Here is a 236,887-nt window from a genome sequence, read left to right as displayed (position 1 = left end):
AGAGTGATATTGAATGTTATCTTTTGTACTGAGCTAGGTTACTAGGTGTGGTGTTTGAAATGAGAGATAAAACAACGAAATCAGCCGGCAGGCATTGAGCAATGATTTTCTCATCTATCACCATGAGAGATCATTTCATTCCAATTTGTGGCTGGGAGGAGGAAATAAAAGCATGTAATCACCTTTAAGGCCTTCCCACTGCTTTAAAAAACATGTTTTGTTGCTTTGAAAATACACAGTAAATACGTGTGGCTGTTTGCTATGTTTGCACAATAGTCTTCCGCACCCCAAGGCACTAAGTACATGTGCGGTTCTATTAACAGGAGCGGAAATGGTTGAACCATTAAAATAAATCACATTGCACATGATCAGCCTTTCAAATTATGACTGTTGTTGTGATGTTTGGCTAAAACAAGAAGGATATATTCGTAAAATAGACTCATTATATGTTACTTATCCTGCAGTAAACTACAATCCCAAAATAATCGCACTAGTGGAGGCTTATTCCATTTAATGTTTTTTTTATTCTGTTCAAAAAACACTTTCCATTAGATCTGTCAGTGACACAACCTGAAGGCTCTTCCCGCTTTCCACACTGATAAAGTTATTAATTAAAAATACATTGTGCAGTGAGACTGTGGCTGATTTACTCTGCACAGACACAAACCCCTGGGAGTGCTACATTATTAACATTCACACATAGTAGCACTTTGGATAAAAGACATAATTCTGCAAATAAGCTACCTTCATGTAGTTATGTCTACCTGAAGAACATCTTGATCTTTTCAAGGGAATGTACAACTGATCCCTGTCAGTTAATATTCGGCACGTCACCAAAACTCTTCTTTATAAGGGAGTTATAGTTTGAAGAGAAAAGAGACCAAAGGTAAATAACAATAATTTTTATAGACGACTTAATAGGTTGTAATTGTGTTGCTTGTTAATTTATGAATCAAGTTGTCCATAAAATGTCATTAAAACAAATTAAATTCTAAGATTTTCTAAGAATTAATTTACTTTAAAATAAAATTGTGAAAAATGGAGATGCTCCAGATTTCTTGCTTTTGCTTAATCAACACTTAGACGACCGCAAAAACGTATTCTATCAAATATGGCAGCAAAAAGCTTCAAATGATCAGATTCGAAAAGCTGATGAATATGATTTTCAACACGTTGGCAGCTACATTTTTCCATAATATCTTTTAAAAGTTATTTGAGCACATCTTTCCCTCTGAATCATTATTATAAATTCCTGTAATAATTGTCCACATTATTTTTTCAAGTCGATGTATTGTCTTTTGGACCAAAGTGGTGAACTGGTAAATACCTTATTTTACTACAATGACATAGGGAAGGTCAAAGCAGCACATCCTCACATTTGAGAAGTTGGAGCCAGAGAATGCTGGGCATAAACTGTACTTATAGAAGCTTAACGAGCAATATGTTTAGGGATACAACTAACCATTTTTTGGAATATTGTTTAATCCATTCATTATTTTCTTAATCAATTGTTGGGACTATGACTATCATATAATGGTGAAAACAGATCCCAGTTTCAGAAAGTCCCTGGTGATGAAGCCTTTCCCTGAAAAGATTCAGTTTATTATCATGTAAAACTGAAAGGAGCAGAAAATCGAGACAGATTGTTCAACAGTTGAAGATTATTTTTCTGCTTATTGTTGCAGCAGTACTTCTTTTAATATTTGTATACCTGTATGTATTTTTAGAAGGAGGAAAAAACATTTGAAGTGGCATTCTGTGTCAGTTTATTCCAGCCTGATGAAAATATTCTGTATATACTTTCTGCAGCTTTTGAAGTCAGTCTTTCGTCTGCACATTAACATTGCTATGGTTACATGTTCACTGGGAACTGCCTGAGGGATGTTCTCCAGTTACTTCTTTATGTAGAAAGATCTAATGTCTCTCAGTACGGCTGTAACATGTACACCATTAATCTCGACTCTCTCTCGCAGTAATTATTGTTTTCAATCCCAAACACTTCAAGTAGGATCACAGTCTGTGACTCAGCTCGTGTAATAGTACGATGATTGCTTTGCTGCTGTTCTGTAGACGTCTGATAATCAAACACAAAAGATAAAGAGAATCAAGAATATGAACATAAAGAAGATGAATTCTTAGGCCTGCTACATAGACACTGCATCCAAACTTGATTAAACAGAAGAGTGATGACATTCATTAATTATTAACCGTGGCCATACATCTATTTCCGTCAAGAATGTGCTACTTTTTTGGCAGATTTGAAGGCCGGTTTCCATAGCAAAGTGTTATTTGGGGAGTTATTACATGTCAGTGAACTTGAGAACCCATTTCACGAGGCATTAGTATCACAAGTCAATTTCACAAGGTTTTTCTGTTTCGTTTTTGACATCACACCCTTATGATAAGTCAGCTCTTAAGGTGTAAATGTTAACATAACGTCTTCAGAATAAGTCCATGTGTTGTATGACTCGCTGTAACACATCTTGTCACTCTTATTTAATCAACTCTTGTTCTGCTTATACAGTATGCTCTTCCTCTTTGACTCTGTTTGCTTCAAATGTCTAACATTATTCTAAAGATAAGGATCATTTCCTACTCTGAACTACTTGAAATTTGATTGGAGTCAAATACAGCCACTTTAGTCTTTACTTTAACGTCACGCTGAGCTAGTCGTCAGTCACCTAGCCGGCACGTCAATCTATTCAAAAGCAGAAAAACTTCAGCTAAAGTCTCGTCTTGAAGCAGACTCTTAATACGTTTTGACAACCCGGGAAGTAATTTTCATCTGAGTGTCTAGACCTGCTTCTTGTGTTGAATGTTTTAGCATTGAGGGCAATAAGTGTTCATTATGATGAAGAATTGTACCATTTGTATGCCTTCCAATCCTAAAACAATGATAGAAGAGTAGGTACTAGTTCAAAATACAAGTGATTTATAAAATGTTCTAAGAGAAGCCAGTGAATTGAAAGAAATATTGTTAACAAAGGTAGAATTAAGACATCTTGAGTAGTGGTGTTTTTTCTAACTGGTGCTTTAAAGGGGCCCTATTATGCTCATTGCCAGGTACATTTTTGTGATTTGCCACTTCTAATCTTCTGCTTTAATGTTCAAAAAGGTTTTTATTTTTGTAACTGCCTGTAATGCGGCTTCTCTTTTCACTTTCTGTCTATTTAACACACTATAGGAAAGGGAAAACCAAAAAAAGCATACAATGATAGGCCCCCTTTAAATACAGAAGAAAGTATCTTAGTAGTTCTTTCTTTGAAACAGAAGAAATAACCAAAAATCATATTTACTTTAGCTATCGTTTGTTATCAGTTGATGCAACACAAGTGCTTCGGTTTTAACTGGTCAATAATGAAATGAAATAAGCAAATGGCACTTCAAAAATATCCCCAAAAACGATGCCTTACATTGCAATGTCATTGTAGGAAACATTTTCCTTATTATTGTCAGTAAGAAACTTGCAAAATAGCAGTTTGCCACCCATCAAGAACCATGTAAATTAGCTGTGTTATTTGATGACACAAACACAGGCAGCAAACACACTATACTGCCATGGCTGAGAGAAAGCAAGCAATACGCAACCGTGCCATCTAAATGAGAAGGTGCTGCATGCAATGTCATTTATCAATCTAGAAAAATTGATCCGTCTGCCTCAGAGTTGGCGGCTGTTATGCATACTCCAACCCCAACTCCACACACACAATATTTAATGTGATCAAATCTCAGCAGCCACGGTTTGTATGCAAACCTGAAAATAGGACCTACGCCTTCTGTCTGGGGTTTATACAGCTCCCTGTAAAAGATTGTTTCTAACCTAAGAGGTTGCCCGTCCCTGCTGTTCAATATGCCTTATGACTTATTGACTCAATCGCTGTAAGCCTGACTGTACTGTTCGCTCTCAGGTTGCAGGAAATCTATATATCAGAAAGAAAACAGGGGTGGAGGGGAAGCAGAGTCTTTTCCTGTAGGGGCCTTCCTCCAACCTCTGGATACAAGCTTCTTGTCCTTGTCAATGATTCAGACTGGACAGTTTTCAAATCCACATTCAGGAACTGAAATTCAGCTCTTTACATCGGGCAGCCTGCACTACCCTCTCTCCTCCTGCAGACTGTGCTGGTATTGTTTGTTTGTTTGTTTGTTTGTGTGTGTGTGTGTGTGTGTGTGTGTGTGTGTGTGTGTGTGTGTGTGTGTGTGTGTGTGTGTGTGTGTGTGTGTGTGTGTGTGTGTGTGTGTGTGTGTGTGTGTGTGTGTGTGTGTGTGTGTGTGTGTGTGTGTGTGTGTGTGTGTGTGTGTGTGTGTGTGTGTGTGTGTGTGTGTGTGTGTGTGTGTGTGTGTGTGTGTGTGTGTGTGTGTGTGTGTGTGTGTGTGTGTGTGTGTGTGTGTTGGTACACTAAGGCAGTACACACTCTCCCCTCTGTCTCCCTCATGCAAATTAGCTTTGGATATATCTAGTTTTGTATATATACTTTTCAAACCTTAATGGGGCTCTCGAAATATATTTAACATCATTCTTATAACTTTAATCTCCTAACCCTGAACAATGAATGCATTATTACAGGTAGTTGGTCATACAAATCAGCCCCAGCTGCCGTGCTAACTAGCAAGTGATAGCATGCTAACACACTCCAGAAAGATGGTCAACATTGTACCTGCTAAACAAGCATGATAGCATTGTCATGGTGAGCATGCTGACATCAAAGCACAGCTGTTCCTACTTACAGCCTCTGAGGGATGCTAATATATCTGTAAAACCTCAGTGTCATTAAATATTCAGCGTTTATGTTTTTAAAATAGTTCTACAATATCTGCCAATGGCAATGACAGTGTAATTAAGGTTACACATGGATTCTGTAACATCATTTATTAGAGATGATTATGGTACGCACAGTAAAGCAACTGAAACACTTGGCAAGGGTTAAGGAGATATTGTAGTTTGTAATACAAATCAATCACAGTTCTGTTACGAGATACGAACAGTGGTCCTTCACCTCAAAGACAGATAGGACTATTCACTTTCCCAGCCTCTACATCCTTTCCCCCCAGCCTTGTTCCATGGGCACAATATTTCCAGCATCGACACGGGACGTAAATTGCAACCAGTGTAATGGTCCAACGTAATTCACAGGGACACTATGGCAGTATTTTCCAGGCGTTTGGCAACATGCTTAGTGTTTCTTATCAACTACTATCAAAACATAGACAGAGCAGGGTCCTGTGAATCTTCGCTCGATTGCTCTTCTTAAATACCTGATAACTAAATCTGAATATTGAGGTTTTAATTTAAAGCATGCTAATTGAATGTGAAATGTAGCCCTAGAATTAGAATCGGAGGATGAAACCCTCTTTATTTGTCACATGCATGCACACAGCAGAGCACACACAGTGAAATTAGTCCTCTGCATTTAACCCATCCTAGTACTAGGAGCAGTGGGCAGCTATCGTGCAGCGCCCGGGGAGCAATGGGGAGGGGGGATTGGAGGTGTCCGGTGCCTTGCTCAAGGGCACCACAGCTGGGACCTCTCCAAGTAGCAGTCCACTTTCCATATTTCAAGTCTGTTCGGGACTTGAACCGGCGACCCTACGATTCCCAGTCCAAGCCCCTACTGACTGAGCCACTGCTGGATTAAGTGAGTTTGTTTTTTTAGTAATTTATAGTTATAATGCAACATTTATTTTCAGGTTTATTATAATTCACTTTCAAACTGTTACATTTCATTAATACAAGTTTAATTAAGTTTCGATGCAATTCTTCAAGTAAACAATACAACAAGGAAACTATGGGATTTGATCATTTTTTTAATGCAAATATTAAAGTTTAGCAGAACAAAATCGAATTATAAGATTACATTTGTATAACACATGTTTTTAGCCAAAGGAATTTTCCCTAATTTTTTGAATGAAACAGAAATATTCACACAAGTATTTAATTGAAAATAAAGTTGTGCTATGTTTCCTTAAATAGTCATGAGATAGATTTCCATTTTGTACCCTCCAGCCGGTGTCTTTCCCTTTCAGTCACTGACTGCTCTTCCTGGCTGCTTCAGACAAACGTCTGTGTTCTGCTGTAATCCCAAACCACAAATCTCTGCAGACTCACTGCTGCTGGTCCACCATGATGAGCCGGCAATCTGTGAGGTCAATGTTTTTTTGGGGGGAATACACAGCTCTCTCAACTAAAGCTCAAAAGCAGCTGCAGAGTATGCATGATGGCAAAGCTGCTTCTGAGATTTTAGTCTGAATGTGGTCTGCTTGGTGTGTGGGTGTCCCTTGACTGAAAAGACCCTGTTACCTGTTTAAAGGAATAACTTATTCATGCTGTAACTTACAAAATGGATATATAGAGGGAATAAATCAAATACGTTATTGATTTTAAGTGCTGGTAATCTTTACTCGACAAGGGTTGTGTTTTAATCTCACAATTGTTTTCATTATGCATGATACATTAAACTCAACATCAGAGATGGGGTTCGTAGCCCAGTCACCTAAAATGTGCTTGAGGTAGAACCGCTAAAAATCCATGAGTCAGTAAAGGCCTCTGATCAGGATGCAGAATCAGAATCAGAATCCCTTTATTCGTCCCACAGAGGGGAAATCTTCATTTGTTACAGCAAAAAAGAGCTAAAGACAGCTTAATCTTACACCAAGATACAAAAATATATACAGCAATTACACACGTTTACAGAAGACACAAAAAATAGACCTCAGAAACCGTTCTGAGGCATAGCAACCTTCTTTTGGAGGTTTTCCAGGCTCGTACAACTGGTAGGGGACCCCGGGGAAAACCCAGAACGCGCTGGAGGAATTATATAACTCTTCAGTTGTGGTATCACCTTAAGAAATGCAGGGAAATGTAACAGGGGAAAGGTTGGTCTGCAGTACCTCGCTAAGTCGCTGTTACTGCGACCCAGCTCAGTTTAGTTGGACTTACACAGATTGGGGGCACTTGGTCGAATACTGGAGCCCTTAGAGAGCATTGCTGCAGTATTTGAAAGATTAAATAGGACCTATTTAAAGATATTTCAACATTATGCCTCTGATCCTTTTGGTAGTTCAGCTCATGGGCTGTCTGGTTAAACCTTTAAAAAAGGAATGAATTCTTTGGGCGTTTAAAGCCTTAATTCGGTCGATACTTGATGTCTGAGGTCAACAAAGCCTAAAGCTTCAGGTTTAGATCGAATTTTTCTGTCTTTGAGAGTCTTCCTGTTTATTATTGTCGATATAATGGTGACCTTATTGAACAAGGACCATGCATGAAAATACATTAATCTCAACAAGAGAAGAGATGCTAGTGTTTATGCCAGGTTACAGCTAAAAGCTCATTTCAATTTGCATCTCAAATGCGAATAAAATGCATGTCGGCAAAACTGGTTGCCCGTTGACCATTGTTGTATGACACGTGACCTTTATACATGTATTTCTCCATGGATACCTTTTTCTGGATTATTTCTGATTTCTTTCAAACGTATACTAGCGAAACTGTCCAAGGCAAGAAAAAGGCAAGTTAATTAAAACACTTCACACAGGAAGGTAAGAGCTTTACATAGTTAATACATTATAATTAATAAAAATATGGAACAAGACAAACACATGTTTTATAGAAATGTATAGTTTATATTGTTTATGGGGTTTATCAACCCTTTGCATTCTGGGAAATCTCTGCAACTGCAACCCCCATATGATGTTGAATGAATGAATGGATACATTTCATTAGTATTTCAGATGAAAAAATACATATCAAATTCAGGTGCCAGTTTTCAACTGAAACTCACTATATCTCCATTATACTTCCATATATCCAGTATGAGTTTGAATATATAATATACAGTGGATAAATAAATAGCTACAGCCTAATGCGATTCAGTTTCTGTTCTCCACTATAGGTCAACTAACCACAATTCTCAGGTGTTCAGGGAGATGTCAAAAGCAGCACTGTGCTATAGGCCAAAAGCCAAGAAAGGTATGCCCAAGTCATCTTTATGTATCATCATCTATCAGCTAGCCCAGGAGGGAAACGCTGCAGAGGTGCAGGCATCTGTCTGACTGGACCCAGGGCGGCTGATGAGTCAATCTACATCGAGAAAGTGGCCAGATGGACATTTTTGATGACTCAAATTTGATGCTGGAACATGAACATTGACTTTAACAACATGATGAGGAAGGCTATGAGAATTGATTTCAGGACAGTTAATGACATCTAATATTGATAGATTATCAACAGGGAATATTCCATCTGCATTCGGAAGATCGCAGGTATCGACAGCCATGTGTTACCAATTCATGAATTATTTTAGAACTTTATTTAATGTCGTTGCTGAACATTCATAAACTGGGTGTTGGCTAAACCGCAATATCCTACAGCATTTATCATTGATAAACGACCGTGAAAAGTCACATATTCCGAAGCGATGCCCAATACTTGATAACTATTACATTTTAAAAAAAAAACACAAATAAAAGAGTGAAGGTGTAAAGATTGGGATAAACTATATGTCATTCCGCTGTACTGTAAGCTTCAACAGTCATTAGCAGGGCTATAGAAACTAGCTTATTAGTAAACAAGCACTACTTTCGAAGACAGGGGACATGTTTTTATGTTACTACAGATTATGCTAGGAAAACTATCTCCAGGACAAGCAATGTGTTGTAATAAGGGTCTAAAACAAAAGGGTCTGACACTACTTGCTATGTATTTGCAGAACTTTAGCAACTCTAGCTAAACATGTGATGATTATTTTTCTCTTGCTAACTTGTAAAAAAGATAGATATGAGTTCAAAGTATGAATGTTAATGCATAAATTGAGCTTCTGTATTATAAAAGTAGGGGCTTGCTTTTTCCCTTCTGTGAAATATTTGGTTTGGTAACATTTCTAAGTGATATATCTCCTACTGTTATCAATGTAAACATAATTAGTTATCTAATGAGTGATCATTTGGTCTGTAAACAAAGACATTTTCAGTTCAGCATGGTATCTCTTTAGCACTTCATGTTAAACTCTTGTATGCTTAGTCGAAACTAATGAGCCACATTAGCATCTGATAATCAAACTCCTCGTCATTGGTCAATGAATTTGACTGTAAAACCAATGCTAAAAAGCTTTCAAGAAAATATTAGCTTGACAACAGAGAAGGAAAGAGCTTATCAGTGAGAAAAGCCAGCAGATTCTGTAGATAACTGCCTCTTTTTCTGTCAAGTCTGAGCACTAATTTAAGTGGAAATGAAGGTTTGCGTTTAGACTCTCACCTTGATGATTGCACTTTAGATTCCTCTGCATGAGGAAACTAACAAAATGACACATTTGAGCATCAATCTGAGTAGGTGGCTTCGCTCTTTACAGATAAACCAGGTGCAGTCAGTGTATGTATGTGGAGGGGTTATGATTAGTACATTTCTTAGTGATGCATGATTACAGAAATCTCTCACCTGATTTTATCCTGGGAATATTTTTGGCAACCTAAAGTGAGTAGCCCAAGGTTTTGCAGGATACATTTTACTGCATTTCACAAAAGTATTAAACTAAGACTTCATATCGAGTAGCTGTAACTCAAAAATGTAGGTCAACAGAAGACAACAGTTTCATTTGAACGATGCAAGGCTTCCTATCAGCACAAAAAATAATAAATACTTTTGCCATCAAGGAATTCCTCATCCAATCAGAGTAAACATCTTCCTTAATGAAGGCACATTTCTGTTTCTTTTGTTAAATTTAGCAATCATGGTAGCTGTAGCAGCAGCAGCATACTTCGTCAACTGAGGATAAATGGCCAAAACAAAAAGCTATAAATCTTTTGAAAAACAACTTGTGCTCAAATAAAATATATTATTTTGAAACTAAGTCATGCCAGACAGCTTCATGGTTAACCAAAACATACCCTTATATTTTAAATTATTTGAAGTTGTTATCTTTTTTATTTTGCTTCCATTTTAACAAACAGTTCACTTTCAATTTGCACTCTCTTTCTGTACAATAGTTGGCTCAGAGTATGATTTTAAAGATATTTTCTGTAGAAAAACATAGATATGCTTAAGTAGCATTTTCCGTATTCATTCTAAATGATTTGATGCTTTGAAAAGTAGTCCTTTCTCAGAGGATTGCTTCTGCCTTAATTTTACTCAGGGTGCTATCTATCTTCATGCTGAGGTGGTTATCAATTAAGTGAGCCAACCATGTAATTGATTTCCACCCTGTTACCTTTAGTTCGGGTATTTGTGATGTTCAGACAGCGCTACCGTTGCCTGTCTTTTTCTGCTGCTTTGTGTCAACACCTCCACACGTACATGCACTTTATTACAATCGTGGGAATAACTATGATCTATATAATCCATTTAGGCTACACGGGCCGAAGCTCATTGGGATTTTCATTAAGGTACACTGGACATGGCACGAGATCAACACCAGGTCATTACCAAGGCACCATTACAGTAAAATCAGATCTTAAAACAAATTAAATGTTTTGTCCAATCTGATTATTGGATAACTGCTGCCTGAGCTATTCTTCTCACGTAACAGGAAAAGGTTGCATGCACCTCTTGCTCCCGGCGATTTGAATAATTCACTCAGATGTGTGGATGCGATTGGTCCCGCGACGTGTGTGTGTGTGTGTGTGGTCTCCCTCCACTGTATGCGGCGTGGAGATAACAACGTGAATCACAGACCAGAGATTCCTCAGGGAGGCTTGAGGAGCGGAGCAGAGAGGGGCAACCCGGGGTCAACAACCTGACCAAGAATGACAACTCCTGCCAACGAGATGTGGGAGATTTACAAGATAAGTCCGGTTCTCTGATAGGTCAGGTTTTCAGAAAATATGATCAGCTGGGGTTTCAGGGTTCTACGCCCGTTTCTCACTCTACATGTTGAAAGGAAAATGAAAGCAATCCTAAACTGTGTCATAGAAAATCTGAGACAAAAATTAAGTTAGAGCAAATCATGTTAGAGCTCTGAATACTTTTGCCCGGAAGATATTTGCGACTCCATACACCAAATGGCCTAACTGTTTCATTTTGTGTATTCTTATTTAATTTTGCCAACTACATTAATGGTTTGGTCTTTATAAATATCAGCAGACGCTTAATTTCGATCACATGACGTGAAATAAGCAACATATTACTCTTTCTTAGCTGTTTTTCGGTGGCAGCTGTCCCCACTTATTGTAAAACATATTGTTTGATGGGTGTTTTTTTATTTTGGGAAATCACAGCTAAAGCTTTTTTGGAGCTAAAGCCTGGTTGTTATTCTTGGTGGATGCTGAAAAGATTTTTTTATCTAAAGTAATAAACTGCGAGTATCAATTTGTATTCTCCGTAACACAGAAATCAAGAAAATAGATTGCTTGAAGTGTACAGGCAACTGCACAAACACAAAGGAAAACACCGGTTTGTTTTTCCACTGATTATCCAGAGGAAAACATTTTGCGTGAAAGATTTTGGTTTTGATGGCTCATACTGTGTATACTCTGCTGAGATTAAGTTCCTGCAGAAAGATAAGTGTGAGTCTGTTCAGTAGGATGTCATTCATAAAGGCAGGGGCCCATAGAGACAGGAAAATACACTCTGACTAGGTGGAGTGATGAATGTACCCCTTTTCTATCACCTCTTTCCGCCCTCTTTAATATTCCGTCATGGAAATGAAGAGGCTGAAAGAGAGGTAATTTTACTTGCAGCCTGCAGGGCCAATCATTTGTTTTGTGGTCCTTCTCGTTTCTCACGTACACTAAAGGCAGCACGGCTCGATGCTTCAAGGTTGACGCTCAAGTGCTGTTTTCATCCACATATTCCTGGAAAAGAAGAGTGCCTCCGTCACTTAAGGCATCTGTCTCTGTCTGCTGTGCTGTATGTGTGTGTGCCTGCAGATTAGTGTGCGTGCAATATTTTTTCTCCATGCCTACACTCATACAGAATCTCAAAAGACCCCTCTGCTTGCTGAAGTGGAAAAAGAAATGTTATTCCCTAAAAACTGTTGCGTACAACATTCAGGCAAACTCTTTGCAGCCCTGGCATTCAGCTAGGTTAAGCTCAATGCTATCATAAAGGGTTACCTTGAACAACCACCACGGTAAAAGAAGTGTGTGTGTGTGGGTCCTCCAACACAAGCGTATATTTCTTCTCAAATTGAATCATCCGCAGTATGTCATCATGGCAGAATGACGCAACAGTTTCCCCTGTCATAGACTTATCTGTACTGATGTTGTTAACAGCAGAGGCAAATCTGAAAAGATTACAGTTGGGAGGAAAGCCTCTTACACTGAACAGCAGTAATTATCAAGACAAACCTGACGTGTGGAATTACTATCACACCTTACCTTCGAACAGCAGGTCTACCTGACATGACAACTTTCAATCCCTGTGAGAAGTCACCGCTGGAAGGTGCGTTATCCTTTCTGGAAAAAAAACAAACAACTAATTGAAAATGTGTGGGCAAAAAACAGTTAAAGGTGGGAGTTACTTTGATGCGATCATCCACAGGGAGTCTGGAACGTCTAGCATCAAAAGGATGACTAATGCAGCGTTACTTTTTTTTTTTGGTTCAACTTTTGTTTCCCCCCCCCTGCACTCATCACGACGGCTGACTGATCTAAGGGGTTTCTTCTCTTTGAATGGAGGTACTATTGTGAAAGATCTAGCTCATGACAATCGGCTTTTTTGAAATGTTGTTCAGTTGGCCATTTCTCTGCGATTACAGACTTCTGAGCTATAGAGCGTCAAGCAAATTAGCTTGGCGCCTGTCATCTTACTTATCACAGAGAGATAGGAGGAAGGAAGGCCCTGTGTCAGTGATGTTCTTTGTGACAGTTTGACGGATGAAAATGCTATAACCAGATTTTTCCTTCCATCTTTGCTGATATCCTCTAGCTTCTTTCAATTGTTTTTTCCTACCACAGTCATAATGCACTTTGCATTGATTATGTGAATGCTTGAGTGCAATAAAGCAAAAGGAAGACAGGCTGTTTTTTACTGTGGGAAATGACATTGCTTCTAGATGTCTACTGGACCTATTGATTAATACGCTTATTATTGAAGGTAAATAAGTCTTTGGCACTTGTTTTGATAACATATTTAAAATGTGAACTCTTAAGTCTAGGTTTTTTTTCTCAAGCTTCAAACTGTAAGGGACGAAAGTTACACACTTATGCCATGTGATAACAATCGAGCTATGTTCATGAAAACAAAGTATGTTGTTTTCCTTTTTTTTTAACTTTCTTTTACTACTGTTTTGGGATTTTTTGGGGGAACCAATGCCTCTATATTAGAAACAGAATTGAAATGGTGAGACAGAAGGGATGACATGCAGAAAAAGTTCCTGGGCCAGATTTGAAGAAAGGCCCTCCGCTTGGGGAACAAGCCCGGGAACATAGGCTGCCAAATCTACCAATTGAGCTTTATTTTGTTCCTTTTCTTATTCCGAGACCTGGCATAAAACTGAACTATGTCCATTGTCTTTTGTGGAGTTCAAATCTGCCTGTTAGACACCTTGCTGGTAATTGCAGGAAATGAATGACACATATCTCACTTCTATTCTTTGCATGACTGCTTTGAATTGTCAAAATAAAGCTTGTGGCCGAATTACATGCATTATTGTATGTAATTACACTGATTGCCGGATCGTTGTTTCTGTCCCTGTAAAAGTTGTACTGGGTACCGAGCACCTTGATATCTCAAGTATTAAATTCAGTAGATTAAACAACATGACCATCATAATTTTAACTTCATCAGGATTTATACTGCATCGATATTGCAGTAAAATATTGAACCATACCATCCACAGCTGAAACAGTACATTGATTTTGGCAACATTTTCTTCCTAATATTGTGACACTGATTTTAAAGTGCAGATCGTCATTTTCAGTGTTGTTGAAGGTGATACAACTAGTGATAAAACGTAATGCTCTGAAAGGTGATGAAACTATTTCAAAACTTTGGCAAAGTGTGCTACATTGTGAAAAGGGAGGGACACAAGTTTATAAAGGAAACGCAGGAATGCATTAGAGGAGCTGAAAGAGATGATCGACAGAAAGGCGTCTATCTTATCCTCCGTAACATTCTTCCACTAAACTTTTTCATTATTGTCATATTCAGTGGCACTTTATCATCAGCTATGTGACATTTACTCGTCTGTCTGCTTTCTATGTGGAGATTGTCTCACTGTTATACTAAACTTTTGTTAAAGAAGTTCTACCTAAAGAGGACATTGCTCCCACATAGCAACGTATCTCTCTTGGTTATTTCCCCACTGATCATCATTGTTGCTTCCTCCGAATGATGCATTCTAGACCTACCTAGAGCTAGGTATGTGTGAAATGTCAAATTGAATTGCCAAATTGTTAGACCTTCAGTGGCTTCAATGTGCATCTTCACTAAGAGCTAGATGCAGAAGGCTATTACACACACAAACACATTGTGCATGTGTCACCGAGTTAGACATCTTTTCAGTCTAAGGTAAAAATTATATTTAAAAAAATAAAGGAATTCTTGTCTGATTTCAATGCAACTCTTAAAGTGAATTTTGAAACTACTCTTTTCCGTTTCACATTTCCTATTTGCATCATGGCAGTGTGATGCTTGAAAATATGCCAGAATATAACTGTTTTCTTGATGAAACTTCAATATTTCACCCTTTTTACGTAGTGTTTTTTTTTCCACTTTCACCTTCAATTGTGCAAAAATTATACCAAATTTCTCTCTGGCATGTCCCTTGTCTTTTTTATAATTTATAAAAATTCATATGTGCTCAGTAATTCACAGTTTAACCATTATCACATATGATCTGGTACTGCTTTAACCTGCTTTTATAGTTTTAACACTTGAAGGTTGTTGAGGCGTGGTCCACATTGAATCCTAGAGACTTTTTCTAGCACCACCATGAGGTTCATATTAGAAGTTTAAATTCAAAAATGTGTTGACAACTTGAATGTATTTCAATAAAATGTTGTACTGACATTCATGTTCCCTCAAAAATAAATTGTACTTAAGTTTTATATAGCTGTGTCATCAGGTCAAATCTTTTTTGGGGCAGCTCCATTATAGCCAAAATAAAAAAAGTCACATTCACACAGCAAAGTAAAGAGACAGGGCATGGGAAGGCAATGAGGTCTGGGGGTGGGGTGCTGTAAAGCTCACAGCCAGAGTGACGAGGCAGTAAACAAAGATGGTAAACATTGTGTTTTTTACCTGCTTAACATTAGCATGTATGTATTGTCGTTGTGAGCAAAAACGGTTTAGCCTCATAGACCTTCTTACATGTACGCTCTCAGGCTTTTTACATTTTAGTCTTGTTTAGAATGAGATAACATGTGTTAGTCAGAGTTGTGGTGGGAATGACATGGACTACAGCCTGCAGTGTTACCAGCACTGCATTCTTATTGGCAAGGCACATAGTCCACATGATGTATACACACTGTTTCCCTGACCTGCCTTTGTTAAGGACAGGTAGCAGCAAAATATCTCAGTTTCTCCTTTCTTTCTTTCCTTTTCACTAAGATTGTACCTTATGTACGATGTGTTCCCCCTTTACTCTTGTATTTATATGTATTTTTATTACGTGGGTTCTCCTTTTGTTGTTGTTTTTATTGCCACTGCCACAGAACCAACTGCTCCTCAGGGAAAAGCAAGGATCTTGAACTTGAACTTTGTGTTCATTTTCAGTTTTTAAGTCTTTGGAGGCATGTTGTCCAACGTTTCTATAGTTGAACCAAAATGGAATATCGTAAAATCTTTTTAAAGACTAGTTAAAAGCAGCATCACTCTGTTTTACACTGCATCCCCTTGTGTTTTTCTCATAGTGTCCCGAAGTTGTAGCACTGGTCGGGGACTCTCCTCTGGCCAATTAAAACAAAATCCATAAAAGACACACACACAAACACACAGCAAACAGACTATAATCACACAATATATCATGCATTATTAAGCATGGGTTTGAATAAAACATTAAGGTTAGTGTTTCTTAAAATATTCTCTCAGGAAAAGGGAGGGAACTGTGAACATATTTGTACGGAGCTGTCCTGCAGCTTGAATAAATGGGAGATATGACTTAGAGTTGTGCTTAAAATAGTGAATCAGATGTTTTAAATGGTCTTCTGCTACATAAACACAATATATTTAAAAAAGAAAAACATTGTTTGGTATTCCGGAAATGTGAAAGAGTTCTCACGAGCCTCTAAATAAATCACTTTCAACTTTGGCATTGATGTGTTACTATGACTAAAAGAGCAAGAGTAAAATATTGTGTTGGAAATTGCTCTTTCCATTAACCATGGGGTAAGATAAAAGCATTGGGAAAACAGCAGAGGACAGAGGCTAATACTACCTCCAGGAAATATAGTTGTTTTACCGTTAAACAGAGATTTACCATCCAATGATTAGGCTCCCTGGAGACAGGACCACCATTTGAGGAAGACACAAGTGGTATTATATAGAGCTCTCATCAATAAGTCATTGGAGGTCAGCTTAGTGTTTGTTGGTGGGAAACTAGTGGCTAATTAAGTAAAGAGAGTCAAAGTATTGGCTGTAGAGGTGTTAGAGAAAACAAATGATGTGTGAAGGACACCGAGAGGAACATCACAGATGCTGGGAGAAGTACACCTGTACCTGTACTTGAACTGGCTTTACAATTTCATAGGAAAATGTTCACTCCACTATAATTGAATTATTTTTTGTTTGACATTGACTATTTATTCAGCCAAGCCTAAGCATGAATAGGAGAAAAAAGCAAAGGAAAAAAATTGAAAGAAGAAGAAAAACATTCTGTCCTCAAGATGGATGACACATGAGTGGTCTGCCTTTACTGTGAAATATTATTAAAATGTTATGTTTGTGGGTGTTTGTTAAACACAACAATAACAATTGACATCAAATTAAATCAAGGCAGAACGCAGCTGTTGTTTAACCTTGGTGAAAGTATACGTTAACATTGATGTCTTGTCAGAAAAAATACCAACCACCAAGGGGAGTCAGTGTTAAAACCCATAGTCAGTCTGTCCAGTCCTTGCTTTGTTGGAAATACAGATATGACCAGCTTGAATAAAGATCCATTCTCTGGCAGACTCTAAAAGCTGCTTTGTAGACATAGTTGAATTTCAATATGTGCAAAACATATCACAGTTGACACAGGCAAATTGAAAGCATAGTTTGTAGTGCATGTGAGGCACTGTACCCAGCTGGGCTGACCAAATAATGCCCCCCCTCCTCCCTGTCAGGCTCAGGAATGGAGAAGAGACCTAATAGATGAATGATGTAATGTGCCCTCTTGCGGCCATATTGGAGGTCCATTGCTTTGGGCAACAACAGTTAAGAACAGCTGATCCTATGTGTGACCTTATGATTTGGCGGCCTCGACAACATGGAGCAAACATGGCTAATTTATGTCAGTTTTACTTTGGGGGGGGGGGGGCTGATGATTTTATTACTGCAACATCTGTAATATTACCCATCTGCTGCACTCATATAATAAAGTGATTCATTTTGTCAGTCATCAATTTTGTTAACCTCTTGATTTTTCTTTTTCTTAAGAGTCTTGAATCTTGAAGCACCTATGCAGGACAACTAAAGCACTTGCTTCCCACACAACCTGCCTCTCTGTTGGGCAAGAGTGCGCTAGTTTATTATTCAATTACTTGGAGTGTCATTATGTCTGTCTGAGAGGTTATGCTTTTATCCTATTCGTTTTATCTGTATGGATTGCAACTCAGGAGTTATAAACCAAAACATAATGCTTTAGATATTGCTACCAGTCAACAATCGGTCACATGCACGTTGAGTGGCCAGCTTTGGCAGATTTATTTGCTCCAGAATCAGCACAGTGCTCTGAATCCTGCTCTGTTATCTTTCAGGTGCCGCTGCATTTTCCTGCTTCTCAATGGAGATGGCAATATTTCAATTTCCATCCAAATATAGGGCAAATTTTTAGTGAATTATGATAATAAATAAAACAAGATGTTATTAATGAGCTCTTTCAACCAATACTGTTAAGTGATCATGAGGAATTGCCTGTATTGAAATTAACAGTTGGTGGTGTTAATTCAGTTAGATGCTTTTGTTCAACACAATTATGTTATTAAAAGAACAGTCAAATCTCAAGTGTTGGAAAACTTTATTGAAGTATATAATGTATGTTTGTTTCATGTATTAATTAGAGGAAATGTATTGTCTTTATGGCTCCACACACAGTATCCTATATTATTGTAGAACACATACAGCAGATCTACAGTATTCCTTGAGGGGGAAAAAAATGAATCAATCAGTCACCACTGGCACTGCCAAAAGCCAACTACAATGTGTCCACACAGTGCTCTGTACTACTTAAGGTGTTATTTGGTGCCATTAATATTGCTGGCACTGATTCCATCCTTTGGTCTACTCAGGAGCATCTCCTGTCCCCCCCTGGCTCTTATATTTTTACATTACAGGATCCAGTAATAAAGCCTCATTGTCCAGGAAGAGCATTCAGAAATGACTCTAACAATGTTTCTTTTCTCTGCAAATAACAAAGTACATCATAATAAAGTTGTGGTCTGCCTCACTTTTAGTCTGTCAAGAACAACCTGCAGACCTGGCATTCCTACAGGAAGTACCCCCACATCTAGGTTCTGCTCTGTCAGGTGACCCATCAGACATTTGAATCGACGCTTCCCTTTAAACAAGACCTGATGGATATTTACCAGTACGCTGATCCCACAAGGGCTGGGATTTCCAAATGGAGAGATTGGATGCAGCCAGGCAGTGCAACGTGGATACCCCCCTGTTCAGCTGCTTATTAACTGAGAGTAGAAGGCCAAGCAGAAAAAATCCAGCTGCACTTAACAGAGAAAAGAAACAACAAAAGGTCTGACTTTGGAGAAACTAACCACAATGACCACCGTGGCTGACAGGAAAAGACCAGAAATCGAAGTTCAACAATGTGGGACCAGCTAATCATTTCCCCCCTGCCTGAGGAAAGCTTCACCTGTGCTCTTTGAAGGAACATATATTTCTCAAGTTCACAGTGGCAAGTAGTGATCTTAATAAGTGCGTTACCGGGAGCAGCAATAAGCTCCTGAATGAATCACTGGTAGAAACTGGTGAACCCCATTAAGCACTAATCCTATTTTACAGAGTTGGATTGGGACCAATACAATTTCACATTCACCTTTTTGGCTCCACACACATCCAGTAAGCCTTGAAGATAGACTATCACAGGAACACCACATTGTTTAAAACATACTGGCCCAAGAAGTATTAGTTTTTCAAAAGTCTATTCAGCACTGGACTGATGCTTAAAAGGCTTATGCTTATGTTCTGCAAATGTGCCTGGATGATGTCCATGAACAAAAATGCAAACTTTGGCATTTGCCATTGCGTGGAAAACATCAAGTATTAACAGTGACAACAAGAGTTATGTGTCTGTCCCTCAATATGCTCAAGGTTACACATCCAGGGGAGTTGTGTTGATGGGTCTTAGTAAATAGTGGCTCCCTGGATGATCAAATGCAGACACCAGCAGAGGGAGAAGATATTGATTTTTAATATTATGCACGGGGTAATAATCAATACAATGATGGATGTTGCCTTCGTTTATGCCAACAAGATGAGGTAGGTAAGAAAAGAACCACAGACCAGGGTGGAGAAAGGATGTTAGTGGAGTCACAAGGCGAATGCAGAGGGCGAGAAGTCGCCCATTACTTACTGAAGACCTCCTGCACTTCTTCATGCTTTGAAGACATGGTGTTCTTTGGAGTGGAAAGGGGACCATGGGAGGGCCTCCTGGACATAGAAAGGATAACTGAACAATGCACACCTACAGCTGCCCAACAGTCTATGAAGCCGTAAACAACCCTCGACCAGGAGACACCCAGGGGAATGGGCCAGATGAAATGCTATGTCCTTCTGGTGACAACCCTTAGGCTCTGGATAAGTGAGATAGCAAGGAGATGAACTTTAAGTGACATCTATGGACATTCATCAAGGACACTGATCTTAATGGCTCCCCCCAGAAAGCAGAGGTGAATTCCCCACTCCTCACTCAGAAATATGGTGTGTTAAGGACACCCGGCCTAGTCTTAGACCATAGCCTTTATGGGACTTGAACCACACTCTCTTACCAAGTGAATATACCATTATAGAGTATATCATTATGGCCATTTCTGGTGGGTAATGGTAAAGGTTATGTATTTACTCTGCAGCATGCCGCTATGTGATACATAGTTATGTACGCTGTTCTACATGAATTCATTTCTTATAGAATGTAATGAGAAACATATCACAAAAACGGTAAACAATATGCTAAAATGTTTCCCCATGCTGAATATAGAAATTGCCTTTTAAGCTCTTTATTTGTGAAGCATTCATACTCCAGAGAAAAGCTCCGGAAACATTCTATCCTAACCCCTTATTCAAAAACAAAGCAATACACATTTGAAACCATTGATGATTTGAATACATTTCCACTGTTGTTAGTCCTCGGATTTGTTTTTATTAATCGGGAATCTTCAAATGCGTGTGAGGGGTAAAAAGAGCAAAGTGAAATCCTTCGAGGTAAAGGCTGTCGACAGCCTGTCAAGTTCAAACGCATCTTCAGACACAAGACAATGCCTTTACTCCTAACGCAGTAAACAATGCAGTCAAACACATCAGACACATTAGCAAGCAGCTAATGAAAAATGTGATCTATACAGAACTATGAATAAGCATGGAGATGTCACAGTGCTGCAATTGTCAGTAATTTTCTATTATTTATGAAAATCAATTGGGAAACCAACCTCGGGGTTGTGCAAATTGTTATGTGAAAACAATGCATTCTGAATGGCATAATTTTAGAGTCATTTAGGAAATGTGAAGAGTTTGATATGCATCTCTTTTTTTGTTTTGCCATGAGCCATAAGCAGTTTAAATGGTTATGTATGACTTGTTTTTAAAATGTTGTTGAATGATTGCAAGGGTCTTGAACTGTGTGTTGCAGGTGCTTATACATATCATGCTAAAAAGCAGCAGACATTTTACTCTCTATATACCTTACTCGCATACCACCTTCCCCCACTTTATTTCCCCTTCACAGAAGGATCACATATACAGACAAGTTTTCAAGGATTATTATTATTACAGTATGTATCCACCCAATTTTTCAATGCTAAATTATTTTTTGGAACTAGTCTATAACTCAGTTTCATTGTTAAATAGAATCAATCATGTTCCAAAGAAGCAGAAATAAGTAAAACACTGGAGACACAAGAGACATCCAAATGTCTGATTAGACAACCGCAACTTCTCAATTCTTTAACAAATTGCGTCTTTTCTGATTAGAAATTAATCAAGGAAACTGGGGAATCACACTTTGAAATTGAACTGCATTGATGTGTCTTCTATGATGACAATGTGTGTGTGTAATAGACACCGGCAGTAGGAAATTAATTAGAGTAGTTACAACTTGCTGTTTGTCAAAAAGAATGTAAGAATATTTGTAGATTTTCACATTTTGTTTTACCTGAACTTCCCATGTAGTGCCCCTGTTTTCATATGTGCATACAGAATTGCGTTGTTAAATCCATGGCACAGTATCTGCTCCTTCCTACCCTGCACTTAAAAAATACGTACCAAATTCCAAATCTGGCTATTCAATTGAGCCTTGATTCTACCGTGTGTTTTCCTCTGACATTCTGATATAATATAGAATTACTGCCCATCAGATGTTGTTGGCTGTGCACCTACCTCCTGTCCCTTGTAAACTGTTAAATAAAGGATTCATCTACTGCCCACGGAAGTATCAAGTTGAAGTAGGGCTCTAACTCCCCCATAAATTATGAGCCAGGTGTTTGGTTTGTTTGCTCTTGTGTGCCACTGGTGGAAGACATCGGGGTGGCGCCTCCCTCCCTCCTACCTCCCTCTCACCGCTCCCTGGGGTGTGTCTATAGCAGCGCCTCTCTTCTCCACACCGTGTGTGTGTATGAGTGTATGTGTGTGTGGCGCACGTTGCTGTTGCTGCCGCCTCCTCCCCCTGCCTCCTATCTGCATCTGCTGCAGAGCTTAGCCAACACGCATCTCTCTTTCTCTCCTGTTTTCCCACAACCTCCCTTTTTCTACCCACCAGAATGTTTTTCTGTCTTTCTTTTAGCTGATAAGGTAAGTCAGCGCACACATACATCCGTGGAGTCTGGGGGGAGACATGGGGCAGTCACAAGTCGTCACTTTGGAGTATTGAGGAAGGCGGTGAACCGGAGGACAGTGCCGGATGGGATAGGAGCCGTGCAGCCCACATCACTCACCGCGGATTGAACACCCCCCCAACAATCCCTCCATCCTCTCTCTCCCTGACTGTCTCTCTCTAGTCTGCAGCCTCCAAGAACAGCCGCCGCATCATTTTTTCAAAGCCCTCCCTCCCTCCATCTCCTTTTCTGCTGCTTGCACCACTGTGGGAATGCAGTGAAGGTAAACCAGGCTTCTTTTCTCACCCCCCTCACACACAAACACACCGATACTGGATCTATCATTGCAGACAGACAGCTTTCCGGAAGACTGTCACTCTGGAAGAATCAGAGATCGGCGTAAGGGATTGGACCCGGATCAGTTGGATTTAGCCCGCTCTCCCGGGCACCACCAACACCACCCCACACTGGCGGATCCCATCAGATCCCTGCCTCGTTTCAGTTTCGGTGGCTTTCCCCGTTTCTCTCCCTACTGGATTACCGACAGCTGGAGCGCCTAAAAAGGGTGGCGGGGCATGGAGAACTGAGGGCTATCAGAGGCAAACTTGAAGCAGCCGACAAAGACACCAGCAAGAGGTAAAGGGAAGCTCCCTAATGTACGTAGGAAAAGGTCCAATAACTTAAATAACACTATGAAAATCACGGGTTAAAGTGGTTTGCCTTTTAAGGACCTTATGCGGCCGATAATCAACCAATTGAGAGTCAAAGGGTGCTGCCGTAGCCTGGATTGTTGATCTACGCACGCACACTCGCACATGGATTTACAGCCCCAGTCAGACGCGGATCGATATCCTTCTCCGTGCTTTTCACGTCGTCTTTTTTTAACAAGGGAGTGAAGCATCCTGGGATTTATCATCGCTTCGTTAGCGCTGAACTAGAGTGAGGCGCCACCTCGCTTCGCTCTCTCACCTGTCCAACCTGCGTGCTCGTGTGGAAGTGTGTATATACTCGTCCATATTTGTGTGTGTGTGTGTGCGTGTGTGTGTGTGTGTGTGTGTGTGTGTGTGTGTGTGTGTTTGGGTTGTTGTCCGCCAGAGGGAGTGTAGGTGATATTGCTTGTGTATGAGTGCTGTGCCAGCTTTTAATAAGTAGTAGGGTGACTGTGAGTGGTTGTGTCTGCTCGTGATGCGGATGCTTGTGTATTAGTTTGTGTTTGGTGTCTGTGCATGTTTCTATATAGGCTAACTATTGTGCGGGTACATACTTAAGATGCCCAACATTTCTTCTGAACCACATCCCCTTCCTTGTATATGTCCTTGTATCATTTGGCCACCTGTTTGACCTCCTGAACACACCAAGAGACTCGAAGAAAAAGCAACGGCAGGATGAGTGAGCGTTCTGGTGCAAGCAGTCTAGCAGCCATGACGCTGGAGGAGCCAGGGGCTGAACAGGCATCTCCCAGAGCCCCGGGCCCTCTCCGCTGTGGCCCCTGTGCTGTGTGGCCTCGCCAGCAGACCTGGCTGTGTGCTGTGCCCCTGGTCATGGGCTTTGTGGGTCTTGGACTGAGTCTGATGCTGCTGAAATGGATTGTTGTGGGATCTGTCCAAGACTATGTCCCTACTGATCTGGTGGATCCCAAAGGTAGCATTGGACAGGACCCTATATTTCTCTCCAAACCCAGTGCCATGCCCAAGGGGCCCGACATTTCCACAGCCACCACTACTTCAACTGCCTCTACCACAGCAATGGTGTCGACTACTACGCCGCTAGCTGCAGATGGTACTGCCCCAGCGCCAAGAACTCGACCAGGGCCACCGGCAAACCACTCAGCCAATGGCAGCACTGCCAATGGAGATGGCAACCGCGCCCCTCACCTTCACAACCGCGTTGGCACCCGCGGTAGTGGGACTGTGGTTACCACCTCCACCACTCGGGCCACCCGACTAACCCCACCACCCAGCGGTAAGGAGGTCACCCCTCGCAGCACTGTTAGGAAAGGAACCGGCTCTGGTAATGGACGTAATGGCGCTGTCAACTCAAAGCCAGGGCAGTCTGCCACTGTCACAACTACAGCATCCACCACAACTACAGCTACTGTGAAGACCACCGCCAAGCCGCAGCCGACCACCTCCCAGCAGGCAGCACCTGTCAAGCCCACGTCACGATGGAATCACGGGCGTCCAGTCAAGGGCCCGGCCACACGCCCACACCATCGCTTCAGAACACGTAAGTTCGCTTTTTGGGTGTGTGCTTGAGTGTTGTTATGAGGTTATTGATGGAACTTGAGATGAGTGTTTCACAAGAGCTCTTTTCTGGGCCTTTACTGTAGTAAAAATGGTATGTCAATATAGCTGCCAGTTATCACATATAACTGTATTGCTGGCTAAAAAAAGTCTCTATTGTCTGATATGCTCTGATATGGTCTGAGAATATAAAGGATTTCCTTTAGTATCCACATGGAAAGTGGATGCTCCAGCAGCTTAACATTAATCGTATTCATTAGCACAGACAGATATCAGGGGATATTCGCAGTATTTTCACCCCTCTCGTCTTTATCTTTCAGTTGTGCATTAATCCGATATGAATCTTACCTCCGGAGGAGTTTTTCTTTTTATCACACGCTGGTTTGAGTACCATTAAAGGCAGGGCTCCATCTAGCAGAATTTATTTTGTTTTGTCTGCTTGAGTTGAGATGTTAAAGCTTAGGGATGTGTGCAGTGACCAAGGACAGCATATTTGTGTTATGAAAACAAATAACGGGAGCTGCTGAGATGTCGAAGCGGGAGAAAGGTTAGCCCTCACCTCCTGTCTAGAGGAATCAGATACAGCAAGGCCACACATCTCATTTAGATTTAGATGATACTGGGAGCAGAGTGTCGCAGGTACTGCTTTCACACTGCAGGGATATACTGAGAGGGACAGGGACAGCTCAGAGGGTAAGGTAGATGGATGTAGGGATGAGAATAGGGTTGCAAAGGACAAGTGGATAGAAATGTGGAAGGAAATTGAGAAACACGACGAAAAGCTTTGATAAATAACACAAAGTATGAGTGGACGGCATAGGAAGGAGGAGAATGCAGGAAGCATAACAAAGCAGAGGAATGAAGAGTGGGAGCTGTGAGTAGAGAGAGACGGCAGATGGAGTGGGCTAAGTGAGGGAAAGGCTTCAGGGAGATGGAGGGTATAAAGCAAGAGAGCTCTGAATTTTTGCGTATTTAGCATTGTGTAAAAAAAGAAAGCTTCCTGATTATTCATTCCACCAGGGACAGGTTTTTAACATCACAAGGCATTTTTTTCAGACGTGGGTGGGGCAGGATGTGAGTGATATCATGAGTCCTGACTCTATGACTTTGTTGATTTTTTTCTTTCTCAAACTCCAGGCCCTCTATTTACTTTTCAGCTTTGATTTATAACTCACTTTTGGCTCATGATCACCATGTATGTATGTATGTATGTATGTATGTATGTATGTATGTATGTATAGTTGCATTCATATTAGCTTCATATGGTTGCAGTAATGTTAAGGACCCAGGAATAAGTAAAGTGATCAAAATGCTGCGGAATTCAGTGGGTATACTATGGGACAGATGTTGTCTATTTCGAAGTCTTTTTGTTTCTCAGCAAAGAGCTGTGGAGGGAAATGAATTCATGTGGAAACTGAAATCTTCATTTCTCCATATTTCTGGTGTGGACAACAGTTCCGGTTGACTACATAATATCATCTCATTCATCAGTTGGAACATGTCAATGGCATTGATTCCACAGGCAAACACTGATCAAGTGGCATAATTGTCTTGCTCTTTACCTCAGGGCATACATACAGTACATATCTCCAGCATAGCAGGGTGGATATTGCATTTGAAACCATATGTATTTGAATTGTAATTGTGACAAAAGTGTAGAAATGCCAACAGAAAGTCCTCCGACTTCTCCTGCAGCCTAATCCACTGATCCACAGTCAATTACGTCACCCGACAAAGAGCTGCCAAACAGCTGAAAGCTGCCAAACCAGGCAGCTCCCTTCTGTGAACATCAGGACACATCTGTCTGTATTGTATACTATTAAAAAGCCACTGCCTTCAAAAGCTAAAGCATTCTTAGTAAAGCTATCCTCATTGAATGAAAGCTTTTACATATATAAGTTATTTTCGGCGGATGTTGTTGATAGATTTTAAGCCTACATGTTGACATCGTACTTTGGGCTGACTTTTTGGCTGACGTGGGAAATCTTTTTTCCCTGCATTTAGTAAAATGTCTATCAAGCTACAGGTGGCCCACGACAGACGGCAAAACACAACTCTTTAATCTTAATTTTACCACAGAAAGTGATATTTGAAGAAATAGATCCTGTCCGCTAGAACAAAAAAAGAGTCTTATCTTCAATGCAATGAATAATGCCATTAAAATAGCTGTTACATATAACGTTATGGCACTCCTTGGCTATTATAAAGATATTTCAAACATTCATGAAACAGTGACCTGGTAAGATGTGGCTTTAACACTTAATCTACATCATGTTTGAAGTCTCTCCTTGTTTTAAGACTGTGGAAGGTTATGCTAAAAAAATAATGAAAGTCAGCAGGTCTCATGATAAATTGTAGATTTTAACTTGTACTATTTGAATATAATACATTACATGCAGAATAGGCATAGCTGTCTTTATGTGTACATACAGTATGTGTCTAAATGACTACTGATTGAATTTGACAGTTATGAAAGCTCTTATTGTTACATTTTTGCATGACACATCTCCTTGTGCATACCATATCTGTAAATCCATACATTTTTATACTTCATATAGTCATAAACTAGTGTGGTAGCACTTCCAGTATTCAAAAACAATTTGAATTCACACTGTATCAAACAACAATAAACATAAGGGAACGTGGCTTCAATTGAATAGTTAGTGATCAGAGTGGAGCTCACTGTTGATGCTTATTCTCCCAAGGCTAGGCTTTGTTTTAAACAGCGTCCTGTTGTAATGTGTTTCTTTCCCGTGCCTCATATTGCCATAATTTTTTATGGGTTAAAATATTGAAGCATTCTCTTTACTGCATATTACTTTCATTTCACTTGTGTGCTGTGTATATTTATTCACATAACCCTAGTGTACAGGATAATGTGCTGTAATAGATGCAAAACACTAACAAAGTATCCTGTAGGGCAAAACACAGCCTTTTATGAAGCAAGCTTTGGGAGTTTCTGAAATGCAGCTCCTTCTAAAGCTTGAATGTATCCAGCATACTAGTATGTAGAGTTGTGCAATGCAGCGTACTTAAAGTGTAATGATACACAGAAAATGTCTCAGCTGATGATGAAATGCGCTGTAAAACATGACTTCAGGTGCATTTGTCTTTACCCAAAGCCAAGTGATTTCATATTTTATGTTAAATTTTGTGCTAATGCAGTTATATACTATACGGTCTCTGGATCACATAATCTGGGCCGCGTATAGTAGGCAGTAACATGAATATTTTCCTACTCTACTGATTGCCATTGCTCCTGCTTTTTGGTGAAGACCTAAATGAATCTGTTTTATAATGGAAAGACAAGCTCTGTCCGTTGGGGATGACATATTTGACCTCTCCTTTGGTCTTATTTCCCCATCATTCTCCACCTTACCCCATAATTATTGTGTTCACTCTGTGTCATCTCCATCCTTTTTTGCTTTACTTTTGTGTTTTTCTATCCTTTGTAGGTTTGCTCTTCAGCTTGCCTTGATGAAAATATGGGTAGACGCAGATAAACTGGCACACACTGGAACACAAAGACAAGCATTATGCGTGTGTGCAGCCACACTCATTAATTCACGCATTTTCGTTTTCTGTATCTATGGCTGTTATGTATCCAAATCCGCTCTCTACATACAAGCCCCATTGGCTCAGAAGTGGGGAAATCACAGGCGAATGGAGCAGTGCACAATGAATGCCTGTTGGTGAAACCATGGACGCTGTGTTGGCTCAGGGCCCAATTCCACTCTCTTCTCGCTTCTGAGAAATCTTCCTTAGTGAAGTGTGGTTGTAATTCCATGCACATCTCACTCGCCTCATTCCAGAGCAGCTAATCGCCAGCCACATTCAAATTTTTGTCAAGTAATTCAAAGGTCTGGTGTTGCTTTTGAGTGGAATCAATGGCTGCTTCCCCCAGTTGGAGAAAACAACCGAGTCAGTCAGCGCCTTTATAGGTGGGACTCATTTTGTCATCTGTGTGAGAACCAGACGCAGCTATCAAGGCTTCTGTTAATCAACTGACTGAAGCAACAGCCATTAACCACCAGAACAGCTGTGCACTGGAGGCATTTTCATTTTTTTAAAGATGAAAAAGTGTTTTGTTGTTATCTCCATAGGTTTAATTAATCAGCTGGTTGTGTCGGCAACTTGGAAAATGGATGGGGAAGATTCAGTTCTTATATTTGGCCCCACATCTTGGAACTACTTTTGCATAGTTTTCTAAAGTGAGCATACTTCTTGAGTTTTTAATCACTTTGTTGTCCTATAAAATCAATTAGCAAAAATGATTTCAGCATGTTAAAGCGCTCTCTGTTAGCCACTGAACTGTCAACGTTGATTTTATGTCGCCTGAAAAAGATGTTGACCTCATGGATCTTGTAGTCACAGTGATTGGCCGAAACGAAAATAAACCCAAGCAGATAACGGCTTAATCAAAGGCAAATGTCAAACTGAAAACCGGGGGCAGTAAGGAATAGGCATTTCAGTCTGAATAACTAGCATCATACAGCTAGGGAGTCAAAAAGGCAGTCAGATGTTATGGCACATTTTTATTTCAGATAGCGAAACACAGGAGAGCGACACGGATGAATGTTTTCTCTGATGTCCCGGAGAAAAAGAACAAAAAGGATGTTTTTCCTGACACGAAAGCTTCTGTTTTTTTTTTTTGTTATTTGTTTTTTTCTCTGACTATACATGATGCCTGCCCAAAGTACTACTGTAAGACCAGTGGAGCGTGTAAGGGGGATTAAAAACAAAGATATAAATCCAGTTTGCCTCTCTCTGTCTCCAGGGAGGTCAGGCTCAGATTTGCCGGGCTGCCTCTGAGACCCCTCTGTTTCTCCTGAGACACGCTCTGCTTGTTCGTTGATGCCGGCCCAAGCAGGGCTGCTTCTGCGCACTGTGTGTGTGTGCAGCTGCACCAATTCACAAATATCGTCCTAGTTGGAAGGCAGGCTTTTGTGCCTTAGCGTCTATCATTTGAAGCTCAAAGTTGTTCAGAAACATTGGTCTCAGCATGTGATTTTCAGATCTTCTTTCACAAAAGCTTGCCTCAGAGAAGTAGGTCAATGCTGCAATTTGACATTAACACACTGAGTAATAGTGGTCGAGCTAGTGCTATGGATTGTCAGTCACAATGAAAAAGAACTTGCTTTTAGGAGATACCTACTTTACTGACATACAGGTGGGATTTTGTCTGACAATGGTGGCCACTGTACACGGGAATAACATTTAAATGGTTTTAAAGAAACTTCAATATTTAAAATGAATAGGGATTTCAGTAAAGTGCTTGCATGAAAGTCTTGATCCCAGAATAGAAATTATTTATATTAGCATAGCTGGATGAGGCATTAGCAAAAACCATGCCCTCGGACATGCTACAGTAAATGTAATCCTTTTGACACTGTCAACCGGCAGGCCTGCATTAGCGTTTCTATAGTGCAGAACATGTATATATACAATCTTAAAATATTCTCATATGTTGGCCCTGAACATGTAGCAGGCAGAGAGATTTGACACTGATGGGCTCCAATTACAAAGCAGAATGCATCAGTGTATTCAGTGGGAAAAGCCTGCAGACAAATTATCCTCGAGAATGCTTGAAATTTTGTGGGAATTGATCCCATGCCCTTTCCATTGCTGGTGCCGCGCTCTACCCACTGAACCTCACTGAATCAATAAGGAAGAAGGCGGCAGGGAGAGCCCCCGAGTAAGGAGGGCCGAGGGACGGGAAAAAAAGAGAGAGCAGAAGGAAAGAAATAGGGCGTGCTGGAAACAAAAGAAAAAACTGAATTTGTCGGGGCGAAGACTGTCAAAAACCATGAGAGCATGCTCCAGAATTAAGGATCCAGTTGCAAGGTAAAGGCATACACTCATCACAGTTGAGTGAATGAGGTCTGGCCCAACATTTTACATATCTCCGACCACCTTCTACCCGCTCTATTATTATCTCTCTCATTTTCATGCAGATTGCCCTCAAGGTATTATCCATATTTGAATGTATTTTACTCTCCGAGATGTACCCTTTACAGAAATCAATCAGCAGGATATGTAAATCAGAGCTGGTTAGCAGTGTATTATGTTATATGGTACCTTTTTTTATACGTACATTTTATAGAACCATAGGTTTGTGCATATGGGAAACTGTTCTATGATTTGGACAGAAAGTTTTATACAATTTCTAGTAAGAGTCACCCTTATAGAGCTGGATGTGACGCCAAAAGAGAAGGAATTGTTGTCTTGCATATATTATCGCTTTGATACTTTTTCATGCTAATTGGGAAAACATGCTTTGGCACCACCCTCTGCAATTATGTGTGACATAAAGGTACATTCATTACATACAGGTTTGTCTGGAAAACAAGCAATTTCAGTATGTGAGATGGCCGGGCATTATTCATTATGAAAATTACAATCCTACAATTGAGTTATGAGTTGCTAACTTATATCATTGTGCAATAAGAGAAACAGTGCTGTAGTATTAACTTGATGCATAATGATGCTAAGGGCATGCTAGCTAACACTAACAGTTTAACATGAGGAATATGATAATGGTTTGGACACACAAGGTTGAAACCGTTACCAAAACGTGTCATGTTGGATAAGTTGTTCAGTTCGGATTCTACTGTGTGACATCCTAAAACGTAGCCTTGGATTGCTGTTGCATGCCGTCCTCCCTCAAACACAGGACATTTGATCCTTGAAATGAGCCTCCGAGGCAACACTTCCTCCCAGGCTGTTTACATATTCCCCCTCCTTCCGTTGAATTGGCAGACACTTACCACAACCTTGGCCCTGACCTTTTCTAACCTAAAGCATAGAGGATTGTTGGGGGGTGCTAAAAGGCTCGGGACCAATGCATCCCAAGGGACATGGGCTCGGTAAACATAACCACTTCTTTTTTTGTAAACTCTCCTGTTGTCTTAAGTTATTCATTATGCAGACACTTTTGTTCGATATTACAAACAACTAATGACATCCCTTTCAGTAAATACAAAGCAAATCGTTGTGTTGCTGCTGCTCTAGCAAACAAGTTTATCTGATGCGTCTGAGTGACATTTGACTGTCAGGCAGCAGGGAGGAGACGTGTAGGTTGTTAGAGGAGAAGCTTGCTGTATTTAAGCAATGACTGAGGCCATCTTATGACTTCTTAATGTCACTGTGATTTATGTAGACAAACTTTCCTCCGGGATGTGACAGAGTGAAGAAGAAAAGGTGGGGTTGGGGCTGAAATATTAATGTATGGGAAGAGAACCATGTAGAATGTGGTGTTGCCGGAAGTGTGAATAATTAATGGAGCTTCCCTGTTATAAAGTGCTTGAGATGTCCCATGCTCAGTGGTCTAATGGCTGAAACCCAGTACAGGATTTCACTTTGTGACAGTTTCTAATATAACCTAAAGCATTTCAGAGGCAACAATAGTCATAAGGCCTTTCAAAATATAAAGGTCCTTGTAAAAAATGTTTTGGATTTCCCTTCGGCCTCTAATTGCTCATCTCTCTTTTCATACCGCCCCCCCCCCTTACAGAATTAATGGTTACTAATGCTCCCACAGAGAAATAAAGGTGTTCTCAGCCTAAGGAAAGAAATAATCCTAATTGAAAATAAACAGTGGGATAATTATTGTCTCTGAACATGACTCCCCTGCTTTGCCTCTTTTTAAATTGGAAGAAATGGAGAACAATTCTAAGGACTGGGTTTAGTGGTGGTGATGTGTTCTGGGGGAGTACTCACTAACTCACTCATTTTAATCACATGCTGTCATGCCTACTTACCCACAAGTCTGCCACCATGCTTTTTTTCACATCTTAGAAATGGGTACTTAGTATCGGCCTGCTTCTAATTGACAAAACCACCAGTTCACCATTCTTTCATTCATTAGAACATTAGTTATTTTTTTCCATTCATCCATTCATTCATGTGCAGATAAGGCGGTGAGTTGCTGATAGCTCAAGGGGCACTGAGATATCGTGGTGCGTGTGGCTGTGGCAGCGCAGAGAGGATTACAGTCCATCATATCTGATCTGAGACTGTTAGATCCAAATATTGAATTACGGACCCTGCGGGGTCTCTGGTTCCGTTATCAATTTGCAAAGGAATAACGCAGAAAGGAAAAGAGATGAGAGCTGGGGGGGAACGTCTTGCTTTGAGGCAGGTTTAGTCAGGATGCAATGAATCTAATAACAAGCTATTCTTTTTTGTTCAAGGGACTGCAATGGTAACACAACTGCTGTGCCATGTATGATCCTTCTTCCTTTTCTCTGTTGGATATATGGTCTCAATTGGAAGGTAGTACATAAAGCCTTCGCTGTGAAAACATATGAATGGCCCACATATCCTTTTAAAGCATGAATTTTAAATGCTGTTATACAAGTAGTGTAAGAATTTAAGACGTACATGGTATATGATGTTTTTGAGTTTTATCAATACAAAATCACATTTCCTTTTTGTTTTATTGGACACTCAAGTCAATTCATGCAGGAATCTCTCTCATGGTATAATTTCAAACATGCACTCATCCTGTTGGTGATCATTAAGATATTTTTGCATCAATCCGGATACTTAAATCACGACTTCAGGCCGAGGTATGTGTGGCATGTGGATCATGATTTTTTCACTTGCACTGTTCACACATAGCATCTGGGTGCATGACGAACCTGCAGGAAAGTGTGGATTGCGGAGGTTGCAACAGTCGGATTGATTCACAGCAATGTGTGGCCTGCTGCCACCCCCAGTGACGGGAACTGTGCCATGATGCTCCGGTTGAGATGGAGAGGCTTGTTGTGGCGTGTGGAGGTGGAGGTGGAGATGGAGGTCACCTCTTTCTCTCACCTCCCTCCCACTATTTTTAATGCCTCTATACTTAGTTCCTCCTTTTTTTATGACCATCCTTCTGTCCTCTATTTCAAGAACCAGTCTTAATTCTCTCTTTGCTTTTCCGTCTTATTTTCATGCATCCTTCATCGCTTATCATAGGAATATCAACCAATGAGAGCTCTTATCTTGGAGTGCACCGGAAGAGATTAGAGTATCATTTATCATCCCTTATTACCTACTGTCATCACTTCCTGCAAAGAATTCCCAAGGGAATTATGATAAGGAACAGAGACTAGCTATTTCATTGTTATTACCAACATGGGGTTTCATTCCCTTAAGGGCCTTTGAAATCCTTCAGTTCTCCATTTTGTACTGAGGCATAAAGCTGCATAGGTGTTAAATATTCTTGCTTACTCATTGCTTTCCTTGACAACTCAGTGCCTTTCATATACTGTACATATCAGTTCACATCTTTTTGCACCAATCTGTAAATGTCAAATGGGATTGCTTATTATTAAATTCATTTCTTATTTTGTAAAGCATTAAATAAATCTACTATATTGTACTTCTATGCATAAATGAAGGAATTAACGAGTTGTTTAAACACTAACAACTAGGGCTGAACGATTTAGGAAAATAATCTAATTGTGATTTTTTTCCCCAATATTGCAATTGCGATTTAATATGCGATTATTTTTTCAAGGTCCTCTTCTCATGTATTTTTCAACAAACACAAGCAATAGATCAATCGTGATTACAATCGTGAACCTCGTGAGGTAGCAACAGTAGCGAGGCACGTTCTGCACAATACCTGACGTTGTGCAGCATCTTCCTTTTTAAAGCCCAAATAATTCCACACAAATGACGTGGCGCCCCTCTTTGGTACCAAACTTCCAGCCGTACACTCTTCTGACGAGCCTGAGGCCATTGTGCAACAGGTTCAAGTGCAGCGTTGACTGCTTTCCCTGCCTGCTCGGCTTCGCTCGGCTCCGCTCGGCTCGCTCGCAAGTCACGTGACCAGATCACGTGACCAGCCAAATCGCAGCCTTTGCGGTTGGAAAATCTCCTTTTGTCATATCGCGATATTATCGCAAATGCAATTAATCGTTCAGCCCTACTAACAACCTGACAATCCTTTGACAATTTCTCCAAAACGTTAGAATTATATTATCTTTTTTTCTTCGTTGTAATTGAATGTAAATCCTCCATGTAGTTCTTTTCCAACGGATTTTTATTTGACTTAATATTCTGACCATAAATAAACGTTCCCTTTTTAGAATGGGGAAACTGTGGGCCCAAGAGTCACTTTTTTTCCAGTTTCAGGCGTTCTTCTTTTAATAAAAAAAGGCTAAGAAACATTGTCTATAAAAGGAATAAGAGCTTAATGTATACTTTCTGTAATTCTATCTCTAAAGTTATAGTTCTGTTTCTTACATACAACCCATAAAGGAGTTTTATATCATATATTATATTATATTTATCAACGTAGCCTTAGGAACATGCTCTTCTTTCCTTTCCTTAAACTCAATCAGAAGTCTACAAAATATTCAACACCCTGCTGCTAGCCTTCTGAATTAAACTATAAAGAAAGTAACGCATGAAGTGATGAGTTTTTTTGAACCCAGTGAAATCTTAAGAACCGTATGCACTTTTGCTCATACATAAAGCTTTGAGTGTCTCAGCCCCGGCCTACACTATAGATCCTTAGTTGTTTTGTGTTTATTCCTCAATCAGTCTGATCCTCCACTGTGCATGCATTAGATGTTGAGAAGCAGAAGAAGAAAATTACAGCTTTGCATCTCTGCTCCCAGATATATGGAAGGCCCTTTCCATGGATAATAGGGAGGCAACTTCAGTGACACAGCTTAAAGGTCCCCTATTATGCAAAATGCACTTTTTGCTGTTTTTTTATACATAAATATGTTTCCCCGGTGTGTAAGGAGACTCCCAAAGTGTCGGAAAATACAACCCTCTCTCTGTTCCTCCTTACCCACATCTCTAAAAATGGAGGTACAAACGAGCTGATCCAGATTTGCTGCCGATATGACGTCATAACCAAAATGTGGGCTGGCTTTACATTGAACTCCTGGCAACGTGCCCCCCACGTGACACGTCCCAACCTATCGTCCGCAACCGTCGAGCTGAATCCCCTCGAGTAGGCAGCTCTGTCTCTGTGTGTTCATCAGGATGTCTGCAGGAGGGAGCTGTTGTATATAATACATATAATGTCACTGTTCTAGTGGTGAACACTGAGAAGTGTTTCAGAGAAAAATGCTTGATGTGGTTTGGAACATAATGTGGCGCTTAATCACGGCAGCTTTTAGCTGAGTATCTCCGTTAGAAACTCCTCTCTCACAGAGAGCTGCATGTGCTCCAAAGGGGCGTGGCCAGTTTCAGGTCAGCTCTAATTGAAAGCGAAACTCACAGAATCAGAACTTCAGGAACAGGGCTGAAATAGAAGGGTATAAGGCATGCTACAATGGGGGATCTGTTTGGTATTTTGAGCAAAACACTTCACAGACATGTTTTGTATAGATATTGCCCTACAATACGTACAACAAAATAGGAGACCTTTAAAGGATGTCTATATAAGTTGGCTTTCAACTAAACTACACTCTCTGCACATCTCTTTCTTTCTATTGCAATACTTTTTTCATTTACAGTGTTGCTATGTGTCAATAGAATGGAGAAAGGGTATTTAAATAGTTTGAGCTTTGAAAGATTGTGTGTTCCCAATTTTTCAAAAGAAGAGGAAAGAAGGATGGACCTTGTGAAGTTACAGTAGATGTCCTTATTTTCAAACACTGTGTCAGAAGCCCTAGGTGTGCCGATCATGGCATTGATGAAAAGTGAGAGTGGGAGCCCGAGTGGAGAAGAAGATGGAGAAAGGGATCGACTGAGGTCCTCTCATGTTATTTTCCTGGGGGCGCGCACAGCTTGTCTCATGCTGTAATCCATGCATGGTAAAACCTTATCCATGGGGATAATGTCAACTCACTCCAGAAGATAACAAGACAAAAGCCCTTGCCTAGTGCTCACTCCAGAGTGTGTTTCATATTCCCCTAATCTGCTATCTTACATGGCTCTGTTCTATGGATTTGTTGCCCAAGCTTGCGATTACCACAAACATACACACACAAACGCCAATGCTTTGAACTGTGTAGCTTTATCAAAAAACATGGTGGACTATGTAAAGCTCCCTTTCCCGTTTAAGGAAACACAGTTGCTAATATATGGTAGCAGCAGAGAGGCTGCCTGGGAAGAGTGTGTAGTTAGTTTAAAAGCTTGCCATTACTGATTATCATTTTAGCCTTGGATTTAAGTGTACCAGATGTTTTTATTGCACTAGCACTCATAGATGTTTGATTACTCATGGCGAGTTGATTGAGCTGGCGCAAGTGGAGAGTAACTGTTCAGCCTGCTGTGCTTCCAAGTTAAATGGAGGAGCCAATTGTCAAATATTGGTGGGTAAAATTTAGTAAGTGCACACCTATTTGATGTGCTTGGTGTTTGTGGATCACTGCGGGTCTAGCAGCATAGTGTAAGTATCAGAAGATCATAAAAGGACATTTTGCAGTGTGGTTCATGCTCAAAGTGGCCTAAGAGATCCAAGCTTTAAGAGCACTGAATCTTCACAGGACTGAAAGAGCTTCCATCACATTCACACCCAACACTTCAGACAACTCAGTGAATTATATATTGAAAGTTCCCCCCCGAACATCCAGCCAGAGACATCTTTCTCCCTGTCTCTCTCCTTCCATCTGATGTGCTGCATTGAATCATTGATAGGACATCCACAACAACAGCGCTCCTCCCTATAAAACACCTGTCACAGACAGCCTGAAAGGAATACAACCCGTGCGAGATGTGGAATCTGTTTTGATATTACGGAAAAGTGAGCATGCAGCAAGAAAATGTTGCATATTGTGCCTTGTATACCGTTAGTGCTAATGCCATGTGGTTTACTAAAGAACCCGATTCAACACTTGACATTTGTAACGGCTGCCAGCTGTTAACAGACTGGAGTTTCTGTCAAACTTAAATTCTTTTCATTGTAATTTCATGAAAGAGCAGTTTTTATTATCCAATGTGTCTTCCTCTGGTATGTACCTATGCTGCACTTACTGAGGAAATGGGAACACCAAACTTTATTATCTATTTTCCATGATTGCTATTAATGAAATGGAATAAAGGGGTTTGGTGGAAGCGGGACCCAGCCGTTGTAGGCGCTATTATGCACTCAGTCATCAAGTATACTCTTTGATCCCAGCTGGAGACAGAGATGCTTCAGGGATATGATGGAATATTTTATTGCAGTACTGGGAAAGCATTTGGAGGGGTTTCCACAGTCCGTCATTCTCTCCCACTCACAGTAACTTCAACTTTAAAGCCTCAGCTCGGTACCCAAGTGACTATTTTACATGTTTTTACTCTGAATTTGTCTGTTTTACAAAGGACTCTGATCCTCTGAGTTTTTGCAGTGTGTGTGTGTTTAGTTTAGAGAGGGTGGTATGGGACATGTGGGGGTTGGATGCTGGATGGTAGTAAAGAAGAGGCTGACACCCCAGCAACAAAAGAGTCCATGGCATTACAGGGAATAATGAAGATTAAGCTGAGGCGGGGTAGCGGGAAGATTGGAGGGTCATTGTGTAAGATCAATGTATGGCGGAAAGTGTATATATAAGAAGGTTTAGGGCAGACGGATTTCCTGTTTCTCAAAAGCTTGATTAAAAGAACCCTTCGTTTCTCTGAGTGGCCACGTCAAGGCTTGATCAGATAAGAAAAAATAAAGTACAGGGCATTATTCATGGCTTCCTTTTTGGCAGAGGGATTGGGAGAGTTTTAAGCTGTCGGATTTGGGACCCACAAACCACAGATTCCCTAAACATAATAATGATATGCTTTTTGAAGTATGCTGTCAAAGTGGGTTTAATTTGAAGCTCACCTGTCGTTCATCACAGTTTAAAGATGGTTCTATCCATTTGTACTTACTGGCCTGAATCTAAAGCGAAGCATAGCGTATAATAGTATGTTATAACAACCAAGCCGGCGCTTTTGTGTTGGTTCACATCTAGGGCCACGCCATCAAACACTGGGCATAATTCAGAAAATAGACCAGCCCTTGTACTTTGATAATCCACAACAGCTGGTATGTGTGTGTGTGTGTATGTGTGTGTGTGTGTGTGTGTGTGTGTGTGTGTGTGTGTGTGTGTGTGTGTGTGTGTGTGTGTTTGTGTATGTGTACTTGATGGATATCGTCTGTCCACACGTGCATTGTGTGTATGTAGGGAGACAGAGAGAGGAGATGGCAATGCCAGATGGGTCCAGCTGTGGATCTGGTGGCCTAGATAAAGGCTAGATGGGTGCCACCACCTTCATGAGTTGCCAGCAGAACATTTAGAGTAGGTGTTATAAGCTTGAAAGCTCTAAAAGACCCAGACATGCAGACAAGGGAGTGGCACCTATAAGTAGTGGATTTTTAATGAAGTTGATAATGAAGATCTTTAGAAATTGACCAACGGCCTTTAATTGATTTTCAGTCAAGAATCACCTTATAAGTGTTTCCAACTGGGTCAAAAACATGTATTGATTATATGTTTTATTAAACACTTTCTGAACGTACAATCCATTGTAAAAAAAAAAAAAAAAAAAGATATGACATTTTTCATCGAAGCATCCCAAAACATGAACCTGCGACAACAAAAGAGTATAGCCTAATTGTTTAAGCTCTAAATAACATGAATCAGCAAAATCTTTAAAGGCTTGAATCATCCATTTCTATACTGTTTTCAAGCCTGACAAAGGACTTTAAAATACCATATCATCAATCATCAAAATAGTACCCTTTTTATTTTCTACCAGTTAGAAAAAACATTAATCAACTTGTCATTTTCTTAACACCAAGTTCTTAAATATATAAAAGGAAGGAAAACAAAAAAATGTAAACCATTCCCTTGTTTTCAAGTTTGACCAGACAGTGTTTGCAGCCTGTAGCGGCCATTTCAGTAAACCTCCAGCACACAGCCCACTCCCACACAAACACTTAAATGGCCATTATGAGAGGAGAGGTGGAGAGAGGCCTGCGGGAAGGGAAGAGGTGAGGTAGCCAGCCTCTGTCCTTTTCCAGGGAACTCTAGGACACCGAGAGCTTTCGCCAGCACCCCAGGGAGGGGGAAGACAGATTAATGCAGAGGCTTTAATATTTCAGTTGAAAACGTATTACTGCTCTCCTGCTCTTTCTACTCCACTCTCTCTCTCTCTCTCTCTCTCTCTCTCTCTCTCTCTCTCTCTCTCTCTCTCTCTCTCTCTCTCTCTTCTCTCTTCTCTCTCTCTTTTCTCTCTCTCTGGCACAGAGAAGTGGGCTTGCTTTTTCATGTTATGTCTTACTCTCTGGCTAGAAGCTAGAATGTGTTTTGCTGAGGGGAAGATTTCCCCCCATCCAGGGCTTCTCTGTCTACCCATTGTGACAGGAAGTAGTAGATCAGCATGAAACATATCTAAATGAATAGTGGAGTGTGTATTTGTGAGTGTGTTTTTGTGTAGGGGGGAGCAAGGGGTGGGCTTATCCGTCTGTCCATCTGTACACTGACAGCTCTTGACCTTGCTGTCTATTTCTGCAAACATGTCTATCTCATTTCTACATATAGCCTTGTTCTGTCTATTGGTGTCTCTGCATTCATAACCTCTTTGGGGATCTCCACACCCCTCAAAGGTCAGACAGCCACATGTCTTCAGAAGAAAATCCATTTGTTATCAAATTGTTTCATCTGACCCCAATGGCATATATCCTGGCTTAAGATTCCTCATATCATATATTACTGCATGCATAGGTTTCAAGCATGGCAAGAAAATCCAGCCTAAGAAGATTAGAAAAGACAATTCTAATCTTGTGGACTGTGGACAAGGATTTTAGATTTATAGGGAACATCTATAGCGTCCTATTGCCATCTTCAATGAGCGCAATGTTTATGGAAAGTCCACTCTTTTTACACAATCCAGTTTTGTGTAGCTATCTCTGTTTTATTGTGTTTTGTTGGGGATATGAAACACATGGTTGCAGTAATGAGTGTGGCCACCAAGGCTTGGTTTGATATTGCACCTGATTCATCCATGTTGCCAGTGTTTGAACAATTGCTCAGATCCTTATTTAATGCTTATTTCAATATAGCTATGCCACTGAACTCTGAACATTCTAATGAGTACAAATGATATACGTAAACACATCATGGTGTTCATGTCAAAATTAAATTATGAAGGTGTGATGGTAGAATTGTTTTTTACAAAAGCACAACTATCTCACAATTATAATATAAATACTTAGTAATTGTATTTTGCTCCGCTACTAAAGAGCATATCATCTCTGCGGATGTTTGCTCACTTCCAGCTCCTTCTGTTCATACCCAATTCCACTGGCAGCCATCCATTACCCGACTACATCTGCAGGTCAGGGTCACCGTGACAACATGGCAAGCACTGCTGCTATTCCCAAGCGTGTTTACCTGGTGGGGCAGTGTGGCCCCTGCTCCTGCTGGGAAATGTATTCCCCTAAGTGTAACTTGGGTCAGACTCCAGGTACCCTCTCCTCCTGGCCCGGTAAACCTCTGAAGAGAGATCTTACAGGTGCCCAAGACACACCCTATTACTCCGTTGGTTTTTTTTTTTAACCAGAAGCTAGTGTTGGCAGGTTCATTCTGTGCTTTTTTTATTCTCCCTTGTGATATTCAGTTGATGCATACCATTTAAGATGTCATTCTTAATCTATCTTTGCTCCCAGGGCCTGAGGCTCTTCGTTGAATGAAGTTCTATTCCTCCCCTCTTCTCCGCCCTCGCAACCAGAGCTGCACGTCACATGTCACATGTCAAATGCACGCGCACAGAAACACAAACGTGCTTTCCATTCCCTCCTCATTATACGCACTCTCACACTTTCATGAGGTTTTCTCTCTCTCCTCTCTTATCTCTGTCACTTACTCATACACACACACACACACACACACACACACACACACACACACACACACACACACACACACACACACACACACACACACACACACACACACACACACACACACACACACACATTCCTGCAATTCATCTCCCAGCAGACCTCCTGCCTCTCTCCAAGCCAAACAGTGTGCTAATGCGCTGATGTGTTTGACACACGCCCCCCCCCCCTTTGTTTCCCCGATTTCTTCTTCCTCTCCTTTCCCCATATCCCTTTTTCCCAGCTCAATCCCTTAAGAGCTAGACACATACAAACACACACACACACACCTTAATCTGTGAAGTCATGGCAGGAATCTTACGATGACATTTTTCTTGTAATTAAGTGTTTGCTACAACAACTAAAATAAAAAACAATCAAGATACTCTTAGAGCAGCTGCCTGAATCTGAGGTGCACTTTTAATCACCGGTGGATATAAGATCGAGTGTCTGTAAATTGTGTAAAGATACTAGATGCAATATAAATGCTCTGCTATTTGGTGCTTTGTCTTCATAGTGGTTAAATGTGAGGGTGGTTAAACTTTAATGTTAACGGACCGTGTTTTCTACACTGTGACCATATACTGTACTTAAAAGCTTTATGGTGCATATCCATCAAACTGATCCTGTGTAATCTCAAAAAGGGTGCTTTGTTAAACTGTTAGCTTTGAAAGAGCTATCAAAGGGACCGCCACCTTAATTGTTTTCTCACAGAAGAAACATTCCCACTCTTCGGTTAAACCACCTGTTATTTAATACCAGTTATTCGTAACTATTTTCTTTTCTTTTTTCTATTTGTTCTAGATCTCAAATTTGAAGCGTTGTTTTATACATTTGAATTAAAAATATTTGGGTCTTGGACCGTCGGTTCAACAAAATTAACTACTTTAATAAATACTATCATTTTGTCAGATATGTCATAACAATAAGTTAGTATTTCACAATTGGAATTCATCAGGATCCAACATCTCCAAAAATAAATAACGACCAGTCCTCCCAATGGAACAACAATATCTGTCGTTGGTAACAATCTTTTTTTATATGACGCCACTATTTGCAGGACGATATAATTTGTCTTTGCCTCCTAAAATTGTAACAAATCACTGTTGGGGAATAAATCAGTTTTATGAAACATATGCTATGTTTTGGGGCACTTGCTTTGGCAGCTGATGGCCAAAAAGGTTGGAAGGAGAAGTAAAGTATTTTTCAAAGTCACCTTATGCCAGATGTTATCGTTGTCATAACAACTTTTACAGCCATTCCTCCTTAACTTGAACTTCTTCCTGCTTTTCATATTGTTGTTGTTGTGTTTAGTATAGTCTTTTGACATTTTCACCTTTATTGCCAGTCCCATAGCTGGTTAAAAAAAAAATGCTTCTTCAACTGTTGAAAACACTATGAGCTCAGGAAGAAATATTAGTGGAGTCATTATAACTTAGAAAAACACAACCACAGTGCTAAGATAATTCCACACAATGCCATGTTACTTTCCGAAGGTGGATGTTATGGAAATGCGGCGCTTTAAAGGAATTTGTGGGACAGCATTATCACATTTCCTTCAGTAAAAAAAGGTTTTCACATTTGCTAATTGAAGCATTTTAGCTCTTTTTGTTAACATTTAGAGAATTCTACCGGATCATATCTGCCACCTTGATCCTTCCAGGCTATTTCCTCAGTTAGAAACTCTTCTAAGCAACAAAGACCGCTCGACCACAGCCATGTGTCCAGTCAAGGAGCTGTCCAGTGCTGAAAGTGGTAACACTGCCGGATCACAGCAGTGAGCTTTTAGAGGTCAACGAGAATGAGCAGGAGACAGGGTGCAACAGCAACACGATGTTGAGGGGTAGAGACACACTGCGAGCAGCTGGTATGGAAGGAGAGGGGGATTAAGAGGTGAAGCCAGAAACGAGAGAGATACGAGGGAAGAGGGATGGAGGACAAAATGGGGGAATAGAGCAACGAGAGTATCATTCTCAGTTACACTGTTTCACATGGTGGAGCCCCTCTTTAAAAGGCCAATTACTCTGTAATAGTCCTAGACTGACTAGGTGATTTCTCACTGTGCTGAGTGGAATGGCAGAGCAGGAGTGGAGTCAGTCCAGTGGAGAGACCCAATCATCATCGCACTGGTCTGAAGGGAGTCCAGGGACACACGCATATGGGGGTGTGCGCTCGCGTATGTGTGTAGGTGTGCATGAGCGGTCTGCGCGTATACTTGTCACTATTCAACTGAATTCATTATTGAATGTGACCTTCACTGCAAGCTAACTTCAATAGAGCTGAAATGTTGCGTGGGCCTATAGGTGAGCTTTATGGTATAAACTCACCTATAGCAGGACAAAATCGCGTGTACGACACACAAGTTTGGGTGTCTTATATTGCGCTGAATGAAGTCAGGCTGATATTTATTTGCTGGGGTTAACCTGTGCTACTTAAAATGAGTGTTGCCAGGAACCTTAAGGCTTTAATTTCAAAGATGATTTACTTAAGTGAGTTAAGTTAACTTGGGGTTAATGTGATTCAAATACATTTTTAAAGTTTTCCCGCTGGACAAATGAATGAGTTCTTATTTCTGAAAAGAACAGAGGATAGCTTTGATGAAGTACAGTATGGTTATTGTAAACCATTTATAAATTGAATTTACAGAACAACATCTGTACCATGTTATATTCCCTTATAAGATTCTGGCCATATTGTCCACCCTTAGTCTCAGTACAGAACACTCTGAAACATTACCTGAAGCAGGGCTAAATTCACATGTTTTATGAACATGATGTGTTGTACTTGCTTTATAATATTATTCATTTGAAAGTGAAATCAATTTTTAAAGCTCATATATTTTTAATTGACAGCCATGATACATGCTGGTTTACCTTCTCTCTTCTGAATCATATTAGCCCTCACTCAAATGTCTTTTATATCTCTCTATGGCTCTTATTCTCTCCTTAGCGTGCTTTTATTCTTGTCCACCATGGTGTAGCAGTGGGCTGACTTTATTCCGTTATAATTAGTGGATGATTTAAGGATTTAAGCTTGTTTCGGTAACACTCACGTCACTTTAGATAAAAAACGTCAGGTATGCCTAAACGTATAAATAGACAGCACTGAGAGGATTTTGGCTGTTGTACCACTTAGCAGTAACCCATCGTTACAATGAAAATATTATATTCACATAACATGGAAGCTAATGTTCTATTCTGTAGTTTCAGAGTCATTAGAAAATGAATCAGGGAAGGGCAACAGTCTCTAGTCTAATGCATTATTATTTCATTAAACTTTGATTTTGACGATTAAAAACAGCAGCTACACACACAGAAAATGAAATGGCTCTATAAAATCCTGAAATATTGTGGTATCTTTACTCTGATTTCTTCAGTAGCAAATAATGTTTTTTGAGTGATCCATACATTTATTTGGAAAATAGTTCAAATACGTTTTTCTTACTTAAAATGTTGTTTATGTATTTTGTAGTTACGATAATAAATGCACGTTCAAATCTTACATAATTTTTGGGGTATCATTTTATGAATGACGTAATAATAAAATGTGTCATTTATTCGGTTATTTTTTATAAAGTGCAATATTCTGACTTCTTGTCAGTATGTTTTCAGTTTCTTATTAAAGACCATTCTTGTCAGTGTGACGGTGATGTCAGAAGATAAAAACTAAAGATTTTTAATGAAAGAAATGATGGACAACGTCATGATGCTGATCAATGAACTTTACCAAAACACAAGTAAGCTATCTGACAGTGTGTCACTCACACATCAAATGTGAAGACACATCCTGTCAGGAGAGGAGGAGGGACTTACTTTAGATATAAATATTTAAAAGGCCAGTCTCTTCATGTTATGCACTAATGTTGGACCAGCCTCTTATGAAAAAGAAAGAGAATAGTGCAGAATACATAAATAAATAAACATGCGCTTCTTACTTTTTGAAGTAAGAAGGCTCGATTTTCAAATATCAAAACTGTCAGAATCTAGTCTAATTTGATGGTAAAATAAACTAGGGCATGCTCAAAGCGCATGGCAGAATATTCCCTGCCCCCCCAGACTGTTTTCCCCTCTGTGGTTCCCTTTAAAAGCCAACTTACCACAAGCTAATGGTTGAGCATTAATGTTTAAACACATATGGATGCGATCAAAGATTTTTAGATGTGCGTGACAGCACCCATTCCTTCCCTTGTGGCCTTTGCTGGCCTCCACCAACGATCCTTGAGTGAAGTCATGCTGAAAGGGCCAGATGACACTGCTGCTGCTGCATTAGTACTCTGTGTGCGTGTGTGCGTGCATGCGTGCTCACGAGGGGAGTTTAGTGAGAGGTACGATGGAGGTGGAGGAGAAGCTGTTTTTACACCCAACAACCTGCCAAGATTGTGATTTAAAATGATACAAATGTGGAGAGAGATACAGTGGGGCGGATTCCTGTCCAAGGTTGAGAGAGTTTAGGGCTGCCAAAATGGAGTCCTACCAAAAAATACAGCCTTCTGCAAATAGTGGAAAAAGCTAGACTCTTTTTTCTGAAATAGTGTGCGTACCTGCTTGAAATTCCCCTTTGGATTGTTCTATGTACAAATACAAAATGCACTTTTTAACCAATCCATTTCCTAAGCAGTCAAAGTTTTCTATTGGTCAGGCACATGTAAGAGTGGACAGCTCTGTTTGCACATGTGCTTCAGTCTGACGTCTTGTATGCTGAGTGAACACACGTGCATATGCTATAAGGATGTTCGTGGAACTGGAGTGGTTTGTATTGTACTGATGTTGCCTGCTTCCACTCATTTGACAAGTTAACAGGACTTTTTAGTGCGCAGGCATAACTAAAGACACTGGAGAGAACATACTGGCAGACAACACAATAGCAGAAACACAAGAAGAGATGTTCCAGTGACAGACATATGTCCTACCATTCAATGACCGTTGGAAACTGGGAAGGATTTTATTTTAATAAACTGTAAATTAATATTTTCAAATGCAGAAAACCCTGTCCAGTTTCCCAATCAAAACCTGCCTATTTTATTTTGTATTGGCCAATATTTTTCAGTAGCAACCATCAAGGGTTGAAAATGTAATTTTCTCCTGTTAAAATGAGTGATTTTCCAGCTACACTGTATTTGTGAACAGACGCCTGCCTTTATTTGGGTTTGCTCTTTCATCATGAAGCAGACAGTCAGTTCCCAGAGTTAATGTGTCCAGATGTGAGGAAAGCATTTCCTACCTAAAAGCCTCTTTTGTGGCTGTCTTAACATGTGACATTTGGTGTAGCAAATGCAAAATTGCCCAAAACAGATCAGAGCAGTAGACCGACTGCATTTCACAAGTCAAATAAAGCCGCTTTAATGCATCACTTACATGTTCTTATTGCCAAGCCTGGAGGCAGTGAAGTAGAAAAAATGCATTTCACCTATTTCTCTGTCTCTCCCGCTTTCCAGCAAGTCAATAATTTTCCAATTTCTGCGGGTAAATGCAAAACAAATTATGTAGATTGGAGCGGTGAGTCAGGGCAGAGCTGTCTAGGGCCTTTAAATTGAATCTCTCCAGATCAGGCATCACTTTTTGCCTGAGGCTTGTAAACAAAGACTAGTTGCATATTGTCTAATCCAACCTCTGATTCAACTGTAAATGGACCTGCGTGGAGTGAGTTAACTGTGAAATTGCTCTTCCGTAAGGCGATGCCACCCAATGTGCCTGGGCCAATCATCTGGGGACCACAGTGATGAGTCTCTAACGAGATGGGATGACAAAGAGCGATTGGCTACCCAAATTAACCAAAGGCGTGCACAGTGCTATACACTGCTGTGCAACATACACAGTTGATTTAGTAATTCAGCACACGTGATGGGCACGACCACCATTATCTATGTCCACTACACTGCTCATTGGCTCGCCACAAGGGCAGTGGACTGCATACTTTATATGAGGAAGTTGTGCCCACAGTAGCTGCATTCACTGGTGCATTTGGAGGCAATTTGGTAATGAGGTAGAGTGGTATCCATTAGGTTTGTGGTGTTTTAATGCTAATAGTCCAGCTATTGCAGCAGGTGCTTACAGGGGTTATGAGCCCATTCAGGCCTCGTCATTACAGAGCAGTTAACAATGGAAAGGGGCTTCACTTAAATATCAATGTGCAATTTAACACTTCTATGCTTTATGATTTGTTTGATACAGTCAGTAAATCCAGTGTTGTTGTTTGTCTTCGCTGTTGCTAATACACTGCTTCCAATTGTTTTCCCTTTCTCTGTTACCAATGGAATTGAAACGTTAAGTCTTATGTGGAAAAGATATGCTATTTTAGCATGGCTAATGTTGTGAATAGATATTTTAGTTCAGCCTGTTTTGTTCTTTTGAAAGCTTGTGCCTGCTCATTCCTGAGGGTTTTCCGTCACCGAAAGCCAATTGTATTCCTTCTCTCTTATTCGGATGGGATTAATATTCCACAGGGACGTGGGTGATACAATATTAGCCATACTGCTCTGCTACCAGACTCATCATTCTGGACAGTGTATTCCGTGGCAGTGACTTACTAAATGATTGGGTTTGGAATAGACAACACAAGACACAACACAACCGACACTGACAACAAAGGACATCAGCAATAACGCAGCCTATAGTCAGGACATTACATCAGCCCATTTGCAGGGCTGGCTGAGTTTCCTAATGGTTTGGCTGTTGTTCTTTTTTTTTTAGCTGTATGGGCTTACAAGAATGACTGTACAGTGGTGTAAGTGTGATTGTATCCATCAGATTAGCCAAAACCTTTTCAAATTACTCCATTACCACCCATTAAACTCGACATGAGAGCAGAGGAGATGAAATGGAATAACAAAAGACAAAGCTCCTCATGCGCAGAAATACTGGGGGACGCAATTTAAAACACACAGGGGCGATTTCATAAAGAGTGGATTGGGGCTACTGATAGGACCATGAATTGGGCATCGTTTGCCCCCTCTATCTGCACTGTATCAAGGTCCGAAAGACACTTTGCTAATGATAATACGGCACAAACAGCTCTTAAAGTTCCCGTCCGATTGCAGTTATCCATATGGCAAAGTATACATGCATTTGAGGCCAATCCATCGAATGTGATGGGGGATATTCAGGAGCGGCTTGCCAGAGTCTATCCGAACTCCTGAAGGCCATTAAGAGAGAAGAAAGAGGAACGTGTAAGCCCAAGCTTTGGAAGAGGGAAGGAATAATTCGTTTTTCCTTTCATATAATAACCATTTCTTTAATTCGTTTCCCCCCCCCCCTTTTTTTGTTTTAATACATTTTTCATAAAATACCTGTAGGGCATGACTGAACTTGCACAATAAATGAGTTTCAGTGGACACAAATTTAAAATGCATCAGTTACCACCAACTCTTTAAATATGCAGACACTGTTTGACTGTAACTGTGTGTTGCTGAAAGCACTGATCACTGTGATTTGGACTACTTTTGAAATGAAGCAATAAATGAGCCAATTCTGTGCCAAATGCTTATTACCTTATCACAATTTTACTAAAAGCACAGGAATACAAAGACTCCATTTGCTTGACGGCTAAGTAAGGAGTGCATTTTACCCCATTTCATTTGTTTAGAGAATTGCACACATTTTTTACCCTTATTTTTGCTCCAGATCACTCAGGTCTGCTCAATACCTTCACACCTAACAGCATCCTCACAAGGTTTATGAAGGGGAAAGAAATTATAATGGAGATCTAACAGAAAAAATAATCCTCCCTGCTCCTTTTTTAAATTGGTCTGTCAGTATGATGTGCTCTCTGCTTGGCCTGCAGATGGGGAGTGGTCCTACAAATCATATCAATTATACCTCATTTCCATTCTGAAGTAGTCCCTACGCATTTGAGAGCACACACGGCCGTTTATGGACCCACCTCCCCCGGGGACGGTGCACACATCGTCTCTGAGCTTTGGCATCCTGGATTTTTCCGCTGTCGTGCAAATCCAAAGACAAATTGCTGCTGTCGTCATGGACAGATCTAGAAGATGAGGATCACTGAGGCTCCTGAGCACTATGCCAATATCTTTGATCTTATTAACACAGGAATGTTGGAAACGATCAATGCACTTCTGTCATGCAGTTATACTTTTCCTGATGTCTTGATTATACCCAGTTATCATTATAATATGGCCATTTGGCATAGCAATGGTAATTGTCCCTCTGTCACTGTTCATTTCTCTCCATTTTTCAACATTAGAATAAAGGCAGAGCACTAAATGAAGACCATGTTCTAAGTGACATACTCCATAGCACAATTCTCCTTAATGGAAACAAAAGGAAGAGTACAAGTCAAGTTTAATGATTATAAGAGATATTACAGTTCTAGAAAGTGAATACAATGCAGTGCAGTATTTTAGAGTCAAGGTATTGTATTGCTATAATAAAAGGAATCATGCTCAACACTGTCATCCTGCAAGACATTTGTTGAGATATTGTGCGCTCTGTGAAAATAGAGCCAGCACATCCAATCTTTAAAGGGGGGGGGGTCTTTTTATATCACAGCTATTGAAAAAAATGTGTATATCTGTTCTTGCTTTCATTTTTTAATGGATAATATTCGGTGACTTGCGGAGCTGGATTCTCTTCATGACTTCAAAGCACAGAATAGAAAACTGAAGGATTAATCTATCACCTCCTTGAAAGGTTGGTTTTGTTCTTAATGCATGACTGTCTGGAATGATGGTGTTGATGGAACTGCTCCACACTATCGTTTTATACTTCACCTGCAGCTCAAGATGTTGTAATTGAGCTATTTCATCTGCTAGAAATATACTTTAACTGCATAGGGATTGTGTTATTATGAGGCCGAATGAGCTTCGTGGGGATGCACCAATATAAAATGCCTTTTATTAGCCTGAGTTTAACATTATACTGACAGTTCGAAACCAAATGTCTGTAATAGTTTTTTCTGAACTGTAATGCGTTACGCTACTTTTGCATTACTTTGAGTTACTTTCACCAAAATAACTGCAAAAGTATGACTTAAAATGCTAAAATGTAGTTTATTGCAGCTCATTAATTAAAGCTATCTAATCTATCTTGCAGTACATGCTGAAAATTAGGAAAAGAAAATAGAAATTAAACTCATGCTCCGTTTAAGTGGGCTAAATAATAGTTGATACCGGTAACATTACGTCGCTGTGTGTTATTAACAACATGTTAGTGGAGCCTCTGCACGGCCCTGTAACCTGCTGTATATGAACGAGTCTCTATGGCAGCATTAGCTCACCTTGTCATTGGTGTGTTAACAGGGATTTGGCTGACAAGCTTTCTAAAAGCCGGAGATTCACAGAGGTCAGAGGCTGCATATCTTCAACTCTCTGCCACGAGTCTCTCAACTTCTCGGGGTTCAAGAGGCATGCAGCCCGACAGAAAGTTACCTTCTGTTGCTTCGGCCTGCGTGCGATCCTGTCTTTTTCTTTTCTTTTCTTTTCTTTTCTCCGAGCCCGCAGCTCTGCTTTGTGAGCCTGCAGCTCTCCATTGTGAATCTGTTTCTGCAGCCGCCTTAACCAACAGGCGTACTGAGTAACTATTCTACCCGCACAATTGTTTCTCTGGTGTTGGAATGTCTTGCGATGTTTGTGAATTCTTAAAAACAGAACACCACATCATTTCGGGTTAAAATGTGTTGTAACTGCGTTACTGAGAATTGTAACAGGTAATATATTACCCACATTTCAGAAGTAATGCGTTATATTACTAGGTTACAGCAAAAACTAATACATTACAGTAACTCCGTTTGTAACGCGTTACACCCAACACTGAAATAAGGCTTTGAGGTCTTTGAATATCTGTTTTGAATTTCCTAGTGAAACCTGTCTCATTTGTTAAAGTATTTTGCTCCAAAGTGGTGGTGCTATGACGAGTAAATTCAGTCTTCAGATTACTTCACTTGAAGGCGAAAATCTCTTTGCCAACATTGCTATCAATGGAGCCACTGGCGGAAAAGATTGAAATAATACTGTAACCATTAATGATGCTGTAATTACTATTATAATTCTAATATTTCTATTCCACCTGCAAGTAAATTACTTTCACCTGGAATGCAAACTGGCAAGTCTCTACAGGACTCGCATGGAGAATCATTTCAAACACATCTGTGAGGGCAGCTGCATGGCTTCAAGATATATAGCCATTGTCACAATCCTTGCTAATGTGGAATAAAGAACCGTGCAGCTCTCTCTCTCTGCCCCTGCCAGTTCAGCCATTATAGTGCTTGAAGCCATAGAGGTCTTATGTCACCTTCATTAATTATCCATATTAGCTACCGCCATGAGTATTCTGTTGAGAAAAGGGCCCTCACAATTCACTGTTGCCCCTTGTTTGCTGTTGGACAATTTTCTCTCATTTTTCAGGCCTCTGCAACAGGGAAATAACAATACATGAAATGTGTCAAGGAGCCTGGGATCTGAGAGCGCAATAACTTGGCATACATTTTTGATTTGGTGCTGAATGTTTGTCCTCATAGTGGTAATGACTTGACCTTTAGAAGGCCATCCATAGTGGTCTGCTCGGGGAAGGAATAAATGTGATCAGATTTGGGCTCGCTTTTTCTGCAGGAGAGGTCTTAATCTTTCATGGCCTTTCCTCTGGAGAAGCTGTCAACACATTAAATCTTTCCTCTTGAGCATTTGACCCAACAAAAAAAATCCATATATTTGCATTTGGACTTTTGTAATTCATATTTAAAACAGTGCTAGAAAGTCTTCTAAGGAAGCAGTGAAATATTGTATCATAAATTTAATATGAGCCAAAAAACATTCTCTCCTTGTTCTTATTCTTTTCTTTGATACAAATTCACCCTTTGAGGATTTGGATTCCAATGCAAGAATGTTCCACCTCCCACAGTTCCTTAAAACTCATGAACTCAGGGAAAGATTTAAAGAAGACAGATCTGTGGAGGATTCTTATTGACCAATTGGGATATCCTCGCTCTCTCCAGCACAATTTTAAAACACGTCCATTACTCACGGCGTACAGCTGTATTACCTGTCACCTGTGCTGCGTGCTATGCTAAACAAATGTGACAAAGGGCTGCCGTTGCATTGACTGATGTAATGCTATGTTGCGTTATTGCTTCACCCTTATTCTTTTAGTCATTCCCACAAACAAACGTGGCAGATATATAACTAGGATGTGAAATATTATTCCTATTATACACCAAAATTGCACCATACATCCATACATGCGTAAAAAACTGCAATTGGAGGTAGTGACGGAAATCAGTCATTTCAAGCTAGTGTTTTCCACCCTGTGTAATCAGGCAATACAAATGCTTGTCTTCCATCAATACATTTTCCAAAACAGTGTAATTGAACTTTGACCACAATCAAGAATGACACTGATTTTCCTCGGGCTGACGGTTTTAAATCACATCAGCTGTCCTGAGTTACAGAGATACTGCATGCTTGTTGATAAGCGTGTCAAAATTCATCGTTCTTGATCAATATATGAAATCAATGATCAATAATCCAATATCATCAATGCAAACATCAATACATACTGTATCATCTCGAAGATACACTGCTAGTTGAATAACATTATAGCGTAGTGGTTAAGTGTGTTTATGATTCAATTGTTGGGTGAAAAAATGCTACAACTCCCAATGACCAAAGCCAAGCTCACATGTCTTGCTAACCATACGCTGAATGAAGTGGAGGGAAGACAGGGTTTGGCCCACAAGTTAGCAGCAGCCCAAGCGCACTTAAGGAGGGCTGTCCTTCAAGGTGGAATAACTATTCTTATTTTACTGACAAGCACTAACAATCTTTGACAAGCAAACAGACCTCCAGCAACAGGGGGGCAATTTTCTTATTTCTTTTATTAAAGAAAACAAGTGTTTTCTTTCTGTTTTGCAAGACCCTAGTAATACAGCTGTCAAATCATATTGAAGTCGTTTATTTTTTAACTGACATAAATGTTACCGTGTGTCAAAGGAACACATGACAGTGTTTCATACGATTGCAGGCCCCTAAAAGAAATTGCATCAAAATTGTAACATGGCAGACTTTTAGACATTGGAAAATACCATATCAAGAACCAATAACATATTGAGATGAAACTTGATGAACACGATTTAAATCCCTACTAGATTAATAGGATGAGGAGGTCATTTACATATAAAAGGTTTACATCTTAAAGCAGTTTATTGTGTCTACAGTTATCTGTATCCTATAAATGTGAATTAGTATTAATCCTGAGTATATGCTGAAATTATTCCATTCATATCGGAATGATTTACAGTTTACAGAAAAACAAATATTGGATAGGGAAATTATGAGAAAACTTAAAGTGCTTCAGCCTGACAGTGATTGATTAGCTTTTCTGCTCCAATACTTATGATGGATCGATTGCAGGCGTCACATAGTGTGACAAACTGAAAATAACACAGAATGGAAATCTTTTCATTCCTGGAAGAATGAAAAAAAAAAAGAAGCAACATCATCAGCATTCAGAGCAGCTATAATGAAGTCTATAGCCTGCTTCCTTCGTAAATGGATCCTTGTGCCGTGGTTATTACTTTTAATCTTACATATTATAGGTCTAATGAGGGCTGGTCAATTGAGAACAAAGGAACTGACTCAAATGAACACACGCGTAATGCTTGACTTCATAACGGAGAAGTAGGAATAATATAACACCCACGGTTGATTCTGTTGTTTGTCCTGACCTGGTTAGCTTGTTACAGTCACAGTCTTTCGCCTACTTTTCACACTCCTTCTACAGTCCAATCAGTTGAGCTGTAGTGACCAATCAATAAACAGATTCGCAGTGAAATGGTGTTACTCCTAACAAGAAAAACTTTAGCTGTGTATCTCCACTCCAAGATTGTCTGAGAGACTTGTCGCTTCTTTTTCTCCTCATCTCTTCTGGGATGCATTTAACTGATTGGAACATCCTCCGTAATGGTGGACCTTGATCGATTCACGGGTCACAGAGCAGAGAACGAAGGAGGAGTGAGCAGATGAGGAAGCACAAATGGAGCTCATTGCGTAGGTTAAGGCATGAACACAGTCATTGATGTGATCTGTATCAGCTGAGCATTGGCCAATCTCCCTAAAAGCCATCTTTAAGCCCACTAACATTTACCTAGGTAATCTATTTAAAGGCCCAACACATCCATGGTACACCCACACAGGTGACTCTACCTATTGTGGCTCATTAGACTGCTGGATAGGAAGGTGTATTCCTGCAGACTGATAGTAAACCTCCCTCACACTCCTTCTTTTTTAGTTACTTTGACTCGTTTTCTGTAATGTCAAACAACTTACTAGTCATGCCTTTGCATAAAATCAAAGGATGGTTATTTGAGTGTTGTGCCTTTTTACCTGGGAAAAATGTTAACAAGAAAAAGCCTTAAAGATCTCATTTGAAAATACTGTTGTTGTTGTTGTTGTTGTTGTTACTTATCAATCAAGCTAAGTATTTAATGTACAATAAACCCATGTCACTCATGTGTGTACACACATTGAAGTGACCTTGTGTAATGGACCTTTTTTCACACACAACAGCCGTTATTTATACCAATGAATGATGGATGCATTCCATTTAGTTTAGCTGTGCTGGCTCACTGGACATACAGCAACACTAACATTGAATCATAGATGTTATTAGTTACAGTTGTGTTTCTTCTGCTCACTCAAAAACGTCTGCCATGAGAAAGATCTATTCCCAACATAGCGTTGCTCAATTTCAGCCTGAGCAAAGACCTAATCAGCCAGAATAACTGGCAACACCTCTTTTGGTGTGTAGGGCCTTAAATGTCCTTCCACATCTGATTGCTGCTGCAGCTGCTTTCAACAAGCTGTTACTAACTGCATTTGCTTCTGCTGCCATTCACTGTCATAAACTGAATGCCATTTCTATGCTATATTTAATCATCTAGTACAGTATGTTGTCATCTGGGAGCAGATAATCAGGGCTCTTGTTTTTGCCCTGCCCAATAATATGAAATTACTTCCTGATTTAGCAGGGACATTAACTTTAAATTAAGCCACTATGCCTAGATCAATTGTATTTGCCATAATATTAACTAAAGTATGATGAGAGGATGTTTCTGGCTGAACTAGCTAATAGGAAAAAATAGGCCTCCTTTCTAATTCAAAATCACCTTCCCTCTCGCCACCTCTTGTTGAGGGATGACCTCACTAACCTCAAGGTCATCCTGCATCTCATTAATATGAGCAGAAGAAGCCAAACCACACCACAAGAATGGTATGGGTTTCAAACAAAGGACGTTCAGCTATTTGAATATACATTTTATTGATTGTAATATAGAATTCAGGGTTATAAGGCAATCTTTTACGGAAAATGACATGACTCTCTGATATTTGGACAAATATGTCACGTGGAAGCTCTATACAATAACACCAATGGTATACTTGATGTGGAATAGCGAGGACATGTCAAAGAAAATGAAAAGGCTTGTATCCTGTCAGCATTTTTTGATTGTTTAAACAGCAGATTTAAGCCCTGTATTACAACCAAACCAACCACAAAAAATCATATGTAAATGCAGCAATATCATTTAACCATGGGAACAAGTGAGCAAGCTATGAGGTATTATTAAGCACGAGAGATGAGAGATTAAATGATACAACTCTGCTCCTGTTTGAATCAACATATAAGTAATAGCTATAATAATATGATAATAACAACCACTTCACCAATAATTACCAAGAACACTACAATCTGAAGATATATGTTGAGTGCACTTTACAGGAGCTGTCCATTCAGCACCACGGATCTAAAGGACCAGCAGCACAATGACGTTCATTTTCCTCACACATTTCTCAAGTTTGCAGCAGTTCCTTTTTTTTCTTGATCAAATAACTATATATATTTTTTAATTACCTAATATTTCAAATCTCCCAGGTGGTGGTTTATTGTGATTTAATCTGCCAATCACACTAATTAGGTACTCGATAGTTTTTAGTTTTTGGCTCTGGAGTCTCTTAGGAATCTGATTATATGTTTTAAAAACAATATACAGTAGTTAGTGACTGATTGCTTACATGGGTTTCAAAGTAACAGAAATAAAATAGAAGGAAAATAACAAGTTCAATTCATAATCCTTTAAATAAATGGCAGGGTTTTGTTTCTCTGCGCCCTCTTACTTTCGGCGTGCGCCCTCATACCAAAATGCCGATATTCCCTGTCAAATCTTAAAGTGATGCCAGAAAACAACATTTCTGTTCGTGAAAAACTGTATAATTTCTCCAAAAATATGATAATCGTGTCAAATGTCTGGTCAGATGGCAGAGACAGCTTTGTTTTTATGGAGCTCTGAATAAATAGGGGATGGATGGACAGTCGCTGGACGAGTGGTAGGCAGCAGGCTTACACTGAAACTGTGACATTTACTGTCATTTTTTTCTGTAGAGGAAATAAAGAAACCAATGTCATTGTTGTTTGAGGTGCAATATATGAGTCAGCAGCTTTAAGACATAAAGAAACTATTATTTCAGCTTCACTCTAATGGATTATTTTCACCAGAAAGTGGGCGGGGCCATCATAGTGTCCACATTGTGCTGCATGTTATTCTGCTCAAATAAAAACCAGGGACATATAGATACCAGCAGCACAGGGCCTAGAGATTTGCAGATCGTCTCATGTTTCTCATAGCCACAATATTCTATTAATATAGGAACAGACTGTACACATACAGCCTACTTACTATACATTGAAGTAAATTACATGCACATGGGGACTTTGACACTAGCTTGGTCATTTGCAGATACAATCTATAAGTGGTTTTATATTCATGGTTTTAATTTCAGTGAAAGTGCAGATAGGTCATCCGGCTCACCTTACACTACCCACTACTGTTTACATATTTGGCGCTACTTCAACCTATAGCAGTTATTTTTGTGTCCAATTGAAGGTTATGGCTGAATATTTATTAAGCGTATGCAAAAGTTGTTTTTAAATTAGAATTTATATTGTTATAGTAAATGAAAAAACGTGTGTGTCTTTACTGGACTACAAAAATAAAACATCGTGTGTGAAAGAACTTTTCTTTTTCCACAAGGCCACTTTATTGCAGCCTGACTGCAAATGACTGGACTTCCCCTTTTAAATGCAGCAGGTCAATTATGTAAGACTAAAGCCAGTGCCCTGTTGCACAGTGTTTAGAGATGGTAGGATGCCATAGTGAAAGGGACACCCTGCCTCAACAGGAGGATCTGTATTTAAGCCTCTGTGTAGGGAAGCATTCACCCTGCTTAACCATCCTCAAGCAAGACTGTGATCCCTGCCAGCGTCATGCTTCTATAGCTGACCTTTCTGCGGTGGTGGGGGGGGAGCAACAGCGACAATCTGTTTGTGCAGTTTCAACACAATTAGGTTAATTAACTGTTTTAGTTATTTTGAAGTTAACAGATTAGTAAACTTTTTTGCATGAATATATTTTGTAAAACTAGCAGCCTGTGCTTGATTAACAGTTATGACAGAATTTTTGCTGAAGGCCAAAAAGTGTTGGCCTGCAGCACTGTGCTTTTGTCTCTTTCAGAGCAAGCCAACCCCTAAAATGTGTTTCTACATCAAATGAAAACCATGTACAACAAATGCCAGGTTCCCAAAAAGTGTTGTTTGTTCTTTTCGGAGTGTTCTTTTGATAAAAGGACTATTATTACCACATTTTTAAGCATGTGACCTTTTAGTTTTGTGTGCTATACATCTCCTCAAATGAAATACATTGATGATTATTTAGTAGATCTAAACCTCCTGTATTCGCATTTCCTGTTTAGACAGGGATTTAGGAAAGCCTTTTAAGTGGTCTACCCCGGCTAAAACAAATGAGCTTTAGGGAGAAGAGACGCACAGGAGGAGAGCACTAGAATCAAGACTTCACATGTAATTGAGTCAAAAGTTCAGTTGAGGGAGGTCATTTCATTCTGTCCTGACATCTAGATTGAAAGCGTTTGTGATCTTCTCATCTTCCTTAATCTCTGTGCAACAGATGCCCGACCTTTTCTCAAAATGGCTGCCACACGCCCACAGCAGTTACAGTGAGGATTGACAATGACACGAGATTACAGAGCTCAGCAAAGCACAGTTAAAGCAGGGAAAATAAATAAAATGCTCAGATAATCAGGACAAATGTTGCTTACGTGACTTGAATTGGGGACAAGTATGAAAATAATACTAAGTGATACTGGTGATATATCCTCTAAATCATAGAAGTAAAAAAGAAATAACTAAAGGACACACACTTTTTTTTTGTTCCTTTTAATTGAATTTGCACCAGGATATGCTGGTAGCATCAGGTGTTTTCCTCCAATGACATCTAAAGTTATGCTCGGCTTTTTTTTATTTCCTGCTTTCCCAATTTTCTATCTATTTGCAAGGTCACCGGATTTCTGCTTTATAGTTTCTTTTTGCTTTTTATCAGGCTACATACAAATATTTCTTTATTGAAAGCATTCTGGTGCGGTATATAAGAGGGGTCAGGCTCAATACTTTGAAGACATCTAAAGAATTTTAGATGCCGGGTGTGTTGAGCTCACAGTGACCTTGAATGAGAACGGGAGCTTAGACTGCTGAATTCACGGTGGGTGACTCAGAGAATAATCTGTTCACTTTGCTAGCAGTCATCAAGCAGTCAGCCCCTCATCTGCATGATCCAGAATTAATTATTCATAAGGTCTTTTTCTACACTAAAATGGTAGCACATCTTTTTTCGCTTTTTGAATTGAGTTAAACGATAAAGGATAACATATGCTGCGATCTTTCTTACACATACAATGGGGAAATGATTGTCATGCAGTTTATAAGAATATCAAATGGATTATACAAACAAGAGGATCCAATCAGTGAATTTCTTTCATTTGTAGCAAATACTATTGAAAATACGCCTGAACGTGTACATTTCAATTAAATGGAGTTTAGCATATTCTCTGCCGTGGATTTAATTCAGTGTGTTTTATTTAATCAACACATACCATCTACAGGCGTTTCACAGCAATATGTGTGTGCGTATTTATGTCTGCTTACATTTTTGTGAACTGTAAAACCTCTTATCTGTCTCTAAATGAGAAAGCTAATTCAACTAACAACATAAGCATCCTCCTATGGGAACTCCTTTATCACAAATTCCGTTTGTTTCTCCATTTTATTTGTCATATTTAGTCCAAATGCATAATTACTATTCGTATAACAACATCTAATACAATGTACGTTTGTCGGGAGAGTAGGAGGAGAACTGTCATGATGCAGAACGAGCGTATTATAGCATGATGCGAATGTCCTGTAATGTAAGCTGCACGTTGAGCAACACTGGAACAAAGCAGAGAGCTGTAAGCGTTGCCAAACATGGATGTTGCATAATGCATGTACAGCACTTTAGAGGGCGTTGGAGAAATTCCCAAGAAAAGTTTGATCCACTTTCTCAGAGTGGGGGAAAAAGGTGTGAGAAGTAGTATTTATTTTTCACAATGTTTTTATCTGCTTATTTTATTCTTAATTAAGTGATTTAACTCTTACAAGCCCATCATATTGCTCAAATATTCAGATACTCATAACAAAGGAAAAGTATTACATTTTTCACAATTCAGGATCTGGATAAGCCAATGATTATGTTTGCTTTGCTAATTGTTTTTGCTGAAATGCATTCATTGCATTCTAGTAAATATCTCCTATATTTGTAAAGCTGCTTGTTGACAAAGAACAAAAGATAAAGAGGAATATTAACAGCTTTGAACAACAATGTCTTTGTGTTAGATCAAGAGTTGTTAACGGCATGTATATGCTTTTCTTTATGTTTTCTATGATAGCTTTTATCTCCTGCCAGATTCTCCCAACTGTTTTATTGCTACACTTCAGTGAAACAGAGCTCTTGGGTGCACTCACTGTGAACATTTCTTCTGCTTCTTATAGAAACTGTTATTTCTTTATATTTCTGTTTGACTGCCCACACATTGGCTCCATGGCTCAGAGAGACATTGTAATATAAAACATGCCTCAAATGAGATAATAAATCTCCCAGCAGTGTAGGTTTGTACATTTCTCTGGATCCTCTCTAAGGTTGTTGAACCTTTGACTTATGTTTATTGTGTAGTTTCAATATTACCTCAAACAGTTGCCCGAGTATTATGTGTGGTTAAGATAAAACAAACAGGATATTTTTTTCCTAAAGACATCTTTATTTAGCAAATACTGTAATGTAGAGGGATCATTATGTACACATCTTCTCTGATTTATACAAGTGTTGCTTCCAAATCCTACTATCCTCCTCTCCCTATTGGGCTAAAAGCCTAACACAAATGCTTTTAACATGTGTCAATGGGTTTCCCGGGTCAAAATTAATTAGAATGCCCTAAAAATACACAAGAAAAAAAGCCCTTTTAAGTGAAGTTTAAAATGTTAGCAATGCTGCAATCACTCAAGGATTACGGCTAACATTTGTGCTGTACAGTGTGCGGCAAAAGGCTGCCTGCGGTAAGATTAACTTGCAGGGTTATGTAATCCAGAAGTTAGAAGATGTTCTGTGTTGTCCCTTTTCTGGTAACTGCACTGAAAAATCTTTATAAGTTTGTCATATTTTTTGTTTATTTCTCGTTTCCATTTGGTCTTTGCCTTCGTCCTTCACTTTAACAGCGATTGACAAGTCACAGAACGTAGGAGTGCAGGTTTGTGTAAGCAGGCTTATTTCTGCCCAAAGTTTTTCTACATCCCATTTGTGGATACAGAGAACGTATGTATCTCTTATAGATGTATTTTTCATGCCCTCTTGATTATTCATTTGTGTTTATTTCAGTATGCAGCCATGAAAACCTTATTAAATCTAGTGAATTCTGTTTGAAATCTTGGTGGGACTAAGCCAGCCATTTGCAGAGTTTATGGAGCAGATGAGAGGCACGTCCCACAGCTGGCACACCCGCCTATAATGTGTCCTTCACAGTTTACGAGCTGGCGGCGCTACAAACAAATGTATGCAGAGACAAACAAAACAGCACTGCTGCTTTTTAAGTGTGCTATATATATAAGATCCTAACAGTAAGTGCAAACATATGCTTATGACCATATTTAATAGAAACGTCTCTGTCAGCATGTGCATAAACTCCAGTAGATTCAGAGGTAGTTTGTAATTACTATGCAGAGCAGGGGAAAAAAATCTTTGAGCATGTCCCTTCACAGCTTTTTCACTCGTGAAATAACTTGTAACCCCCCCCCCCCCACATACACACACACACACACACACACACACACACAACACACAACATAATCTATCATTTAAGTGTCAGGGAGTGTGATGGAGGGAATGTGAGTAGGCAGCAGGAGCGGGTGCGCACATCCAGCTTCTTAGAGCCTGCACTGATCAAACCGTCAGGAGGTCAGAAGGTTAGATATGCACAAATCAAAGTAGGTGTGAGGAGGCCCCTGTTGGCCGTTATGTATTTAGAGCTCAAAGTCACAAAGCTGTGCATGCCTAACACAGTGTCTGAGCTCTCGTATTGTGGATATAAATGTGTATGTTTTCATATTGGCACACATGTGTAGCTTATCAATTAGGAGAGCTAGCTTGCTGTGAAACCTTAGAATAGAATAGTTCACACTTAAAGTGAATAAGTACCAAGAACAAACTGAAGCTCTCTAATTTAAATCCCCTGCACTCCTTAGGTGTGAAACCTTCTCAAAATCTATACAAACTGAAGAGCTACAAGTGTATGTCTGAAATAAACCCCTGTAACTTTCTTTGTACTTAGTATCTGTAAACAGGCAGGCGCTAAGCTAGACGCAGTTCTTTTTAGAAATGCTTTAGGTGTTAATTATCGTTGACTTGTGCTGACATTTTGGAAGTATTTCCAACTAAAAAACATCATGATATGAGGTGTTTTAGCCTATTTGCATTTCAGGATGCAGTGTGAGTTTGCTTACCTGTCAATACATTTTAAGGGAGACACCCGGGGTGAGTAAGGTTCATATTTTAATGTTAAATGACATAAATATGGAGTTAAGATGAGTTAAAACACATTTTATTTATTGTTGCTTATGGCATGACGTTATCTCAAACATTGCAACTCATATTGCACCCTTAACATAATTTAAATACTTAACTATTTCCACACTGAACAATTACCTCATGCTAGTAAGCATATTCCAATCCAATAGTGCCACTAGTTATCCATTACATTACCAATCCTATGTAGACAGAGATGCTTGAAAACACTAAGGAAGAGTTACCTCATCTGCTGTAAATGTTGTATCTAGCGGTAAGCCCTGCAATGTGCTTCAGACTACATCTCTCCAGGTTAACGGAGAAGAGTCGATACAAAGTAATCAGAAAGTGTCATGTCCTCCATTTGCCTGCGGACCAGCCTAAATAAATGTTGACTGTGGTTAGCCTTGGTTGGTGGCTGCATCGTTTGTCAGTGAAGCACTGAGGGGGCAGAGAGTCTGAGGCCTTTCTCAAGGGTCATTGACTGGTTTGTAATCAAGGAGCTTATTTCTGTTAATGCACAAGGCCCATGCCAATGTGAATTACCGTGCCACTTGGCGTTATGTAAAAACATCTTTGCATCATCATACTTACTCATAAACGCCCCGGCATTGGAAGTTGTTACCCTATACCCCAACGGCAGAAATGTATTTCAAGACAGTCACTCTGATCTCATCTCACTGGCGAAAGCTGTCATCAGGGAGTAAATAGTGTTGCTACCATGTCATCTGTTAAGTGCATTGTAATGAGTCCTCTGTCAGCACTCCCAGTAGGGGCCAGGGTTAGGACCTCTGTTTAAGGGAGGTTTTCACACAACCCTATTGATCTTTTGTGGTTGTCAATCCACAAATCAACAGTCCTGTTCCTTGAGAAAATATACTTCCGTATCATGCTCGTCAATTACTCCTCCTATTGTGTTGTAATACCAATACAATCTTCATGTAAGCTTTAGATTTTTTTTGAAGCCTGAGAAAAATAAACGTTTAGTTTTTGCGCTATTTTCAGGCGGTTAGGCTGTAAAGCAAAGGTCACTGTCAGTTACATAACAAAGCTAGCATATTTCCCTGGTAAGCTGTGTCGCTCTGTAATGAGCTATCCAAATTTGACATGTCAATAATTATTTATATTATAGTATTTGTTTAAAAATGCTGTTTTGTTATTCTGAAAAAGGAAATCTAACAAATGCACAGGGAATGACATATTTAATGTTCTACTTGAATATTTTTTTCCAACTTTTTCTACTGGGAATATGTCACAAAATGAAAATATTCACATTTTAAAACCACAATCTTTGCCAAGTGTTTTGGAGGGGAAAGGAGGGATGCGGCTTTTGATCAAAAAAAATGTCTCTGAAGAAGGACTGATACATCAACCCTAGATTAACCAAAATTCATCATGTTGAGGTTTCACTGTGGGGAGGTTATTTGTAATAGAAATATATTGGTTACATTTATATAATATTTTACATTTTGAGTATCCAATCTTAGAAATGTTATTGTTCAGTGCAGGACATAGATATTGTAATGCAGTGTAACCCATGTTGAGCATTATTTTGAGTTTTAGAGCCTCAACTGCAATGTCCTTGGTGAGGATAAAGAAAATGGTAATATGGGCTCGTGTAGAATTTCGTATGTTTGCATTTGGTGCTGGAAAGGGAAATTTAAGGACAGTGAGACTGCAAAGAAAATGTGGATCCAACTCCCTCCAAGTCTCAATCGAGTGATGCTTCATAACATAACTTAAAAGGCAGGAAATCTGCCTGGCCCAGGGTTAAGTTTGTGTGCACACAAGTTCAGCAATAGTCAAACTCAGTCAAATGTCAAATGAGGTTCCTCGAAGTAACATCAACTTAAATAAATGTTCAAAAATACCTTCCTCTGTGCCCTTCAGCTAATCAGAATGAATTCCACTGTACTGTTCTTACAGAGGATACAAGCTCACTTCCACATCTTCATCACCTCTAGCTGTCGAAGAACTACACGGAAATAAATGAAGGATATGGGTTTTTTTTTAGGCAGCCAGCAGGTGTGTTGACAGGTGTGCAGTGTGTTGTTGGGAACACATCAGAGCAGTTGAGAAAGTGGAAATCCAAACATCCTATCTTTAAAGTTGAAATATGAGAGGAAGGGCAACAAAAAACTACACTGTGTGTTTTATATCTTATTCACAGCTGCTGTTGTTTTTAATTAAATATGAAGTGAAGCTACTTGGTGTTGGGACATGTTCCCCCTCTATGTCTTAAAAGGGACTGAAACAATCAGGTCAAAAAGCACAAACTGCAAGGGACCCGAAACAGCTTTTTAAGACAATGATTTAAATACACAAGAGAAGCAACTTTGTATTTTCATGGAGGCTGATTCTTTCTTTGTGCTGCTGTGCCGAAAGCCATACTTTCTTTCAGCCAAGACTGGATAGCCAGAAGTCTGCAGTGGGAGGATCTAAGGGGCCACATGGTGCTGTAGGGGATTCAAGTTTGCTGTGGGGGAAGTTTTTAAGAGACCATGCAGAGGATTGAAAACAAACAAGAGACTTTTAAGAGTTTGGAACAAGTGTAAAGAGGCTAAAATGTGTGTAATGTGGTGCTTGTGATACCAGGTTCATATGCAAATACATAAAACATGTAGTAACTAGGAGGATAGTCATGCAAAAAAGACCAACAGGGGCTGATTTTTGAGATAATCTCAATTTGTTTGTCAAAGTTCAGAGCACAAATATGACCCCAGGTTTTTTGTCATGTTTCCTGACATCGATGGATAACACATTCGAGCTCGGGGCAGTGGCAGAAGCTGCGGGTCCAAACAACATTCTGTAGAAAGTTGTGCTTAAGCCAACTTTTAATGTTATGTTAGCAACGGGCCTTACAAGCTGGCACCCTTTAGTCTGTGTGGGTCATAATTAAACTTTATTAGATAGATGAAATCGATTTTCGTGTCACAGGTCACACTTTCATTTCGGAACAAATGGTGCCATTACCGGGATAACAGTTATGGTTATGCTCTGAATTAAATGACACATTGGAAATTACTTCCAGGTTCTTTTTGACCCTAATTAAAATGGGAACAAACTTAACTTTCGGTGAGAACTTTCAGCCCTTTGAGACAATCTAATGCATTCAAAGTGAAATTCTTCTCTCTCTATAGCACATGTCACTACAACTGTCATATGATTGCATATGATGATCATCATACAGCAGGAAGACAAATGTTTACTCAGTTGTGACTCAAGCTTAGCAGAAATAAGCAGTGCTTTCAGACCTAATGGCATGAAATGAAAAGCTGCCAAGCGGCAGGTCCTTAAAATCAGTGTGCCGTGATTGAGAGGGAGGGAGGAATCTTCTGAACGCAGCTGGAGTCCCTGGGTGTACTGAGCCCACGGCTGTAGCTGTGTGTGTAGGTTGATGACTTTGTGGTTGTATTTGCACATTTGTGTTATGTCTGGGTATATTACGGAATATTATTTTATGTGGGCGCAACTGCAGGTCTGTTTTTGTATGTGTGTGTTAGTGTGAGCGCACTTGATATGCACACTGAGGGTACTGTACATACATGTGGACAAGACTGAAAGGACATGTGAGTCCTTCGGGAGAATTAAACTCCCTGTGGCGTGATAATGAACATATACAGAAATGTCATTGAGGGGGCAGGTGAAAGCCCCATCCAGCAGGTCTTAATTACATCACAGCCACTGCTGATATGCTTCGGTGGACACTGCTGGTGGAGCAGGTAAAGGCAACACTTGGCAGGGTAATAGGCTAGGGGACGTATTGCCCCTTTCACTTGAGGGAGCACGCGCACTTTCGAATGCTTGAGCTTTGGCGTCTTTAGGGAGTACTTCTTATCTGTTTTGCCCTGAAGCACTTTTAAAAACCATTTTAGTTTCAGTTTCATAATTAAAGGTTAATTTCATGCAACACGTGGTTTCCAATGCGCTTTGTTATTCAATATGCTTATAGAGTGTGTTTTGGAGAGGTTGTTGCTATGGTCACATGGTGTAATTGCACAGGTGCTTTTGCATCAGGGCTAATTAGGTGATTGCAAGTGTTATACAGGTGTGTTCACTTTCTACCTTTGCTTGAAGACAGTAAATGCCATCTGTTGAATTGCTATTGAACAGATCTGAGCAGGGGAATTGGTTTTAAACTGTGACTCTTAACTCCAGCGCAATGTAGCCGGGCAATTACTGAGAGCCTCAGAAATAACTAACCTGCGCCGCAGGCCGCCCATCATCAATGGGCTGCTCTGTACGAGGCTGATAGAGAGTCCCACTCTGCCGCTGGGTGTACAGCTACAGCTTTTTTTCAAAATGTCCAACAGTCACTTTGGTTTCGCTACACAGGTACAACACAAGACTCCCTGTAACCATAGAAACAGAGACGATCTGCACAGAATACAAGGAATTAATGAGTCACAGCCAAGAACAAAAACATTGTTTATTTATAATAAAGAATAGGGCGATATGACATTTGCCTGTTCGCCCTACTGCCTGTGCATATTTAAATGTTGGTACAGATATCTTTTTTGTGTATCACAGTGTTTTTACTCGTTAAGGCAAATGTCACCACATCTTCTTGTATGCCTGAGGACGTTCCGTATCTCCTCTTCCCTGCATGTAACCCAATCCAGTAGGCAGTTTAAAAAAAATAAGGAACACGTGGGTTGAACACACTTACCTCACTTTGTACACTTGCACGCTCGCTCACAATGACTAAAACCAAACCCCTCTTTGCCGGCAAAGGGGAAAAAATAAACCGCAGACACAAACTCTCGTGTAACTACAAGGTGAATTCTGCCTGCACTCGGTAGGAAAACGACAAGGCCACCTCATAAATTGCTAGATTTGCCAGAGGTGGGTAAATTTGGGAGTCATTACCTGCTTTGTAGAGAAGCCTAGACAGTGCCTCAAGCAAGAGCTGTAAACACACCATTACCTCAACACTTCAGTGTACTGCTGAACTCGGTCCCAACTCTCTCTCTTATAAGATATTTTGCTGCCTACAGTACAAGCTGTGTGTCATGCTGATCCCCCGTCATTCTCATTCATAAAATCTTTCCAGGAAATTATGCTCTCCAGTGCAATTTTTTTTTTTTGCAGCCCTGACTATTAGCAAGAGATTTCATAGAATGTCAATCTGGTCATTACATAAATGTGCAAGATAAAATGTATCCTCTGGGTATTTTTAAGATGCATTTAGAGGAAACATCTCAGGAGGAGCTGTAATTTATAGAACCTGATTTACCTATAGTGCCTACTAAATTTATACCATTTTTTTTTCATGTGAAGCCTTTAGTTACCATTACAGTCTCAAGTAGTTTTCCTTCGCCCACACTGTGAATAAATGTCAACTAATGAAGATTATTAATCCAAACATTACACTGTGGAACAACCGATCAACCGACACAGACACTTCAATTGTGAATGAGTTTTTACCATAGAGGATTTACAAGTATTTTTTGGGGACCTTTTTTGTTCTAGTCCATGCCACCTGTGCATAATCGAGGATGTGTTTCTGGGCCTTTATGCAATTTTGAAAGCTGTCAGAAGTCAGTTGATGTAAATGCAATATTATTATGCACCATGCAAGATAAAATAGGGCTGGAGAGGGCCTTGCCAGTGCTTGTTTAAATGCAGAGCAAGCACAGTATAACCAGTACAAGATCCCTTTACTTGTCTCATAGGCTCTACCACACTATTAAAACACAAATCCGGTTGAATCCAGCTCGAGTACCGTGTGTTTTGGGTGAAGAGAGGCTGGATTTATTTGCTTTATTTGCAATATGTAAAGAGGTAGATATATTTGGAAAGATGGATAGATGGATAAATGGATGGATGGATGGATGATGGATAGATAGATAGATAGATAGATAGATAGATAGATAGATAGTAAGCTTGAATATCATTTCAAAGCTACTGTAAAGTCTGACACCTTGGATACAGAAGAGTTAATGTAAAATGTGTTTAGCTGTACAGTTTAACTAGCTGAATAATGACTGTGCATGCCTGGCTGCATACACGCTCCCTCCTTCATCTGATTAAATCTGTCCACTTTAATTACAGCAGCCATCGATTTATATTCTGTTATTGCCTTATTCATCAGGTGATGAATAAAGTAATAACCTGTCTTGACCTGACCTGGTCAGTAACCTTAGCTCAGAATTAGTTATGCTCTGTTACAGAGAGTATTGGCGAACATCTCTGGCATAAAACACATCACAGTGATTCTTCAGTGCATAGCAGAATGCCAATGGCTGTCTTTCTGTTCCATTTTGATTGTCAAGGATAAAATCACCATCCTTTTGAGATGCAGGCAGAAGAAGCATCGATGATATAGGGTATACTTAGGAGGATTCAAGAAATTATATTCGGCTGATCACAGAAGGATTGGCCTGACAGCTTTTTCAGAATGAAGCTTAGCAGCTTTGATCATTACCCTGTGGCAAGTTTTTTTTTCCCCGACCAAGGTCATCCTTAGTTGCAGGATGAGTGATGAGGTGTTTTGGAAACTCATGCACGAAACAATTGCAGAAACTATGTAGTCTAGAGAATTCTCGTATAGTTTGTGAATTGGATCGTAAAACAATACTCTTTTCATCTTGTATCCTGATATATTCCAACAGTGTTTTCTCTTTGTTTCTTTGCATTTCCACAATGCCTTGAAAAGAGCACAACAAGATATTACAGGAAGGCATTTCAAAAGTGGAAATAAGGCTGGATTTGAAAGTGATTGCATTTCATTTCATTCAATTCCAGCATTTGTACATTCTCCCTTTTGTGTTGAGCATAATCTCAATTGTAGATTGTGTGAAACAAGAGTTTGCTTGAGTAGAGGAAATATCTCAGTGATTGATGTTAGGGAAGGTAGTCTCTGAATTGCAAATATTTGCATAGTTGTGCAGATAAGATCTAAAATGAGTTGTGAAATCAGCGACACCATGATTTAAAACCAAATTAAAATCAGTGTTTTGCTTGTAGGGGGCAAAGCAGAAGTTAAAGCTGATGTAATGTTGTGTGATTTCTTGGAAAGAGTTCTGTTGAGGGTGAGCATGAAATTAGAATTTGAAGCATTGGGATGGAAATTCACGTATAGGATCATATCTTTGTATAAAAGCAGTTCTTCTATGTGAATGACTATGCACATATGCACTGATGGAATTCAAGGAAGAGATGAGATTTGTGTGCAAAGATAAAGCAAATAACAAAATGTGCACACCCACACAATGACCTTCCACTGAATCAAAGCTGGCACACGTACCGATTCCTTCATTTATCAGGTTATGAGCCTCTGGAGCAGAATACTGCCTCATTAACGGGCTACTTCTTCAGCTTTAATCAGTTCACGCCTAGTCAGAGATCCTTGTTGCTGTATCCTTGCCTTGATATCAGTAGTTCTGTTGCAAGGCAGTAATCCTCTATGTGTAAGCAATACATGAATAACTTAAAAGACTGCAATGCTTTGGGTTGTGGGGAAAAGACACAAGTGGTTTCTTATTCAAGCTCTAGTCCAACTCAACCGGAAAAAGAATAGATGGTATTTTCTTGAAAATATATATAGTTTATTGCTATTAATATTTCAGTAATCCTCAAATTAGTTCATTACCAGCACTGCCCGCCTTAGCACAAGCCTTTCATATCGAGACAGAAATGTGCTCTTTCAGAAAACATCAATTAAGGACCTTTGATTAAAACGGGATTGGTATATATATATTTTAATTATTCTATAATGCCTACTGGTGAGATTTCAAAAGGTGGTTAAAATCTCAAATAAGCCCTGCCAAAAAAAAAAAAAAATTCACTGCACAGAAAGGAGGGATCACATTCTCTTCGCACTTGTCTGGGTGAAACACAATGAAGGTACAGTCACGAAAAGATTATATGTTCTTCAAATTGAGGTTTCATCATCCATGTTCGCACCAACTGTAAGGCAGGCGGTTTCTATAACAGTTTAAATGTCATTCGAATTGTGCGTCGCAGGAAATACAACATACATTTCACCCGTCATTTCAAGAATTAAAAAAGCCCATGGTGGGGAATAAATGCTTGCCAGTGAGGCTGCCGCTTATTACTTGTGGGTCGCTGTAACTGAATGATGATGTCGGAGGTTGTATTTCTTTCGTCATCTCTTCATAATGCGCTGAACGATTCTCTTGACAGCAGGTGTAATCGTTGCCAATTGAGCCCGCATGGTTTCTGGTTATTTTAAGCACTTCACACTCCCTTGCAAAGCAAACACTCACGGGTCTCTCCCTTTCTACATGTCATATATCCACTATTTATGTTTTTCTCTGCCGCGCACAACTATTACCAGTGAAGATAGAACCAACGCAGACAGCTGATGTCGTGTTGGGTATCAGCTATGCTGGGACGATGAAAAGCCAAAGCAGTACATCATCTCTTTGGCTCAGACATTTGGATACAAGGCGATGTGTAATGATGCTCCAAAATAACAGAGCGAAAGTATGCTTTTGACTCACAGTGCCGTGGCCACATTACCTTCTGTGACTCATTTCTGTCTCAAGCTTCTTATTTACGTCACATTAAGCCAGAGCCACACTGGTTATCCTAATCGTCTTTTAAGTGATCAGATGCAGCCTGATAAAGGACTTGGTCTTTCTTTTGTTGCACAACATCCAAAGCTGTGGGAAAAATATCAACCCTCTGCTGGGGTCTTTTTTTCGTTGTCATGCCCCGTGATTCCTTCAACATTTGAAAGTATTTTGAAATGTGTGCTTAGAAAAACTAAGTGAACCTGCTTATTTAATTTTAAACAAAATCATCTTTGACTTGAAGTCTCCTTCATCTCACAGAGCACCAAGGTTTTATTCATACAGATGAAAACACAGGATTCCTAGTGTGCGGTCTCGATGAAACCCAGATTCTCTACAGTCAGCCGCTGAGCAGCTCCAATGGAGCCGCTGGAGGTTAAATTGCTCAATCGAGGGATTCTTAATGTTGAGTGATGCGAGGTTATAACTTATTCACTGTTCTCATTCTGCATTGCGACAATCTGAGCTTTGCTTTTTGAAAGATATAACTCATGTCTTGTGAATCTGTTCCTGGGTCGTATTACGTCATTATTGCTTTGTTATCTGATGGACAGATAAGAGTGGAATACTTTGTTACAAAAACATGTTTTCCATGATGTTTCAGTCATAGGTCTGCACTTAACAATAAACAGAATTTGGGAATATAAAACCACTTTTATCTGTTCTTAGTGGCGAGCGTTGATAACATAATAGAGTTGAACTGGAACTGTTAAAGGGCAGCTGTCGTCGCAGATTTAGTAGCAGATAATGAAAATTGTAAACACAGATCAGCGTGAAATGACATTGTTTAGCAGTACAGTTTCATAGGTAGGAGGACAGAGAGGGCTAAAAGCGCCGACCTGGCTCCGTGGAGGATTTCTGGCTCGTCTTGCAGCATTGCAGCTGCCAGGTTGTGTTCCACTATGCTGGATGGAGTAGCCATCCTCTCACAATTGGATGGTAATGAGAGTGACTGATGGGGACGCTCGGAAAGTCTGCCAAAAATAATGTTTTGTGTTCCTCTCGCTTGCTGTCGTGCTGTCCTTTGTGTACTGCTCCTTTTATAAGTCAGACAAATTTGAAAATGTTACAAACTTTAAATTAAATGACTATCAGTTTTTCTACTCAAATGAGCTGCTACGGAGTACAACTGTGGAGATCTGCATTCAATTTATAGACATATTTGGAGATCAGCGGTGCAAATGCATAAGTGAAACCCTGCTGTAATGAGATTTACAGGTCATATTAATACACATAAATGTGTCTGTGGAAGTCGTGAGAATGGAGGAGTGGGTGGCATGATTGAAACCGTGATGGCGTCTGGCTACAATACTTGTAATCCTGCGATTATCGATTGCACAGCATTACACGGAGGATCATTATGAGCTGCCTTCAGAATGCTGACAATGAGAGCAATGGCTTGTGAAAGTGGTGTTGTTTTAAACCCCTGGCCATCGGTTCAGCATCCCAACCAAAGATACAGTGTGTGCCTTCACTGTTCTACAGCTGGGATTATAACATCTGTTGTGGTTTAAAAAAAATGAAAAAAGAAGGCAGGGCCACATTCCCTCGCCAGACTCATTCTTTCTGTCAGCATGCAACATTTCTGGAGGGCTTCCAGAGTCAGATGTATTCGTGCGTAGCCATGTCTTAGCAAGGCACATTAAGCCTCACTATTTTCCCTGGTCTCACTCATTATTTCCTCTGAGCCCTGACCAAGAAGGAAGGAAAACTCACCCTTCTAATTTAACAGTCTCCTACGATGATCCTTTAAAGAAAAAAGTTGAAATCCCCCTCCTGCACTACTCCCCTTCACACCCTGTGTTTTCCTGTAGCTTTAATGATCTGAGTAAAAGAGATGCAACAATATGTGTTCACAAATAACCAATTATCATATTTTTTTAAATGAATGTCCTGATTTACACCTGATCTGTGTTGAGCCTTCATTGTCATATCTGCTGGTTTTTAATTAGCTGCTCTTTCCCAAATACTTTATAAAAGAAAGAACTCATCACAATAGAAGAATATATAATAGTTAGTAAGCGGGACCGCACAACCACCTTTCTTTGTTCCCTTATTGTAGTGTAATTTTGAAACCAGTTGTGAAAAGCAACACTCCCCCATGTAAAAACCCCTGACAGGTGTCTGTAACACTGAACATATAATGAGAGGGGACCTGAACCAACACCAAAGTCCCTCGCCATGTAACATGCTACAGGCCGATCTCTCACTTCTCTTCATTTCAGATATGACTAATGGCAGGAAAGATGTGGAAAAAAAGGTCTTGCATTTTTTAATACCTTTTTGCAAGCCACATAACCTGAATTATTTTTTACAGGAAAGTGGTGCATACATAATTTCTTTTTACTTTGACTTGCTGGGACTGCCTTAAGGGAGGTTTCCTATTACTGGAGAGAAGTGGGGGCTGCTCTGTAAATGTGGCTCTAATGATCATTAATTATCTCCGTTTAAAGAAGCCATCTCACAATAAAAACAAATTAAGTCTCTGTTGTAACTCTTAACTGATCAAATCAAATACCCTCCTATCCCTTGACTAATCAAACATGTCAGAGCTTCTTTAAGGCATGAAGTAAATTAAACTGTGGTCTAAAGGGTGGTTTGATTTACTGAGACTAAATAAAGGATGATAAACTGATTTAGTAGCAATACCTATGTGATTTCTTTGGAGCAAAATCAAAACATTCTCACTGTAATAAAGGAGAAATATCCATGCAATTTTTCCAAGTGGGAACAACTGCAAACCCTTTTGTATTTGATTGCTTCTGCTTCAGTAGTTTGAAAAACCAATACGGTTCATCTACAGTCAGTATCTTTACCCTTTTGTCACTTTCACGCTTCCATATCTTCATTATTCCCTTTATCCTTTTGTCACTGTTACCTCTCTTGTGTTAGCTGAACCACAGGGATGATTTTATGCAATTCACTTCAGTATACAGACAAACCAATTTGAAAAAAACACAGGGATGTTTGATATCTATGCTGCAAGTGTGAGTATAGGGGTTGCTTTACCTGCATGGATTTTTGTTTAAAACAAAATGAGGGTAAGAAATAAATAAAGGAGTTCAAATTGAAGGAGGCAAGGTCAATAGTTGAGGTGTGGGGGGATGGGAGGTGAAGAGTGCATGTCAGCTACCAGGGATCAGAGATTAAGCCACTGTCATTATAGTGAAGTCCACCAGCTGTCAGGCCTCACTGGACTTACTCAGTGACTTGCTCTCCAAAAAGTCCAGCCAAATATCAAGAAGTTTGAAGAAAACCTGAAAGAATGCATCAGTATACCAGATGCGTAGGCCACAAATACTTACCGTGTACTGTATTTCAGGTGTGTGTAGCTATTTACAGACTTTATTAGATCATGTTACACAAATGTCACACAATTCAGAAATGCACACTGTTTGCAGGGAGAGATAGTGATATGATGTGGTAGCTGAAACACAGAGGATCATTGTTCAGTAGTACGCTTATTCTGCCTCTTTACAGCTGATATGCAGCATTGACAAATGGCAGATTTTATCCATATCTACCAATACCTGCTATCTCTTCTTTTGGTCTTTGTCAGTGCTCCGCCGTGCTGGTGGTGGGTGCTTCAGCTAGATGTCATCAAAAAGTGAACATAATGTACTGTCATAGCCTTGCTATCCCACATTGTGTTATACACAGCAACACTGAGTGGATTGGCAACGCCTACATTTCCTGTAGTGAATAAAAAAAACAGTGGATTTGGTTGGTTTGTAGAAAGAAACAAAACATGGGAGAAAGGAATTACAGGAGACCGGTCATAGTTTTACAACTCCCTGCACTGGAGATGCTTGGAGTGCTTTCAAGAACCAGAGCTAAGAAAACTCTACTCATCCAAGTGCCAGACAGAAGACTCTCAACAGTCAAAATGTGCCCACATTTGGCAGGATAAATGGTGTTAGTTTCAAGCCCTGATTGGTGGTATTTCATGCTGTTAAAAGATGAAACAAAAAAATGCAGTTGGCAGTAGTAATAATGACTAGCCAGCCGTGATGGGCACTGCAGCGGCTGCAGCCCACTTGCCAAGAGGAACATTAGAATTGGACAAAATCCTGGATTATTTCCAACCACAATGTTTTAACCCATTATTCGTACAATATGGCTGTTTAAGTGCAGTATGTCAAAACTTGGACCAGTACTTTGTTAATATGAGGGAAATATTATTGTTTGATCATGGTGTTTAACTATTGAAACAATATTATTTAAATGAAATATAATTCGATATATTCTTTAATTCAAACATCATTAACTATTCCTCCATCGACCTCGATATCTACATTTACCTACATACAGGTATGCTTCCTATAGTGGCACCCCACTACAGCAATTTAAGGTCTTCATTTTGAATGTTATTCCAATGGAGATATGCACAGATGTTATAATGTATAATTCATAAAACTATATTATAATATGCCTTTGCCGACATATTTCAGAATATGCACTTCCATACCCTTTTGAACTGCTTTACAGTGAGCATGATATATATATATATATATATATATATATAATATATTTATATATATATATAATATATTATATATATATATATAAATATATATATATAATATATTTATATATATATATAATATATTATATATATATTATATATATATAATAATATATATAATATATATATATATATATATATATATATATTATATACAGTATATAATATATATAATATGATGACACGAACACAACTTAATTATATTGTATAATATTTGTGTAGTGCTGGCCTAATAATTATGATTATATAACCAACCTTTTTTGTAATTATAAAGGTATGACGACATACTGGCACAGCTTCATGCAATAAAGGCAAAAGGTTTTAAAGTTTTACACTTCCAAATACACAGTTTCAGAAAAACAACAACATGTTTGTTGTAAGTTTTACATTTATTTAAAACACAACCTGACCAACAATATCTTTCAAGTTCTTTGTAGCTTTTGCTTTTAACACAAAGTGTAGGTGTTTTCTCTACTGACAACAAACCACTAAGTTGTTTGTGATGAAGGGATGTCCACAAATTCTTCCTAGAAGTGTTTTTAAATCCTTAACACCATTGACTGTTTGCCCAGGTACATCCCCCAGAGAAGCCAGCAGAGGGCTCAGCTGCTGGTGGGAGAGGAAGGATTTAGATCCTCCTGTTTGAGGACAGCCAAACCACTGTGATTACTGCTTAATCCTCTCCATCATATCATGTGATCATGGCAGCGAGCCTTTGTGAATTCATGGGGAGGCTGATGTGGGGTTGCTTACTACTTGCTTACTCCATATTTTTGTCCACATCTGTTCCTGTAATGATATCTCTCTTACTCTCTTACTCCAACACACTTCCTTACCATGTCTCTTTCTGTCTCTCCCACTCTCACTATACATGTTCTGATGGTGCTGAGGACAGGAATGGGATCAGTGGGGATTATGACTGTCTGGAGAACAGGGCTGGATTTGTACGTCATCCCTGTGGTTGGGTGTTGCAACAGCCTGCCCTCGACTAATGGGACAGCAGTGCACTGTAGTGGCACAAGTTCATATCAGTCAAATGCTCTTAAGCAACAAAACTGTCCCTTTGGCGAGTCATCTAGGGCAGTTTTCTTCAGAATGGCTCCATGTGAGCAATCCATTTGTGAACAAATATGAAGGGGAGCAAAAAGATGCTGCGTCTGTGCATGCTGCAATCAAAAAAACATTGTGTCGGGAAATTCGGATAGGCAGATGACACTGGCTGTGAAATCCCAAAATAATTTAACCTAAATCTGCTTATGAAGAAAGAGTAAGCCCTGGCTCCCTTTTTTCTATTCAAATCTGCCTTTTTTATGTCTGTTTGGTGTCGTGCTTTTTGTAATTTATCACTCTATCAATCACGTCTGCTTTCTGCTCTGGTCAACACCGAGTGCACCAAAAGTGTGATGAAAATGTTAAGAAATGCAGCTGTAATCAGAATTGTGTGCGGAACAGGCACTTTAAGTCGCCGGCTAAGGTTTCTGTGGCGTACCTTTTAAACAAGCCTTTGTTTTTTCTCTGCTTTTGAGAATCAAGCCTTTTTATATTTCATGTCAGTAACCCAGCGTAAGAATGCATGTTCCCGAGACTTTGAAGTGATACTCTGGAAATGTTGCATCCAGCAGTATGTCTGCTTTCATCACAGGCTCATGACACATAATCATTGGTATATTCATTTTTACTTTCTTATGTCGGCGTTGAAACAAAACAAACATCAATTGGACAAACATGGCTTTTGAAAACGACATCTGAAAATTGCCCCAAAGGGTAAAAGTAAAACTGTCTGCGCTGTGCCTTCCCACTGAAGCACTTTTAGAAAGAAAAGCAGGAAGTGATCTTAAAATGCTTGTCATGTCTATTTCAAGACAAACATTTCTAAAATGATATTATATGTATATATGAAAGGGTCTCTAAGAGGGTGGATTCTCACAATATTCTTGACAAGCATTGGTGTTACTCCACAGCTCTCTTGTGCTTATTCCAATAACAAATGACATGGATTTTATATTTGTTTGTCCGGATAAACAAATTATGAAGCAATAACGCAACTCGATGATGACGCATCTGCAGGTCCAGCTACTGCCAGGCTACTCTGCATGTCGGCTGTGTCTGTCTGAGAATTAAATGCATTCATTTGTGCAGGTGTAAACTACAGGGAGGCCGGCTTTTAAAGCATTTGTAATGTTATACACTTTATTCATATGATTGTATGATAATTGGCAAACGTAGATGTAAACATTACTAAAGTGATGTTGAAGACAGCTCCGCCAGACACTTGTGATGACGAACAGCAGGTAGCTTTGGACTCAATCCACAATCAAAATGTAAACACAATTAGTGTTTAGATTGGATGGATGGATGGATGGACATTTTGGTAAATACAGATAATTCCTAATGAAAATCAGATGTCAAGAACAACAACTCTTAAAATGTTTCATGCTAAATATAAACGGCTAGAGAGAACAGGTGTTTAGCTTAGCTAGCTTCAAATACTGGAGGCAGTAGAAACAGCTAATCTTGTTCTGAAAATGACAAATTGCCGTTTTTACTCTTTTATTTATGAATCAAATAAACAAAAATGTGAGCTTTCATGGCATTATGCTAATAACTGAATGCTGGCTCCAGCTTCATATCTAGCTTACAGGCATGCGGTATCAATGTATTGAACTCTCCCTGAAAGAATCCCATTAAGCATATTTTATCCCTTTGTAAAAACATCACAGATTTAAAAGCTTTTCAAAAGACTATAGACCTGAGCTCAAATGGCTATACCTCCACATGAATTCCTCAGAGACACTATGCCTTTGCAAGGTGTTTCTATCAGAAGTGTTAATCTGTTGCAGAAAAGTTTCATTTGAGCCCTTGTGAGGAGGAATGAGTGACAATATGATGTCTAAAATAGTCAAGCAAAACCACCCTGTCAAGTGCATTTATGTCCACTGAAAGGCGAGAAAAAGATGCCTTCCAGCCTGTAGGTGAATGCTGAATTTAATGACAGTCTCTGACTTTTGAGTTGTCAATCAACTTGTCAATTACTCACAGCTGTCAGTGAGGTTTTAGACATATCCCTACATGCTCTCTCAGAAATGTCCATGCTATTGACAGAGTGATTTGTACTCAGCGTTATGCACACAACTTGGATTGGAATATTTGAGTCTAGATGGAGACACAGCAGCATTTCATACATTTGGATGAACACAATCGAGAATCTTCAAAAGCAACTTCTTATCGAGCAGGAATCAGTAAGACACCTCAATGCAATCCGGCATTTAAATTATGAGCCACCTGCAAAAATAGATTTTATTGTGAAAGATTCTGGTTGTAAAAACAAAAGTGGGGTTAAAGTCTCCCGGGAACATTCAATATGTATTTCTAGCATTTAACCACACAGTAAAACAAGACATAACCTCAGTTAATGTGCCCCAGGTTTATTCTAGTTGTGAGTTTAGGATCGTAACACAGACTGCAGAGTAGGTTTAAATGTTTTTGTTGCCCTGTATTTCATATAAAGCCTCCCCATACAGATATAGTAGGCCATTCCAATGCATATTTTATAAGATTTCTGTCTTCTTCGATCAAGAAACCCACTGGTTACTCTTTAATGGCTGTCCTCCTGGCTATTCCTAATGGGTGCAGTGCAACCTCAAAAAAACATTCACATATGTGCACATTCTTGCATGTAACCCAAAACAATAACACACTCAATTCAGACTGTCACCATGTTTATAAATGTGCATCTAGTGAATAATGGGAGTGAGCACATGAGATGAAGCCACGTAAGATAAATGTCAGGTTTTGTGGAGTAAATAATAACCATCCATCATCGGGGTTTAGTTTACCGAGCAGTGAAAGACCGGAGAGAGTATTAGAAAATAAGTACCTTGGTTAACTTTCCAGTGATTTATCTGTTCTTTTGTGCTCCACCATTCTGCTCCTCCAATGATCTTTTCATCGAATATGATATGTAGGAGTTGGTGCTCTAAGAGGTTGGATGAGCTGATGCACAAACTGAGGTGTCACAAGCAGTGGGCAGGCGATGGTAAGGCAGAGAAAAGGATTTTCTCGAGTGTGGATCCTGGACAGGGATCAACGTGTCAAGTAGAACACGAAATAATATGATGGGACGTTGTGCGGCTTTTGCTGCCACTGAATCTGTACAAATGAGACAAAAAGACACTAAATCTATGCAGTTGAGAATGACGCACAATTCATTGTCCAATAATTTCCCTATTACTCTATATTTACTTGATGTGTTTTCCTGTAAAATCACATAAAGGATTGCTGTGTATGAAACTCAAAAACACTTTTCTTTTTTATTTACCCTTACTGCCATTTATTAATCATGTTTTGGTGTGAGTTACAGAGTGCTAGAGATATCGGCTATAGAGATGTCTGCTTCCTCTCAAATATAATGGCATGCAGCTTGAGATTCTAAATGTAAAAAATATATATATCTTAGAACTCAACAACGTCACTTTTAAGAAAACATGACATGATTCAGGATAGTCGGCAGACCTCGTTATAGTCAAATTGTTCTCACTTAAAGGGTTAGAGCTCATTTGCATCTACTCCCAATCTTTTTATTTGCATCCTGAACCTGCAGATTTTCCTAATCATATAGTAGAACCATAAGCACACATGCTATTACCAGTTATGTAAGGTCTTTGAGCCTTTATTCAATCTCTATAAACCCATGTTGACACATTATTATGCAGAAAACACAGTTGGAAATAGAATTCTACTCTGCTGTCAATCTGTTGTGAGACCGTGGAAATTATTTATTGCAACTTGTGGATATTTGTAATACCTTTGCACTATTGGCAAATGGATAAACTCAGACACTGCTAGCAGAAGGTTTCTAATTACGTAAATAGCTGTCAAAGTAATGTAAAAATATGCCGCACATGTGAACACATCTCTTGTTTGTATCAAAAAGTTTCCTGTATTTAATAAATGCTCAGTGAGTTTCTGTTTTGGTGCTGAGCAGCAGAATTGCATCCTACTGTATAAAAGGCAGATAATGAGAACACAGGGGAACACACAGGAAACGTCTGCACCAAATTAGCTTACTTATTATTTTAAATTATCTGCACCAAATGATCTTTCTTAGTTACTGTGAAGGAGATGGTAACGGTCAAAGCAGACTGCAGAGAGAGTCCTCTAATTTGGCTTGCATGTGTACCGACCTTTCTGTTGATTCTATTAGGAGTTGCAGCAAAAGCAAATAAAAAAGAGAACAATATCGACTATAGACGCTCTAACAGTCAAGTGTCTCTTCACCCTCGAACAATAAGTCCTGAAGTGGCTATTGATAAGAGCACATTGGCTAGTTGGCAGGTGTGCTGTCAAATTCCTCCATAATGATCATTGACACAATGATTAGAGGGACCAGAAAAAACAAAGGATGCTGACCATCATGCTGAAGTGAGAACGGTTGCATTTTTGAGTATGTATTCCCTTGGTGTTGCATGGCAGTGGTTGTAGTATCATATTTCCAAAAGTAATCTGTGCTTTGGTGATGTGTTTGGAAGGCGTGGGCCCACTGCAGAGTGTGAATGATAGACGGGCTGCCAGCACGGATGGATGAAGGGTGTTGGCAGTACTGACGCTTGTCTGTGCCAGAGCCTGGCGCACATTGTTCATTCTTGGCCTCTAATCCATGGGATCTGAAACAGAGGTGCTGACTCCAGTCAAAAAAGCTGAGCACCGTCATTAAAGAAAGCTACCCCCTGCTCAACATTAGACGTCATGGTCTAAATATAGCCCTCTGTGAAAGAACACACTCTCTTGTCAGGCCATTTCATATTCAGTCTGTGCTCTTCAAATTTGTCCCCCTTTTATTAGCCCTCAGGATTATGATTACTCTCCAATTTTAAAAATTGTGCCAACCCAGCCTCAGCGGTTCATCATCTGATCCTCAAGGCAAAAACAAGTCTCTCCGCAGTAAGTTTCTCAAACCCAGAGAAATCTTATTTCCATGTGCAGTCACTCAGTAATGCTCTCCTTGGTGCAGAATTTTCTTTGAACAGTGGGTTTCTGCCACGGTAACAAAACAAATGTAATGCATCTTTAAAAGGTGAAGCCCTGTGAATATTCTCTACCTACTGCAGATTCTAAGACAATCATTATTTGTTAGACACCAGGGAATAGCAGAATCCCTGGTCTGGTTTTCTTACTGCAGTTATTCTTTAAACGGATATGTAAACGCATATATGGCCATTTATAAGCTCAACAAAATCACTGTTTAACCACTGGAAGAAGGGTTTCATGAAATATTGCATATTGTATTCAAACACTGGAGCTTGATATCATTTTATCTTAAGGATATTTTCTAATGTTCCTGTAGCCATTAAGACTTTGTTCCTTCTTATCCCTATTAGATTGATCAGATGTGAAATCCGTTAGTTCTACCCATGTAGAAAATTATTTGAAGTTAGATGAGAAAAAGGTGCTGTTTCTTTTTTAGAGTAATTTATTAACGCATGTTCATTTTAATACCCTCCAGGCGAAATCTGAAATTGAAATCTATCTGAGCTATGAGTCAATTAAATTTAATAAATTCAATGTTGGAAGTAAAAGCAAGACAAGTGTGACTGTGGAATTCATGACAAACACTGCAGAGCTCCTTGTGGTTAAGGGATATGAATCCAGGTCATGGCTCTGCATGTTTTGTCCACATTGCCAGGGGAGCCATCAAATCGCATCATAAGTCCGAATGTGGACATGTTTGTTCTGACTAGTCCAGAGGATCATCATCCTCTCGCCCTCTAGCCCCCTAACCCTAACCTCCAGCCACAGATAACTTCAGCTCTGTTTAAACAAATCCTGGTGACTGGCTGCTCCTGTCAATGTCATTATCAACCAGGGTGAGATCCTGTCTCATTCACGTACCCACAAACAGGGATCTCACTTGAGAGCAGTGTGGGCGTGCTGAAGAGAGACATTTTCAGATTTGAAAGGGCAGAAACCGCCGCCTCCATGCAGGGCAACCGGCCTGGCTGATGTGACGTGCCACAGTTGATTCTGTCACTCACCAAATCAAACAAAACAGTGATGCTGATGTAAAAGCAGAAGGGACTCTGTGTTGTCTTGATCCTTACATCATGGTCGTGAACGCCCAAACTGAACACAGAGTCTTCGTAACCTTCTCTCCCAGCCCCTCAGTGGTATCTTATTTCTCTGCTCAATTACAGTTTATGTCAAATGCAAGATGCCACAATTAATGTTTATGACTGATTAAGTATTGAAGTGTGTTTTATTGTTTCATGGGGCATTGAGCCCAATGTTTGTTTAAGGGCTGTAAAGACAAAGCATTGTCTTGCCATTTGCATGCATTTTAATTACCGCATGATTGTTTGATTACATCGTGAAGGACGTTTTTTGCATAGATTAAGGGAGTAGATGTCACGTGACTCAATTAACAAGAGTCTGCAATCAAACTGTTTGCCTAAAGAAATGTCAATGTCTTGAAATTATATAATGCCAGACATGAAATCAGACTTTCATATTCATTCTTTAGATACGGTATTTATATATTGGTATATAATTGAGAATATAGAGTATTGGTGCCATCACACTAAATTAATAAGCTCAAGTCATCACATCCCGGGACCCTGACACATTCTGTGCCTGTGATAACGCTATTCGTCTTTTCAAAGACTAATCATGAGTGAAATATAGAGAAATTAGTGTCTTGCAGACAATTGTATTGTATGAAGTCGGGACCGTGTCGTTCATGCTATTAAACCAATGAAACAGCACTATCCTTCCCACATGTCCCAGGCATGACTTCCAGATGAGTTTAACCCCTGTGTGCACTCTGTCAAAGTAGATTATCTGCTCTGCTCTCTTGCATAAGGCATGCCATTGGGTAAGCTTGTTTTACTGGCATATAAAACACAGCCATTATTCAGTTCTAGACTAGAAATATTATCACCTCACCAATGGTTTCACCATCATTAGACAATGAAAAAGCTTCATATCCACAGTTGAGAAACTATCTGTAATTAACAGCAGCACTATCACAGAACCAAGGACACAGGAGATTTGCTTCTGGTTCTGTCTGTCTTTTATCCAACACCAATAACATAAAACACACCACTAAAAGGGAGCAATTCAATAACTTTTCCTTCAGTCTTTTCTGCTGCTGCACTTAATCAGATCACTTTTTTTTTATCTCCGTAGCTCATTTACCCGCACTGACTGAAGCAGGGCCAGATTCAAAGAAGGGTTAATTGAGTGCAGGTACTTTGTGTGGCTCACCAGTCCCGACTCTTGACCAACTCTTGTAAGAAAGTCACACTGGGCACTTCAGTGAATGTTTTGCTGTTTGAGCTTCTTAGATAATATCTAAGCAAACACAAGATTTTGGAACAAACATTAAAGCAGAATGAAATGGATAAAGATCTCCATGTTTTTCTGGCCTTAGATTTAAATGTGTTGTTTGTCTCTTAGCAGATGTAAACAAATAGAAAGCTCCAGAGATAAATAGTATCAACACTGTAGGTAGGTCTATTGAATCGACTAGGAAAAAAAGCAGCAGTGTGTCCTCAATGACTAAGCAACCACATGCACATAATTCCTCTCCAACCACAACAGTGATTTCTCTATTGTTGACATGTTTGCTATCTCTTAGCCTCGTTGGTTCCATTCGTCATTGTTTTATTGCTTCAGTTTAACATTTTGCTGTTCTGCATTTTTTTTAAGTGTTTATGTTGACCCTCAACTGGGATATATGGTTTCATATTTTGTAGCTGAGAGAACAGGTAAGCAGAAGCTGAAAACTCATGACGGAAATATCAAGGGAAATATAAAGGAGATGGATGGCAGGCTTTGAATGCTGTGTCTGTCACAGCCACGATCTCTGGCAGCTCAATTTGAAATGGAACTCATTTCCAAGTCATCACGGTCCAGATTTACTGTTTATTCATTTCTGTCCTTTTAACATTTTCCATTTTGCATACAGCGAGTATTATTGTAGCGTACTTCAGTTGAGGATAGGGTTGATATTCATTTGCCTTCCTACACAATCAGGTCCCTTGCTTGTGACCTGTTATCTTTCATTTTCACCCACGGCATGGGAAATAATGGGCTCAAGGGGTATGCAGTCTGGCGAATGCTTCTGGAAATAGATTAAGACATGCCCTGCACACCCACCCCCTCTACCTACACTCCCCACTTCAGTGGGATTCATTTCCCCTTTCAATTCCCAGGCCAATTTTTCACCACCGCAAATATCTGTATGTTTTCTGTCATCCATTTGACAATTTGCGGATTGTTTCTCTGAAAAGCTGAAAGGTGTTAAAGCCTCTAATCTCGAAGAGCAATTACAAAACCACAAACATTCATTACCCTGTAAGCAGAACACCTGTTACTACCCTTTTGTGACTGCTTCAAAAAGCCACAAAAGTGTCACTTGTCTTATTAATATTTGTAGCATCACTGATATGTTCTGCTTAAGCTGTAAACAATTTCTAATTTGAGTCCTTGGCGACAGCCGTGGTTACTGTGGTAACAGCAGATTTAATGCTGCATGTCCCAGAGTGCGCTTCCCTTCTTCAACAAAAATACAACATAACTGATGAACAGTTTAAAGTGAAGTAAGGAAGTCTGCCGTCATTTCACGTGATCGGCATCATGCTAATTGACCGGTTGCTGTTAGCGCTTACAGTGTATTGTGTGTCCTGTTTTGCCAGTGATACTTCTTATGTGAAACAGCGATAGTTAGTTAGACGTAAACATACAGTCAACTGAAGATTTTATATCAGTATAATAAAATGAAGCTTAATAAGATGCGTTTATCATTTCCTCCATACCTGTCAAGGGAATATGAATGGCAGGCTAAAACTACCACATAGAAAAGCTAATAAAGAAGGTAAAAACTGTACATTTATTTAAATAAAATGGAAACCGTACATTTGAATTAGGTTGGATTTCATAAGTATGTTAAGTTCATTTTTTAATGCACACATTTATAAAACTCTGGTTGGGTTAAATATCCTTTGAACATCTAACAGTGGTAATTCATCTCAGATATATTTGAAAAAAACTTCAAAACAACATTTGGACATTTGTTGCAATGTCAGTGACCTGCAGATTTGAATTGAAACACTTTTTTCCTCCTCTCATTATGAAAATGTGAATTTTAAATATAGCAAGTGCAGAGTAGCACACAAGAGATGAAAGGGGAACAATAGTATCCCTCTCAGACTTGCCCACAGTTTCCTCAAGCAAAATGCTGGGTTGATGACACACACTCAGCACTCATGAATTATTCATTAGCCTAGTTTCATTTTTGCGAAAAACTTGAGGTGATTATTATATCTACTGTCTTCAGGGTGAATAAACACCCCCACCCCCCATTGTATATTCTCAGGCTGAATATATCCGCTGCAATAGGAAGTTGCTGCAAGCTCTGTATCCATGTATGATGTTTTGTTAAATGTGTAAAAGTGTAAAAATGTCCAAACAATTTAGGAATTTTTGGGGTCCTGCAACGTCAACAAATAGAATAGAGCTGGTTGACTACGTTGAATAATCTTCTTTATCGTATCTGATTTGTTATTATCAAGAGTATTATACTGTTATACCCTATAGGCAATCATACAGGCTTACATTAATTAAAGGCTTAAAATTCCAACAAATCTGACCTAAAGCAAGCATTATGCAGAGATGCTTGCACGCGTTTCTTTATACATATTCCATATATATTTTTTAAAATAGTTTGGAGACACATAATAAGCGTTTTTTCTGCATTCAATTTAGATTTGTTTTATCCGTGCTGTTCATGTTTTACCTGCACTCTCTTCACCTGAAGGAAACGTGTGATAATTAACATATGATCTGGTTTACAGTTTATACACATTTAAATTACAGTTTTAAAATAGAAAGGTGGTAGTTTGAGGATAAAGCATATGCTGATAAGGAGATGAGGGGTGGCATAAAAAAAACGTTTTAGGTGAAAAAAACAGCAGCACACAGTAAACAGAGTTGGAAAGTGAGTAATTGGGATCCTGTGGATAATGAGGTAGAGGGCTGGTTTGGAAATGAGGATTGCCAAAATATGGATTTTTTTCAAAGAGTACACTTAATTTGAAATCCAAAACAAATGTGAATAATGCATGTTTATGTATTGTTTACTAAGTTGACAACTGTAGAGCTATACCAGGATATACTATGCGTGATTTCCCACACTTTTTCATGCAGCGAGTAACATCATTTAGCCAAATGACAAAGGATTTAGATGATATGCTTTAAGTTTGCTTTTTGGTGCAGGGTGATAGTAAACCATTTATGGTTATATGCTTCGTCGGTTCATGAGTGGCCAGCTATGATAAAGCACTGTGTCTAATTAACACGCTGACAGCAGCACTGTCTGGGCAATCACACTCTTCCAGTTTATTAAAGTGGTTAAGGAAGTCACTCTGGCCCTTGGGGGACTGGTACAGTAATTTTCCCCCTGCAAGCCAGATGATACGCCCAGAGATGAGGCAAACCAAGTGTGACTGTCTCGCCCTCTCTCTCTCTCTCTCTCTCTCTCTCTCTCTCTCTCTCTCTCTCTCTCTCTCTCTCTCTCTCTCTCTCTCATTCTCATCTCCTCTTTTTCTCGCTCCATTTTCTCTTCCTCGCTCCTCTCTTGCGCATCAATATCTCTCCTCCCCCTCTTTTTCTCATCCCTGCCACTCCTCACTCCCTGTACCAGTCGGAAATGTAATATCACATGCTCTCTTTTTTTCCCCAAGTCTAAAAATAACTCTCACAGCTGGAATTGCTGACTTTTGCTTCCTTCACCACTTTAGTGTAAAAAACGAGACATTTTGATTGGTCAAGACAGGATTCTTATAGAAGAGCTGGGCTTGATGGTGTCTAGTCAGCAGCAGTACACAGGAAAAGCCCGACACGGAAACACTTTGAAGCCACAAACAATAATTAGCATGAGATGAGGGAGGTCTGGTTATTGTATTGAATACTTGGCACGCTATACTGAAGTACTTAATACAAGCCAGGCTCTTTCAGATTTAATTGAAATGATGCTTTATTCCCTGATAATTGTTGTTGACCTTTTTTTTCCCCTGACATAAATCAGTTCATGAGAATCTGCGGCCTCTGCCAGATATTCTGATGCTCATTAGAGCCAGAAATGCATGATTTTTGCAGTGACATAATAAAGGTTCATCTTTAAAAAAAACAAACATAAGGCTTCAGATAGTCCATCTTCAGTAGAAAAATCACTGTAAAAAATACTTTTAAGCTGGACATGAGGGAGCAATGTTGTACCTCCCTGCTTGTTGCTGGAGACGGGATATCAGCTGGCCTTATTATACGCAATGGGAATGCAAACAGCATCTGAGGTGAAATAGATACATCTCAGTTTCCTGCCAGCAGTCCCTTTGTAGAGACCAAACAGTCTATGCAAGAGTCAAGTGTTATTTTTTAACAAAGTGGTTGAAGCACAACAGCGCAGCAGCACAGGGAAGGAAACGTATCTGTTTTAGAGGAAATACAATTTCCGAAAAGGTTTTATCTCCACTGAAGCCACCTTAATCTTGCATCTGGCATCATTTTTCATTTTGTAAATTTCACAGTAGCCCAAAGACATCCATGCAACTGTTTTTGAAATACATATAGTTTCTGATAGGACTGTGGACAGAATTGTAGCTCTCCGTATTTCAGTTTTTTTTACACTCAAGGTCATGCTCACTGTTAAAGTATTTCACCATGTATGCTACTTTCAAACGTTCTGCAGATTTGTGTTTTTCTTTAGTTGCACTGCTGTATGTTGACAAAGAGTATGTATGTACTGCAGGGAAAGTCATGATGGGATTGTTAAAAGGCCCTGGTTGTGGTCCCTTCCTTCTCCTGCTGTGAGATACACCCAGAGAAACCTTTGGGCATTTTCTGGCACTCCACTAACTGATCAAAGGTCAACACTTGGCAGGGCCATGACACTGACCTTAGGCTTGTGTGTCGTGTGAGGTGGCGGAGTCTAAGGCCTTCCGACATGAGCCATAGTGACTCAGTCAGGCTTCAACCCTCAGTGCATGCTGACTAAACAGTATCATGTACTTTTTGCTTACATAGCATTCGAAATGTTCACATCAGTGAGCAGCTTCTGGGTTTTCTTTTTCAAGTTGGCTTTACTCAGTGAGTCAGAAAGGTTATGTTGGACATGGTTCAGAAAGAATGTCATCATTATTCATGTTCAAACAACCTAAAAATGGATAGCGCCTCAAGCATCGGGTGAAGGTAGAAGGTCCCTGTAAGCATGTGTTCCGCGCTCTTCTAAACCGTAAAGTTAAGAAATTACATAAAATAATTTAGCGTTCAATCAAACAGCATTCAGAACACATTTTTATCAAGATCCATAACGGATATCGAGTAATTATCATAAATTGGCACTTAAATGATTGCTAACACCGGCAATTTATTCTCAATGAATTTGCCGAATACATAGGCTTTGCTAGTGTAATGCACAACTTGTTTGCGTTTATTAAAGCTACCTTTTTGTCCGCCATTAACCAATATCCTTGGCTATATCATCTGCTGTAAATACTAAAACTGCACGATAATTAGTTAATTTTGCTTTCCCCTGCCTCCTAGCTTCAGGAATATATTCATTGTATTTTAATAAACAATTTTCACACACGATACAGAGTGGGTTAAAACAAACCAATCATGTTAATGGACCTAACTTTATGTAGGTGATATTGATCCACTGACTTCTGCCCACATGTGCATTGCTCAGCCCTTCTAAAGACATGCTATTCCTAAAGCACGTTTAGTATCTTCCAGTATTATAAAAATAAGACCTTAAATAAATTACCTGCACATTTTGAAAGCCAAATTTAAATGTTACCCTTGTGTGCCAGGAGATGTAATTAGGCTTGTCTTTTCCCCTGCCTCTAAAGGTTAGGCTTATCAAAACAGTAATGATGATTGGAAGGAAAAATGAATCACCATCATGGTTTTGTATACGTGGGTAAGCAACACATTACTCCTAAACATCGCCAACAACCATCCAATCAACTTCCTGTTATCTGCACTAACATGATATAATGATAATTGGGTGATACCTCTTATGGATAATGATTTCTTGATTAAGCACAGTTATTCTGCAGAAATGCACGTGCAAGAGAGTATTGATTTTCTAATCTCTTTAAATGCAGCCTCTATAAAACATTTACCTTTTTCTATCTGAAACATTTTATGTCCTTTAGACGCAGCTACATTGTACCAATGATTCAATGTGTTTCTATTAATCTGCAGCCAATCCGAATGTTTACTTTTGATTTCGCATTATTTTGCTTTCGACCTAAAGATATAGTATTCCCACCAGATGGATGCGTCATTGTGCCTTTTGTCCGTCAAGGATCCTATAGCTATTATCATACATTTCTTCGAGTAAACATGCTGATGCAGGCAATTCGCCTCTTCCCCAGTGGTAATCAGTCAATGCACAAAACAAGTCATTGTGATTGTAATAGCTTTGAACCTAGGTATTGTGGTGTTGTGAACAACATGGCCTCTTGACACCTCATCCCAGAGGTCTTTTTCAATTTAACAGGATCCAATTTCACTTGTGGGAATGCAAATGCATACGACAAGTTGATGTCTACTCCAACACACGGGCAGAGGATTGGAGTGTGTTGTCAAGTGTTGCCTTGGTCAACAAATACAACCAGACTCAGACACGTAGATTCCTGTTACAGCCGTTATGTTGTTCGAACCAGCCCCCCGCCTTGAGGCTTTCGTTTCCTGCACGTCCCCCCAGATTGGTGGTAAATACCTCCACCAAACACAGGAGAAGGAAGCTTCTTTCATGCCTCATTGACTTTGTTTTCTCAGGCTTATTTTTCTTTCTCCTCGCCGTCCGCCCCCCCAAAAAAACACACACATGCACATACACAGACACACATCCAATTTATTACTCGCCCTCCCCTTTTCCACGCCTCACCGTTTTGAGGGTGATTTTGACACGCAGGCTGTCATGCAGCAGTTCTCTGGGAGGTAGCGATTAACAGAGCTGTCGCCATATGGAGTGAGATCAGCCGTCAGAACCTCACATAATTGGCTTATGGAGGAAAAACAGTTGCGTAACAGGGCTGAGAAAGGGGAGGGAGAAAATGAGTGAGGGCGGACACCTTGGTCTCTGCATCCACCGGTATTAGATGCCCATTAAAACACATGCTAGTTATTTATTAGTAATGAGCAAGGAAATGCATCATAACACCCAAAGCAAGGACATATCTAGCCTGCTATGCAATAGTATAAGAAAAGAAAAACTCTAAGTCCTGAAAGAGGAACTAGTGTAACAGAACGGAAACATTAGCCAGTTGTGTGTAGTGATAAGCCACATCGAGGGCTCAAAAATAACTATTTATCAAGTTAATGTGAGTAATGCTCACATTTGATGAAGCCATTGTCATGTGTGCACCTAATATTGAAATAGACTTGAAGTCTGAGCCAGGGGTTTACATTGCTGACGGCCTAATTATATGGATTGGCTGCAGTAGAGCGTAGCCTATCAGCTCTGGGGAGAAATTAATTCTGGTACAGGGGAAGAGAGAGAGGGGCAGGCTGCAGTCGGCTTCACTGCTGTGAATTGATGGCTGCAGAGGGCCTGGCTGCTGTGTGTGTGTGTGTGTACGCACAGGGTTCTGGTTCACTTAAAGCTACACACAGCCTCACTGAAGGGTGTATTCTTTGTGATTTAGAAACAGCATGCAGCTCTGACAGATATGTGTTGAATTACAACAACTGCCATAAGCAACATGTAAACAACATTATGTTGATTCACTGCTGTTGCCGCACCATCCCGTTTGCATAGACAGAATTGTCCAGCTCAACAGTGTACATACATTAGCCAACGGTATTTCAAAACCAGTTGGTGGTCAATGTAATGTGCATCCTCTGAGAGCATGTGTTGCTTTGGAGTGACGCTGCAGAGTGCAGACTGTAAGCTTGTCAAAGAGGCATTTAGCTTCAGTAGCAGCTAGCTGGAAAATACACTTTAAGTGTAGACAAGTAAAGATAATGGCGAAAATATCAGGGCCCAAAAAATAATCCAGTAACTATTCATGCAAAAGACGTCTAGCCACATAATGTGTCATAAAAACATAAATAAAACCACTGATGAGCGGCTAGTTATGTGTTAAGCAATACCTAGAAATACAGAAATGTGAAACATAAAAATGTTCAGACCACTTTTGTTAATGTGCGGCAAAAACTGATCTTCCAGAGACAGATGCTAGCCTGCTTGAAATTACCGCCAGCGGACCGATGACTCACAACTATTTTCACCTTTGTGCACTAGTCATACTGACATTTCTTCCACACCATTGCAGAATTCCTGCCAGGCATATGCTTAATCTCCAGGTCTTACATTAATTATCTAGTAATCTACTGTAATAAGGATGATGCATCCACGTTCACGCCTGAAGACATTTAGAATTAACTGATTGGTCAGCCACCTTCTCAGTAAATGTAATCGTATGTCATTTACAGTATCTGCTGTAGGGCTCGTCATGTTGCACCCTCACAGTCTTTTATTATCTCTTTGATATGGACCAATATTGTAAAGGCTAAATATGTTGTGTCATTTCTTTGGCTGCTGATAATATTTTCATATGTCAATGGCTAAGCTACATTCATAAAAGTATGACTTTGTACATTTTATAAAATGATGCTATCATTTATAGCACAGAAGATAATATTAATTATAGTGACAGTAAAACAGTGAGATGATGATTTGACACAAAGTTTGTTTCAACCCAGTCAATAATAGTAAAATGGCTCAGTGGCTAGGCTACACTTAATGTCTTTCCTCCGTTGTAAACCATAATGGATTAAATGTGTATAGAGTCAACAACAAAATGATGATTATGACTAGTATGTGAACTGTAATAAAGCACAGAGCACATATGTCCATGCCATAACAGTGTGAACTCACAATGTAGAGTAACACATACAGTTTCATCCCTGTAGGCCCAATATGTTTTTTCTGAGGTTCAGAAAATAAGAAAATGATGTACATGAATTAAAATATATGCCAAAATCTATTTTTTGAAATGTGTTCCTGCAAGCCAGATGATACTTCTCTGCAAGCAGATACAAACACATTGGTCAGAAAAAATAAATCCTGAATTGTTCAATTTGAATTGGCTGAATCTGAGGTTGTTTGGGTTGGAACCATCTTATTGCTGTCAACACAAATGAGCACTTAATAGACTCTGTGATGTATATTGAATAGAGCTTTTACTCATCAACAACCTTTCTTTACAATTCAGTAATCCTATGGACAGTATGTCAAAGGTTTTCCCACACTTTGGCAACTGTTTATAGCCAATTTGTGCATCATGCTGAGTTCACAACTGCAAAGAACGAGGCATAGCGGCCGATAATTGACAGAATCCAGCATTGTATCTGAAAAGCCAAAGCCTGTTCAATGCACTCAATGGTGTTAAAATGCTTCCGTGTTATCAGTCCAGTCAGTTGGACCAGTGTGTTATTTATGTTTACCATCACCCTTTTCTGATGCTTTGTGGTGACAGGTGTCAGTGGCTTTGTTAGAAATCCTCCACTATAGCTGCTCTTTCTTACTTTTGCTGTGCAGTGGATGGCTGTCATACTTGGCAGCATTGGTTGGCACTAAGGGAACGTCTTTCAGAGCAACATGGACAGCATCAAATGAGAGCACTATGATTTTTGTATATATTCACAGTACTTTTCTACAGAATAGCTTGTTTATGTAAGGGTGTGTGCTATTCGTTGCATTGTGTTCAAAACGAGGTTACCAATAGACTTAAGTAGAAAACCCAACACAGCTTACACTCATACTTGTCTCCCTTATGACTTTCTATTATGGACCAAATGTATTATTGTGACAACACATGTGACAAGATCTTTCAAATAAACTCAGGATCACGATAAACCCAAGCAACTAACCTTCCTTGACATGTAACACATCTAGAACCAATCGTTTTATCACATGCGGGGGGCCAATGTGTCATAGGATTTGCCATCCAAGCATCCATTGTGTCCATCAGCAGACATGTGACATCAAAACGAGACACTAATCCCCTTCATGTTCACTAAATATAAACCCTGTTCATTCTCCTTTATACTCTTCAAATGTCAAAATGCCACTAAAAACTACCTCCATCAAGATATGGACCAGTGAAGTACGAGGATTGACATCCAACACTTGATAGCTCATCTGCGCCTGGAGAAAGAGATTTCTTTACATGGATCTGTCTAGAACTGAATATCTATACTTTCACAAAATGGAGGTATAGTACTATTTTCCCTCATACAAGACGTAGAAAAACTATTTGTTTTGGGTGTCGTCAACTACAGTCAACTTGTTTTTGACATCCAATTTCATGCTCCTCATCGTTCACCGGCAGTGATGTAGTAAATAAAACATCAGTGGCATCTTTTGAAAGTGTGTCAGATTGTTGGTCACTGCCAGTATACCCATACCCTCAATGTGAAAATGGCAGGGCCGTACTTGACCTTTCCATCTATTGGAATGAAGAAAATAAACATGACAAGCTGATGGTCTGACAGAATTTCCCAATTCTTTATAAAAACACCCCACCGTAAAGACTGCAGGCTTGTTGGTGAGGTCACAGAAGTGCAGTTATTCTGTCAAGTCAAGAAGGCCACATTGTCATGAAGAGTGGAGCAGGTGGAGCAAAACAAAGTAGACTGCAGGCAACAGGAGCTGCAAAAGTAAACAACTGTAATTTAAGTTCCGTTACAGGGAGGGGGAAAAACTAACGTCACGTGAAAAATGATGAAGTGCTGAGAGAAGGGTGGAGAAACTCAGGTGAGAGGAAGGAGGTGATTAACAGGAGAAGAGGCAGGGAGCTTTTTTTGCAGCGGGAATACACTGGAAACAGGAAATGTGCTGAATTACAGGGAAAACTAATTAGAGGAGGTATGTAGACGTGTAAAGAAGTCAGCGAAGGGAAACAAACAGAAAAACAGTAAAGCGGAAAAGACAACCAAGTCTAAGGGCAGCTTGCCACAGAGCCAGTCTGTGGAAAACATTAACCATTAAGTAAAGTCAACATCAGTTTTGACAGCTTTAAGGGAGCTTTGTTACTGTTTGGTCTTTTTCTGTGACAATACTTTTGTTTTTGGTCTGGAGGCACTCGGGAAAGATCAGTGAACTGCCACTTTATGTTGCACATGCAGCTGCTGTTGTGGTATAACTGGATTAATGTATACAGCACAATTTGTCATTTCGTAAGCTCGGCTGCTTTCCTATTTGTCAATGTGAGATTGCAACTTTCAGACTGAGTATTAACCTGAATGATGTGGATTTCACATTATCAATTTAAAAATATGACAGACAAATAATGGCAGCACATCGTACAGCTAGTTTAAAAAAAAAACGTTTCTCTGATGAAAATGTTTTTCTTTTACGTAATCATGGTTTAGGTGACTGTGAATGTAGGAAACAATTCACCATCATTCCCTTCAAGGATTCATCCCCAGCCACTTTCCACTAAAGCAAACACTGTTTGTTTGCTACTCAAAGCACTTTATCTCGTGTTTCAGCTTGGGAATTTTCTGCTCTAAGCTTTGAACAACCTGCAGTGTCTCCCGCCCCTAATGTGCCAAATTCAACAGCGACGCAAAAACCTAAAAACAGCATTTCACACCATCCATGAAAAACAGAATTCTTTACCTTTGTTTCCTCAAGAGTAAGTACTTTTGGAGTAATTTTGAGACAACCTTCCAGTCGGTAGAAATATATTTGCCTGTGGCATTCATTGAATGTGACACATCAAGCAAAGGCAATGTTGTTGTGTGGAGAAATGGGGGGACTCCATTGTATTCATCCCCAAATGGCTCTGAGCGAAACTTCTTTGATTAATATGTCTGTTAGAAAATGCTATGCACCGCAGAGAACCGCTTTCTGAAAACACAACCATCATTCACGCACAACATCTTTGGCCGTCAGGTTTAATGTTTTCATACGTCCTTTGATGGAGGCCATTGAGGAGAACAGAAAAGAACGTTCTGGAGTGGGTGTGTGTGTGTGTGGGGGGGGGGGGGTTATGTTTTACTGGGATTTTAATAGCTTCTACAGTATGTGACAGGTCATCATCACCATTAATCACCTCATGCTGCATTAAAACCATCCCCTATTCTGTAACCATCCAATTAACGTTACTTTTACTAAACATATGGTGACAATAAAGAAAAAGTAATAAGCGTAGTCTATATTCAGCTTGTGTGCACGTTCTAAAGTATATTTGTATTGACCACACTTTTTTCAGCTGAGACCTCAACACACACATCTCTTATCTTTCTCACCAACACAGATGAACATAGCAGGTGGTGCGGTTTTAAACAGGGCATGATTTGGCTCGAATCGGATGGCAGACACTCCTTAAAGGCCAGGAGAGGGCTAAACAGGATTTTACTGTTCCAGCGTCAGGGCCAACCGTGCCAGTCCCAGTGCATTGTCAGCGCCAGTTCGGCATTTCTATTCACTTGAAGAAACTCCGCAAGATATGTTGGCAGCTTGCTTCAGGGTAAAGCCTGTAGGTCCATATGTACAAATACAGCTTGCGACTTAACCTCAATACCCCTCGCAAACTCATTGTCCCCTCCTACTTGTCGTTATTTGGTAAATCCCTTTCAGATTGTCACATGTCTCTCCTTTTTGTCAAGCACTCCTGATGAAAAGCTTGTCACAAAGGGGGTTAAAGCCACAACCTTTCTCCAGTTTCTGCATATGTCACCATGATTGGATCAGAGCTGTGTCTTTTTGCTGTGAGTGAGCAATCTGAAAGGCATGTAATCCTGTTCAAACTACTCCATCTAGAGCAGCAGGCGTTTGAGGGAGTGTGTAGCTTCCTGTTTCCACCTTTGTTATCTTTTTGTTTGGCTCTGGGGTGATAAAACCAGGGCGAATTTGCTGTGAGAAAGAGAGATAGAGATGGATGCACTTCCAAGATGTGAATAGGTGTATTGAACAGTAAAGGGGTGACAAGGAAATCGGACTTGTTTAAAGGAAAGCAAAACTCATCAGGGTTTAACGCTGTCCACGACATGCACATTTAGGGGGATTTATAATTGGGATTAACTGTGGTCCCCTGGTGTGTTTTTCCAAGCTAGTTATCATTAATGTAATCCAATTAGCACATTCATTGTGTTTCTAAATGACTCAATGAAGGTGTGCTTAATGCGGATTCAATTATTAACCTCGATATACAGTACAGTATATTCACTGGATACAGTATATACCATATGAGTAGCCCACAGCAGTTGTAGAGGTTTGAAGTGTCTTGAGATCTTGCAATGGCTTACTCAGTTGTCTATTGTTAGCAAGAAGTTACGTTCCACAGGCAGTGTCCATAGCTAGCCCAGCTGTACAGTTCAACAAAAGTCCACTTCAGAAACTTTGTTGTAATAAAGAAAAATATAGGAATCTCCGTTTTATTACTCAGTTTCAAAGTTATAATTTGCTTACAAAAAATATGGCTGGCTAATACACTTGTTGTAACTATTTACTATTCACTAAAAAGAAGGTAAGAAAACCGTTTGCCTCCACAGCTCTCAAGCACTGTCCGCACGCTCCCCTTGTCCACAGAATATCTAGCGCATGTATGCGGTCTTAAAGGGGAAGTACACCTTTTTATCAACATGTACCAAATCATATAAAACATTAATTCTAGTATGCTTTTAACGTTTTTAACCATTATATGACCTTCAAAATGAAATTATGTATCTTTTTAACACATTTTAGTCATGTTAACTGTAGTTATCACCAGTGGCGGCTGGCCAATAGAGAGCGCTAGGGCGCCGCCCCACCACTCACCTCTCACCACATTTCCTTGAATAAGACATAAAAAAAAAATAAAAAAAAATTAAATAATAAAATAAAAATATTTAGAAATATATGTATATATTTTTTTGATGTGCAAGATAAATATTTCATAGTTAATGATGAGTAAAGTTGTTTCGTTCGTTGACATTGTCTGATTGGTCACGTATTTCCGCCCTGGGGCGCAGGAATCTTTGCCCATAGACTCTCGTTAAAAGTTGTACATGCGCAGTAGCTCCTCTTCGATACAAGAGATAGGACGATGTTGGGGCGCACCTCTCCTGCGCCCCGAGCTGAATGCAGCTGGATTTGGCGGCGGGGCTGACATCACAGCCTTCTGTCATAAAGTATGTGTATTGCCCATGTTATATATGATATATATTATTTAAATATAGAGATATAGAGATATATCTAGAGATAGATAGAGAGATAGATATAGAGATAGATAGATAGATAGATATTTATTATGTATATTGGCCATCTGTATAGTAATATAGCACATCTGTATATTTGTTCATACTACATATGTTTATACTATGCCAATTATTCCCACCTCTTTATACTGCCCTTATCTTTACATAATCACTCTTAACTGCATATACTGTACATACTCTATATATCGCACTTGTTTCTCTTTGCACTTCTATCTATCTATCTATAATGTTGTTTTGGTTGTTTTCATTTATGTAAATACACTCGTTTGATACCTTAGTACATGTATGCATGCTTTTTTTTTTAATACATTTTGGAGTTATAGCCCCCCCTGGAAAAAACTCCACCAGCCGCCACTGGTTATCACTATGAACTGTTCCTTCGCCTCTACAGCAGTGTTCCCCTTAAAACATACAATGTGCCTTCACTGCAACTACCTGTGCCCAGCTGTCTACATAATCCATTTAATAAATCATCTTGGTTTGTTGTAGCTGGATAGCATTTGAGTAGACAGTTAGCAGCCAGTCAACAATAATCTGAATCCCTGAAAGTAATATTTACTAACACATGAACATATCGCATTCATATGAACATTTTAGCTAACTCTCAATTTAAATCCTGTTTGTCTTATTGAGGGATTTTAAAAGGTCAAACAGAGTGCGCCTCCAACAAATTCCATAATATAAAAGATAACAGCACATGGATGGGGCTTGTTGAGTCCCCTTCTGACCTGCATTTGGACAGCAGATGGCACAGATAGTGGACCAATTTAACCTCAATATTACAATGCACTGCTGGATTGCCATTTTTTCCGTCGCAGAATAAATCACCAAAATAACAAACAGGAAAAATAAAAAAATAAAAAACTACTGAAAAATTCCACTTTGCATTGCGCCCACACAAACCCTGTGAGTCTGACTCTAAGCAGCTGCCTGAAAACACAGCCAAAAAACTTTCCAAGTTACAGTTTATGTGTCAAATACAGTGCAAGGCACAACTAGCTAAGACCACATTTTTGTTGTTTTTCATATCACTAGAATCATGTGCTCAGATGGTGCAGGGGCTAATCACATCTTCCCTCCAGTAAGCCTAAAGTCCTAAACCCCATCTCATTCAATTTTTACACCGGCTCTGCTAATCCTTATCTCTTTTGATGTTGCCTGCTGTTTGAATAAAATCAATAAAATATACAGCAGTAAAATGCTCTTTTCTACCTTCATCTCGGCTCTTTTGGGCGGACCTAAGCCCCCGAAAGGAGCTGGCTACCATCTTATTGATCTCAGGAGTCACAAAAGAGTAAATTGTATCAGTGAATGCTAAGACCAGCTCCCCTGCTATGCTCATGTATGCCCTCAGTAACTCCATATGCCAAGAGAGCTGCCAAGGGAGCAGACAGGAAAGCTCTGTGACTGCCAATCTGCAGATGCAGGAGCTGTCCGCTCATGCATATTAAACCCACACCACCTGCTCGTCGTACATCACACCCTGCATTCTTGGTCCCAGGAATTTTAATCAACTGTGCTGACAAGAAGCCGCAGGTCCACGTTGGTGAATTGCTCCACTCCTGGGGATGCGTGTTGATGTTGCATTTCTGCAGGAGTTCCCTAGAGAAAGATAGAGAGTGGCAGGTAAAGATCAGAATATGGCGATCAGGCCGGGGAGGAAAAAGAGAGGCTGCTGCGCCTTTTAAATACAAGATCTCAAATGATGTTTGGTTGTCTTTCTTGTCAAAGCGCCCACACTTTGCATGCTGTCTTCCCTCTCCTGTTGTCCTCTCAGGTGTGAATAATTGCCTGCCTCTTGTTGGATTAAACAAAAAGACAGTGACAGAGGCAGCAAGACAAAACAAAATCTTGCATCAATAACTTGCAAAATTGCCTCAATGTTTATTGCTGCATATGGTAGAGGCACAACAGGCTTCCCAACTTCTCTGATTTTCTTTCCCTCTTTCATTACTATTTCATCTATTTGCATGTGCAAAACCACATCTAGAGACGAGTTTTGCATAAAACAGTATTTTGAGTCAACTTCAATTCAAATATGTTTGTCGGGCATAGGAGAGGGGCATGGAGAATAGCTGTGGAGGGGAAAATAAAAAAATGAAACATCTATTTTACAGTGAAGTATTTTAACACAGCTGTGTGATCATGGCACGGATAACATTGCATCTCAGCTCACCAGCATGTACAAATAAGCATTTTCTAGCATCAACTGTCATCTCTGTGAAGATGTTAGAGTAAGTTATCAGGTACTCGTCCGACTGCACCTCTCAGTCACTGTGCCATATTCTGCTGGCACAGCATAATCCTCTAGAATCCCCAGGATTACATTTTAATGCCATCTTTTTAAATATAGCCTTAAATAAAAATAAAATGGGCAGATGGAGACAAGCACTGCCAAGACACGTGTGTTGTAACAGTTAGATGCACATTAACAGACAAAGCCAAATATGCCACGTTTGATAAATGGTTTGTTAGTATTGTTAATACATTGTTAGGAACAAAAGACTTTTCATGGAATTAAATAGAACATTTTTGTGGACACCCACTGTGGTCATACTCACAGCCATGCACACACCGATTACAGATCATAATCATATCTGTAAATTAGAGTTATGTGTGAAAAGTCATTATGTTTAAGTTTGGTATTGGGTAATATAGTTGGTTATGTATTTATATCAAACCGTCTAGAATAAGTTGTACTCGAGGCTGTATTTTCCTGCTTTCTCTTAAACCCAGTAAACACCCCGCCCTATTTGTGTATATGTGTTAGTGTCTAAATACAGCAGACCTCACGCACACTGCATGCATTTCTTTTAGGCCTATCTCTCCATGTGGGGCTTTTGCTACTTGCATGCCTTCCTGAACATTGATGTGCATGCAATGTGTGTTTTTCATTAGTTTCACAGCCTCTTTCATGGGGGCCTGCTTGTAAACACTGATACATTATTAATTTCTAAGGTTTTCCTCAAGCAACACCATAGGTAGCTACAGTAACTTCTGGATAAAATAAACTCTAGCAAGGCATGCATTTTTTTGTCTGATTTCTTACGTGTCCTGTCTTGGAATGGAATTTTCAATTTGATGTCATTGCTGGGGCTTGAGCACTAAAGCAACCTCCATCATTAAATATACATTTGACAGGATCAAGTGTCTTTCTCCAGCTGCTGGTTATTCTGTTATTTGTTCTGTAAGTAATGGGGATAATGGCAGCAAAGTACATCTCCCGCTTTTAAATGAGGTAGAGGCTCTCATTCCATTCTTAACAGCTTTTATGAGGTTCCCCCCGAGTGACTGCATGTATGTTCGTAGCTTCTCTGACATCATATTGGTTAATCTGATGTAATGTGTAACACACACCGCTCTGACATAGATCATCACAATAACTGTCATCCAAAAAAACATAAATATCTTTTGCGAATTCAAGAAATGCAAAAAATAAACATTGCAATTATAGGCACAACCCAGTCTTTCTTTCATGCCTGAGATCACAAGCAGTAACATAATGTTGTCCCTCCTGGTGGCATATTATAATAATTACACCATAAAATGCAATCAGTGATTCAGGATAAATTATCTGTCTAGTCCTATATTACTGCATATGGGTTGCAAAGATGAATTAGCAGAGAGAAATTACTTCTGAAATTATTGTTCTGTGTTTGGCATCCTTTTAAACCTCATTATGGATTCCAGTCTTAAACTGGAAGTCAATAACATTTGACGGATGACTTTTTTACCTTGATGGCCATGAAACTGCTACAGGAGGATGTGCAGGACAAAAGAAAGTGGAGTAACTGCTGCTTTTTGTCACCGTGCCACTGTTATGATCAACATCTGAAGTTAGTTGGCATTGTGGCTCTGTGACCATGACTGAGTCAGAGAAATGTGCTATTGAGGAGGCAAATTATCTCCAGTTAGCACACAGTCATAGCTTTTTGCACTGATAATGACATGACATTATCATCATATATATATCATTATCATTTCAGAGAAAATCAATCTCATGCACCTCTCTGTGCTCCTTGTGAGTACTTTTGCAATTCTTTATTTCTAGCTTTAATAGCTATAGGTCGAATGTCTATCAAGCAGAAAAGGAACACAATACATACAAAAGAGGGGTAATCAAGCAGTGAAGTAAATCATGTTAAATGCATCACGTTTAATTTGATTTCAATGTTCTTTAGAAAGAAGGTATGTTTTGCCCTCCTGCAGAAGACTGATGCACATGATTTATGTGCTTTTCTTAAGGAATGGTTCCATCCGAAACAACATACTCTCTCCTATGTGAATCCCAGCTGTCGTGATGTTTGCACAGCCCCATCTATCGGATACAGGTCATTGATTAAAGGGCAAACCTCCAACAGAGGTGTATTCCTCTTCAGACAACAAGAAATCTAAGTCTTCTTGTAGAGTGCTGTACTGGTGATTCAGACTTCCAATGTGAGAACGAAATGCACTATGTTGCGTGGGTTGTGAAGAGAAATTTCATGGTCATTTTATGATCTGTTTGAAAGAAGGAGGGGTTTGCAACAGCAGAGGGTTGCTGTACTTGTGTGTGGTACGGTCACCCAAACTTTACTCTGGATGTAGCTGACTCGGGGTCCTAAGTTAATTCCCTTAAATACAACAGTTCATGAGGGGGGTATTGTTCCTTTAAATGTATGTTTGATGTCTTCTTAGGTCTATTTATTAACCCACTGCTTTGGGCCTGTCACTGTGAACACATTCAAAGACATTTTTAGCCCATCCAATAATGGTGCTGTTAGATAATGACTAGACTCAAAGGTTTCTTAGCTACCAAGAAAAACAGTTCTTTGAACGCCTCAGTGCAATGACAAATAGAATAAAATTATGTTTTTTTCAATTCCCTTGGCAAACATGTAATAAGGTTGCAATAGGGTTGAGCAATTGGATGAATATATGAAAATGTAATTACTAAAACAGTTGGCATTGTTCCCGGCCAATCAGTCTTTTTTGTTTGTTTTTTGTCCTTTTACATTCCTAATTTAATTGAGCCATGAAGAGCAGGTGAAATCCGCCGCTCAGTGAAGCATACAGACATATACACACACTTGTGGCAAATAAATTGGCAATGGCTGGTTGGATACGTTTAAAAATATTGCCCACACTACTCTGCAACTGCTTACCCACAGGGCAAACCTTTTACACCAGGGGTGCCCAACCAGTCGACCGCGGTCTACCAGTCGATCGCGGGCTGAGTTCCAGTCGATCGCGAGAAAATGTGTGTAGGCTATCCTCCTACTGTTGTGTAAAATAGGCCTACATTAAAACTTCCAACTTAAAACATCTTAAATAGGCACAATGAACTGCTGATCACGTGAAGCAGTGTGTAGATTTGTACAGCTATAGTAAGGTAGATCAGGCATAATCAAAGAAAAAATCTCACGCGCTTCTTTCTATCTGCGCGCGCAGGGTATGGTTGCTAGGTTCTAACTAAGGACTCGGAAGGGTGCGAGAAGCTTGACTAGAGCGAGTGGATACTACCATGGCGGCTGAAGCTAAAACATCTAAAACTTATCATTTTCATTCAGAGAGGGAGGAGGATTATTTTTTCGTGTATTCCAATGCCAAGTCCATCTGTCTTATCTGCAATGCAAATGTGGCTTTACCAAAGAAAGACAATTTGGAGCGGCATTTGAAGACGGTCTACAAGAGCTACGATACAAACTTCCCAGCTAAATCACCACTGCACGCCCGAAAAGTCAAGGAATTAAAAAGTCAGCTAGCAGCACAACAGTCCATTTTTACCAGGCCCAATACCACGAGTAAGGCTGCAACCATAGCTTCTTATCGTGTCTGTCGTGTTCTTGCAAAAGGAGAGAAATCTTTCAAGGATGGTGAGATTGTGAAAGAAGCGTTCATGGAAGCCGCAGATGCGCTTTTTGCCGATTTTAAAAATCGAAAGGAGATTGTGTCTGCTATTCAGGATGTGCAGCTATCAAGACATTCTGTTACACGGCGATGCGAGGGAATGGCGGAGGATGTTGAACAGCAATTGAGGAGTGATATTGACACATGTGAGTGTTTTTCTCTGCAATCCGATGAATCCACTGATGCTGTGGATGTGGCTCAGCTATGTGTGTTCATTAGAATGATTTTCGACAATATGAGTGCAAAAGAAGAGCTGCTGATCATTTTGCCTTTGAAAGGGCACACAAGAGGCACAGATATTTTTCAGGTTTTTATGGAATTCGTTAGTAAGAGTAAGTTGCCCCTCTTCAATTAAAGAATTTCTGAAACGTTCAAACCATGCTGAATATGCACAGCTAGAAGACAGTCAGTGGCTCTTGGATTTCGCCTTTCTTACTGATCTGACTGACAAGCTCAATAACTTGAATCTAGAGCTGCAGGGTAAGAACAAACACATCATCAACATGATCAGCTCCGTGAACACCTTTAAAAGCAAGTTGCAGCTGCTATCAAGCAGGTTGCAACAGTGTGATCTGCGGAACTTTCCACACATGGACACAGAACTTAAGCTTCAGGGCAAAGACTGTGCGGAGCTTGAGAGTGCACGATGATGATATGATGATCAAGTGCAAAGCATCTTGTCAGAATTTGACAGGCGCTTTAATGACTTTGCATCCATTGAGCCTGTTGTCAGTTTTCTCAGTTTTTCATTTGGGGAAAATATAGATGTGGATTGTATAACGTCCAAAGTGGCATCACTCTTCAACCTGGATAGCGGTGCTATTGAGAATGAGATCCTCACACTAAATAGTGACATTGAGCTCAAATCAAGAGACCTGACACAAATGTCCAATTCTGGAATCTAATGCAGAAAGAGAACTACCCCAACCTCAGACAAACTGCAAAGAATTTGACTGCACTTTTTGGATCAACATATTTGTGTGAGTCTGCCTTTTCACATATGAAAATCATTAAGTCAAAATACAGATCCACCATGACTGATGACCACCTTGCGGCCTGCTTACAGCTGGTACTCAGCTCCTACTGTTCGGACTATGAGAGACTAGCTTCCTCCTCTCAGTGCCAGAAGTCCCACTAAGGTAGAGAACCACTTTTCCAACTTAAATTAGTCATTGTATTAATTGGGTTGTATGTTGTTGTGTTGTTATGGGACAGTCCTAGGCCTACTTGTGCTTATTCTTTGCACAACGTACATTTACTTCAATAAATGTATTATTATTTTAAAAACTTGATCTTTGTGTCAGAAAATGGTGTTATTATATAGTCGCACAATTAATTGTGGCTACGCTATGGCTTTCGTTATGGCTTGGTAGATCTCGACACACTATCAACTTTAAAAGTAGATCTTGGTTCAAAAAAGGTTGGGCACCCCTGTTTTACACTATACAATATATACAGTATTTTTCACAACGCAGGGTTTTAAGGTTCGACTCGAGTGAAGAATAAGTAGAGTAGCCGTGACAAATGTCCCAACGGATACCTATCACTGGGCTCTCAGGGCGACCAAGGCCGTGTGCTCTTTAACCCTGCTTACAGCCAGCGCCTGTCTTTTAACCAACAGTCCCATGGGTCAACTACTATTTTTTTGTGTCATGTCAGGGACAGAAAGTCCCCCAAGGCTTGTCATATTGATGATTATGCAAGACATACAATGCTGAACAGTAAATATGGGCATGTGTGTCTGTTGTGTGAGACGTAACAGGGCTATGCCACTATAGGCTTATTATTGCTATATTATTATTATTGCTGTTTGTCTTTCTGAAGCTTTGGCAAACAGTATATAAAATATAAGGTATGTTTTGCCATGTGTCAGGACGTAGGTGGAATAAATGACTTTCATGAGTTTAAAAAATAAAATATGCGAGCTTAGGGTCTCATTGTGCTTCAAATCAAAAACAAAATTTGCTTTTGAAAGCAGTGTATTTGCATAGGGAGGATATTTGTATTCAGTATACATGTTTTGCATGTTGGTGTATTCTCTTTATTAAATTCAATCACCGACCTGAAAAGGTCACGATGAACTTTGCCATGAAACACAATTAGGCATGACTTGCATCGGCAGCGCAGTTGTTTGCAGTTGTTGACCTCACATTTAGGAGGCAAACATTGTGTTTCGCTTGAAAATAATGCTTGAATTTAGTTGTCAAGAAAAAGCCACATGATATGGGCAGTACGCAGGATTGAGCAGGATGAAAGTTTGCTCTAAAACTGATTTAAGTGTATATACATGGGTTGAAACGTGTTGAAACATGATGCGTACACAGCATTGATCCTCCTTCCAATAAGGTCCAGGAAAGTCCTATGTCTGATCAGTTGCATTGCTGCTCCCTGGCCAATATGCTGTCCATACATACTGCACTGTATGTGTCTCTGAATATGGTCCTGCCTAAAAGGCAGCAGTGCATGATGGGTAAGCAATCAGCAGGCTCTCTCAGGACTTTCCCCTTTACCTAGTAAGGCCCTCTTTGATGTGTGCAGCAGTAAACACATGCAGTTCTCTCCCGACCACAGTCTCTGGAGGGATAAGACTCAGCAAAGAACACTAATGAGCACATTAGAAGGAAGTCATAGCAGGAAAATGCTACAGTTGTAAATGGAATTGTCTCTGGAGTTGGGTTGTCTGTGTTTATGATGCACTGTCTGCAGTAAGTTTAGAGTATATGCTGTACAGGATTTTGTATGGAAGCCTCCACAGGACTATTGCATTAGAGCTTTCTTGGGAAAGATATATTCCAATTTAAACAGTTTTCAGTCTTGATATAATCCTCAGTTCCAAGTGATCAATATTGGGGGCTATAAGGAAAAGTGTGAATGGTAAACCATTTGAAATCACAGTAACACATCGTTCACCATTTTTTCCATTTAAGATAATCACAGGTAATAAATAGGTGATGATCCTACCTGCCTGAAAACACTCTAACAGCCTATGCCACTGATACATTAATCCGTGTGTGTTGGTTACAATTGATGCTCTGTTTTATGGATTTGCTTGCATTGTGTGTATTTGATAATGTATAGTTAACACAGGAGTGTTTTACGTAAACACAAAAAAGGTCTCAGTCTAAAATAAACCTTCATATACATGCTGCACTGTGTAGATGCTGGCCCACTTATAGAGTACTTTGAATGGCTGTTTTTTAGGGTTAGGGTTGGTTTTCATAGAGGAGAACATGGATTTTGAACTTTTTTTGTAAAAAGAAATGATTTATATTGAGAATACATTTTAGACTAGAATTGATGGTTTGGTCCACATTGAAATAAAATCAATCCTATGTTTAGTTGTAGCTGTTTGAGTTCTTGAAGATATTGATTGCAAGCTATTTAACAGTAGTGACTAGGAAGGAGTTCTTGCCTCAATATTCCTCTCAGATAACTCTGATCTCTCAAGCATCATCTGAATCTGTGATCCCCAGCCAGTAGATTCCTTGAAAGTTACCAAGGGATTTGGCAATCTGGATTGCCTTTGTGCAGCTGGGAGGGTGAGAGACGTGAAAATGATTTCAAAGAGTCCAGGATGAATCATGCTCCCACTGCAGCTGCCGTTTATTAGCACATTTTCACCATGTTTTTATTTTCACAGCTATCTAAGAGTTAGAGTGTCATAAAGTTTGCTAGAGGCATGCATTGCAAGGGTTTATTCTGTGAAAGGGTTCATTAAAAGGGTTGATAAATGAATGTTATGGGAGCTTGTGTGTTCGTCATAATTCCTCATGACACTGTCATGTACCTATATCAAGGGACACACCATTTATCAGCCATTACCTAATTAATGAGGATGAAGATTAATTTTGCTCGAATAAAATTGGCAATGCTTTCAGCACTGTTTTTTTTTTTTTTGCCTGAGTAGCTTGAATTGGTTCAACTGCTTGGATGTACTGCAGGATTCACATTGATCTCTCTAGGGTTAGTCACTTGTGAATAAACAAATGACAACCCAGAAAATATCCCATCAAAACATACAAACACACATTATCAGCATTCTGCTTTGACACTATCAGGAGGCAGACTAATTGCTTTATTAACTTGCTCTACTTCTGACAGCCGTATGTTCAAAGAGCCCAGTTTTTCGAGAGCTTTTCCTTTTTTGACAGGTTCTCGTTCAAAAGTGCCCGAGTTGTGTTTGCCGTGCTGTTGATTTTTTACAGTTTTTTGCCTTTCACAGTGATGAAGAGGGAACCCATATGAAATTGACAGCCTGTATTGCTCAAGGCCAAACATACCTGAAGATGGCTTGTTCTTTGATGTGGCCAACAGGGCTAAAAGAGTGGAGGTAATCCTTTAGGACTGAAGAGAGTTTTTTTTTCTGTATGTTTCTGAAACGTAATCAGTTCAGAATGTGTTTATTTGAAGACCTTGCACCTGGAAAAGGAAAGATACAGCCCTTTATTTGCAGAATACCAGCGTATAGATTATATATGTTTTACTATGATAGGGAGTGCCAGAATGTATGCATTTACTTCCACATGTTTAAAGGTTAAATGGATTATATATGCAATATTCAAAACCACACTAGGATTTCAAATACCAGATATTCTAGAAATCCTTTGCACATTTAAAGCATGCCATAATATATTGAATCCAATACCACTCATGTTAGCCTCCCACTCTCTGGTGTGAGACTGGCAAAATTCATTGTCTGAAAACAAATAGACAGAGCTGATATACAATAGGTGCTGCTGTAATGTGCCTTGGAGCTTTGTCCCAGGTGAAATATATGAACACGTCATACATCATCACCGATTCCCAAAGTGCTGTGTCATAGGTACCACTGTGACCTTGTGTAGTTCACATTCTACCCCTCTGCTCTGTCAATGACATGAGACAAATGAAAGGATTGCTGAACTTTTTTTAACAGGAAGGGATATACATTTATAATGGATCAACAAAAGCCTTCCCACAGTTTATTTAGAATAAGATAAGGTGACAGGTGGAAAATACAGTTTTTGAAGTGTTTAAGTAGATAAAACCACATGTGACGCAGGAACTAAAAGGGTGTTTGGTATCTGACTGACCTCTGCTTTTCTAATGTAAATGAATCAATGGTTAGGCTTACAGCACAAAATCAATTTCCTTTTTTGTCACAAAATCTCTGCCTCATGTACCTAAACCACTGACCTAACATAAAAGGGGTTGTCCCTTTTATATCAAACAGCCTTTTGTTCTTACATGCGCTCACTGTTGCTGTCTGCATAATAGATACAAGTGGCTGTAACACTTGGGTAATTATTACCCGTGACATGATTACCACAGGGGGACTTTGTGTTCTATTTTCTATTATTAAAGTGGCATCTTGGAATAGATAACCTTTTTAGCATTACACTCTGGGAATCTGTGGAATTAATAATACAAAGATGTGTGTCTTTCAAGCTGGGAAAGTGAGTCAGCCTGGGTTCACAACCTACTTTTATATGCAGCACACTCTAGGGACTGATGTATCAGAAATGTTAAAACAAATATTCCAACTATCAATCAAAGAGCAAGAATGCATTGCCTTTCTTACCTCTTAAACATCTCCTACATAGGTATAAAAACAGAAAGAGACTCCTCAATGCTTCTGAAGATAAAATATGAACTACTGCAGTAAGTGGATTACATGATGGCTTCCAAAGTTTTTGCTCTGAAAGAGAAGAGTCCCAGGAACACCACATATCTCTTTTTGTGTTCCCCTAATCTCTCATCATCTCTCGGGCCTAACATGAAGAGCCCCCTGGATTTATCGGTCAATGGCCGTAAACAAAACATAGATTGAACTGGACACTGGGGGACAACAAACGGATTACGGTCTTTTTTATTTCTCCAACACGCGTGGTTGGTCGCAGGAGGGTCAAGTAAAAGAGGCTACTGGCTGGCAGATTGAGCCGACTCAAATAAAAAAAGAGGATAGAATAAGGAAGTAATGACAGTCAGAAGAATACGACTTGTGACTGTGCATGTTTGTGCATTTTGTTGGAGATAAATGGATGAAAGCAGAATTGGATTTGTAATCCAATGGTATTTGCAAGGTATTGAGTGTAATACTAGTCAATCCAATTTTCAATGCTTGACTACATGAAGTGAAAGACATTCTGAGTGATATTTTCCATGTAAGTGTGTGTGTGTGTGTGTGGTGTGTGTGTGTGTGTGTGTGTGTGTGTGTGTGTGTGTGTGTGTGTGTGTGTGTGTGTGTGTGTGTGTGTGTGTGTGTGTGTGTGTGTGTGTGTGTGTGTGTGTGTGTGTGTGTGTGTGTGTGTGTGTGTGCCAACATGTGTCTACTTCTGCATGAATGAATATCTGCATACAGATGGTGGTTGCACATGCTAGCTCACAGTATTTATACGTCACAGTGACAACATGCCTGACAGCTGTGCATATTTCACAGGGCGGAGAACCCTGCATTGCAGTGCTTGTACATGGCAGCCATGCTCTTTGTGTGAGAGTGGCTCAGGGTCAGTCTAGAGGAGGAGAATTAAAGCTACGTCACCGAGCCCATCTCTCTGTGTGTGGTATAGCATATTATCCCTCTCTTCCTTGCAGCTCTAATGTATTTCTCTGTTTTGCAACTGTGTTTACAGGAAACATTAGGTCAGGGGATTCACTAAGGAATTGTGGTTGGACTGCTTTATTTGAAACAAACAGCAACATAGAAACTAGGAATGCAGTACATATGTCTGATACAATAACAGTTCTAGAGCATGTTTTTGCATTCGATAATTTGTGTAGCACTTTTACTTTTTCTATTGCATCAGGGCAGAGTCTGAAACCTTAAAACCGAAACTGCTTATTTTATGAAGTCAGAAAAGGATGTTGTTTCCTGGGCTACTTTGCCTTTTGCCCAAAGAATGTTAAAGAAGTTATAACGTTTTCTCTTCCAATCTGAGCAGAGGTGGTCATTTTAGGTCATATTGGCACTCCAAAGAAATAGGATCTGATCCTGTGAGAAATACACATGATGATATAAGCTGAAAACTTGAAAGAAATTACCCTTTTTTTTTTAGATCTTCATTTATTTTAGTAACTAAATATGCATCTGTCTTTTTCTGTCTACAGCAGTAGCCCCCACACTTCCCAGTCTACGTTCAGAGGTCTTCAAGCCATGTGTGGAAGACAAGGACCTGGCCTTTTGTCTAAACGAGGGAGAGTGCTCCATCATTGAAACTGTGGCTGGAGTTCACAGACACTGCAGGTAAGTGTATGTGTGTGTGTGTGAGCGCGGCTGGCATTTGGTTTCTCGCTCAGCATTGACGTTTCCTGTCTTTGCCCTTCCCCTTCAGTCACCAACCTTTGGGTCATTTTCATTCAAGCTACTTTTTTCCCCAACCTCACAGTTAGTTTTTAGGTTGATGAAACATGAGAGAAATGTTGTGCAAATGCACCTAAACTGCACCTAAGATACAAATGCTTTGCCCACAGTAGAAGCAGATGCTACACAGTTGAAAAACTGTTGCAGACATAAGAAGAATCCCATGGTGAGCAAATGTGATCCAACTCTGTCTTTAATTTGATCTGACAAAACTTTTAATAATGATAGCTCTCTTTTTTTTCTCCGGCATGAGATGCATTTCAATGTTAGGTGAAATGACTCTTCCAAGATCCCCCTTTGATCTTACTTAAAAGCAACTGATTTATTTCTCCTCCTAAAAATGATTCTTTACTTCACTCAGGTCGTCGTTCACTCCCTGAACAGAATGAAAAAGCTAACCCCAACTCCTCTAAATATAAGAGAGAAGGACTTTGACACAACACCTAATGGTGCAGGCAAAACATAAATGTTGTCCATTTATTGAAAACAAAAACCTAATCTTTTGTAATGGCTTTGTCAAAGTATTTGTCTACATTAGAAAGCAGACTCTTTTATCTGCCAGCTGATTATTTTCTTGATATTTGTTTCAGTAGAGCAAGTACACTCTGTTAAATAGCACTCAAAATAACAAATACAAAGTGATTTACAGGAAAAGGAAAAGAGAAGGAGGGATTCATTAAGAGAGCATAAAGTAAGTGGTATAAAATAGTTCTTACATGTATTGTTGGAGCAGAATGTCAGTCATATTTTCAGCAAGCTATCAATTAGCCATCAAACTACTCTGGATTGTGTTTTTACTAGTAGTGCAAAAACGACCTCATCAAACGGTACGCAAAGAGAGCGTGCTTATTACTAATGCATATGTGATTGTGTGTACATGTAGAAAATGTACATATACTGGATGCACTGTTTAATAGTCGTGGAAGTTCCTGCTTGGACTGTCAGTTTCCTTTGTATATTCCTTTATATCTGCCGCCCCTCGCGGCCTGATCCACTTTAACTATGCAATCACTCAGATACATCCCTTTAAAAATACATAACTTTAAAAATACATAACTTTAAAAATACATGATCAGATTTTTCTCTGAGGCAAGACTTGTGCTGAATTGAAAAACAGCTCATTAGTACACCTACCTGGAATTAAAGGGCCCTAAATCTTCATCTGAAAAGAAGAAGCTGGTACGTTTAGATGAGAGACGCACGAGTAAACCTTGTAAGGAAAGTACATATTGAGCGAAACGTTGTTGAAGATTCAGTGAATGGAACACTTGATTAAAATTAAGTGGTCATTAAAATACCCACAATTAAACGAGATATCGCAAATCCTTCTGAAATTAATTTCTTATGCAAAATGTTTGTTTTACAAATGAGAAACCCACACAGTTTAGTCATTCCTACATTCAAACTAAAAAGTTATATGAGCAGTTATGCTGATTTAAGTGTTCATACTCTTAACACTTATTTATATGATAGTATAGTGATATATCATTTCCAATAACGGAGACAGCTAAGACTTTACGACAGGAAGGAGAGTGGGTATTTGTTTCATGTCACGTTACGATGGCTGACAATTGAAAACATCCAACCTGTGCGAGGGCATCATCAAGAAACCCTAAAGGATGTAAGCTACAAACTACCGCCCGGGCTATAATGAGCAACATTTGAATGAGTGCATATACTGTAAGACTCTGAGGGGCCGTCTCTGAAGAACAGTCTGTCGGTTAACCTTGAGCCGAGTGCCTGTTGCGTTAAGAATGATTACAGGTTTGTAGGTACTTTGTTTGAAAGGTAAGGTGTTTTTTTGTTTGTTTTTTGTATGAGAGAAGTCTATGCAGTAAATCTGAAATATATTATCATTTAAAGACTGCAATGCTAATTTTGTACGGACATGTTGTCGCTGCCAAGTGGAACTCAAAAAGTCCCCGAAACAAACCTGCACTACTCTAAAGTTAAAGCAGTTTTATTTATTTCTGTGAGATAAAGTTGAGCTTCCTCCATTGGTAAGCTCTTTACTTATCATGTTCTAAATACAGTAAGCTTAAAACACTTTCATCAAATGAACATCCTATTCTTTCTCTCCATCTTTGGAATTGAAGTCCATGGTTCGCAAGTCTTTTTCCTCACATTTCTACAATCTACTCACTAGCCTTTTGTTCACATATTTTCAACATTTCATGATGAGCAAGAATAGCAAGCAATGGTTTTATCCACCAATGAGCTGAAGGCTAGAAAGTAGCAGTAGGGTTTCTGCTGGGCCATTTCTATATTCATACTATGCTGTTTTCTACTGTTGTTCTTAGAGATACTGGGCTTGATATTGTCCAGACACATTTCTAGATACAACTCACAGGGAATATGTTGTTGCTTGAAAAAATATATGGCAGATGATTGAGATCTTGGTAGAAATACTTTCGTTGGTCAATCATCCCTCCAAGCAATGTCAGATGAGCGTTCTCTTGACAGTAGCTGAAGATCTTTAGAGTCTGTTCTACAGCATAGAGACGGAAAGGTTTAACGATCGCTGCCTCCTTTGACGTCATTTTCTCCTCCAGGCCACTGTGTAAAGAGCATCAAAGATAGTTGGATGTTTTCCAACATTTTACAAGTAAAGATGTCAGAACAATCATTAAACACTTGAATCATTGAGTGAGAACACAGTTTTGAACTTGGGAATCAATTTATTTTGTTATGAAACATTTCCTTCGCTCTCCTCCTCCTTTACCACCCTCCTGCCGGATATTCATGTTTGCCAATGCTAATAAGGGCTCCCAAAATAAACATGCAAATGCGAGTTTAAGACCTACTTCCACATCAGTGCTGTGGGTTGTTGTACACTTGATACAAAAAATGAACAAGGATTAAAAAGGTCTTGTGGTAATTCGAGGCTCTCTTTTTGTAATTATATCGATAACCACAGTAGAAAGCCATTCCTCCCTGCCCTGCCAAGTTCCCAAATATATATTAAGTAGAAAACAGTAACATCTCTTGATCCATATAACTAAATTCAGTAGCACAGGGAATGCCCTATATACTAGAATATTCGAAAATTATTTATCTATGTGTAACATTTATAACCTTTGATTTAAACAGCCTTTAAATTAATACATGGATGGATAGTAGGTTACTCGGTATTCCCTGTAAGATGATTTGTGAATACACTCTCATGCAGTATGTCAGTAGATGAGTGAAATTGCACATGTTTGTAATATTTAACTATATGAAAGTTATGGCCTCCATGCTCCCCAAAGTCTCCATTACTTGTACATTATGATTCAAGCTGAATTGATTAGAAATGCTTTATCAATGCCATGCATGTTTATTTCATAGAAATACAAAATACAGTTATATATTCTGTTGTCAAGCGCAGCACAAATCATGACAAATTCTAAATCTCAATATTGTATTAGTCCTAAATGCAGATCAATATCAAATCTGCTTTCGGGAGTAGGAGAAATATGTTCGCGCTGTGCACTTGTGATAGCAAAAGAGAGACTAAAATGATGTCACACTTTCCTTTGGCTGCGAGATGTCAGACTGACTGAGTGCACACAAGCAGAATGCACTTTTCTTGATGAAAATGCCAAAGGTGGAGGAATACATTATCAGGAGGTGTAGTAGAGCTGGCCGTCATACCTAATCATGTCACCAGATTTTCTATTTCTGTGTTCAAAACCTCAGCACTCCGAGTTTTATGATGGTGAGTATTTAATAAAACCTGCCAGTAAAGCTTCTTCCCAAAGGCACCTTAAATTAATGTATTATTGGAAAAGATAACACGGGTTCCTGTGTGATCCTATGAGGTCTCTTACCCGTTGAAAGTATTCAGTACATGAAGAAACAAATATAACCATCCGCAGACTGTTGGGACATTTTGTGCTGGTGCTGCCTGGACCTGCCAATGCCTGACAGTGCCATGGAGGATACTGTAGCTCCACAACTGTCACTCCTCATGCGTAATGGTGCATGCTGATAGTTCTTGGTTGAATAACAATCACAACACATAGCCACAAGTGTATTTAGTTACGAAAAGGATTTAACACAGCTTTTCCCCAGATGAAGAATTCAAGTTAAAAGTGTCCAACATATCATCTGCAAAGAGTTATAGTTATTTATATATATGTATTTTTTAAAGAATGACACTGGCTTTCCCTCGGGCTAGACATTTAAGCCAATTTGGATGCATTTAAATAAGCATTCTTCATTATCCAGCAGGGGGCCACTTGTTGGAAAAAGATGTCTGGTTGCATAAATGTCTATGAGAAAATAACCCTACTTGTAACCTCAGTAAACATTGTAAAAAATAATAGTTTATGGTCTTACCAGGAAGTTTCATGCCTTCTTCAGTAAAGCACGATTGTGTGAATGGTCTCAGTTGTGTCGATGAGATATAGCAGTGTATTATTTAAGGTGGGGCTACCTTGTGATCGACATATTGCCACCACTGCCTGTTAGATGCTTAACCCTTTCAAAGATTGTTTTCCAATTATATACTTCCACCATTCCCTTTTGAACTTTCTGCCTAGATGGACCAACAAACTTGAATAATTGTATGTATTAACATCACTAATATTGATGCTGCATAAAAGGTTAGTTACTGAAAGTGTTCCTTTCCTTTCACTTAAGCACAGCTAAGTGTGTTGCAAATAAGCACGGTATGTATGTTTTGTTTGTTTACTTTTGTTTATGAACAGTCCAACAGTTCCATGGGGAGTTATCAGGAGGTTAATTGGTGGTGCAAACAGTAATGCATTGGTTTGCTCTATGTGTGAGATCTGTGAATTACTGGAGGGCACATGTGTAATTAAGTGGAGTAGAGCTTGCCAGAGCCCCTTAGAATCCTCATAGACCCTGAGGAAAACTAGGACCTTGAGGCCTCTGATAATATTTTAGGAGAATAACGGTGTTTCAATTGATCACAACATGAATGCCTTTATTCAGCTCAATCTTTGATGATAATATGCCCTTCCTCGTGTCAAGCTTTTGCTGCATTTCAATACAATTATTTCTTGCAGGTAGTAGTTTAAAAATATTGGACCTGTTTGGTGATGGATTTGACTTTAGAGTGAGGGCTCAGCAGTATCGTTTTAACATGTACTCAGCAAACCAGAAGCATGCGGTTAGCTTGGAGGATGTTGGAGAATATCTTGGAATGATTGTGCACTGCAGCTTTGGCCGCCACCTGCAGCATTGTGTTGCGTTTTGGTGACACACAGCAACGGTTTAACATTCCATCATTAAGAAGCCGTGGGTGCTTAAGACAGGGCATGCATTACCGCCAAGATTCTTCATTGTTGTACATGGATTGCATAATATGGATCCTCTTAAACATTCTTTTTTCAAACAAATAATACGAACGAATGTCAGTTTCATCGAACAGATATTGTTTCTGCTATTACATCATCCTATGCTGCAATATATGTCTTTTTTCCTGCTAAAATGGAAAATATATCTCATGCAGAAATAAGTAGGAAAGTGTCCCTTCTTCACTGAAAATGCATCCCTCTTTTTAACCAAATGTTTCCTAACTCGTATGGGCATTGTATCAACAACACACTACAAAGAGGCTTGCCTGTGTTGCACAGATGATGTAAAGCTGCTGCAAGTTAGCTTTTTAACAGCTTGATGCCACTCTGCCCAAGAGAAACATTTAGGGGAAGAACATGGATTGGACCATGCTTTGTGTGTATCGGTACTATTTTTTTCATACACAGTAATCCATTTGTATGGGTTTGAATATGTTTCATTCTGATTTATGGGTGAATCCATAATAATAACAAAAAAAGACAAAATTACTATTCCGGGTGAAGCTGAGAAGAGAGCTGTATGAGAATTAAACAGCAGGCATTTCATGATGTGATTTTACAAAGCTGTGTACCATCATAATGCCAACTGGTACAGCAAGACATTTGTCCACCTTTGTTCTATCTGGTGATATTGCAAGTATCCAGAATTCAGTCGCCTTCACATGCACATTGTGTTAAACGTTTTAAAGCTACAGAAAGGTTTACATGTGAATTGAATGATCATGTTATGAAGGGTGTTTACTTTTGAGGAAATGGAGACTTGTGTTATCCATACCAATTTGGCATTAATTATAGGTTGAGTTAAAGTCAAAGAAAGTCAGATGGGTCTGACCTCCCTTTTCTGTAGTGCAGATCCTCACCTCTCAGCGACAATAGAGATAGCGATTAAATCGTCAAAAGAGATGTGTCATGCCTTTTTAATTATGATGATTATACAGTAGAAGAAAAAGTCAGACTCCTGCAATGGCTTCTTTATGTTTGAACAAGCCTTTAGATATCTGTGCGTCGTTAATGGTTTGGATTTATTCTCAACAGCATAGAGGATGGATAACTGTGCTCTATGTGTGTGCGTTTCTGAGTGCATGTGTCTGCATTAAAAGCCTGGCAAAACTCAAGGTAGCTCGTTTTTACTATTACCATGGTAACTTCATCCCTCATTAAAGAGAGGCCAGAAGCAGAAAAAAAATAGTTGTTGACTAACTTATAGTGCTCCTGCTACACGGGTTCCATTCAAATGCTCTATCAGCAATTATCCTTTGCATTATATATTTTCTGTATTGATTTATCACACATTAATATAATTGCCACCTAATGGTATGAATGACATGCCGTTGTGAATAATTCAAAACACAATTTGCACATTTGATTGCTTCATCCACAGCTATGCTGACATAAGATATTAGATCATTACTTAAATGAACATCGATTTGGTTTTACGTCTGTTCCTCCAAAAGCAATCGGTGCAGAGAGATAACTTGTGAAACCATTATTTCATAAATAACACATTTACACTGTGTGTGTGCACCCAACACCTTAGGGGACCCTGATGAGACAGCCCATGAAATATCACAAAAGAAATTTAAATAAAGACGCAGCAATTCCCGGCTCCCCACGAAGGAAAGGGCTATTTCTATTGGTGGTTGCTGCAGGGTTGAGCTTAAGGATAGGCGGAGAGTGCTTTTGTCTCTGTCTCTATAAGCCTGTTTATGTTTTCCCCCCCATGACCCAGGAGACATTGACTGCAGTATTAACAGAATCTGATTTGACAATATGAATCATATTAATGAAGACCACAGCCTCTTAACTTTCCCCTCCTGTTTTTCTTCCTCTCGTCTTCCGTTTTCTTTGGGGAGCCTTTTCAGCGATTAAATTGTCACTGCACCGTCAGACCTTGACAGGCTGCACTAATCCACGATGCTGTCGTTCCTCTGCTGATCCATCCAGCTAGGGAGGACGTTCTCCAGGCTTAAAGCCAATGGGCCATGTCCCCCGCTACCCCACCCAGCTCTTGTATAACAGCAACACAATTATAAACATGGGGAAAGACTTACCTGTTGGCAACATCCCATGACAAGCCAATCATTTTGCCTTTGAACTGAGTATGTTTGGTTTCTGAATCCGTTTCTGACCAGCAACTAGAAGATGGTATATATTTTTCACAACGGAACAGATGTGCAAGGTTGAACATTAAATGTTAATTAAATACCTACTACGTAAAACTTGCATACTATTATAACCACATCACTAATTTCGTCGACCACATTTCTGTCCCTGATCTTTAAATATCATATTCCACATTCAGCTTGCTTTCATAAACAATGCAGATTACGTTGAAGCTAATTAAGACAGCCTGGTTTCTCAAGCTACACCACATAATGAGCATGGAACCAATGTTGTCAAGAAATCCCGTAGACAATTAGAGCTTTCGCAAGGCGTCGGTTTATGATGTACTGTTTTGCATATGAGCTTACAATACATCCTTGTTACGGTATTACAAGGTATAGTAGTGCCCATAAATGATGAAACCATTGTCAAAGTCAAAATGAATTAATTGTTGCTACAGAATCCTTATACACGGTATATCCTTGGTGTTATGGACTTGTTTGTTTGTGTTTTAAAAATGCTCCCATGAGTAGATACTGTATATGTCAATACTAAATTGATTGGTGCAGTATCTATGTTGACAGGGTTAGGGTTAACCAGATGGGGGGGATACACTGTTTGCTGTTTTACCTTCTTTGATTTAGGCACTCTCAACGTCCTCAAACATTTGGTTCATATGTTGACGTATGAGTTTTGATTGTCTGACTGCAGAGAATTATTGAAGTTGTAGTACTCTTGCATGGCATCTGGTAAAAACTGGAAGCCAGGCTCAGTGGTGGTGCCATATTCAGCCTACTTGATGAAGCCTAGTGGAGCTGGCTGTCAATAGTCATTAAATTACTGCAAAGGAATTTACAATGTCTGCTCATCCAGACACATGATGGTAGAGGCAGTTTCCGCAATAATAACAGAAAGGAGCTCAATAGCTGCAATATTCATTATAAAAATAAGTCCTTGCAGAGAGAGTGGGAACTCTAATTTCATTAGTAATGTATTCCTCCTCCGACGCTGCTTTTGACAAAAATGTATTTCAATTTAAATGACCCATCTGATAAATGCATGATTAACACAGTTGATAGATTTTATTCCGTAAACAACTGAGAGTGTAAATCATCTTACTTTTCCATGTGGATATTCTGAAGACACAATTATGGAGAGAACTGTGCACAATCAAATTTGCAAAGCGTAAGAAGAACACGCGAAATGACAGACACACTCTCCCTAAATGCAAATGCAGGCTGAGACTTCAATATTAATGACAGAGCCTTTGGATAGATGTACTCACCAAGAAAACAGCAGCATTGGATTTGAAGGAGGCATTACAGCCCCAGTTAGTCCCCGGCAGCACTTTACTTGTCATTTCCTTCTAAGCCCAGCTGGTGAAGGATAACAGCTGTTTTTCATTACTGGCGCTCAGTCTAAATAATTTTAAACAGTGGACACAGAAGAGAGTCCATATAGCTACATATTCATGTTTGTGCACAGAAAATGCTGCTATATTGCTGTAGCCAACACATGCAGATTGGGCCTCTGGAGGGTTTCTAAAGGACTACCTGTGCCTGTTACTGTCAGGATGAGAGGACCAGATAGAGTTGGGAAGGCAGAGGGAGATGTGCAAGGTGATAATTAAATTGTGTTTAAAGGAAAACAAAGGATATAGCTTCTTCCTATCACAGGGGTATCAGATGGTTTGTGTTCAGTGTAGACTTTGAAACATGTGCTATAACTGTGCTAAGGATTGTCGGCTGTACTCCACCAGAGGGAGCTGCACTTATTTAATCATTACAGGTAGAAACTTCATGAGAAAGGACAAAGCCTTCAGAAGTTTTTGGTTACTAATATATTGGGCAATAATACAAGCTGTTAATACTTCTGTGTGTGCTTAGAATAGGCAAATTCTATTAACATGGTTTGTTGTTTCATGCATAATTATATAATGAAAGGTATCCAACTGCCCATAGTGGGGGAATGAAAAATAATGAGCCTCGGTTCTCCTTCCACAATATATCAAAACTCCTCCTCTATGTTTTCCCTTGTCCTCCTTATTTTGTGTCTTTGTCAGTAGCGAGGTACAGTAAGACTTCTATATAGCATCTTTACCAGCTTTGTCTGAGCTGCGGCTTGCACATTTTATCTTCAGAAAGGTGTCAAATAAGATAAACAGATCAGTTAGTTGGGAAATACAAGCCAGGAGATTTAGCGAAATAAGGAAAGAAGACACCACTGGAGAAAGAGATTGAAAACAATAGAAGGAATGGATACAGTTGGTGGTGCTTAACCTGTGTCATATTTCATCATCCAATGATCTGATGTGACTCTTTATTTTTCCTGATATCTCTTTCCTGCTTGGCGTGTTTTCACAAGGGGGTTTTGTTTTGCGACTGGAGAACTGTCCATGCTATTGATAAAACGCTCCTGAGTTTTATTTGAATTTAATTAAGTAAAGTAGCAAATTAAATGAGACAGAGAGCAGCAGATACAAATCCCATTGGTCCACCTCAACCTGTCTCAGACTGAGATCAATTACTAAGCGACGTTCTAGTTGAATCCATGTTCTCGGGGAAACAACAAGCAAACTGGGGATAAATATTCATTTGTCAATACAGACACATGCTGATTAACAAAGCTACGATATAAAGGACAGTTTCAAACATTAAAACTAATGTTGATACTAATTTAAACTAGGAATAATGGTGTGTCCATGCGGTGGCTCTTATCTTTACCCTAGAAAGACTGTTGAATTAATGTGAAACAACCTTTTACAGCTAAACCTCACTAATTACAGTTCTTAGAGATGGACTCTTTGAAGCCTTATTCAAATAATTAAATGATTTAACAAACAGTTGATAGGTGGACATAGTTTCTTAAGACTTATTACATATATGTATGCTTTTTATTTGAACCTTTTCGTCATTTAACACATTTATAAAAATCACAAGTTATGAAAAGAAACATAGCAGTGCTGCAACATCCCTTACATATTGGGCTGGATGTACCAATTGTGTGAATGGCCTGAATAAAAAATGGGCGCCTTCCTCTATAAATGGATCATCTTTATTGTTAGAACTCAAAATATGTGTCTATATGTGTTACAATAGTTTTCTTCTTCGGAATCATATGATAACTAAACAAAGATTAAGACAGGACAGATTCACACATACAGTAGCTGACAGCTGACCAGAGTGAAGCTAAACCATCTTATCTATGCATAAGCCTCAGTTGCAATAGACACAAAGCCCTTTTATAAAAGCTGTACAATGTATGTGTCAGGAAAGAGCACTTGACAGGCGCAGCGGTGAGTTCAAGGCAAGGCACGTTGTCTAAAGAGTGATCTTTTATTCTGCATCGGTACAAAAGGTTGTCAAAAGTAGAACAGTTCATAAGGTGGGAAAAACAAAGGGCAGCAGCAATTTATTGACTGTTTTATCTAAATCAACTCCCCCTTAGTTATTTCTGCCTGTCACGCTTTCCACTGTCACATGCCACATACTTTAAGCCGTTTGCAAAGATAACAGTGGCAGATTTAACACTCAGAATTCATAGTATTTTTTGTCAGTGTTATTGACTTCAGACAGAGCTGCAGTATTATGCATGCAAGACTGAAGCAAAAATTCAGCATCCTTTCAATGTGTAAGAAAAAACATGATAAATAAAACTACAACATTGTTCTTGTATTGCATTGCAAGTTACTCCTGATATAATGATATGGAAACACTTTAAATAATTCTGTCTGCTTGGCTTATTTGCAACTCCCCTTTCATCGCAATTAATGTGAAAGGTATATACAGTAGTTTATCTTTACGACTTATGAACATTCATTTTACAGCTTGAACCAACCATTAAAATAAAAGCATGAAAGAAGGATCCTTAGAAATAAGAGACATGTACATTACAAATATTACTTTTATAGCATGAATTATGAGTATCTTTAACATTGCATTAGAGATCCCCAACCTCCTGATGTGCCTTATAGCATTCAGCAATCCTTTATGAGTCCCACAGCAGGGAGATTTACATTATTCTATTTTAATATGACTTGTTTAGAGCAGGAAATGTTCAGCCTGGCCTCATAAATATAAATAAATAACCGATCCCAATTAATCCTTGTCTTACCTTTTACAATCTATCTCTTCGGAGATGGACATTGTAGCTAATGCTCCACGCTCTGCTTGACCTCTGAACAACCTAAATAATAAGCTGAAGAATTGCCTTGGCCTCTGTTGGACTGCCCACGCACTGGTTATCTGTCAGTATGTTTTTGGTTTTAACTATGATTGTGTTACTTCTGCTTAATTTAGTCTGTGCAGTGAGCCACGACCCTAATTCCATTGCTATGGAAATACTGCAGTATCTGTCACTGTCTAACTGGATGTCTCCCAAAATGTTCTTTGAGATAAATGTGGACAGACAACAGTGTCCCTGTCACTGGCTCTCATGTCATGTTATCTCAAAACAAATAAAGATGTCACTCTTATTCTCTACATGTACATAAATTCTTCATCTAAAACCCTTTTTAGATAGAAGGAGACTATCATATTATTTTTGACATAATTTAACCATCATACGTAATACTGACTGTGATTGCCGTATTACGCATGAAAAATAAAACAGAGGGACAATGTTGATAAGATTTTTATAAAGTCCTTCAAAGTACATACTGTTGACAAAAAAGCGAGTTAAATCTGTAATTAATAAACCAAAATGCGGGGAATCATGCTTTTATGTTTTAGGCTGCTGCATCAGAAAGTCCTTAATGTGTGTCACTACTTCGCAGTATATTCTCTTTTTGTCAGCACCAAGAAGTACTTTTCAGTTGAAGAAGTTGTCTAAACTTGGGACAAGAAATGGAGCAGTGTTGTCAAAGTCTGCCTCTTCCTAACTAGTTCAGTGGATACGAACATTTTACAGGAAAGCATGACAGTGATTACATGTTTTGAAAAGCCTTTGGGGGTACGGTGTTGTTGATGGCATTGAAGCTTTGTTGGTATTCCTGCAAGTTTGCAAGTCTACTGCTTGTCACTGCTGTTCCTATTAATCTCAGCAGAACTCAGTTTATGAAAGTTCCTGCCATCTCTAATTAGATGTTGTCATTGTGTCAAAAAACAAAGTCGGTATAATATTATGATATTTCAGGAAACAAAAAGGGCAATGCAGAGCAGCAACGCTTGTATATGTTCCAACTTACTTATACTTGTTTTCACAGCCAGTATCAAACTTACTTATAAGTTGCATAATTAATCAAAACAGCAGTAGGTCTGCCTCAATGTTTGATGGGGTCCAGAGTCGAGGCTGTTTGTTTGTTGTTAAATAATTGAATGGTTAAATTAAATTGTGTGGTATTAACATTGCTAAAGGAGTTCAGCAGAGTGGCTTGGGCTTGCTGGATATACATAACTACAACGTATGATGTGGCATACAGTGTTTTATCTGACACACACACACACACACACACACACACACACACACATAGGTTTTTGAAAATCAATTTCAACTCAATCAATTGAGTGAATTTGCGTGGCAGATGGCAAACATAAAGAAAGAAACACACAGTCACATGAGTGGACTGTGGAACTTTTAGATTACTTACTTTAATATTATTCCAATTACTTTAAATTAGATATTTAAAATATGTATAATACGTATAAAATATAAAGTCAAGTCACACGTAAATCAATAAATGTAATTACCTTTGTATCTACGTATGGTTCAAATTACTAGAAAGCTTTAAACCTGTCCTTGTTGAGATTTCAAATAAGTAGAAATCCATACTACAGAATAATTAGTTTTAAGGTCTTGCTCTTTCTGTGCATATTTTTGAGGCATGTTGTCAAGACTGCGGCACAAGCAGTGACCCCACACACATCATAGATAGATAAGCTTTCATAAGTCTGAACAGAAGGTTAAACTTTCTAATTGATGTCCTGAGCTTACTTAATCACTGCTTGTGTGAGAGTGCAGAGACCTGGGAAAGAGCACGGCACACAGAAAGAGAGGGAGGTAGAGAGGGAGAGATTAGAGTGTTTCTTGACAAGGAAAGCCTTTCAACTTTGCAGGTTTGAAGTGCTAATGACATGCAAATGTGTGTAAATGAGCGTGCACCCACCCCCTACAACTCTCGCTGAATACTTGAAGCCGAGTGAGTGTCTGAGCTCATGTTGTGTTTGTGAAAGTTTGGGGAAGTTTGGGTGTTTCTAACTATGTTAGCGACAGTCAAAAGCAATAGGAAATGGACAATCTTTGCTCATTTGTCAACAAATGTGTCTCACTTTCTTGATTAATATTAGATTAGCTTAATGTTTTTGTGATCAAAATGCCATCAATGTACAAAATGTTAATGAAACGTGAGACATTTCTAAAGGTAATAGTAACTTGTCATGAAGAGTAAGGTAGATCTTTAGATGTTGTCATACTGTTGCTGATAACTATAAATTATATGAGGTTTGAAGCGTGGGCTTGAGCTTGTTGTCCAGATAAAGGGGATGAATGACCAGATCAATGATCCAATAATCTTCGCTGACAAACAAATCCATAAACAGTGTGGAGAAAAATGGCATACTAATCCATTTTGCTGCAGTTAACAACTTTGATAAAAGTTTTGTTGTAAAACAAAACAATTAGCAACTGTGTGGCAACACAGATAAAAGGAGTTACGGTTCCAGAGCAGTGGTACAGAGAGAGAGCGCTGAACATCATGGTAGATTGAGAACAGCAGTTGCTCTCAAATATTTCAGGCCCCATGAGAACACTTTCCAAATCTGTAGACATTTTGAAAATGTCTAAAATCACAAAAGTCAGATTTCTTGTTTCCCTGCCTTATAGACGATTAGGAGAATCAGCATCTCACACACACAGCCATGTAGCTGTGATGATCCTCCTCCACCCCTCATGTGTCACTTACGTCAAGGCATCTAATCTCACAACACGCCGTGTGATCGCATATGCATATTGATGCATAATATGCAGTGATAAAAGGAAAACCTACAAAACAGAATTTGCCATGGCAGGTGAGAAACATTCATCCCCCTTAAAGGACTCAGTGGTCTAACAGATCTAACAATATCAGGAGGGCTCAGAGCAGTCCACAAGTGAATTAGAGTGATTAAGATGGATGGATAAATCTGTAAAGCCTTCACACTATACAGATAATCTGTCCTAACTGTCACTCCCACCAAGCCTCCAATAGGGATTTCCTATGTGATTGTTTAGCTGGATAAATATTGTAGAAGTGGCCCAATAAAGACTGGGATACTCAATCATAACTAGTTTATGCTTTCTGTTTTTTTCATTCCAAACGACCACACTCAAAGGCAGGGTGGGAAGTCGGCTGTCCTAGAGAAAGAGAACACTGTGCATCTTTTATCTGGGGATAACTCAGCACCTCCTGGAAGGCATTCATAGTGTTGCACTTTTGTCTAATTAAAGACAGAACCAATGTGTAACTCCTCAAACAGAGTTAGAGAAAAGTTTTCTTCTCTGCACTCCTTGTGAAGTCTCGAATTTGGGATCATCAGTTTCGGGATGTTACAGGAAATAGTCAATCACAGCTATCTCTAATCTGATATTGGAGGAAGGGGTTTCCGAAGTCATTCCACCTCTCCTGATGGAGTACGCAGGCCAGCTTAGACTTTGGTGAGTGTCCTGTTGTATTCATCAATGTAATGTCAGTGTAAAATTACTTCTACAACTAGAAAGTCATTGTAAGACTGGGGACATAAAAGCAGCCCTTTTAGGTTGAGTGACTTGGCAGCATCAAGGAGAAACACAAAGTAGACTGAGCTGCCTTGAAGCTCTGCTGGTTGCAATCACCCAGGCTATTTTGTGAAATAGAATCAAAAATGGGTTTTCTTTAATTTAACAGCTTCTCAATGCATATTGACAAAATGGTGATTCACTCCAGAAAACATTTCTGCTTCCGCTTAATTCAGTCATTAATCTCTGTTATTAATTCAGTGAAAGCAAAAGTGTATTCCTTTATTTCCCTACGAAATAAATAAAGATTTATCATATCTTAATGTTTATGATTCTCGCTGTTGTCCAAGCAGTTGTGTCATTATTGGATAGTTTGGGAGGAAACAGCGCCAGATTTTTTATACTCTTGCCTGTAGTTTTGGCTATCATATCCATAAACAAGTGACCTTAGCTTTGAGATCGTACAACCCGATGAGTATAGGTCCTCATCAGCATTTAGATCTTTTTAAAAGTTGTCTGTCTCTCTAACTTGCTCAGCCCCCGTCTTTCTTCTCTTTGGCCGTATGCCATTTCGAGCTTCTCAAGTAGCACACCATTAGGTGGTACAAGGAGCATTTGTTATTATATATGGTATGCTATACACAGAATATATGGGGGTGTTGATGAGAACCATTGGGAATTACTGAAAACAATATCTAAAACTTTAACTCTGCTAAAAAAGCTGCAGAAGTTTGAATTGTTCTTGCAACCTTGTTTTGTTGGTTTTCTTTTTGGCTTTTTTGAAAGCTGTAATGAGAGAAAGGGAGCGAATGCATATGTTGTGATCAAACACTTTTCAGAGCCTCAATAGATTAATACATGTCAAGGTTTTTGCCCAAGACAATAGAAATAGTTTTGATATTCAGAGTCTATTTAACAATTACACTTTTTATGAATTAAAATATCAAATCCGGGATGAATACTTTTTAAAGACAATCCACATCACTTACATGCAACAACATAAACACATTCTTTATTGTTTATACTTTACCTTGGCTTATTTGGCTTCTCCTAAAATGATAAATCAATAACAAAGATGAACCACAGGAATTTCTTTCAAATTATAATTTAATAGTGAACTATTTCAGATCCCTTTTAAACATCTCTTGGAAAGGAAGGTTTCTTAACATTCTTTCTGCCAAAGGAATGTCTCATAAAACTTAATAGTAGTTTAATAATGGTGTTTGTCCAATACAAAGGTCAGTGTCTGAATTAGAGTTGGCCCCTTGAATGTCCTATTGAGGAGAATTTTGGTGCTTATTAAAACCTATTTACACTTTATAATAACATGCTTTCATTTGACAAGGTTACAAGTATGAACAGACTTTTCCAAATCTAATATGAAACATGATTATTCAATTCCAATCAGGGATTTTGAAAAATCGTTTTAGAAGAAGAACAACCACCAATCTTGGGCCAAAACCTCCTAATTAACATTATTAATAGGTCTCTTTTCTCTTGATAAGTTTATGTTTGAAAGTGACAAAGTCGCAGTTTTCAAACCACTCTTAAAAGGTCCCATCAGCAACACTGAAGCTTGAGAAATGACAGACCAATTTTATATCTTGAACCCACTTACTTGCTCCGTATCTATCGCCTCCAGGAATCTGCTTCCGCCTGCAGTGTACAGTAGCACTGAGACAGCTCTAATGAAAGTAACAAATTACCTGCTATTTCGACCAGCGCCCTGCATTAGTCCTTGTTTTCTCTGATTCAAGCGTGTCCTTTGATGCTGTTGGTCTTTGTATTCCTCCGTTTTTGGGTATCTCTCCTTCTGTTCTTCTGCTAGTTTTGCTAATAGATGACCTCATAAATCCTTTTTATACATGGACTTCAGATTCACTTACTTAGAACAGATCGATTCTGTTCCATTACGCACATACAATACTCCTTTTCATCGATATGGTACAAAACATCAAAGGAACTACAGAAGGCAATTTCAGAAGAAATTGTGTGAAAATTAAATGTTTTAAAACTGAACTTCAATTGAGTTACTGGCTTTAAAAGTTGAATAATGCCCATAAGTGATGACTTATGTGTGAGGTTTGTTGAAACTGAGTTGCTGATTTAAAAGCTATTATTCAAAAGATGTGGAAGAGTGTACGTTATGAATGGAGTGTGAGTACTGCTAGAAGAGAAGGCTGCTAAGAAAAGTACTGCGTCTTTGAGTGTGTGTCAAACAGCATTCATTAGCTTTTTTAATCAGCTGTGTGTGTCCAGCTGCGATAAAGGTTTCCATGGTGACGGTATCTGCTGACTGTCTATGGGTCAGAAAGTTCATTTTATATTAAGGTTTAAAAACAACCCATGGTCCATTGCTGCGAAATATCAGGACAGAGAAAAAAAAAATGACGCATTGATGTAGATTTTAGCAGGAGCAGGGTGAAAAGACTGTCTGCTTTCCTCCTAACATTTCTGGTCTCACTTTCCATCAAAGTCAATGCTGCCACTCTTTGGCACTGCTGTCACTTTCAAGCTCACAGTGCCAAATGTGTAAGTCTGCTCGCTTGCCTAGCTGCAGTGACTGAAAGGGCACACAGGTTTGAAGAGTGAGAACTTAGGGAATGAGAAAGATGATTTGATTTTACCTCACCGCTAGTGTTAATGTCACATACACTGGCTCTAGCCCGTTTGCAAACCTACTTCGCAATAAAACCGCTTTTAATTCTGATTTTCTAATAAAATAAGTTGCATTATTTCCTAATTGACATTAACACTGACTTTTGAATAGCTTTTTTTGTGTAGAGAAATGCTGAAGAATTACAATAACAAAAAATGATAAAGATTTAGATTTTAGTTTACCCCACATCTGCACCCACTTCTTATCATCCAAAACGTCTATTTATATCTTAAATTAGGTTGTGGTTAAACAGTCATCCAATACAAACCCGAAAAAAAAACATAATCCAGTCTCTCATAGTCTCTTATCTGACTTTCGGCAAATGCCCATATCGATTATGGACTTGCAGGATTACTAAGCCTGCATTCAAAAGAAGCTTGGGAAACAAAAACCCTTTTAACAATGGGAACCCAACTATGTGGTCAAGCTTCCCACCATTGTAAAGGAATCAGACACTGTCTGAGTGTTTAAGTCCAGACTCCAGTTATTCAGCACAGCATACAACCCACCTTAACTCCCACCTCGTCAGCCAGTCTCTTTTATGTAGTGCCATGCGGAGTATCTTCCACTTCCCTCTACAGATGGTCCCAGTATTGCACGTTGAAGTGCACACATACAGTTTCCATGGTTATATGCACACTGCCACTTACTCTGGCATCATTTGCTAGAGCTTGTTTCACATTTGCTACATCTCCTTTTTCATGCACATGTGACTGTCATGTCTTTCACTTGCTGCTATTGAAATTCACACACCGAAGACTTTTGGAAATGAGGAATAAATAACGCTCTGTTTTAAAACACATGTATTTAAGCATCAAATAAATGTAGCAGTGAACTAAATGATGAAAATATATCCAAAAACAAGAAACTAATTAACAATAACCACAGGTGAATGCTGAAAGCATTTAATTTAGAAGAAAGGACAGTTTAAAAGGATAACAGCATGTGATTGGTAAAACAAACGCTATTAGAATTAACATAAAATGATGGAAATAAGTATATTATTAGGTGAAAAGAGATAATGAGCTTGAATCTGCATGCAAGTGTAAATGTGTGTAGGCTATGTGCAGTTTCATATATGTAAATAGCTGCAGCCCTTTTTACCATAAATATATTCAATATGTTCAAGAGTTAAGGATATTTCTCATCATTTTTCCGTAAAGGGTTGCACAAAGAAATGCAGTTTTACCTTGGTCTTTTTTTCAACACACAACAAACATGAGAAAACAGTACTACATTTTTAAAAACAGGAGGAATGTAAACAAAACAAAAACATCAGTTTATTATCTTGCCAGAAAAAAAGGCCAGCATCTTTAGGTAAGGGCTATGTTTCACCCATGCAGCTAAATTCATGTTGGTTGAAAAATAATCGTGTTGTTAAGGTCGACTGTGAGGGCTAAAAGACTTAAGCACGCATTAAGAAAAACATAATAAATCACTCAGAGGAGAAGTGACTGTTATGTGATACAGGAAATGAATTTTATCGACAAATAAGGCTTTTTAAGATATCAAACCTTCCGCAGTTGGCCTAGTCTGTCTCTGACAGGAGATGAGTCAGGAAGGAAGGAAAGGAACAAGGGGAACTACAATAAAGTGTAAAATGTATCACAGGTCAACTGATTTTACCATCCATTTTAGCCTTTGCAGTGCAACGTGTAGGCCTCCGAAATCCGTATAAGGAATCTTAAATTGATAACGTCATGAAAAACGAATATGTGAAAACGTTCATTTTTCCTCACTACAGAAAGGAGTATTGCTTGTTATTATATGATTACAGGTTGGGCATCTACTACTGTTTGGTCGCACATAAAGAGATAGTGTTGTAAAACGGATTGTATGTTGTATGCAATCTGCCTCGGTTACGCATATTTATGTGTGTATCTTTAGCACGTTTGTCACTATGAGGTTTTCTAAATGATAAGTATGATTAAGTTGAACCAAGCTCTGTGGCCTGTGTTTAATTCCAACCAAATGAAGATCATTTTCAATACTCTGTGTTCAAGCATTCATTCTTTTCCCCAAGACAAAGAATGAGATGTTTTTGTGTTTGGGCATGCAGTTCCTCCCCGCAGCCTGACAAAGTTGCACCAGTAGCTCCTGGTGTTTACCGTTGGAGTTGTTTGGTTATGGTTCAGTCATGGTTACCGTAGGCCACTGACATTCCCTGTAGACTTCTGCTTGGACGGGTGTATGATTTGCTTATCATGTATTACAAAAGAAGTCTTTATCTCTCTCACTCGTTTCACTAATGGGAACATTTCACCTCAACTTGCCAATGGTCCAAGTGTTTGTCTAAACACTAAAATGTTAAATGCAGTTATACTGTACTTAATATAAGTAGATGTGTCATTGAAGTTATGAGTATTGCTCAGCAGGGGGGCTGTTAACACTTAGGGGTTGGACAGAAGCACATGAACACCTGAAACATGGAGTATAATGCAATCTAATGCAACCCACATGCAATATGTAGAACCTTTACAACGCCTACAGTGAGCCAAGCTCGTGGCTCTTTCTTAGAATGGATTCCACTCGATTGATGAGGCTTTGATGTTGTTGTAGGGCATTATCCAAAGTAAGAAACCCATTACAATGTAATGCGATAAATCAAAACACAAAGTATATTTAACTGTATGCTTCATTAAAGTGCTGTTTATCACAGTGGAGCAACTTATCAACTTTAGTGCTATTACGTTCAGCTCCTTCTGTAACAATTCACCCATGCTACTTAACTGAAAAAATATTAAAGTGGCATCAACTGTTGTGGGTTTTTTGTTGGCCGCTAGGGAACAGTGCAACAAGCATATGATGACTTTATAGAGTGATTTTTTTTTAACATAATATCAAACAGTTCTTTTTTTTACACACCCTAGGCAATATAATTACTCATTTGGAATTGTGTCCCCTTGTTATATAAGTTGAATATTCCTTCTAGCTGGAACCATGTTTTGGTCCGCACCCATTTATGAGCGTTTCTGCTGAAAACAGCTGCCAACAATTAGCCAAATTATGCTAAAATGCTCCTTACAGCTGTGGAGTCATGTTTCATATCTGGGTTCATTACAATCCCTATTCATTAACCCTTTCACGTAACATAAGTTAATCTGATCCATTGTTCATATCAACATGTCAGAGGCTCGTCTGATCTGCTTTAAATATCAAACAGCAAATTGGATTCACCAATACTCTAGAAACTAGAACAAAATCTGTGGTTGATTACTAATGGAATATGTGAACCACAGTAACCACATGCAGCAGTAGGATTAGAGGATGACATGCAGTTTGAAGGATGTACCATCAATACTTTTCCTCTGTTACGACTTTTAAACACTGTCAATTCTAATGATGTACTCCTACAAATGCTAAAGTATTATACTCATTCTGTTTGTATTGATCAACTTTCTCTATGCTGATAAAGTTCCATTATTGTGAAGTGCTCCCACAGTAGCACTTCACCTGACTTAAAGGCAGATTGTAATCGCTCTACTGTCAGAGAGGTGCTGATGATAGCAATCAGGAAAAGTGGCCGGACTGTGTATCAGTTTCCGGACCTCATCTGTGGAGAAAGGAGATAGATAATTTAAACCAAAGTCAGTGAAGTCAGCAGAGGAAGTAGTGGGGAGAATTGAGGACAAGGCCGGTGGGTATACTTAAAAGAAAGAGCCTCGAATATTGTCTAACTTTACGTCAAGGTAGGTGACGGAACCCTGAGGCAGAGGGAGGGATACAGAGAGAATTATTTTCAAATTTTAGAAGCACAGGATTGGAATTAATCGAGGAGGGTTGAGTTAGCAGCTGAAAGAAAAGCCGATAAGAAGGTGTGGAGTGACTGAAAGGGGAGAGAGGTCATCAGACAAGCGAGACTTGAGCCACTTTCTTCCAGCAACCTGAAATTGTGTTTGCTCGAATTTGCAAGGCTTCAGACAGTAAAGAGGCAGGCGGATTGACAGGGAAGTCTAGAAGAAGTGAGCAGAGAAGGTCAAAAGAGGTGGAGGAGCAGATAGACATTAGCACTTAGTGTAGCCCGATCACAGAGAATGGTGTCAAGTTGAGGAAATGACAGTAGGATGGATAAGGATGTATATAAGCCACTGGCTATTTTGCCAGTTCTGACAGGGTAAAGCATGATATATTGAACCTGAGCATCTTGGGAGTTAAATGGAGCAAAAAATAGATACTATATTGAATGCACCAGTGCTGTAAAAGAGTCTGACAGGACAGTTTAGAGGAAAAATAAAATTCACCACACCATCTTAATAGAAATCTATATAAGCCATCAATTTAACACTGCAGAAAGTAGGAGAAATGAGCACTATCGATAGTGCTGCAGAAAAGGGAGTGTTAAAGGAGACAATTTAAGAATACATATATTACTCCTTTGCTCAAGAACAGCTCAGTTTGTGATAAGATGGAAAAAAGCTTTTTCAGCCGGCAGTTTTTCCTTTTACAGCTGACTCCTATAATACATTGAAAAGTGTCTAATTAGAGTCAGATCAAATAAAACTCGAATTAACTGTTAAATTTTTCTATAGTTTGCATATTAATTGCTTTCAAAATGTTCAGGAGCTACTGTATATCTGTCTTTCTTACTGCAATGCGTTGTCAACAAGCTTATTGTACCGGCCTATACAGTATTTATTTATAATGTTTATTATGCATACTGAACAATCAGATGTTGTCCCCTCACGGGAGCTACTGCAAATGTATGAGGCTTGTATCAAAGCTCTCTCTGCCATCTGCTGTAACACTATCCAACCAATGACGGCAGAATTTCTTTGTCTAACTTCGTTCAACGTGATGAATCGTTGTTACACAGGAACTATGCTTCAAGGGCATCAATGGTTTTTGTTCCATGTATGAAGGCTTAAACCTTTGAATAACTTGAGGCAACCTCAAACAAATTAGAGCTCTTGTAAAATACGAATTTCTGCTCCCCACAAGGTTACAGAAAAGCTTAAATATATCTTTAGCAGACCTAAATAATTATTGTTGTCTGCTTCTGTTGGCTAAAACATGCAATTTGATCAAACTTACTACTTCCTGTTTGCAATAATTACCTTATTATTACATTTCTCTGTCCCCAAAATGATTCTTAGCTTACTCTCCTTTATTGATTTTTAGCGGTTATGGTATTTACCTAATGAGTCTCCCGATGCACGTGTTTACGTGCTGAGGTGGCATAATTATCCCTGAGCTCCAGTTGTTGTGTCACTTTTATGGATATGTTTCTATATACAGTATGTTGTCGGGTTTAAAACGGGCATGCAGCTAATTTTACACATTAGAGTCAGTTTATTTGTCATGATTAGCACTATTCAGGCAGTCAAAACAGTTTCAAAGTATCTGTGTTACACGAAAAGCAGGTGTTACAACCTGAAGGCGTGGGCTTTTAAATAAGGGTCTTATGAAAAGTACTTGCTCAGGTGAATTATAGGAAATGTAGGATTTTTCGGAGCTTCCGACCCATTCAAGTAAATAAAGTCAGTATATTTTTGGTCTATGCTGTTTCAGTATTAACTATTTCTCTTTTAATCTGCCTCTTGTGACTTTCCCACCTTGTTTTTCCTCTTTTATCGCTCTCTCCCACTGCCATAATCATATAAGCAGTAAATATGTGTTGACATTTATGTAAGATAGCCAGAGGGTCACAGGTGATCGTTCAACTGGATAAACCAGAGCTGAGGTGTCCTCGAGCAAGCCTCCATCTTGCAGCAAGAGAGTAAATTAGACGTTTGACTTCCTCTGTGGCAATCAATAATAATCACACTACTATTTCACATGTTTGATGGTTGGCAGTGAATGAGCCCCCGCAGCAATAAGATCAGGTATAGACAAAAGAACATTTCATATTAGAGTATTGTTTAATACTGCTGGGCCTGCGTGCCGCACTTAACAGTAGGTTTACTGCGAAGGGAACAGATAACTGAAATCTAATGGGGAAAATCACATATCCTTTGGCAAACGATTGTATTGCAGCGGGTTACGTGCATCCAAATGTGAAAGGTTAGAAGTAACAAAAAAGGCAATTAGCTTTATTCAGCATGTTATGAAAAATTCCCCTGAGAAATGGTAAACAAACAAAAAGGCCAACATTTTTTTACCTCACCAGGCTCTCAGCACATGGATATTTAAGGCTCAAGTGAAAAACAACCATATTGAGCTTGCAGTCTCAGTAGACCATAAAAGATCTGCAGATTGGACGATTTACATTTGTTGCTCTCTGTGGTGAAATGCTTTTTGATTGTCATCCTCACAAAAATCCATAAAAGGTCTCTTTGTGTTTACAGAGAAAGTATAAAAAATCTGAGAAATCCTATTTGTTAAGTCTTCTTGTCTCTGCGGCTCTTGTTTGCTGTTACCAGTCTTTAAAGTGATGCACTGGCCAGTTGCAGAGGTTTTATAGTTACTTTATCACCCTCCATTAGCAGCAGTGTCCTGCATTACAGCCATGTCAGTGACAGATCAATAAGATGCCGGGGAGTTTGAATTGGCTGCAGAGAGCTCCTTGATTCACCCTATAAAATGTGTGTGACGTGGAGAGCTTGACACCGCTCACTGTGGCCACTAAAACCAATGAATAATATTTCAGAGCACCAAATGAGCAACCAAACGGAAAGCTCAATGGGCCCACCTGCTGACACTGTGCTCAGACTAAATGTTGCAAACACTGAAAACCGTTTGGATCAAATGGGGCATTTTTACGTATTGAATGCCATCAGGCATACGGTTCATATGCGATTTAAAGATAAAATATTTATGATATGATCAGTTGTACATGTCAACATTTGGCCTGCTAATGGCTGTTATGGTTGTAGATATGGTTGTGCGCCTTTAGATCTGTGCCTTTATCACTTTTCCCCACTCTCCTCGACACACATCATATCTGCATTGTTCCTGGATTGAAGCAGACAATGCGGAATACTAATCACTGAGACAGCACAGCAACATTCATCTCTGGTATTGACACCAGATTGTTACTGCAAGCAAAATCTGATATTCATGTGTCTAGATGTGTCAATGGGTGTATCAGTGCGTGACTGAGAGAGAAAAGTCGTATTGAAAAGAGCTGCAGGGTAACCACAGTCTAGTGAAAACACTTCCAGTCATCCTAATTATCCTCATCCATTGTGGGGTTATTCAGCAGGGTGTTCTTCTCTGTGCATAGAAGTCTGAAAATGAGGCTCAGCTAAGTCTGACCTGGGTCAAACTTATTGAAAATTCACTGCTAGTTTCTTAAAGCCAGGCATATCACAGCCAGTCTTTTCTGTCTTGTCAGAAGCGGGGGAACAGTAGGGGTTGTCATTCCATTGTATTTAAGACAGGAAGTGAGATTGTGATCCTAATCTGCTCTGAGGACGTATTTAAGTAGAGAAGAGTTTCCGACTCTATCGAAAAATGACCCAGAAATCTATAGTTTCAAGTCACATTTGTGGTAGGAACCCTCTGTAATACAACTGAGCGGAATTACTCGCTGACACATCGCGGCGACAGTGATGCTGCGCCCATTTCCATTTAACTTGTAATGATGTGATATGGATCACAGGTACTAAAGGTGTGCTTGAGGGTGATCTTTAAAACCTAAACATTTTCCAAACATGCAGGACAAAATATTCCTATCTGCTCACCTAACATCCTTGTCAGAGTTCATCCTCTCTGTTATGCAATCTGGCAGGAGGCTACCTCCTGAAACCCACTTATCCTTGTCCTATAGTCTGCCTCGCTGAGCCTCGACCTGCGTATGGGAATGACAGGACACTCTGCTGTTAATGTACCATGGCGTATACACTGCACCTGGAAGTGCTATTTTGAGGCATAAGAGTATTCTATATGTGTCACCTGAAAGATTTGTTAAGTTTCATGAAGGTACCCCACTACATTTTTGTCCCTTTTGAGCAAGGTCGGAATAGGCTGATAATAGCATTGCAGTTATTGTTAATCTATTATTCATACGAAATAATTAGGATTAATTAGTGTTAAACATCTATCGCCAAAATAGGCAAAATATAAACCTTCGTTAAGCAGTATTACTGTTTAATTTGCCTTATGTTGCAACTAGGAGCCAAATGCCACCCCCATGTGACGTCTGAAACATCCCAACTTGAACATATCTCCCTGTGACGTTTCTTTGAACCACTTCTGTAGAAACCACTGTTATATTTTTAAAATGACACAAGAAAATAGCACTTCTAATCTTATCCACCCCCTCCAGCTGAAAGCTTGTTGGCCTTCTCTGTGACCATCAAAACATGTTTTTGGACTGTCTAGGGGGTGGCAGATGGTCATCTCTGCACTTTACAACCTGGTACTGATGCATGAGGCAGGCTGCACACTGTTGACTGGAGGCTCATTTACACTTAATTTTGTTCTAAAATTATTAACAAATGCAGCCTCACAAATAAATGTTAAATACTCTAACTTTTTTTTAAAGACTTTCAAAAGTGATTTCTTGTAAACTTATATTTGATAATTTAAAAAAATAACATCCATTTTAAAAGCAAGATACGTAAGAAGGAGGTTTCTAACCAAAGTACATTAACACAGGCTTCATTTGCATTTTAGTATAAATATTTATAGCATGAACATGTAAGGTTTAACATGTATATATAATAAAATCTGCGTAGAGATCGACATGGATGTTATGTTTGGGTATTACCCAGTCAATCCAATCACGTCAATTTATATGTGATTTTTGCCGTCTTAGCAGTGTGCAAAAATGACTGTAAGATTATACCTTTGTTTTCGCTCACAAATAACACTGGTGTACACTCATCTTAAGAAAATGCCATGAGTGTTGAGGAACTCCGCTGTGTACCTTGTCATGAAACCTGAAATATTATTTTCTATTAATCTATTACCATTCATAGATCCTTGTTGATCTGAGGTGGGACTTGAAGTTGAAAGCAACATAGCAGTTGGCCTGTTGTTGCACAATATATTTGATATAACAATGCACACACAGTGAACCACCATAAAATGTGTTTCTTAATGTCTCCTATTATTAGAAATTCACTCAATAATCAAACATTTAACTGATGATTGAAGGTCTTCAACATTTCGACTGGAATAATGCTTTATGTTGTCGAATAAATTATATTGCTAGATGAGTGATGTCTCTCAGTAAGCGATGATGACATTGTCTTTCAACATCTGCAGTGCTATAAATGCAATGAACACCAGCATAAATAAACTCAATATCAGGAACAACAGAAACATGAATAACTCATGACCACACCATTACTACGGTGATACGGATGAGTAAACTATCGCCCTGACACGATTATGACAGTTTAAGTGTCACTTTAAGATATAAGATCTCGTCAATTTATTTCTGGAATGTTTCCTGAATTCTAAACCACTGGCTTTGTCTAAGTGTCTGATTGATATTTGTAGAAGGTCTTTTTATGCTGGATGTACTCCATCATTAATACACAAAAGCAGTTAATGAGTAAAATAATGATTTGATTGAGAATTCATAATTGTCCAAGTGGTTTTTAAATAATGAGATCCTGCATTGTGACCCCTATTGTTTACTCGTGTCCTATTTTGAGTTTTCATTTCATTCCACGTGTACTGTGTCTTTGTTATAAATGAAGGCTAAACATAACAGAGGTTTATAGAATTATATTCTGTATTATTGGATTATTCTCAATTCAGTATTAGAAATAGTAAGCGCTGTAATTACGGATCAGTTTGCAGTACTGAGTGGTTTGTTCAAAAGTCTTTCACCCCTTTCAATCAGATGTCTAAACGTTTTATATCCAAATCTCAAGTGTTCTTAAATGAAATATCATCCTTGACCTGGCTTTCTACAACAAAATATTGTTTGCTGGTTTGTTTATTATCTTGCAATACACTAATGGAACGTGATCCATGCGCCCTATCTTTGTGCCTATAATAAATCTTGTTTGTAATGATCATGCTGTGCTTTGGAAAGCAGAAACCGTGCCTCAAAATATGCAGGAAAAAGCTGAAATACAGCAGTTTTAGAGATAATTACAATATATTATTGACTCATTACATATTTTAAACATGAGTTTGAAGCTGTGGAACGTATTCAAAAACAACTGGGTTTCATTTATATGCACAGCCCACCCAGTGATTGTATTTTTCATGGAAGTTGCCATTTCAATTATTTACTATAGTTGACTTTTGTTGCAAAACCAAAGCCAGAAAACCGTCATCCGATTGTTTGATAATAATGAATATTTTAACTGAAACCAAATGGAATATGGAGAATAAATTAATTGTTGGGAGGCGTCCGTGGTCAGATGGAATTACTTTCCATTATTGACTGAAATAGAAAACAACACAGAACACAGAATTATACCAGATAATTTAATATTATTTTACGCAAAGGGGGGCAGTGCTTTACTACAATACTGCAACCTTTTAAGAATTACACAACAACTATATCAGTGCCTTCATATTTACTATTTAATTATAACAAACAATTCAAACTGTAAAAAATCACTGGTGCATTGTCAAAAGCAAAAAGAAAAGATTTTTGATACCATCGTGAATTTAATAAATGGAATCTTCTAACTTTCTTGTATAAAAGCACTCATTTTCCTTTTCATCAACAACAAAAATAAATGTGATGATTTGCCACACCAGGACATTATTTACATGGAGAGAAAAAGAGTAAAAACAATAAGCCGACCAATAATTATTAATATGGAAACTATTTTCATAGAGATTGTGTTCAATCAAAGGAAAAACAGTAGGAGTGAATGAGAAACACTCACTCCAGAGTAGTGTTGCCCTTTGGCACTTTACATTAGACAAATACAGGTTGGTCTTTGAGGATAAGAGTATTTCCATGTCAAGAATGTTTTTTTAAGAGCTTTTATATGAATGCTCTTGAGCAGGGTTAAGGTTACAGTACGTGAAGAAAAAAAAACACTTATAGAGACGAGTAAAACTGAAAACATATGGCAAACAAAACATAGGGAAAAGCAGTATTTCAGCCAGGGGACTAATACTCCCAGGTACAGACAGAAAGCCTAAAAGCATTAGTAAGAGCAAAACTAAAATATTTAAAAGAATACACAATGAATAGAAGGTTTCTAAAAAAAAAATATCCATTGTCTTCCTGCAGGAGGTAAAGCTTTTATTCAAGATATCCTTAACCTTCTGTGAGTGGGTAGTAAGCACTCCTGAGAACACCCTCACAAACAAAGATGTGCAGGGATTTAGCATTTTAGCTTTACGATGCTTCCAGGAAATGGGGCCCTGGTGTAGTCTGAGATGATTGTGGTTACGAAAATTTAATTAAAAAAATTGTGACTGCGACTTTCTCCAGAATTCAAAAGGAAAGCCCTAAAAGCTCAAATATTTGGAAAGAATCAAAGAAGGATAATGCTGCAGCTTTTCCAGTGGTTGGTAAATGTTACTTTTAACTTCTGGCTCAACCGTGGTAAAAAAGGAAAGCTTGCTCCAGCAGTTTTATTAGGTAAGGTGATGCTGTCCATGGATTGTATAGTGTATGTAGCAATATAACAATGATTTAGCGGTGGTGTTTGATGGAGCTGTACATGACATAGCAAAGCACTTAAAGGAGATCTTGTCTTGAGACATGTACAGCTCACTGCTTCTTTTAAATAAACATTAAACATAACAAAGTTTCCCATTTCAAGCTAATTATCTCATTACTTTGAGCCTTCATTTTATAACAAAAGACAACCAATATCCCAACAAACAAAGTAAAAAGTTCTGATTCAACATCAATAAATCAGAAGCATTCCAGCGCACAAGAGTTGAAAACAATCGTTTGTTTTCTCATTTTATTTCGGATATCATTTATTTCTGAGGTAAATACCTTGTACAGGACTAAGGCCGAGATAAGAGCTTGTGTTTCAGCGTGGACATGCACCGTGAATCCTTGTATGCAGAGCTTATAGAGGCAATATTGCCAAAACATGCAGATGCACTGCCAACAATGCTAAGAGTCGGCTTAAAATTGTACCGCCTACCCACCCCTCCCCCCGAAGGATGACAGCAGACTGGCATTTTGCTCTGAAATGTAAAGCCTCTCACTCATTTGTACCGGTCTGGAAAGGTATCAGCACACAAACAAATGGTTCCTCGCCCCAAGTGAAAGCGTTGTTTTATTTCCTGCTGAATTTGCATGGATCCTCATGCTGTCGCTTCAATCCTCTGATAGCAGTTTGGGCACAAATGAATGACACCAGTGAGGCCCCTCCAGACGCCACAGAGGTTCAGTGACTCGTCTTTAAACATTCATGTGTTCCCGAAACAATTTTCACTGTCTAATCTGAGGACGTTAGCAGCAGCGTAAATTATTCATTAGCAAGTTGTCTGCCAGTGAAAACGAGGTTGTGAAAAAGGAAGAGATCAGTCATGATGGGCCCGGGCACATTATCACACAGTAATATACATCGCATAGTGTCAGTACGTGACCAGGAAAAAGATGATTTCTGATGTGCCTATTTCATGTGGTTTGGATAAAAAGTAGAGATTAATGAATTATAAATCAATTGGTCAATCATGTGTTTAATAATTATTCCTTTTTTGCCGCTTGCTCCATTAATAATTCCATGATTTATGCATTGGGGTTTCATAATATCAGGGCTTAAAGGATTAGCCAGGCGTCATTCTGTATTTTTGCTTTTGTCAACAAATCCCATGAGGAGAAGAATAATCACTATCTGTTCACATTTCAATACTTTCCATGCCCGTCTCTGCCACTTAACCCCATGTCATGTGTTTTTACTGAAGACATATCTTAGAAACTTGTCAAAAATGATATAGATTCATTTTAAATGATTGGAATTTGTCCTAAAACAGCTGGGCCTTGTACTTTTGTTATCAAAGTAGCAGTTGCTTGTCTATAGCTGTTAGTTTGACTTTGGTGAATCCAAATTAAGCTTTGGAAAGAGTATAAACAATGGCTTCATTTCATGTTGGAGAAGCAAAGCAGTGAAAATATTCTAGATTGTTGTTGTTTATTTTGCTCTCTCACTTGGCTCAAGAAGATTTTCTGATGCCCTTCCACAGTTGATTTCAATGACTTAAATCAAGGTGAAAATGTTAAATTAAAGTGTTGATGATGATAACAGTCATATTCCGTCTGTCATGGGTCTTCTTGCTGTAGCCCCTGCAGATAAGAGAAGTCAGAGTGGCGCCAGGTTTTGGTCCATGGTAGAAAGGGTCAGCCACAATCTTTCCTGGCCGTTTCAGGGCCCTGGGGGCAGACAGTTCCTGGAGGGACGGCAAATTGCAGCCAATCACCTTCTCCACAGATCAAATTATACTCTGCAGTCTGCAGTTATTATCGGCGGGGCAGAGGCTTACCAGATGGTGATGGAAGAGTTGAGGATAGACTCGATGATGGCAAAGGAGCTTCATTGCCTTTGGCAGGTTGAACTTCTTCAGCCGCTGCAGGAAGTAGATCCCCTGCAGTGATGTTTTCATGAGGGAGCTGATTTCCTGCTCCAACTTAAGGTCCTGGGTAATGATAGAGCCCAGGAAGCGGACGGAGTCCACAGTGGCAACTGGGGAGTCACACAGGGTGAATCCTTAAATCCACAAACATCTCCACTGTCTTCAAAACATTTAGCTCTAAGTTGTTTTGACAGCGCTCGGTCACCGTATGGTCAATCTCCCACCTGTAGGTGAAATCAGTGTATACGGTCCATGAACTTCAGGAGCTTGACAGACTGGAAACCGAAGGTGCAGCTGTGGGTGTCCAGGGAGAACAGCAGAGGAGAAAGGACGCAGCCTCGAGCGGAACCTGTACTGCGAGTCAGAAACACGTTTTCCCCGCTTAAGGTGCTGCTTCCTGTCAGGAAGTTGGGCTAGTCATGTCAACACATTATTCCTCTTTTTTTTCAAACTAAACATCACTCTTTTTGCTACAGTAGTTCCCGTGTTAGTGTTGAGTTTATACAGTATTTGGAAAGGGTTAAATATGTTGTTCTTATATCATTGATTACATTAACCGTGAAACATTAATCCGATCCCTTTTTTTATTCACTAATAGGTCAGTTGGACAAACGATCGTTTCTTGGCATCTGCTTGTTTACTCGCTGGGTTGAATGCCCACTGACACTGTTGGCAATGTGCCATGTGTGGTGTGAGGTGCTAAGGGCTTTGCGTCCATAGTGGAGGCTTACAAGAGGATGTGTTAGAGTGCTGATAAGAGCTACCTCGGACACCGTCTGAACATTGAGTTGATAGAGCAGGGCATTTGTGTCGACTGCAGGTTTGGAGGAATTATCTTGATGCGTATATTTTGTTCCCTGAGCGAGACAAAATCAGCTAAATAAACCAACGCTCCAAAATATGGACATCACATCCGTGCTATCGCTCTGTCTGGATAAAACACAATTTTTACCTGAAAAGTGGAACAAATATTTTGCAGAGATACCACGCAATCCCTTGACCCTGTCCACTGTTGTTGTATTTAATAAGGTTTCCTCTTATCTCATTAATTTCCCCTCAAATCCTCCAGCCTATATCCAGGAGTCCTGATTGTTGTTGAAAGCCTTACATTTCTCCGTTCTTTTCACATTGCCTGCCAAAACAGATTATGTCCAACTATTTATTGTTGTGTTTCAAGATGTTTTCGCATTTAAGCAATATATGCGGTTATGCTAACTTGAAATTACGCCTGGCACCTGTTCTCACAAATTACATTTTATTTGTTACCTCTCCACTGGTCTGACATTGCCTGAATGCAGCCTGCTCAACTCAGTCAGGTGTTAAGGCAAGTTCACTCTGTGTTGGATGCAATGTCAAATTTGCATAATAATATTTTGGCATTGCATTACCCCTGAATGGAGATGTCAGATGTTGATCATCAAGTTGCAATGCAAGATAATCACCTTTACTTAATGGATCACATATTTTGCCATTTGGCTGATTTTCTGGATTTTAAAGGATCCCTCCATTGTCATTACCAAACTGTGATATTCATGTCTTAATTTCCAGTATTAATATCAAAAAATGGGAAACTTGCCTCATCGGGTTTGATCTTTTAAAATGTGTGATGTATATGACAAGCCACGACAAACACAGGGTAATACATTCAAGCTCATCAAAGCTGTAGTTAGTTATCAGTTTTCCTCCTGGCACTCCCTCGCTCTTTGGTACTTAACCATAATTATTCATTAATTTTAGCTGAATGTCAAAACACCACTGAGTTGATTGCAGGGTTATTCAGATCACCTGTTGTGCATGGTGTAGGGACTGGCTCCCAATAAAAAATTGAGAGCAGCTTGGTGCATTCCCCCTCTTGGCCAATCAGGGTGTGACAATGCTCTTTGTTTAGTGCTTTAGAGAGGAAGGGTAATGTCATACCCAGGGCGTAGTGATGCATCCTTGACTTAATAATGCTCACCTCATTTCGGCTGATATCAATGCCAGAAACTCATCGCTGTAGGCCCTTTTCAGACTTCTTTGCTGTCTTTTCTTTTTTGATTTAGGATGATTTTGAGCATTTGGAATCTAACTAGGAGCAGAACACCACAACAAGCTGAACAACACAGAGACATTTCTTATATAATGGTTAAAAATAAACGTATAACATGAAAGCGAACTACTGTGTTTATACAACTGGCAGACTTAGAAAAACATTGGCATTCATCCCAGTAGGGGTCGTTTGTGCTTAAAGCTCTATTTTGGTCACCACCTCTTCTCTATCTGGCTCTTTAGCCTGCTAGCTACAGTATAATGTTCAATATCTACTTGTCAACTTCGTCAAGCTATTGTAAAAGTTACTTGAGTACATATGCAGCACGCACTTGAACAGAATCTTCAGCTGATCTTTTTCAATTACAACTAAGGGTAAAGCTGTCCGTTTAGTGCTGGGCAGCAAAACAACCTCACTAAAACAGCTGCCTGCGGTGTAGTTGTAGTTGTCTTTAAACCAAAATATAAGCTAAAAGATGCTGAAACTTTCTGTATGGCTATATATTACAGAATTGGGTGATCATTTCCGATTTTATCATAATTTGCTACTCATTAGGCAGTACACACGGGAGCATATTTGGACCGATTGGTCAAAATTATTGATCGATGCAGCTAGGCCAACATGGCTGAAATTACCCAAAAAGCAAATGTAGTTTAAGCATGATTGACTGATTTCTCAAGCAATGTTGCATGGAGATTTATTCTCTAATGAGCAAGGTGTGTTCTGAAGTCCAACACACACACACACATCAAGACAGCTGCCCTTATTATTTTCAATCAAAACACACAAGGCTATCTTGGCTTCTGAGTAATGATTCATTGGCTATGTCTCTGTGTGCCTTATGGGCTCATTAAACACAGGTAAAATGTCATCAATCACGCTACTTTTCACTCTATGTGGTCTCATCTAATACACAGGATAAGGTCTACAGGCTTGTTAAAGCATCACACTTAAAACATGAAGAGTACAGCTGTCACATTTCAAACTGTTTATATGTATTTGTGTTATTCTATAATTAAAATCAGTGAAAATGTCAAAGATTTTCATAGTGTTAAAAGAATCCTTGTCAGATTTTGAGAGGAGACACTCACTTAACCCTAACCCTAATAAATCAGCACACCTAAAAAAGTGCATTAGCTAGTATGAAGTGCCAAGTTAAAATTCTGTAGCATTTTCTTTTTTGGTGGGCATTTGTGTAGTTCCAATTCAAACAGCAAACGGTTGTTGTAGGAACATCTGGCTTCTTAGTTTTCTTTTTGGCAGTGTGCTGTTAGCCTAGTTTTTTTTAACTATGTTATTCTCCTGCGTATAGGAGAATATTTTTGGGTTGTCTGAATTAGCTGAAAGTATGAGCATTATTCGCTTGTATTACATTGAGTAAGTTAACCTATGAATAATCGCCTTGCTGTTTTACTGAGGTTTAATCTACCTTAATGCCACCAATCCCTCGGTTTCAAACCATGCCAGAGTGATCGCCGGTTGGCATGCATTAGTATGATCATAAGCAGCTCTGAAAACTTAACATCACTAATTTGCTCAAAGCTAATTATCATTTCCTGTAGGGTTGATCAAGTATTTAACCTACCTGTTTATTGTCTGTGATGTCGCTCTGATTTTGCTCTTACATAATAACTGTACATTTCCACTTGGCTTTACATGCATTGTTGACAATCATCAACATAGTCCCTGTCAAATAATAGCAAAAACATAACGAACATGTTGTGTCATTGTGTCTTTTTATTACATTGTTCATAGCATAGCATAGCATAGCATAGCATAGCATAGCATAGCATAGCATAGCATGTTGGTTAGAAAATGCAAATGTGTAATATACAGTAAGTGTCTTTGGTCTCCTAAAACAAAACCTTGATAAGATACTCAATGGAGAAATTGAATTATGTAATACAATTAGTTTTGTTGAATGAATAGTATAATTAAGTCATGGAAAACAGAATGGAATTGAATAATTGTTTAACTCTGCAATCATCAGCTAATTACCACTGACCCATTAAATTACCATGTGTTCATAGTTAAGCTGTTGCACCTTAAGATTGTCTTTGCAGTTAATCATGTCATTCATTTAATCCTGTCTATATTAAGTGGAGGATAGAAATATATAAAGGACTATCTAGCCTATATGTTTTACAGCAGCAAAGTTAAAGAACGGTACCTGCTTTCATCACTCAACCCAGATCTATTTTCTTTCACTCACCAATTAGGCTTTGTTCCTCTCGGACAGTGAAGCCAGGTTTAGGTTCCTCTGGGATTATGTGTAAGCTGAGTAAACATTGGTGCAGGCTATTTATTAGCAGCCCAGCAGTTAATGATGTGAATGATTGTACTGTTGGTGACTTTGTTGTTTGCTTCTTCCAACATCAAATGAATAGTTTCAGTTCAGCAAAGTAGGTTTTTTTCACAACAATATACGGTAGATATGTTTAATAAGTAAGATTTTGCTTATTTGGTCAGTACACTTTGGCCAGCATGAGCAGAGAGTGCATGAAGAGCATTCTGCTGTGTTTGTTTCGAAATAACACCATGGTTACATGATCCTGGAACTCTTGGTTGGAAACCTAATAATAAGTGAAACGTGTTCACACTTTGAGATTGACTCGAGTAGTACAGGTTGGAAGATATAGTATTAGGGGAAGATGTGAATAAACTGTACAAGGTTCCTTTTTGTGCCTCCAAATCCATCGTGAGCAAAGCATTTATCCCCCTCAGCAGTTTCAGTAGGTTGAGTAGCACCAGTGGTTATGGTTTGGCTATGTGTGTGTTTAGAATTTGAATTAATCACAACATACCAAACCACTTTCCATTCCAGGTTTTCTTTTATAAAATCATAAAATAGTCAATTAATTCAAAAAACTATTTGTAGTTTGCACTCTACATTTTACCTCAAGGTGCAAAGCACTTAATGAGAAAGGATGTCTACACAACACAAGGATGTTTAAGTGACTGGATTTGTAACAGACAGTTCCTGCAACGGCAAAACTCAGACACAGAAAATGGTTGACTCATTTAGAGGTCCTGACAGAAAACGAATGATTCACTGAAAAGGCTCAGACTTCCAGGCACTAACACAAATGTGATGGCTTTAATTTTCCTGACAGAAGTACTCGAAGTCATTCAGTACACTCTAGCATTGCCACAGCCTATGTGTTTCAATGCAACCAATCATAGTACTGTAAATCTAATAGCTTTGTGAACACCAGTATTTCAACACCAATATTATTTGCTACAAATTAAAAAAAGAGAGAAACATAGTGATTTAAAGGCAAGTAGCCAAATGTGACCATGAGCGCCAAATTAGTTTCCAACATCCAACCCTTTTAGATTTCAAAGCCTTCGTCCTTCAATCATTCCATTAGGCCTGGCAGAGGACAAACAACTTCATTAGACCTGCTGTTTTGAGAGTAGACACTATGTAAAATCAATTTGAAAGGTGTTGCATGACAGATTACTTATTTTCCTTGTTTTATCCTTTAAAAAGCATTTAGATTTGAAAGGTTTCAAGGTTTTATTGGTCATATGCACAGCATATACAACGTACAGTGGGGCAAAAAAGTATTTAGTCAGCCACCAATTGTGCAAGTTCTCCCATTTAAAAAGATGAGAGAGGCCTGTAATTTTCATCATAGGTATACCTCAACTATGAGAGACAGAATGAGAAAAAAAAAATTCAGAAAATCACATTGTAGGATTTTTAATGAATTTATTTTCAAATGATTGTGGAAAATAAGTATTTGGTCAATAACAAAAGTTCATCTCAATACTTTGTTATATACCCTTTGTTGGCAATGACAGAGGTCAAACGTTTCCTGTAAGTCTTCACAAGGTTTCCACACACTGTTGCTGGTATTTTGGCCCATTCCTCCATGCAGATCTCCTCTAAAGCAGTGATGTTTTGGGGCTGTCGCTGGGCAACACGGACTTTCAACTCCCTCCAAAGATTTTCTATGGGGTTGAGATCTGGAGACTGGCTAGGCCACTCCAGGACCTTGAAATGCTTCTTACGAAGCCACTCCTTCGTTGCCCTGGCGGTGTGTTTGAGATCATTGTCATGCTGAAAGACCCAGCCACGCTTCATCTTCAGTGCCCTTGCTGATGGAAGGAGGTTTTCACTCAAAATCTCACGATACATGGCCCCATTCATTCTTTCCTTTACACGGATCAGTCGTCCTGGTCCCTTTGCAGAAAAACAGCCCCAAAGCATGATGTTTCCACCCCCATGCTTCACAGTAGGTATGGTGTTCTTTGGATGCAACTCTGCATTCTTTCTCCTCCAAACACGACGAGTTGAGTTTTTACCAAAAAGTTCTATTTTGGTTTCATCTGACCATATGACATTCTCCCAATCCTCTTCTGGATCATCCAAATGCCCTCTAGCAAACTTCAGACGGGCCTGGACATGTACTGGCTTAAGCAGGGGGACACGTCTGGAACTGCAGGATTTAAGTCCCTGGCGGCGTAGTGTGTTACTGATGGTAGCCTCTGTTACTTTGGTCCCAGCTCTCTGCAGGTCATTCACTAGGTCCCCCCGTGTGGTTCTGGGATTTTTGCTCACCGTTCTTGTGATCATTTTGACCCCACGGGGTGAGATCTTGCGTGGAGCCCCAGATGGAGGGAGATTAGCAGTGGTCTTGTATGTCTTCCATTTTCTAATAATTGCTCCCACAGTTGATTTCTTCACACCAAGCTGCTTACCTATTGCAGATTCAGTTTTCCCAGCCTGGTGCAGGTCTACAATGTTGTCTCTGGTCTCCTTTGACAGCTCTTTGGTCTTGGCCATAGTGGAGTTTGGAGTATGACTGTTTGAGGTTGTGGACAGGTGTCTTTTATACTGATAACGAGTTCAAAAAGGTGCCATTAATACAGGTAACGAGTGGAGGACAGAGGAGCCTCTTAAAGAAGAAGTTACAGGTCTGTGAGAGCCAGAAATCTTGCTTGTTTGTAGGTGACCAAATACTTATTTTACCGAGGAATTTACCAATTAATTCATTAAAAATCCTACAATGTGATTTCCTGGATTTTTTTTTCTCATTCTGTCTCTCATAGTTGAGGTGTACCTATGATGAAAATTACAGGCCTCTCTCATCTTTTTAAATGGGAGAACTTGCACAATTGGTGGCTGACTAAATACTTTTTTGCCCCACTGTATATGTTGGCAATGAAAATCACATATCCCAGGCTCCTCCAACAACTCAACATACATGGTGCAAATAAGATAAATAAAATAGGGCAAAAAGAGAGAAGAATATTTACAATAACAACAATAAAGATTTAAGGATGTGAAATATATACATATGTGGAATACATTGAAAGTATTTAAATACTTTACACTGTTGAATGAGGAGGTATGGACATATGCATATATTATGTATAACAGATGTATATGGCAGATATGTATAATATATAGATATGTGCACTATAAACAGATGTGTATGGCAGATGTGTATAATATATATATATATATGTGTTAAGTCACTTAAGCGTTTATGGCCGGATGATTATGCTGACTTTTTACAGTTCAAACTTTTATATCTCAACAAATATAAAAAAGGTATTTCCTGGCGCAGAAGAATAAGCCATTCCTTTGAGGAAAATAGTAGAACTCTTCTTAGCAATTCACTTCCAGCAAGCCCACTGTGAATTCCATATTTCATCTGCTGCATGTTGGAAGGTGATTTCAGAGATAAAGGAGAGGCAGAGATCAGAGACAAAGACAACTCTGAAAAATGGAAACAATGCTGGGCTCATTGTACCTACTACTCAGGCTTGATGGACCACCAAGGATCTGTAAAAATCACGTTTTCAACTTTGCTGTTGTTGTCAGGATTTTCATCGATGCTGCTAGCAAGGCTCTGGGTGAACTTTGTCGTTTACAGTGAGATATCTTGATGGATTGCCAAGAAATGTGTAACTGAAGTGTACGTCGAATACATCTAATGATTATGGTTTTCCAATTAGCCAAATATTATTGTCAATGTGAGTATGTTAGCATGCTGACAATAGCATTTAGCACAAAGTACCAACAACATCTTATGACCTTTTTTTTAAAAATATGGAATAATTCTGCTTTGATTTTGATCGATTTTAAACACATTTCGTATGTGCCTTTAAAGTCTACCATGACCCTCTCTCTGGCATATCATGTGACAACGCATCAGTCACTAAATCATGCCGACTATGAACACATTCTCTTAACAATTACATAATAATACTTTTAACGGCTTATGAAAAAAAAATGAAATACTCAGCTTTAGGACACTGTCACTTTGTATTTAGGCCACCTATTCCCCACAGCAGACACTGCACAATAGAAAAGACATTTTGTTGAGGTCTGAACATCAGTGATATCAGCTACTTTTGGGTAATCTCCACTCAGATACATATCTGCTTGAGTGGTGCTTAACAACAGCTTTGGTGCATTGACTCAGCTGAAGTTAAGTACTTTCAATTCTGAATAAAAAACCAATGGAATATAAAGACATCAGTTTGACTGGAGGGAAGTAGGCACAAAAAAAAAAGACCTAATGACTACATTTTTACCACTACTGGACACAAAAATCACAAATTGCTGATACAATGTATAACTGTGCAAGTAGCTCTTTATTCATTAGCGTTAACTTTCCAACTAATTAGTTTGAAATTCCAGTATCCTAGAGTAGCCTAGCTTTTTTAAATTCTCGGAGCCTGACACTTCTGTAATACTAATGTGACAGCTCTGAGTCACTTAGAAAACTATCTCAATCTTCTTCACAAAAAAACTGGAAAACTGTGGCACATAACCTCATTATATCAAATATTTCCCACTTGAAAGCACATAGCTGGTTGAAGCAAATCAACTGTGAGAGGATGCATGTTTATATAATCTCCGCACACCAACGCATAACTGAAGTGTGTTTGACTCCCCAGTGTTTGTAGCGTGCACATACTTGGATATACTAGAACTTTTTTTTAACCTTGTTTTGATGTTATTATCACACATATTAAGGCAACAGAACTTAAATATTGCCAACACAGTGTCGTAGAAATGCTTTTCGGTTGACAGGTAGCAATCTTTTTAGTATCTAACTAATCTATTAGGACCTCAGTTGGTCATTTGTATCAGCAGTCTTTTTATTTGTGTAGTTAATCATGGTCATCTGGAGTCAGCCATGATCTTAAAGTTCAATATATTCATAGAATAGACCGTAATACATAAAATAAATATCAAGCCCTACAACCAGGAGAAGATCTCGTAAGGCCTGCGGTTCAATTTACCACATCTTACTCAATATGCACATTTGCTCTCTTCCCTCCATTTGACGGGTACAGCAGTCATGATAGCCGAAGTGAATGTCAACGAGCGGGAAAAACCATGTTCTTTGGTTCCTGAGCAGAGGGCGCCGTCAGGGTACAGATCAGCCACGTGACAAGGTGCTGTGACTCATTTCCAGCTCACTGGCATTAACGAGCAGTGCCCTTTCTGCTGGCAAGCGCGGTGTGGGAGCAGGCAAGCTGGCTTGACAGTGCGATAAGGAAGGAGTGAGAAGGCTCCTGCTGCTTTCATCGGAGAGAAGTCAAGAGTGGAATACATTCAATGGTGCAGTTCGACTCAGATTATTGCCTTGATAAACATAATCCTTTGTAATTTTGCTTACCTGTTTAACTGTGGATGTCATCCAAGGAAGGGCATGGTTGAACAGTCTCGGAGATAATCTTGCGTTCAATGACATGTTTTGTTCCATCATGGCTTTGTTTGGAATACTTCCTCATGCAGCTAATTCCTCAGGTGTAATGTATTGTTTGGTGCCCTGTGGATTCCTGACCCTATTTAACAGCTTGGATACATATTTTTTAAAAATGTTTTTAATGTTTAATACTGCATGCTTTTTCCACGTCCACTGCTCATGGATATTCTTTTAAAATGACAAAATTTTATATTAGTCCTCTTCATGACAAACACAAATGTATTGCCTATATAAAATACAAAACGTGAAATATTTCAATATTTTCTGTAAATTGTACATTTGTTCACCATCAAATGTGCATGCATAAGTGTGGGCAAAGGGCAGTGCTACTATTTAATATACTTTTACATATTAGATTAAATGAAGTCAAAATAAAGAAAAGTAAAATGAAAAATAACAAAAATAAACTACTTAAAAAGCACAAATGAAAAAGAAACTCTAGAGCCTTCATGTTGCGCCCATTTACTGTAGCAACTGCAGCAGCTGCTGCCCAATCCACCACAGATCTGAAATGCAGTTATCTTTTCAAGGCTTTGATTAAGATTTTATTTTTCTACAAATATTTCAGTGAGTTTACTATAAGTACGTTATTATATGGCCTTCCTCCAAGAAAGCAAGTTATCTTACAAGGACGTGGTAATCTGCTTGACTCTACTCTTAGATTTGTACATCACTGTATTAAATGCACTGCCGGTAATAAAGCAGATATACTTAGACATGTATGAGAGGAATACTTGTGAGACAAACCACAGAAATGTCTCCTCTCGAGATGGTGTGGGGGTTAATAAGCTCAGACATCTGGCAGCGCTCTGTTCGAGGTGAATATGTTGTTGCCAGAAAGGTGGACAAACGGGTGGATCTGTAGGGATAAAACACTGAAGGTTATCCTTGATCACTCCAAGATGTAATCCTATCATCATCTCCACTTCAAAGAGGAACGATGGAGTGTGGGATCTTGAGCCACCACTTGCTAATTCAGCAGATGTATGATCAGTCATCCTGAAATGACACATGGTCCAGCATAGAGGATTGCTGCATTCATGGCTAGAAAACAAACCTTGATTTTTCTTCATTAAAAATGGGTATTTACTGGGAGCAATCAAATTGATTTTGCAGACATGCTGTTATTTTAGTGGCAACAGAAGTGATTAGGTTCCTTGCAAATACGTGCACACGCTAACACACACGTGCACAAGCTCACACACACACACACAGTAGGAGTTTTTGGATCGAGGCAAAGCTAATCAGCAGCGTGTAAGAAAGTAATTAGCAGCAACAGCAGCACTCACATGCAAGATGAGCCAGTTGAAGGAGAAAATATGTGCTTAATATTGACAGGAACAGGTGAAAAATGAATGATCATTTTTTTCTTCAAGGTGCACTGTAAAAGAAAATACCATTTCCTGTGAAACAAATATCTGACGTTGAACACATGAAGACGATATCCTCCCTGCACAATTTCCTGTTCATTTGGCTTGTTTGAATTTCTCCGTTTTAGTGTTTTTGTTATTTTTATTTGTCTTCATTATTGTAACCATAAAGAGCGGGCCAAGTATCTGCTGTGAATTGCTGCTTTTTGGATCCCAAAAGAGAATCCAGTGTATGCCAAGACGAATACAACTGAAGATTTTTACCACTCCAGAATGCAGAGTTTGTGATTGGTTGAAAGAGTGTAAGCAACAGTATGTGGTGCATCCAAAATATCATGGTTATAAAAGGCGTTACAGCTCGTGTTAACAAAACATCCTGTACAACGTTTAAAGCATGGTTTACAGAATCAGGTATAAACAAGGCTGATTAAGATTGGGGCGGACCGCATTGAAGAGACAGCTTGATAGGTAGATTAATTCTAATAAACTGCATGTCCTTGTTTATTCTCTAAAAAATGTCTTTATTTGCTGCAACAGAGGAATCTAAAAAAAAGTGTTATGTGGGTGTCATGTCTGACATTCAAGCAAGCTCAACAATCAAACTAGCAGTTCACTGACTACACTGAAAGGCAGATAATAATGAGACGCATTGTTGTTTTTGCACTTTGATTCCTCTGGATTTGAAGTTTTTTTAAGGAAAAACTTTAGTTCGTCAGCCAAGTAAAGCAATACAGTAACACAATATTAAATGTTGGTGTCCCAGACCAACGCCTAAAACATGAATAAGAAACTACTTTTATACCAGCAGGGCAACTCAAGTTATTAAGTTATTCTTTAAATTTGAGTCCTGCATTCCAAATATACTGTACGGACGCAAACGGAGTTTAATTACATACACTGTTTAGGATTTTAACTTATAAGAAGGAGAAGGAGAAATACTTTATTAATCCCTTACAGGGAATTATATACATTTATTTCGAGGTCGTCTTTTTTTGTCTCCATTTCTAATTATGGCAACATTTTCCTTCCCCAGTACCTATCACTGCATGTCAAACATAACATGCATGTGTAATATCACCATAATTCTCCACTCCAATCGTGTTAGCAGACAGCACAGCTGACTCTGATGACAATGCTATCAGTACATGTCAGCTGGCTATTGAGTTGCAAAATGTTTCTCCCCATCAGCATGATTTGTTGAGCATGGGGAAATCTAATTAGCCGCCATCATTGGGGATGGAGCCTGACTGACATTGATGCTCTCCGCGTTGACGGTTTCCGTCCCATAATTCCCAGACTCACCCACCCTTCATTTTCATTTCTTTTGCCCATCACTTTCATGTTCATCCTTTTAGCTTTGGTTCTGAAAAGTGACGTGAACAGACGTACTGTATTTAACCTAAAGCTAAACGCGGGAGTGTATACGCTGAGGACAGCAACGTTCTGCTTACCTCAGACAGACGCAGATTTTGGTTTAGCTTGTTTGTGCTTCTGGGCATTAAGACAAATGAGGAGAGAATCATCACCATATCTTAGCAGTACGTTGCACTCCTTTTAAGGTGAGGTCAGCTGTGAAACATGAGCTAAGTGCAGTAATTTGTAGCACTTCTATTTGTAGTGTACTAATTTGAAGTATTTCTATTAAGGTGATTTCATTGCAGTTTAATATATCATTCCTCCACTAACAATGTAATAAATACATTCCAGCATGTCAAAAAAAGCCCAGTGACCAAGCTGCATGGGATCAAGGTCAATTAAAGCAACAGAGGTCATCTATTCCTGTGCTCGAGCTACATTTACCCAGACAGGCGGTACATCTCGGCCTCTGCTGGCAATAACAGCGAAACGAGGGGAACTGAATTAGAATTTAATCAATACCAATTCATACCTGCCCAGGAGCTAAAAAATGGCCTTAACTCAGATGAAAAACTCCCCGATAGGTAAATCATAAAATATTGGTGTATTTACAGAGTGTATAGTAAATATAGATCACTGTCTACACAGGAAAATCTATATGGACATCTGCAGTGAGACTGTGAGGTTATTTCTCCAGCTCAATTCTCTTCCAATTAACATTGCAGCTATAAGTTTGTCCTGCTGCCTCATTTTTCATTTTTAAATGTGAAATCCATTCCTTAAATCTTTTAGGGGGATTTTGTTTTCTCACTGCCTTAGGATTACATTTGTTTTGTGTTCCAGATGGATTTTAGGGTTCAGATGTGTTTGTGTGTGTGTCAAAATAGTGACGTGCGTTAAGTATGGGTACTATTGACTGTTTGACTGCATATTAGTTAATATCAAAGCTAATAACCAGTTTAAGAGGATCTGGCGTTACAAATAGGATTTGAAATTTCGAAGTCAGAGCTGGTTGATGTGGCCAGGGAACGAGAAGTTTGGGGCTCTCTGCTTGAGCTGTTACCTCCGCGACCCTGACGGAAAAGCGGGAGAAGATGGATGCATGGATGGAAAGGACTTTTTCTGAGAATCAAATTGAGATGTTTACATACCATCAGTCTGACAGCTGATATTTCTGTGTCATGAGCCACGCATTTTGAATACATCCTGTGGTTGTTAATTAACTCACTTGATTTACAGTCAGTAATTTTAACAACAAGTTACAATTGAATAAAGTAAGATCAAGATTATACCTAAAAAATGGTTGAATATTCAAGTTGTTAAATAAGGAATTTGGGGTATGCATTATACCTGTTGTGTGTGTTGTGTGGAAATTGAGCACATTGTTACTGCAGTATGACCTCAGGGATTTTTCTTGAGTGCAGGTTCAGACTTGCATGGATAAAACCATTGAGGAAATGTGTGTGTATGAGCAGTATGAGTCAAAAAAATCATCTCAAAATAACATATGTTATTCAGTGCTGTGTGCAAAATTTGACGTTAAATTCAAAAAGTAAATAAGGATTTGTATCAATTGTTTTTAACTGGCTACCAAAATTCAATAGATGCATTACAGCCCACACCTTCATTTTTAGAATCAGATCAGAAATCCCTTATTATTACATTGTTATTGCAAAAGTGGCATAGCAGTTTTAAAGTAAAATGCATGCAATAATACAGAATACTATAATATATTAATGTATAGAAGAAAAGCACACACTACTTAGACTAGAAATGCTCAAATCTGTGTCTGAATTTGCTGTTTATACTGACCACATCGGGACATTTGTAAACATTACCACAGGACCAATGCAAATTCTCTCTAGCTTTCTTACAAAGTCAAATATGCAGTGGCTGTTTAATAGGTTAAAACGTATAAATCCATTTTCCTTCTCTCTCTTGTAGGATTTTTAAAACTGTGATGTTCTTGTTGCTGAGGCTCCTATACCTTCTGTGACGCCCCCGAAAGGTCTCACTTTGTGATAACCACAGCTTTCGCTATATGGTCACAGCTATCAATCATTTTGAGTTTGACATATCCATTTGTACCCCTCAGTATGAGCGTTAGCAGTTTTAGGTGCAATATACAAACCAAATAAATCTAGTTTCTTTCAAAGTGTGTTATTTACATACACCCACTTATGATTGGAAGCATTTAGGAAGCATTATGCCAGCATTACACTGGCAGGTATTGTATACACATAATTATAAAGACAATATGCACAATTTGATTTCAAGCTGGGCTACGATGTCATTCATTGTGTTTGATAGGGCATTGCATCGTGGCGCCTGCCTGCAGGGTAAAGAAATGTGACCATCTATTCAAGGCTGGTTGGCTAAGGCGGTCAGATTGCTTACAATGGGAGCAATCTTTTTTTTTTTTTCCCCAGACTCTTGTTTGGGTTCTGTTAGAGAGCAGTTTAAGCTGTTCCAGTCGTCTCTATCAGAGCACACTGCGCTAAACCTCTCACTTGTGGGCAGCTGGCAGGAGTAAACATACCATGTTTGACACACAGGAGGCACAGTAGCAGCCTGCAACCGGTCACTTAAAGATGTGTCCTCTCTCTTCCAGCACACACTTACCTTATTACATTGTGCCTGAGTGTGAGAGTAGTTGTAGAGGACCCTAATCCATCTTTTACAGCTGATACTGTAGCTGTAACACAGTGTTTGGCTTCAAGACATGTGCAGACAAAGCTTGGCTGTGTCCTGCATGTGTTTGTGTGTTCACATGTGGGTCCTTTGGAGTCCATTAGCAATGATTGTAACTCAATCATGCTGAATGTAGCAGGCAGGATTAAGGTTGTAGTGGCAGATGTTTGCAGCATCCAAAACATTGGACAGGAAATGCAGCAGTGTCCTGAAAAATAGTTTGGGGAAAGAATAACTGCTGTGTCCCTATTTGGCGGGGGGATGGGCCTGGGAAAAAGACAAATCTCAGCTATTGGCAGACAGAAAGTTAACCCGACTCCACCTCCTTGATGAGCTCCTGATATGAGTGCAGATCAGTGTTAACACCTGGAGCCACGTGGCGCTGTGACTTTTGCACTCTGTTATGCATCACGGAGCAGAATGATCCCCCCGATGCATAAGAACCAGAGCCAAATTTGTACTATGTAGGGCAAGATGAGAAGCGGCGAATTGGGCATAACTAATATCATTGATGTTTGCGGAGAAAACCTAATCCTGTGCGCATGATAGTAGTATTTACTTGCAGCTCTTGAGGGCATTAGCAGTGTCAGTGTTTTCCACCCATTGCTAATGTAAAAATCACTGAATGCGGCGATGTGTTGGTCCAATAACCGTGTATGCTATTGAATGAAAACATGTGGGTATTTTTTTACTTCTTTTTCTTGATGGACTGTTGTGTTGTGTTGTAAAACGACGACCACTTCTTCTAATTTCTGTTTTGTATTTGTCAGACCAACAGCATGAAACCCAGAAACATTTCCTATAATTTACACGGACGAGAAAAAGAGGCAGCACTTATAGTTGTGGGAAGACAGATCGGATAGAGGAAGCAGCCATGGGTTGCTGAGAGTCTCACATAAAGCTAACGTAAACTCTAAAATAAGATAACATGCCGGAGGGTGATGCTTTTTGCTCCTGAGGTGACAGATAATGACAGTGTTTCCAGAAATGTTGATACTTTGTGTCAAGTGTTAGTCAACTATAATGCATGAACAGAATTTAGTTCTCCCCACAGTCGCTCATCCTATAATCACGTATAATCATGTTTAAATGGCAATGGCATCTCCTTTAAGACTAAATTGCTAGTCTACAGCAAACATTATAATATTCATGAGTAGTCTGCATTTAATGCTGTGCTTATTTACAAACTGAGGCATTTGTTTAGATAAAGGTCACTTCCTTGCAGTTATCTCTATCATTACTGTTTATTTAAAGGAAACAGCTGGGAAATAGACATTAATAAAGGCTGTTATGGTGGTAAAGATTTCATAAGCAAGTAATGAACACCATTACATGCTTACACAAAGGACAACTGTTTCAGTCTACTTTGTACAAAATCACTAAATTAAATTCATCATTATGTTCAGCTGATGTGACTCTTATGAATATTTAAAGCATGTAGAGCAAATGCATGTACAAAAGGTCTCCTTTAGCTCTGTGAGATAATACACACTTTAATTCCATCCAACATTTAAATGCACTAAAGTCGTGTTTCCTTTATATAACATGCAAGCGATCTGCATTACTCAAGGACACAAGCCTCCATTTATACAATGTGTGCAGACAAGACGATGATGTTACATCCCCACTTACCAATTACCAGTAGGTGGTGAATTATTCATTTCACTATTGCGCCTGTCGTGGTGATGTCATCAGCCACACCTTTTTGGCACACTTTTCACAAAACAAACCCACCTTAAACTAAATTACTCACTGGCAAGGGCTCATGTGAGGACGGCATTTTCTATGTTTTGTCACGGTTCCAAGTAACACAGTTAAACATGATTACTGTTTCATTGGCACCGGTCCTAAAGGGGCCTGTATATGATTTCAAAGAAGATAGGCTTTTAAAAAATGTGTTGACAAGCAGAGACTCTTTTTTTTTTTATACCCCCAGTCACTTACCATCTTCTTTATTACTGTTTAATAATCACTTTATGTTCTCTCAAGGTACAGTTCAAACACCCCTTTCTAAATTCTTAATGTACTGCATCATTAGAGAGGAAGCCAACAGTCTGTGTTGTCTCTGTCTTGTGCTGGCAGTCACTCAAAAAAGGAGGAGAGCCCTAATGAATGATAAAAGTTATAGAGATGTCTCAGGTGATTCAGGAAGATATTGTTTAGATGACTCTCAAATGCTTCAAGACTGCCAGGATGATCTCAGTCACAAATATTTGGGCGGTTATCTCTCATCAGCTTAGTAGTTTTAAAATATGTAACATTAAATATCATCAATCTTGGAAATGACTTTCACAAATTCTGCCGCCAAAATAATCATTTGTATATAAATTGCTCCGTCTCTGTAACGTTGAATTACCAATACAACATAATGAGGCTAAAAATAGACTGCAGGAGTTGTTTTGAGCATTTGTAGATGGATATTTTCTTCAATTTATCAGGAATTGTTGGACAATGAAAGACATGTGAGAAGAACCTTATTTCTTTTTAAAATTACAGGTGAAATAGGTTGAGTGAGTGGCATACAAATGCTCATTTTTGTGGATGAGTTATTCTTTTGAAACACAGAAGCATAACAATAGACATGTACAACAACTGCGTTTTGATGAGAGTGATTACAGACAAAATTGGGGAATCCAAAACTAAATGTGCTCTTAAAAGATTCTTATTTTTATGGTAGCCCCTGGAGATATCGCTCATGACTATGGGACATGACTCATATAATATTGTTGACAGAAACCTGGTGCAAATGACAACACAGCTGCAGTATTAGCTGGTTATCTAAATGTCTTTCACTGCAGAACAAGAACTGTTGATTCTTTTTGCTGTATGGCTCTCTTACGAGATCCAAACTAATTGATGATGTTTAGCGAGTCCTCTGCAAACATGCCAGATGATCACCACAAACAGAGCTGATTGATGATAATGTTATCCCCCCCTATGAGGGGCTTTGTGCTTATGTTTACAGATAAGACATTAAGGACATTTCTATGTTTGTTTTCTTTTAGTCCAGTATGAAAGTACTTGAGCAGCCCATTTCTAAATAATTAAACAATAGATGGAGGGAAGCCATAAGGTTGTTTGCAGAGGTTAATAATACACAATGCACATGTCTAGTGTTATTCAGCACTGGAATTGCAAATCGTATGAATATTTAACCTATACTGACTGCTGGTAAAATTCATCTTTATTTTTCGAGAGCTTAAACATAATAGAAACGCCAGTATATTTTTGCAATTGTGCGACCACGCACCCATGCACGCACCTACACACACCCGGGAAAAAAGGTAAAGAAATATCTGAAGATGAAGTGGAATACATTGCCTTCAGCAGGATCCCTCCCAGCCCCTCTCTCACCGTGTCCCTCCTCTCACCCCTTTTCCTTCCCCTCTGTTATCTCTAGGCCTTTGAAACAGCACCTGTTACAGACTCGCAGCTTGGGAGCACCGTCATGATGTAGTGTGCACTCCTGCGTGATACTGTGCCAGCTCCGAGATTTCCCATCCAACCCAGCTGATGTGCATGGCATACGAGCCGGGACGTCTTCATCCTTCAAGAGCTTAATGAGTACTTGGAGCATTTTAGATAGGGAACACCAGACCAGAACATTGTGTGCTGTGTTGCTCTCTTGTGCCATGCGGCCAAAATATTGTATTGGTTTTGCTGGTTACTTCAATGACATTTGATCGTGAGGCTGCGTAAGTGTGTGTTTATCTTGATGAATGTACAGGCTGCAGCAGCCTTGTTTACTGTCTTAGCTGATGAAAATGTAATGATCCCTGCAGCAAAATGGGGACATTGCAGCAGTTATTATGCCAGGGTACAGCTCAAGAAAATGCAATGTGCTGTAAATACTATTCACCGGCAAAACGTTTTCAGGATAATATCCAAAAAGCTGTGAAACTTTAAGACAGTATGACCTTACTTCACTTTATTCAGAAAGTATTTACTATAACAGTAAAGTGGCTCATTAGTCACAACCCTAATGAAGCTGTAATTAACTGTAGTTGAGTTAGCAAGTGCAATATCTGAGACAAACAGTTGCTTGACTGACAATCTAGATTTTAATCACAGTGTTGTAGCCTTATATTTATCATACATCACGCATTTCATGTCCCCAGCAAATGAAATGGCTTTATTAATGCTCTGTTTTGACGTCAAAGTAATTAAGTCTACCTAAATTTATGATGCCAATTATTTAACTGCTAGGCACGCATTATGTTTGTATCTACACAGTCTCTGTAATTCATAGAAAGCAAAGCCGCTCTTTAACAGATAACTTTACCTCTTTTTCGGCCTCTTCTCTATATAGCATTAAACTTTTGAACACATTCACATCCTGGCAGCCGCATATCATTCTTGTAAGTAAACAGCTCTTACGAAGTGGTCGACATCCATCACATTCGCTCATGGTGTAATTCATGTCCGCGTACCTTCCCGGTTGCACTGCTGCAAAAGACAGATAGAGATATGTATGGTTTGTGCGATAACGGGAGAAGACTGTCTTTATTGTAGGCTGTTTGGCCTTGTATCATGTTTGTTTTTTTAAACTATGGAACAATCTAAGCAGATTGCAGCCAACTCATAGCCTAGTCTCCCCTCGTACACCATCAATCACAATGAGAGAAATGTCAGCCTCTGATTAGTGTTTGATATTGAGAGTGAGCAGAGATGCATGTGTGGGAGTGAAAGCATGTGTATGTGCGATGGGTGTGCGTGCATGTGTGTATGTGTGATGGGTGTGATATGTTTGTGTGCATGCTTCTTATTATAAAAGAAATTAGATCACTGGGGGTCTACATTTTTTTCTGCTCTTAAAAAATGGATTTCAGTTAGACATCCCAACCTTCCCAGTGGTGAAAATTAGGCTGCGGTAGAAAGAGAATGCAGCTTAAATCAACTGCATGCCCTCAGCCTTTTCTTATGCCGTATTTATAAAACTGGAGGAAAATAGATGGATATCATGGACTGCAGCAGGTGCTTTGTCAAAAATGAGCAAATTAAAAAACCACAGTATACACATTCCACACACAGGGAACCATTTCAATAATGTATTTCAATATTTAGCAATTAACATTATACCGAAGTGCATCTGTGCGTCCCATGCATATGCAAATCTTGATTTTATTATGCACGACTTGTAGGTCAAATTATGGAAATTAGGGGTAACGCCCAATTCAGTAATACTTAACATCATCAACTGCACCAGTTGGTTTGCAATATGAGATGTGGCAGGTGATTCAATAGGCTTGGTGCAGTGTGAAGAATGTGTCTATTGAGTGTGGCAGGAACCCCTCTGCCAAATTATGATTGCCTTTGATACTGAGACTGAAGAAAGTCATTTCCAAGAAGTCAGGTAATTAAGGGAAAGTGGATCCAGTCCAACATTATCTGCGTTTCAAATCATTTGTGGATACTTTCTGTTAACTTCCCAATCATCATGTTTACATTACAGCGATTGCCAAGCTTAAGTAGCATGCAGTTTCTTTAGTCAGTATTACTAAGTCAGTTGTTTTTTTCCAGGATTACATTTTGGCAAGCTGAGCTAACAAGCTGTTTATAGCAATTTCCTGCAGTTCAGGGTTAGCCAGCCTTGGTTATGAAGCCTAGTCATATAGCCCAGATAAATCAAGACGTGCTGTCGGAAAGCTTTTTATACTGAGAGTGGGGCTATGACTGCACTCACCCGTTTCTTTTTTAGGTTTCATTATAATAATGTTGAACTCGACGGGGTGCCAAAAGTTCTTATCAAAGCTACTCAACTCTTTAGAAAACGATCTGACTCCATTATAATAGAATACATGTTTTCAGCTTACTGTAGTTCGGAATATAGACACTTTAAAACCAATATCTGTTGAATTTGACTGATTACATAAAACTCACAGTTGTGTGATATAAATAGTGCAATTTATATTCCTTTTGTTAAACTACAGAAAGAAAGAAAAAAAGAGTTTAAAGATATTGACCAGAACACATGCAAACAGTGTTTTTCTCGACTCTTAAAAGCACAAATTACCCAAAACACATCTAGATTAACACAGGACTAATGTCAGTGTGCAATTCAACATTACATTAAATTATAAGCAATGTACTCGATTACAAAGTGTGAGGGTTTAATCACATTTTGAATCCATCTTACAATATTTCTGGATACAATTATCAATGGCCACTAGGATGCATCCAAAACCTAGCCTAAGTTCATCTAGTGCTCAAAAATCTTGAAGTGATTCTCACTAAAGACACTATCATACTTTACCTCTTCTACAGTATTAATGGCTCATATGGAGTTCTTTACAGGACATGTGGAAGCTAATTGCATGGGCGTTAGATATTAAATGAAAAGTTAGGTTGACATGAACACTTTCCCTTCCTTCTTTCCTCCTTGAAAAACCCGCCCCTCCCCTTGCACTCACACTTTTCTCCATTTTTAGTCACGCTAATTAACAGGCAGGGTGGTGATTAGTTATGAGGCACTGCTGCCCTCCCCTCCATCATCCTCCAGACATCAGAGGTGTGTTTTCTCGGTGACTCGAACATGTGTCAAAGGCAGCTGGGTAGTCAGGGACGGCGCTAAAGCAGTAGGTCATTAGCCCCAAGTCTATAGGTTCTGCTCATTCAAACAGCATCTGCTGAATGTAAACTTCTTAAAGGAAGCTGTCGCATGTGTCCTGATTACCACACACATCTGGGTTATCTTTGAATAATTCCATCAATGAGGGAACTCTCCAACGCACACATGAATTAATACAAGCTCTTGTTCCACCATTTCTCTCATTGGAAAATAGACACTCAACACACATACTCAAAGTGCGTCATTATCTAACATTGTTTATCATCCTTCCGACGCCATGTTCACTCAAACACATTTACAAAGCATTGTTTGCATCTCATTGAGGGATGCTGAGCTTGTTTCACAGTGCTACAAAGGCAGCAGGAGGGGAGAGATGGAGATATAGACAAACAGAAAGCAAGCCCAGACGTAAACAGATAGCCAGACAGGCATTTTGCCTCTGGGTTCGTGTTTCGGAATACTAAAAAGGAGTCTCAGCTCACACCCAGGGATAAAAGGTGCGATGTAGGGCGACAGAGCCCAGCAATGGGAGGGGAGGCACGATTTACCCTTGAAATCTGAAAGGGTGCCTTGTGCTCCTCCCTGATTTTTCACATAACATGTTTGGCTGTTTAAATCTGACTGGCGACATCTACAAAAAGGGACAGTGCTTTTATTTTATACCAAAAGAAAGAAATTAGATGTGTAGGTTCCCTGTGATCTGCATTTGAGAACTAACAAGAGGTTGACATTGTACATAACAATAAGAATAAATGTGTGAAAAGTCCAGATTCTCCTGGGATACTATCTTATTGATAAACCAGCTATTACTTTATCATACAGAGACCGTTTTTACTAGGTGTTTAATCTGATATTGCATTAGTCATTTCCATGTAAAATGTTCAGTTTGATTTTCCTCCTTGGTTAATAACGATGATTTTAAAATGGATATTTGGATCCTAGTGTTCTCAAAGCATTTATATCAGATCACTTTAACCATATTGGCCTATGACTTGGAAGCTTGCATCACAAACAATGACCAAAATAATCCATTAGATTCTATTCTTCTCACATTTTTATTGTACTTCACTGTATTATGGAAATTATTCAGCAAATCAGTTCTGGCTCACAATTGCACAGTTATTAAGAGCCAGGCAATATACTGTATGAATACATGAACTATCATCCGCATTACAATAACGTACGTTTTGCCAACAATGAATTCTTCAATTTGACGCCCAACATATCTGTACTACTAAGGAGCACTGTTCAAAATATCTCCAGGAAGCAGAATTAGTCCAACTGATTGCTCTGTTAGTAGCACTGTTAACTTCTCTATAGGTCAACACAACAAAATAAGGTGTTTTTATGTCTGTGTGAAATAAAGTTACAGGTGACTGAATTTGTCATCTTTTTCAGGCAATGTAAGTCTGGCTTTGTGAGAGACAATGACAGGAAACAATCTAGTTCTTAATGCCCTTCTTTTCTCGCCTGAGCGGAGAAATACAGAGGCTTTTGTTGGTTTTGCTTATTACTTTGGAAATTAAATAACATAAATTGTTTGAAGTTTAAGATTTAAAGGGTTTGTTTCAAGGAGATTTTTCACACATCAGTTGAACGGTAATGATTCCCACCATTTAAAGGTGCAGTTAGAGAGATTTTTACTGCCACATAACACAAAATGATCGTTCCAACGATCACGCCCTGCAGCTTTACAGCAGTGCTGATCACCATGAAAGGCATTTTGACATTTTCATTGTATGCCTTTTAAAGCAACTGTTATCAGTATTTTTTTTCTCCATGTGTGCAGGGAGAGAAAGGGATTACTTATTTGTTATAACATTGTTCATTCAGCTTTTTTGGCCACTTGAAAAAGAGACTTTAATCTCAATGAGACTTTTACCTGGTTAAATAAAGGATATATATATATATTCAGTACACTCTTGGTTTCTTTAGAGCTACTGAGAGAAAAAGTCACACTTATAAATCCCACTGCTTCTTCAGCACCTCAGACAGCGCTATGGATTTATCAATAAACAGCTAGGAGGAATATCAGAACCATGGTTGGGGCTATAGATTCTAACATGCATAAGCCCCAGTCAAATAAAGGATCGATGGGTCAGGCGGACTAACATGCAACTAAAGAACTCCGCGGCACGTTCTCTTCTACTACTAAGGGATGGAGTTGGAACTTTTGGTTTAAAAAGGGGCATGAATTTTTGTTCATTTTTCTGACAAGGGTGATTACATCATCTTTCATCCATTTGCCTACTGATGAAGAGCAAATATGATTACAGTAAATATCAGAATTCCAGAAATCCAATGTGTTGAGTTCGATGGTTTCTGGGGTTTCAAGTGGCCACAAGTTCAATCAAAGCAAGTTAGACCAAAGTAAATTATTTTTGAATCTTGTGCAAAGAAGGGATCTCTGTTGGTGGACATTTAAGTGCAATTTTACGCGAAACAAGTAACAATATTGCAGAGTGCAACCTAACATTTTCCTTTTGAGCCATGAAATCGTCAAACAAGCCGCAAACGGCAAAAAAATTGTCACCCACTGAAAAAGCAGACGCTGGGCAATACCACTACCCTCAGCTTTGAGCCAGCGTGAAATAAGAGGACCACATACCGTTTGTATATCGATTTATTTTCATCAATTGCGCAGCTCCATACTGCATTATAGCGGAAAGAGGATGGATAAGAAGGGCACATATTGGGCTGAGACACGCTGAACAAATGGAAGCTGCAGCTTGAGATATAAAACAACGAATGGTGACAGTCTATCACAGTTGTCACTCTTATCACAGGCCTTACCTACAACTTCTGATCTCCACAGCTGCTCAGTTTGTTTTACATGGCTCTGTTGTTGCTGGCAGTGATGTATTTTTTTATTTTTCTTCGGGCTATCAGGTCGAGCTGAGCTGAGTGTGACCGAATGGTCCGCTTCTGCCTGTCACTCATCCAAAACATTGTAGTGTATGTGTGATCGGTGACACCAGTGGAAATGCGGCGGACAGATATTGACGGATAATGTTGCGAGCGTAAATCCTTGCAGTTTACCTATAATATGTCATCGACTGATGAAATGGAGAAAATATAGACAAGTCTGACATATCGCTCACTCATGAACAAGTTAATGTTGAAACAGTCACATCAAAGCAAATCCCCCAATTGTCTCCCCTAAGCCGTGAAACAGCAGAGGGATGGATCAGCCCACTGAATGTTCTCACAGTATGGCCACTATTGAAGATCGGAATAAAAAATGCCTGAGTCCTCTTTGAAATAGAAACTGTTGAGGATTGTGCCAAACTAGGGCTGAGTGCAGAGGGGCAACTCCAAAACTTTATATTTCTGACCTGATTTTTGCAGCAACGTTTTGTAAAAAAAAAAAGTTTTATTCTGACAGGAGCGGTTCACACAGGATTGTTAAATTCATTAATACGAATGATAAATGTATAATAATGTATAACGATAAGGGTTTTGCTGCGATATTGCATACTTTCGGTGGATATATTCATGACAGTTGCTGAGGGATCTGCAGGCATTAACAGTCTTGGGATGTTTAGTTGGTGATGAAAGCAAATATCTGGACCGTGCCAAGACGTTGTTTATGTGAGTGTCACAGCTATGGCAGCTTCCCTTCCACTGTAGATCTTCAGAGGTCTTCATCACGCCAAGTACTCCCCATCCCAGAACCCCGTTTCTTCCACGGGGACCTGGCATTCCTGTCAGTCAAGTGCTATCAGTGAGGCTGCAGGCGCTGCTTATAGGCCTGCCCAACTATGTTCTCCTTCCTTTCTTTTTCTTCTCAACCCACCCCTCTCGACAGTTTCTGTGTATCTCCCTCTACCACCTCTGTCCTCAGCTAGCACTCCACTTTGAGCCCTCCGTTCATTCCCATACTAGGTTCTCCCCCTCTCAACTTTCCTTATCTGAAAGTCTCTTCATGATGTACTTTTTGCTTGGTTTGTCCAACTTCTAATCTTGTTCTTTTTCCTCACCCTCTCGCAGGTGTAAGGAGGGCTACCATGGACTGCGCTGTGACCAATTTGTACCCAAGACGGATGCCATCTTGTCAGACCCAAGTACGCTTTCCTTTCTATGTTATTATTCTACAGTATATTGATCTGTGACATGAGAACAGATATAACAAGAACATGTTACATGCCTGCGAACAAATATCTGAATGTGTTGTGTTACTCAACAAGATAAATATAAATCAAGTGTACAACACACCGGCACCCTGGGGGAATAGGGGTTAAGGCACCAACCATAAAGACAAAATACCCGGTTCAAACACAACCGGGGACCTTTTTGCATGTTGCTCCTGATCGCTCTCCCCCTTTTTCCTCTCAGTTCCCTAATGTCAACTCATTTTTTAATCATAAAACAGCTCAAAAATAAAAATCATACAGCTCCGGAAAAAATTAAGAGACCACTCCACAATTTTTCTTAAATATGTATCTCTACCTGTATGGCAGCCAGTCCAGTGTTTGTTGAAATGCAACACAGAGATAAATTGTGAGTAGTTTATAGAATACAATAAAAGAAACGAGAAAACATTTAACTCAAAGACATACCTAAGAGAAAATGGTAATGCTGAAGTGGTCTGAAGTTTAGAGGATTGTTTCATTTGATGATATTGTTATAATTGAAAAGCTTAAGTTTCAGGGATTTTCCAAAGGTAAATGCAAAAAATGCAACAAAAAAAACAGCCATAGATTTAACATTCTTTGCCCAATTTTTAGAGCCACTTAACCCTATCCCTTAAAAAAACTAGCTCACATCAATTTAGACTACAGAAAGCTACAAAGCTGTATGAGTTTATAATGCTATCACCAAAACCACCAAAACAAAAATATTCTCAGCTTTAGTTTGAATTATTTTAGGCTTTATATTTCCATTTTATGTCCTTTTTTCACAGCAGTTGGTTACACATCGATTATTTTTATTTTTTATTAGAGAAATAAAGAATATTATTTAGAGACATGGTTATTATGTGCTTCAAAACACTTGCTTTCTTTATTGGCTGATTAAGAACAGTTCTACCATGCAGATAGTTATATTAAACCCTGTGCATAAAGACTGCCATCTTTAATCTTGATTAAGTCTAGCTACAAGGAAGGGAAGTTTTCAGTTTCCAATTGCTCATGAGAAACACTTACCCTGGAGTCTTTAAATTCCCATGACAGCTGTGTAGTGTAGTTTTAAAAAAAAAAGTCAGAGGTACAAGGAAGAGAAATTAGAGGCCCAGAGCCTTTCCCATGAGACGGTGGCTTTACAAATGTGCCGTGTTTTATGGAGTGACTCGACTTCTCCGCACAGAGAGTCGGAGAGAAAACTTAACTCCTACTTCCTTCTGTGTGATGCCACCAGACCCACTGAGAGTCCAGTAATGGGGTCACAGGCCATTGACATGGAGCATGTTTCCTCTCCCTCATGGCAGCTAGTTTTCTGGATTTATTTTATCTTCTATAGGCAGGCATCCATTTTCATGCGTGTCCAGAAGGGAAGATTTTTATATTGCCTTTTGAGATAGGCTGAATCAAATTATGTTTTGCCCAAACATAGACACCCAAAGAAACATATACAATACGTTACAAGACAATTAAAGAACAATTTCATTTTCTTTTTTAAAGGGTATAATACACTGAGCCTAAAAGGGCAAAATATAGAAGAGGGTTGAAGGGTAAAAATATCCCCATTGCAACATCCAGGATGGATTTTGTCAGTGGATTAAACATACAATAGACCTTTCAGATGACAAAAAAAACTGCGTTTCAGGGATGGCGAAGCATAAAACAGTTTGATCAGCGTGAGGGGAAAACACTTTAAGGGTAGGAAACTCAAAGTGGAAGCTTTAACTCCTAAGCTGCAAAGCCAGAGTTGCAGTGTTGCTGCTCTTGTGTTGTATGCAGAGTAGTTTAACGGAACAAATTCCAAAATGTGTCTTATGACCCCTTTTAAAACAAAGCTTTAATCCTTAAGCAGCCCCGGGTCACAGGTTCAATGCCTAAAAGCTGTAAATGAATGAACCAAAGAGTCATTCTTACATTCCAGATGGATTTTTTGATCCTTTTCAAAATGCCTATTGTTAAACTATTCAGTAACCTGAACAAAAATATTGCTGTTTATGTTCTGTTACAAATGAAGACATCTTGAATAAGATTGCCTTTACTTGGGTGCTACAGGAAGCTCTCCCAAAATACTTCCCAGAATCAACATTAGCCCCCCCCCCCCTCCTTATAGCTATATATAAATCCTGAGAATAAACAATATCATATGACGTCAAGTGCAGCCTTGCCAGACAGTTCCTGAATATTAAAATCCCACGGAAATCACAAATAGACCTTCTAAAATCTTCAGTTATGGTTATTAGCTTTTGTTTTCATATAACTGAAGGACTTGGTAGCTTGGAGGCCAAATACAAATCTAACATGTACTTTTTCTCTGTAAAAGTTCAGTTTCCTTCTTTCACTTGTTTGCATTACAAAAGCCCAGTAGTTTTGCTCAAGGACCGGCTTGTAAGCTGGGTGTTCTCTTTCTGTTAGTTCAAGGTATACTGTATGCATGTAATAGTAATTCATAATACAACGCATTCATCTTAATAGTATATAGTTATTAATACGAATCAATTGCTGGATAAATTAAGATAACAGATTAGTGAACAGCATATTAACATACAATATTTATGAAATGTGTATAAAAAATATACATTTTCAGAAGATGTTTTGACATTGTCAGTAGCAACTGTGTGTCAGGAGCACACCTCCAAAATGAATAATACAAGGCAGGAAACAAAGTGCCTTGTGACAGACCTGCATGGACGCACCTGTTTGCCTGTGTTTTGGCCACAATCGTTTAATCACCAACAGAGATAAATGTGCCCTGGAAGATTTGAGAGAGGAATGTAGCCTATTTTGATCTCTGTTGATACAGAGTAATCTAAAATTTACCCAGATTACCAAGGGTTTTGAGGATTATCCTGCTTCCTCAAACCAAATCATATAATAACATACACACATACATGCACACAACTACAAGTGGATAAGTTCCAGTGAAACTCAGTTCAATGGAAATGTGTTCTAGATTTGAAGCTTTAGACATGCATCTCACATGAGAAAATGATGAATATTTGTATGTGCCACGCAAACTATTCTCTTTTAACCTTTCATTCTTCTTTTCTGAAATCAATCCTTGTGCACGTCACAGTCAAAAATCATACATCCGCTCCCATGCTTGGTCTTGGTATTGACTACCCGCAAAGCAGCGCCTAAAGAGAGCCGTCCACACAGTGCCACTCCATCATACACACATCCTTACAGAGGTAGAAAGAGAAGCGGGGTCTGTTGCGCACATCTCAAAAGCCCCGGGGACAAAAGGACAAAGAGACTCCCTGTCAGGTACTCCAGCTGCACTGCTGTGAACTCGGAAATGAGGTGGATAGAAAGAGCTGGGGTTTGAGTCATTGGCGCACAGTGGTGAAGGTCGCAAGGTTTTTTATTAGAGACATGTAAGTGTAGGAAGGCTGCATTTTAGTCTATATCTGGTATAAAAGAAAAAACTGAATGAGTTCCTCCTCATACTTTGAAAGAGTTTGGGGCATGCCATTAATGGTGTTCAGTGGAGCAAGTTGCACATCTGAGACTACAAAGGTGATGGAGTGGGAGGGAGGTGAGCCGGCTTTTGGTTTTACCTAGCTGACTTACAAAGAGGAAGAAGTCAAGCTTCTAATTTGAACTATATATCTCCGGTAGATATTAGGTCTGGTGTAAGTAGCTACACAGGATATTGAGCTCACACACACACACACACACACACACACACACACACACACACACACACACACACACACTTTGGCTCCCCAGTGTTGCTCACCCAAATGAAGGAGGGGATTAAGGATTTGATTCACGGCTGCCATTGTCTCTCCCACCCGCCAGATTTCTGCCTCTTAATCGGGCCAAGAGCATCTGACATGATGCGCAGGTATTCTCCAAGCTTTCTCTAGGCTTCCACTAGAACTTAAGTGATTCTCGGGGGTGCTTTGAGTTGCCAGTGCGACGGATTGGGAGCCTGCATGTATTATGATTGGCAAATGTCTCCAGACAAGGCGATGCCAGAGCGAGGGATCTGTATCAGTGTTGCAATGACATCATCTGCACAGGATGTGACAGTCAGGGCGATGTAGAGAGGGAAAGTGTTGGCTGTTGCCATGGGCAATCACAGAGAAAGGCTTGAATGGATAATACAGATCAGGCAACATCAATGAGATACTGCATTCACTTCTTGGGCCCTGCCAAGTGTTTGTTCTACAGTGCTTTGTGTGGACCATATCCTAATCATGCCGTTATATCTTTAAATTCCTCATGGCAAGAGGAATAAGGTCCCCGGGCCAGAGTTCACTGCCTCTTCACTTTTTTAATCTTTCGTATATGAATTGTTTTCAGACTGGTTATGACTCGCGTCTAATAAATGCTGACACGTGTTAAATAACCCTTGAGACTGCAGGGGATGAATATGGAGATTATAAAGCGACACTATAATGAGTAAAAACATGATGACACCTAGTTTCTATTTAAATACAAATGTTAATTAATTTGTTAATGGAATAATTATTTGGGGTTTTCAGACATTTTATGCAGGCTTTTTTCTTGGTGATGTCGTTCTTGTCAGGAATGCAGCCATAGAGTAAAGTAAAATCTTGGCTTTTAAATGAATGTAATATTGGAACCTTTACAGAAACTGTATATAAACTGTTATCATTTACATTCAAATGTTCTTTGTCCTTAAATTATACCACTTATTAGATAGGGAGATAACTTTGTGAAGTGATTATGCTCCATTCATCCAAATGTTTGTGTGCTTTTTTTAACCCCACTCCAATCTCAAGGGGGGTTTTATTTTCCCCAAACTCACAAAGCCACAGCACTGACAGATTTTCCTTTGGTACAATCAAAATGCATCCGAGAACAGATGTTAATTTTTTATTTTTTATTCTGTGTTAGCCTCTTTTCTTTTTTTTTTTTTAGAGAGTGCCCACTACATAATCTGTCAGGAGCTTGGCAAGCCACATTCTATTTCAAACTCAGACCACCTCTGTCAGAAAAAGCAATTACTAGTGAGGGTTTCATTTTAATTTAAATGAGATTACATTACAGTGACATGAAAAAGGGGCACTGTCAGAATGGAAGGAACACGAGGGCTCCTTTTTATCTGTTTCCCCAGAACTGGGATTGGGAGGAAAGACTTAACTGCATGAAAAAAGGCTATGTGTGTGTCTGTGAGTGTGAGAGAGGGTGTATGTGTGAGACAAAAACATACAGACAGAGCGCAATGCACTGTATGCCTATTGGTGCGACGCATGTGAACGTCTGTGTTGGTGCGGCGCATCTTAAAGCAACCAGCTTGTGAATATTGAGAAGCTATGCTTGGAGACAGAGGAGCACAATTACTGCCGTGCCTCGGGCGTGAATCAATACAACCGCCCTGTGCAAGGCAACGTCAGTGACAAAAAGCTATATATGTCATTTTTTTTAATTTGACTTTCATGATCCTTCTTCTAATCCTCTCAGCCCCTTTATCTGTGTTGTTTTCAAAGCCATTGTAGACTAAGAGTGTATCGCAGGAAGCATACCAAGCTTTTGGGGCTGGCTGGCTTATTACCTGGTGCACAAGGGAGAGACATGTGAGAGAAAAGCGTCAAACCAACTTTATGTTCTAGTTGCAGCATGGGTCGATCCCTAAGGTGAATTCTGAGGCGCATCATGTTGTAACTGTTTTATTCTCCCATCTCTCTCTCTCTCTCTCCCTTCTCTCTGCCTTTTTGTACCCGTTCCCTCCCTTTCCTCATGCTGCCTGGCCTTGAATGGAACAGCGGATGAACTTGGGATTGAGTTCATGGGTAAGACAACTTTACACCGTCTATGTGGAGTACTCAATTGTTAATGTGCCGTACGTCTGTAAAACACCACATACAAAACACACAATCCCGCACAACAAGGCCACTCACCTTGGGAAATTAATGCAGGCTAGTCGCCATGGAAACACCGTGGTGGTGAATTAGGTGTATTCTGTCTGAATGAAGAACAGTGCGGTTAGAGACGAGTGATGTAATGAAGGGGGAGCAAATAAGACACACCGCGGCTGTTCATGTATGAATGTGTGGCCACTTGCCTGCCACACGTATGTAAAGTCAGTTTAGCAGCAAATGTTAGATCTGTTTAGCAAGATATTTGAAAAGCCAATGCAAATTCTGAGTAATTGTCTTAATGGATTAAAAGGCAATGGAAACAATGTTTAAACCCGTTTGTAATTCAATATTCCTTCAGGTACCTTTTTAACCCTCCGGGGAGTTAACAAATCATTATTCCCTCTATCTCTAATAATGGCACTGTTCTTTCTCAAGAAAGAACAGTGCCCCCCCCCCACACACACACACGCGCGCACGCACGCACACACACACACACACACACACACACACACACACACACACACAGCATCCACCGCACTCGTACCGTTTTCCACTTTATCTTTTCGGTCTTTTCCATGCTCTCTAGCTTCCTTTTATGTATACATGATAACAAACATTTGCAAGCTGTGAAGTTTTCCATTAACACAGCTTCATACACCGCCATCACGTCACACACTTGCTCCAGGAATTAGAAGGCGCTTTGAAAGGAAGAAGCCTGCCCTGCGCACAGCATTACTCAGTTCAGTGATTTTAATCTCGGGGACTAAATTAGTCCAGAATGCTGCAGCAGGTGGGTGGATGCATTTGATAAAATGAGAACCGGACTGATCGATTGATACCTGCACAGATGACAGACAGAAGTGCAGGCAGTGTATTCTTTGGGGGTTCTTAAAAGCTTTGTGTGTTTTCACGTATTCATTGTGTTCCATTATTTTTTTCTGCCTTAGCAATGACACTCTTCAAATCTGTTGTAGTCAGCCTTTTTTTCAAGTCTAACATAGGATCGTCTCAGACAATCAGTGAAAATATAGCAAAGCTCTGTTTGGAGTGGGATTGAGTGCACAAAATATGATCTTGTCTTTTGATTTCCTTGCATTTTTTCACCCCTGATTCTGGAGTAGAGTGCCCTAATGTATTTCAGGCCAAATACCACATTTTGTCATGGATACTTAAGCATGTTCCTCATTACAGTATAGCAGTTATTTCTGGTGGTGTGTAGAGTGCTTGCTATAAAATAGGTGGCCATATGGGATTGTGTTGTCCTCGTGTCAATATGACATGGCTTAGCCAATATAACTGAGGCTGTTCAGTTTGTTCCGTCTCCCAACACGCTCTTGCATCTAATTTCAAGAATGCCTTGTGGGCACCAGGCATGAAAGGCCTTTAATGGTTTTATGCACAGACTGCATGTTGGTTGGTCCTTACAGCCATTCAGCACAGCTTTGTAGACAGCTGTTTTTATGCTCAGATTAAAAAAAGGCCTATTTCATCTTTCTAATAAAAGACAGAGGCTCGTCTCAGGTGGTGTCTCGGATGAGCACAGATGATGCTGCAGCAGGGGAAGATATTTCCTATATATTTCAAAGATGGAAACGTCAAGAGGCTATTTCACTGATGGTTAGAGGCTGGAGGGTTTACGGGGGCACAGCTATACAAGTGACACATTGCTTGTAAACAAAGAACACAGGCAACTTCTGCTGTTCATTTGTAAAGTGCAGCTTGAACACATTCACTGCTTTCTCTATAGTAAAAAAAATGCAGATTGGGACAAGAATCTGCAAGTCAGGAACTTGTTGACAGCTCGCCCACTTAGAAGTATTGTAATATAAGTGACAGATATGTAAAGTGGTATGTCTTATTATCTACAATAGAGCCTGACAAATGTATTCAAGTGCTGATATCATGGGCCAGTCTTATTATGTTCAATCATTCAATATCTTCAGATATATGTAAGGATGTTTGAGTGCTTTCATATTAATATACTATTTATCTTTAATTCTGTCATTTTTTTAGTATTAGTTTGTGGTTTAATTAACTTAAATGGTAATTGTAATAAATTAACAAATAAAATGTTAATAAATAAATAACTAAATTAGTTTATAACAACACAAATTGCCAACAAAAACAACCCAAAAAATAAATAAATAAATATTACTCCCAACCCAATGTTAGTTACATTACCAGTTTAAATAAGCAATAGAGGGTCACAGCTGGCCACGCTTGCACCCTTTCTTTAAAGTCACTCCAACTGTAATTCCAAGCCATCCTGGCTCCTTTCCACAAGAGCTGAGTGGGCAGTTTGAACTTCTGATGTATATATCTATTTCTCATCATATTGTATCTCCAGGATGTTTTCAGATGCTATCTTGCCAGAAGTGTTCTAATATTAAAAAGCTTCCACCATACTACCCCATGAATGTGTCGATGCAGCACTGATGTTCTGTAATGCAGAGGAAAAAAAGGAAAGACACTTGGTTGCACTCCAGTGTCTGTTTTGGACACAGGAAGCTCTCCAAATGTCCCTTAAAAAAAAAAGAATTTGACGAAGTGGATAAACAAAGGGTAGACAAGCAAGGATGAAGAAGACCTCCCTGGACAGTTCTGTGTTGACAGCTTCAAAAGCCACAGACAGGCCCTTAAAAGGTCATGAACAGGTTGTGGGGATGTTTTCTGCACTTCACCCTGCAGTTGTGAAGGTGTACAGATCAGACACAGGGGGGGTTATTGTTTATGATTGAATGAGTAATGTCACAGAAGGTTGCGTTGAAGGTCATGAACAATCTCTCCACCCTTCCGCGACGGTTGAGCCCCTGCAGGCATCAGTCGAGTTTGAATCGTAACCCTTGATTTGTGAAACTCCCATTGATCGCTAGGAACTGAATACAGCAATATTCTTTGCAGTTTCGCAAATCAAATGTTACCATCTAGGCTTGATTGGGGGACTTCCCCGGTTTTTCTGAGGTTTACATGTAGCCAACGGACATCCAGGCTCAAACTTCCTCTTTCATGCATCCAAACTATTGATTTTTAAGCAACTTGAGCAGTAGAATAGAGTTTGAGTTTAAAGACGAAGTGTATACCGAGTTTTTTCACCATTAGCCAGTTTTACACACAGTTAGAATATTATTTCTGCTAAAACCAAAACCAATATCCAACAGGTCTTGAGATTGCATTTCGGCAAAAGCGTTCCTCCTTCACAAAGAATATGTACCTGCATTCATGCACAGCTTGCTCAACCGTGATTGCCTACTGGCCTACAAACGGAAACCAATCTTCCGCACCATACTTTTGCACAGTCACCTACAGATTTCAGTTTTATTGTGATGAGGTCATGAATGTCAGTGGGACAGAGAGGTTCCTCCAACTCTCCACATTGGATGGGTTTAAAACCTACATTTTTGTGATTAATTTGACTACTTTACCATGTATTTTCACAAGTAATTGAATGCACTGCCTCCACCCTCTGTTTGAGGAACCGCTGTGAGTTGTGTAGAACAACAATTCAATTGCTCTGTCAGACAGATATCTGCTGGGATCAACTGCTACTTGTCCCAGCTGCCTGTGACCTTAAGCCTCTGCCGCTGATGTACAAGGGTCTGACAAGAAGCTCCGGGAGCACTCATTTGCTGCTAATTCCCTGTCGCCATCAGTCTTCGAAATGCTGACACACATACAGTTCATGCATGCGCGCAAACATGCACGGGGTGGCCCCTGCTGTGCAGACAGTCCATCGGGGTTGCCTGCTGGGTTTTGTCAGAACGAAATGATTATCACACTTCAGTTAGCACATGTCACTGAGCCCTGCCTGTGTCTGCCTTGTCCCTATCCCATGCTCAAACACTGACATTTACTGACAGCAGCATCGGTCGCTTTATGCTAATACAGATTGTTGGTGTGTGTATGTGGCAATGTGTGTACGTCCATCTGCCATTTGTTGTGAGCTCAGCATGTTCATTCTTGATTTGTTTCTTTCTCCCTGATCAATCACAGCCCATATTCTTTGTGTCAAAGAACAAATTCAGTGGCCTGAACTGTGTTTTTCCTCCACAGAGAGTGGTGACACTTACCAGAGGCAGGTGCTGTCCATCTTCAGCATTGCCTCAGGGATCTGTCTTCTTGGAGTGGCATGTATGGCTCTTTACCGCCGCAACAAGTGAGTGATGTCAGCCAGCACCACATTAGTAGAGTATGCCCCTGGCTGTGCAGAAAGAGCACTTTACTATCATGGCATGGAGCCCGATGAAATTCTAAGTGTGAGTAAGCTAGAGGATGTTTTAGCAGGGCATCAAATCCAAATTGTGTAGGATGCATTTGGGACGGATACTCATGTAAGATGTATTTAGAAAACGGTTTCATCAAGCAGGTGTGTCACAAAATGCTTTTCAAAAAACAAGATACACAGATAGGGCAGGAGCTACACCATCTTCCCAAAGCATTAGACCCTAAGCCCGTGTGTACGTTCCGAACTGGCTGAGAGGAGTACCAGGCAGCACAAAAGCAGCCCGCCAAAGTCAATTACTCACTGCAAGAGAAAAGAAATGAAACCAATGTAGACAAAGTAAAAGTAATGGCAGTGTAAAAAGGGAGTTAATGTAGTGTTGATTAAATTGGTCCTGATAAACAAAAATGGGTTTCATTTCAGTACTGGAGTGCTCTAAGAAGTCTCTGTCAGATAGCATGACCAGAGAGTCCTGGCTCAGCAGTGGAATAAATGTACCGGAAATTATCCAAACACAAGTCGTTGTTAAATTGAATTTCTTTTCCCTGAATGTTTTGTGACAGTGTAGCTTCACCTGCAATAAACTTAAGTGTATTCTGCTCCTTAATAAAGAGTAAAAAGGTTCTTTGCATCAGTAGTACACTGACAGGATTAACCAGTAGTGCTTTCTTGTTAGTGTTTATCAACAATACAGAAGAGGTAGCAATAAGAGGCATTTTTAAACAATAAAATATATGAAAATCAAAGCCAAGTTTAATATGAGTGGTTATATGTTTTAGTTATTATGCAGGATACAGAATGGGGAATACATACAACTACATAGCTGGTGTTTGCCAAGTTTCAACCATGAGTTGCTAATTATCATGGATAACTATGACATTTGCTTAATAAAGTAAAAACTACTATACTGAATACAGCATAATGTATTAAGCTCAAATATTATATGATGGTGGATTAAATTTACTTGAAATGTCCAAGAAAAGCGAGGAAATATTTACTTTACTGCTTTCTCTGTAAGATAATGTTTTTAAGTAGTTAGTAACCAACAGCAACATTATTGTCTTTCTTAATATGAGCTTCTTTCAACGTAATTTCATCTGGAAAAAGTAAGCCTTACTGTAGCAATCCAGTATTTAAGAATAAATATTTAATGGGAATTTAACATTTAATTCAAGAGTCTTAAGCATCAATAATTTGTTTATCCAATCAAAGTTTAATCGTAAATTTAAAAATCACTGAATTTATTTAAAGATGCCAATTTACTTCCACCGTCTCCCATTTTGTTTGTTCATTTGAATGCTAATTATGGAATGGATTGCAAGCCATTACACAGTGCTTGTGACAAAAAATGTCAGTTATCTACTGTATGAAGCAAGACAGTCTGCTAAGACTTCAGTATTAAATGGATTAATCAACACCTTACAGGCACCATCTATTTGACATGTTCACTTCACAGCTTTCAATTATGAAGGCATTATATATCCATTAAAACATCCAGACACAAATGTTTCACGTAATCTCCCCCTTCAAAGTAAAGTTCAAAACGCCGGTGTCTCTGAAGGTATTTCTGAAAAATCTCTGTCTTGCTTTTATTCTCTCCTCAGAATATTACCACAAAGGCATGTAATGGACGTTTCACGGTACATTGACTTAATTAAATGTTCACTTGTGCAAGACATCTTCTCTCCTAATGCTATTTTCGTAACCAGCACTTTTCAACACTATCAGACCTTTACCGTTACAGCTCCAGGAGAAAAAAAGGTCCACTTGTGCGTTGCAAGTTCAATGCCACTCAGTCTCTTTAACCTTTCAAGGCAGTTTTACATTAACAATGTTTGACACATGTTGTATGATCATTGTAGCATCGCCCTAAGATTGTTGTGTGTGTGTGTGTGTGTGTGAGTTATGTTGCTGCTTTTACACACATAGAGCAAATGATGTGTCAGGAATGAAGCTAGCAGTTCAATAAATATAATCACCAACATTGTTGTCACGTAATGTGTATAAAGCACAGGTCAAGTCGGTCATAAAAATCAATGATTGAAGCAAAAGCTGTTATCAGAGTGTGTAATCTTTCTCGAAAAGACCGGAAACACATTGACCTCAGCAGACTGCTAATATGAAGTTCAACCCCATGGTCAGTTTAATTGTAGCCTAGTCTGTATTTGTCACGATTCCCTCTTTCTCACTGCTCTTGTTTTTGTCTGCAGAAGACACAGGGAAAAACTCCAGGCTCATTTCTCTGATAGCCGCAGCCTGAGGGACTGCAGCGTCAACGCCTCTGGCCTCATGTCAAAATCTGCTCCCAGGCTCCAGTACAGCCTGCAACTCCAGAAGGTGAGTCTTTACCTGATATTGATTTATTTCCAGGTTATTTCCTTATCATCATTATGATCATTTTTGTTTTAATATGCATAGCACTTGTCTAAAAACAGTTTAGAGTGCTTCACAGGTTGATGTACGAGGGTCGTCTTAAAAATCTCTGTACTGGCTGAAGCCTTTTTGTTCACAGCCATGTCTGACGTGCTAAGAGACAGTGGGGAATTAGAGTTTCAAATGAATGCGTCACGTGTTATACACAGGGAAATCTGCTTGTCATGTTGACATTCCTCTGAAAAACTGCAGATTGGGAATTCAGTGGCATGTCATGGTTCCTGAAAGCACCATGCAAACACAGCACCAATACTGTATAGTAGGCACATGCTCCTAAATGAAACATTACTACTGGTGTTTTATGAATGAGAGCGCTAAAACTGTATTTTTGGTGCATATACTTGCTTTGTAAAATTTCATTTTTGAGAATGGAAAAACCTTGTAGAAACCTTATTGCGCTTTTGGAACAGAAGTTGAAAATTATTTGCAGGATGGAGAGGTTTGTGCAATTGTAACTGTCGTCTCTGCTCAGAAAATGATAATACAAACAAAATGGTGTGATGAAATGATTGATTAATGACGAAACAAACATTTCAAGAGAAATAAAATGATCGGAAGGAGAGCAATTTCATTTTAGCAGCCGTTTCCCATAATGAGAAACCACCATTTCGCCCCCCTGGTTAAAGAAAATAAATTAATGGCATGGTGTGGACATGAAAGAGAAAGTGTCTTGAAATTAATTAAAAGCCGCCACCGCCACTGCAGAGAGAACTGACCCAGACTCTCACAGCAGAGCAGGTGGAGGATGTAGATGGCTCTGATAATGCTGATCTCTCCACAGAATCCCAAGGTAATTGCAGCCTAATGCACACTTATAAAGATCTCATCCAAAGAGTGCAATCGCCATAACACATTAGCACTTCCCTGAATGCACCCTCTATGTTGCGTGTGAGGGAAAATGCTCAGTTATTACAAGGATGCTTTTTTCTTCGTTATAAGATCCTATTTGTTGTTTTTGAGATCCAGTGTGCATCTTTTCTCTCATTGTTTGAGGAAGTTATACGCACCACTGCTTTGCTATCGTATGTATGCATATGCTAATGTGCACCTGCTCTATAAAGATGTGGAAATCTCCAGGTGTCACAGACCCTCACAAATTGCCAGAACATAAATAAATACTTCACAGCTTCTACAATTTGCATGACTCTCACTTAAAGGTCCCCACTAATGCAAAATGCATTTTTTGTGTCCCGGTGTGTAAGTAGACTCACAAAGTCTTAGAAAATACAACCCTCTCTCTTTTCCTCCTCACCCACATCTCTAAAAAGGGGGGTACAAACGAGCTGATCCAGATTTGCTTTCCTTATGACGTAATAAGGAAAATGTGGGCTGGCTTTACAGTGAACTCACTTCCCACCCACGTGACACGTCCCAACCTATCGTCCCCAATATACAGTCGGCGAGCATAATCCCTTCCCGCAGCACCTCTGTGTGTCTGTGTATTCAGCAGGATGTCTGCAGGAGGGACTTAGAGTCGCTGTATATATAATGCATATAATGGCGTTTGTCTAGCAGTAAGAAAGAACATGTCAAGTTATGTGCTGTATCAGAAACAATGCGCAACGTGTATCAGTAGGTTCCGGTAGAAAACTCTCTTCAGAGAGGAGAGAGCTGCATGACGCTCCAAAGGGGCGTGGCCAGCTTCAGGTCCGCTCAAATTTAAAGCGACAGTCACAGAATCAGCACTTCAGGAACAGGGCTGAAATGGGGGGTTATGAGGCATGCTGCAATGGGTGATCTGTTTGGTCTTTTGAGCAAAACACTTCACATACATGTTTTGTATAGATATCGCCCTACAATATATTGTTGAAGTATAGCATGATTGGGGACCATTAAATATGTATTGTGCAGGCAGGGAGTTAGCATACTTTACTGGATTCAGCACAGAGGGTGGTCTGCCTATTTGATAACAGTCACATTTATCTTAGACACAGTTGTATTTGTTGCTGCATGAATGTCCTCATTCAGGTTCAGCCTTGTTCAGCCATTTATGAGTTGCCAAATGTATTCTTACTGACACTGTTAAATAATTCAACAGAGTGTACTGTCCTCCACCAAAACAAACAGCCCTCGAGATCGCTATCAGGGTGACAATGCAAATTATGGCTTTTAGCAGGTGACACAACATACAGTTACAACATTGTAAATTAAAGTTCTAGTTGTTAGGTAACTGATGTTATGACAAATACAAATACTTTCATAAGAATCGCAGGATGAAACCCTCTTTATTTGTCACATACATGCACACAGTAGAGCACACACCCAACCCATCCCAGTACTAGAAGCAGTGGGCAGCTACCGTGCACCGCCCGGGGAGCAATGGGGAGGGGGGATTGGAGGTGTCCGGTGCCTTGCTCAAGGGCACCACAGCAGGGCCCAGGAGGTGAACTGGGACCTCTCTAAGTAGCAGTCCACTTTCCATATTAGTATATGGAAAGTACATACTCTGTTTGGGGACTTGAACCGGCGACCCTACGTTTCCCAGTCCAAGCCCCTAGTGACTGAGCCACTGCTGGGCATAATAAGAAATGCACATGATTTTCTGCACAGATATACTCCTAACAAAAACCTTCCACTGACGCCAAACCAGCCACAGCCCATGCGAGCCAAGTTTGATGTATTTTGGCCAGACGCATGCTTATTGTCCCGTTGCACAATACCAGCCTATTATATTAACACCATGGCTCTGAGAAGACGGTGGCAGGATTGTATAAGGGCTCAGCATGCATTGAAACACCGTATCGAGCCACGAAGTGCTTTCAGAGTCGGACACACAGATGTAGCCAGGTGGAAGACGAAAATAAAAGACAGTAATAACACCCCAACAGAGAAACACAAGCTATAATAGAACAGTGTGAGGGAAGCTTAAGGTGGGACGTGAAAGATGACTGGCTATAAACACCCAGGAGGGGGCCGTTGCTGCAAAGACCGAGGAAAGATTAACAAGTGAAACCCATTTTTCCTCACATTTGACACAGCAACCCCAGACCACTGCTTCTGTCACCCACTCCCAACCATGTAGGCGAAAGGACAAGTGCTGTGGGTGGTGCAGTTCTACAAGTTCTCTGGGTTTTTTTAAAACGCTAATTTAGACTGACAAAATGTTTTTTTAAAAAACACTACAGAGAAGAACAGAACACAGTGTTCAAAGAGACTCAAAACATTTGCTGCATAACTACCCTCCATCAGAACACAGTGGTTTTCTTCTGAGGCTGTAAGGAGGAGGATGAGGGCAGCGAGCCATGAACAACAGGCTGGCTCTGTCGAGGAAGGTGCAGAGGGGAGGATGAAACTAAAGACCATTTGAGTGTCTTCCACACCCCTCTATGATAAACTGATGTGCTACTCCAGTATCTTTAACCTCCCCAAAAAATATGTGCACTCCCTGAGCTCAGGCGCTGTAAACTAAGACCTTTTCCCTCAAGGTGTGCAAAGAAGCAACGCATAGACTTACATGCTGACATCATTTTTACACAATGCTTCCTGCAGCTACGTCTAAACCTACTCAGGTTACAAAACTTATGGCAATTTTTGCAATGTATCTATTATATGTTTACTTTGCAGCCATGAACTATACATTAACGCCTGAGTTCTCTGCCTACCTGCCCTGCCTCATGCAGCATTTGAGCATGTTTGAATGAGGCTGTACCATCTGTCACCACAAATACTTACACATATTTACACATCTGGGAGTATTCCAGTGCAACATATGTTCCCTCCATCTGTACATCTGATCTTAAATAGCCATTTTAATTGCACACGCTCCTCCACTTAACTGTATAGGCAGCCATGCAAACAGATTCATATATGAGTCATATAGGTTAGGATAACTTGTAAAGAACTTTTAAGAAAAATTGGATAGTTAAACAACTCTGAATGCTACTTAGAGTTGTTTTAGCAACATCTCTGTGGCCTAGGAGTGTACCTCAAATCAAAAGAGATAGGGTATGCCCCTATGAGACACACTGCACCGATACAGACATGCACCAACATGAAGGAATAGGGGCACACATGCTGAAGGACAAGACTAGAAGAACTCAATTCCCTTCAGCCGGAAGCTGGAAGTAACTAACTAGCGTCACTCTAAGAAGAGACTGGGTCACCCTCAGGAATGACGTAAGGCTTTATGAATACTTTATGGGCTCATAGAATGGTAAAGGCCCTAGAAAAAAGCATTGTGTACCAAAATCCACAGAAATAGGACTTTAGAATATTTTAATCAAAGCTCTTGGGTTCCAGGAGGCTTTGTTCTGTTAGACCAAAGTCAGTTTTACACTCTGAGGTCATCTGATACAACACATGAATTTCAGTACACCAAGAAAGCACACATACTTAGAAACCAAAGGCTTTTTAAATGTTATTTGTGAATAGAAGAATGTAGCTAAGCACAATATAATTTTAGGTATTGAAATGAAAAGGTTTTAATAAACAAGCGTTGGAGATTAACTGCTATCCTTTTGAATATTTAATTATGTGGAAGTATCAAATATGAATATGAAGTTTGTGTGTATGAAACATGTCTGTTGAAAAAGTTGGTTTCAAAAGAAATCTGAAGGCCCTTCCCATTATGCCGAGTTCTAGACCTGTGATTTGATAGTAATCCAAGGAGGATCAATGCTGCTCTCAATGCATTGGTTTGCCATTCTCCTTATGTAGTTGATAGTCACCATATTGATAGATTTTTCCTCTGTTTCTGTCAGGCTCCTTTTTTTCCCCTTGGTTCTCCTTGAAATAAATCTCCGTTGCGCTGTGGTTATCCAAAGCTTTCACAATTGGAATAAAACAAGACAAAAGTGAGATAGGAGGGAACAAGTGAAATGGGTTATGCCACACAGGTCTGCCATTGTCTGCCACAAGCTATTTATTTTATCCCTGGACAGAGATATCCTCCTCTGGGAAAGTTTGCCTCGGTAATTGTTCCAGAAAGTGAGGCGTTCTCCACCTGCAGGGTATATGAGAGGGTGGCCAGAAATGATCCCATTTTCTTGCACAACTTGTCAACAGCAGTAACAGCTCCCTCTGGGAGTCAGGGGTGTATGGGAGAAACAGAGGCTTATCAGGCATGGGACCCCTGAACTGGCTCTAAGTCACATGCTTTAATGATGTAAAACCAGAGAGAAAGAAAGGGCAGCATAGGAAATATTGTAACTGGAATAACAGAATTATCTGATGACTTAGTGTCTCAGAGGGGGGCTCTAGGGGCCAGTGTTGCTGTGCCAGTGCGCTGTCTGGGGCCCTTTTGTGAGATACTGGTGTTCATTTTGATAAAAATAAAGGGAAAGAATCGAGGGGCAAAATTCTTTAGGAACCCATTAATGTAATCTTATGTGGGATTAATTCTTTAGTGTGGCAGGAGTGCTATGAGGGCCATGCTGGAGTTTATTCACCAAGCGTCCCCTCTTAATCTGCAGTTTAAAATGTAAAGTGTAATTAAAGACACTCTGCCTCACGGAGGGGGGAGAACATTCTGACTGGGGACTTAAACCTGAGTGGGGACTCGCTGTTAAGCCACATGCATATCCCAAGCATTATGTATTATACCCACAGCTTATATTCTTTGTTGACTTACATAATCGCTTACACTTGACTGTTTTGTTGTTGATTATGATCTTTACAACAAATGAATCCAGTTACAATAAAGAAACTAAATGTCTGTCACATAGCTTGACGATAATTCATCCTGAAGCCACAATTACCATGTTTTATTACTTACCGATGTACCATCCGTCTTCATTCTTGCAGGGATGCAGTTCTCATGGATCGTCCGTTAAGGGCAGCAGCGTGGCACCAGGCACATCGACAGCAGCCCCCCCTCTTCTCAGCAGAGCTCTGTCTAAAGGGAAACGCTTCAGGTGACATGTGGCATCCTCTTATTTCCTCTTTCATACCTTTCCCTAAATCGAGTTGCAAGAGGCAGCCAAGTGAGAGATGTAATCATCCAGCAACATGGGAGGAAATACCGATCAAATTATAAACAGATCATTTGTTGAATTGGTGATTTATGGTGATTATAATTATGAGCACCTCTATTAATATACATCTTGGATACATTGCATAGCTTTGTCTGTGTGCATATCCTTAGACAGAATCACAATGTTTTATAGAAGGATTATTGGTTTAGCAGGCTTAATTACATTTATATTAGATTCTTTCAATATAGTTGGAAAAGAAGACGTCTTTATTGACATGGCGGGTAGAGAAAATTATGCAAAGTCATTAAATGTGTGCTCAGGCAAATTCGTAATTGACTTCTTGCAGACTGATAGGGAAGAGGAGACAGAGACGAAGTGCTTTTGAATTTGCGAGTGAAGTTAAACATTGATCAGACACATTTTCTCTCATGCTATCCTTTAAATGACAGCAAAAGTCAACCCAATTGACAGCACTTTGCGGGGAGGAATCTCATTTACGTTTGCGATCACAACAGTGAGAATCAATGGCTGTCATTTCGAATCCTTAGAAGAGAGGGATGTGTAAAGCGTGCTTCAGTAGCCCTACACATATCTGGGATGTTTTCAGAGAAAACGTATTTGCTTTGATGACATGTGTGCAGGCACAATTTGACTGTTAATGACATTCAGTCACACAGCATGCAAGAGGTCGTTACTCAAAAATGTATTTCCCTTAGCACCAATTACACTAATTTTTAGTAGATTGTTAATTGATTGCTGGTAAATGTCGACCTATCATTCATTATGGCTGTTTTAGAAAGCATTGGAAGCATTTCTAGTTTACAGCTGCAACTTTTCAGAGAACGAAAGGCTCCACACATGTATTTAAGGTCTTATTACTAGCTGGGTGTGCTATATAAGCTTTCAGAACTATGTTGGGAGAACATATACAGTACAGGATACACAGTGATTAGAGACAGCGCTGTTTGCAGAGAGAGGAGGTGGTGCTTGTGTGTGCAGGCACGGGGGGATTTCAGATGTCTGTAGTCGACTGTGATGACAACTTTCGTGAAGCCTCCTCAGATGTGGCAGTTGTTCTCTGTTTTAATGGGCTGCTGCTGTGTCCAAAAGGTTGTCATGTGTGGCTGCAGGGATGGTGCTGGCTTTTTAATCTCCAGAGTTTCATGCAGGTGCTTCACGGAGAGCAGCTGACAGTCAATCATCTGTTCAGCTTGTTCTCAGAACAGGACGAGGCAGGGGAGAACTATACTGTGATGGATGATGTTGGGATCCTTTCAGCTATTGACCTGAGAAAAGAGGACCACATTTTGAGCTATCAGAAGATATGCCCTAAATTGCATGTCAATATAGCAGATCAATATCGCTGCAAAAAGTTATGTATCCCAGGAGTTGTAACGGGGTATGAGCATGTGCAGATTGATTCACATGCTTGGATGTGAAGTAAATGTGTTGAACTGGGATTTGGCCTAAACTATTTAGACATCATATACAGACTGTCTGTTGGGATGCACTTAGTTATAGGGGCGCTTGGAGCTTAACGCTTATCAAAGAACGCTAACACGCTTAAAATTATGATGCTAGAGTGCTGATGTTTAGCAGATTTAAAGTTGACTGTGTTCACTACCCAATTGAGACTGTAAGCATGCTAATTAGAGCTAAACAGAAATAACTTCTAAGGCCAATGGGGCCTTCACAAACTGGCCCCTACCTATCTGGCTGACCTCCTTCAGGAGTACACCCCTTCTTGCTCCCTCCGCTCTTCCTCTGCTGGCCTGCTAACCGTCCCCATCCCACGCCTAGTCACCATGTGTGCTCTGGCTTTAAGCTTGACAGTTTTGACAGTCAGACACAATCACCACATTCAAGTCCCACCTCAAAATCAGCCTTCTCACTGTAGTGCTACATGTTTCCCTACATGTTCCCTGTTACTGTCCTTTTGTACTGTTTTAAACCTTTCTTTAGAATATTTTATGAATTGTAAGATGATCTAGATCTAGATATTTATGATGGAGAGAGTGTTGATATTGCTGTAAGAGAGAAGCATGGCACCAAAAATAAGAAAAGTTAAGGATTTTCAGCACTGAACATTGACTGCATTTGCACAATTTCATGGTACTAGATATTATCGGGGGTAGCCATCATCATAAGACAAAGCACTGTTTGTGAATGAGGCCCATTGTATGTAAACAAAAATGTCATTGCAATCCATCCAGTGGTTGTTGAGATTTTTTCACTCTGGACCAAAGTCTGACTTTTCTGGCACCATTTTTCTGGCATTTATGAATTTACACGTTCTATATCGAATAGTTCTTGTTCGAACCAATCATCTCCAATTTTGGTGAGTACTGAATGAAATAGCCAGTACTACTCACTGTTTTCAGTCTGTTCTCAAGCATATTTCTGACTTGCATTGCCAGCAAAAATCTGATGGAAATAGCACCGTCTAAGTCAATGCATAATCACCGACTGCCAACACTCAATCAATGTTTTCATTTGTGCTATTGTTGCCTTTGATAAATCATTACGTTTATATTGTCTTGATTGGATTATGAGGAAATTGTAGGCTGATCAATGTGCACAAATTGAGTCAGTGAGCATGAATTTTTAACATGCTGACATTAGTGCTGCATGTGGAAAAGGGTTTTACTTTTGACACATGACGTCAACCTCCATATCCCAGTCTTTTCCGTCCACAAAAAAGGCACAAACAGAAGAACTAATTATAATTGTTGCTGTATAACTCTAGCAAAACCCATTTAACATCAGGGGTTGTACATTTTTTTTGTGAATGGAGATAAGCCGCAGCCTTTTAATTTCAGACCTTTAACATTTGACTTTCAATAATTACAACCGCCTGGTGATATAATTCACAAAAACATATTTGATTTTTCCAGCTTTCGGTTAATCCTAATTAAAAAAATCTCCATACTAATAGCCCCAAAAAGATGACATAATTCAGCTTTATTCATATCAACTTTTTACAACATCAGACGATGCATACGCTAACGCTGGCAAACTCTAGATCCGACATTAGCCATGCTTATTGTTCCACAGACACGGGAATTTGGAAATTATTATTATAACTGAATAATTTTTCCACAGCGTTGCAGTAAGCTTTTAATTGATAACCAGTCGTCTACTGGACTGCTTAGTTCGCTGCATGAATTAAAAGCATTGTGGCAGTTCAGGTAAAGGACAAGCTAGAAAATATTTGGACAATTTGATTCAAATGTAAACACAGTCATCTTCATACTAAACTCACCCAATGAACTGACCTATTGCTCACAAAAGCAGGTGATGAAAAAGGTTTCCACGGTGCTGAAGTTTATATAAAAAATGATCTACATCTGTATTTCATAATCCCACACTTTCTGTGGGAGATGTTTTTCTCTTGCTATGCTTACACATGAGATTGTAATATAGTGAAGTATAAGTTAGATTCACATTTGATGTCATGGATTTAATGTGCAGGGATGTGCTTTGAAGTCGACCACCTGCTGCCTGCAGAACAATTTAAAAACAGTGTGCTTCGGCAGGAAGAAAAGGTTGAAAAGAGGGTAGCAGGATGTAGATTTTTTTTCTCGTTGAGAGTCGAAATGTGCCCTTGCATATTTCTACAACTATGTTGAATCAAACAGGCAGGTCACAAAAAGAAACATTTGAGCAGTGTTCCAAATGTACTTTTAGCTATTCAAGCTTTGCGGCTCTGCAGATGCCAATGTTGGTTGTTCATGGTCATTCAGGCTCCCCAAAGGATGAATGATTAACGTCTTTCTCTTACTTTTCTCCTCTAAAGCTCCCATGAGGTTTACATATGTATCTTGTGGTATAAATAATGTCAAAAGAGGATTCATTGCAATGACTTTGGTCCTATTTTGACTTCTAGCGCCATCACCAGGTCAAAATGTCCCCAATTCTTTGGTTTATGATCAAACACATTATTTGCAAAACTAACTGAGACTTCAATGAGCTCCATCTTTGCTTTATTTTTCTTTTTAATTAACAAATGATATTATGCTAACAGGCTCAACTGATGAACATAGTGAATCATGCCTGCTAATCATCATCATGTTAGCATTGTCACTGTGTAATTTTCACTGCTTACTGGTGAATTATTATTCTTTTCACAGCCCAATTCTAATGTTTAGACTTCAATACTAAGGTCATGAATGCACTGAGTCAATTAAGTGTGGAATATGAGGCTTTTTTCCCTCTCAAAACCTAACATCAAACAGCAACGTCCATCCAGTCCAGTCAATTATACATCAATGAACACAGTAGATGAGATAGATTTGATACACTAAATGAATTAGTAAGTGCTGTTTGATTTTATGAAACTTTATAAAGTAGTGTGTTAACTCTGTAATATTCACCTTTCTCTTCTTGCTTCTGTCATTGTGGTTACAGGAGTAGCTCCCTTTCTCTGAGTCCTGCCCGACAACGGAGAGAGAGTAACTATTTCAGGACCCCGCCCGTTTCCAGAGGAAAACATAAAATATCGACCAATCTCATTGATGGATCCCGAGCGGCTGGTCACGTCTACAAACACTTGCAGGAGGATGAGTCAACGGACATTGAGTTCATAAGAAGGTGACGTTTTGTCTTTCTTTTTGTTAGTTTTGTCATTTTTGTTATATCCTCACTGAGGAAATGCTCTTTGGCCCTCTCTAAGCTGATGTCAAATAGCCAGTGTAGTGATACTGACCTCCCGGACTAACTGGGGTTAAGTTTGAGTGGCAGGAGGATAATTTGGGGGGAAAGGAGTTTATGACTGAAACGCTCAGAGTTCAAATCTAAGAACTGGCTTATGAAATCTGATCAAGGGAAATAAATGAGATCTGCTGTGCCCTCCTTCAACTGGGACTGTCACAATTAATTTTGAAAACACATTTGATCCGGACCGCTCAACAGTATCATGGAGACGGGGAAGTCCAACAAAGGAGTCTGTGTGTAATCCCTCCCTATACCAGCCATTGGGTTGTTGCTGTGAATGAAAATGTGTAATATCTACAGGGCTTTATCAGGGTTAAATGTGCAACAATGGCGCTAAAACTCATTACCAGATAATGCATAAGTTCAAAAGATTTCCAGAATGGCTTGATTTTAGATAATTATGAGCATTGCCGTGTATGTGGATGCTTCGTGGGTCACATATGAGCCATTCACAAGATAAATGTGGAGCCATGGGGTGACCGTAGCCTTGTAAAACAAGACTGCAATGAAAAATGCTTAATATCGGGCGTTGAGACATCTTGAGTTCTCCACATGCTCATCCTCATGTCGAGTGAGGACAGCGAGCTGCCCTATTTTCATGGCTATCACAAGTGAAGCATGTCTACTGGCGCTGTTTCAGGAAGCATTAAACCAGGGAACACTGTTGGCAGAGCCTTTTCTCAAAAGTTAGCTATCCGGGGGCTTAAAATAACTTACACGTTTTTTTTTACAGTCTTATAATGCTCACTGGCTTGGGTTCAAAAAGATAGCGTGATGTGAAATCCTTCGCCGACACATTTGTGATCAAAGAGCCATGTTCACCCCGTGTCCTCAAAGATGGAGGTGATCCGTGTGGAAACAAAGTATTTCACATTCAGTTAAAACTTTTCTTTTTGCCTACAGATGAATAAGATTGATTGTTAAGTAACATGCATGGCAGTTTGATAATGTTCATTGAAATGCTTGATTCCCTACATACAATAATACATAATGTCAAGCAGTCCCGCTGGCATACCCTCTCAAACAAGAAACACTACAAACATTGGATTCGTGTATTTTACAGATGCAGGAGAGAGCATCTTTAAGCCTGAGTAAGGCCGTCCTATTTAGCATATGACTCAGGAACAGCCTAATTTGCTGTCAGTGTGTGCGAATGAGCGATGGCACTGTTATCAGGAGTGTCTGTTGTTAAAGCAAAAGTGTCCCTCGTGCATTACACACACTAAGAAGTGTCTAGCAGTTCTTCAGTTCGTATCCCGTCCTGATTGAGCGCTACAGTGGCTCGTAAGATACACTGCAAGCTGCCAACCTCTTTATGTGACCTATTTCCATAATTTACATTTTTAAACAAAGCTCCATGGAGCTCAGCAGTTCTTTCAAATGGTTGTGCGGGGAGATCCTTCAGGAGCAGCTTCACACACACTTATGTGCACACACAGAATAGCAAATAAACAAACGACTACAGAAAGTAATGAGAATTGTTTGTTTTTCTTCAAATCACAGAGGCAGAATCTGTGAGCTTTAGGCAAGTTAACCTACCACAGTGTTTAGGAGATGAGATTAAATAAGAGGGCTCCTCATCTTCTTGGGGAGACGCTTGTACAGTTAAACAATTTTAGATCTTATTAGACATTGATAATTCCCTCACAGATCTGTCAGTCGAGTGTTATTTTCTGGCCTTCAGGAGGTTGAACTGACGTGTTTTTCGACTTACCATCCACACAACAAGCTACCAAGCTTACAGCCCCCTCCTCCTCCTCCTCCTCCTCCTCCTCCTCCTCCTCCTCCTCCTCCTCCTCCTTCTCCAGCCCCCACCTCTCCCTTGTTGCCATGGATACACACTCTCATCTCTGGAAATGAGAAATGGGAGTTGGAAAGGAGAGTGAGAGAACGAGAGGAGGGGGAAAGTGGAAAGAAGGGAGATTGTGCAGAGATGATGAGAGTGCAGCAGAGGAAAGATGGAGGCACAGAGTGCAGAAGAAAGTGTTTAGAAACGAGGAAACAACACAGCAAACAAACAAGAGGACATGTTTTCCATTTTGAGAAAAACACATCCCTGCAGAGGATTGTCAGTTTCATTATCCAGTGTCAAAACATATATTTACCCATTGCAGATAAGGACCGAATTGAAGGCAAATTTGCTATGGGAGTTATTTTTAGATGTGTTTTTGATCCGCCGGATTTACCTCCAGCTTGCATTCACCCTTCTAATAGTCAAGGGAGGAGAGGGAAAAGTAATTCAATTATTTAAACTTGGTTATGCTACAAACAGTCTCCGAAGGCTGACAATAAAACTGCCTGTCTCCTAAGGCTTTGTCGGGGTTACTCTAAATATGAATTGAGTATTCAGTAACAATAATAACTCTTGTGCACACTCGGTTCATACACAAACTCACCAACTCGACTCTGGAGTTTCCCTGCTCTTTCATACTGAACGTGATGCCTCTCACGCTTATGTTTCCTGATGACGTCCGGTAGCATCTTCATGCCAAATACCTCTTTCCATCTGGACAAAACACCCTATAATATCAGTGACACTTGGCTTTCATTTCCGGGACTCATGCTCTGCAGTGGTAACAGTGTTTGTCGTTCCCAGATCAATATACTGTAACTGCTGATCATAACAGAAAAAATTCTATTAAATTGAAAGAAACATAATAAAAGTCATCATTCTTTCGACTGTTCCTACTATCCCCGACTCTGGTTTGAAAGTCTTAAAGAGAGACTTAATAAAAAACACGAAAAAAGTCAATCTCCTATTCTAGCAGATTTTCACTGTGTTTAAAAAGCTTGTGCTTATTTCGGTGGAAAAAGGGTCAATGTGTGTTCTGTGAAATTATATATCCAAAATTAGAACACACATGTTCAAGAACACAATTTTTTTTCCCAAACACTCCCACAGACTGGGGTCAGGAATTCAGCAGCTGTGTTGCTAAAGCTTTAAATCTCTGATAAGGCAGTCATGAGAGAAAGGATTTTTCAGTTAAACATTCATGCGGGGACAATACAGACTGCTCATGCCGAGGATTATAAATAATTACACAAGATTATGAAAGAACAATACGTCAATAATCATTTGGTGGGAAATGGAATGGTGAAAAAGCACAAAAGAAGGGCAGCTTTATCTCTATTTTATATTCCTTACACTTGTCTCTCCCTTAGGAAATGAATGTCTCTGCCGAAAAGGTCACAATTTAAATGACTTGGTCCCTCTTTCTGACCCTGCCATTTCTGTTCTCTCCTCTGCCTAAAGGTGTGATTCTACGAGTGGAAAGGTCGGCCCCCTCCTCAGCAGGACTTCACTCTCCCACTTCGCAGCCAGAAAGGGATGGACCGAAGTTCCATGCACCCGTCTGGATAAGGGAACAACCTACCCTCCACCGACCCTGCTCACCCGTTCTGTGCCAATCATCCCTTCGCTCCAAGCATGTGACCTCGAGGCTGGGAATGTGGACACGAGTGGGCGGAACCAAGGGGGGCTTCTGAAGTGGCGTCCCGCACTGGTTGGAAAGACAACCATGCCCAAGAGCTCTTCTCCTTCTCCGTCCCTTGAGACTGTCGTTCTGGATCCTGTAGTTATGCCCCGCAGTGTTAGCCCTCCTGCCACCATCACCGTCACACTGGGGTCGGAAAAGAATCTCAGCTCCGCACAAACACCCTCCTCCGTTGAAATTACACTGGAAATAGCGCAGGAATTAAAACATAAAAGCCTTTCCAGCACCGTTAAAATGTCTGGGTCTCAAAGCGAGGTCTACCACGGTGGCATAAACACTCTCGAGGCCGGAGCTGTGCAGGAGTCAGGAGGAAAAGTGTTCAATATCAAGCCAGAGTTCTGCACACAGGCAGTGGAACCAGAGCTTTGAAGGCAGCAGGCCAAAGAGAAACCCAGGGCCGGTGCCAAGGTCAGACGTCCCTTATGTACGGAGGCGCAAACAACTCCCTGGCCACCAAAGGACCCAGCTGCGGAGGAATGGGAAATGCTTATGCCAAGCCCTCTGCAAGCTGATTGGATTAACTCTGTAAAGCTTCAAAAACACTGTTTCCAATAACTGTATACCTTTGCTGGTGGCACAGGATGGTTAGCAGGTGGCAGCATCTGTGTGGCCAAATGGACCAATAACAGATGGCCGACAATTTTAAAGCGAACACGAACAGATTAAACTGCAGACGGAAAAAATATTGACACTGCTAAAGACATGGAATTATAAAGAAACAAAGACAAACAAACACACATTGTGAATAAATGTGACTGAATAAGGTAAACAAAAACCGTGACTTGAGTGGGAGCTTGACTTAAACAGTGTATTGAAAAAAATGCCACTATTTAAAAGGAGCTTCTACTTAGAAACCAAAATAGTGTGTCATCTCTATGTTGTTTCTCTATTGTAAAGAAATGAAATTATATATGTCATGATATATGTCATATAGACGTATATATATTTGACATACAATTGTGACAAAATAAAGACTAAGATAAACAGTGTTAAATAAGGGCTTTGTTTATCTCAAATCATTTTTCATTTCATGAGGTAAAGAACGCCTTTGCTTGTGTTTTACAAATTGACATAACATTAACTGAATCAATGCACATTATTGTTGTTTATTTACCTCCATGGCAACAGGTAAAGATGCAAAAGGGAAGAGTGTCCCCTTTTATCTCATAATAGAACATTTAAAAAAGCAATGTATCCACAACGGCAAAATCTGAGCAGAGGATGGTAGTTAAAGGTTGGCAAAGGAACACTAACACTGTCTATGTGAAGGAAAGGTTTTTTCACTTTATACTTATTTCCCATGATGCACTTTAAACCGTATCCAAAGGCTATAAACACAAAGGGAGATTATGAGATGTGAGTTTCCTCCCTTTCAGGTTTGCAACGACTGCTGGCGAGGTAAGTTACACACGACTTACAAATGGGTATTATTGAGACTTCTTCATCACTACTCCACGGAATAAAACCATCTTGACTCCATAAGAAGGTTTTTATGAAGATTAAAATGAACTTCATTGATCTCCGAGGGGAAATTGTGCCAAGGCAGCTGCAAAGGGAAGATAAAATTACCATTAGGAGAAAAATATTTAGGATTCTAAATACGTTCTGTGACTAGGCAGAATTCACCACACAATATAAATTATTTTAAGAGGGACCGAGACATTGTATATTGTGGTTTTGCATTGCGGGCGTCTTTAAACAAGAAATGATAGTATGCTTAAAGACTCCATCCTCCGTATGGCTACGTCTAACATGTCGCCATACACTAGTAGTAGGCAGATGCAAAGTGATTTTGCATATTGCTCCTTAACTGCTGGATTGGTATATATAAAAAAGCAACCATTTGTTTATCTACAGTATAAACTTGAAAGGTGATATATCAAATCTTATTTCCACTTTCCCCCAGTAGCCAAAAAAGGCTGGATCTGATATTAACCTGTGAAAGCACATCATGAGACACTCATCCTGAACAGCACTGTACTCTTGTCTAAACTTGTAAACGGTGACGCAAAGATTTCTGTCAAATAACTCTTTTGAAAGTGTGTCACTAATGAGAGGCTATGATTTTAATATAAAGGGGTCAGTCTTTGATCACAGTTTGCAAGGAAACCCGGAAAAACACCTTTTGAAGCACTAGTCGAAGGATTGCTGACTATCTGGGCCAAGGAACCAGAGGAAAACCCGCCTGAAGCTACGGTGACTTTGTGAACTAGCACTGTTAATCAAGACACGGGAAATGAGAACACCGTGAATGAGCTACAACCAAAGTTCAGTCAATGGAACAATGACTTTCATCTCACATTGTTTCACATCATTTAGTCCTGTATTAGAAGTTCAATGCACATTTTCCAAGATGTAATCTTGAAAAGGGTTTCCCTAAATAAATTGGGAATATGTATTAACATGTACTCAAGATTGTAGAAATGTGAACAGTCTTAGGGGATTAGACCCCATCGTGATATGATTTATCTTTAGGGTAAAATATGAAACCCCCACTCCAGGGTCTACAAACTTGAGGATCTAGATATGGTGAGTAGTGGGTTTGTGATGAGCTTAACCTGGGCACTGGAGGTGGAGTGGTGGAGAAGAGTTGCAGCCATTTCTCTGAAAATGACAGCTGACGGCAAGAGAGAGGAGAACAGATTTAAAGTTTCGCTGCACAGCAATGATTGGCTGTTCTGGGGCAAAATGCAGTTGGTTGACTGAAAGAGTGACGCCCCTGATAAGCTCATTGGAGGCAGCTGGGCAAGTGAGAGAGAGAATGAATCAAGTAGGCAGTATTCCTGATTGAACTTGCTCTGAGCTTCATGTCAATGGAAACATTGAAATGGATTTTTAGCCCACGCCGAACAATTGTGGGTCTGTTTAGGGACAACATGAGTGGATGCTGATGACTTTGTGAGGGGGCGGCAACACACAAGCAAGGACAACAAAGAGGAAGATTCAAAAGTAAGTGTTTCTATTACCTGAAATGAGCCATGTTTGTTGGGGATGGGCCCTCTAGCCGTTTGATTAATCCTCATCGTTGTTGACTTATTTTTCTGAGGAATGTTACACACACACACACACGCACACACAACACTGCTCTCCCTCGGTTAGTGTGAGAGGACTACTAATGTGCCAGAGGTGCGAGGGGACAGTGAGGTGTTCCGCCAGATGGCATGAAGATTATGAGGCCAGCAGGCCAGTATGTGTAATGCAGCACAACCAGTGTGGATTTCTGCTAACATCTCTCAGGAGTTCGCCCCCCCCCCCCCTAGTGGCAATGTATTTTCCTGTAATGAAATATGGTTTGTTTGGTTTTGGTTGACGACTCAGCTGCCATGAGTACAGCACATTTATCAGTTCAAACAGGATCTCTTATTGTACAACCAACAAATCGACCAAAAACAATTACACATTACGCTAATCTTTCTGTGCACAATGTGGTGGGGCTTTTCTCTAACACTTGTTTTGATTTTCTTGCCATCAGGCCTGTCCAATAAATATTTCATCTCGCATCGAAAACAGTCAAAAGTACAAAGTTGCAGCATCTCTACCCGCTGTACTGTCCTGTGTGGGAGGAGAGGTCGGAATCTATCGGCATATACACAGAATAGCATAAGAGCAATGTTTTTTTAACAATGCTAGGGGCATGGCTCTAGGGATGGCAATGTCAGTTCTCACATAAGGTTGTTTGAATGAAAAGCCTCATCAACTATTGAAATGTTGTAAGAAAATTCATGCCCGCTAAGAATGAGTTGTAAAACTTCCCTTAACTTTTAATTAGGTCCCGTACCAAAGACACCAGCCTCAGTTACTTTAAGTCTTTCTGAGCATGTTAGCATTTCGATGTTAGCATCTAGCTGTAAGAACATGTTGTCCAGCTGCTAGCACGACTATAGGCCCATTTATTATGAAAGGAAAATATTATTTCCCAACCCTTGATCAAAAGCGAAGAGAGCATATAGAAATATCTAATACAGCAGTAGAGAGGATTCAATAGGAAATCAATCTTTTGTCTCCATTGTCTGGCCTTTTGTATAACTTCTTTTAACATAAGCGGTTTGTCCCTATATGACTCCTTACAATAGAAGACCTTCCTGTTTCAGTCAGAGAACCTTAAAGGACGTGACATTTAACATTGACAGTTTTGACAGCTGCTTTTTTTTCTTTTCTTTTTGCTGTCCTGGAATTATCTCACTACAACACCCCATAATACTTTTAGACATTTTACCTATGCAAAGAAGACGAGAAGTCATTTTCCTATTAGGACCACTTGCAGTATATAATAAACAATGTCCAGCAGTAGCATTAAGTCAATGGAGCAATGCATCGCTGCTTAACAACAATAGTCGATCTGCCCCCTCTTGCTACAATGTTGCCCAGACATTGTGGGCTAAAATCCATAAGCAAATGATTATTAATGACCAATAATATGAATTGCTCACCAGGCTGGCAACAAAGAGACTACATTCTGAGCAAAGGTGCACATATATATACACACACACACACACAGTATATATGATAATTTGGTTGCTATCCTTCTTATAAAGATTTAAAATACAACTCCAGACTAGGGCATGTCGTTGATTCTGTAAAACGTTCATACTGTCATTATTGGCATTCTGCTCTGGAGTGTCAATAAAGAACCAGCATGCATATGTTTTATGTGCTCTCTGGAACCACGGTGCAAAATCCCTATGCATTTTGAAACAAACTCAGATCATTAAGCATACCATCAGAGAATCATATATCCATGTTTTTAAGTTTGAGCTCACACTACCCAGCCCCTGACATATGGACGAGGGAGAACTAATTAAAACATCCAAAAAACATCCTGTCAAATTATTCTGTTGGGTTCTACTACTGCCCTCAGGTTGGCAGTATACATGATGAAGTCACATCAAGAGTAATGTCCAATGTAGATTTTTTTCTGAACGTATGAGCTACATTATGAAAAGCAACTGATATTTTAATCAATTCTTAAGTTATGTAACTGCTTGGCTTGTGGCTAAACTTTTCCTATGTTAACTGACTCATTGGGTTACGGGTTTAAGCCAGGCTAGTGCAATGTTTTGAGAAGAGAAGAGAAGGCAAAGCAAAGAAACATCTCCAAGCGTTTGTAAAATAAACATGAAAAGAGACAGCGAATGTTAACATGTAAAAGGTCAAAAAGGGCAACACGGTTGACTTATAGTTTGAGCTAATAATGTCCCCTTGGCTGTGTAGCTTGTTGTGGTTTTCTTGTGTTTTAATGGTACATGTCAGCTTTGACCCAACAAGCCAAAGACATACAGTATAATGAGGACAAGAAACCTTGCAAGGATCACAGACAAAAGGGCTCTGTCTGGTAATAATACTGGTACAGTCTGTAGGTGGACCACATACGTGCAACATGGGTCAGAGTCTGTTAATCCTCAAACTGTGTCACATAATGACTTGACAATGGTGGGAAAAAGACACACAGTACAGACAGTAGACAGACTTTGGATATGACAACATGTTGATAGTTGGCCCTGCCACAGAAAACAGATTGGCTAAACACAAAGACAAATCTGTTCCTGTTTGGCTTTCATTTGCAACCAATGTTTTATTTTACGATGTTTTATAATAAGAGTAATAAGCATGCTTCTTCATATAAAACACATATTATATTCATGCTAAATTAAATATCCTTTTTAAATGAATGGCAGCAGAAAACGTCCTTATTTTGAAAATATTGTAGTGGGTATTGATTATAGATCCGTTTTTATGGTGGTGGTTAAATGAAGCAGAGACATTAAGTAAAAACTCAATAAGCACACTCTGTGAATGCAGAAACAGAATTCTGTATGGTGGAACAAAACAATGAAAAACCTTCATTCCTCCAAGAGGCTACCTTTGCTAAACTGCTGACATGCAGGGATGACAGGATGCTGCATGTTTATTTTTGAAGGATTCCCCACAACAAGCACAAACCTGAAGGGTGGATATTAGTGTTAGGGGCATCCGCAGGCCATGCCCCCCCTGATCCTCCAGGAATCCCAAGTCGCCTGCAAGACAGATTGTGGTCCTGACCTCAGACTGCATTTTGGACAATGCTATAATCTGGATGTTCCCTATGCACTGGCTGTCAAGTTACTCTGCTGTGCCGTCCAGTTCAGTGGACTTTTCTCCAAATTCAACCTTTTTGGAACAACCGTTCCAGGAATTTAACACAAATATATTGACAGTGAAAAAAATCTTTTCATAATTTTAAGATATCTTTAAGCTTCTATAGCAGTTCCAAGTTATTTAGCTAGCTTTAAGGGAGCTGCTAGCCGGACTTTGCTACCTTTTGGAATTAACCAAGCTGTTTCCCACTATTTACAGTCTTCATGATCAAGCTTAGCTAACACGTGAGAAATGTAACCATATATTTATACCAACATGATAGTGGTATTGGAATTTGCATTTAGCTCCTCTGCCCCATGAGGATACTTGTATCACTATTGCACCTGCCATGCATTGTCCTGATTACTCACCAGCTGCTCCTTTTATTTTTCCATGTATCTCCCAACAGCGTTTCTCAGTTTGTCACATCCTGGTCTTGGTCCCACTGCCGTGTCTCTGCAACTTAACTTCTAACTGCATCTGCCTGCTCTCGCCCCTGCCTGCAGCTTCTCCAGTCCCCAGTCAAGGGTCATCTGTTTTCCTCCGTTCTCATCTGCAGTTAACCAGCACCTCCAATCTCTTCAGGCCACCCTTCACTGCTGCCTTCCAATCTTCAATTTTCCAGAAAGCTTATCTGCCTTAAAGCCTGCTAGTGTAGCAGTTGGAACATTTGGTGGCTCTTAGTGGAAATATCAAAAAATATTTTGGTAGACAGCGATGCATGCTGTTATTTTTCCCCCTTCACATCTGACCAAGAGACTCCTAAAGTGAATAGGGAACATGTTTTCCTTTTTAATAGGATACTTATCTAAAAGCTTTAATTACATGAAGACTTTTTACAAAACAGGCCGTTTGCTTTGACTAAATAAGATACTGTATCGACATCAATTTACATGATGATTGTTAAACAAAAAGTTTAGAGTAAAATTGAGTAAGATACCATTAAAGTATGAGAAATATTAAGAAATCAATCCTTGTTTATTTTCACTTTTTTTGCATTAGGCAATCATCACTTTAAACATACTTTTGAATGAAGCTTTTCCTTTGATATACAAAAAAAGATTCTGCACTGAGTTCAACTGAAAGGCCAGATATTCAAGCACTTTTAGAAAAGCATGAACTCAGCTAAAAGTGGATTTTATGTGCCTGGGTGGTCGATTACACTCATGATGCTCAATGTAGGTTAGAGAAAGGTCTAGAGAGGTCTAGAGAAGATTCATGTCAGCCCCACTACTTGTAATAGAAGAAGTGAGTGCAAGAGCATGTTTCTGCCACCTTTAGCTTCCTGGAGTGGCCTGTGTAACACCAGGCCGAGCCCGAGAACGCTGAGAAGAAAAAACATGTAGGATGAGTTTAGGAATAGGCTCTTACGAAGTATTGAACAGCCTTTTCTCTTATTCTGTAGTCGCTGAGATAAAGTGTGTGTGTGTGTGTGTGTGTGTGTGTGTGTGTGTGTGTGTGTGTGTGTGTGTGTGTGTGTGTGTGTGTGTGTGTGTGTGTGTGTGTGTGTGTGTGTGTGTGTGTGTGTGTGTGTGTGTGTGTGTGTGTGTGTGTGTGTGTGTGTGTGTGTGTGTGTGTGTGTGTGTGTGTGTGTGTGTGTGTGTGTGTGTGTGTGTGTGTGTGTGTGTGTGTGTGTGTGTGTGTGTGTGTGTGTGTGTGTGTGTGTGTGTGTGTGTGTGTGTGTGTGTGTGTGTGTGTGTGTGTGTGTGTGTGTGTGTGTGTGTGTGAGCCCTGCCATGTTCCCTCGACTCCATACTACAGCTGTATGAAGATAAGGATATCTGTGAGCAACCTCACAATTTCTCCATTGGTGTAACGTCTATGAAATCGCAGTTTCTCAGCAGGGGAAATAACCTGCCTACACCATTTTTGGGGGGAAATGAGTCCTCAAATAACCCACTTTGGTTTACCATTACTCACTCAGTACTTATGTAAGAGAAAGACGAGAAATCAAGATGTTACTGTCAGCTGGATGTGTTTCACTTATAAATAAAGTCAGAGCTAAACCAAGACCCTGTAGTGCGCCCTACCTGAGCTGTTCCCTATTTCTTCAGACGTACAAAGCTACTGCCACAGCAAATCAATCAGTCCAGGAAAGGGAGCAGGGGATGCCACTGTGCATGAACTGAAGGCAATCAGGTATAGCCCAGATGGCACAATGAAATACAAGCTGCAGCAATGTCTCCCTCTCCTTTACCATGGGACACAGCACACACCCAGCGACACAGGAGCACAAGTCATGCCACTTTGTATGGTTGATAATGTGACATGCACAACCCTCAAAACCTCAGCTAGCGGTTTCCAGAGCCATTATCCAGCGGAAATTGAGCCTTTTAATGTGATTTATAGTTACAAGGGCACTCAGAAAATCCTTCACACACTTAATATGGTAGTTACCTTTCATATATGCTCTTTTTGTTCAGTAGATAAACATTTGAAACCTGGATGGCTTCAGAAATGATAATGTGTCTCTTAAAATGTGTGATTTATGTTTTTTAATTTAAAAGTATCAAGTTTGTGCATCTGCTTTCCACTTTTACATGTATGCAGTTTGTTCTCATATAAGCATCAAATCTTTCTGTAATGCAACAATGAACATATTATTTTCCATTGGAATAAACAACAATCAATGACAGAGCCGGATCAACAGCAGTTTGGTTCTGTGCCAAGCACTGACTCCCTTGTTCATGCAGTCTAAAGCCATCTCTGATCAGTCAGTGTTTGCAGAGGTTCAGCACCAGGGGTTAGAGGTGCCTGTGGAAGAGAAGAAAATCCGAGTTCAATTTCGAATTCTCAATAAGTGCCATTGACCCACATGGCAATGAGTACATACTTCTGCTTGCACAGAGTATAATAACAAGATACTAAGGTCAGAGTTTTGGGGTCTTTCCCACCTCTGCTCATTCATACCTGTACTTAGAGCTTTCCATTTGAGAGTGTATCCCCCAAACATGTTAATTTCAAGTGTGAACAGGCACCAAAGATTGCTAGAAGGTTATGTTTGGAAAGGTACTTGAAAGAGGAACCCAGAAGCCACGCTGCACGATACGAACCCCCTCCATCACAACCTGCCGGGGGCCAAGCAACTCATAGCTGGGGGCCTCCTGCTGCTGCACCATTGGCTCTAGGCATATTAATGAGCCCCATTAATGGTATTTTAATGGTAAAAATAATTAGTCTCTGGCCTCTGGGGAGATGAGCAGCCTCCTGAATCCCATATCTCTTATCGTCATGCTGGTGTTCACCTCCCATTCCAGCTTTCGGCATCAAAGTCGTCAGGTTGAAGCTCCCAGAGCTGCACTCTCAGAGTATGTTTGCTCAGCTCCAGCAGCATGTTCGTCACATCCTCAGCAGTCAGATGGGATTCTGTTATTCTGCTGAAGCCTCATGAGTTCTGCCACGGCAGCAAACTGAGCTTTATAAGAGCTGATGTGCTTTCAGAGCTGCAGTGACTGATCATATAAGGGTGTGCTGAACAACACCCTGATCATGGGCCTGTAGATGCATCTGTTCCCTTTAATACACTCCATGGATATGTTGTTGCTGTATATCTCAATAAAAACAGGCAACAGCAAATGGCAGTTAAAATGTTACTTTGTATTCGACTAAATCTTTTGGACAACTTAGGTTATACTTACCTTGCAGATGCAGATTGAATACAGCAGTAGTGGCTCCGTCAGTAGGGGCTTGGACTGGGAATCGTAGGGTCGCCGGTTCAAGTCCCCAAACAGACTTGAAATATGGAAAGTGAACTGCTGCTTGGAGAGGTCCCAGTTCATCTCCTGGGCCCTGCTGTGGTGCCCTTGAGCAAGGCACCGGACATCTCCAATCCCCCCTCCCCATTGCTCCCCAGGCGCTGCACGGTAGCTGCCCACTGCTCCTAGTACTGGGATGGGTTAAATGAAGAGGACCAATTTCACTGTTTGTGCTCTGCTGTGTGCATGCATGTGACAAATAAAGAGGGTTTCATCCTCCGATTCTATATTGATATTCAACTATGTCATGGCAGGTGAACTTCTAATTGTCTAGAGTGAAGTTGTTTGTATAAGCAGATCTTGAAAAAGCAATACTGCAGGCCTAAGGACCAGCGTGTTCTGAACAGGCATGTTTTCAGCGGGCATTAGTTATAGTTCAGTAATTAGAAACGGGCCTGTGTGTGTTTTGGCTACATTGATGATGCAGCAATAAACACACCCTTGTAGGATTCACATTTATGCTCCAGATAAAATTAATTCACAAGAGACGGTCTTCTGTCTTTGAAGTAGTCTTGCTGCTGGCTAAGACTTTGAAATAAATAAATAGATAACACTGAGGGCAAAAAAACCTGTTAAAGATATTCCCTCAGAATCAATTCCTGCTTCAGAGTCAGAACCGCCACTTTAAAGACTGTTTAGTCAGTTCGAAGGCATGTGACATGAGAAGCTTGCCCATTAAATTCTACTTTAGTAGAAAACACAAGGGGGGGAATTAAAACTCTGGATATAACCACACGTATTTTGGGCTGTAAAACTAAGGTTTGAACGTCAAAGGTATCTATTTTGTCATGCTTATGGGAAAAGTGTGTGTCTGTTTGCTTTAGTGTAGGCTTTGTAATAATTTGGAGGCATGCCAAGCATAGCTGCAAACTCAGCTGGTGGTTAAAGGTGTCAGTTACAAGCCTGATTATGATTAAAATGTATTCTGAATATGTAACCTTTGTTTAGTCTGGGGACAGATTAAGTTATTTAACACATTAAGGATCTTAAGAATTCAGGCAAAAACTCATTTTTCATGTACTCTGCCCGACACTGACGTGTAACGTGCAATTGCAAAAGCTGTAGGGGTTGTTGACAAACATGAAACTGAGCAGCATGTGTCTATTTTCCAGGAGGAAACTCAATTCCTGTCCTGCAGTGTTATAGATGAGAAGGCCATCAAAGCATGTGTGGTATGCTAAAGGACTACCAATGGTACAGTATTTTTTACTTGGGAAGCATGGTTAATCCTGTTTCAGGGAGAAATCAGGAGAGGCAGACAGATACTGAGTTGAAGAACATCTGTAATTCCTCCAAAAAACCGTGTCAGCTGACAGCAATTTGCCCATTGCTTCTGCTCATTGCAATGATTTTGTTCAATTAAGATACCCATCATGCTTCTGAGAGGGTTTCTGCTCTTACGGCTGCGGGATACTAGATGGGCTGTTGCGCAGCATCAACATGCACATAGCATCTCTAGACATTGCTTATCAAAGGTATGGCCACAAATGGATTTCACTTGATAGCATGTTAAACTTAAAGTGCTTGGGGGAATGGCCACATAGAAAATTCCATGTGATGTTAGAGTGACCTTGCTTCATCCTCCATGCATGTCTTGCATTCAGTATATCAGCAAGGCCACATGGTGGGCCGCTCTTAGAAAATAAAAAAGCTTGAGCATCATCTAATTTGTTATCAATATTCACTCAGATTGCGTGACTGTCGGGTTGACCAAGATGATATCACATATATTTGCATGTATATTACAGTAGTACCTCTACAGTAGCTATATTCCCAAAGGGAGTGTCAAGTCCAGAGCCTTCATGCTAAATCGAACATTTACATACTGGCAATCACTCTCAGTAAATTTGCTCACACACTTTCTTCAAATCTGGTATAATATTTGCACGCCTCTAGAGCATGCTTTTAATGGTATGTTTGCAAAGAGTGGTATGTTTGAGTAACAACATTTCTTAATAAATCTATGAGCAGTGTGACTGCAAAGCCTCTTCCATGTGGTTACCGTAAAGATCACCATAGCAACAAGTGAATGGTATGAAGATATTGGATCGAACAAGAGGTGTGAAATGCATGTATAGAAATATGGGAAGACTCAAGCCCCTTTCCTACTGGACTAAAAACACCCATGACACCAAAGATATTAGAGAATATCACATAGCAGAAAGAATAATATGAAAGGCATACTTGTGTAATGGGAAAAGAGTCTCTAGCATACTTGGATTTTCCTGTGTTTTAAAACCTGCTCATACGCGCACATTTTTTTTGTGGGAACAAAGGGTATGAAAGCTTAGAAGAATAACTGACAACCAATTGAAGAATAACAGTAGACAAGGCATGACGTTATAAAAGCATGCTTCATATCTACAAAATAAAATATCAGTTTGATCTGCTTTATCACGCTCCAATGGAAATGTAAGTATTTATTTCTTTTTCAACATTTAACACAGTCAAAAATAACACCCATATTTGCATGTGGAATAAGGAGCCCCAAGAGAATGTGCTCTACCTCTAGAGAAATCTCAAAGTGACAGCGGCAGTGACAATGGAGCTGCATAGTTTTGTGTTCTTATTCCTGGCCCAGGTTTTAATATGTGTATTGTATGATTATGACTATTCACTGCTATGACTCCTACACTGGCCGTGTGCCAAATGAACTGCTCTGAGGGTATTTAAAATGACAATTTACACTCATCAACGTGAGTCCAAAAGGTGTGATTTAAAAATAAAATGAAAAAAACAACTGAAGAACATTTAGAGGTAAAGTTCACAGCACAGCCCACAGTACAGCATCTCTAGGACGAAGTCCCTTTTCTGTGTCAGGTGTTGAAATGCCCTTGTCACTTTAAGTGGCAGATCTCAGGACACTTAACATTCCTCCCCACCCCCACGGCAGATGCATGTGTGGAAAGTCACCTGTGGAAGGACAGTGGAAAGTAAATGTCTTGAAGGGCAGCCCAGGAACTCCCTGTGAAGTAGGAGTGCTCTTACTGTAGAAAAAAAAAAGACAACTCATTAGAAACCTTATTATGCGCCATTATACGACCATATCAGACCTTCCATATCGGTGTGAAACCATCGAAAAAGCTGCTTCTCATCAAAAGAAAAAATATTTGTTTTGATGATCTCCAATGTGGCTCTCCAATTTGGATTCACAGCACTCAGTGGGCTCTCATTAAAAGCCTTGAAGACAAAATAAATGCAGATTTTGATTAGCAAAGGCTCCTTCTTTGTAATGCTGGAGCTCAGCGCTGTTTCAATGCTTTCTGCAGGATAAAGAATTGTTTTCAGTTGGTCCTTTTTAAACATGAACAACCAGCAATTACATGTGGAGTTCCCCAAGGGTCCATTCTAAGACCACCATATCTTGGAAAACAATAACATCTAACATAATTATTTGGTTGACATGCTAAAACATCTGTCAATAAAGCAAGAGGATTCAGGACCAGCATGTGCATTGAGCAAATGTTGGATTTTCTCATTTTCTTTTAAGTAAATAAAGATACAAACTAAAAAATATATATGTGTGTGTATGCCAAAGAGAAGCCTGTGCTCATCTCAAGCATTAGACTTAAAACCATGTCAGGAAGTGTGCTGTAGTACGTATTTACCACCACCACCAGTTGTTACTTATTACTGCTCCTCTTAAATCCCTTAAATCAAACATATTTTTGATATTCTTCTCTTTTTTGCATGTTAATCCTTATGTAAAGCACTTTGATTTGCCTTGCCTTGCCTTGTACAAGAGCTGGGACTGGCACTGCACTGCACAGGCACTAAACCGTTTTTCGGTCGGTGTGTTTCAAGCATTATCAGCGTAGTGTTCTTTTAACAGGGCTCATAGGAATTATTGCATTGCATGATTGAATGGTTTATGAAATATGTCCAAAGGGAAATATAAAAATCTTTTCGTCCCTGATATAAAAAGAGAAAATGTTGTGATAGAAAGGTATTTAACAAGAGAATTGGCGAGAAAGACAGAGCGGGCTGGGGTGGAAAAGCATGTGTGTAGGTGAATGCATATGTGGCGGCGTGCATATATGCATGCACACAATACCTGCCTACATTACAATTCAGGTCTGCTTTGCTTGCTTAAACTCTGGTCAGCTTAATCTTCAATTCAAACGAAAATGCTCGCCTCGGGCACTTGTCTCAGCCCTTTCTGTCATTTAGTTTTCTCTTTAATTTCCTCTTGCTGGTCATTTTTCACAGAGAATTTTCTACTAGGCATTGAATATCCCTGCCAAGGTAGAGCAGAAAGCTGGACAGCAGGGAAGACAAGATGAGAGAGGAGCTCGTGATCAGAATCCCCTATATAAAAGAGCCGACACGTGTACCTCTATTTGGGGTTTTCTGCAGGTGAATGTATGGTTTCCCACGCGTCAATGGCCACATGTGGGTAGTAATGATTAAGGGCCGCACTGAGATAGTGCCTCTTGGTGGTAAAATAGAAGAACTGGGCTCTTAGATAAAGTTGTCAAGAAAATTGAGAAGGACGTCATAAATGTGGAGCCATGCTCGACTAAAATGAGTTTTATGAGGGCAATTAAAAAATAATTGTCAACTGTTTACATTCTTCAGGATTGTCACACTTTAATAGCAGTGACAAAAAGCAGGCATCTTCGCTTTGTTGCAGAGTATTTTATGTCTTTTGGTCTTGCCCATAGCAAGTATTACATCTTAGTTTAAAATAAAGGTCAGCTGATGAGGCAAGTATTATCATTTTACTTTGTTTGCCCTCTAGCACTGGAGTTGCATTGGTTGCTTGTTTTGAAGTATGCTGGGTTTACGCTTGTATTAAAAGGTCTGCATTTCCTATCACGTTTTTATTATATACTTGAACACCTTTTTAAAAGATGTTGACAGGACATTTTATGCTCATTTTCAGGTTCATGTTTGTATTTTGGGCCGGCTGTTACAATCTCTAACCCAACATTAAATGATAACTTAATAGCTCTGCACAGGCTGCAGATATGGACCAACATTAGCATTCACTTCCAGTTGTGTTTGTGTCCCTTGTGGAGTTAAGTCCAATCCTCTTTTTAGCGCTGTTTTGCTTTGCTTTCAGGGAAATACCAGTCTTTAGCTTTTAAATGCTCCACTCTGTTCACCAGCTAGTTACTTTTTCTGCCTGCTGTTTGATGCTGGGCAGGTAGCATGCAGCGGGGTTTTGGAGCTTTTTTGCAGCCTGCTGTGGCTGAAAACGAGTTTCAAAAAGTTTTAGGCTGGAAAACGGTGATCTGAAAGAGAGTGAAATGCTGTGTAGAGCTGAGGGGAACTGCAGAGTTAGATAGTGCTGCTTTAAAACTGAAATTTGCCTGAGCATAAAATATGGTATCTGTCTCCTGCAAACACAATGTATAATATGTGACTCTGTAAAAATGGTCCTGTTACTTGTCAGTGTTGTGCTATCTTACTAACTACTGAAACCATTTTCATCGGACACCTTTTTAGACAAACAAGGATCACATCTTTTTACTTTCTCTTTGCACACATGGCTAGTTCCTTGGCATTGCACATAAAACAGGTACCAGGGGATCTTTATAATTGATTTTGAAAATCAGCAATCATTATAAACAGTTATGAGAGATAAAGAGGAGTAGTACATTTCTTATGATCCTCTTCTTCTTCAAATCAGTAATTATGGTCACCTCCTTTCTTTCTCTCTCGGCTGTTTCCACCCTGGCTGAAATGAGGCTTTCAATACAAAAAGAAATATTAACAAATTTGCTAAGGGGGAAATCAAGTCCATAAATCAACAACACACAACAGAATTGCTCTCAGCAACTCACTGGTGTTAATCTTTCTGATGATCTTTTCCATCCTGACATGGTTCAGCATCGACAAATAGGAATATAAATGTGTTGCTGAAGGAATGGAAAAGTCACTCTGATGAAGAATATGCCATTTGTGTCGTGAGGTGAAAGTAGACTCGGCCAGACGATTGTTAATGATGAAAATACCTCACCACACTCAGGATTTATTTGGCTTTTTACTGGTTTAGAGAATGGCACATTGTGTAATGTAAAAGCATGTCTCCTCACCTTTTTGGTGTCTGAAATTGTTTCTGCAAAATGTGTCAGCCATGTCTTCATAAAGCGGGTTGTGTGTCGTGCAGAGTATAATTAGATATTTAACCCACAGGAGATGTTTAAAGCGTTCTCTATATAACCCAATTACAGGAATCCAGGAAGATGATTGCGCAGAGAGTGATTGGAGAGTGAATAAATGTACCAAAACGGTATACAATTTAGCAATTAGATTATATATTGCTACTTTGGAGCTGAGATGGAGCTCCTAACAACTCCGATTTCTACTAATCATGATTAATTAGATGTGTAATCAATACAAATATTGCCAAATGTCTGCTCTTGGGACTAAGCTGATGGAAATTGTTTGATCTGGACGGATTTTTTTTATTTTTTTTAAGTAAGACAGAAAAGACCCAACATAGGTCCAATATGTCCATATGATAGTCCATTTTTAATTGCATTTCTAATGTTTGTTTTGTTATGTGTTTACCTGCCCAGAGACTGCAGCTTTTAGCGATAATAGCATCTCTTCTTTTTTTGAGATGAATGTATTTTTATGCTTAGTTCAATATATATATATTAAATGTTATAATTCCCTTGTGCGTTTTTTTGTACATATTAGTCCAATTAGCAGACACTGAAAGAAACTATATTGGAAGTGTAGGATTTCTTCTTAATTTGTGCAAAAACGTTAAACTCCTAAGCCCAGGCAGGCACCATATGTCCCATAGTTTGATTAATCTAATGGATGAGTTTAAATTCACATCCACTACTCTGCCTCTTAAAAATTAAACATCCAGATGGAAGGTAAATTTGGGTTTTAGTGACTAACACCTGAACAATGCAACTTGCTTTGCATAAATCTCAAACTACAGACTACTTCACACATACCTGGACTCTAGCCCAAGCTTAATTGTTCTCTTTTGTGCCACTATCAGGCAGGCTAAGCTTTACCAAATCAATGTTTCTTGCAGCCTTACACCGGCTTTTTGGTGAGGCTCATAAATGAATTTGAGAGCAAGGACAGCAAGCACAACCATAAACATTTAATCTTGGGGCAGTGGAATTTGAGTTTCAAAGTGTGTCAACATAGACTTACTTCCATAATGTATTAAACATGTCCTGTGCACTGAGAGAACTTCCTCCGCCAGAGAAATCATAAGGGACCACTTGAAGAGAAATAGAAAGAGAAAGATCGAGTAAAACATGTTTTTGCTGTCCCTACTGAAGAACTTTAGCAGCAGGGCTGGAAAGCTAGAGGGTGCTCATACTAGTCATATGGTAGTTTGCATGACCAGAAATCAAACTCAATAGACTTCATAATCCATCCTAGTGTTTTTTTATATTTAGTCGTAATGCCTTTGCCTGAAGAAAACCCAGCACATATTCATGTTAATGTAGTCAGGGCACTCTGCATCTGCACATTCTTGGCAGCTGCTCAATTAGTAATGATAAATCAGCGCAACACACCCCCTCAAATGAAACCACAATTCAAGGACATCAGAAACTCAGCTGGCAGGGTCAGACACAGAGAGATGAACTTATAGCTTACTACAAACGTATTTACATAATGGTGTGTCGATTTGACATCAGGTAATTTACTGCCTGCCCCTCAGGGTCAATCAGATGTAGTAAACAACACAGTGCTAACAGAGGCGTTGTCGAATCCAGTTTGAATGATCTGAAAAACAAAGATGAAAGCATGATGTAGTCAAGTAAAGAAATTAAACAGTGTTCCCTCAAAGACCATTATCTAGGTCTTATGTACACAAGCAGGTTTTTACAAAACATATTCATGTTATTATTGGGCAACAACCTCTACTGGCTCTAATAATTATTACCAAAGTAAGTAAAGAAACTACGACAATTTCAACAACCTCATCCATATGGCATGTGTTAGTAAATGTAGAATAGTGATTTGTGATTTTCTCAGTATTCAAACAGAGGAGTTTAGATTATTCTTTATCTTTGGGATTTTGGACAAATGGATGACCAACTGCACGAATGAGGCTTTGTAGACAAAAAAAAAAGCCTTAAATAATTGTGGAAGGAGGCAAGGACTTACCAGACATGACATATTTATGTAGAAGTTTCTTTACATTCTACACTTATTATGCCAGCTGCTTAAGCCCTATCGTCACTATGGCAAGAATCTTACAATAATCTTTCATCCTCTTAAGAGAGGAAAAAACGTTGCCTCAGAAAGCTCCTAAAAAATATCACAATTCGTATGACGTGAGATTATCCCACACAACTTTGCAAACGAAAAAAAAACTGCAAGATTTTGACGCAAGTTGTTGAAAAGAAATGAGGAAGCCACAGGGGTTCTTAGTTCACCTTTCATATGATGTAAGGTGGCTCACATCAGACAAAGTGGGGGAAAAAGGCGTTGAATAAAATGTGGAAGTCATAGAAAAATAATCTCTGTGGCAGAAGGCTTCCTCTTAACATTTGATCTGTGGTAATTTGTCAAATTTCAGGGTATTAAACTCAAATTAGTGTCAGTGGAGAATGTGATTGTCTCTGCAAGGCTACAACTGAAAAAACATATATTTTTTAATAGTAAGGGCAAGCCAATTGCTCCAATGTAAAGCCCTCTTTCTGACTGCTGACAAGACTGTTCATCACAGATGTCTTTCATTTGATTCTCAGCTTTGCTGCTCATTACGTATTCTGATGGAATAGGAGCCGAAGAAACCAAAGACCTAAAGTGTCTTGATGAATTTAAAGGCATTTGATCCAGAACACACAACAGAGTTTAGAATTTTATGAATCTGAGCATCTTACTTTACATTAACAAAAAACATCAAAGCTAACAAACTGCAGAGAATGCCAAATCAGTGGTTCAAAAATATTTAATGTCTGATATAACCAAGAGCAAAATAAAGCATGTTATTTAACAATATTAATTATACGAAGTGGCCAATGTTACAATCATTGTCATTTGATTGGAGTGGCATGCAGAAATTGAATAATTTATCCATTAGCCTTTTTTAGCTTCTTTGATTCATACTAGTTTACCATTTCAGGTTTAAGCATTTACTTTTAGCATTCAAAATGTTTCACCACGTTTTGCAAATGTATCCAAATACATTTAACTAAAAGCTATTTAAGGTGTCTATTCAACTCTATCTGTTAATGTCCTTATAGCCACCTCGTTTCTTCTTTTTTTCACCTTGCCTCAGATCTGTGACCAATGAAATATTGACCAGCCTTGTTTCTCTACTTCTCAAATGCTTTTATTTGAACATTATCTTAGGGCATCCTTCTCTTATAGTCTAGCTGTTTACATTTTTTAATCATAACTCGTTAATATTGCATTAATGCTAACCAAGCTAGGCACTAGCCTAGCTTCCTGAGGCTAATGTAAAATTGTAAATGACAAAATTATACATTCTTTAGTTTCACACAATTTTCTATATTTACTAGCCAGGGGTTTTTCGAGAAAAATATAGTAGGCTTTGGCACTGATCTGGTAAGATATATACATTTTCAAGAGAATATGACAACCATACAAGATGGCGGCACGGACATTAACAACAATGGGACGTTGGAGCTTGGTAAAAACAAAGCTGTCTCAGCCGTCCTACGCTCTTGACATGATTTTCATATTTTTTGAGTAATTATACCGTTTTTGATGAACAGAAATATTGTTGGCATCACTTCTGCAAAAAAACCAAAACATTTTGGTATGAGGGCGCCCGTCTAAAAGTAAGAGGGCGCAGCTCCCTTGTTACCCGGTTTAGACAAAACTCTGCTAGAGTTAGGAAGTGTGCTGTACTTTCGATAGGGATATCAATTGTATCCGTCACTGATGATACTTTGTTTGTACACTGTCTTCTAATATCGTTTTCAACACTTCATGTCTTGTACAGGTTCTTTATCTCCAGCCTTAATTACAAGTGTGTTTGACTTGCCATCGATGTATGTATAGGGAGGGCACAAGTCATTTAAAAACTGTTCAAATTCATATGTCTGCTCATATGTGATGAATGACATTCTATTTGGCAGATATTGATTAAGGGGACCAGCTCCTATGTACATTTTATAATTGAAAGCCAGAAATTAAAAGCGAATAACCACATTTCTAAATTCTGATGAATACTTGAGGCATGTTTCAAGGCTGTTTAAGAAGATTTTCACAATGTGGAACGAAATAAAAGCAAACTGCATAGTCGATATAAAAGACACGTTCAATAACATAAATGGCGTAAGGTCGGCTTTTAAAATGTTTGAGCAATAATGTTAAGAATGTGTTCTGTATAATACTAACTCAATGGTACGGCCTTCATAGAAAAGAAATGCAATAGTCCGTAAATAAGATATAACAGATATTTTCCTATAGAAAAAACTTGACTTGTTGTCCAAATTGTTGTATTTAACAATTATAAGTTCCACACAAGTTTGATGGCTAGTGTCCCGACATTAAATGTATAAACAATCACCTTAAATGTGCATCTGATCATTTGATTGGTAAACAACAAGATAAAGAAAAACAACACTGTATATTTTAGGGTCAATCTTGTATACAAAACATAAATTACCTAACTTACAGTAAGTGACAAATATAAAATTAGAATTTTATAGATTTCAAATGTTACATCTGGTAATTTATACTTGTGTATAGTGCTACAAATTTATTCCACCCAGGATATTGTGTGGATAGTCAAATTTGGAAGGGAATATCTGAGTCATAGTTGAGATTTACTTCTCAGTGATTCAGACTTGGACTCGCCTCAACTACAGCAGGGCGCACACAGCTGAGCACACACACAGGGACACAATATGACTTACTTTAATGAATTCTCCCGCTGTCAAAAGAGTAATAAACTCTCAAGCAGTGTGATTTTTTTTTTTTCTGTAGCAGAAAGCACAGCAGTTCATTAGCCTTATCTCTGTTAAATTTGCACACCATGGAACAGCATACGGAAATCAACCCTGGAATCCATCGAAGTTGGACTTGGCAGGATTTGGTTGTTCATTAATTACATTTCGTAATGAGTATTTCTGTTGAACATGATTATTAAACTGGTGGATAATGGCTGTTGATTCCATTGCAACACAAACATATCAAACCAAGTCCATTGCTAATGTCATCGGGTGGAACATTAATCAAGCTTTTAGGGTTTTGAGAATACGTTTTTTTTGTCCTTGAAACATAGGGGCTCTGGGAATATCAATTAGACCCTTAATTGATTGCAAACTCACGGTCTGAGTCACATCTCAATCTATCCAGCTCTCTCTCGCCCTGTTTCGCTGTACAGTGGCATAAGGCAAGAATGGCTGTAGTCGGTTTTGTGGAGGGTGAAGAGCAATAACTTAAACAACAGACCAAACACATTAAAATAAGACCAGTGAGTTTACAAGGACACACCAAATAAAGAGGTTTGAACTCTCTTTTGTCTTGGAAAAGGATGAAAAAAGCATTTAAAGTAAGAATATAAAAGGTAGATTTGCAAAGCACAGGCATCAATGGAAGGGAGAAAGTGAAAGAGGAAAGAAAAGGATGTAAAAAAAAAAAGTGATGAAAAGGAAAAGGGACAAAGTGATAAAAGGAGAGTAAACTGGACTTAGATAAGATATGAACAAGTGAGAAGGAATAAAAGGAGAGAGCGTGATAAGAATTCAAAACAAAATATCAAGTCCCAAGTTTCTATTGTACTCATTTTCACGTCCACTAAAGCTTAGGATGTTATATAAAACTGTCCCCTAAATCCCGTAAGCCTTTTTCCTTCGTAACTGACCAATGTCCGTGGATTTTTTCATTGTATGTGCTTTGTTATTTTAATACAAAATTGATTTATTCCAGTGTTGAGTTGCTTTGCATTGCCTTCACAGTAGAGCTTTTCTTAAGGCCAAAAGATGTGAATAGAGATGACTTGCTTGATGAATACACTCCTTGGCTTACTGCTACTGTTTGCATCCAAATCATATCTATATATTTTGGAAATGTTATCATTATTGATTAATATGTAATCATCATTATTGGTTACGTAAATCCGGTTATAAATGTTAACCTCACATATTATGACGGCTAAATGGTGGAATGAAATTGCCATCTGATGTTGCTTACGTATTTACGATGCTTAGAAATATTTTATTCTATAATATCTGAATTGACCTTCCCTTAGCCCATGTTTGTGTGTTTTGTCTGGTTGAAACTAGCTCTCACCCTACCACCATTTAACATTTTTATTATCACTTCAGGGAAAATGCTCCTGGCCATTTTTTTCCTAAATCACAAACCGTTCCTTTCTGTTTCTCCCTATAAAATATGTGACAACCTTGGGCCAAGTGTTCATTTTACTGTATTATTTTCTCTTCTTTAATAAAGACATTTTCGTTCATTGACTTGATTCTATATTGCCACAACATGTTATCATTTTCTAGACAGTAATAAAAGAACAGAACTTGTGCAACTAATTTGAAATGGCAGATGGAAAATTGTGTGAAACAAACTGCATATTATGATACTTATTTGTTGGGGTGTTTATGCTTGGCTTCATGCCTTTCAGTGTGCAGCTTAAACCAAACTAGATCTGACAGAATAAGGATAATCTTTGCTGATGTGAGAAGTGTACATTAGCCTAAAGCTTAGCTAATTGTCCCTTTTTAAGCTGCATAATTTTACAGTTTTCAATTTTCAATCAGCTTTTTTAAACTATTGCATAAAAAACCAATGAGAACAACACAGAGACAAAACAGAAGTGTCTCATTTGAAAGAACGGAAACTGGGTTTTCATGTAGAATCTATAAAAACGGTTTCATGACCTTTATGGATTGCTTAAGATGAAACCGTCTGAAACTATTTATTATTCTTTCATGCGATGATAATCAGCCAGTTTGCAAAATGCCTTCTCTGTCAGAAAGAACTACTCAATATAAGCCTGGTCAAGCTGCCAAACAAACAAATAGTGAGAGATGTTAAGGATGCTCAGTGGTGCAGACAGGGAGAGTCTGCAATTTAATGGAATTGTGCATCCTCAAAATGTGACAAGCTTTTCCAGTCTTTGGTGGCAGACTGATCTGTGGATGGCAAAATGAACTTTTGTCATAGTCGTTCACAGTGCTGCTGATTTCACAGTCAATACAGTCAGTGAAGTCTTTATTTCCACAACACCAGCCCTGTGCCATCACACTCTTTTATTCGTTTAAGCGTAAAACAAAAAACATGATTTTGTTTTTTGTTCAGACACACCGAACATATTGTGTTGTCGCCGTGCATTAGTGATGAGCGCTAGCTGATGTGACCCTTCAAATTGGTTGTAAACAACGGGAAAATTGTAATAGATCATAATGAATTATTAATGGATCATGAAGCACACTTTGTTTCAGGATGTTTTGCTGCTATGATGGCTGTTGTACATGCTGCAGGTTTGCACATTCTATTATTGCTGAAATCTCAGTTTTCCTGTTTAATATTTCCAAGCTGTTTGTCAGAGAATACTCATTTTCTGATACTTAACTTAATCCTTCTCAGGGGCACAGGGGGCATCAACCTATCCCAGCTTATGAGGCAAAGAGACATTGGATACAGCCAGTTTACACTGGTACTCACATTAACATCTACAAAACATTTCGAAACCATCCCTATTGACTTGAACATGGTTTGAATATAAGCGAAAATATAGCAAAGCCACACAAGTTAACAAGCAAAATGCAACTGTTTACTCTCTGCAGCCCCGTTTCATTAAAGTTTCATCTGATCTCTGATCTGATCAAGGTGATTTGGCTTATACATTATACAGAAGTGTGCCTCTCACAGGTCACCCATTGATCCAGCTTCAGGCGATATAGCAAGGCTAGTCGGTTCACCAGGCCAGCATGAGGTCTACTGCAGAGTGCTGGGGCCACTCGTTCTCTGCTGATGATGCGGGCATTGCTCACCGGGGGACTGATCCATGAGCCAAGCCCCTCACTGCCCCTGTTGAGACACCCGGGGGCCAGGCTGAGGCAGCTCTGTGAATCACAGAACGTTGAAATGAAAAGAACATCTTTAATACTGTAGTCCAGATCCAGCTTCTATAGCTCATTATTACTTGACATGTTACTTGTCATGCTGTTGTCTCCCTGAATTCTGCAATTAGCATGCAAGAGCTGGCTCTGCGGAGCTTTGGTGCTCCAATCGAGGTGTATGTATACATCTCTCTGCTTCTCTCCAGAGAGGTTATACATGCCTATAGCTTTGATGGTAAAAGAACAAAATGAATTGCGGGGTGCCCTTTGACCAAGCAGGCCATTACTGGCTTCATACTGATCCATGCTGTTGTTGTTCCTCTGCTGGGAGTTACTGCTAGGTAGATCAGTAGACCAGAATATAACCACTGGAAACAAAGACAACGTTAACCTTTATGAATTCTTATGTGGAGAGCTGCATTTGTAACATACTGACAGATTGGGCAACCAAACAATCAGATGTATTACAAAACAGCTTAATGGATGAACTTTGGAGCCTATCGATTTTCCCATTCCATTAAACAAAACTACATTGACCAGAAATGTTCTCATCCTTTCTCAGTGTTCAATTTGTTGCAGTTGTGCCATCAGCTTCATTGTATTTGAAAATGATTATGTGTGTACAACGTTACAGTAAGAAAATGAAGAGTTCAAGGTGTATTCGAGCAACTCAAGCATACCTTTACTTTTAATATGAAGGAACATTGTGAATGCAACAATACTTGGCTATGATGGTACTTACAGTTCACAGTTGTTAGCCACTATTTACACCAAGGCCACTGAGAGGAACACCCTATTAACTGCCAGGCATTTTTCATCTGAAGCATTTCATGAAAGGTCTGACTTGCTTCAAGTTTTACGAACTGAAAAGAATGTGTTCCTCTGTTAATGGTTTTGAGGTTAGAATAACATAAACAAGTTTTCAAAAAAGGGTTACTTTGGTAAAATAAATTGGCACTTATGACAAGGCATAATATAAAATATTCGAAGCAGCCAAAGAATAAGTATAAAGCCGGTCGGTGGCGTAATGAGTAACATTCATGGTTGATATATATAGTCCAGCAGTGGCCCAGTCAGTAGGGGCTTGGACTGGGAATCGTAGGGTTGCCGGTTCAAGTCCCCGAACAGACTTGAAATATGGAAAGTGGACTGCTACTTGGAGAGGTCCCAGTTCACCTCCTAGGCCCTGCTGTGGTGCACCTTGAGCAAGGCACCGGACACCTCCAATCCCCCCTCCCCATTGCACGATAGCTGCCCACTGCTCCTAGTACTAGGATGGGTTATATGCAGGACTAATTTCACTGTGTGTGCTCTGCTGTGTGCATGTATGTGACAAATAAAGAGGGTTTCATCCTCCGATTCTATGTATCTATGTAAAATTCTTGATGTATATGTATTTGTTGGTTTTACCTCTGTTGGTTCAAATCAAACTCATAATATTGAAACACTGGCATATATTACCGTCTAATGAAAGCATGGATCAGAGATCATCCAGTCTGTCCACAAAACTCAAATGATATTCTCAGCAAAAAGAAGTATTGTATTCGGGACTTGCATTTGACTGGAAATGCATTACTTGTGCCACTTTCGGACTTATGTATATGCTTAAAAACCCCTGTGGCTGCATATAGTGTAAGTGGGAAAATCAAGGCAACCTCTACACATTTTGAACACACAACAGAAAGTGCACTAAAGTAGAAAAGCTCAACATCACCTGTAGGGAAATGTTGAGAAAAAAAACACAATTTCCAGGGAGAAATATAAATTCACAGAAATGGCCCTCAGGGTTGACTGCTTTGCAAAAAAATGAAGTATGAAGATGAATTAATTGATTGCTTTTTCTTACATGAATACATTTTGTATCAACACATTTGATAGGGATTAATGTAAATGTATTGGCTGAATGCAATAGGTTTAAGGAATTGACTTCTACTGTAAGATATCCTATTTTTTTTACTGTTTTGTTTTGCTTATGCTCAGATCTAACATTAAATGTAAATCAGGGTATTGTCCATGCCACAAGAAAACAAAAATGCCTCGTGGCAAGTCTGCTTATGTAATACACACTGAGCTTTAATTGAACAGTATGCTGATGTGAAGGTCAAAGGTCAAGGTACTACTTCTCTTTAAACACTTTTTTTATTACATTATTTAACACTGCTGTTGTAAACATGTCATTTGGCCAAGCTATTAAAGGATGAAATGTAAAAACTGCAAAATACCACCTGACATGCTTATAAACACTTAACATGTAGGTCAATTAATAGACTGCGTTACACATGCCGAATACGTTAATGAGGACATTAAGGTCAAGTGTATGAAACAATGATACTCCCATACCTTTTTAATGTTTAAATAAAAGGTATAAACACACCACAACTAATAATTAGGTTGCATTGTCCTACCATTTTACTTCCCCACAGTTTCAATGCTCTTTCCTGTGTCTCTTCACCTCTGTGCCTGACACACCTGGAGGAATGTAGGCCACACACACGCACAAACAAACACACAGCAAGTATGAAAATCACATTCCTACTCATAGTGTTTGTGCTTACTGTACACTTTCACATTGTGTGCCACTGTTACAATAGAAAGAAATATATATGATGATTTAGTATATTTGAATGTGTAATTCTGCGATCATAACACCATCAACAATCTCTTAAAGATGCACCTTGATAATCAATGGCAGTGCAATATCAAACACTATGTAGACAAGCACTTCCGTTGAAGCGGTTTTCTGGCAGAAACATTTAAAAAAAAAAACCAAATGCTTTCATTATGATGCGTCTCTGGAAGGTTTCTCAGTGAGGAGATACAGAAACATGACTAACAAGTTTAGGGGGCTCTCCTGTGTGGGTTCGCTTCATTCAGTGAAAAGGCCAGTCCGGTTTAACAGATATGTCAGTCGGTGAAGACAAGTAGAAAAGAAAGGCTGACTTCTCAAGTAATTGGATTTAAAACGATAATGCAAGTAAAGTGAACAGTATTGAATGTAGCAGTGTAATTAAACACATTAAAGATAACTGTTTTTCACACCGTTCCGCCCATCAGTCATATTCGGGACACTCAGGCTTTAGTAAACAAACGTAACCCACTGCCGATCACGGATATGACGTCAGCGCGCTGCAATTCAAACTTCAGGAAACGAAAACGTTTGGTTAGAAAAACGGTCTTGTTGTTACGGACTAATTTCACTGCATATCTTCACTTCGCTTTATATGTAAGCATATTTTCTCATTTATTCCTCTCCGCCAGTAATGTTGGCTTTAATTGTTTTGTTTTACAAAAGACAGCGTGCAATTTAAACGATGTAATGTTAGTTTATTAAAAGCTTTCTACCAAAGACAGGTGCGAGGATGTGTGTTACGTTCAAGAACTGTCAGTTGTATTACCGAGTAATCTGTGTATTGATGTTTCATTTAAATGTACGTTAGTGTCCATAAAAGGGGATAGATTTTGTTGAAATGTACTTGTAAAAGACTCAAACTATGGTTTAGGGTCAAATATGTTTATTTTTCTTTCAATTTAGACTACTCATCTGCATACTTTCATGTTATTGATAACGTTTAGTATCAAATCTGTCAGTTCATTTGGGATGAATCACAAAGGTGATCTGTTTTTAACTTTCCATTCGGCTTTATTATTTGTAATCGAAATCATTTCAGGCAATATGATACACATCCGGTGAAATGTACATCTGAGAAAACATCAATCTCTGAATTATTCTTTTATGTTTTGAGAAGTCCAGGTAACTTTATAAACACCCAACAAAGAAGCCATGACATCTAAAGGTGCCAAAGAGACCATTGTCTCCAGGTTGGGCTTCAAATCCAGCAACTCTGCTTCCAAGGCTGAGGCGGAGCTGGAGAAAGTCAGGAAGGAGAACGCTCACCTCCGGAGAAAGATTGATGAACTGGCCAAACGACACATCAAACCCCCCGACTCAGACAAAAGCAAGTTGCTGGAGGTAAACAAATACTTTTTTTTGAAGGTGTATTGAGGGATTTCAAGTTAACTTCAGGATTCTCTTCATATCTGTCTATCTGTTTCCCTTTTTTCTTGTATTTTAATGTGTACTTATTTTTCCTCATATCACTACAGAGGATCCTGTCTCTTGAGACGCTGCGAGAGAGAAACAATCAGCAGTTGCTTGTTAAAGAACAGGATCTAGAAACAATGAGACAGCAGCTGTCAGCTAGAGGGGGAGAAGTATGTACACATGACTCAACTTCTGCAGAAATATATGGTTACAAATCCAATTTATCAGTACTTTATAGATACATCTATAAATGTCATCTGACAGCATGGACTCACAGAAAGACCGATTTTTTTTGCCAAGTTATTCTGCCCATGTTGAAGAGATATATACCTACAGCTGTGTATTTGAGAGTGCTCCTCAAGTTGTAAAGATTTGTTGCACTTTCAGCATTGTATTGCTGGCATATGTATTGCTGGCAGCTGACAACTGTCAGAAAAAAGAATATCATGCTCCCACTGAGCTGCCATAAAACACAGTTGGGGGGAAAATAGATTCAATCCTATTTTGACAGCAGCTCAGCTAAGGGACGTTTAGACATCCAGCTAAAAAATGCATACTAACATATGCTGTTCACTTGATATTTATAAACCAGCTTTTTTCCACTGGTATGCCTCTGTGTTCAAGACACAGCTGGATAAATTGATGCTGTTCAGTTCAGGTTGTTGTTGCAAATCATTGTGAAATCTCTTTCTGTTGTTGAAGAACTCGTTTATTAATTTAGGTTAAAATGTGGAAATTGCATGCTGGCAAAAGGACTATGAGCTGCTATTTATACCATGTTTTATGCAATTAAATAACATTTGCTTTTTTCTCATTAACTTTAATCAACAAAAGTGCTAAAACCAGATCTGCTCAGTGGCCAATACCAGCAGAGTGCCAGCATTGTAATGTCATTTGTGTGAAGTAGATAATTGCTCTGATAAACGCAAGTATCTGCCTGCATAAACACAAGTTTATTAACCAGAAATAACAGGTTGTTGTGTAGGCTAGTCAACGTGTTGTTTATTCACTTTGTTGTGTATTGCAGGTGGTGGCTTCACTGCAGGCCCAGCTGGAGCAGCGGAGGAAGGAGGCCGACCAGAGAGATGGGATGTTCCAGAGTTTGTCACAGGAAACTGGAAACCTGAAAAACCAGCTGGCCACCGTTTCTGCCCGCTGCCAGTCCCTGGAAACACAGGCGACGGTAGGTTGACCAACTTTTTGGCCCTATACCTGTCTAGATGTTCTCATTAGTTAGGAGAGTTGTCACTGCCATTTCCACATAAGCAATTATGTTATAGGGGAAGTGTACCTTCCTTATAATAGGGCTGTATTTAAATTGTAGCTGACCGGCTACTTTTACTGTTATAGGTCATGAATTGAGTTAATGGGGTTATTAGGGTTGCTAATTAAAAAGTCCTTATTCAGTAACTTATGTTATTGAAAATTACCCTTAGGATTTATTCCAAAACTGTCTTTTTTTTTTTAAATGGAAAGGCGTACATTTTAAGGACTCTGGTTTCTTCCACCAATTCTAAAATCTGAACAGAAATGGGTTTTAAAGGAACAATTAAATATATAACTTCATCATAATCATTGTGGCCTTTGTTTGCCTGAGTTCATAATTCTGAGTAAACATGGCATCTGTTTGGACCAGCAGCTAGTGCATCTTTAGGTTTGTGCAATTTATTTTATTGTTATGTCTTTCCAGTGAATCTACTGCATCAAACGTGGCTTATTTTGAAATACCGATGCAGTTATATCCTCTTCCACTAGGTGGCACTTTGTGACCTCTCATTGTGTTCCTCAGCTGCTGTCTTTACCTTCTCTCTGGAGAATATCTATCTAGCTCCGATAAAACAAGACCAAAAAATGAAATATTGTGAATGTAAATACACATTTCAGTCCATAGTTTTCTTACTCAGTCATCCATACCTTTACAATAACCCAGCGAAGGATTATTTAATATACCAGCGGTTGGCACTCCCACACAATTGTAGGATCTCCTTCCAATTTAAAAAGCAGCTGTGATTCCTCTTCAGCCCTTTGATGCTTTGAGCACAGCACGCCTTCACTACACAGAGCAATCGTCTGTGTTCTACTTTGCTTCTTGACAGCAAAAGGTAGCTTATTGGCAAGAATCCAGGAAGTGGGGGGGGGGGGGTCTCTTTCTATTTTAATTCAACCTCAAAATCAATTAAGAGTTCTAATTACACATCATTCAAAATCAGTTAAACCAACTGCTAGGCCCATACATCATTCATATTTCTGAATAATCCAAACCAACAAATGTAATAACTATAGTTACAGTATTGTTTGAAATCGGTCTATACCCAAAAGAGTGGGAGGATCTGAAGAAAGAAAGAAAAGAAAAATATAAAGTTCTTTCCCCCTTTTTGCTTTGCTTCAGTCACCACATACCGTCTTTGAATGTAAATGTTCTCACATGGTCCCCTACGTTTTGTCTCAAGGTTGAAAAGTATTAAAGGCAGTGTACATAAATAAATGGATTGGGAATGCTTGTTACTTATGGGCACATAGTCCCTATAGATATGGTTGTCTGTCAGGTCCAAGTGCGAGTGGGTGTCCTTATCTCCATGTCTTTTGAATAATGTTCCAGGAACATTCCGAGCCCTCGGCTTAGCTTCTTTAGCACTTCTAGACATAATCTGACCAGCAGACCCTGACCCAACCCTTCCTTCCTTCCTTCCTTCTCGGGTTTTACATAAGCTAATTGTGTGCTTAGCCTATGAGACGTTGGATACAAGTTTTAAATCCATCTGGAAAAAGTTGACAAGCTCACGATGCTTGTCTGGAAGTATGAGGGCTCATAGAGATGATAGTTTAAATGCCCAGTGTTGTAAAGGGAGCTTAAACGTTGTGTGGGATCAGACATAAGGACCTCAGGGACAGGTCACAGAATTATGAAATGACTGACAGCCTTCTAGGGATGGATGTCGAGGAATAGGCTTAACGTAGGCGCCCTGGGATATGAGGCCAAGTATTGCATACATTGATCACTTGCTCAAAAGCATTTTTCCTCCATTGTTAAAAATAAAGACAATGAATAATTTAAACCAGCAAGCCTAGGAGGGATGTTAAGCTTGTGGCAAACCTACCGTTTTTACTGCCTGAAATGATTTTGTTCGCACAAAATATACATAAGTACTTGTGGAACATTGGCCCAAAGGCCATCAGGGCTGTCTGTAATTTTATTTAAACTTAAATCCCTTTGATAGGCACCTCCACAGCAGCAACATGACCAGAATAACAAACGAAAAGGGATTGTATTTATTTAGTTGAAGCCTGTATGTCAGACGTGGGGTTTTATTTGTATTTATTTTTTCTCTCTACAGAATGGACAGGTGCCTCCTGGAGACTTGGCTATGGTTCAAGATCAACTGAGAGACGTAAGTCCATTCAATGATTAACTGAGTTTGTTTGTATGTGGCTGTTTTTTCCTATTTAAGTACGCACGTTCTTAATATTGGAAAGTTGCTTTTGTACCAAAGCTTTATAAATGAGATATCTAGGGCCCATTATAGATAGAAATAAACCGTATGAATATTTTGGGCCACATAGTAGTGGGCCCTACTCCCAAAACCAAAGTCTGACTCATTTAGAAAAATCTTACAGTAGTTGCTTTGAATTGGATAGGTCTAATCTTTAAATACACAGATGATGGTAAGACAGTTTCTCGGTTGTCCATTTCCACACCAGGCTCTTGAGAAGAACCAGCAGTGGATGGCGTACGACCAGCAGAGAGAGGCCTACGTCCAGTCCGTGCTCGCCCGCACGCTGGAGCTGGAGCAGCAGCTGGCCCAGGCCAAGCAGCAACCAACCAACCAAGAGGCCACATCGGATGGTGAGGAATGAAATAGCTTTCCACCACATCCTAGTCACTACAGATGCACATGTGATGTTAAAGTAATTCAAATGAACCTAGCAAACACAAACACATTTTTGGCTTTGATGCTTACAGTACGGAAAATGAAACGGGGGGATATGCAGTTTGATTCAGATATCATTTTATAGGCCAACATTAAACACCACTGGCTTCGGGCGGGGGAAATCAGATGAAGAAAAGATTAGATTGGTGATTACTGGGATTAAAAATATTAGCAACATCAGCAGCACTGATGACTGTTTGGATGAGGCATTTCAATTTTCGGACCTTCTGAAAATCTTTCACGTAGACGGTGCTTAATGCCAAAAATGTTTTTCGATTAGCGTCTCGGTTTGTTTGCTCACACTTCTTATCTCTTCTGCCAATTTAGCAGGTCCAGATAAGGACGCTGAGCTGAAGCAGCACTATGAGCAGCAGCTTTTGGGGGTACAGAACAACCTGGAGAGGCAGAAAGATCAGGCTACCAGAAGCCAGGAGGAGCTCAGCGTGCAGAGGGAAGAGGTAAATACTACAAAATGTCATATGCTATTTACATATTTAGTAATAAACACAATTCCCTTTTCTGTCTAATTCTCGCAGTCTCCTCATCAAACTGTGTACACATTTATTCACATTCACTCTGTTAAAAAGTTTGGATTAGTGCATCATCTGTATGCAACGTCGCTAACCCAATTACATTTCTACAGTCGTTGGATTGAGGCGTCTTTATAAATAAGTTGTAGAGCTCAACAAAAGTATAAACAGTTTTGAAGTTTGTATTTCTCTGGAAAATTTGCATTTGCAGACCCTAAAAGCTCAGGCAGAGCTGCAGTCTCAGAAGGAGCAGGTCACCAGGCTCCAGCAGGAGATGTCAGCACTGCAGAGGAGGTACGAGGACAAGAGCAGCGAGCTTTCATCGTTTCTGAGACGGTACGAAGACAAGAGCAAAGAGTCGCAGGACGTAAAGATGCAGCTGCAGGCGGAGCGGCACACCAGCAGGTGAGACAAGACTACTTTTGTTGGAGAATTCAAATAAGCCACAGTTCATCTCTAAACGGCACATCTGGAGCGGAGAAACTTCATAGCCTCATGATAAGAAAAAGCCAAAGTGTAGATAAAAGAGTCCAGGATATAAACCCTTTTTAAAATACCTCTATTTCTTACATGTTTTACTTTCCTTAAATTCTCAGTTAACTCGAGCCAAAAAATGTTCTCCTGATTTAGTATGATATACAAATATGCAAATTAGTAGAAAAGTTGAACACTTTCCTAACAATAACCGCAGTAAACGGGTTTACTTTTGAAAGTAATATAAACCGTAAACGTGGTTATTCTTAATATTCATGTGGAATACATAAACACTGCATCCAGACAAGCAGTGAGTGAGGAGAGAAAGGTGTTGTCTGAGCGGTCAGACAGGATGAGGATGGAACTGGACAGTATGGACATGAGACTGGAGGAGGAGAGGAAGAGATCTGCTGAACTTCTCCTGCAGGTAACCCTCACAATCACAACTTCTGAGAATACTTCACTCGTGTGTTAATTTGAATGGAAAAGGGATTTAAAAGTTGTGTTTTATTAAAAGTGGTTATCTGGCTTCCGCAGGTGAATATGCTGCAGAAATCTCTTCTGAGCCAGAATGAAGAACAGAGGAGAATCGCAGCGTTGGAACAACAGGTACCTGAGCAAAACATCTCAAATGGGTGAAAGCAAAGTGTTGGTAATGGAAGTAGTAGCTGTTGTGAGAATCATCTCTTGAAGTGGTGAAATCCATACCAATATCACTTGTTCAATTCATGTATTTGAATTCTTGAATCCTACATTTCTACCCCTCCTTAGATCAAGCTCTCTGCTAAGGACTTTGAGAATGAGAAGCTTGATCGTCAGAGCATGCAGCACCAGTTGCATAAGGTGCTGAAGGAGCTCCGCAAAGCCCGCGATCAGATTACTAAACTTGAGACTGTTGTAAGTGTTTTACGAGACATCATAGCCCTATGTATGTTGTTTTGGCTTTTATAAGTTCATGTTAAAAGAATAAATCCCAGCTCATCACAATCCGTCTCAAAGAGAAACCTAAAAGAGAGGGCACAGATGTTGAATTATAATGTTTTGTGTTTCAGAAACAGCCAAACTCCCGTTTCTCCGAGCCCAGCTCCTACAACAATTTTGAGTTTGATCGCCTGACTATCCACGACTCAGCCGGTCCCACGTCTCCATCCAACCTCCTGGATGAGAGTTTCCTGGAGTGCCCCAAGTGTCGGGCCTCCTATCCCACCAGCCGCCACAGGGAGCTCCTGGCGCACATTGACTTCTGCCTTGCCTAAATTAATAGATAGTCTAGATTGGTGGTTCCCCAGCCTGGGACCTCTTCCTTCCCGAAAGAGGGGTAGCACGAAAGCAAAGCTACCCCTCTCAACAAAAGCAATTATTCTGTTTCTTTACGCTTCTTTAATGTTGCAGAACGAAAAGGGAAGAAAATCAGCATTTGGTTAGCCTGGTAGTATTGAGTCTGAGTCAGTGGGTGTCAAGGATACATTGCCTCCTTTTTTTACAATGAGTCATAAAGGTCGGGAACCACTGGAACATCCAAACACAGAACTCCTGTGAGCAAAAACGAAAAACATATGAAGGTTGTTTACATGGTTGCCAATTGTTTGTGTTAATTTCCAAATTTAAATTGTAAGTGCGTCTCATGCAAGATGATTAGTTTGAAATACTGCCGCTGCTGTGAGAACAATCACTGAATACACATTTCTGATGCATTCAATTATGGGGCATAGTTAGGTAAATTTGATAATTGCAGTAAGGATGTTCTCTGGACTCCAAGTGATATTCAGATGGGGATTTTATCTAAGTGGGTTAAGATACAAACCGCTAGTAAAACGTGGTTCTTATACAAGCACATTTTTAAACATATATATATATATGGGAATTAAGGGACAGATTTAAATAACCACCTTAAAACTACTTATAAGTGTTTCATGCCATGTAATCATGACAATTTAAAGAAATGTACTCCAGTACTTTTTTGCCCTTAGCAGACCGTCAGGCCAAAGATTGATTGGTTAATATTCCTTCCATATGTTGACTTCTGGGTGTCCTGCTTCGTTTTGTAAGTACAGGTGTATTTTCCTTCATGAGAAGCTCTTATAGAATTTTATTTTTGTGTGCTTTGATGAAATTATTTATTCTCGGGTTATTTTTTTAAGTAAGCTACTGTCTTTTTTAAGTGACTAAAAGCTAATGATGATAATGTATTTCTGTACAATTTTCGACATTCAAGGTTACTTCCTTTGTATAATCATGAATTGTACCTTTTTTATTGTATTTTAGGAAAGTTTACAAACCTGACTATTGCAGTGTGTTTCAAACCAGCTGTAGACCTACCACCGCCACACTCCTAGTTTCCGTAATCAACACATTTTGTGTTTTTGTGTTGCGTTTAAGGTATTTTCGCATTGTATTTGACGAGAGGAATTACCCAGAAGCAGCCATTGTAATTATTCATTGTCAGTATTGAGATATATTTAAGTATAGCAGTGTTTCTCTTGTCTGATAAACAAGACTGAGATATTTCTCCAACATGTGGTGTGAGTTGCCTCAGCTAAGCAGAGCACAAATTCCTGTAGAAGAGTTTAAATAGTCACATGGTGCCAGGTTGTCCTTCTATTCCTCCCTGTTTAAGTGAAGCTCATTTCAACCTCCACCTTCACTTTTCAAGCCTGCAGCTCTGTTTGGCTGGAATGAGATTGCATGTGCTAATTCCTTGTACTCAACTATTTAAGGATGGGGATTAGTAAAGGTCCTCTTGGTTGAGGAAAGGGGTTAAGTTGCTTTTATTCCTGCTATCTTGGCAATGTGACTCGATGGACTTAAACCAGTCAGACACGGCTATACTGTCCTCTTTTAGATCGCTGTTGTGTTTTTACTTTGCATGGTTTGTCCAACTTTTGCCTTCGCCTCTGTTTTATTTTTGATCATGTGCTCCAAAGTTGTTTTGCCGTGCACTGTACTGTATAAAAGTGTGCAATAAAGATGTAAATCTCCTCTCAACACAACATGTCATGTCCTTTTTGTTGAATCAGAGTTTATTTCAGCGCAAATAGTGTAGCAAATAATGAAATATTGACTAAAACAAGAATTGCATTTGTAAACTGATGGGGAATCATTGTGACATTGTACCCAAATGTTTATGTGCTTTGTGTGTGTGTGTGTGTCAGTTAAAAAGTAGATGCTTCTCCAGTCAAGGCTCTTCGACAGGTTAATGAGTTTGGTGTCTCGTCTTTTTGTTGTCCACTTCGCTGAAATGTGCTGTACTGAAAGGATTAGGCATACGTGTGTTCCGTTTACCATCAAGGTGAATAAACACATCAGAGCTCTGTTTGGGGAGTTTAAAGCTATGAAGTCATATTACAGGATAAAGAAAATACAGTTTAAACTGCCGTATGCAGGAAAGAAGTACGGCAAACTCGCCGACTGTGTGAAGATGGAAATTAATAGAATATCAATGCCCATCTTCAGAGCAATTAGAGTAGTATGCCTTGATAGCAGGTGTAACGTTCACCATGTTCATCATTGAGTTAGAATGTTAACATTAGCTGCTTGAGGTCTAATCACAACGTTTATCTGAGGCAGATGGGAGTGTCATTACTTTTGCAGGTCATATATTGGCAAAAAAGTCTGATTTTAACATAACTATGGCAAATTAAATGATAATTGAATACAATTCATCCTGAGGCAAACATGAATGCCTGTACCAAATTTCTATTCAATGTTATTGAGGCATTGCCTTTTGTTGTTCAAATATTCAAGGCACCATGGATGTCTGTCCAGCAGATGTTGAAACATTGTTTTTGCATATGTGTAAAACCTTGAGATGGTAGCGGAAGATGGAAGTCAGACAGTTTTAGGCTATTAAACAAACCTATGTCAGAAAACAAAACGTTGATCTATTTATTTTCTGGACCTAATGTGATACTTTTTACATAATCCATTTGACTAGTCCAATAAAAATGTGTTTTGTCAGGTGTTTATATCAAAGGAAGCTGTTTGTAAAAGCTAATTTTGCGCTGTTGTTTTATTTAATATTTGCGCTCTGTTATAAGATAGAGCTCCCCTCACAAAATGAAGCATATACTTGAATGAACCGACACATATTGAACGTTTTATTTCCCAAAACTGGATCAAGAGGTATACAATATACAATCAAGTTACAACCAAACTAGTATGCCTTTAAAGCAGATGACTGTAATGTAGGTATTAAGGTTTATTAACAATATCAAATGTTGTGCTACAAGATACCGTACGTACTTCAGTGTAAAAGCAAGCCAGTGACTTGTGAACCTGGTTTCGTGGTAAACATGGTGCTAATAGCTGCGTTTTTGAAATAATGCAGAGAATTCCGCTTCACTTAAGAGACTACTTATTCCTCACAATGGCCTGAAAAGCTCCAAAAGTAGATTTCAAGTGATCTGATACCTTTAGTTTACTCACAGTAAGCAACTTCCATTGTTTTTTATTAAGAAGTCTGTTTTAGGCAACACGTGACAGATGTTGATGATTGGACTAAAATGTTAAAAGGCCCATAATCGTCTTTACTAATAGGGACATGTTGATTAGGTGACAACAAACCAGCATCCACAGTAATCTTTCCCTTCCGTTCACAATTAGGTCATGTGAGTGTATTTATAGTTTGCCATTTCAAAACAATAATGGGCTACTGTCTCTGTTAGGAAAAACAAAGACAGCAGAGGAGGGACCATTTTGGTGGGAGTCAGTCCAAGACATCAGAGTGGCTCGGGGAGGCTGGGGGTTGGGGGTTGGCTCTCACAGAAGCCTGCAGTGGGACGAAAAAAACATTTAGCTTACAAGAAAAACATAGCTTTTAAAATAAACCCAAAAACACAATATTTCAACGTCTTAAACATCTTAAATCTTAACAGCCGTAATAATACTGATACATTTAAAGCATAAATACTGATTAAGGGTTTTCTGAACATGTGCATTTTATCGAAAGAAGGTGAGCAGTTAGGGGAACTCACCAGTATGCGGAACGCGTCTGTATTTGCCCAGCAGGCAGAGGTCCATCTTCCTCTGGACGACGTTGCGCTGGTCCTCAGGCCTCAGACCGGTGGGATGGCGAGAGAAAATGAAGGAGTAAGCATCCAGACAGGTACCGTCAGAGTCTACCAGTCTGCACGAGTAGTGGATGGCGTAGTTGTCGTAGTCGGTGTCAATGACCCAGTGGTCATCGTCTGAGTGCGGAGAAGGGAGAAAGGATGGTGGTAAGGGGGAGAAAGAGTTGATATTTTTAACATCATCATACTTTTACAATTAGTCAACTTGCATGGTAAGTGTACGGCCCAAAAACACGATTTTTGAAAAATCGCAGAACATGCTGTTTTCATTCTCTCCAGTATGGAGATGACTCTGCTTTATATTGTATTAAACTGAAAATAATTCAAAGGTATATCCATGTGGACTTTGCAAAACCAGCTTGGACATTTTTCACTGTTTTCTGACTAATAGACAAATTGATTCATCTATAAAAGAATCAGCAGATTCATGATTGAAAATGAAAATGATCCTTTCATGCTGACCTATGTTAAAACACGACCAGAAGTACACAAACATTTCTAGCCCACTCACACATTGCACAATCGTCATTGATCTGTGTATGAAACTTCAGACTTTGTGCTTTTTGTTTATCTCTATTTCACATTGATCTTTTACTCTTTCAAGTTAAATCGAGCACTCTGTCGGACTTTTTTTACATTTAATCATCAGTTTTCTAAACCTGGCAAAAATCTCTGCCATTAAGGTGCTTTCCCCAACTTACTTCCAGTCTGCAGGTATGAGGCGGCTCCCCAGTACTTCATCCTGAACTTAGAAGACTCAGGGGTTTCCTCAAAGGTGGCAAACATGTCGGCACACATTTCCCAGTTGCTAGATGTCAAAAAGAGAGGAATATGTTATGAAAGATGTGAGACAAAATGGAGCTTGTTAAGCCTATATAGCAAAGAACAGAACTCACTTCAGGATGACCACTCTGCCCTTAGCAGTGGCGGTCATTTTGCCATCCTCAGCGATAACAAAATTGGCCACGATGTTGTCAATTAAGAACAAACCCTCCGGGTCCTTCTTTGCAACAGCGTACCATGTCCCTGCATACTATGAATAAGAAATCCAAGTGTAAGTCGGCTTCACTATGTTTTTCACTAAATTAAAAGAGGGAAATTATCATATACAGTGTAATTAGTTGTACACTGTCCTAACACACAATAACATTCCTGTGCATCTCTAACCAAAGACGATTTGAAGAATAACGTAAATTATCATAAAACATTTTACACTTTTAACTCACCCTTGACCTGTCCAGGTTCTGCATGACCTGGATGTTGGAGACCTGGCAGTCCTGTGCCCAGGACAAAGCCAGGAGACAGAGGGCCACAGCGTAGCACAGCATTCTATCACAGAGGAAGGAAAAAAGGCAGAAACAAAGGAAGAAGGAAAGTTGGTCAGGAGGGAGAGTTGGAAAGACAGAGAAGACAGAAGAGTGAGCCACATTGCCAGTTCATTCAAGTCCTGCAGTGAAGTAGAGGGTAATGAAATTCCATGTCTATATGCTACAAATTCTTTGTCCATTTTTAAACGAAAAACCCTTCAAAACAGAAATCAAGGTTGTTTTGAAAAAGGTGAGAAAAAAAGATTTGGTCAAAGCACCAACCATTGTCTTTACATTTCCCGTTAAACATTTTTAACATAAAAAAGAAGTCCATTGTCAATGCATACCTGTTTACCGAAATGAAGTGGAGAGCTGACAGAAATCTCCAGGTTTTCTATCAAAGGCCTTATATATAGTTGGCTGGTATTGCATAATGACTTCCCCCACTCTCCCCACAGCTAGCTTGTCTTCTATTGGATAAACATTTGCATAACTTCAGGCCCAGTCCTATTGATTTGTGTGTTCTGCACATTTGGCCCACCACCCCCCCCTTACCCCACCCCAAAAAATGCCTTTTTCTTGGTCTTGTGAAAGCAGCTGCTAGCAAATCCAAGAGAATAATCTGGACAAAGACTAGCAATGCTGTAGACAAATGCATTACTTTAAACTACATTTTAAAAGTTTGCATGCATGGACTTAATCTACCTTCTGGATTGAATTCATTGCATGTTTTAGCTTTTTTTCCATCGATATAAGTGCATGTGTCCCGGCAGCATCCTTGTGATTGCATCAGCTGTTTACTTGATAGTGCTCAAAGGGATCTTGATCTAATGACTCCCATTACTGTGTTTGTATGGTGAACAGAGGGCTCAAGTCCACTTTAAACAGTAAATAATCAATGTGAAAGACAGACAAGGCTGGAACTCAGTGTGCTGAAACGAATGGCTCCCATAATGACGTAATTTCATGTGTATGTCTTGATTTGCTTTTTGTTTTTTAAACATGCTGTTTTCCCAAAACAACAGTTTTTGACGGCTTTCTAACTTGTTTTATAATGCTCAGTACATTATTCACACTACAGGCAAGTTAAGAGAAATACGGTTAAACTACTCAGTTATACACGGCTGTATTTCACTTTTATACACTGATGCTGTTGTTTTGCACTGAGCTCAAGTCCTCTGAGGGCTTTCTTGAACAAAAAAGAGCACAGCACAGCCAAACATCTGCAGCTTGCATAACCAAAGCCCCAGCCAGTGGAAAACAGCACAATAACTCATTTTCAGCAAAAAAATAATAGCAGCTGGAATTTAGCCAAAGGCAACATTTCATAATAATAAAGATTGTCCCAGAAACACTTTACGTTACAAAACTAGGCCTGTGCTTGCATTTCACATTTTGGAAGAGTGGTAAATGTAGCAGTGGATGAAGTACACAGATCTTTTACTTGTGTAGCAATACAAGTAACAAGTACAGGATAAAGAAAAAGCACTTAAATAAAAATGTATTAAAATGAAGAATATATATATTATATTATTTTGTTATGATTATGGAAGTTTTAATATGTAAGCATCACTAATAATGAAGCTGTCAATAGTGGCGGGTAAGGTCTACTGTATGGTATTTACGGCTGGGTACACTGAAAAAACGGAAACGTTGTCTTTAATTAAATATATTATGTCAACATATTTCACACAACTGTATTAGGTTAGTGGAAAACAACAATATTAAGTATATTCGTATATACATTTAAAAAGTAAAGCTCCAGTAACTCCAATTTGTGCGATACCTGAGTAAATGCAATGTCGTGCTTAAAGCAGGAGTCTGTTTTTTAGTTTTGATAGGTTGCGAAACTTCAGCAGCCCCAAATCCCAGATTTACCCCCATAAAATGTGGGACTGTGCCAAAAACGTCATTGCTCAATGAACTGTTTTTAAAGAGGGCAGTAGCATAACAAGGGAAAGGCTGTTTTTAGCTGAATTTTGAGTTTTTAATCTGCAAACCTAAATATGGTTTAGTATATAAACTGGAATTACTTGAGTAAAGAGTGTGGAGAACTGCAGCAAGTATTTCGCATCACTTGAGGCATTTTTAGTTAGTTCCAGAGTCTGAGAGTCTGGAATACAGCCTTACAGTATGTGGTCTAGTATGACCAGTAGCCCATGGTAGCTAATGTTCGATAATCGGGGGGGAAAAAAAACGTTGTTGTGGGAATAACATCATTTTGGTCCCAGTTCGCTTGCTCTAAAATGTCTAAACTGAATCTTTGGATTTTAAGAGAAATCTAATGTGCTGTCATTGTGTCTGCACTGTTCTTAAAAAGTTACCAAATAGTCTTAATAAAGTCACCCGAAAAAAGAAAAATGAAGATATTAAATAAAACTCATTTTAATTTGGTATAAAAATGTGTTCCAAAATAAACACAATAAGGAAGACACTAATCAAAATAGAAAACTGTTACTATTAAGTGAAAAAAACAAAGGAGGGATTTGGTGGTCAGATATGATTCATGTAAATTCACTATAACCTGACCTCTCGTTTGATACTTGTGGAGATAAAACGCAATATATCAACAACGGTTTTACTGATTTACAATCATAGAGCCTCAGAGAGTTCTCAGACTGCACAACCAGTACTAAGAACATCTATAAAAAATAAGCTGCAAGTCATTGTTTTGTACTCACTCAACAAAAACATACTCTGCTTCTCTCTCACACACTATCACTAAACTCATTTTTTCCCACTGTTACATGGCCTGCTCTAATTTATATCCTCCTTTACATCCACACACCCACACACACACCTTTTGTAGTTCTCTGCTGATAAGCTTGCCTTAATCCCCATGGCAAAAAATAGTGGGTAACTCCTTGTCTTGCCAGCCTGTCAGCAGCTAACCAGACAGTGCACGCTAATAATAGCCAGTGCTCTTTGTTTTGGGCCTTGTTCCCAGACGTCCAAGTCCCTGCAATTGGCTGATTTCCAGTTCTAGGACTGATACCTCCATAAGGATGGTGATTTAATTAGACACAAAGGCTGCTCACACATTGCCATTATGGCTCTGAACAACCTTACTGACACAATTTAGGTACTTCCTCTTCATTTAGCAACAAGAAGGATAGAACAGTAGCATGTACAGTAAGGGTTGATATTCTACGAGGTTAACAACACTGAATAAATGGAAAGGTTGAATTTAATTAAATGTATTATGTCAACAAATTGCACATAACTGTATTAGGTTGGTTGAAAGCAATAATATTAAGTAGAAACTAATATTTATTTATTCAAACTTGATATTATTGCTTTCAACTAACTTAATACAGTTATGTGAAATGTGTCTCCTGCCTGCTAACATGTTTAAAATATAAATGATTGGATTTAGATAGGAACTGCAGGATCCTGGTGTGCTT

The 236,887-nt window shown here is 39.4% G+C and overlaps 3 protein-coding genes across 7 annotated transcripts; 2 read left to right on the top strand and 1 right to left on the bottom strand.

The window, feature by feature from the left end:
• Positions 1-22,130: 22,130 nt before the first annotated feature.
• Positions 22,131-195,291, top strand: nrg3b (neuregulin 3b). The gene is given in 10 exon segments (XM_063892699.1): positions 22,131-24,336; positions 110,401-110,536; positions 167,549-167,622; positions 173,412-173,438; positions 177,558-177,660; positions 179,937-180,063; positions 185,902-186,011; positions 190,479-190,661; positions 194,038-194,591; positions 194,594-195,291. Coding segments are annotated over 10 exon segments (2,352 nt in total). The 5' UTR covers positions 22,131-23,495; the 3' UTR covers positions 194,791-195,291.
• Positions 195,292-221,225: 25,934 nt separating this feature from the next.
• Positions 221,226-230,097, top strand: cep55l (centrosomal protein 55 like). 5 transcript variants are annotated; one of them, XM_063893068.1, is made up of 12 exons: positions 221,226-221,355; positions 221,876-222,102; positions 222,237-222,344; positions 223,202-223,357; positions 225,510-225,563; positions 225,874-226,018; positions 226,431-226,561; positions 226,845-227,038; positions 227,411-227,534; positions 227,645-227,716; positions 227,879-228,004; positions 228,160-230,097. In XM_063893068.1, the coding sequence occupies exons 2-12, from the start codon at positions 221,914-221,916 to the stop codon at positions 228,361-228,363; spliced, it is 1,503 nt and encodes a 500-aa protein (XP_063749138.1). In that variant the 5' UTR covers positions 221,226-221,355; positions 221,876-221,913; the 3' UTR covers positions 228,364-230,097. The 5 variants fall into 5 exon arrangements, with proteins under 5 accessions (XP_063749138.1, XP_063749140.1, XP_063749136.1 ...); XM_063893070.1 differs by having other exon boundaries at positions 221,241-221,355; positions 221,879-222,102; positions 226,434-226,561; XM_063893066.1 differs by having other exon boundaries at positions 221,241-221,355; positions 221,879-222,102.
• Positions 230,098-231,181: 1,084 nt separating this feature from the next.
• Positions 231,182-233,953, bottom strand: rbp4 (retinol binding protein 4, plasma). The gene is made up of 6 exons (XM_063893065.1): positions 233,831-233,953; positions 233,403-233,505; positions 233,073-233,209; positions 232,878-232,984; positions 232,081-232,293; positions 231,182-231,875 (listed from the first exon to the last, which is right to left on the bottom strand). The coding sequence occupies exons 2-6, from the start codon at positions 233,502-233,504 to the stop codon at positions 231,826-231,828; spliced, it is 609 nt and encodes a 202-aa protein (XP_063749135.1). The 5' UTR covers position 233,505; positions 233,831-233,953; the 3' UTR covers positions 231,182-231,825.
• Positions 233,954-236,887: the final 2,934 nt, after the last annotated feature.

This window comes from Eleginops maclovinus, chromosome 10 (genome assembly GCF_036324505.1).
Source record: "Eleginops maclovinus isolate JMC-PN-2008 ecotype Puerto Natales chromosome 10, JC_Emac_rtc_rv5, whole genome shotgun sequence".
Classification (NCBI taxonomy): domain Eukaryota; kingdom Metazoa; phylum Chordata; class Actinopteri; order Perciformes; family Eleginopidae; genus Eleginops; species Eleginops maclovinus.
The sequence above is the reverse complement of the archived record's forward strand: the minus strand, read 5'-3'. Positions and strand labels throughout refer to the sequence as shown.

Bases quoted from the DNA above. Each gene is read 5' to 3' on its own strand.
- cep55l (XM_063893068.1), top strand. From the start codon at position 221,914: ATGACATCTAAAGGTGCCAAAGAGACCATTGTCTCCAGGTTGGGCTTC. The intron at 222,103-222,236 runs GTAAACAAATAC...ATATCACTACAG, and splicing joins ACAAAAGCAAGTTGCTGGAG to AGGATCCTGTCTCTTGAGAC. The intron at 227,535-227,644 runs GTAACCCTCACA...TGGCTTCCGCAG, and splicing joins CTGCTGAACTTCTCCTGCAG to GTGAATATGCTGCAGAAATC.
- rbp4 (XM_063893065.1), bottom strand. From the start codon at position 233,504: ATGCTGTGCTACGCTGTGGCCCTCTGTCTCCTGGCTTTGTCCTGGGCA. The intron at 232,985-233,072 runs GTGAGTTCTGTT...TTTGACATCTAG, and splicing joins GGCAGAGTGGTCATCCTGAA to CAACTGGGAAATGTGTGCCG. The intron at 231,876-232,080 runs GTGAGTTCCCCT...GTCCCACTGCAG, and splicing joins CAGACGCGTTCCGCATACTG to GCTTCTGTGAGAGCCAACCC.